Raw genomic sequence first — 288,358 nt, 5'->3', positions numbered from 1 at the left:
CCGCAGTCCCTTATAGACCGAATGTGCCTCCCCAAAATTTTCATGTTAAAGTCTGAATCCCACTGTGATGGCCTTGGGGAGCTGCAGCCCATATGAGGGGGACCCGTGTCCTTATAAGAGGCACGAGAGGGATGGCCACACGCCGGAGGACACAAGGAGAAGGCTGCTCTCTGGCACCCAGAGAGAATGGAAAGAGACAGTGGCATTTTACTGTCGCAAATTTTATAAGACATGTTGCCGTGGGGAAATATCAGTGGGTGTCTTCCAAGATTCTGGATGGGTCTGTGCAAGCGGGATTCCTTGATCATTACCGTTTCAGGTAATTCTGTCTGTCGGTGTGGGCTTCAGTCCCCTTCTTCCCAGTAAACATCAAACCCTCTGTGACTACCTGCCCAGCCCACATAGCAATGCTTCCTGAGCTGGATTCCAACATGAAGAGGGAAGACTGGTGAATGTTCTTTCTCAAAACATTGGCAAAAATCCAGGCCCTGCCTTCTGTCCTGCTGCAGGTTAATTGATGAGGGGAAGGTGTCTACACTCGAAGACACTCAGAGATGCTCTGTCCACCAGAAACTACAAATAACATATTCCACTTTCCCAAAGTTATATTTTGTTCATTCTTAAATAACCTCTTGAAGAACTAACAGTTGGAGATGCTCTCAGCCAAGCCAGGTCCTTGCCACCGAATTCCCTCCAAAGAGCATCGAGCAGAGATCGTGCGGACACATTCTTCTACCAGTCGCACGACCTCCAAGTCTCTGAGAGCACATGCCTAATTTTTCATCAGTAAGTAGTCTAACTCCAAAATTGGGTTTAAAATGTTCTCGTTGTACGGGGATCCTGCCTTGTTTACATATCCAGTCTCCATTTCCAAATGAGGGCCCAGCATCTCAAAATGAAGAAACTGCATCCGGGCTAATCCGTTGAAATAACAAAGATGAGGAAGTAGCGACCTCGACCCGCATGAGTTTACACGGAAATGACAGCATGTCCATGAAGTCATACTCACCACACACTTCCTCCAAGAGCGCGGAGAGGATCTGCCCGAAGAGAGGTACCAGTCTCTCCCCCAGGGATCAGAAGGGTCTCCAATTCGATAAATGAGACGCTTTCACCCTCCAGCCTTTAAGGTCTAGTATCGTCCAGTCTCCATTACTTATGCATGAGTGATAAAGCCATAAAATACACAGATCTGCTCTGTTCAGTAATGCACGATGGCTGTCATGTGATTCAGAAAACAGTTGCGTAACATTCCTAAGCAAATAAATAGTAGGGATTCTGGTTAAATGTAGTAGATTAAACACATGCTCACCTATGTCTGCTTCTTCCAGAAGTCCTACTAAAATGACAGAGTATTAAGCTCTCAGAGACAGTGAATGAAGAAGACACAGCGTTAAGAAATAGTAGGAGGAAAGCAGACAGATGGTAGAAATGGACTTAGTAGAAGAACAGAGAAGCTGAATCCTGGGCAGATTTTTCACGAAGAACCTGGGAAAGATCCGAATCAGAAGACCAAGGTGCTACATACAGGTGGAGGGGACCTCCGGATGGGGCTCAAGACCGGGGTGACTGGCAGCATGAGCACAGAGCAATCAGGTGTCCAGGATCCCTTCTGTCTCCAAGCCAGGTGGCTCCGCCTGTCCCCCCAGAGAGACTCAGCACCACATGGTAGGCCCCATGCATAGTGGTGGGAAGGACTTACCATAAAACTGAGGAATTAAGTTGAATCTTATGAACTCAACTGTGCAATCTTTCTCTTCTCCTCTGCCCAACTCCTCAAAATTGAAAGTTGATCATATGGCCTTCAGGCAGAAGATCGGACAAGATTGGTCTCAGAGGAAAAATTTAAAGACTTATAATTTTTTGCATCCTAGGCTCTAGAAAGAAAATGAATGGGTCCACATCCAATCACCTAACTACTCCACTGTGAACACACAGCTTTCAATTAGCTTTTTAGGGGTCCATTTTAACAGCAACAGATAGTTAAGTATTGCCAGATATTTCAATAAAACTTAACTAGGGGAAAGCAAGGAGTAAAAAAAAAATTTTTTTTAAGATTTTATTTATTTATTTGACAGAGAGAGAGACAGCCAGCGAGAGAGGGAACACAAGCAGGGGGAGTGGGAGAGGAAGAAGCAGGCTCATAGCGGAGGAGCCTGATGTGGGGCTCGATCCCAGAACGCCAGGATCACGCCCTGAGCCGAAGGCAGACGCTTAACCGCTGTGCCACCCAGGCGCCCCAGCAGTAAAAAATTTTTTGAAGAAAAAACAATTTCGTAAAGTAAAAGAAAACATGCAAAAAGTAAAATTAACATCCACAAGAGACTAAAAACACAGTGAATCTTGATATTCAACAAGAATCTTGATATTGAATGCAAAAAAATTAGAGATTTAAAATATCATGATTAATATGAAATAGTTTGTATGATATAATCAAAGCAATGTTTTATGAATTGACATATAGACTGAACCATATGGAATTGCCACTTTGGTGATTAAAGGAGGACTGAATATTTACAATGTCCTATGATTCATGTGAATAGGAGGGAAAATTAAGAATATCAGAGGGTCAATCATGGAGGTCCAGTACTCAGCTAATAGTAGTACCAGAAAGAGTAAAGACACACACACACACACACACACACACACACACACACACGAGGAAACGTTATTAAAGAAATACCAAGACCTCAGAGAATTATACTGAGATTTTCTATATTCAAAGGGATCAGCCAGCATCCAATGTATTGACTAAGAAATTAAGAATTAACCTGCACCAAGACATATCAATATGAGATTTAAAAACACCAAGATTACAAAGAAGATTCTGAAAGTTTCCAGAAAGATAAAAGCAAAGATGGGCCACGACAAAGAAACAGGAATCAGGATAGCATCAGACATGTCAACAGCTACTTAGAGTGTAGAAGACAATGGCTCGATATCCTAAAAAATCACTTTTCCCTTAACGCTCTGTTGGAGGAGATTAAAGATGTGTGAGACTGTAAGTTCTCAAACAATGTGCCTCCCTTATACACCCCTGCTCAGGTTGAGAATGGTGTCCATTAGACAACAGGGTAAGTGAAGAAAGAGAAAACTCTGAAATCCCTAAGACAGCCCATCAAGGAGAGAGGGGCTGAAGATGATGAATGGGGACGAATCAGACACACAGGGTATGGGCGTCAGAGTGGACGAGACATCAGCTGCGGGCAGGACGTCCTGGGAACAGTGTGTGCAGAGCAGTGGGAGGGTGGCTGTAACAGGGAGATGTTGATGAGGAGACGAGAAATCAATGCATTTGGCCATGAGAAGATAGTTCCCAGTAAGGGGGAGTTTTGCCATGTAATTGGAACATTTAAAGAAATGATTTAGGGGTATCTAGAAAATTAAGCAAACAGTAAACAAAGTCAAAATCAAGGAACAATCGAAAATTCTGAAACAAGTAAAAATCATTTCACAAGGAAGTAGAGGCATTTTTTTTAGCTAAGCAGTGAACAGTAGCTACAGAGTCCTAACGTTACAGACGTTGACCAGTTATTTAGTGCACGACGGTGATACAGTGCATAGAATCCATAGAGGAGAGGAAGGGAGGGCTGTGAAAAATAACACCAAAGCCGTATCTTTTTTGAAAATATGGAGGTAGCTAACAAGAAAAAACACTTGGAAAATTCCCAGCTATTGCCTCTTGCTGAATGTGCCCGGGATGGTGAGATGTAGCTCGAAGATCACCACCGTTTGTCACGAGTCTTGTAATAAGATCTGATCTTTAAAAAACATGTGCTTCAGGGGCGCCTGGGTGGCACAGCGGTTAAGCGTCTGCCTTCGGCTCAGGGCGTGATCCCGGCATTATGGGATTGAGCCCCACACCAGGCTCCTCCGCTATGAGCCTGCTTCTTCCTCTCCCACTCCCCCTGCTTGTGTTCCCTCTCTCGCTGGCTGTCTCTATCTCTGTCAAATAAATAAATAAAATCTTTAAAAAAAAAAAAAAAGTGCTTCAACTTGATGCACACCTACTGTAAATTTCACCATTTGAACTCAGAACTCGTAGACACAGTGAAGTCCAGTTGCTTCATAACATTTTAGGCATCAAAAATACTTTCCTTACAGCATATGAACTTTTCAATACGAAGATCAACAAATCCATGTGTGCTGTTTAACCTCGTTTTGAAAAAATGCAATATGAATCCTGAGTATAGAGAATGATCTCCAAAGGATTTCTATATGGAAGAATATAGTCTGAGACTTTGTTCCTCTTAGCAAGTCCTTAGAGAGCTGGCTCCATATTTTTATAGTCCACTTGAAATCTGATATAGAAAAACATCCAGGAAAATACGGGGATATGTTAATCCAGCTATCTGATGATAGAAAAATCATACTTGTAGGCTTCAGTCAATCAATAATTAAACCTACGTGACTATCTTTGAGAAGGCCGAAGCGGTGTTTCTCTTCTTACTCAACAATCTTGTGAATCCTTGGAAGAATGAGTATGTATGAAGGCAGTTTAAGGGGTTAATATCATTATTGTTAGACAAGAGGTCTGAGGTTCGATTTAATAGCAGTTTTTCAGCATCAAGGAGAAGTCAGTTGAAGTAGTTTTGTCTTGAAGCCATTTCATGTTCCAATACGAGGGTTTTGGTCTGTGTTTTTCGTTATCATACAAGTTTATGACCATCATCAACAATATATAAAATCTTACACCAGGCTTTAACATTTTTTGCACATAGGTCCTTTTCTCTAAAAAATAATCTCCCCCGCATTGCTGCCACCTCCTAAAACACAGGTGGGATGAGCAACAGCCCAATGACAGAAACACAAGGCCACGTGTCCAGTGGGCCACGGACCACAGATCCTAGTAGACAAGCTGAAGGCTGGTAAATGGGGAACCTGTGAGTCAGGAGAAAATGCTCTTAATCTCCCCAGTTTCCCCTTCAGTGTATTTAACATGACTTTCTGATGTTCTGTGCTCTCTCCTATACACACACTCAAGGTCCTCAGGTCCTGCCAGAACCTTCTGCATGGACAGTCCCAACCATTTCACTCTGACAATTCCCCCAAAGTGCATGCATGGCTAACCTAGGGCCATAAAGCAAGAGGCCTTGATGCCCAAGAATGAAATATTGACTTCAGAAGACAGGAGGAACATGGATGTGGAGAAGAAAAGACTCAGAGGACAGTGTTGGCAGTTCATCACTGAAATCCTAGCTATGTGTGTTCCCAGCAGCGAGCAGCCTGAAGTCTGTCAACAAAGAAACTCAAACAGTGGTAGGTAATTCAGAGGATAGCACACAGTCTGACATGATGCATTAGCCAGAGCAGAAAAATTAGGTGTGTACGCTCAACCTTTGACATTCTGAATAAACTTGTGGAAGAAATACATCCTTTTTTAGTAATCTGTTTGACACATCATCGTAATCTATTTATCACACCACCCAGCTCATGGCGCCGTCACAAGGCAGCCCTTCAAATATTTGAGAACAGCTGTAATGTTTCAACACTTCCTCCATGAGTTTTCTGTTTAACCAGATAAACATCACAAGGTCTTTTAACCATGAGTCATGTAAAATATGGCTGAGTATCTCCATTGTCCTGAAAATGTTCCTGTAGGCATTCACTGCTTGGCCATGATCCCAGGTAAAGTTGTGTTCTTTTCAAGGGAAATGAGAAGTTTTGGAGAAAACTTACCCAAGAAATGAATGCCTGCTTTGACATGTAAAGAAGTTAGAAGCTGCCGCTCCCATTTTTACAACAAGGAAAAAGCTAGACAAACTGAGCACCAATGACTTTTCTTGGACCCATCAGAGAAACATGGCTGCAGGGCAAACTTCCATCTTGCAATCTGGAGACTGGAGAATCCAGAGGGCCACAGCCTCTGCTTACCTGGACCAGAAGCTTCTGGAGCCATGAACAGGAGGTGCCCCTTCAATTACAATTTTCATGAATTGCTGAGAGATGGGTGTGGAATAGTAAGAGGTCACAGGCCTGGGAGTGAGGGCCCACACTTTCCTGGCCACGCCTCTAAGTAATCCAGAAGGTTCTCATGGTAAAGAACCGAGAAAGATAGTCTTGTGGCTCTTGCAAGGAGAAAGGAAGAGTAATCCAGGTGAACTCAGAACCTTCTCTCTACCAATGAAGAGGCTCACCCTTCAGGAGAGATGACTTAACTAGCCTTACCTCAGCTCAGGGAAGGTCTTTCTTCCGGCCTGTCTAACATTTATGTCTCACCCAAGGGGGTAACACAACTACATAGTCAGGAGGTGAGGGAATTGAGGAAACAGATGGGGAGCTTTACAGCCAAGAAAGGGAGAAAGGGGTCAGGGGAAGAAAAGCTATTCCATGGGGAGAAACACTCATGCAGTTCACAGCCCAGAGAGAAAGCACAAGGGATTTTCAGGGCAGTAAAACTATTTTGGACAAGCCTATAATGGTGAATACATGTCATTATGCTTTTGTCAAAACCCGTAGAACCTTATAGCACAAAGAATAAACTTTAATATATGCAAATTTAAAATAAATTAGGAGCCCAAGATGGTATGCAGGATTACACATGCATGAAAACAGCTCACTGAATGAGGAGGGAAGAGGGGCTGACCTAAGTAATTTTGAAGTGTGTGTTGTCTGTAAGACTAGAGTCAGAAGAAACTGTACATAGGTCCTGTAGTCCAGCTGATAAAGCGGGGCACGTACGTTTTCCCAGTAGGAAAACCACCAAGCAGGTAAACTTGAGTTGAGCAATTAAGTAAATGGATGGTAAATGGAATGAGCCAGGTTCTCTTTTTGGGAGCGAGAGGTCACAGATAAGCAAGGGAGAAGTCTCAAATTGATGCACATGACAATTTGAATTGCAGACAGAAATATAAACTCATATTTGACTTGATAGACACATGTTTACACGTAAAAATATAGATATACGCATATACATGGGATAGGACACACTCTGTCCACTGAGAGAGCCAAGAAACAGTGACTCCCACCAATGGCAGTGTCTACACCTAGCCCTGGATCTCAACTTCTGACACCATTCTCCAGTAAGAGGAACGAGGCTCTTCAAAGAAATGGCCAATCCCTTGACCGGTTGAGGAAATACACAAGAGGAGCCTGGGATATGTTTGAAGTGCCGAAGAGTAGAGAAATTAAACAACACTAGTAGCAGCAACAACCCCAAAAGGATGGGGTCTGTCGAAAGGACATGGGAGACACCTAAGAGACGTCCAATGGCCACAGCTGGAACAGTGTGAGCAACAGAATGAATTTCCGTTTGGTCGTAATCCAAAATATAAAAATAAACATCCATGAGTCCCTGCTGACAGGAGTCATCAAACAAATTAACAAGTAAATGAGGAAGAATAAGTAAATCTCCCATGCATAGGTATTTCCAATCATTTACGTAGCTCCTCGGCCCTCGGAGTCGGAGCCTAACTCCCACGTTTTAGGTGCGGGCTGAGCTTGGTGAGTTCCCTTGCAAAGAGATCAGTACACAAAAGTGGACAAAGAGAGAGACTCTTTAGCAGAGAATCCTGAAAGACCCTGCATCAGCCAGGTGACCAAGGTTAACATCGTCGGTGAGAAGTTCTCAAGCATTAATAGTATAGGGGCGCCTGGGTGGCACAGCGGTTAAGCGTCTGCCTTCGGCTCAGGGCGTGATCCCGGCATTCTGGGATCGAGCCCCACATCAGGCTCCTCCGCTGGGAGCCTGCTTCTTCCTCTCCCACTCCCCCTGCTTGTGTTCCCTCTCTCGCTGGCTGTCTCTATCTCTGTCGAATAAATAAATAAAATCTTTAAAAAAAAAATTAATAGTATAGAACTTGGTATGTGATGTGACAGAAAACGCACTTTGCCCCTGTGATCAGATTCCCAAAAACTCATAACCCCAGTATCATCACGAGAGAAGAACATCAGACAAATCCCATTGGAGGCAGATTCTGCAAGATATCTAACTCGTCCTCCTGGGAACTGCCAATGTCATCAAAAAGAGTTGAAGTCAGGGAAACCATCATAGCACAAAGGACCATAAAGGCATGACAACTAAAAGTGAGGTAATATTCTGAATGGGTCGGTGGAACAAGGAAAAGAATTAGGCAGGAACTACGGAAATCTGAATACAGTGCGGGCTGCCTTCAATGACCTGTCAATGTCATTTTGTTAATTGTGACGAATATTCCACAGTAAGGTAAGATGCTACCAGTAGGGGAAACTGGGTGTGGGGTGTATGAGGTCCCTTCCAACCCCACGATGTTTCTTTTAATCTGAAACTACTCCAAAATTAAAAGTTTATTAAAAAAAAAACTAACACTTGTTATTTTCTTAAATCTGTACAAGTTTACTTGGCTTTGCTTGTTAGTCATTTGACATTGAATATATGAAAATATTTTGCAATAGGCAGTCATATAACATTAAAAATCACTGATTCATAATTTTTCAGTGAGAGTAATGTATTAACGTTTATTTGAGCCACATCTCTGAATTTTGTCAGATTAGACAAGAACTCATATCCAAATATATATTTCTTTTTTTTAAGATTTTATTTATTTATTTGAGAGAGAGAGAGACAGCATGAGCGGGGGGGGGTGGGGGAGAGGGAGAAGGAGACTCCCTGCTGAGCTGGGAGCCCAACAACGTGGGGCTCAATCCCGGGACCCCAGGAACGTGACCTGAGCCAAAGGCAGATGCTTAACCGACTGAGCCACCCAGGTGCCCCCAAATATATATTTCTAAAATTAAATCCTAACAACTCAGATGAAACTTAGGTTGAACCTCTAATACATCTTATTCCAGTCTTTGCAGTATGGTTTTATGTGATTCATCTGTAAAATAATAAGGAGCCAAAGGGACTCCTCCTGTTCTCTGTTGTGAACTTTCGTTAATTGAAAGCAAGATCTTGGATGTCTCAGGATTTTGTGCCTCTAGTCTCCATTCCATAAGTAAGGGTAACAGGAGAGTTGATATTTAACAGCTTTATTCGAATAAATCTATAAAAGAAATTTGCGAGGAAGCATTAAAATAATAAGTGAATGTGTGGTTTGACTGTGAGAATGTTGCTTTTAAAACAATCATTTGAGTTTAGTACCCAAGAGAAAGGTCAGTGCACCAGTAGCCAAAAAAAAAAAGTACAGAGATAATAGCTAGGAGTTTAGTTTTCTAAATGTCTTAGCACCTGTCTTTGAGTTTTAACCTGGTGTGGACATTACTATTGCAACGGAATGTGTCCTCCTTCCCCTGAGCATGTTATTTGATGCTAAAGGTAAGAACAAAGGGTTAATAATATACTTAACATTCCAAATCCTCACTGCAAATTTTATGGTAAATATAAACTGCCCTATTTTCTTCCATCCAACAAAGCAAAATAAAAAAAGAAATAACCTGAATAATTTTACCATTGTGCTTTTCCTCTTAATTTATATTTTGACATTATTTCTCTCTTTTTCTTTTTTTTTTATCTGTGATAATAGATTTCAGTTAGGAACCCTTTCTGAGCCAAATAGTATGAGATTAAGTCAATGTTGAGAATGGGGACAAAGCATTTGCATTTAGCTGGCGAATTCATCATATCTTGAGAAACTACAACTACCGTTATTACCTGCCTGGATACGTCATTCATTTCTCAAATTGGAATTATACATTCAAGCAAGACTACAGTCTTCTGCTTACATGTGTGTATCCTCTAGCTTGTTTGTCGGAGTGGGGTCCCTAGATCCGCGTCACGTGGGGCTTTCTGGGAATGCATAGCCTTACTCCCTGCCTGAGATCGACTGAATCAGAATTTTCATTTGACGAGATTTCCGGGTGTTGCCCATGCACCTGAAATCCTGTACGACTACTAACATGAGGAAAACCTTTTCACCAGAATGTGCTGTGCGTAATTCAAGTTCGAGTTTATTTTTTCATTTGTTGCCAATGTGTTTGTTGTTCATTTGCTGTGTGTCCTCCTTCCAAACTGTGAATGCAACGTGCTTACCAGCTAGAAGCAATAGAGTCCTTCAAGAGGAGAATTCATTCTTGCCTTTCCTCTTCTCATAAAATAGCTTCAGATGCAGTAACGCCCCCTCCATGCCATCTTCGTCCTAGGATCTAGTTCTCCCAGCCTTTCAAAGCTCAGCATCTACTAACTGAGCTAACGGGATGAGCTTTGGTCCCGTATCTGCATCGGACACACTGAAGGTCGATTCTTCTGGCTTTTACCAGTCAGAAGGGACAAAGTTATTCGTACACTATGGTAACAAGTAACTCCTAGTCTAAAAGGCTTAAAACAGCAAGACTTATCTCTCATTCACCTGTGAGGATGTGGGTGTGGGTATGGGTATCATTCATTTTTTTTCTTTAATGGATCGTGCTTTTGGTGCCTTATGTAGACATTTATAACCAAACTGAAGGTCAAGGAGAATTTGTCCAAATGCATTATCTTACGCTTTGGGAAGTTACAATTCCAAAATAGTTCTCCCTGAGCTAAACTCAGGTCAGCAGGGCTGTGTTCCTTGCTGGAGATGTTAAGAAGGATGCCTTTCCCAATTTCTAGAAGCTGCCTGCTTGCCAGGGCTCATGGCCCCTCCCTCTGCCTTCAAAGACAGCAGCGGGGCATCTTCAAATTTGTCTCTGCCCTTCCCTTTGGTCTCCCTTTTCTGCTTTAAAGGACCCTGGTAGTTACATTGGGCTCCCCTGGATAATCTACGAGAATCTCCTTATTTTTTTTTTAAGATTTAATTTATTTATTTGACAGAGAGACAGCCAGCAAGAGAGGGAACACAAGCAGGGGGAGTGGGAGAGGAAGAAGCAGGCTCCTAGTGGAGGAGCCTATGTGGGGCTCGATCCCAGAACGCCGGGATCACACCCTGAGCCGAAGGCAGACGCTTAACGACTGAGCCACCCAGGAGCCCCGAGAATCTCCTTATTTTAAGGTCAACTGATGAGCAATCTTATTTTCATCTGTACCTTAATTCGCCCGTGCCAGGTAACATAGCACATTAGCCAGTTCTAGGGATTTAGATGTGGGTATCAATGGGGAGCAGGGGAGCACTCTTCTGCCTCCCACAACCCCATCGTGAAACAGAGTGGATCGTCCTAACAAGTGAGAGTCAAGCCTTATCAATATATCACAAAACACAAAGAGTTCTCAATCTCAAAGACCAATTTTTCTAACACGGTTTCCAATATATATGAAAAGTATGCTTGTTTCCTACTGTTTTGGGAGATGGACATCAACTGGCATGTAGGTTTTTAGACCAGCACTTCTCCAACTGAGCTAGTCATTAAAATACCTAAGGTACTTGTTAAAATTATAGCTTCTGACACGCCACATTCCAGACCCTCGGGTGAGAATGTGGGGATCACTGTTTCACAAACAAACCCCATGTTTATGAGTCAACTTGAAAGAACAGAGGACTCAGTGAAAGACATGGAAACTTATCAAAATACATTTCTGACAGTCAGGGAACGAAGGCTTGCACACGCAGGTCTGGTTCTGCGTCCGTGGGTGGCAAGCGACACCCCGGTTAGTCAGACGCTGCTGTGTTTTTCAGGACTACAAATACTTGTCTATCTTTTAACAAATGATTTTACCAAATAGAACAACTGGCTTTAATAGCATGTACGTGTAGCCCCAGGGCAGGACAATGTTTACGACCAAAGACAGTTTTAAGGTAAAGGTGACAACGCATCGAGTGCCCATCTTCTGAATGAGGGACACATGTTAACACCCCTAGTCCCCTGAGAACGAAGTAAGATAAGAGCTAGGATCATCCCCATTTTACGAATGAAAATACATAGGCATGTAGAGGTCAGGTTGCTTTCTCAAAGTCACACGCCGTCTAAGGCGTAGGGACAGAATTCCACCCCAGGAAACTTATTCCAGAACCCATGACTGCAAACCCATTCATGTATCTGTTGCCTCTGAGCAAAGGTCACAGAAGGTTTCAGTGTTTCAAACTAAACCAGTCTCTGATCCAAAACTTCAGTTACAGGTCTATTGTTTTAGGATGACCCAAATAGAGTGAAGATGATGGAACTCAAGAAATGGCTGCCAAACATTCCATTTAAAAATGCAGTCGTCATAAGACCGAATTGGGGAACTTCCAAGTAAAGCCAAATCATCAAGTATCAAATGCAATTTTGTGGGGAGGCATTATAGAAATACCGGGTGTTAAGCTTATGCAAAGCAAACATAAGCTTGCAAGTAGTACAATACTGGTTATTAAAAACACGGCAATTTTGAAATTATTCCACATTGCTCATATGCAAAGTGCCTATCTAAATGAGATTTTATTTTAGACATCTATAAAAATACTGGAATATGAAATGGAGAGCAATTGGCCAGAGAACAGTTTACAGTCTGCTCTTAATGTCCCAGATATGCGGACAGTATTAAGAGACTGTTACAATTACCAGAACATCACCAGGCTCTCTTTCTCACGTAGACTCACACTCTGAACACAAGTGCCAGGAAGCTGAGGAGCCCACACCGTAGAGCACGTGACGAGCACGGAATGGCCCTCCCAGAACCAGAAAGGACGGGATTGAGATTAGGAAGCAATGGAAGATGTTGCAGTGAGAAAAAGTGTCTTATGTAAACTTCGGTCAAAATGAGCCTCTGGGAGCTGGGCATCAGCTCCATGCATGGTCCCTCAGCGTTCACTCATCTGTGACGTATCCCGAGATCATGTGATCTTGACTTGACCTTTGTCCAAATGACCATAGACATTATAAAGTTCAGATATCAGTCATCTTTTAGTCTCTCTTCCTTCCCTCTGTCCCTCCCTCCTCTGTAGTTTTCTCTCCCCACCCCCACCTTTTTTTAGTCTCCTCGCATTTTAGTTAGGGAAGTTTCTCTTGACCTATCTTCAAGTTGAGTGATTCTCTCCCTGGCCGCATCTACTCCACTGAGGAGCCCGTCAAACGGTTCCCCTCCCGGCTGACCTCACCTGTGGCTGCTTGTATGTTGGCACTTTTTCCTGACATGTTAATCAGAGTTACTTTAAATAATTCCAAAGTCTGTGTCAAATCAAAAATGACGACATCAACTGATGCTTCTATTGTCTTTCCAGACTGTACATTTTCTCACCTTTGAGCATGCCTGGTGATTTTTTTTTTTTACTTGAAAGCCAGACACGACCTCTGCATAGTAGGAACTGGAGGTAAAGCGACCCTTAGTGGGGATCTAGGCTGTCGTAATGCTTGTTGTAGCTGAATATGCCAGAGGCTTTGAATTTTCTAGTATGGTCTCCCACAACATCTTTGGGGCTTCCCACAGCATCTCAGTGTGCCTGCGTCCCCGGTCTGCGACCTTACGGGAATCTACATCTGTAACGGACCTCTGACCTCTCTCTGTTACGTCATAGCCCCAAGAAGCCACCGTTATTGAGGGAAGGTGGAAGGTAGAGAACTACACCATGAACATGCGTATTATTTCAGTAAAGAGTTAACAAATGACTTTTTATGTCATTCTAAAAAACAAAAACAAAACATTAGCCAACGATGTTAACAAGAGTTCCAAGACAATTACTTTGAAGGTAAATGAATGGAACTCAAGGGTATGGAGGATTTGAGGCCACCAGATAAAAAGGTCCGAAAGATGTTCTTTAAAGTTCACCTTTTCTGAAATACGAAGCAAAATAATTTGTATTTTGACATTGATCTCCAATAAGGGAGCTTACGCATGTAAATATGCATGTGTATTTTAGAAACCCTTATTAAGATTTTAATTTGCTGTCAAGGGCAACTTGTCATATGAAGAGGAAACTACTTTATGATTCATTTGCGAAGTGTGACTGTACAGCTGAGATTAATTTAATCTGAGCTTTCATGCATTAGTATTCAAAAGGAATCTAAAGCAGGGAAAAGTCCTTGGTTTTGTTTTACTTTCATAATGAAGGAAATGTTTTTATGTGCTCTCTGTGGGGGTGATGACAATGAGCTGGCGGATTAAATGGGTTTGCAATTAAACACAACATGGATTAGGAATGAAAGCGATTTCTAAGATGTCTTGCTGTTCCTCAGGCACGTGCTTGAACGACACACGGTCGCGACAGGCGGAGGCTGTCACATTTACCCTGGAAAAGAAATGTTTACCTGAAGCAGCAATTGACATTTCTAGCTTCTTGCCTGAATGTCAAGCACCATTTCAAACAACTTCACCTCCACCCGCTTTCTTGACCTTGGGCCCCCAGCCAATATTACAGTAGTGAGCCCTGATCAGTGGCTTACCTTTCCTTGCTAGAAATTCCTGCTCAGGTCCCTACACACCATCACCACATTCGTAATGAGCCAGGCGTGTTCAGAGCTGAAATGAGCCACAGGGACTGTGCGAACGGTGAAGGGCTGCGGGTGTGGACGGGCCCCTTCGTTCTGGGGTCAGGGAGTGAGTTCTAAGCCATCCCATTGAACTCACGAGGCCCTCGGACCAGCCAGGCGCTATTCAGTCTCCAGCCTCCATGCTGACCTCTGACCCCTGAGTGTACGAGGCCCCTGTGGCTGTTGTTGGCGCAGCCCTAGGGACAGCGGCCAACAGGCACTGCCAGCTCTTCCCCCCTGCTGTCCTTCCTCCTTTCTCCTTCTCCTGCACCCTGCCCATCACCCCCGACCAGGGCAAGCAGCTGCCCTCAGCCTCTCCCTCTCCTCCACTGTAGTGATGGAAAGTTCCACGGTGACTCTTGCCTTAATAGCTGTGCCGATGGCTCCAGAAAGTCTTCGTTCTGATGTTCCCACCCATCCCCTTTCCTGGTCCTCCCGCCAAGTCTTCAGAGTCAAACTACGCACGCGCGTGTGAACACACGCGCACACACACACACACGCAGAGTGTTTACCATTCACTGTAATTATTATTACTGACAGTCTCTCACGTGCCAGACAGTCCATGAGGTCCAAGGATGTTTTATTCTAGACAGCTCCGGCGGCAGTCAGGTGATCTGGAAGGCTCTCGCACTGTGCTGTCCATTTGCATTGAGACTACATTTTCGCATCATCGTTGTATGCCATACGTTCTGACTGCTCTCACACTGCAAGCCTCTTAAACTTAACGATTGTGTCTTACTGTATACAATAGGCCCAAAATAAATACTATAAATGTTCTGAGCCCCTACGATAATCCAGAAAAGGAAAACTGAGAAGGCCCACAGGACAATACGTAGTAAACGCTGCGTTTCCTGCAGTGACCGGGTTATACAGTTGCTCGCAGGAGCAAATGGGTGGACTTCACAGGAGCAGCACAGGCAGGGTAAACCCGTCATGGGATCCTAGTCACACGGCTAGAGAACGTTCTGGTGTCCCGGAAACTTGCGCAGCCAACATAAAGGGTCACCAACCTCAGTTCAGAGTCCTAAGTGATAATATACATAGAGTGATACATATGTGAGCATTTATCTAGAATATACAAATAATTCTTACAATACAAAAAGATTTTTTTTAAGATTTTATTTATTTATTTGACAGAAAAAGCACGAGTGGGGGGGGAGGGGCAGAGGGAGAGGGAGAAACCGACTCCCTGCTGAGCAGGGAGCCCAATATGGGGCTCAATCCCAGGACCCTGAGATCATGACCTGAGCCGAAGGCAGATGCTTCACCAACTGAGCCCAGGTGCCCCTTACAACACAATGAAACAAAGACAAGGGGGCCACCTAAGAAATGGGCAAAGGACTTGAATAGTACTTCAAAATAGATTGGCCAATAAGTATATGAAAAGATGCTCAGTGTCCTTGGTAATCAGGAATATGCAAATTAAAGCTATAATTAGATATCACTTTATAACCCATACAACGTGTGCAATGAAATACAAACACTATCGAATGTCGCCGACGATGTATAGCCCCTGGAGAGCTCGTACACGGCTGCCGGGAATTTAAAATTTCGGCCCGGCAATTCCACACATAGGTGTCTACCCAGAAGAAGTAAAGCTTACTTCTGGGAGAAAACTTGTCTATGGCAAGACTTGTAATAACCCGAACTGAACACAGCCCAGTGATCCGACTATGGGCAAATGGATGAAGAGACGGCAGTGGACACGGGCCACCGGGCACTAGTCAGTGAAGAAGCGGCAGGTGACACGGCGTCACACCACCATGGATGACCGTCAAACACACGCGGAGAAAAGTGGGCCAGAAATAAGAGGGGGCACTGTGTGAGCTGCTCTGTTCCCGGTCCGCGGCTCCCCTGGCCTGAGCTGTGGTGACAGAGACAGGCTAATGGGGACCCAGGTGGAGATAGAGAAACCCCGAGAAAGCTGTGGGAGGGGGGAGGCTCAGGGAGCTGTGCCCCCCAACGTGTGTCTCCCATCCATTGCATGCATGTCGTAGACCTGATAAAGCTGCCAAACGTTTAGCAAAATACCGCGTTCTGTTCCATTCCCCTCTGAGGGAGAGTGTCAGGCTTGCTCGGCTTTTCTGAGACGTTTTCTGGACACTGAGCTCACCCGGCTCTACACGCCGAGTTTCAGTTGTGTGGCCGTGCGGGATGAAGAAAGGTATTCACCGAACCTGTCCCGGGCCGTGCTCCTAAGGCTGGCGTGGGATTCATAAATGCGGTGAAACTCAAGCTTCCTACCTTACAGCTACTTCTGAGAAGGTAGGAACTCTTGAAACTGGCTAACGGGGGTTTAAAAGGTCACAGGAAATAAAATGTTCTGTCTAGATGCCGCTAAAACCTTCGAGAACGTGGTAGTTTCAGAGCAGACTGACCATTTGCTAGTAGGTCTAACGTCTGCCCAGTGATCGGTTAACTACCAACACTATGGAAATACTATTTAAGGAGGCCAGAGAACGTATACACAAGGCACCCTAGCTTTCTATGAAAATGTGTATCGAACAAGTGCTTTTAATGATCAGGAAAATCACAGTGGAGACTGGGATTGCGTGTGCTTTAAGGATGCACAGAAAACTGGAAAAGAGAGACACCTGTTATTTTTCCTCCAAGCACGCTCAGAGAACCCGAGACATGATTTGGCAAATATATGTATACAGTAAGAAAAAAAAGGTTGTTATTGGAATAAATGAGACTTGGTTCTATCAGGAATGGAATGTTTAAATACTCAAGTGATCTAGCTATCTCTGTAGAAAAGACAACTGCTGCTGTAACAAAAATTTTTGAAGAGGGCAATCTTTTGTTTCTGCAGAGACACAGACGAATAAATGATTGTTTGCAGGAATTTTGTTCAGTTATGCATTCCAGTTTTCTAACCCTAAAACTGCCTCGGTCTACGTGAAAGGAGAGCCACCTGTCAGGCTTCTATAAGCAAACACCGAAAACATATTACTTTGAAGGCTGCTCAGCATACGGGCTTTGAGGTTTTTAAAGGTTTGGTGCCTTGAAAATGATTTTCCACCTTGCAAAGTCGCTCTCCAGATGAGACCTGGAGACTCCGTCTGTTCCTGCAAGAAAGGGCTCATAGGGGTCATCTTGCCGGGCGGGCTGGGCTCCCGCACCCGGCCTCCTGCGGGCTTCTGTCCCTGCTGGGGACCCAGCTCCTCCCCAGTGAAGCTGCAAGTGGCGCCTGTCTCTCTCCTTTCCTTCTGTGTCTGCACTCGTTGTTCTAGGAGGTGGTAGAAGCCTTTCCGGGGCCTCGTATTTACCCTCCTCCCATCAGGGCTCCTTCTCCAATTACTTCCTCTCCACCGTGCCCTCACCTTTGCACCTTTGCACCTTTGCACGGGACTCTCAGCTGGCTGAGCCTGGCTCCCCACACGGGGATGTCACAGTGCCTGGAAAACATCATGAAAAATGCTCTGTTCTGGGAGAAGTGCCTTCCGTGCCTAAGAGAACTGATTTTCACCCTTAACCATGCTGTGATCCGAGTCTATGAGCTTGGACAATTTCAATGATACTTGATGTCCTCATTGTCTCATTTATAAAATGAGGGATTGAATGCCATGATTTTAGAGGTCCTTAATAGTGTGCGGTTCTCAGATGAGATGACCAAGGCTGTCACAGCGTATAGGTGGAAATATGTGACGCCAATGCGTGGTTTGCCTATCTAGAGCAATCTGTACATCCAATCTCATGAATCAATTATATTAGCCAATGCGACAATGTAACAAAAAATAAAACCTGCAGGTCGCAAATGGAATTGGCTCAGGCTGAAAAGGAAAGTTATAGACACGCAAAACTGAAAGGTGAAAGGGACTTTAAGCATCAGAGCAGCTTCATGGGGGGCCCTGAACTTGCTCAGCCGCTCCTCTTTGGTGTGTGAATTCTCTTTGGCCCCGCTCCAAGCCGGCTGCTCCAATCATTACATAAAATCCTAGGCACCATTCTGACAGGGACTAAGGGGAATACTTGCCCAGATCCCTAAAACAATCCATTTGCCCCCGGGCTGGAGGCAGGGCAGGGCGGAGCCCAAACCGGCAGGAGCAAAACTCTGTTTAAATCTTTTATCAAAAAGAGAGAACTAGAGGGGCGCCTGGGTGGCACAGCGGTTAAGCGTCTGCCTTCAGCTCAGGGCGTGATCCCAGCGTTGTGGGATCAAGCCCCACATCAGGCTCCTCTGCTATGGGCCTGCTTCTTCCTCTCCCACTCCCCCTGCTTGTGTTCCCTCTCTCTCGCTGGCTGTCTCTATCTCTGTCAAATAAATAAATAAAATCTTTAAAAAAAAAAAAAAAAGAGAGAGAACTAGAGAGCAAGCGGACCCAAACAAGATGGTCTCGGTAGGTAAGCCTCAGAAAGCTATTTCTTTAAAAGTGGAGGAATAGTAAGGGGGGCACTGACCACATGCAAAGCTGCACCTCGGTTTCTAACACCTGTCTTCAGATTCACACACCAAGCTGCAACTGAAGGCTTTGTCCCCTCAACTCCGCACGTGGACAAAAAGAGCGCACAGCGCCCCCTGCAGGCACTGGCCTGCAGAACACTCGGTCTCAGCGGCAAACCCTTCCCTGGGCGACTCCGATTCGGGTACCTGTGGTTGACTTGGATTTTCTTCAGCGTATGCTTAGTCCATTCGCACGTCAAGACGAAGTTCTACGGGTTCCGCCTTCCACCTGGAAACGTGCGAACAAGTCTCAGGCAAGATTCAGACAAGTCAAAATTATTCATCGATCATTCTCTAAGATACGTCCATCTTGAGAGTGGGATCTTATCTTAGACTCTCTAGAACCTACTTCAGTGATACGACCTCAGTAATAAGGCTTTGATGATGATGATGATGATGATGACGACAGCAAATTCTTCCATTTCTGATGGCTTTTTTCTTTCTTGCTTCTCCGAAGTTCTTCTCTCCAAATGCCTGTCTACACGTTGAGATCATCTAAATTACGTCCCAAGTTCTCAAGAGGAATGTAACAACTTAACACTTTATTGCCCAAGAGAACTAAGAAGGCCAAGTTCAAGTGACCGTTCTTCACTGTTCAAGGATCTTTTATGAGTTCCTTTTCCCAACTCACAATTTATATGATGGTAAGCTATAAACCCTAAGCAAAACAGAAATTTAAAACATTCAGAACAGGGGCGCCCGGGTGGCACAGCGGTTAAGCGTCTGCCTTCGGCTCAGGGCGTGATCCCGCCGTTATGGGATCGAGCCCCACATCAGGCTCCTCCGCTATGAGCCTGCTTCTTCCTCTCCCACTCCCCCTGCTTGTGTTCCCTCTCTGGCTGGCTGTCTCTATCTCTGTCAAATAAATAAATAAAATCTTTAAAAAAAAATAAAACATTCAGAACATACATTTCAAAAATGCAGAAACAAGATCCGAGGACAGGAAAGTGATTTTTTTAAAAAACAACAATTTCTTTTTTAGCTGTGTTAATGAAAGCCAATAAGAAATAACCTAAATAAAGTTGTGTTTTAAATGTTCCGATCAGCACTCTATGAGCGTCCTAGAACTGCTGTGACAAATGACCACAAACATGGCTTACAATGACAAAAACATGCTCTCTATCAGTTTGGGAGGCCAGGAGGTCCAAAATCAAGGTGTCAGCAGGGTTGGGTCCCCGTGGAGGCTCTGAGGGAGGGTCTGGTCCATGCCTCCCCCCTAGTTTCTAGTGATTCAACACTGCGTGGCTTTCCTTGGCTTGTGCCTGCAGCAGTGCAGTCTCTGCCTGTGTCTGCACATGGCCCTGTCCCCTGTGTCTGTGTGGCTCTTCCTCCTACAGGACACATGTCATTGGATTTAGGAACCTTTGTACTCCACAGTGATATCATCTTCAGATCCTTCTCTTAATCACATCTGCGAAGACCTTATTCCAAGCTCACATTCTGAGGTTCCCTGCGGACTTTACCTTTTGGGGGCCACCATCTAAGAAAATTTTAAACAGATTTTTCTAAGTAAAATAGCCTTGGCTTTCCTAAATAGAGAAAAAGTACTTCAAGGAAAATCACAAATAAATTGTACTTATACAATCAGAATGAAGAAAGTGGAGAAATAAAGATACCTAATTGTAACAAATTCTGTTTCGTGTTTTTCATATATAATAACTGCTCCTTACGTTATTTTTTACTTACCCTAATGTGCGTGATGAAATTCTACAGAGGAGAGTCATTCATTCTCAAGACTAATAGACTCTTCTTACTTCTGTAGCCATACACATGCAAACGCACGCATGTGTAAGTACAAAACGCCAGTTGACTACGAGAATCTAAGTTTGGGGTTTAAAAATAATCCCTGCCTGGAATGACACCACTGAATCCAGTAAGAAGAGTCCTCTCCAGCATCAAAATCTGAAGTAAGACTTCTGAATCCTATGGATTTGGGTTATTTGAGAACCTAGCTCAGGTGAATAGTGACGTTCTGTGTTGGACTTTGCCCTGGATTTGAGGGTCATAGATCCATTGGGAGGGACGTGTCATTCTATGTTCTTGGGCTGGATTTCAGCAGATACCTCGTTGTAGAAGCTCATGGTGAGGAGTGTCTGGTTTACGGCAGGATTTAGGCGCATTACCTCCACGAGATTATTCTATTCCTCAAGCAACAGGGTATTTATAGAAGCTTCTGGAGGTGTCTAGGGTGTATAAGCAATATACTTTCTCTATAAAAAGTATGTGGCTGCTTCTCCTGTTGGTGGGTTTGGAAACGGTTCGCCATAATTTCTCTGTCATTTAATTATGCATACTGTGTGCTCACGAAACCACGGCTGGAGTTCGGTTTATTCGGTGGTTGAGAATCAGGGTTTAAAGTTACTCAGCCACCTTTTCCCATTCATGAGCTGACGGGGTTGAGGTGGATAAGAAGCTCAAGCACCTTTTCTACCCATGATTCTGTAGAATACACCAGGTACCAGAGAGAGGTGGGGCTTCTCACTCATGTGCTTTCTGAACTCCCCGCTTTCTACACTCACTGATGACTGGTCAGACCCTTTTTGTATTTGGACCAGGAGGAGGACGAGGGGTTCTGAACTCAGACCTTACCTAACGAGTCAGTAACGTGGAGCTCAGAATAAATAAGAAAGAAGATAAAATGAGTGATGTAGGCAGAAGGAGTGCTTACAAGAACACTAAAAGATTTCTAGCTCAGCAAATGCATTTAGGTCACATTTTAGGGAGAAAAAAAAAACAACTAAAGTCAACCCAAATGAATTGTCATTATACAATATAATAAAATGATAAAACTAGACAAAAAAGATACTCAAATGTATGGTTGACTGAAACATTGAAGAAAAATGAGCAAATACACATCTAAGTATTCAAATTTCAAATTCTGGAACTATGAACTTGTCACCAGAAGTATACGCTGAGAGGGGGGTGCCTGGTACGTGAACCGCCCCCTCGCCAGTGCCTATCAGTGTCTTGAGCTGCGAAATCGATCATCTCAGAGGTATTACTGTGTGTTATTTCTGTGTTAGTGCTCAATTAATAAAATGTTTACACCATTTAAAATACATGGAATATATTCACATGTTATCGATATGGTTCACACACACATACACACACAGACATGCACACATGAAGCTACAAGACTGTATGTGGTTTGGGATGACGTTTATTTCTATTTACAGATAATGAAATCAAGGTTCACACAAGAACGGACGACTTGAGCTAAGAAGTTTCAAACCTTAATTCCAGCGGCTGACCCTAAATTTTGAGGATCTGTCATAGGACCAGTAAGAATGCTGTTGCCACACAATTAAGCCACGTTTTCTGACAGCTCCTGCCGTAATAAATATTCAAATCCCCATCTGCCTGACTTGTTTGTCTGTCTCTCAGTTGGTTCCCAAAGCAGAGCAAGAACGGGAAGACGTGTGTTGAGTGCTACCATACAGAGCGAGCATGAAGCTGGCTATCTCAGCACAGGGATTCCCAGAAAAGAGCAAATACCTTAGGTTTTATGTGAATGTCGATCTCCAAGTTACTCAGATACCCCTTAGACTTGTTATATTATTGATGGATACAGATTTTTAAAAAATAATTGTGTGTTAGACTTATACTATTCAGGGAGATCTCTTTACAGCTTCTAAATAATTGTATCACTTTATTTAAATTTTATAACAACCCATGATACTGGTAAGGCTGCTCTATTTTATCCTTGAGTAAATGGATGACAACATAGAGGATTTGAGGCATTTTAAACAATGAGGTCATGAAGAACCAGGATGAGACCCTGTACTTTTCAAACACCCACCACATTAAAGTTACCCCTCTGTTTTCTGTACCCACCCTGGTTCCTTCTGAGTTAAAATCATCAGCTTATTTCCCTTCAACAACAGCATTCCTTGACAGTTAGTTTGCCTAGCATGGGGGAGAGGACCTCAAAACTAAGGTCCGCTTCCCTTCTGGGAATCTCCTTATTCTCCTGTGGAATCCATTTGTTAGAATATTTACCTATTTAATGAGTATTAATTGAGAAGCCAGTATGTGATAGGTGAAAAGGAGTTTTCATGGATTATACAAACACAGAAACAGACAGCTACGGTGTAGATGTCCGAGCGGCAGAGCCCCTGGGACGAGGGGAGTGCAGAGCGGGGCGTCAGCTCAGACCTGGGACAGGAAAGTCTGCAGGATCCAATGTGCAATTAACGCAGGAGGAGGGGTAAGAGTTCACCAGGCAAAGTCAGCACGTATGTTCCACGCAGAGAAAACAGAGAAAGTAAACCCAAAGGCAGGGTACCTCCTGGTGCAAGAAGGAGTGGTTTAGAGACTCACATTCTGCCTGCAATCGTGTTAAAACAGTGCTCTAGGCAAGAGTTCTTACTTTGTTTTCTAGAATCTTCTCTGTGGCAGCGTGACAAGGCCTATAGACCCTCAAAAATTATTTTAAGTGTGAATCATACAATACAGAAGACCACAGAGGACACGATATAGGAATACCGTTGTCAAATTACAAACTACAAAACAAAACGTTTTGTAAAATTGTAGGGCGGTGTTACAGACTGAGGGTCAGTGCCCACGCACACCCCACCCCCCTCCCCGCCCCCGCACTGACCAAATTCCTACACTGAAGCCTTCACCCCCAGTGAGTATCTGGAGTAAAGAAGTAATTAGGGTTAAATGTGGTCATGAGGGTGGAGGTGGAGCCCTGACCCTGTAGTATTAGTGTCCTTACAACAGGAGACACCGGAGCGCTCGCTCACTTTCTCCTCCTCTCTCTCCCCCCCATCCCTCTCTCTATTCCCCTGCTCGCTCTCTCTCTCTCTCTCTCTGCATGTGTACTTACCAAGGAAAGGCCACTGGAACACAGAAGCAAGAACGCCACCGTCTGTGAGCCAAGAAGAGAGGCCTCACCAAACAGCAAATGAGCTCGCGCCCTGATGGGGGCTGCCAGCCCCCCGCCCCGAGAAAGTACCTGTGTGCTGTCTAAGCCCTCGAGTCTGTGCTCTGTTGTCACGGCCGCTGGAGCACAGCAGCCATGCGGTACTATCCGTGTGTCCCTAGTAAGACATTCAATGACACAGTCCAGGAAAGGACCTTCTAGCACCATCCTCTGAAGTAGCAGGGGCTTGGACAACGCGCTCATTTTCAGATGTCACTAGTTACTGTGATGAAGCCTGAGACGATCCACGTTGCTCCTGGTGACAGAGACAGAGGTGCTGTGGACGCCACCCTGGGCTTTTTCTAAATCATACGTACAGGAAATGGTAAATTTCTTAGAAGTTTGTGGAAATAAAATTCTAGCTGTTTTTCCATGACTAGTTCCTGGAAACCGAGGGGAAGCATCTCTGCTGGAGACTCGTCCTACCTGGCCGTTTGGAAGCCAGGTCACAGCCACGTCCCTGTCCCATGTTGGGAGGGACAAGAAAGGCCAGGGCAGTGAGCTGGGATGCCGAGGTGACCAGATACGCAGGCGTTTCTGCGCCAGTCGCAGGGATGAAAGGACCCTGGGGAACGCGGTCTTGACCTGAGTAGCCGCGTGCCCGGCTAGAGCTGACCTGCCCGTGGCGCGGGGCTCACCCAAGATCAACCGTCCAGGTGCCCCTCCATCCATCGCGGGGAGAAGGGATGGGAATCTCAGAGCTTTCCTTGCAGATTTCCCTCGCTTCTTACCCACACTGCCCACCCTCGCCACGGGCTCCGCCCACCACGGGGAAACTCAGCTTTTCCTAAGGCCATGTGTGGACCCACTTTGCTATAACCAGAAGATTGCAGTATTCTCTACACACAGGGCTGGGCCTCTACTACTCTTAAGGTTTAATAACCCAGAGAATTGCTGAAATGAATTAGAGGATTCAAGATCATGGTGCTGTAACGTGACCATCTATGTCCCCCATGCAGAAAGGCAGCAGACAGCATCTTCCTTCTAGGCTTCTCACCACCTTTGCTGCTCCACGAAACCCCAGTAAGATCACGGGGCGGGGAGGGACAGGGTTATGGGGACATGGAAGGTCGGTTTTGTACCTGCTGCATTTGATGCCCCTGTGGGACTGTCAGAGGGCCATTTCGGCTGACAGGAGAACATACTCGGAATTTCTAAAGAGAGATCTGGGCCAGAGGTGTGAATACTAGAACCATCAGCCTGGAGTTCATCCCAGAAGGTCCACGAGACCTATGCAAGGAGTGTGTGGGATGAGAAGGGGAGAAATTTTAGGACTGAGCTCTGAGGAACACCAACACGAGAAAGAGAGGATCTTGGGAGAAATTGCTTGGATTTGGGCAGAGAAATAGTAGGTCAAACACAATAAGGGCTGAACATTGCCAATATATTTCAGGAGTGCATCAGTTTGAGAACCAGAAAGCAGACAAGAGATAGAATTTTATGTTTGGACGCTTCCAAGAAATATATTTCGAAGCCCTAAAATGGGGTCTGCAGCCGGGAACTCATGGAGACGTTTTGGGTTGTCACAAGGATCGTGGTGTTACTGTCACTTGGTGGACAATGCCAGAGACTCTGGATACCTGCCAGAGAGTGTTTGCCATCGCAGCCGGCCACAGCCCACCCAGATCGCTGACGTGCCGCTGGACATCATCAAAGTGCAAAATCTACTTCTCTGAGCCGATCCGAGTCAAATAAAGCACATACACATTTTCACAGGGCTTCAACACACACTGAATTTTACAGAAACTCAATGTGCAAGTCGAAAGAAGACTGTCCTTTGCTTCAGACATGTACCCCAAATTCTCCACATTTCAGAAAAATCACATCACGGGACGGTTACTACTTGTGGGGTTTGAGGTGAGGATTCAAGGTAACTCGCCTGCATTGAATTGCATCTGTAACTACCCACTCACAGTCATCTTGTGTGTACTATGTAAGCATCTGAGTACCTACTTACGTCTTCAGTACAGTTGTGCAGGATATTTAAATATTCAAATCATATCATTTTATCTTAAATTGCCTTCCTTTTACTTTCCTCTACATGATATTATAGGGCAGTCTGTTAATTTTTTTAAAGCCATCTTTCTGGTTATATCATTATCTGTGGATTTTTATATCATGCTCATAAAGGAGGGTGTCGGTGACAGTGCTGGAAACCGAGGGTTCTAAGGCCCTGTCCCCACCTCCCTACCCATCTACGGGGCTAGGCTCCTGGGGCAGTGTTTATACTAAATGTAATTGATGAGCCCGAGGTGTGATGAGACCAAAGCAGGGCCGACTGTATACATTCTTCCTGGACTTTGGACTCTGATTTCAGACACTATAATCACCATCCCTTAGTGGCCCGGATTGGTGACCATGACTATTCAGAAGAATGGTTTGGGTTTCTTGACTCATACCCACCAAAATCGGAGCAAGTTGGTTTGCTAGGAGAGAACACAACAAAGCAGAGAAGAGACGGAGAGCTTCTTGTCACCTTGGGTCAGGACAGGTGTTCAGGCACTGTCCCCTGTGAGAACCAGCCCCTGCGCCCCCCAGCCTGTCCCTTCCTTTAGATCCTCAAATCTTTAAAATTGCCCTACAATATTTTGCTCCTACTAGAGCAATGGGGTTTTGTTAACTGCAACCAAAAAGACTTGCCTGAGTGTTTTAATGTCCATTTCATACTGAGTATTTATAGTTATGAAATGAATTAATGTAAGAATAAATGAATGCATAAATTAAAGCAATGACTTCAGATGAATTTTGAAAATTAACAACATAAGGCTATTATTTCTTCCAAGTAATTATCTAAACCTGTTTATTACATATCCTTTCCTAATTACATCCTCCTCCACTCAAAAGAAGCAGTTTGTCTTTCATGCACTATTACGATTACCTTGTTCAAAATAATTGTTTTAAATGGAAAGACTCAGGGGCGCCTGGGTGGCTCAGCTGGTTAAGCGGCTGCCTTTGGCTCAGGTCATGATCTCAGGGTCCTGAGATGAAGCCCCGAGCAGGCTCCCTGCTCACTCCCTGCTCGGCAGGGAGCCAGCTCCTCCCTGTCTCTGTGCCCCTCCCCCTACTCATATACACTCTCTCTCTCAAATAAATGAATAAAGGTTTTAAAATAAATAAATAAATGGAAAGACTCGATCTGTGTAATGTGTTGTGTTGGGGGAGGGGTCCTTTCCTGTGTAACTCTCCAGGCAGGAAGTATCCAAAATGCAGTACTTAATAAAAATTGTATTTTCTAATGTTTAAAATAACTAATTCTTATTTAAAGATCGGCCTGTAGGTGTAAAATGAAAGATTATAAGTTTTAAAAGCTATAAGAAGTGCTGAGGGCTTCTCCATTATTGGATTGTTGCATTGTGTATTAAAATTGAAAAATGTCCTTTATAAAAATGTTTTATTATTAATAATTTAATGCATTATTAAATTCAAGCCTTGAAATATTCTAAGGGAATAAACTATACTACATACCCATTCTACCATAATTTCATGTTTCAGCTTCTGTGCACATTTTATGTCATATATTTCTTAATTTTTAGGTATTTAAATATATGAACACAAGTATGATTGTCCCTAAACTAGAGTTTTATGGGGAAAACCCTGCACATTATATTGTATTCTTCTTTCGTGTTGTTTTGCACGGCCAGATTTCTGCACCAATCTTATCTTACCTGAATTCAACCACATGTTTTAAATCATTCATGTTCCTAGTGCTGGAAGAATCTAGGCTTTTGTAGTTCACACTGCCATTAAAAAAAAAAAGAAGCAGCAAACAAATTGTTCCCTAATCGTATGGGTGGTGTTCTTTCCAGTGTTTAGTAGGGGATGGTGTTAAAAACACACAGTTCAGGGGCGCCTGGGTGGCTCAGTCGGTTAAGCGGCTGCTTTTGGCTCAGGTCATGATCTCAGGGTCGTAGGATCAAGCCCCATATGGGAGTCCCCGCTCCTTGGGGAGCCTGCTTCTCCCTCTCCCTCTGTAATCTCTCTCACTCTCATTCTCTCTCAAATAAATAAATAAATATAATCTTAAAAAAAAAAGACACAGTTCAGATCCTGAGGCAATGCCGCCGGTCAGGTAAGGGAGTGAGGGATGTCCGCCACAGCGCAGTCCTTGCAGGGCCAGATGACGTCAGATAACAGACTTCATTATCCCCACTGAATTGGTCATTATTTGGGAATTCTGTGGGGAAAGTCCATGTCGAGTTGTCCTGTGCCATTGTCGGGACAGAAACATCCTCAGGCGCACACACACGCACACACAGGGGCACACACATTCACGCGCACACACGCACACACATGCACACATGTGCACGCACGCACGCACACACACACACAGCCACGTGTGGATAACTCCTAGTCACGACTCTGTCACCCCTCTTCCCTTTTCCTTCCCTGTCCCTCTCCTTTCCAGGGCAGGGCTCCAGCCCTCCGTGGCTCCGCCCCGTTTGGAGCACCGGGAGTTTTCTATCCCCCGTCGCCCCCCGCTGGTCACTCTCAAAATAAACATTCCACTGGTAGGATCAAAAGAACAAGTGATCTCTTGCCTTGGGTGAACTCAGTGACTGAGAACTCAAAGTCCTCTCCTGTGTGGCTGCCATCCATCTTTTCCATTCTGCTATTCCGCGTCTGCCCTAAAGGAATACAAGTTACATTTTGCTGCCATCCGGGCTGCGTGGGTCGCCCCCATAAATCCTGCTTGACTGGCCGAACACCACTTACTCTTCCTCCTCTTCATGCATGAAGCGGTTTTTCCCTCCCACGCTCTCTGCAAAGCGTCAGCTTCCGGGGTGTCTTCTTGTCTTATCATTCATACCTTCCGTTTTGTAAAAATAAATAAAATCGTTTTTATATTCTGCCTTCCCATGAGTGAGTGTAAGAACCCGGCTCATCCCACGTGGCAGTCCTGATAGGGCCCAGCACCGTGGCTTTGCGACTAGATGACAATCGATGCAGCTCTTGTTGGATTCCTTGGGACCAATGTGATAAACTGAGATACACAGACATTAAGTTCTGCTAAGATTTCAGCAGATTTGATTTCGGGTGAGCGAAATCATGAAAGAGAATCTAATAGAGGAAATGTAGGACTTCCACTAGGTTTTGAAGAAAAGCAATAATGTAATGAGGCCAGGAGGGAAGAGCAAACTCAAGATAAAAGAATAATTGGAATCAAACAGACTCCAAATGTCCACAAATGTCCACAGAAGTCTGCAAGAGAGTGAGGAAAAGAGGTCAGGCCGGAGAGGGTTAGCTTTTCCAGAACAGTATATTGAAAATGAACACTCTCTAGGACTTTTTTTTCCAGTAAGCAATAAGAAACGAATAGAAGCACCCACGGGCCTCTGGGGCTGCCTGCACGAATGAAATGACAACACGAATCAGTAAGGGTCATGCTGTGATGCCTTCCATGAACTAGCTCATGACTCTGGAGACGACCCATCCCCACCACGCACGGGTTCTGTGACCTTGGCTGCTCAGCGCAGCCCCTCTGTGCCTCAAGTGTGTCATCTCCAAAGAGGTAATGATCCTGTCACAGAGGGGTTTGCTCATAAATGCCGGGTGTTTTTAAGGGTGTATGGGGGGAGAGGGAGGCTGCCGAGGGAAGACTGTAGGTTTTTGGAGAAGGGGCACCAGGGAAGGGAGGCTGGAGTAATGGTGGTAGCAGCTATGGAGAGTTAATCACCCCTAATCCGATGGTTCCAGAAGTCTCCACAGCTCAGGGTGTCCAAACCCAGGACCAACTGTGTTCATCTTCCCATGGCTCCGTAGTCTCTTTCTCTAAATGAAGGGAGGTTATCTCCAACATCTTGCAACACGAACAAGTTTTAGTTACATTTGTTTTCTCTACAAAAACTGATATTAGGACTTTGGCAAACGGTCTACGTTAGAGTTATCGAGTTGTGCCGCTTAGGCCCAGCTGTGACCCCCAGCTCGGGTTCTGGTTCCTTCTGAGGAGTGGACAAGGAACATCAGGACACACAGACTGGGGGACTGGAATATCTCAGGGCTCCTGCTATCAGAAAACACAAGGGCCTCCAATGGGCTTGGAGTGTGGGCCACACCTCCTTCCCTGAGGGGCAGGAGAAATGTAATGAAGACCAGTGACCAGAAGGGGGAGGCAGCTCACTCCAAAGTTTCATTGATCGATTCCATTGTCCACGACCTTTTCTCATCTATTTCTTTTTCCCCCCCAGCTTCATGGAGATATAATTGACACATAGAATTGTAATGTACTGAAGGTGTACAACGTGATGAGTTGATCATTTGAAATGATCACCACAATCAAGCCAGCACACCCATCACCTCACATAATTACCCTTTTTTATGCGACTGCTTCAAAGCTGCTCTCTTAGCAAATTTCAGGCATGTGGTACTGGATTATTCATTAGAGCCGCCATGCTGGACATGAGACCCCTAGAACTTCTTCATCGTATAACTGGAAGCTTGTTCCCTTTGACCCACACCTTCCCATTCCCTCCACCCCCAGCTCCTGGTGACCCCCCATCTCCTTTCCCTTTCAAAGAGCTGGCCTTTTTTAGATTCCACGTGTAAGGATAGTATTTGCCTTTCTCTGACTATAGTATTTGCCTTTCTCTGACTAACACCACTCAGCATGACGGAGGGCAAGGCTCAGCCATGTCGTTGCAAAAGGGACAATGTCCATGTAGCCTTTTTATCCTACTTGACACTCCTGTCGATTTTTAAGGTGATACAGAGGTAAACACAAACTTAAGAGAATCAATTGACATTTGACCTCAAAGGAATAGAGACATCATTCCCAGCGGCTAGTGGGTCCACTAGGAGCCCTTGAAGGAGCCGTGCATTTCATGCTTTTGAAAGACACAGATATTTTCCAGCACACACTCCGCGACACACAGCAAGTGCACAGCTCACTTTAAAAAGCTTCTATTTTGCCCTAAGAAAATCATTTAATATAGTATTCACGGTTGTTTGGCTAAGCTTCTGACAGTACCATGACTTGCTTGCCCACATTTCTAAATCGCTCCAACTAAAAGGAAAAAAAAAGTCTTTGGATAGAAATAACCCCAAACATGTGATTGAAAATTTGATATTTTGCATAGTCAGAAAGCCTTTTCCTGCTTAGAAAATGTTTTCTCTGTAACACAGATGTGCTTTTCAAAGCCTTGGAATTTCCTCTTTTGAAAATATGTTGAGCCAACTGAATTTTTAAAGAAAATAATTATATCCTGATTTTAGCTCTGCTGAAAGAGCATGCAAGAATCGCAATCATGCTCTTTGTAAATGTTTTAAAGTTTTCCTGGAGTTTATCACGTGAGGATGAAATGAAGGCACTGGGGCCCCACAGCAAACGTAGGCTTTGATTTTTGAGATTTGATTTTTGAGAAAGTGCATAGACGTAAAAGAAAAATGTGCCGACATGTACACTATCATTAATCCTCAGAATCTGAAAACCTCAATTTGTAATATTCAGAATCCTCACTGGCCAGTATTTGTAATGTTCACCACTATGATTCCTAGTAAAGTACAGATTGAGAGCAGGTAAACGTGTGACAGTGGTAGGAATGTTCCTTTCTGTGTTTCTGGTTCAAGAAGGTTACAAATAAACCCACTTACACATTTCCTTTCCAACATGACTGTACCATTTGCATTTCTACCAGCAATTCTTTATTTTCACCAACACCTACATGGTCAGGGTTTTGTTCTGTTCATTCTAACAGATACGTAGTGATGTCTCACTGTGGTTTAACTTGACTGTCCCTCACAGTTAAAGGTGTTGAACATCTTTTCACGTGTGTATATCCTATTTGGTGAAGTGTCTGTTCAAATCTTCGGTCTAGTTTTTTAATGCTTCCGTTCACCATTTGCAGAGTTGGCTATGTTCTGAATGCTAATTATTTATTAAACATAGTTTTGCTAATATTTTCTTTTAGTATATGGCTTGTCTTTTCATTTTCTTAGCTGCCTTTCAAAACTCAGAAATTCTTAATTTCAATTAATTTTATTTTTTCGTTAAAGGTTAGTGCTTTTAGTGTTACGTCTACAAAATCTTTGCTGAACTCAAGGTCAAAAAGGCACTCTGTTTACTTCTAGAAATTTAATACATTTTAACATTTAGATCTGTAATTCATTTTGAGTTAATACCTTTTTACATTGCAAGGGATGGCCTGAGGTCCAGTATTTCTGCGTGGGGATGTCCCTAGCACCATTTGTGGCAAAGACTGTTTTTCCTCAATTGGATTACCTTTGCAGCTTTAGTGGGTCTGTTTCTGGACTCTCTTCTCAGTTCCATTAATTCACATGTCTATCCTTTTGCTAATACCCTACTGACGTGTCTATCATCGCTTTATAGTAAGCCTTGAGTCAGGTGGTGTGAGCCCCCAACTTTTTTCTCTTCTTTTCAAAATGGTTTCGGATATTCTGTGCCCCTTAAATGCCACTGAAATTTTAGAAATAGTTTTGTCAATTCTTATGAAAAATCTTGAGTGATTTTGACCTCAGTTATATTAAATATATACATTTATTTGGGGCAAACTGACATTACTGACATGAAATATTGGTGTTCCGAGAGAACAGTCCAGAAAGAATTCTTGAGACATCTCTGGTGCAAAAAAGTAGTTTTATTAAAGCATGGGACAGGACCCGTGGGCAGAAAGAGCTGCACTGGGGTCGTGAGGGGTGACTCTTTATATACCTTCAAGTTGGGAGGGGGTTAGGGATAGTGTAAGTCTCTAAGGAATTTGGAAGCAAGGTTTCCAGGAACTTGAGGGGCTAAGTGTCATTAGAAGGTCATTTATTACTGTCTAGTAAAACCCTAGTCATGAGACCCTTCAGCAGTATATCGGTGGGTCTTATGCTTGGAGGGTGATTGCGGACATATATCTTGGGGGATAGAGATAAAGGAGGTTTCCAAAGGAATTTTTACATGTTAAAGTAGACGTCACAGGATCCCAGGGGGTCAGGTTAAGATTACTTTGGCCCTTAGCAAAGCAAGAACATCAAGCAGCTGAGTTGGGAGAGGAAGGTCACTTTGCCTGTTTCAAGGACTTGTCAATGGGTTGTAGCCAGAAAGGTAACTGAGTTTCTTTTTCTTTGCCTTTGTTTCCCCCATCAATTACCACCTGACTGAGTCTTGCAGTTTGTGAACAGAGCGTACCTCTGTGCTTGCTAGGGTTCCCTTTAATCTGGGCTCCTTTCCTAAGTGTTTTGTGTGGTTCTGACATACAGATCCTACACGTACTCTGTGAGATTGAAACATAATTATTTCAAGATTTCCATGCTACTGAAAATGGTCTATTTTTTTATTTCAATTTCCAATATTCATTGCTAGCATATTGACATGCAATTGATTTTTAAATAAACTGATTTGCTAATCTCACAGTATCTGTTCTAGAAACCTTTTTATCAATTCTTTTGGATTTTCTACTTAGACAATCATACTGTCTTTGAATAGACAGTTTTATTTTTTATTTGCAAGCTGTATGTCTTTTCTTTTTCTTCCCTTATTGCGCAATGTAGAATGACTGATGTAAGTGGTAATAGGGGACATCTCTGTCCTGCTCCTGATTTTAGGAAGAAAGGATTCAGTCTTCACCAATACCTATAATGTGAACTACAGGAGTTTTGTAGCTCTATTTTACCAGATTGAGGAAATTTTCTTTTATTGAACGAATTAATATTGAATTATATCCATTTTTTCTTCATCTAGTAAAATAAGCATATGCTTTTTCTTCTTTAACCTACCAATATGGTTCATTACATTAATTGAGTTCTGAATATTGAACCAGTGTAGAGAGCAAAATGGATCCTCACAGGCGCCTGTGTCAAGCACTGATTTGAGCAGTTGTTGGTACTGCAGCCAGGAGATATCACGGGGACCCACGTCAGCTGACACCCCAGAACTGATAAGGACCAGAACCAGGGGACGTCTGCAGGGACCCAAAACCGATTAAATCCTTTTAAAAAGGGAAGGATTTTGGCGGCAAACTGTCAGACTCTTCAGACCTGGCCCCTCTCCGTCAGACCACTTAAAACAGGCAGCTGCTTGCTGCCCAAGGCTCTGCCCGATTGATCTCCGAACAGAAGTGAGATCCTTCATCGCGTGAACATAAGCAGAAGCGCCGAGAGCTGACCCGGACTGGACCCAGGCCCAACCTCAACTGCGGGCCCACAGACTGACTTCGAGTTTGGTTCGGTAACTTCTGCACCCTTCTGTTATCTTGTCTGCTGTGTGGCTTGTCTCGTGTCCTGCTCTGTGTGCTGTGTAAGAAGCCAAGTTTAATCACATGGTGAAATGTCACTGAGTTTGGAATCCCGAACCGGCTCTATAACTGTGATTTAACTTTGCTTTATGATTGAATAAAGCTGACGCTGTGGAAAGACACAACTCATGTGAGCGCCTTCGTGGCGTGCTCCTGACCACCAGCCTTCCACTTTCAGAATAAACCCCATGTTTGCTCTTTTTACATATTTCGGGCCCACTTTGCTAAGATTTTTTAGGATACTTGTGTTTATGCTCATGAAGGATATTGGTCTGTGGTTTTATTTTTTCGCCACGTCTTTGGTTTGGATTTTTGAGTAACACTGGTTTCATAAAATGAATTGGGAAGTGTCCCCTAAACTTCTTTATTAAAGAAGAAACCGTAAAATTTTTATTATTCCTTCCTTGAATGTCTAGTGGAATTCGCTAGCGAGACTTCCTGGGTCTGGTGTTTTGTTTGAAGAACCTTAACTAGAAATTTAATTACTTTAATAGGTACAGAACTAAGGTTTCAGCACGAGTCTCCCGCCTATCTGCCACGTAGGCATGAGGATTATTTTGAGCTAAAGGCGATCAAAACCCAAAGGAATCAGAAAAAGCTCTTCACCATTCTCTCAACTGCCTAAATTTACATGGGAAAGGGGGCCTGGTAACCAGGAAGAGAGCTATTACCAGAGATAACCGGTTTACCTAAGAAACTTAGGCAGATAAAAGGGAAACCTTTATTGTCCAAACACCTCCTCTGCCTTCTTGTGAACAGCCCTCCTCCCCTTTGTCTCCCCAGGCCCCCACCCCTCCCCACCGCTCAGGAAGTTACATAAGCTTCAATCGCCCAGCTGCCTCGTGAGTCTTCTATCTTTATGGGGCTCACGTACATAATTAAACTTGGTTTTCTCCTGTTAACCTGTCTTATGTCATTGTAACTGTTTGACCAGCCACAGAAGCTAGAAGGGTAGAAGTAAAATTGTTCCTGTACAACAGTACTTTTCCAGCAACTTATTTTTTTTTAAGTAGGCTCCACACCCAGCATGGAGCCCAATGTGGGGCCTGAACCCATGACCCCAAGATTGAGGCCCAAGCTGAGATCAAGAGTCAGATTCTCGGGGCGCCTGGGTGGCACAGCAGTTAAACGTCTGCCTTCGGCTCAGGGCGTGACCCCGGCGTTATGGGATCGAGCCCCACATCAGGCTCTTCCGCTACGACCCTGCTTCTTCCTCTCCCACTCCCCCTGCTTGTGTTCCCTCTCTCACTGGCTGTCTCTATCTGTGTCAAATAAATAAATAAAATCTTTAAAAAAAAAAAAAAAGAGTCAGATTCTCAACTGACTGAGCCACCCAGCACCCCTAATTACCTAGTTCTTAAGTGAGCTGGATCTTACCGTTCTTTGTGAATTTTCTGAGACCTTATCAGTTGAATTCAGATGCTGCTCCCCACACCCACCCCCAAATGATAACACGGATCAAGGCTGTAACACCTGTGCATGAGGGGCTAACTCATTAGGCCTGGTTCCTAAAGCAGCTGGTGGGGGGGGGGGGGGCACGAGGGCCTCAGGGAAGGCTGTAGGAAGAAAAAACAGGAAGGAAGGTTTTGCATTTACTTTCGGTTTCCAGGGGCTGCTGCTTCAGCTCGATAAACAATCTTTTCCCTCCAAAACTTTCCATCCCCTCATGGACATCATTGAATTCATGGTGGAGCCCCCTTGACTCCGCAGTCAAAACCACATCTCCTTTCAGTTGGCGTCCTGCGCGGGCCCTTGGGAATGACAGCATCCCACTCTTCTTTCATTCGAGAGACAGTGAGTGACAACCAAGGTGCCATGTGAAGGGCTGGTTTCAGTCCCGTCTCGCTGCTCAGCCTCTCCACATTCCTGAACAGATAGGAGAGGGGCGTGCCCTGCCTCCCCCTTCTCACCCACCACCGCCCATAGGACAAGGGCCTTGTTACAGGATCCTGAGGGGTCTGCCAAAGTCCTCCTGCCTGGCCTGCGGGGTTCTCATTTTCTCTTCCAGAAGCCATGTCTGGTTAGCATCCCATCTTCATCCCCCAAACTGTCCAGAACTGCACAGGGTCTCCGATTTTACCCGACTTGCAAACCAGCAAGCCAGCTTGTTTCACGAATGCGGCCAGAATGCACGCGGCTGCGCAGCCAGAGGCAAAGGACAGAGGAGTCACGACAAAAGCAGCAGCCGGGCCTCATGTGCGTTTGCACTGACTCCCCGTGACCTTCTCGCCCCACAGGCGATGACTGCAAACACGGGGCATCATGCTGCAGGGGGATCTGAGCTTGCTGCACTCGCAGCTTTTACGGGCAGCAGAAGCAAGGCTGCTCCTTCTCCAGGAGGGCGCCACCTCATCCCTCGAGGTTAACACCTGCCAATACAACGCGGAAAGTGATTCTGCATGGTCAGAGCCTTGCACTCTTCCCAGGTCCTCAGCGCCATGCTGGACGGCCACCCGACACAATTCTTTCTCTGAATCTTCAAGTTACATAGATTTTCGAGGTGGCTGGCCAGAATGAGGAACACTAACTGTCCATACAGCAACCCACGTCTGGTGGGACTAGCCATGAATGACTGCTGGGAACATGCCCATCTCCCTTCCCTGCTGCCAGCGGGCACAGCGGGAGAGGGACAAGCCTCCAAATTCCTTAGGACTCTTCCAGACCCTGTAAGTCACAGATTCTAGGTATTTACTTAGTCCTCTAGAGCTGAAGGAACGGCTTTACTCTTCCCAGGAATCAGATAGTGGGTCATGGAGTAACGGTCCCAGACTCTTGTCCTCTTCGTCCTCTAAGTGGATAGAGCTTCCTCCATGCACACATTCCATCTCCAGCCTCATTTTAAAACTCCTGGGCATTTACTTTTCACCAACCACCATCTGCATACTAATGGCTCGCAAATCTGCATCAAAGACCTGGCACTGCCAGCCCTCCAGGCACTTACTACTCGTCTGCTGGGTAGTCCCATCCGGAGGCCCCGTAAGAAATTCAGGTCTTATATGTGTCACTAGAAGGATGTCCCTCTCCTCTCCTGCTGCTCTGCCCTAACCATCCCCCTCCTGGCTCCTGTTCCATGTATGGGGCCATTTTCCACCAAGCGGAGACTTCCTTTCCCCAGTGGATGTCTGAAGATTTTTTCCTCCACAAAAATGTTTCGAATAAGTCAAATCCCTTGAATCAGTGTCATCTCTTGCTTGAAAGATCTGCAATGCTGCAATTTTAGTCACTTCCTCTCGTCCCAGGTCCCCTCGAATCCACTCTCCCACTACCATCTATCAAAACCATAATCTCGCTCACGCCACGCTCCTTCTCAACACTCTTCAGAGACCCATTTCGACTGGAAGCATATACACCCTCTGGCACGTAAGAATGGGTCTCTACCATAAGCCTCTACTTTCACCTCTTCTCATCTCTCCCTGGAAAATCACGACCGACAGAAACCAAGCTGCTGTTTCTGTGACTCTACTGCACCGCTCACACTGGGTCTTTTCCTGGAACTGTTTGCACCACTTTCATTATGAAAGCACCCTTAATCATATCTTTTTTCTTTACATTTCTACTCAGCCTCTAATCCAGAAATCCTCTTAGATTTTCAAGGCAGAGACAACTTTCCCTCACTTATTCATACCATATTATAATAGGCAATTCAGACATTTACTATATACACGTGCATATACATACACAAGTATTTGAAATTAAATTTTTATGTACACGTTTGCCTTCCTAACAAGACTGAGCTCCTGGAACACAGGGTGGTAATTTTATATTTCTGCGTCTTACTTCCAGCCCAGTGTCTGGCCCCCAAGTAAGTACCCAATAATGTTTGTTGAACTCTTCCAGATGAAAGAGCACTGCAGTGAGTGGATCCTTGAGGTAAGCTGTGACTATCACTTGTATTTCATTAGCCAGTATCCTCGCCATTGAATTAGACATTGGTATTAGCCAAGAGTAAGTAGAGATAATCTTCTCCTTTAATTGTTTATAAAAACCTTTTGGCTCACAGATCACCTTAAACGTATGATGAATGTAGAGAATGCTTTAATAAATACATCTGCCTCTGAACATACACACCGAATTTTGTATGAAATTCCAGGAAGGTCATGTAACTCTTGCCCTCACCCTTTCCAATGTGTATGCAGGCTCTCCGCCGTGAGTTGTTCGGTAGGACTGGTATCGATACAAGGATCAGTGTGCAATAATGGAAGACAGCATGCATATGCATGAATGAGGAGTCCTGAAAGAAGGCTTAAAATAGATACAGAGGGTCCTCTTTCAACTTTTGGTGGACAGTTGGTGGGGACATGGTGAAAGAAGAACTATCGGGTTCCTACCTTGAGTGTCTCCGTCCATGTTCATCAGAATCACTGCTGCTCCCGAATATTACCATGAGATGCTTCCAGGGCCTCCACAGTGTCCACCAACGGCCAGAGTGGTGCTGACTGGGGTAGACAATTAAACGGGACAAAAGCCCTAATCCTTTGAGGAAAAAACAGTGTTCTAATGAGGAGAGTTTGAGTTGTTACAAGACACTCTGTGGTGAAAGGACATAATCCAAATATGTGGATTTATGAGGGCAGGTCAGTCCCTCCTCTCCTTTTGGAGCCATTCCTTCCTGCTTTTCTATTCCACTGATTCTATCCCCATCGAGTATTCCCACTCTTAGTGAATCTTTCTCCCCAACAAGTAGACATACTTAGATATCCCATTAACAACCTGCAACAACAACGGTAAAAATAACAACAGAAAAAAACCCGGACTCCAAACAAAACATCTTGACTATAACCTTCCTCTAGCTTTTACCCAGTATCTTTTCATTCCCAACCAAACTTCTGTAAGAAATAACATGAGTCTAAATGTCCACATATTACCTTTTCACTTTCCATTCACCCCTAAATAGACCGCAATTTATCTTGCATTCATAGGAGTTACACTGAGACCAATCATGGCACAGTCGCCAACTAGCCTTCAGTTGACCATTTACACAATTTTTCAGCTGGGTGTCTATAATGCCATTCTATAAAAATTGAGATAACTTTGGCTTTAAATATCTGAAAACTCAAGACGAAGTAATTTATAAAGAAAATATTTTACCTCACATAACTTCACCACATCCCTTAAATAAGGGGTCCCGATCTATGGAGTCTCCACAGCTGATTACTCATCAGCTCATAAATCATCAAGGGCTCAGCTGCTTTCCATGTTCAGACTTGATGCTCATCAAGGTTTGTGTGTATGTCTGTGCGTGTATGTGTGTGTGTGCACGTGTGTGGCAAGAGCAAAATCACACATGCCAACGTCCACCCAAAGCAGGGAAACTGATTCTCCCCACACATCTTTGACAGCCTGCACACCTTTCCCAGAAATCTTCAAGCACCCCCTCCTAACACAGGTCACATGGCCGCCCAGATCAATGACAAAACCACGGGAGGAAGGACCTACGGATTCCTAGGGATTTCTAAATAGGAAGATCCTACTTGGCCGTTGGTCCTACGACCAACCCATATGTGACTCCGTCTCACTAGGAAACGGAGCACTGCGGTGGGCCTACCCTAATCGGAATTTTCCCGGTTCACGTAGAACCGGGATGACCGAGTTCTGCCAGCAAGGGGGACAGGGCATGATGCCTGTCAGGCAGACAATCACTAAGGCCTGCGGGACACTTCATACTGGATTTTCTGCTTATCCTTCCAATGTTGTGTTAACAGAGTAGCTCAGGCCCCTGTCCGGTCCTTTTCTTCCTCCCAGCTGTGGGTCTGTCTCCCAACTGCAAGCTCTTCGCTTTGAGAAATCTACTTTTCTACCACAGATGACGCACCTGTGCTCGAACCGACATCCGCCTGGGGCAGAGGCCACGGCGCCTCTCCGCGAAGCGCCCCGCGGCCAACACGCACACCCGTACTCACACGCACGCAAGGACACAGATACAGACAGCTGTGCTCCTTCCAAATCTTTACTTGGTTTTTTGCTTCTTTGAGCATCTGTTGTCAGCGCGGAGGAATGCTCTTCATGCCGTCACACAGACACAAACACAGACACAGCACCACGTCCACAGCTCCAGTCCCGGGGCGCCCCTCCGGACGCTCACTTGTACGTCTTCATGTGCCACAGCCCATCGTTCAAGTAGTGGATGTTCTCGATGCCGATTCCCTTGTTGACCTTCTCGATGTCTTCGGCGGACATCCTCATGACGCCGACGCACAGCGCGTGCTGCTTGCCCTCGGCCATGATGGCCACGACCGTGTCCACCGCGGCGGGGTACAGCTGCGCCCCCGGGGACGTCAGGCCGGGACACATGATGTTGGCTCCGCTGAGCACAAACTTGATGGCTCCCTTGTCCACCTGCTGGTGCGGCAGGATGAAGGGGTATTTGTGAAGGAGCCTCAGGGTGGGGTAGAAGGGCCCCTCCCTCTGTCTAAAGAACAGTAACTCTCCGTTGACCGTAAGGATCTCTATGTGCTCGTGGCAGCGCACGATTTTGACCGGATCTTTCTTGGGCAAGATTTGATTGAGCCACGGCTCGATACCCGGAAACTGCTCTATCAATTGGTTCTTAATACCCTTAATAACTGAGGTTTTCAACTGGATGCAGTTGGATACATTTTCTTTTTCATCAAATTTCTTGAACATGATCCAAGGCGAAGGGGGCGCCCCCAGCGAAGAGCCCGAGTTGGAAAGATTTGTGGAAACGCCGAGGGTCCGGCGGAGGCGCTTACCGGAGGAGGGCCGGCAGGGACGGTCGCGGCGGCTGTCGTTAACCGGAAGGGAGCGCGCTTTACGGCTCCGCGTGAGATCTACTTCCGCCCCTGGGAGCGCGACGCGTTGCTGCCGGCAGTTCTGCGACCGCAGATTCGCCTCCCGCGGGGTTTGGGGGGTAAAAGGGGCGGGACTTGAGGAAGAGGAGCGGGAAGCGGGTTTCCTCTCGCGGGAAGAGAAGAATAGAAGGCGCCTGTTATTTTTACTTTTGTTATTGGTAAGCCGAATGGTCGTCCCTGCAGTTACCCACGCCGGAAGCCGGGGAACAGGTGCGGAGAACTGGCTTGGGGAACAAGTGCGGCTCTTCTGCGGAGCACAGGCGCCGCGAGGAGCCCAGTCCCTATCGTTACCCCGATTCTCCCTGTCTCACACTCTGCGTCTCCGCCTCGCTCTCTGACACGTCCGGCTCTGGGACGTGTCATTGCAGACATCTGCCTGCCGCCTGTCACCCCTGGATGCAGCCCTCTCCCTTCTGGGTTCTCTCCGCCTGAACCAGGGGGCACAGGAGGAATGCAAGATTTTTCCTGTCCTCTTCAAGACATCCAGACTCCGTTTGTTGCCCAGGATATGGTTTCCCCTGGCGAACGTCCCGAGTGCTCTTGAAAAGAATGTGCATTCTGCTTTGTTTGGGTTCAGTGCCCTGTACATGCTGACTGTCCCACTGGTGGATGTTTTCTGTCCACGTGTTCTATCAATTGCTAGCGGAGGATTGAATATGGAAGTCACCCAGTTAATTAGATTTTATCCATGTAGATTTTGTATGTCATCCTAAGAAGCATGAGGCCCCTGAAGGCAGGAACTGTGTATTTTTTAAAGACTTTATTTATTTATTTGAGAAAGAGCGAGAATGAGCGGGGTGAGGCAGAGAGAGAAGCAGGTTCCCGGCTGAGTGCCGAGCCGGGCAAGGGCTCTGTCCCAGGACCCTGCGATCATGACCAAAGACAGATGCTTAACCAACTGAGCCACCCAGGTGCCCCAAGAATTGTGTGTTTTATTTCTGTATTCTTTCACCGCTAGGTGAATCTCTCCAATGAATACATACATAACTTTGGAAAGCCTACCCTGCAGCAGAAATTGTAACAGGTGCTGGATGTACAGTGAAAAGATAACATATTTCCACATTCTTGGGAGCTTACAGCACATCAGGGTGATTATATATATATATATATATATATATATATATATATATATGTAAATTTATGAAATTACATATATGTGTATAACTAATATATAGAATGCATGTGTATTATATGAACACAACCTATGTATCTATTATAGGGAATTGGCTCACACAATTATGGAAGCCCAGAAGTCCCAACATCAACAGTCAACAACAATCTGGAGACCCGGGAGAGCCAATGTCATAATTCAGTCTGAATCCAAGTATGAAGGCAAGAGAAGACCAATGTCCTAGGTCAAAGGCAATCAGGCAAGAGGAATTCCTTTTTACTCAGGGGAGAGTCAGCCTTTTTGTTCTGTTCAGGCCTTGTTTGAGGCCTGTCCACATTAGGGAAGGTAATCTGCTTCACCAATTAAAATGTTAATCTTATCGAGAAACATCCTTACAGAAACACTCAGAACAACATTTGACCAAATATATGGGCACCCTGTGGACCAGTCAGGTTGACACATAAAATTAGCCATCACAAGGGTAGACCATCTTAAATGAGGCAGGAGAGCAGCATGTTGGTGTGTCCTGACCCAGAACCCAGGATGAATCTTGCTCCATCATTTACTCGTTTGAAATCCTGAAAGTTACTGAACTCGTATATGCCTCAGTTTACTCATTACAAGAGTGTGGTTAACAAGAATACCCATCTCCTGGGGATAGGGTGGAAAGTGCTTGAATTAGAATAATTGGTTTTTAAGTATTTCATGTAGCTATAATTATTAAATTAACATGAAACAAGTTACATGATTGTTTTAATACTCTCTTCACACAGGGCATAGTACAACTGGCCAGACTTGAGCTTTCCTATTTGTGGCTGAGTCTCTGATACGCCTCCCTGAGATTTCACTCCAATTACTTTGATCCCATGAAGAGTCACGCATTTCCAGTTAATATACGAGCAGCAAACCTTGTCTATTATGTATAGATGTATGTGCTTACCCCGATAGGATAATTCTTTTTCTTGGGTTTTACGGTTGTTCTGTTGTTCTTATTTGTGAAGTCAGTGCTGTGTGAGCAGCATAAACCAGATGTAGAAACTCAAGGGAGGAAAAGTCATTAATGGCTAACACGATCAGGTGACCTGTCTGTGGACGACTAGTAGCTTAATCAGAACTGATTTGACCTGAAACCTCTATCAGAGGAATGCCCAAAGGATTTTTTTTTAATGAAGTTATTTTACAGAAGGGACTGTAAGAAAGTTTACTCTGAATTTCCATAGTAATGAAAAATCTTTTTTGAAGTTAGTAATCATTTTTATCAGAAATCACAATCTGTACGCTGGCATCTACCATGAAAAGGATGCTAAGTACCCGTTTCTCCTTCAATTCTTAAAAAATTGAAGTTGAAGTTTAAAAATGAAAAACCTGTATTTTAAGACTTTCTAAAATCTACCTTTTCTAAAATCTATCTTTTCTAAAATCATGGAGCCTGGGGGTTACGTGTTGGTTGGTTAAGTGTCTGCCTTCAGCTCAGGTCATGATCCCAGGATCCTGGGGTCTAGTGTCGTTGGACTCTCTGCTCAGTGGGGAGTCTGCTTTTCCCTCTCCCTCTGCCCCTCCTCCCTGCCTGTGCTCTCTCCTCCTCTTTCTCTCTGTCTGTCTCCCTCTCAAATAAATAAATGAACCTTAAAAATAAAATAAATCAAATCATGGAACTTGGTTCTTAAACTTTTTAGAGGAGTCTAGGTCTTTAAGGGTGACTCACATCAATGTAGGAAAAAATACGATACACAAATGTTGCTTTGAACAAACGAGCATGTTAAAACATTGAAACATACTACCAACTTATTAAATAATTTACAATCAATTGAAAATTAATTAACTATGGATTTTTAGAAGGAGGAAAATTATGACACAATCTAAAGTCAGATTGATTTTCAGGCCGAGGCTGTACTACTCCCTAAGTTCTGTCAGCCTCCCCCAGTGTCGCTTTATTTCCATGGAATCTGAAAAATACTTCACAAGGTATATGGCGTGGTTACCAGGAATTAAAAAAATACAATATACAAAGGACTTATCTAATAGTAAGACACAGAATAAGTACATTTACTAGTGTTTCTTTATTTGCAAAACACCCTTTGTGTGGTACTAATAAGGCCTAAGATTATAGTATATATGTGAAAAATTTTACAGAAAATGTAGCTTTAGATAAAGCTGCTCAAATAGTCAAGAGATACCGGAATTGTTTTGTATTCGGAATCTCAAGGGAGTGTGTAATCGAGACACAGTGATGACGTGGCGAAGTTAAAGTGAGAAACCTGAGTGAGAAAATTGCTCAGGTTCCTCAAATCTGCAAAATTGGGAGTGCGGTTCACACACCTGAGTTGTCCTGTTTCAAACCTTTTCACCTGCGTACAGCTGTGTCTGCATTTTGAGGAGTGACCACCAGAGGGCAGCAGAGCCAAGCTGAAGTCCGCCCGCAGGTCCCCCCCCCCCTTAATTGATGCTGTATTAGGAGTATTCTCAACTAATAGCTGTATTAGGAGTATTCTCAACTAATAGGTAACTATTTTTTTAACATACAGTTATTTTTCCTAAATAAACCCATTTCTACAATTACAAGACATTTCCCAAGTTCAGGTGAAGCACATTCTAAATAGTCATCTACTTGACTTATAATTTGTGACTTTTCTCTAATTTTTTATAAATAATCAACAATAAAGCAATTATTTCTAAAATGCTGTCTATTAAAAAATACATGCTACCCCACATTATTGGCTTTCTCAAAGAAATACAAACTTCCAGTTTTAGAATAAGGAAGTCACAGAGATGACAAGTAGCGTAGGCAATATAATTAATCATATTGCTAATCATATTGTAATAGTGTTTGGTGACAAATGGGGACTATTCTATCGTGATGAGAACTGAGTAATATATCGAATTGTTGAATCATGTCGTACACCTGAAGTTAATGTGACACTATGTTAATTATACTTCAATGTATAAAATACCTCTTTCCACATTGCTTCAATTTATGAACTATTTTTAAAAATTAACAAGTTAGGCATATCGTAAAAATAATCTCACGACACCCAAAATGTTTTTAATGACGTCCTCCACCTCATCGCTCCATTCCCCAGGTAACACTGCTAAGTTTCTCAGGCTCCGGTAAGGTCTCTGCGTAGCAGGCATGCAGATGAACAGGTGGGAGGTGTGCTCCCATGGGCATGCGCAGAGGGGCTCTCGTTTCCAAAGCAAACCCCACAGGAGGGTTGAGCCCTGGTCTGGGTGGCAGAACCCTCCCTGCTTCTCTGAACTCTGACCACCGGATGTGCCCCGGGGCCAGTTCCTGCCTCTCCTGGCCTCAGTTTCCCGATTGTCTGAGGAGGGCAGGACACAGAACCGCGTGACCTCCCCCTTGGTGGTGTGGATGCAGCCTGGGCTTCCAGCCCCTGGATGGGTTTGGTGGGGTGCACTGTGGGATGCCCAGGGCCTCCCGCCTACATGCAGACTGGAGGGCACCCCCTGGGGTGGCCCAGCTTTGTGCCCACGGACAGCACATGCATTAGACCCCGCCTTGCCGCGTGTGTGCGCATTCAATGCACCAACGGCTGCAGACCCGGTGGCAGTGAGACCTCACAACCTCTACCACCCCCAAGCCGCCCCAGCCCGGCCAGGTAGGCCAGAGACCAGAGTCCGGGAATACCTCCTGCCCTGCTCTGCTGGTCCCCAGAGCCACCCCTGGGGCCAGCTCCGTGCACCGCTGGGTCAGGAAAACCCGAGTCCGTGCAGGGAGGAGCTCAGGGAGCCCCTCCCCCCTCTTCCTCTGCACCTCCTCTCCTTGTCTTCCTGACAGGGCCCAGGGACACAGAACCAGCCCCTCCCTCACTGGCGTAAGAGGGGAAGGAGGGGGTCCCCACGGGACAGGTGCGCGAGTGTTGGGGTACTTACTGTTCCTAGGCAGCCCTTCCTGGGCACTCAGTGAGTTTACCCCATTTTAGATGAGCAGGGGCACCAAGCGCTCAAGGTCACTCAGGTGACCAAGTGCGGCAGAACTGAAGCTCCCAGAGCTTGCCTGTCACAGGGCTGCGACACGGCCCCAGATGGTAGGACCCCACAGGTGTGCTGTGCATGGGAGCCTGAGGAGCTGGTCCCTGAGCCCAGCCTGGCTGTGAGTCTGTCTTGGGGGTGCGCAGAGGGAGAACACAGGCAGGGTTTCTGTGGGGGCAAGGGCTTGGTGGGGTCCCTGGGTAAGGCGGGCTCTAGCGAGGCTGGAGTGGGGTGTTAGGGGTACACACGGGGAAGGGCTCTGAGCGGGCTCCATGCCTGGCCTTTGCCCTCTTGGTGAAAGTCTGATTCTTTAGGACAAAGGGCTCTTGGTGCAGAACGGGTTGGCATTATCAGGGGTCTTCAGCTCTGGTGGGCGACGGGCAGAAGGGACAGAGGAAGGGTGAGCTGTGCTCAGGAGGTGGCTGCAGGCCTGGGAGAAGGAAATGCATAGAAACAGAAGATTAGTGGTGGCCAGGGGGCGAGGGGCGTGGGCACTGGGACCCTTCCTGGTGGTACCAGTGTTCCCCAGTCTGCATACACAGAAAGAGCCAAGTGTCTCTGGCTCCTGAGCAGAGCTTCTGGAATCCCCCAGAGCTGGAAGCAAGCCTGGGGCACCTGGCAGAGTCTGGGTGTCTGCATGAATGTATACAGGATTTCTGTTTAGAAACAGAATGCAGAAGTCTATACAACAGATGGGTGCACAGCATATTGAATTTACTTAATGCCACTGAATTTTACAATTTAAAATGAGTAAAAGGTAAATTTTCACAGTGTGCACATTTTAAAACATTAAATCTAATAAGCTGTAAAGTATATGAAGAAGAAGAAGAAGATTTAGAAACCAAGCTGTCATCACAAGGGAGGGCAGGACAGCTCTAGCGCCAGCCCTGACACCAGTGTGCTCGGGAGCAGGTGCGCGGAGACGCCGGGTGGGCTCCACACGGGAGGGGGCGCCACAGCTGATCTGGAGACACACCTGGCCGCGGATCCGGAACTAGCCTCGGACCTGGTTCCAGAGCTGGCGCAGGAGCTGGCTCTGTCGCAGGCAGTCGTGCAAAGTTTCTAGAATTCCTCTGGTTCTGTGGCTCACCCTGGGTTCTGGCAGTGGTACCAGAACTGGGGAGGGAACTGGTGATGGGTGTGCTTCAGGGCTGGATCTAGAACCAGAGGGGGCTGTCGCTCTCGAGCGGGTCCAGATGTTGACGCTGGAGGGAGCTCTGATTCTGGAGTGGGTCCTCGCTCTATCTCCTCAGCGGGTACCAGAGCTCTGTAAGATCTCGTGCTTTGTAGCCGCCCCCCTTACTGGCTGTGGGGTGGACGTTGTCCCACCTGTTCAGCTGTGAGCTCTGAGGGTCAGGAGAGTATCTGCCTGCACACCGAAGGGGGCAGTACACAGGCGCTGAATGCATGCATGCATGCATGGATGAATGAGTGAGTCAGCTCGCTCAAGACGGCTTTGTATCTCCGGTTTTTCACATCTGTAACACACCAGCAGCTACCTCCTAGGACCGTTGGGAGGATAACACTGATGGACTACGCGTGGAAGTGCCTACTGTGTGCTAGACACTATTCTGGAGGCCTGGGAATAAAGCAGCTTTTGTGGAACTGACTGAAGCAGGGCTGAAATGAGGGCGCTCGCGTCCCGGACAAGCCGTCCAAACTCAGCTGGGAGCCGCTGCCAGGATTAACAGGTTGTCCACGTGACCTTGTCCAGCAGCTCACGACGAATCTGGGTGGGGCTGGAGGGGTTGTGGACTTGGTCTGAACACCTGAGCTACATGTGATCCCCATGTGACCATTTCCTTCATGGGTCCTCAGTTTTGCCATCTTTAAAATGGGCACGTGAGGCCATCCATTCCTGGGTTCCTACATGAAGTTTGTCTTGGTCCTATGAGACAAGAGAAGAGCTTCCTGTGATCTGTCTTCCCTCTGCTAACCCCAGGGTAGTGGTATTTGAGTCCACCGAGGGAGCTGGGTAACGTCTTCTGAGAGCCTGGCCAGGGTCCAAATAGAGGGTTAAAATGGGAAGACCAAATTGACTGGAGTCATTTTAATTGTATCAGGAAGATGCCAATTTAAGTTAATTATGTGATTAAATTTTTTAGGGAATGCGTTGTTTAGGTTACACCAAAGTACCAAATAACTCCCAGCACTTCAGGGGATTGATACCATACGGTTTGCCCGCAAAATGGTGCTGGGTGGGGAAGCAGGACTCCACCCGGTCCTTCAGCAATCCAGACTTCTTCCGTCCTGTGCCTTCACGGTGCTCTAGGACCCCACTGCCACCTGCATCCCATCAGCACGAGGGAAAGAGCATAGAGAAATGCATTTGGGAGGATTCCCTGGACCTTCATCATTTCTCACACGTCCCCTTCTCTCAAGGGTGGGATGTTTGAGGTTTTGACCCTTACACTGTGGGTTGGCCAGGATTTGGGACATAGCAATGACCTAGTCCCGGTCATCTTGGGACAAAGGCACACCTGAAACTTGAAAATTAGCTTTCTTTTTATCTTGTAACAACTTTATCGAGCTACAATCCAGATGCCATACGTTCAATCCATTCAAAGTCTACACAAGTCAGTGGGTTCTGGTACAATCAGAGTTGTGTCACCACCACCATAATATTCAAACATTTTTATTACCCACAGTGAAGCCCTGTACTCATTAGCAGTGTTCCCCCATTTTCCCCAATTCCCTCCACCCCCGGCCCTAGACAACCACTACTCTTTTGGTCTCTGTAGGTTTGCCTGTTCTAGACCATTCCTATGTCTGGAGTCCTACAATATGTGGTCCTTTGTGACTGACACACCATGCAGCTTAATGTTTTCAAGGTTCGTCCATGTTTGTAGTATTGATCAGTAAATAACTCCTTTTTATGGCAGAACCCTTTTCTGTTGCGTGAATATGCCATATTTTGTCTATCTGTTCATTAGTGGGTGGATTTTTGGGGTGGTTCCACCTTTTGGTTATCAGGAGTGATGGTGCTATGACCATGAACGTACACAGATTTTCATGTTTTCGGTTCTCTTGAGTCCATATCTTGGAGTGCAGTTGCTAGACTCGTGGTAACTCTATGTTTTCCTTTTTGGAGAACTACCTGTTTTCCAAAGGACTGCTATTTCATATTTTAATCAGCAATTTCTCTATATCCTCACCAAAACTTCATTATCTGTCTTTTTAATAATAGACATCCTTTTGCACATGAAGAGGTATCTCGTTGTGGTTTTGATTTGCATTTCCCCAATGAATAATTATTTTTAGCAGTTTTCATGTGTATGTCTTCTTTGTATGGCCAGTTGTATATCCTTTTTTTAAAGGATTTATTTATTTGAGAGAGAGTGGGGGAGGGGAAGAGGGAGAGGGAAAGAGAAAATTTTAAGCAGACTCCCAGCTGAGTGTGGAGCCCAGTGCAGGGCTCGACCTCATGACCCTGAGATCAGACCTGAGCTGAAATCAGGGTCGGACATTTTGACTGCACCACCCAGGGGCCCCTGTATATCTTCTTTGGGGAATTTATCATATTTGGATCCTTCCCCCACTTTTTAAGTGGAATGTTTCTATTATTATATTATGGAGGTGTAAGAGTTGTTTAATCTACATAAATCCCTTATTAGAAATATTATTTGCAAATATTTTATCCCATTTGGTGGGTTGTCTTTCTCTTTACTGATACTATGTTTTGATCCAAAAACGTTAAATTTTATGAAGCCAGTTTATATTTTCTTTTATACTTGTGCTTTTGGTGTCCCCCCTTGAGGACGGATGTTCTATGCTCAGCAGACTCCACGTCCAGACACATTGCTGACCGTGGCCTCACCCAACAGCCTCAGACCAAGCGGACTCCATCTGACCCCGCTTTGGCGGAGATGAGGGCGCCCTCCTTCCTTTCCACTGACCAGAGGCCCATGTAGAAGCTGAGTGTACTGGATGCGTGGGTGGGGAGCTAGTGCAGTGGTCACTCCTGGTGAAGCCTTAGATGTGGTTTGAGCACTTTTTCCCTCTCTAAAGCCCCCAGCCTGACGCTCTACCCTTCCAGCAGCTTCCCTGAGCCCCTCTGTTTACCTTGCAAAAGCCTCCTGTGTTCACACAACCTCAAGTGGGTCCTGCTGTTGCAACTGGGAGCTTCCCCTGGATGGAGCACGTCCAAGGTTGTCCCTGTGCCTGGCTGAGTGGCCCTAGATGTGCTGTTTTCACTGAAAGGAAGGGGCTCTGTGCCTGGAGGGAACAGGAGGGGCTGGGTTACAGCCCTGCAGGGAATAGTTTACGGATACTGTAAGGAGTAGTCTTCTAAATAGATCTTTGAAAACTTGTACAAGAATTTCTTTTGGATAAATTCCTAGGATCAGCACTGCTAGGCAAAGGTATGCACTGATGGGACTCTGACGGGCCCGTAAGCTGTTGTCCTTCAAGTAAAAACCTGCCGGGGATGTGACCCTGTTCTCCCCACAGTGTTTACGTTTGTGCATCTCAGCTGGGAGGCGAGCACCTCTGATCTTTACACCGTGTGTGCGGTTTCTCCTTTGAACCACATGCATTTGGACTTTGTTCCTTCTAAAACATTGAGTTTTGAGAGTGTTTGAGACCACAGGATGTTAACCCTTTCCCTGGCATTGGCTTCTGAGGAATGCTTTAATGCTTACTGGTTTCTGTCTGCCTTTCCACTGGTGACATTTCCCGAGCATGTGGTTGGCCATAGAAGAGCCAACTCTTCCCTCATGGCTCCTGGCTCTTGTAGGACACTGACGACTGATAGGATATGGCTTCCGAGACGATTGACAGGTGATTTACCAAAGTTCTGTGACTTCTGTCTTGCTTGCTCTCTCCTGTGTTCCTTCCCTCCCTCTGTCCCCCCGTGTGTGTGTCTCTGGTTCCCATTGCTAAGAACCAAAAGAGGGCTCAGATCAGATCAGCTGACTTAAAAGAACTGAAATCTCGGTCCAAACTGAATGGGGCAGGGGTCAGACCTGGACCCTGGTCCAACAGAGCCTCAGCTGAAACCCCAGCCCAGCCTCCTGGGAGACCGTGTGTGAGGCACGCTTCAACTGAGCCAAGCCCGGATCCGAATCGCAGACACCGTGAGATAACCTTTGTTCTGGTGAGCACTAACGTAGGCTAATGTGTCTCACAGCACAGACAACCAGGATATCCTTCCAGGGTCATCTCTGGACCTGCCCTCCTCCCTCCTCCCTCCTCCCTGTTGCCTCCCCAGCTCTCTCCAGCCACTCTGGCTCCTTCTCAGCATCTCTGGCCAAATTCTCCTCTGCCTCCGCGTCTCTGCACCTGGGAGCTTCCCCTAGCACACTGTTCCCAGACTTGTGTGGGCCTGGCTCCTCTTGTCTTTCTGGTCAAGCATAAATACCACCCTGGAGGCCTTTGAGACCTACCGAGGGGCTCCTGGCTGGCCCTCCAGCGCCCTGCTTCATTTCCCTATAGCATTTGTTCTCTCTGTCTTTGTACATCTCCCACCGTGGGTGGTGAGCTCCCGGTGGGCAGGGGCCATGTGGGTCCTTTCAGCACTCACCCTAGGTGACTACAGGGGCACAGTAGCCAGATGAGTCAATGAGAGGGTCTTGGAGCGCCCTCCCGCTTCTGAGAAGCGCATCATGAAAGGTCCGTGCAGGGTCAGAATGATCCCTGAGCGTCCCATTCCTGCTCCAGTTGCTCCTTTGACCGGTGAACACGGCCTCTCCCTGGTGGTCGGCGCCAGCACTGCAGCCCCAGGCAGGAAACTAGAAATTTAAACACACCTTTGGGGTCATCAAGGCAGTGAGGTTCGTTTCCAGGCCCCAGGGGACAAAGGGGCAGGACGTGGGGTCTCCAAGGAGGATGAGAAGGACATCGGATCTTCCATGTCCCCCGATTGTCCGGCCACTGTTCTGGGGTTTCCATTTCACTCACGAAGTCTACTCACCCCAGCCCCGGCAATGACTCCGCCCACTTGCCCCTGAGGCTCCAGCAAGGCGGGTCGGTCCTTGGACCCCCGAGCAGCAGTCCAGTGCTCTGCCAAGTTCTGCACCACCCAGGTCCTCAGTCCTTAGGCCGCCCTCTACTCCCAGGGACCCCAGGGAGTAGAAAGCATTTACTGGACTTAGCCAGGTGTGTCATCGATGGGGAACCGAGGCCGACACATTTCTGGGAGCCTATGGGACCCCCGGGACCCCTGCCCCAAGCACATCAAGTTGCTGAGGAGGAAGGCCTTCCCTCTTTATTATGGAGCCCCCTCGACAAGGGGGTGGGTGCTAGTGGCTTAACCCCGGTTCCAGGCGCCTAGAGCCGCGCACGCAGGGCCCCAGACTTGTCCTCTCCCGTCCGCCCTGGGGATAGTCCAGCCCTGCCGACCCTGGGAACCTCGGAACACCAGCCCACCAGCCGGGCACTACAACCCACCCGAGGGGGCGCGCACAGGACCCTTGGCCTTGAGACCTCGGAGTCGAGCGCTTGCGCACAACCACTCCCCAACGTCCGACTTTCAGGCCTCCCGGGATGTGGGCGTGTCCCCTGGCCCGAGGGGCGCCGCCAGCCAATCAGGGCCGCCTCCCGCTGGCACCGCCCACCGCGCGCGCGGCGGCTGCTCAGAGCCGCGGGCACAGCTGTGCGCCCCGGTAGTAGTGCTGCGGCCGCGGCGGTGCTGGGAGCATGGAGCGGATCCCGGCTCTGGGCCTGGGCACCTGGCAGGTGAGGCGGCCCTCGCTCCCGGGGCGGGCGGGGTCTTTCCCCGCCGCGGAGAGGACCCGCGGGGCCACCTGCCACTCTCCCTCCCCACCCCCCGGCGCCGCCGCCCCTGCCCAGGGGCCCCCTTCCGAGCATTCGCCAGTAAATGTCTGCGAAAGCCGGGAGCAGACAGTGCCCAGGCGGGGTCGGGACGGGAGGACCCGCGGGCGCCCTGGGCCAGGTGACCTGCGTTCCAAAGACTAGTGCGGTTTGGGACAGAACTTACTTCCCTGTGCGAGCCCTGCTGTCCTCGGATTTCGTCACCGCTGTGCGGGACGTGAGACCCAGCGCTCACTGGGAGCCCTCCGCACCTGCTTGCACTGATCGCTTAGATTTCGTGCTTAATAAGAGAAGCGATTGGATGAGTCGGAATTAGCCTCGTCGACCCCTGCTCATCCGAGTATGATTTAAGTGATTTCTTCTAAGTACTTTCCAACTCTAAAGAGCAAGGATGTAGCTCTTTATCATGGTGGCTCTCACCCTCGAGCCTCTCAGCGCTCAGCCGGTTTAAATGCTTTGACTTCCCTGCCGGCCTTCTCTGCGCAGCCTTCTGCACATGGCTCGGTGGGTGTGGGAGTCCTGTCCTGCACACAGCGCAAGGAAAACCTGCAAAAACTGTTTCACAGGCCAAAACATTCCTTTCTGTTGGACTTCAGGTGCACAGACTTGGATCAGGCTTAATCACCCTTCTGATCAGAGTCTTGTTTTTATGTAGTAATTTTCAGTAGTGTAACGTTAGAGCTACTCCCATCAGCTGTCTGTTGCCCAGAAGCGCTGCATCGACAACCAAGCACAAAAACTCAGTGATTTGTAGTTTATTACCGCTGCATGCAGGTGGGCCGCTGGGCAGCTCTGTGCTGTGTGGATCTTGGCACAGCTCACTCCCATGTCTGGGGTTTGGCTTGTCTCATTTGGGACGTTTGGGGCTGCTCCACTTGGTTCCACCTAACTCTCAGCCTCAAGCAGGCTGATGTGGGATATTCTCATGGTGATGGCTGAGGCACAGGGGAGCAGGGAAATGCACAAGGCATCCTGAAGCCTAGGCTTGGAACTGGCATCTCCGCTGCATTCTCTTGGCCGCAGTAAAACACATGGACAGCCCAGGTTCGGGGGGCGGGGGGGGGGAGGCGGGAATATAGCTCATTCTGGGTCTGTGGAATCACATTAAATCCATAGATCAGTCTGGAGAGAACTCACAACTATGGCATTAAATCTGGCTTTCTCCAACCCTAGTGTATTTCTCTAATAAATTGTCCTAGATAGATTGCATCTCTCAGTGTCTCTTCATCTGGTTATATATACAGCTTTCCCTTCATTTGTTGGAATTAATGCTGGGTACTGGACATTCTGTGACACTACTGGAAATGAAACTTCTCTGCGGTTATGTCTTCAGCTCATTCGTTGTCGATGCATAGAAACACAGTCTTCTCAGGGCGGCTGGCTGGCTGAGTCGGTGGGGCGGGGACTCTTGATCTCAGGGTCAGAAATTCAAGCCCCATGTTGGGTGTGGAGCCTAGTTAAAAGAAAAAAAAGAACAATCTTCTTTGGTATATTCAACACATTTCCAGCCACTTTGCTAAAGTGTCGGATTGTTCTCTTCATTTGCCTATAGATTCCTTTGGGCTTTCTACATAAATCATCATACCAGCTGCAAATAACGCCACTTTCATTTCCTTTTTTCCAGTCCTTAAGTTTCACATTGCTTTTTCTGAGTGGCTTGTGGTAGATAGGGCCTCCATTACCATGGACATTCTTGTTTTGTTCCCCATCTTAAAGGGAATGTTTCTGATACATGTTTAGGATGATGTCTGCCCCTAGGTTTTTAGGGCTCTTTTTGTTCTTGATTTTTTTGTTATCGTTGCTGTTTTAAATGTGGGTATTCCTGGGGTGCCTGGGTGGCACAGCGGTTAAGCGTCTGCCTTCGGCTCAGGGCGTGATCCCGGCGTTATGGGATCGAGCCCCACATCAGGCTCCTCCGCTATGAGCCTGCTTCTTCCTCTCCCACTCCCCCTGCTTGTGTTCCCTCTCTCGCTGGCTGTCTCTATCTCTGTCAAATAAATAAATTAAAAAATCTTTAAAAAAAAAAAAAAAATAAATGTGGGTATTCCTTACCAGGTTAAAGAGTTCCCTTTTGCCGTCGTTTACTAAGACTTTAAATCAGGAATGGGTGTTGAATCTTATACAACATTGATTGACATGATTTATTTTTTAATCTATTAATGTGAATTATTATAAATTTCCTAATATCAAACCATCCTTGGTTTTCTCAGATAAACTCAATGTGGGCGTAGTATGTTCTTTTTCCATAATATATTCTTGCATCCAATTTGCTGTTATTTTACTTAGGGTTTTTGCAACTGTAATTCATGAGTGAGATGAATGTGTCTGCTTTTAATTCCAGGGATATGCTGGCTTAGTAGGATGAATTGGGAGTATTCTTTGTTTTTCCCTTCTCTGGGAGATTTTGTGTTAAATTGGGATGATCTCGTCCTTCAAAATTTTGTAGAACTGTGTGTGTGTTTAATTGCTCCATTTAAAAAATAATTGTAGGACAAGTCAGCTTTTACTTCTCAAGTAAGTTTTTCTAGGGATTTTCCCCATTCTTTTCATCTTTCCAAATTGTCAGCTTATAGTTATTGGTAATATTTTCTAAGATTTTGGGTCTCTGTTTAATCTGCATGACGGTTTTTCATTCAGGTCATTTAAAAAAAAAATTGGTCCCATCAGTCTCATCAGAAGTTTGTCCACCTTACTAAGGTTTTTCAAAGAACTAGCCTCTGGCTTTGTTGAGCTTCTCTATGTCTGGACTGGATGTTCATTCTTGTTTTCAAATTTTCTCTTTCCTTCTAATTTCTTGGCGGTTCGTTTCCTGTCTCGAGATGGATGCTTCTTTAGCTTTCAGCGCCTCTGAGTGTGCAGCTCGTCACGCGAAGACCATTACACACAGTGCATGGGGTTCCGCAAAGGTCAAGCGAGCAGGTGCCTTGTGAAGCATGAATCCCTTTGGGAAGGCTCAGCGCAATGTGTCGTGAGCCCTCCCGGGCTTCTTCCCTGTTCCAGTCCCTTTGCTTGAGCAGCCCCGTTCACAGGGGGTGTTTTCCGAACTTGCACAATCGTGATGGAATCCATACTGTGCCTGTGGGTTTGGGGAGATGCTCACGGGTGGTGGCTTATCTTCGGGTGAGTGTACACCTGTTACCTTTACCCTCGGACTTCTGGTCTCATCGGGTAGAGGGTGCGTCCACACCTTCTTGTATCTCAGTTACTGTTACGATTCCTCCTCCATTTCTTTATCCTCTGTTCGTTCAGGAAGCCTAGCGTCTGGCTCTGTTATTTGCAGGCACTAAAAATACCTGTAGAGTTTTCCCCAAATAAGTAAAGGAGTTGGAACTTAGATTGTGTCTAAATCCTTTCTGACTCTGACGTTCCCTAATTTCAGTGCTGACTGACACTTGCGCCATTCCGTGACCTCCTCACTTTGGCACCGTTTGAGTCTACACTTTAGGGAGGAGTTGGGGTCCCCTGGATGTGGGTGGATTTCTTCTGCGGTGCTCTTTCTGCAGGCGGCTCCAGGACAAGTGACGGAGGCGGTGAAATTGGCCATCGACGCCGGATACCGGCACTTCGACTGCGCTTACTTGTACCACAATGAGAGTGAGATCGGGGACGGGATCCAGTGCAAGATCAAGGAGGGCGTGGTGAGACGCGAGGACCTGTTCATCGTCAGTAAGGTAGGTCTCCACACACGGGGCGAGCAGGGCGTCGAGCACGCGGGGCCTAGTTAGCAAGACTGCTGACCCGGCCTCGGGAGGGTTTTCTAGCCTCCCAGGAGCTGACAGCTCAGTTCGTCCTGGAACCAGACCTGACTACACTTGGGCGGCTTTGTGCACGTGCTGGGAATGCGGCAGGTGAAGGCGTCCGGGACAGGGTGACAGGCAGAGGGGACAGCTTGCACAGAGGCAGGAGACGTGGGACAGCACCTTGGGGACAGGGACCTAGAAGAAGCTTGGTGTTCTCGGATCAGAAAATAGCAAGCAGCGGAGTCCTAAGAAACGAGGCGGGAGCAGGGGACAGACCAGACACAGAGGCCTGAGTGCCTTTTAAGGGCCTTACTCTTTTTCCCATAGACCAAGGAGCACAGTTGAAGGTCTCTAAGTAGGGAGCTTATCTTCTACAGCAGCGAGACTTGTGTCCTATCTAGACAATTGCAGCCCCTGAAAGGAGCATGCATGTGGGCAGGAGGCAGAAGACAGGAGACGTTGAGGGCCGTGTGGGTGGGAGAGGAGGGCGGCCCGGACTTGGACAGTGGGGGACGGTGGAGGAGGGAAGAGGGAAACCACCGTGCGGGCCGCTTAGGGGCAGACCCAGACAGCAGAGTTCAAGAACTCTTTGCTTTGGACTTTGAAGCGGAACGTTAAGACTGTGAGGCCAGGAGCCACAGGCCCTCCTTCCAGCTGTCTCTCACGAGCTCAGAGAGACTGGGTCAGTCACTGGATGGCGCAGGGTCACAGGGTCATTGCGTATAAAGCAAGACTCTGGATTTGGTCATCTGAGTAGTTGCCAGGTCCGATGCCCCTAATTGCAAGATTTCCTGCTGTTTCTGTAGTAGATTTGCTCTTCTGTTTTACCCTCCGATGACGTCTGTAATTCTTCGGTGCTTCTAACGCTGGAGCAGAGGGCGGGTAAGGGAGAGGCCTAGGTATGCACCTGGCTGGGGAGCAGAAGTCTCTCCTGCTACTCCAGGAAGGGAGGTGGGTGCCGGGATTGCTGAGGCCAGCCCCGAAATCAGGGGACATTTGCTCCTGAGTGCATCAAAGCCAGCGGGGCACGTGTGCTCATCACTCTTGACGTTTGGAAAAGTCATGGAAATATAATTTTTAAAAAAATCACTTTATATACTCACCATCTAGAGAGTCCTGTTGCTAACAATCTATTTTTAATTTTTTTGTTTTTCTTCGTTCTGGTCTATCCACTGTGTTTACCGTGTGTTGCTACATCTTTCATGCCTCTTTCTTGTACTTGTTTCTGTGTTTTCTCTTGCTGCGTCCGAGCCTTCGGATTGGCTCCCGTCACAGTTAAATACCAAACAATGTGACCGAAGTAACGAGAGGCAGAACCAGTCGTGGGTTTCCGACTTAAGAGAGGGCGGGGAGGGAACTACCCAAGTCAGTCCAGGCCGGTGGATGTTCGCTCGCCCACCTAACTTAACTAACTGCTCGAGTATGAGCCCTTCGTCCCCAGGACCTTCAACGCGGAGCTGACGGAGGTGGGACACACAATGGAGAATTTCCTCTGAGTTTTCCTCCTCCCCTTTCTGCTTACGGGCTCTGGCTTGGGTTTAGTTTGGCTTTGGTTTGCTTTTGGTCCCGGTGGATTCAGATAACCAGATGCCCCCCACCCCCATCCCAGAGTACACGGGGCCGCCAACTTCCCTTGAGTAGGACTCAGGCAGCAGAGGCCAGTTTTGGAGATCCCTCCCCGAGTGAGTCCTGGGACCATCTGACGATAGTGTCGTTGCCATCTGCTCTTGGATGTTGTGTGTCTTCCTGACACTGGGTTTGTGGGGCCAAGGGGCAGAGGTCATGTTAACCCCGGCTTCCCCCCCACCCCGGCAGCTCTGGTGCACCAGCCATAAGAAGTCCTTGGTGAAAGCAGCGTGCACCAGGAGTCTGAAGGCCTTGAAGCTGGATTACTTGGACCTTTACCTCATACACTGGCCCATGGGGTTCAAGGTACGAAAGGTGCTCGTGGCACCTTGCTTTCTGGTCACGCCCGTCGGGTGGTGCAGGGAGCGTGGGCCAGCCACAGGGCCACGTGGGCCGCAGCTCAGCAGAGGCCTGGGCTCGAGGCCCCCGCGGCCCCCGTCAGCTCCCTCCTCTGCCTCACAGCCCGGGGACGAGGACATGCCCTTGGACCGCAGCGGCATGGTGATACCCAGTGACACGGACTTCCTGGACACGTGGGAGGTGAGCCGTGGGCCGGCGGGCCTCCGGGGAGGGTGCCAGTGGGCAGGGACACAGGTGTGCGGTGTGAACGGGAGCGCGCACCTGACTCGGAAACTCAGGCACCTGAGCGGCCGTCTGCGTCTGTCCCGGGCGGCTCCTCTCCGTGACGTCTGCTCGAGGGCTCACTGAGGCAGACCTGCTGTCGGTCTCCGCGTCGACTTGTGTTTTGATTAGAAAACATCACGCAGTCATTACAGAAATACAGAAGAGGATAAAAAGAAAATTTTTAAATCCATTTTTCCATTACGGGGTGCTACCCACCACTGCTATTCCGTAGCTGCTGATGGCCCGTCTGTAACCGCTCGTCGGAGCGATGCCCGGCAGCACGGCGAGGTTTGGGGGGCGCTGGAAGCAGCTGGAGGATGGGGTGCAGGCTTGCAGCCTGCTGCTGGAGTCCAGACACGAGGGGAGGAAGAGGCCTGGAGCAAAGCAGCGAGCATGGGAGTCGGGGGAGGGGTGCCAGTGTGGAAGCGAGTCGGGGGTTCCCGCCGCCCCGGGATGATGTGGTGTGTGTAATATTGCACACCGATGTAGGGTAGAGGAGGGCAGGGGTGAGGCCTGAGAAGCAGGTGAAGTCACAGTGAATTCAGGGAGATGCATGGGAGCCGGCCTTGGAGTACCAGGCAGAACAAGGGAATCGCACAGCCGGGGAGGAGCACCAGCCAGGCCACCCCTCACCCCATTCCTCTTATTATTTTTATTTATTTATTTATTTATTTATTTATTTATTTATTTATTTATTTATTTTAATAATAATGTTTTATTATGTTATGTTAGTCACCATACAGGACATCCCTAGTTTTTGATGTAATCTTCCATGATTCATTACTTGCGTATAACGCCATTTCTCTTAAATGGGAATCAGCGAAACAGATTAGCCAAGGGGTCTGGGCTGAGAGAGCCAGGGACCAGGGGCCCCCGCCCTTTCTGTCCCACGGCACTGCCTCTCTGGAAAACTGTGCGTTAAACTCTGGGCCATCTGTGCACGCAGCGGGGTTCTGGATAATGCTGCAGGCGGGCCGTAGCTGTCGTGCACTGACTGGTCACCCACCCGGGGCCACCCCGGACTCACGCTGACGACGTGCACTGCACCGGGTCACGCTCCCGCTGAAGCTGAGGGCCAGCAGGAGAACCTCCCTGTGCTTGGGAAGCATATGATCTAGGTGGAGAGAGAGGTGAGGGGACAGCAGTGGACGTCCTTGCCCAACACCGTGTCTACAGGTCTTTGGGGTAAGAAGATAGTAACAGCTCCACGCTGAGCGTTTACCGCGTTCCAGCCCGGAGCTTAATGCTGCGTGCGTGATTTGATGGAATCTTTAAAACAATCCTGTGGCACGGACGAGCTTGTCCCCACTTGGCAAGGGAGGACACCGAAGCTTAGTGTGGTCAGATAAACGTGCCCACAGTCCCCCAGCGAGGGAGAGGTGCAAGTGGAGTAGGCCTGGGGGGCAGAATGCCTGTGGGGTGCCGGGCGAGCCATTTAGGAATCGTGGATGCGGCCTGTGCAGCGTGAAGACGAGTCAGGGGCGTGCATTACCAGTGGAGCGGAACGGCTCTGTTCTCTTTAGGCCATGGAGGACCTGGTGGTCGCGGGGCTGGTGAAAGCCATCGGGGTGTCAAACTTCAACCACAAGCAGCTGGAGAGACTTTTGAATAAACCCAACTTGCGATTCAAGCCAATGACTAACCAGGTGAGACTTTAACAGAGGGAGTTGGCTTTTCAGCTGTCACTCGCATGTGGCTGGACGGGAAACTGAAGAAGGGGTGGGGCACACAGTGGGCATTTTTCTCCTGTGACTGCAATTGGGCGACTCAGGGAGCAGTTAGGCAGGGAGCTGTCGCCGAGGCAGGAGAGCCGCCCCAGAGGTTTGTGTGGACAGGTGCTGCCCTCGGAAGCCAGGGCAGGGGCTGAACCGGGTTTTCTCTGCGCAGAAGGGGTGAAGGGTCCCGGGGTGCCCTCCCACCTTGCTAACAGTGGTGCTCACAGCAGTGCGGGCTTCCTGGGGAAGCGCTGGGACCCCCTCCTCTCTCTCCAGCCTCACAGGGTGGGCAGCTGAAAGACCCCCACGTTCACAGACGCTCCCAGGACTTCCATGCAGGGAGCTGGCTCATGAGGAAAGGGCATTTTTCTAGCACTTTATTTTACCTAGACGTTCGCTCAAGTGTCATATCCATTTACAGAGAGCACACGTGACAGTAGCGCCTGCTAGATTCTCCTGAACGGAGCCCAGCCGCGCCCTGCATCCAGGTCTAGAAACAGCGCGACCGGCACCTGGGAGCCCCTCCACGCTCTCTTCTAGGACCACAGGGCAGCCAGTGTGCCCATGACTAACGGCAGAGTAGCTTTGGAACTTTATGCAGATAACATGGCACCTTATGTGCTCTTTTGTGTCTGGCTTCTTTCAACCTTGTACCTGTTAGATGCTTCCACGTTCACGTATGATTGTCCCTCGTGCTGTTCCCTGCGTGGGCCTCCTTTACACCAGTAGAGCGCAGGGAGCTTACCCATTCTAGCGCTGATGGGCGCGTGGGTATTTTCCGGTTTGGGGACATTAAGAACAGAGCATCACGTTCCATTTTTTATTAAAAAAACTTCCCAGCCGAAGTTTCACGTGGATACGGGAAACAGGGTCACTTGGTGAGTCTCTGCAGGTCACCACCCAGGGCGGGAACAGAACAGCCTCTGCCTTCTGGAAGCTCTTCCAGCCGCCGTCCCCACGTGAGGCACGGCTTAGTTTCCCTGCTTGACAGCGTCGCGTGCCTAGAATCTTTTCGCGTGCGTCACAGCTCCTGTCCCATCGGAGTTGGAGGCGGCTCTTCAAACCCGGGGGAGGGTTGTTGCCGCGTCTGTGGGGAGCGGAGGGGCTGGGGGTGTGTTTCCCAGCTAGGGTTCTGAGCCCCCGGGAACGTGCCCTCGGAAGGGCTTTCAGAGACCCGCGGCTGTGTTTGCCGTGCTCCTGAGCGCGGTCCTGGAGCCCACGGGGCCTGTTGGAGCTCCCAGTTCGCCCCAAGCAAGTGTTTGTTTTCAGCCCGCCGATGATGCCCTGGAATCGTACGTGCAGACAGGAATCCTGCTCTCCGGTTTCTTCAAATGTCCATTAACGTCCCCCGGAGCATGTGTTTGCCACGTGACTCCCCAGCCTTGTCCGCGCACCTCACAAGTGTTGACGGGGCGTGTGCTATATGCCTAGCATATTCTAGATGTCTGGGAACGCAACAAAGTCAGGCCGAATCCGTGCCTTCGTGGACCCTACATCAAATGGGGGGAGACAGACTATGGCCACTAAGTGCAATGTCGAGGATGTCAGTGACCCGGGCTGGAGCGGAAAGTCAAGGACCAGAGCAGGGTCCTCGCCAAGCAGGCACTGTTTGAGCGTCCAGGGAACACAGGTGTCCCTCCTGCCCATTCTCAGGGGCCTGTTGCTTCACAGGCGCGACGCTTGAGCCTGGGGACGGGTCACGCAGCTCCTCAGTGACAGAGCCGAGACACTAATGTGTGCCCTGTTTCCCAGCATACTGTTGCTCTGAATTTTTGGTAAGCTGGGATTCTCTTTGTAGATTGAGTGCCACCCGTATCTTACCCAGAAGGATCTGATCCGTTTTTGCCAGTCCAGAGATGTGTCCGTGACCGCATACCGGCCCCTCGGTGGTTCCAGGTAGGGCTGTGTCGGTGGGAGCGAGTCGTGGCTCTGGCAGGAAAGGGACGCACCCTCTGCGTGAATTTGGGTAGTTTAATAGGGGATCTCAGGAAGGACAGTGTGGGCAGGAGGTGCAGGGACCACAGGCACCTGCAGGGGGAGCTCACAGCGCCCCGCACCCTGTGGGCTGCGGGAGGGAGCTGGTGCTGGGAGCCAGAGAAGAGTCACTTTGAGGGACGGAAGCAGCCGGGAGCAGCCTCTTCCAGAGCGCTGGACTAGCGCAGGGTCCTCTGCTAGACCGCCCTGTCGGGCTGGTTCACAGACATCCCCGTCCCCACAGAACAGAGAATCTACCCGTCCTCTTTCCCCAGACCCTGAACTCTGAGCTGTGCTCCCTCCATTAACTAAGCTATGGAGCCCTCACTCGCACGCCCCGGACCAGACACCTGGAAATCCGGCCTTTCCAATCCATCAGCGACATCCACTGATCATTCTGCCGCAGAACCTGGGATCTGTCTCCTGATCTCTGTTCTTGCCATCCCTGCCTTAGTTAAGTGGTTCTCATGAGTAATTCTGCAGCCTCTTCACTCCGGCCAGATCTGCCCCATTCACGGTAGCCAAAGGGAGCGTCTCAATTTGATCCAGTCACTTTCCTGCTTAAAAACTCTTCAGTTCTTGGCTTGGCCTAGGAGTCCCAACTGGTCTGGCCTCTGCCTATTTCTGGCCTCATTTGTTCCTGCAGAAAGTGTGCGCACCAACCACTTGAAACTAAGCGGGTCTCCCGGAATAGAGCGCATTCTTTCCAGTCTCTGTGCCTCCGCACAGACTGTTCTCTTTACCTAGAGATCTGTTATCCTTCTTTTTTTTTTTTTAAATCTGGCAAACTCTAACTTCTAATATATGGTTTAATTCTGCGTCACCTCCTCCAGGAAGCCCTCTGGACTCCCCATATTCAGGTTTTGTCCCTAGCCCTCGTCACACTGTCTTGTCATGAGTTCCTTTCCCCACTTGTCAGAGCGGCTTGAGTGCAGGGACAGCATGTGATTTGTGACTCTCTGCCAGCCCCTGCCTCAGTGCCTGGGACAGACCAGGGGCCCCGGGAGGACTAGAAATATTTGACCTGATTACCTGTGTGTGTCCCATGGGAAGCAGGCACAGGTCTTTGATCTTGGTAGCAGCGAGGCAGTTGCTGGAAGGCTGGGTCATGTTGTGCAGCTGAGCTCCGGGTCTTGGGGCCACAGTGGGTGGTGGGAGCCGCCCAGGGGAGGGGAACCAGCTGAGTGCTGGGCCCACGGCAAATGGAATCAGCCGTTCAGTTCCTTCAGGACACTCTGGGCACTGTTTCTAGAGCAGTGCTGGGAACCTAGGAGCTGCCTAAAGAATGTGCCCTGCAGGAAGGTCTCTCCCGAGGCCCCACGCTGAGGGAGGGCACCATTCTCTACCCCAGAGATTCCACACATTCCCGGTCTCCGGGTGGTCTGGTATTTGAGTTGAACTTTGCTGAAATTACCACCATTGACAACAATTACTTAGGAACAGTGCCGTAGGCACGACCCCAGGCCTTGCAGTAAGTGTCAGAGGGACACACGCTGCCTGAGACCCTCCAACGGTACCACCTTGTTCTAGAGAAAACAGCAAATGTGCATGAAAGCAGCGTGTGCGGCTGTCTCTAGGGAGTGTTAGCAGTGGTTGTCGCTAGACAGTGGGATTTGGGTGATAGAGCTCTTCTGTACCACTCAGCTTCCCTGCAGTGAGCAAGTATTGCGATCAGACAAAGCAAATCTAGGTTTTGCACTCTGGACAAGTGCTGTGTTGTTTGAAGCGAGAAGCACCCATGTGTGGCGCCCTAACCCCCTGCCCGGTCCTGCTCTCTCTAGTGAGGGGGTAGACCTGCTGGATGACCCGGTGATTCAGAGGGTGGCCCGGAAGTACAGCAAGTCTCCTGCCCAGGTAAGGAGGGGGCTGCCGGGGCTGGGGGGCCGCGCCCGCATCCCCTGGGAGCCCGGGAGTGGGCGGAGGAAGGGTTCCCGCAGGCTGGCCGGGCGGACCCCTGCCCGGAGCTCCATTGGCTCACTAGCGCCCAGGGCCGTGCTCCCACCCACTCAGGCTGCGAGCCCCCCTGCTTGGGACTCCGATGTGGAGCTCTGGGGCCCTGTCCGTCGGCCCACCAGCCGAATGGGACAGGAAAGGGCTTTACCACTGTCTTCCCTGCTCTGATGTCCAACGTGTAGGGGTTGGGCGCTTCAGCGAATCCTTTAACTCACGGAACTCCGCATGGGCCAGTGGTGGTCATTGCACACACGTTGGAAGAACGTCCAGAATACGCTGGTTTGGTTCCTGAAGGACTTTGGAAGAGGAGAGCTTGTAATAAAAGCTCTGCGGCCCCTGACCTTCGGACTTCACTGCACAGTATAATGTAATCTGTGCGGAAACGGCTGACTCCACAGGATTTCCCTCTGTCTGATATTAGACTATTTCTTCTGTAGATTTTGCTCCGATTTCAGATCCAGAGGAATGTGATAGTGATCCCCAAATCCGTCACCCCAAAGCGGATTCTTGAGAATATCCAGGAAAGTGCTTTTCTTCTTTTACTCCAAGGGTTTGGGATCATATGTTAGTGAGCCGGGGGTCCTGTGGCTTTGACGCAGCAGAGGGGCGGGATGAAGCCGTGGCCACAGCACGAGGAACCCGAGGGGGCGACCGTACCCAGCCTAGGAGCTGGCAAACCGGCTGAAACGGGGAACAGAGAGGGGATGAACAGCCAGGGCGTCGGCCCAGCCACGCACCTGCTCCCCAGCGCTGTGGACCGCTGCCCCCGGGCTGCCCTGAGCCCTCCAGAACTGAGCCCAGCTGCCCCCCTGGGCCGCAGCCGGCCCTGCGGTCGGAACTGCCGTGGACACCGAGTCCCTGGTTTCTGCTGGACTGGGGTGGAGGAGATCCTGTGGGGAGAGGCCGGGCCCCTGGCCACTGCACCTTCTCTCCCAGCTCCTCAGCGGCAACTAGGGGTCGTTCCCCTGGGACAAAAGCTCTTATTTTAGGAGGGAGTCCTACTCCGCAAGTGTGTTAAGAGCAAAAGGGTGGGCGGGGTGGCAGCTTGGAATTCTGCGTTAGAAGGAACAGACGCAGGAACCGCACTGTGTTACAGACACCGCTAGACTGAATGGTCCCGGGGCCCAAGCGTCCTCCTAGCTGGTACGGTGTGGGGCACAAAGGTTTTGGGCTTTGGTTTTTCAGTTTTTGGGTTTTTCGAGCAGTGGGAAAAGAATTCTTTGCTGCACTTCCTAACCAGTCCGGGATGTCCCTTATTCCCATGGGCTGAATGCAGTACCCACCCCGTATTTCTGGGGGCTCCCCCCAGCCCGGCAGCCCGTGTCCGGTGACGGCAGCTCACAGGCCACTGCGTGTGCGAAGGCTGATGCTCTGGGGAAGTTGCAGGCGTCACACGCGGTGTTTCACCCACGGCGTTGTGTCCCCCACAGGCCTGGCATGGCGCCTGCGGGTAATGTGCGCTCAGCGAAGTGCTCCCTGATCTGAATTTGCTGTGCACGTGTTTTGGCTGCAGGTGTTTGACTTTGAATTGTCGGAACAGGATATGAATGACATCCTCGCCCTGGACAGAAACTTCCGAATGTGCAGGTTACCCATGTAAATACGTCTCCTTTACTTCCTTTCGCAATAGAGGGTCGGTTTCCGAATAGGTGCTGATTATATACGTTTTAGGTGAATTAAGCCTTCTCATAAGTCCTTCCTGTTTGAGGCTGGGCCACTGAGCGAACCCAGACACTAACTTAATACATCCGGGAGCTTGAAAGGACTCGACTGTAGCTTTTAGAATGTTTCTTTCAAAAAGAATATACATTTCTATTTTTATTTGTTTTCCTGTTTTTCAGAGCTGAGAACCACAAGGACTATCCTTTCAACATAGATTACTGAGCATGGCTTCCCCCTTCCTCCTCCTGCTGCCCCAACAGACCCCCAGGTCTGAACCGGCCCACCTCTGCACAGGGCAGCCAGGGAGGGGAGGGACGGGGTTTGATCTGGGTGGATTTCCGCCTGGAACAGAAGCTGAGCTCCCTGAGCAATTCAGACGGTTCAGCCGGTCCCAGTGATGGAGACAAACCCCATGGGAGCAGTGACCACCCTCCATGGAGAACCCTCAGTCCTCAGGATCCTTAGAGCACAGTGTGATGGGATTTTTACAAGACAAGCTATGGGCCTGTGCTCTCGGAAAAAAGACGGTATTATGGAAATACTTAAATACAAGAGTTGAGTCCATCGCATAACGAGTCTCTACATCTGTCACTCGGCCCCCTCACCGACCCTGGGCCCCCTTGTGTCATCTGTGCTCCTCTGTCCCTGACAATCCCCCCAAAATCCTTGCCGTCACACATCCAGAGAACACCTGGCTGAAAGTGGGAGATGTCTCAGTTCAACACAGAGGGTTTTTCTCTGTTTAAGTGTACCTGTGGAAACGCCAGCTCAGAGAGGACATGTGGGCCCTCCCCCTCCTGCACTCAGGGTCCAGCCTTCCACCCACTGCGTCGGGAAGGGCGTGAGGGCGCGTGGCCACACAGTCTCATGCCGGACAGCATGTGACTCATCTCACCAGATGGCACTTCAGCACCAAGCTTAGGGCCTTTTTTTTTTTTTAAGCTGCTTATATAAATTATTATGTTAGATTAAAAAGGCTCATTTTCATGAATTAATTATCAGATGTTTCCCTCTTTCTGTTAAGGGTGAGAAAAATTCTACACGATTAGCTAATAGGGCTTTTTATTAGTATTTACAGAATTTTTCTATTTAACAAAGTAATTCTGCCGGATTCAGAATGCAAAGAAAACAGAGAAAAGCTCAATTATAGAAAGTAAAAATGGCCTAAAATAGCAGTATCTAAGAAGAGTCCTCTTTCTAGTGGATCCTTCTAATCTTTGCCCATGTCCTCGACATATGTAGATAAACAACTTACATAAAACATGTAACATGGGTGCCTGCGCGGCTCAGTTGGTGGAGCCTGGGACTCTTGGCTTCGGCTCAGGTCATGACCTCAGGGTCCTGAGATCGAGCCCCGAGTGGGGGCTCTGTGCACAGTGAGGAGTGTCCTTCCCTCTCCCTCTGCCCCTCTCCCCTGCACACATGCTCTCTCTCTCTCAAATAAATTTAAAAAAAAATATATGTAACACGTATACACATCTAATAAATGGGCATAAAGTCCTCACAGACCTGCCGCACAGCATATGTCATTTGTAACCTGCTTTTTTTTATTTTTATTTTTTAAAGATTTTATTTATTTAACACAGAGACAGCCAGCAAGAGAGGGAACACAAGCAGGGGGAGTGGGAGACGAAGAAGCAGGCTCGTAGCGGAGGAGCCTGATGTGGGGCTCGATCCCATAACGCCAGGATCACGCCCTGAGCCGAAGGCAGACGCTTAACCGCTGTGTCACCCAGGCGCCCCAGTAACTTGCTTTTTTTAAATGCATGAATGTACACACTGGATGCACAGTTCATGCAACTGCTCACTTAATATTTTGACAAATAATTTTAACTGATCATCCGAGCTTCCTGCCTAGTGTAATTGATTTCCACATCTTACACGGAGTCCTTCCCACCAGAATTCCAGCCTTGCAAAGGCCCTGCTCGCTGGAGGGGGCGGGGGGGGGGGTGTTCTCACCCCTACATGTTAAACTGGGGCGCTGACAAATGCCAGTTCACAGCCTTGAGGGACCACACAGTACCGTACGTTCCATCGCTTTATATTCTACAGAGAAAAGGACTACACATTTGTAAGTGGGTTTTTACTAGGACCGCTAGGAATAGCAACAGCATGGCAAATACCGCGAAGATGAGAAACACTTGGCCCCGCACAGCTGGGGTCGAGGACGCGTGCCCACGGTGAGCACTGCGCTTACTTCAGCTGGTCCCAGCGCGGGCGGCCCACAGGTTCTGCCGCACTGTGCATATATCCCAGAACGCTCCGGAAAGCACGAGGGCGCGGACTGTCGACGGCTAGGCCAACATCGCAGCGGAGACCCCAGCTGGGATCCCAGGTCTCGCCTGCGTCGCAGGCGTCTGAGGAGGATTTTGAAGCGGGTCCGAGCCGGGCGCCGGCGCATTCGCGGCTCTGGCGGCAGAGGGCGCCGCTGCCCCGCCTGTCGATTGGAGGCTCTACCTGGGGGTCGTCCGGGGGTGGCGGTGGGGACCCAGGGAGCCGACTTGAGGCTGGAAACGGACGGCCTGGGCCCTGGATGCTGGCGCCCCGGCGGCCTCCTCTCGTTGGACCAGCAAGCGCACACGGGCCAGTTCAGCGGAGGCTTGCAGGGGTTCGTTCCCGAGCCTGGACAGACATCTGGGGCGCTGGCCGGGAAGGCGAAGCAGGGGACCCGACGGGGGCCAGGCAGCCGGGCCCTGTTTGCTTACCCCGGCGGCCCACGGGGTCCGGCGAGGCTTGCCCCGCGCACCACCTGGTCGGGAAGCGCAGGGCCCCGCAGGTGTGGCACCTGCCGCGGCTCCTCGCAGGTGGGACGCCTGCCCCTCTGGTAATGGCCCTGTCCCGCGTGGTCCACAGGGAGATGACCACCGGTTTGGAGGGCTGCCAGGGGGGCCTCTCTCTCGTGCTGTGGACAGCCTTGGTGAAAAAGGACGCCAATGCTTTCCCGTCTCGTGCACACAAGGGCAACGTGACCTCTGAACAGTGGGGTCCGTCTTTTTTGATGAAATCTCTACTATTACTAACAGTTTTTGAACTTGCAGCCAGATACATGTCTATTTTGTATGTATTATATAAATGCGCTCTTTACTAATCCGTCATGTACATTATAAAATACACTTCAAAATAGAAAAAAATTTAAACTGAGCCAGAGATGAAAAAAGAAATAGAAAAATAAGAACTTTAATCATGGTCCAAACACTTTGTGCTCACTAATTTATTGTGATGGCTGACAAATTCTTTCCAAAGCAATAGATTGACTATGCTTTACATATGTTTTTTGTCAATCTTGATTCAATACTTTGTGATACAGAAATTTGAAATTCTGATTCTAAACTCAGTTTCATTTGAAACATGGTCTTTATGGCAAGAACATCTTTGGAAGCTCTTCATAAATCATGGCACTCATTTCTCAGTCCCTTTTACCAATTACACCATTTTTGAAATTGGACTCTCCAATATATGTGAAGTTTTTTGAAACATTACACTTTCAGTAACTTTTATAACTATAAATTTATGAAGCTCTCCTGGAAGAAAGTTGGGATTATATTTTAAAGTCCTTACAAATGTGTCTATGAATTGATAGCATTTGAGACTTTAGATATTGAAGTTTTGGAAAAAAGAGCCCCCCTCACCCATATTCTGGAGTTAGAGAGTGTATGTTGCTAAAGAAAAGTATTTTATGTTTAATCATTTGAATGTGGGGGGAAATTAAAATTTGAATTTAACAACAATTTCCAGAAAGGATTGTTCTTCCCTTGGGGTTCATTTGGACTTTCGAATTCCTCACCCCAAATTCTGAATTATCCCACTACTTGGTAACTAGCAATGCCAAGTCCTACAACTGACTTGAAACCCCCATCATTCAAGTTCAGAGAAGGGGGTATGTATCGAGCCACTGGCCTCACTGGCTGGGCCAAATCACACCTGTTTTTAATTCCACTCCCACTTGAGCAGACTGTTCTTGGGATTACACAAGGACTGGTAGCTACAACATCACCCAAATTCCTTTGACGGGGTTAGAAAAGATTCTAAAAGGAGAGGGTGTATATGGGGCTGGAACCATTTGTCTGGTTTCTTATTTTAATAAAACACTTTTTATTTTGAGATAATTGTAGATTCACAATAAGTTGTAAGAAATAATACAGAATACCCCAGGTACTCTTTACTCAGTTTTCCCCAGTGGTACCATCCTGAAAAACTATAGCACAGAGTCACAGAATCACAAAAACCGGCATTTTGACATTGATGCAATCCACTGATCTTATTCAGACTTTCCCAGGTTTATGCGGATTTGTGTCTGTGATTTTTTCACATATGTGTGTTCACCACAATCAAGACACACAACATACTCCCCTCTCTCTTCTGTTCCCACTCCCTCCTTTTTCCCCAGCTTGACTGAGAGATAATTGACAAATAAACTATATGTATTTAAAGTGGACCATCACAATGATTTGATACACATATTCATTATGGAATGATTCTCACAATCAAGGTAATTAATACACCCATCATCCCAGACGGCTAACTTTTTTTAACTTTTCTTTTTGGTGAGAGCAATTAAGATCTATTCTTTAAGGGGCGCCTGGGTGGCACAGCGGTTAAGCGTCTGCCTTCGGCTCAGGGCGTGATCCCAGCGTTGTGGGATCGAGCCCCACATCAGGCTCCTCCGCTATGAGCCTGCTTCTTCCTCTCCCACTCCCCCTGCTTGTGTTCCCTCTCTCACTGGCTGTCTCTCTGTCAAATAAATAAATAAAATCTTAAAAAAAAAAAGATCTATTCTTTAAGCAAATATCAGTTTTACAGTACAGTATCGTTAACTATAATTACCCTGCTGAACTTTAGATCCTCAGAACTTATAAAAGAAGTTGTGGCTTTGACCAACATCTCAGCATTCCCCCCACTGTGACGACACGAATGTTAGATTTTTTATTATTGTTCAGGGTTCCCAAGGCTCTGTTCGTTTTTCCCCCCTGGTTACTTTCTCTCTTGTTCCCACTGGGTGATTTATGTTTTTTACCTTCCAGTACGCTAATCATTTCTTCCATCCCTTAATGCCTAGTGAGTCTATCCTTTGAGTTTCTTATTTCGATTATTGTATTATTCCGTTCTAAAATTTCCATCTCATGTTTGTTTATCTCTTCTGTTCCTGTATTGAAACTTTCTGTCTTTCCATTTGTTCCAAGTGGGTTTGCCATTGCTTGTTGAAACATTTTCATGATGGCTGCTTTAAAATCTTTCTCAGATAATTTTCGTATCTTGGTCATCTTGGTGTAGGGTATCTGTTGCTCGTTCTTTTTCATTGAGTTTGATAATCTTGTCCTTGGCATTATGAGTAATTTTTAATTGAAATATGGCCCTTTTTGAACTGTGTTTTAATTAAGTTTTAGATCCCTTTAAAAGGTCTGATAAAATTGTATAGTGTGGTAAATTCATAGAATGAAAGAGAAAAAAAATCTTACAGACAAGTAAAAGGCTTGAAAGTCTACTAAATGGTTAGCTATTTTTGGAGATTTATATTCCCTGTGATCACGTCAGAGATCAGCATTTTAACCTCAGTGACACAGGAAAAAGCAAAACAGACTAAAAAGCCGAGGCACTGAAAGATGAGGTTGTTTGAATGCATTTTCTTTGACTTTGGGGGCTGGAGGGAGACTGGGTTTAGAGACTTTTATTTCCGGATTCGGGGATTCAAGCCACATTTCAACTTGTCAAGCTAAGCAATGTGGGATAAACTGGATACCTTCTCATCGGTGAGCTGTTCACCAACCGTGAACCAGAATCGAAAAACTCTGGAGCAACCCGACACTGTTGTCAATTCTCATCAAAAAAATGAATAATCTGGAAGCTTAACAAATGTAAAAGGTAAAGGGAGAGACTGATCAAGTAGATGTTTCCGGGCGGGTAATAAGTTTCTTTTAAACTCGCTTAAGGATGAAAATCAATGGAACTTTCTTTTTGGACAGGTACAAAGGCACCCAGTTTTATAATAAGCACGTCCCACTGTCTGACACTATAGTGAATACAACGTGGAAAATGCGCTTACATGCTCATGAACCCAGGTACAAAAATAAACCAAAATGTTGCATTTTTGCAGGTACCGTATTATTCTAAACTGAAGGAGATAAGCTCTTTGTGTTGCTATTTTAAACTCCTAAGAGGGTAGAAATGAATTCTGCCTGTTTTAATACCAAACCAATCTGGTTTCACACAGTAAGTTAACAAATATTTCAAGGCGATGATGAGGAAGGTGATAAGAATGTCACTCTTGTTCGATTTCTTTCGAGCACTCAGAAGTAATTCATCTGCACCTTTACTCAGGAGAAATTCCTTTTAGATCTAGGGATGGATACAGGGATTATGATACAAGTCACCTCATCATGGGGTTTTCATCTTAGCAAGGGAGGTAGACCCCCTCCCCGTGGGTGTGTGTGTGTGTGTGTGTGTGAAGTAATAATTTTGAGATAGGAAGTGCTAAATCACAAAATAATCAATTACTGATTAAAATAGCCAATGCTAACTACCAAGGATTACTGCCCACTACTCCACTCTCCCTACGCTTCCCTCTCTATCATTTGAGATAATTATTCATTCAACCAGCATTTATTAATCACTCTGGGAGACAGATTTTTTTTAAATCCTGCCCTAGGAGTTCGGATGAGAGAAAGGGGAAATAAACATAAATCAGTAAACTGTACGGTATGCTGATTAGGAAAATGTGCCAACAGAAAAACAAAGTGGAGTAGAGAGAATGGTGTGGCTGGGCAGGGTTGCATTCTTAGGTAAGGTGACAGAGAAGGGATCACAGAGGTGACCCCTGAGTGAGGACGTGAAGGAGGTAAAGGAATGGGCATCCAGCTATCGGGAGGAAGAACATTCTAGACAGGGAGAACAGTCAGTGCAAAGGCCCTGGGACGGGCCTGGCATATGTGAGGAACAGCCAGGAGGCCACAGGGCTTCTCTGCAGTCAGCAGGGGAGAATAGAAGGACAGGGAGGCAGACAGCGAGGGAGGCTGTTTCAGGCTCAATAGTCGGCCTCGTTACCCTCCGGCTGTCTCCACCCCTGTTTTCGCTTCTTTGGTAAATCCAGAGAAAGGAAGGCAGAAAAGGACTCTTGGGTATTATGTTTAGTCAAACATTTCTGAGAAGTGTAGTAAAAGATTGGAAAAGTCAAGAAGATAAAATGTTTGTCCAAAGTAGGACCCAATGATCTCCGTGATAATAAATAACCCAATGATTTTATAAGAATTTCAAAAATGCTCTCAATGAGTGATCTGCTCTGTCGAGTGCTGAAAGGTGCATTTTTTATTCCTCTTCAAGAGATAAAGAAACCGAAACTTACAGAAGTTGTCCCTTGTCTCCTATCGCTCAACTACCAAGCGTCAGAATCGTGCCCTGGGCCCACTTTGTCACCCTTGCAGGCCAACGCTTTTGAATTGTGCGAACATTCTAATCAGTGCTTTCAGTATAAATGTGCGTGGAGTCGTTACCATGCAGGCTCCTTACAGGGTTTACAAGGATGGATGGGTCCCGCTGTGCCGGCCAACCTCCCCCTGAGGGCTGGGCGATGACTCCACAGCGTCTGTGGTTAGAATAAGAGCGGAGAGGGCATTACCATTTCTTCCTGGAGTCGGACCCCAAGGCAGCGTATGCGGTCAGGACGATGTCCTTGGCCTTGCAGAACTCCAGGAGTTTGCTCTGGTTGCGGTAGGGGTGACATTCCACCTGCAGAGTGCAAGGCAGAAGGGTCGGGTCACAGGACCAGAGCCACCACACTGGTGGCGACCACACGGGGCTGTATCACACGGAGGCCAAAGCATTAGGTGTCGCACACACGGGGTCACGCACAGCCGTGCCCGTGGGGCTGCCAGAGGCTCCCTCCGGATTACCGCCCAGACGCGGCGCAGCGGGACTGAGAAATGGGCTCAGCGCTCAGGAGACACAAGCTTGGGGTGAGAGGTCGCCTGAAAGGCTCAGTCTCCCCGACTGGACACCACAGGGCGGCCCTGGGTCTTCCTCACGCATTGCTCCTATCTACGGAGGAGCCGCTCTGCCTTTCTCGGACCTCTCGCCTCAGCCTTCCACGGACCTCTTCGCTGAGTCATGTTCATGACGCCGTTCTTTGGCTCCAGAAACCAGAGCGCTTTCCTCTTTGCCACCACATCGTACTGTGATGTCTCTGCGTGATCCTCGGAGCCTCCAAACCCCGGCCCTGCTCTGCGTCCCTGCACCTGTTCCCTTCCCCAAGCTCAGTCTTTTCCGCGTGTAGAAGGACTCGGGACTTCTGGCCCCTTTGCCATTGAGTGGAAAGAAATGGCTAGTTGTTATTCTTCAGAAACCGTTATTAGTGTTACGACACGCACACACTCCGAGTGAGAGAGGTTTCTGCGCAGTGAAAGGTATTTGGTGCGGCTGTCACCTTAATTTCCATCTGTCTTCCTTCCAGGCCTCTGGAGAGCAGGAAATCCAGAACCTTTACCCAGAATGCTAACCATGTCTTCTCCGCTTTCTCGTCCAGATATATGTGGGCCAAGACCGTCACGCCAGCCATGGGACCGGGGGGGGGGGGGGGGGGGGCTCAGCTCGACGGTGGGTTCTTGGGCTGGTATTGGCTATACTCCCTTCCATCAGATCAATTAGGCTCGAGTTAAACCCCAGGTGGTTAGACGGTAGTGTAGCAGTTTCTGCTGTGGGGTGGGCCTGAACAGAAACAGAATGTTCTGACCGCTTTTCAAGCTGGCTACTTTCCTTTCCCCCTGCTAGAAGCATGAGGGGATTTTTCTCCAGTGTCCATTGGGAAAACCTGGTAGGGCTTCTGGAGGTGAAAGTCACTAAAGTGTGGGGGCCGCCGGACAGATGAGCCCCTGGTGTCTTTAGCTCTCAGACTGGTCCACACTGAGCCTCCAGCAGGTCTGCAAGTGGCTGTCTGATGCCCTCCTGCCCCCAGGGCCCCTCGCAGCCCGTGTGCTCCCGGGAAGCCACGATTCTCTGCATCTGGCTGTCTGCCTCTCCAATTTTTTAGGGCGGCAGCCTGCCCTGTGACCCCAGTCCTCAGAGGGCTCGTAAAACAGTGGCTGGTTCTCCACTGGTTCAGCTTTTCTATTATTGTACAGACGCAAGGCACCACTCCCCAGCTTCGCACGCGCCAGAGCCAAAACTGGAGGTGTGGCAGGAGCTCTTCTCTCTACACACCTTTCTCTCTGCTTTTCCTGCGACTCTGGTGGTCAGATCAGAATGAGCAGGGATCCAGAATGAGCTGGCTTGCTGGGGCAGGCTCAGGCAGGACGAGCAAATTAACCCCATCATTTGTTTTTATTTCCCAAATTTTCTGTAATTTTTATGTATCATTATAATAATCAGGAAAAAACATGCTTATTTTGAAGTCTTTATTGTTTCTTTAAAAAAAAAAGAAAAGAAAAGAAAAGAAAGACAGGCAAGCAGCCTGAAGCCACAGACACTGCTGTTAATCATCTCCAGCACGCACAGAAGCCTTTCCGAGCCCTGAAAGGGAGAAATTCTGGTAGAGCGAATGCTGATAGCTCGCGGTCAGTATTCTTCAGAAAATGGGTAATGAGGATGACCAACAGCACTGAAAGAGAAGGAGGGACGTGAACTCGTCAACTCTGCCTCCCAGGGTCCCAGAGGGTTCTTTGGGTACGTAGCCAGGCTGGGTGAAAACCTCCAAGTCCGCAGCCACATCCCCCCTTGTCCTCCCGAAAGCTTCAGCACTGAAGCTCCAGAGCCCCGAGCAGAGCCCACCTGAGCGCCCAGTTCCCCCCACATGTGTAGTACAAACCCCCACGGGACACAGAGCCTGATCTAGGTGGCAGTTTACTAGAGGGGTAAGTACTGGGACTTGAATACTGTGGTCACTACATCCCCAGGGGGCACCAGCCCCTAGATGGTCAGAACAGTCACAGTGAGGATTTTCCTGCTTTTTTTTTTTTTTAATGCATGCATTCAGCAAATATATAAGGAGCTCCCTTGACAACACAGGGTCCCTCTATGAAGGAACCCCCAGTTTGTTGAGGAGATAATACGTACACCTAAATAACCATACCTACAAAATGTGATTACTGTCCTCTTAAGTTATCATTTAAGAGAATACTTGTTGTTCAATAATCAGGATTACTGATGATCTTTCTTTCTAAGCTAACCCTTGTCTGTTTGACTAGCCTTCCTTCTCCTTGATCCGGAGACCCTCCCGCAGTCTAACTGAAAAATTGGAAAGTGAATAAATCAAAGTCAAAGGAGGCAGGGGCTCCCAGGGGATGGCCTCCTGATGGACTAAGGCAATTTAGGAGTCCGTCTTGACTCCAGAAACCAGAGAAATCCAAAGGATCTTATCTGTATACCAGTGGGGACACATGAGTCACCAACTTGAGGGTCAGTTAATTTCATGACCCATTCAGTTCAGTGACATTACACAGCTGAGAAAAGGCCAACAAAAAGATGCATTTGAGAACAAATGGATCTGAAAGAAATAGGGAAAAGAATACCTGCCAAGGAAAAAATGCACATTAGCCTTTGTGGGCCACACTCCTCCATAAAAATATTAACATGACACTTCACAATTGTGTTAGGATAAAAATAAACAGAATCCAGGCTGGACTCATTATTACATAGTCGTTATTAATGGAATCCTTTTTTCTCCTGATTTTGAAAAGAATTAAAGATGAAGCAATTTCATAGGCCCCCCGGAAGTACAGTGGACCACGGGCACTGGGCCGTCTGTGTCTAACGGGTCACTCCGCCCCGAGAGAAGGTACACCAGGCACAGGACTAGGGCACGAAAGTACTGAATTCCCGATGATGCGGACGTTAGCAGTTTTACTCCTGGTCTGTGCTGGGGCCCCGTTCACACTACCACTGGGTCAGAGCCTGAGCTCCGGAGTAGACCTCCAGGCTTCGGTCTAGGGGGAAGCTCCTGTTTGACTCCTACGTGGAAATCAGGCCTTCGTTCCTGCTGACCTCCACACCTCAGAAAACAACCAACGACCCGTGAAATACAACATACAAGTCACTTACAACGGTAGTTTGAAATATCGGAAATTCCTGTTGAGGCCTTCAATTGCTTTCATGTCTTCTGGAGTCAATTCAAAGTTAAAAACCTGAAAGGAAGGAAAGAACCAGATTGACCTCTCCCCCAATGCAGCTGGCTTCTACCTGGGTGCTTGAGTTCTTTCCAGCTGGGCAGCGGGGTGGGGCAAGGGCGCGCTGCGGGGGTGGGGCAACGTCCCCGCCATCAGCTGCCAGGAGCACTGGCATGAGTTCACCCCCCACCCCGTTCTTCCCCATCCCTTCTCCGCTGATCCACTTCACAAAAGAAAGGCTCACAACTCACAATCCCAGGTCTTTCTGTCTTACAAGTATACTCCAGAAGGGATATGTTGTCATGGGGATATGTATTAATATATTGAGTTGAATTGAAAAATAAAATGGGATCTCTTTTCTGATTGGTTTAACAATGAGATTAGATGTGCCTATTGGGTATTTCCATACATTGAATGAACTGAATCTATGGCTTCAAAGTTTTGGAGCAAATACTTTATAAGTCACATGCTCCACAATATCATCTTTCACAAATACTGAACTCAGGATTCAATTTTCGTTGTCATTAGGACAGGCTAGGGTTCCCACGGTTTTTCACAATTTGCAGGAGTTCACAACAAAGTAAGCTGAAGACTACCGACTGTTCTAAGGCGCCAGGAGATACATGAGAGAGAGTTTAGGGCGACGCCATTCATTTGTTAGTTTGGTCGGTCCCTAAACTTATACCTAGCTCCCTACCTGCTGGGAGCTCTGCTGGGGAAAAGGTGTTACAAGATGACCCAGAGAGCATCACGACATTTAGGGTCTCACAGCTTGGAGGGCACACTGACCTATAAACAAGCAATTTGGGCTTACTAAAGGAAAACCCACACGGCCATGCCAAGTGCTGTGGTGGTCACGCCGTGCCGATGGTTTAATGGAGCCGCTGATCCTATTAGGGTCTGATATTGACATACACACTGGAGTTCATCAGATGGAGAAGGTAAAAGAGAGGAACCAAGGTTTTAAAAGTTCTTTACTGCGTGGAAGTCCTCCTATAAAGAGAGCAGACGTAAAATGTGCTCAGGTTACGTAACTAGGAAGCGGCAAAGCCAGAGCTAGAGACCATAAAGCCTAGGACTCGGGCTCATGCTTTCTCTCCTACCTGCCCAGCTGCCTCACAGCACACAGGGAGAGATGCCTGGGAATGCATGACCAAGGGCGCTTGCTGAAAAGCAAGAGAGAGAGTCCCCAGCACAGCACCCATTCCTCACTTTGGAAAAATGCCACCGGGCCTCTACCTCAAAGTTCTCTTTGATTCTCTTCTGGTTGAAGCTCTTGACCAGGACCACCACCCCTCGCTGCAGCTGGAAGCGCAGGGCCACCTGGCCTGGGCTTCTATTGTGTTTCTTGGCAATGGCGTTCAAGACTGGCTCTTCCAAGAGAGATGGGCTATCCCTTTCCACCCTGAGAACAAAAAATACAAAACACAAAACACAGATTAGAAGGGTGTGGGACTGAACATCTACAGTGTGCTGTCGCTTTCCCCCAGATTCTCCAGACAACTGAGAGAAGTGGGTACTATATGGTATGATTAAGAGAGTTTCATGAATATTCATAGGGTTTCATTCATAATTGCACCAAACTGGAAACAACTAATGTTTCCATCAAGAGGTGAATGGAGAAACAATTTATGGTATATGTGTGTCCATATAATGCACTATTACACAGCAGCAAACAAGAATGAACCAGACTCTTGCAACAACACAGATACATTTCACAGATACTATGGCCAGCCAAAGAAGCTGGACACAAAGAGTGTGTCCTCTATGACTTCTTTTATTTATGAAGTCCTGAAACATAACACATTAATCCAGGTTGAAAAAGGAAATCAGAAAAAAAAATAGTAAGGAAGAAAATGGTATGGAAGTTCCTCAAAAAGTTAAAAATAAAACCAGCTTATAATTCAGCAATTGCACTTCTGGGTTATTTACCCAAGAATACAAAAACACTAATTCAAAGGGATACATGCACCCCTATGCTTATAGCAGCTGTATCTACAGTGGCCAAGATACAGAAGCAGCCCACGTGTCCAAAGACTGATAAATGGATAAAGAAGATGTGATATATATACAATACAATATTACTCAGCCATAAAAAAGAATGAAGTCTTGCCATTTGCGATGACATGAGTGGAGCTAGAGAGTATTATGCTAAATGAAATAAGTCAGTCAGAGAAAGACAAATACCTGATGATTTCACTCATGTAGAATTTAAGAAACAAAACAAGGAGAGGGAAAAAAGAGAGAGAAAGAGATAAATCAAGAAACAGACCCTTCACTGCAGAGAACAAACTGATGGTCTCCAGAGGGGAGGGGGAAGGAGGATTGTGGGAAACAGGTGATGGGGACGCAGGACACTAGCTGCGACGGGCACCAAGTGTTGCATGGAAGTGTTGACTCACTGTATTGTACACACGAAACTAACGTAACACTGTGTGTTAACTAAGTGGAATTAAAATAAAAACTTTAAAATAAAAGAAAGATGGTGAGGAAGAACTGTCTGGGAGGAAACACAAAAGACCTGTCTTAGGAGATGCCAAGGTTCTGGATCATGGTAGGGGTGTGGGTTACACTGTACACCTATTTGTCAAAATTATACAGCTAAGAGTTATACATGCCAAGCTGTGCAAATTTTACCATAAAGTTAATAAATAACATTATTAATAACTTAATCAATAACATTTGGAGTGGAATTTGGAGTAGCTGGGTGCATGGATGAAGCAAGATTGTAAGAATGGGGGTGAGTTCGGAAGCTCGGCGATGGTACGTGGGAACTCTCCACATGGTCGTGTGTACTTCCTCATGTTTGAATCTTTCCACATTAAAACGTTAGTAAAAATGTTTCGTCATCATGGGGTTGCTGACATAGGCTCACTTTGATATTGTCATTACCAGGCTGGGTTCTTTTGGGATCCCAGGGCACTGTAGGCAACAAGAACGATGTCCTTGGACTTGCAGAACTCCAGGAGTTTGCTCTGGTTGAGGTACGGATGACACTCCACCTGTGAATTGCCAAGACCAAAAGGTATCAAAACACATAAGCCAAAGACACGTAAATTTGGCAAGTCCTTTGAAAAACCTCTGATACTCTATGAACATACATACTATATTTTCAGATTCGTTATTTTTCTCATGTCCTTCTGAAATACCTTCAAGATGCTATCAATTTTCAGACATAATAAAACAATTTTCTTCCTCCTTCTCCTCCCCCTTCACCTCCTCCCCCCCCTCTTCTTAAGTAGGCTCCACACCCAACACAGAGCCCAATGCAGGGCTTGAACTCATGACCCTGAGATCAAGACTGAGCTGAGATCAAGAGTGGGACATTTAATCAACTGAGCCACCAGGCGCCCCTCTTCTTATTTTTTTAAATTAGTGTTTAAAATTATTACAGACCATTATGGTCAAGTTGTGGCCTCTAAATGCATCCTACTAAAAGAAACCAAGATTCCTTAGAAAACTGGCCGATTCCAGGTCTGAACAAAAAAGCTACAAACCAAGTGGGATTCATCCCTGGGATGCAAGTGTGGTTCAACATTCACAAATCGATCAGTGTCATAGATTTTATCCAGAAGAAAAAAGCCAAAAATCATATGATTCTCTCAATAGATGCAGAAAAAGCATTTGACAAAATACAGCATCCTTTCCTGATTAAAACCCTTCAGAGTGTAGGGATAGAAGGTACATTCCTCAATCTCATAAAAACCATCAATGAAAAGCCTACAGCAAATACCATTCTCAATGGGGAAAAGCTGGAAGCTTTTCCCTTAAGATCAGGAACACGACAAGGATGCCCACTCTCACCATTATTATTCAACATACTACTAGAAGTCCTTGCAACAGCAATCATACAACAAAAAGGGATAAAAGGTATCCAAATCGGCAAAGAAGAAGTCAAACTGTCTCTCTTCGCAGATGACATGATACTCTATATGGAAAACCCAAAAGAATCCACTCCCAAACTATTAGAAGTTATAGAGCAATTCAGTAATGTGGCGGGATACAAAATCAATGCTCAGAAATCAGTTGCATTTCTATACACAAATAATGAGACTGAAGAAAGAGAAATTAGGGAATCCATTCCATTTACAATAGCACCAAAAGTCATACGTTACCTTGGAATTAACTTAACCAGAGACGTAAAGGACCTATATTCTAGAAACTACAAATCACTCTTGAAAGACATTGAAGAAGACACAAAAAGATGGAAAAATATTCCATGCTCATGGATTGGAAGAATTAACATAGTTAAAATGTCCATGCTACCCAGAGCAATCTACACTTTCAATGCTATCCCAATCAAAATACCGAGGACATTTTTCAAAGAACTGGAACAAATAGCCCTTAAATTTGTATGGAACCAGAAAAAGCCCCGAATCCCCAAGGGATTGTTGAAAAGGAAAAACAAAGCTGGGGGCATCACAATGCCAGATTTCAAGCTGTACTACAAAGCTGTGATCACAAAGACAGCATGGTACTGGCACAAAAACAGACACGTAGACCAATGGAACAGAATAGAGAACCCAGAAATGGACGCTCGGCACTTTGGGCAACTAATTTTTGACAAAGCAGGAAAAAACATCCGGTGGGAAAAAGACAGCCTCTTCAATAAATGGTGCTGGGAAAATTGGACAGCTACGTGCAAAAGAATGAAACTTGACCACTCTTTCACACCATACACAAAGATAAACTCCAAATGGATGAAAGACCTCAATGTGAGACAGGAATCCATCAAAATCCTAGAGGAGAGCATAGGCAGCAACCTCTACGACATCGGCCACAGCAACCTTTTTCATGACACATTTCCAAAGGCAAGAGAAACAAAAGATAAAATGAACTTGTGGGACTTCATCAAGATAAAAAGCTTCTGCACAGCCAAGGAAACAGTCAAAAAAAACTGAAAGGCAGCCCACGGAATGGGAGAATATATTTGTAAGTGATACTACAGATAAAAGACTGGTATCCAAGACCTACAAAGAACTTCTCAAACTCAATATGCAAGAAACAAATAAATCATAAAATGGGCAGAAGATATGAACAGACACTTTTCCAATGAAGACATACAAATGGCTAACAGACACATGAAAAAATGTTCAAAATCATTAGCCATCAGGGAAATTCAAACCCAAACCACGCTGAGATACCACCTTACGCCAGTTAGAATGGCAAAAATTGACAAGGCAGGAAACCACAATTGTTGGAGAGGATGTGGAGAAAGGGGATCCCTCCTACATTGTTGGTGGGAATGCAATTTGGTACAACCACTCTGGAAAACAGTGTGGAGGTCCCTTAAAAAGTTAAAAATTGAGCTACCCTATGATCCAGCCATTGCACTACTGGGTATTTACCCCAAAGATACAGACGTAGTGAAGAGAAGGGCCATATGCACCCAATGTTCATAGCAGCTTTGTCCACAATAGCTAAATCGTGGAAGGAGCCGAGATGCCCTTCAACAGATGACTGGATTAAGAAGTTGTGGTCCATTTATACAATGGAATACTACTCAGCTATCAAAAAGAACGATTTTTCAACATTTGCTGCAACATGGACGGCACTGGAGGAGATAATGCTAAGTGAAATAAGTCAAGCAGAGAAAGACAATTATCATATGATTTCTCTCATCTATGGAACATAAGAACTAGGAAATCGGTAGGAGAAGAAAGGGATAAAGAAAGGGGGGTAATCAAAAGGGGGAATGAAGCATGAGAGACTATGGACTCTGAGAAACAAACTGAGGGCTTCAGAGGGGAGGGGGGCGGGGGAATGGGATAGACTGGTGATGGGTAGTAGGGCACGTATTGCATGGTGCACTGGGTGTTATATGCAACTAATGAATCATCGAACTTTACATCAAAAACCAGGGATGTACTGTATGGTGACTAACAAAATACAATAAAAAAATATTTTTAAAAAAGCTACAAACTGATCCTGGAACATCTTACAGTCCTGAGAGTAAAGAAGATGGGGAAGACAAAGAGGAGGACAAGGCTTCTGCTGACCAAAATGGTGACCATTTGCTCAGGATAAGCAGTGGGTGGGAAAACATCCCATCTGTTAACACTCACGAATTCAGGATGGCATGTGTATGTGCTCACGTCTTTAGACCTAACCTCCAGTTTACAGGAAGCACAAAAGACGGAGTAACATGTCAAACTGTATCACAGGGATCAGTCAGTAAAACCAATTGTGTGGAAAAATTTAAAGGAAAAAAGGCTTAGTTTCTTTCACAAATAAATTGATAGAGAGAGAAGGAGGTGGAGGAAGAGGAGGAGGAAGACAAAGGGAAGGAAGACAAAGGGAAGGAAGGACATATTTTAACACATTTTAAATTATTTTCTGCAAATAGATTCCTTGAAGTAAGATAACTAAGATGAAGAGGATAAATATTTGAATGGTTTCTTGGCTCACTTTCAAGCTCTGTTACAAAAGGGCTATATGGGGCGCCTGGGTGGCGCAGTCGTTAGGCGTCTGCCTTTGGCTCAGGGCGTGATCCCAGCGTTATGGGATCGAGCCCCACATCAGGCTCCTCCGCTGTGAGCCTGCTTCTTCCTCTCCCAATCCCCCTGCTTGTATTCCCTCTCTCGCTGGCTGTCTCTCTCTGTCAAATAAATAAATAAAATCTTTTTTAAAAAAAAAAAGGGCTATAAAACTTTACAATGTCATAGTGTTTGAAAATTGGCAGCGTATGGCGGGGTTTTTTTTTTTTAATTCAGTTAGCCAACACATAGTACATCCTTAGTTTCAGATGAGTGTTCAGTACTTCATCAGTGCATATAACACCCAGTGCTCATCACAGCACGTGCCCTCAATGCCCCTCACCCAGTTATCCCGTACACCCACCCACCTCCCCTCCAGCAAACCTCAGTTTGTTTCTTAGAGTTAAGAGTCTCTCACGGTTTGTCTCCCTCTCTGGTTTCTTCCCATCCAACCTTACCCTCCCTTCTCCCATGATCCTCTGCACCATCTCTTATGTTCCATATATGAGTGAAGCCATATGATAATTGTCTTTCTCTGATCGACTTATTTCCCTCAGCATAATACCCTCCAGTTCCATCCACGTCAATGTAAACAGTAAGTATTCCTCCTTTCTGATGGCTGAGTAATATTCCATTGTATATATGAACCACATCTTTATCCATTCATCTGTCAAAGGACATCTCAGCTCCCTCCACAGTTTGGCTATTGTGGACATTGCTGCTCTGAACATTGGGGAGCATCTGTGCCTCTGGGTCACTACATCTGTATCTGTGGGGTAAATACCCAATAATGCAATTGCTGGATTATAGGGTAGCTCTATTTTTAACTTTGTGAGGAAGCTCCATACTGTTCTCCAGAGCGGCTGCACCAGCTTGCATTCCCACCAACAGTGTAGGAGGGCTCCCCTTTCTCCGCATCCTCGCCAACATTTGTTTGTTTCCTATCTTATTAATTTTAGCCATTCTGACAGGTGTTAGGTGGTATCTCATGGTGGTTTTGTATGTATTTCCCTGACGACAAGTGGTTTGGAGCATTTTTCATGTGTCTGTTGGCCATTTGGACGTCTTCTTTGGAGAAATGTCTATTTATGTCTTCTGCCCATTTCTTGACTGGACTATTTGTCTTTTGGGTGTTGGGCATTATTTTTAAAAATGATTTCTTTTAATTATGATTTATCCTTTCCTTGCTCTCCATTTCTTTGCTTCTCTTTTCATCTTCTCTCTCGCTGCTCTGCCACTGCTCTTGTGGGCTTTCCCATGCAGTCCAGTGGCTTTTTCCACCCCTATTTGGACTGTCTGCTCTTCACCAAGATCCCCACCCCCACCTCAAACCTTTTCAACCCTCTCCTTTGGCTTCCACCGTGTTCTCTCTCCCTACTTGGCAACTCATATTCAATCTCCTAACAGTGCCTCTAATTAAATGTTGACTTTCCTGCCCTCTGCAGGTTATCCTATCCCAGAGTAAACTGGAAACTTGCTCCCAGGAACACTAATCCATTTCTGTGAATTTAAGTACCACCCATAAAGCAATGACTTGCAAAATCTGCACACCACCAGCCCCGACCGACTTCCTGAGCAACAGGCCAGCACTGCCGTCTGCCAACTCGGCATCTCCCACTTGGACGTCTCAGAGGAATCTGACAAGTGGAAATCATACCCTTCCCACTCCCCTCAACCTGTTCCTCCTTTGGCATTTCCTCTTGCGATAAAAGGAACAATCCCCTAGGCCGTGGACACAAGCCATACATTAAGGGAGCACATGTGAAGGACAGGAAGCAAGGCAGTCTCCGGTGGGCTGTGGGCTCACCTGGTTGCACACGGGCTTGTACTTGAGCCCTGGTTTGTTCAGGATCATTTCCAGCTGCTTGTGGTTGAAATTTGACACCCCAATGGACTTGGTTAAACCTGCATCTTTACACTTCTCCATGGCCTGAGGAGGAGGGAAAAGTGAGGCAAGCCTTTAGTGTACTTTGGCTCTGGCATTTGACATTGAACTTTTAAAAAACAGGAAATCTGTGTTTAACATATATAATGATTTGACCGAATCAGTTTTATCATTTACATGTATTATTTCCTGTGACACTTAATCACTGTGTACACATTTTGTTTCCTTGAGTCCATTAACGTGCACGACCAGGACAACAAATAGACATTGAAAAGTTTTTAAGTTCCCCCTCACTCCCCGATTTCTTCTCCTGTTTTGCTATTAGGCCCATAATAGTTCTTTGGTATGAATGGTATGAGAGTCAAGGGCAAAGAGGAATTCTCAGGTTTTCCACCAAGGGAAGGTCGTTCTTCTTCCTCTCTCCTTGAATTTCAGTGAAAAAAGTGTACAGAACGGCATACACAAGGGTATCCCTCTGCTAAGTCAGACAGCAGCCCTTCCCTCCCTCTGTGGGTGCCTTTACTTGTCCCGGACAGAGCTCTGCCTCCTTTTGAGCTTGCTGCTGACAATCCCCCTTAAGGAGCTCGCAGCTCAACCTGATCCGTGGAGCAAAGAAACCTGCACTTAGAACCACAGAATTTAGATTAAAAATAGACCTTAGAGGCCGTCCTGTTCAACTCCCTTGCTGTACAGATGAGAACACTGAGGTACGTCGAGACTCAGCCACCTGTCTGAGGGCAGACAATTGATGGAGCCAGACCCCACGTCTTCTGACCCCCCGGCTGGTGGCCTCGACCCCTCCCACAGCCCCTCTCAGGTCTGGTAGCCATACTTACCGCCCACGTGCTACACAGGTCCACCGTCTCTAAAATAAAGTCCCCATTGGCATCCTTGGGCATAAGCTCCTCCCCAGGCTGGAATACGGAGAGGAAAGAGAAGGAGGAAGGTTTTTTTTTTTTTTAAAGGATGACCTTTCTGGTGCCTAAGGAGCTTGGTCACATGACCCTTAAAAAGTTGTGATTACTGATCAGAATGTATGTGTGAATTTGGGCATGCGGGGTGTGTGTGTGTGTTGTGGAGAAGAAATGGGGAGAGGGAGGAGAACAAGAATCATCTGAGAGACTGTAACTAAGTACCCCTCCTCCCTCCTATCCACACACACCCCTATACTCTGCCAAGAATCAGTTTTCCTACTGTTGGAATTGATTTCACAAGGACAGGCTGGTTTGGATGATAGGAGCCCCCTTTACTAATAAGCAATGTGTTTCAGCTTCAGTTTATGATAACCTACGTCAGAGACGGTGAGGCCACCAGACACGGCCCGTGAACGTCCACTTTGATGACAGGTTGGATCGGCGAAGCCCAAAGAAGCCAGGGGTGCAGTGTGAGACATCCCAGGGTACCTCATCATGCTTGGGCTGAGAGGTCCATATGGGAGGGACTCTTCCCCTACAGGGGTGGGGATTTCCCATCGTATCTCTGTAGTCACTGATCATTAAGGGCCACAGACAGGAGCACATCACTTAGACGTGTAGGGCACCATCCTTAACTTTTTGAGGCAGAGGCAAAGAGATCATTGAATTTCAATCATTCTGCAGGCTATGGGATGAGGATTTTGAAAAGTCTTGGTGGTGAGGTGACAGAAGTGTCAAGGAGAGTCACAAGTCGTGGAGCAATTCTATGCACGACACTCAAGCCTACCTCTCAGTCAGAACCCAGACAAGCTAGCGGGAAGGAGGTAACGAGGTGCGGCAGCAGGGGTGGGCATAACAAGGAACGCAGAAGCTGACCTTCATGGCGATTGGCAAATGGATAATGAAGAGATCCACGTAGTCCAGTTGAAGTGCCTTCAGCGATCTTTCCAGGGCTGGTCGAACCAATTCCGGGCGACAGAAAGTAGTCCAAAGCTGCAATGATCAAAAGAAGAGATTCCACATGTTAGGGGACCAAAATTAAGTATCTCAGTTACAAGATTGAGAAGTGAGTAACAAGCCACTGGGGTGGTCTAAAAAATAAGAAATGCTAAATTCATCACTTGGTGTGACTGGGGTCCTTCAGGGGCACTGAGCTGTTTTTGAATGATGGTAGGAACATTAAATGAACTTGGATGGGCCAGGGAGGGCAGCCCAAATGTCCCAGGGATGAGAAACGTCATCTCTGAGAGGAGAGTCAGGAAGTGCCAGGCAAGGGGAACGGAATCTGCCTGGAAACAGGTCTGCCACTTCCTAGAAACAGAGTGTCCCTGATGGAGACACTCATAGGATCATTCTGTAGAGACCCCCACTCTCTCAACATTGGAAGCACCGTTTTCCACCTAAGAATATTGTACAAATTTCAGGAACTTCAATGCTGACTTGAAGAACGTGTTTCTGAGTCAGGCTCCCTTCTGTGAATACGAGGTCCACCACATGCGGATATGTCCTGAGAGAATCTGCTGAAGAATAAAAGGAGTGACCCCCAACTGTGGTGGCTCAGACAAGCCATAAAACAGATAAAGGACGTACGTATCACTGACACGTCTCACGTGTGAATGAAGTCTACTCTCCTACCTCTAACATGCTTCAAGCAAAGCAAGCCTTTTTCGTTCTCTACTTTCCTACAATGGGTCCCTACAATGTGAGAAGGTACATAAATTATTCAAACCAAGACCAAACATTGTTTTTTGTGTTTTACAAGATAATGTATCTAGCAGTGACTTCTCGTCACTGGCCCACAGCACCTTGGTGGTGTAGAATATGTCCTCTCTCTTCACGGTGCCGTCAGCGATCTTCTCTCGAATGGCCTTGCCAACTTCCTTCTCATTTTGATAGATGTATGCTGCATCGAAGTGACGGAAACCTACATCAATAGCCACTTTGGTGGCCTCACCAGACTTGCTCTTAGGAACCTATAAAATACGAATTAGGAGGGCTGGTAATTCACTTGACACAGGGAAGCAATGTATTTCCTCAATGGCACGTTGGCAGCCATGTTTCTGCGTGTCCCCTGCTCCCCTGGGGGATGATGGAAGCCTTGGTAACAAATCTGCACTCTGGGGGCACAGACTGGACCTCTCATCTCAGAGGAGTTAGTGAAACAGCCTTCACCAGGGACCACGGACAATCAAGTCTCATTCAATAAGGAATTCATTGTATGGAAGTCACTAAGAGGAAAGCCTCTGACACTAGAGAAAACTTCTAAGGATACAGATGTGCATAGATATAGTTAGAGAAGACAGAGACAAGATAAAAGAGACAACATGTATTTTTGGCTTAGAATTAAAAATGAGGCCATAATAGCCATTCTCCATCCAACTGATATATATGAGATGTATATATCTCACATTTTCTTTATATAGATTTTTCTTTACACACACACACACACACACACACACACACACACACACACTGGAATATTCAGCTGTGAAGAAAGAAACCCTGTCATTTGCAAGGACATGGATGGACTTGGAGGGCATTTCCACTAAATGAGATAAGGCAGAGAAAGACAAACACTGCGTGGTGTCACTCACATGTGGGATCTGAAAAAAAGAATTCTATTTCCTAGAAACAGAAAGTAGAAAAGGGGTTGCCAGGGGCCAGGAGTTGGGGAAATGGGAAGATGTTAATAAAATGGTACCAACTTTCAGCGAAAAAACAAGGTCTGAGGAGGTCATGTGTATCATGTATATTATGTCATGAGAACATTAGCTAGTGATAGTTCAGGTAATAAGAAGCTTGAAATAAGAGCGGGTTCTCTTAGGACGAAAGATTTCGGTGATAGAAGTTCTCTGGCAGATACTTCCTGCGCCAACGAAGCTACAGCAAAGCTGCTACCAAGCGGCCATGCTGTCCTCCCATCCCCGGGCACTCACTGCCCATCAGGAGCTTCTAACAAAGAGCAGAGTGGCTCTGACCGAGGCAGCAGGTGAGGGCAGGAGGAGCAGCCCCAGCTCAGATTTACACAGGTGAGAAATAAGAAGAAGAATAGCACTTACCCAGGAGGGTTGTTGAGGAATTAAAAAAAAAAATAATAATGCATGGAAAGCACTCAAAATACACAGTAAGCATTCAATATGCATTACAGTAACCCAAATAATAATAATAATAACCCTCAAAATGATCAGCTCTGAATCCCCAGAATCAACAGCTTGCCATCCCATTTAGCGCAAGTTAGAGATCACGAAATGAAGACCCAAATGAGTCCTTCCAAATCACCCGGAGTGCATGAAGCGTGGGGTGCATGTCTGCTGACCACCCTTCCACGGCTGTTCATGGCCAACCCTCCGGTCCCCTGGGTTCTACCTACATCATCAGGAGCAAGAGTGCCAAACCCGAGCACTGGCATGACGTGCCCATCATTCAGTTTCACCGAACGACTCCGGTTGAGGTCCATCACCACTCACGGTCCGGGCTAATCTGGCTCTGTCTCTCCACCCTCTTCCTGACAGACAGCCAAGAGAAGACAAAGCTCCAGTGTTTTTTATTGCTACACAAGGTAGGTGGGGCTGGGCTTAACAGATTCCAGTGACGGCAAGATGAAACTGGAATCAATCCAATGACTTTCATGTCTTTTTATCAGGACTCTGCAGGCATCTCTTGCAGGAACTCCACCCAGAAATGTCACGCAAGTCACGGGAGTTTGAATTTTCTCTGCAGCATTGCTCACTAATTGATCCTAATTATAAAAAATAATTTAAGACGGGTGGAGTACCAACTGAGCCAGATGCTGCTGGTAGGTTGAGCCGGCCAAGGACTGAGTGTTTCCTTTTCAATTTAGCATCATGGAAGTCACCGGTGACCTCAGTAAAACAGTTTTAGTGGGATGATAAGGATGAAAACCCCCGTGGGGTGAGAGAACGGGAATTGGAGGCAGTGAATGGAGACAGAGCTGTGAAGGAATTTAACCGGGAAAGTAGAGACATGAGGCAGAGGTCGAAGAGTGTTGTGTAAAAGGGAAAGAATCCCCATTATAACAGGGAAGGTGGGGGAGACAAGACTCCAGAGCACAGATGTGAAAATGCCAGGAATGATGAGAGAAACAGTATTACAGAACGAGCCAGAACCAGGAATTAAAATCTTCAAGGAGCGAGAGCAGGTGATCGCGAGGGTGGAGGCCAGGGGACCACGACCACAAGAGGTGGCCTGAGATGTGGCTGTTTCCAGGGGGCTGCCACCCCCACCTCCATGCTTGCTGGGGAGGTAGTGAGGGGCCAGTGGCCTCCCCTGAAGAGGGCTGCATCATCCGCAAGGAGGAACCATGTTTGGACCAGAAAGAAAGGGAAGGGGTGGGCATGCAGACGGAAGTCCAGGATTTAGAATTTTTTGACAATGGACGGAGCTCCAGTTCCAGAGGGAACACAAGGAGGGCTTCTGAAGTGAGCCGTGCTCATGAAGTAGGGGGCCCAAAGTGCAGGGATGAAGGTTTGGGGGACCGGGATGAGCTGGGAGTGCCAGGCCCTTCGGATGACCCACACGAGCTGGGGTGAGGAGGAGATGACCGTCACTCTGACGTTATCCTGGCAAGAGGAGGTGGGAGGTTGTACGCACGGCCGTGGGGGCCTTGCCAGCCACAGGCAGAGCTCTGGAACTTTTCCTTGACACTTGACGAAGGAGACGTGGTGGCCCAGGGAGCAGAGGGCTCACTCTAAACAGAGAAACCCCCTCTATTGAATCTAGACACCTTGAGAATTGATAAAGTGGAGAATTTTTTCCTCTATGGTATACTATCACGTTCCTGCCAGGTGAAAAAGAAACCGTCATGCACCATACAGGGGATACCTGCTTCTCTCTCGAAACTTGGGGAGATGGCTACTGGAAGGAAAAACTGACAGAAGGAAACAGGAAACCAAGGAGGAGAATTGTCTCAGTCGCCCCTGGACGGCAAGCCTCAGATGCGTGACTCAACCGTAGAGGGAGGGAAGCCCACACGGAGAAGTCAAGCTGTGTGGGAAAGCCTCAGGGGAAGGAGGGAAGGAGTGGTCCTCTCTTTGAATCAGTCCCTGGAAAAGAGGCAGAGTTGGGATTAGTGAACAACACACAGCTGGATAGCCTTCTGGAAGTCATGAGAAAGTGCTGGGCCCGAGGAAGTTAAAAGATGTGTTGAGAGAAACTGTCTTCTCTAGAGTCAACAAGAGATTTGTTTTACCACGAAATGTTTTTCTTCTTTGCTCTGGCGGTGTCCCAAGCAACCCTCATGATCTAGTGCTTATGATGGAGGAAGGTTTCGATTCAGTGCAAGCGTGTTAGCCATGGCAGCCAAGGGCCACCACAGCCCAACCGTGCACAGGAACAGGCGGGCTCACAGGAGGAGGCTGCTCGCTGTGAGCTTTTGGGGGGATAGCTAACGTGGCCCTAAGGACAAAAATGAGATGTGGATGGACTCTGACTCAGTATCCCTTGAGAGGACCACAGTGCATTTCAACTGCAGGCCCTGAGAAATCTTAAAGTTAAAAAGAGTGTACAATGGAGCACCTGGGTGGCACAGTCGTTAAGCGTCTGCCTTCGGCTCAGGGCATGATCCCAGCATTCTGGGATCGAGCCCCTCATTGGGCTCCCTGCTCCGCTGGGAGCCTGCTTCTTCCTCTCCCACTCCCCCTGCTTGTGTTCCCTCTCTCGCTGGCTGTTTCTCTCTGTCAAATTAATAACTAAAATCTTTAAAAAAAATTAAGAAGAGTGTACAAGTATATTTTCTTGAGGAAGGATTTTGCTCAACAAAACTCTTAACTTTCTCACACACACATTCACACACAAGTCATTTCAGATCTGCTCTCCTTACCCAGCCCTTGCTGTGGCTATAGGTCTTTGCCTCTGTGCAGCCATGTGCGGCTGGAGGTGGGAGAGAGGAGGGGTTCCCAGCTCTGGCCCTCAATTATGGAAGTATCTGCAGGGATGCACCATTTCCCCATGCCACTTCCAGGGTCACGTCTGCTACTTCTAGAACTGCCATTTATTCTTTTCCTGTCCCTTCTCTGGTTTCTGTGCCAAACACAAACATACTAAACTGTAAGCCCTAGAAACATAAGTGTACCAAGAGATCCTTGGCCAGTGGCCCCACTCCCTCCCTCCTGAGAAGGGGGACACCAGCCTCAGAAACACTATTAAACAACTGCAAAAACCAGAATTATTTAAAAAGGAATGGCTCTCATTTTATGAGCTTCTTTCCAATAAGCTGGTATCAAACGAGAGAACCTGTGTGGCTTCACGTGAGCACAGACAAGCTAGGTTTGTGTTTTCAGCAGTTCTGACATGCCACCAAAAGCCTCTGGTCACTGTGAGTCAGCAGTATTTTTCAAAGAAAGGTGGGGTGGTATTTTTGATAGCAGCAAAGCAGAAATTCCGATACCAAATACAAAGGCAGGTCAAAGTCTCACTCCTCTTGGATTTCCTACAGAATGCAATGCCAGGTACGAATCAGATATGCCACGCATTGCTTTTAGCCTTCTATAGGAAGGAGGGGTTTCTCAACCGTCCGGGTGGTTCTGGGAGCCAACGCTGGCATTGCTCACTCAGTCAGATGAGGGTAGGAAGGAGAGCAAAAGGGATTCCACGTGTTCATGTCAGTGGGCATTACTGGCTAGTCCCCACTGAGGACTCTGGAAGGGGAAGGTAGCTCTGTGTCCTTTATTAGGTCACCGAAGGTAGAAATGATGGGCCCATGGTTCCATCAAATGGCAATCTTCCTTTACTTGTTTGGGACACCTGACTGTCAAGCTTCTCTTCAGTTGTGTTCAGGGAAAAATTAAAAGTAAAATCTCCCGCCAACACAGAAAACTCCTCTCCATGCATGCAGAAAAGAAAGCAAATGGTTTTATTATTGAATGTGCATTAAACTGGACTGCAAGGAACATCACAGGTAATCTGCTAATGAGATTACAAAGACAGAAGGAAATCTCATCCCTTTACATAAACAAGTAGATAGATCTTCAAGAGAAACGATAGCTTGTCTTCAGGTAAGAGGGCTTAATACCACCATTTGCAATGCATCATTATATAGTTCAATTCTAAATTTGTGTAATAACTGGGGCAACATTTGCAATGCATTATTGTATAGTTCAATTCTAATTTTGCATGGTAATTGGGGCAACCATCTGTGCTAGTTAATTGACTTTTTCTGAAGGAAAAATGAAAGCTCTATGACAACAGGCAATTAGAACTTGGAGCAAGGTGCCCAGAGGGACAGATACCTGTCTTCTCTGATGTTTACATTTCAAAGAGAAGGAATCCCACCCTTTAAGAAAAATGTTAACAAAACTGACAAAACTTCAAGTAAACTAACCAAGAAAAAAGAGAACCTACATAAATAAAACTATAAATGAAAGAGAAGACATTACAACTGATACCACAGAAATACAAAGGATCTGCTATAAGCAACTGTACCTCAACACACTGGACAACCTAGAAGAAATGGGTAAATTCCTGGAAAGGTACAGCCCACTGAGGCTGAATCATGAAGAAATAGAAAATCTGATCAGATAAATAATGAGTATGAAGATCGAATCAGTAATCAGAAACCTCTTGACAAAGAAAAGCTCAAGAACAGATGGCTTCGCGGGCCAATTCCGTCAAACACATAAAGATGAATTAACACCAGTATTCCCTGTTCTGTGCTTAGATTCTGTGAGCCCTGGACTGTCTCCAAATCCTTATTAACTCCTTAAAGCTGCAGTTGACGCTGGGAAACACGGCCTCGTTTTCTTCCCTCCCTGCAAGGCCGGTGACAATTTTCAGCAGGAACAGCTGTGCCTGGCTGAGTGACAACCAAGACACAGAGAAGTCGGCAGTAAGGCAGGCAGGTGTGGCAGCCACAGAGAAGGAATGGGACGTGAGCAGGGCTGCTGGGGAAACAGCGGCCCTAAGGAGTTCCAGAGATTGCTGGAGACATGTCGAGGGGTAGCTTCAGCCAGGTACCAGCCATGAGACAGAAATCATGCTGGTTATGGACACAGAGGAAACTTCACGCACGAGACTGGTATTCAAATAGTGGGAACATCCGGGAAGCAAACCAGGGAACAAGGAAGCAACCCAGTGATGAGTAAAACCAGGCAGCCCCTGCTTGCTGCTCCCCTGGGTAAAGAAAACAAGGGGGAGGACAATTAGGAAGCCCAGAGTTGGGGGCCCCTGGCAGAAGCCGCAGCCATGGCGAGCCTGGTGGGTGGGAGCTAGAAGGGCCTGTGAGTGGGCTGCATCCCCCAGAAAAGGAGAGGAACCACCCCCACGCCCCCTTCTGCTTCTAGGCTCTCACCAGTCCCTCCTGATGCCCAAACCAGCTGGAAACCCACAGACAGGAAAGCCAGGGCACAGCCACGGTGGCCAACCCTCCCGGGCCACCATGGCCACAGTGAAAGGGTGAGGAGGGTTCTGGGGCTGGCGCTGTAACGTGACTCAACCAGCCAGGCTGCTTCTGGCCGCACCCCCTAAACTGGGTATTGATGACACACTGCCTCCTTCTGTAGTCCACACAGATGGAGCCAGAAGGTCAGATTATGTAGGTGTGAGAGGGGGAACAGAGTGGGGTAACTAGGATGTGTTAGAACTTGCTCCTGCAGGAATGCTAGCATTCACCAGATTCAGGTCACCTTTGCCGAAGTTGGGATCAGCACAGGCGGGGCTATATAACGTGTCCTACCTATCCAGACCTCAGTTCAACAAATATTTACCTTCTCTCTTATATGCAAAACCCTAATTTTTTTTCTTATTTGAGGTCATGGATATAAGAACAATTGAAGAGTTTTGAAGTTTGCTTTTGTAGGGTTATATCCTCAAGTCTTTCTCTGGCCCTAAAATGATAATAACCTTCTTTGAAATATAGACATAGGAGTCATTATTGCTGGATCTTAAGGCCTGTAGTCCCAGGGGTCCACTCCTTCCCAAAGCATGGCTTAGAAGACTAAGGATGACACCATAATTACATCACAGAAAAACACGGGTAGCTGCAGTGTCTATGGCTCGGGCATCGGCCTGCCTGGCCAGGGGTGGGAGCTAAAGACCGAGTCTATCTGCCTGAACTCAAGAGTTTGGATGGGTCTAGGATCCCACATTCTTCAGCACAGTTCTCCTAAGAATCCAAATCATGGAATTTGTGCTGGTTTCTGGAGGATAAGCCACAAAATGGAGACACTCAGACTTCAGATGATGGAGCTGCCCCTTTGATACCAAAAAGCAAGCTGATTTCAGCCCCCTTGAGCTTTCTTCTTTCCCAGGCCTTGTTTCAGTGCACGAGGAAAGACAGGAGGCCCCCAGCATCCAAGAAAGAGTAATCAAGAGACACGCTCCTCAGGAGACCAGGTCTCTTGCCCCAAACCCAAGAGCGCCTGTCCGGACCAAGAGCAGAGTCGGCATAGCAGGTGCCTGTACTTAGGACCATCATCGTTCCTGATTTTCCCACCACAGAACAGTCAGATCAATCCTGGAACGATAGGAAGAGTAATAACAATAGCTCTATTTGACATTTTTCAGCAGCTTTATTAAGGTATAATTTACGCATCATGAAATTCATCCATTCTAAATGTATTTCCAAGGGGTTTTAGGAAATCTATAGAGTTTTGCCATCATCACCGCTATCTTGGTTCTGAACCCTTCCATCACCCCCCAAGAATCCCCCTTTGCCTGTTGGAAGGCAATTCTTTCTCCCTTACCCCAGCTCCACACAATCTCTAACCTCCCCTCTGCTTGTAGAGGTTGGCCTCTCCCACAAATTTCATATAGATAGAGTCATACAATATGCAGCCTTTTATGTTGGGCTTCTTTCACTCACCAAAATTTTTTTGAGATTCATCCATATCACGGCATGTACCAATAGTTTGTTCCCTTTTACCGTGGAGATGTGTCCCGTGATAGGGGTGAACCACACTGTGTTTCTCCGTGCACCTGTTAACGGTGTTTGGATCCTTTCTACTTTGCAGCTATTATAAATAGCATTTCGCGATGCACATTGGTGCCCAAGTCTGTCTTAAACATAAGTTTTTCATTTGTCTTGGGTCGATGCCTCCAACACATACGAGTGGAATTCCTCTATGATAAGTGTATGTTTAACTTGTGACGAAACTGCCCAACTATCTTCCAGCAATATCCGGGTGCTGTCCCTTTCTAGTCCCCAAGCCGGAGAAAGTAGCCTTCTTCTCTGCTTTGTTTCCTGACTTCTTGTCTGTGCCCATGGGCGATTCCGGAGGGCTGGGTCCCAGACAGTCTGCGCCTAACTGCCTTTGCTCTTCGGTGGCATAAGCAGGGCAGAACCCCGAAATGTGACGTGCTACCTTTTCTGGAACCAGAAGCTAGTGTAGCAGTGAAGAGCATGAGCCACGCGGCCCGGGTGCAGATCCTGGCTCTGGGACCTCCTAACTGTGTGACCCGCTCTCGGCTCCCTGATGCGTAAAGTAGCAATGTTCGAGGATGCATCATGCCTGTAAGATCCTCGGGACAATTTTGAGCAAGTGGTAAATGTAGATGGTGGTGTTTTTGTTATCTGAATTTAAAACCCATTGCTTGTCCTCGACACTCTCCTGCCTCTCTGCCGATGACAGTTTCCAGAGCCATCCATGCTCTCAGGCCCGTAGCTGAGATCCTACGTTACGGACAGTCACTGTGGGCACAGACTTGGGCTCTAGCTTCCCGGTTCACAGCCCACACCCCACGTGAGGTAGATTTCTTGCCAGCGTGAGCTCTGTTCACCATCTGAGATTTGATCCTAACCACTGAGCTCAGTGCAAGGCATGTACTATGAACCAGAAACCATTTGCTGCATGGATGAATACAGAGATGTCACATTTCTCTCAGTCTTGTCGACTGGACACCTCCTGGTCATCTTCTAACCACGGAGCATGAGGGTCTCAAAGGAGCTGAATATTCAGCCAGAATCAAAATGCTTTACAATAACGGCGATGTTAGCTAACTAACATAGAATGTGTCTGGAAGGAAAATTATTTTAACTTTTTCCTTTTACCCTCGTCCATTCTCTGTCTGGGAGTCTGTGAATTGGATTAACGAAAGACAGAGTAACATGAGAAAAACAAGCAGAGTTTGTCAACAGAGGGAGCGCTGTCCCTCTGGGGGACCTCAAGAATGAGTAACCGGAAGGGTGGTTAGAACTCAAGCTGGCAGAGCATTTTAGCAGAAGAACAATACATCTCGTAAAGGGACAAGACAGAGGGAAGTGGGGAGGTAAATATACGGGAATCTCTGGGGAACCAAGGGGAGGCAAAGGCTAGTCAGTGGGGTTGCTGTGTAGACTCCCCTGGTCTCCAGGCTGATGAGGGTCTAGAAGTGTCTTCGGTGCTTGAGAACCTGCTGTCCTTCCTGGTGGGGGTGGGGCTGGCAGAGAGCTCTTCCTGCGCCCGCTTCTCAGCTGCCTTCAGCTCAAAACCATCCTCTGCCAAAGTGGCGTACTTCGGGGAGGCGTCATCTGAGCCCCTCCAGACGTGTTATACATGCCACAACCACGTTATTAAGCAGAAACTCTGATTACCGTCATCCCAAAGTGCGTCGCACTCACCCCAGCTTCAAGAACACGTTTAAGCACCAACTGGCCTCAGGTGGCCGGGCTTTCTCAGTGTTAAGGCTCATTCAGAGTTGGGGAATGAAAAAATACGAAAAATTGTATCGTGTTGTTAAAAAAAAAAAAAAAACAGGTCCAAAACGGTGTCGTGTAGACAAGTTCCCAAACTGGGGCTTCAGACAGAACCTATTAGCAGTTTCACCTCCCCCAAGAAAGGGGTCCCCCAGGGAGTTTTCTGTCTGAGCCCGTGGGTCTGCCACGATGGGTCCTCTCCACCCCACAAAGAAAGATGAGTCATCTGCATGGTTAGACTCTCCTCCTAGAAAGGGCCTCACCTGGAACCAACCCTTTTCTTTTGCGAATAACTTTCTTGCCCCTACCCTCCTTCGACAAAAACCTTCCATTATGTACAAGTCTCTACTGGCCGGATGGGGTGCTGTCCAATTTATGAATCCTGTAATAAAGCCGATTCGATGTTTGAATTTACTTGGTTGGGTTTTGTTATTTAACAGTGTAACTGAGGATATTATATGATGCAGGATGGTTGAGCACAACCATCAGGAAAGAATTCTTGAGATGTTTTTGGTGCAAAAAGGTGGTTTTATTAAACCACGGGGACAGGACCCGTGGGCAGAAAGAGCTGCACTGGGGTTGCGTGGGGTGACTGATTATGTAGGGTCTTCTGTCCTTTGGAGGCAAAGGTGACCTTAGGGCTCCAGGAAATTGAGCCTATAGGTTCCTGGAGGTCTGACTATTATTAAGATTGTGTTTTTCTTGTAAATCACTAAGTCAGTGACAAACTATAGTGGAGTTGCATGCCCTACACGACTGGGATCTTTATCAGCTGACCATTTGTTTTCCCCTGGCCTTTGTTCTTAGGCAGTCGGGAGCGCCCGCACGTAATACATATCGCACCTTACGGGGTACTTTGTGGGGTATCATTGTGCTTTGCCCTCAGCTTGCCTTTTGCTCTCTCATCACTATATACAACTCTACCCATTGGGCGAGGGCCTGGCTATCCAGAGCAGAGCTCTGATAAAGATTGAATTTGAGAAGGTGTTTATTCCGGGGAACCTGAGCAGGGGTCACTCGCTCCTAGCCTTAAATTCCTCTCCTATACATACAGGTGGGGATGGCTCACTGCAGTGCAGGGAAAGAACAAGGCCCACAGCACGAATGACCCCATTCACTCGAGATGCCCAGCGCGGGCTCTGCTGGCTTTGGACACTCAGCTGTTGGCCAGACTCTGGGTTCCCTCAGGAGGTTGAGGGGGGAGTCCCTGGGGCTCCTGCCGCGCTGTATGAAGCTGGATGCCCTGGCATCGCCTGATCGGATCGCCCACGTGTTAGGGGAAAAGGAGAAACCTTATAAAACAGAACTCATACAGGCCTAATTCCCTAACAAAACAAAATCACAGGCAAAAAAGCTAAATCCCCAGCAAGCAATCAAACACAAAAAGAAAAACAAACAACAAAAGGAGGGGCAAAAACGATAACAACACAAACTCAGAGACAGGAGAAGAAAAGAGGGAAGAATGAATGGGGATTAAGTCCCGGTAATGACACAGGAAATAGAAGTAATGCAGATTTGTCCCGGTAACTTAGACTAAAGTTTTTGAAAGACATCATATTTAGAAAGCCTGACTAAGGAAAGGAGTATATAAAATAAACGACATTTAGGATAAAACATGGAAGCTGAGCACATTACAAAAATCTCTCCGATCTTTGTCGGAAGGGCTAAGTTGTCACCAGTGCTTTTAAGGGCAATGTGACATCAACTTAAGTTTACAATGTTCTTTTCTTTTGACCAAGCAATCTCACGTCTAAAAGACCCATCTTACAGAAATATCTACACGTGGCCAAAGATAAGCAAAGATATGCTTTGCTTCATTGTTTGTAAAAACAGTCATAAAAAATGAATACAAATATATCAATAAAGTTCCGTTTAAGTAAATCATGATTCAAACCATACTGGGGGAGCCATGAAACAGATGTGATAGGCTAATGTGGGGAGGGCACGTTCAGAGTAATGTGTCTACACAGCCTCACTCTGTACTGACATGTGGGCTTCGTATGTACATGTAGGGTATATACATGCACACAGGGCGTCCTGTGTTATGTAAATGCGTGTGAAGATGTGGAAGGCCACCACCAAGTCATCAAGGGGGTACCTCTGCGAAGTAAGCAGTGGACAGCAGTATAAAGAAGGGGGGCTTTTTTAACCTTAAATATTTAGGTCTTACTTTTGTTAATTTTAAAGCCTGGAAAGGAAAACTGACTTCTATTTTCTTCCCCTGAGGCAGAGGGAAGAGAATCAGGGGACAGACAGCACAGCACATACACAATCCAGTGTGTCCATGTCTCCGCAGCCTCAGAACCCTGCCTCACCCATGAGCTCAAATTCCATACTAGCAAAGTTCCGTGCCAGAATCCATACTAGCAAAGTTCCGTGCCAGAATCCATACTAGCAAAGTTCCATGCCAGAATCCATTCTAGCAAAGTTCCGTGCCAGAATCCATACTAGCAAAGTTCCGTGCCAAAAACAGCAAACATTTGTGCATTTTGAGCAGAAATGATGCAAAGCATTGGGTGCTCAGAAAAGCACTGGCAGGGCCAGCAAGTGGGATCTCAACACGATCTCCAGGAATGACCCCAAGACTGATGTTCCACAGGGGTGTCCCCAGTCAGAGAGCAGGCCTTCAGGAGGTGGCCTTGGCAGCTGTAGAGTTCAAGAACACACCTCCACAGCCGGACCATCCAGGGATCAGGAACCCACTGCCACCAACCGCAGTGCCCCGGACACCAAAGCAGTCACACCCACCAGTGAGTTGGTCTTCACAGCACAAAACAGGTGCAAGGGGGTCCCACGGATGCAGCCTGCACATCACAACAACCTGTGGTCACCTCGGAAGCCAGAGGCTGCAGCACACAACCACCAAAAGCCAGAGGACAATACCTCCCGCCTTCCAAATCACGTATGAGGGTTTCTGATTGGCAGAATCCAATTAGCACATAGAAACTTTATTTGTAAGAGTCTACTTCTATGCCAGTAGGTTTAATAGTCTTCCTGGCCCCTGTACACCCAGGACATAGAAAATGAGTTGAGTGCCAACTAAAGAACAGGTGGTGAGTGGCGTGTTTAAAATGCATGTTCTCAAACGCCCTCCCAGAGGCTGCCACCCTCCCTCCCCCATGGAGGATTTCATTAGTTGAACTATCCAAGAGTGACCTCAGCCAGGAGGAAAAAAGATCTTTCTCTGCAAAAGGGACAGACCTAGAGGAAAGTCTCACTGTTACTACTCTTGAGGAGCCCCAATTTATACTGGGATAGAGCTCCGCCCACCACCCCTGTAGGGCGGATTACCAGTCCTTTGAGGAAATCCTGTAGCCTGAAAGACAGGAGAAAGAAAAGAAAAGAAAAGAAAAGAAAAGAAAAGAAAAGAAAAGAAAAGAAAGAAGGAAGGAAGGAAGGAAGGAAGGAAGGAAGGAAGGAAGGAAGGAAGGAAGGAAAAAGAAAGAAGGAAAGAAGGAAAGAAAGAAAGAAAGAAAGAAAGAAAGAAAGAGGGAAAGAAAGAAAGAGGAGGGGAATAACTTGGGGGGAAAAAAACATAGAAACTAGAAGACAAAGAATTTTTAAAATAAAGACTGCATAGGAGTTCCCTTGGCTGTCTGACCAAACACTGAGATGTGGAACTCCACAAAGCCACCCAAATACTGATGGGAGCAATGAGTAGAAAAATTCCAAGATGACACAAGAGCCAGGGTGTGTTTGAGTTCTAACCAGCAGAGTAGAGAATCTTTGTTGAACACCCGTGGAATTCAGTACAGACCCTAGAAGCGTAATATCTTAAATTCTGGAGGAACCACCAAAAAAAAGTTTTAAAAAGGTAAGCTAATTAGACAATAATGCAGTTCAATATAACTAATGGAGTGTTACTGCAAAAGAAAGCAGAACAAGAGAAAAAAGGAACAAAGAACAAATGAGAAAAATAGAAAACAAATAGCAAGACGGTGGACTGAGGTCCAAGCACATTGATAATTATGTTAGATATACATGGTTTAAACACTTCATTTAAAAGGCATAGATATTCAGACTGGATAAAAAGCAAAATCTTTTTATATGCTATCTATAAGAAACAGATAACACTTCTCTATGCACAGATATCACGGTTATCAATATTGGATATTCCAGAAACAATGTGTAAACTAGTAGAACTAATATGTGAGTTTAGAAGGACACAGAATACAAAGTCAGTATTCAAAAGATCAATGGTATTTTTATATACTAAAAAGTAAAACAGAAATTGGTATTAAACAGTATTATTTACTATTACATTAGGAAACAAGATATTTAGGGACAAATTTAGAAATATGTACAAAATTTGTATGCCAAAATATATAGAATATTGATGAGAGAAATTAAAAGAATGAATGAAGAGAAATACTGTGCACATGGACTGGAAGACTTAATATTGCTAAGAGGTCAATCAATTCTTCCCAAAATGTTTCTTTTTTTTTTTTTAAAGATTTTATTTATTTATTTGACAGAGATAGAGACAGCCAGCGAGAGAGGGAACACAAGCAGGGGGAGTGGGAGAGGAAGAAGCAGGCTCATAGAGGAGGAGCCTGATGTGGGGCTCGATCCCGGAACGCCGGGATCACGCCCTGAGCCGAAGGCAGACACTTTAACCGCTGTGCCACCCAGGCGCCCCCCAAAATGTTTCTTTTGATTCAACACAATCCTGCTAAAAATTACCAGCACTTTTTTCCCCTAAAAATCGACAAACTGATTCTAAAATTTATATGGACAAGAAAAGGAGTTAGAGTAGCAAACATAATTTTGAAAAAGAGCCAGGTTGGAGGACTTAAACTACCTTAAATCAAGACTTCGTATAAAGGGGCAGTAATTAAGACAGTGTGCTCTACTGAAAAGATGGACATACAGACCAAGGGAGCAGAAGAGAGTCCAGGAAGAAATGGACACGTGTATGGTCAATTGCTTTTCTACAAAGGGGCCCAGGTAACACAAGGAGAACACACAGTTTTCCCAACAAAAGGTGCTGAAACACTTGGACACCTTTTCATCCAAGGGCAGAAGCTTTCCAGCTGGTGTCCCAGCCTCCAGGGTGTACCATCTTCCAGTCTGTACCCACAGAGCAGCTGAGCTGTCCTTCCCAAACAAGGCAGTCCCCTGTTCGTCTCTCATACAAGCTTCTCTCGAGACTGCCCTCAAGAGGAACTACCTACTCCTTAGGATGCAACCTCTTTATGCTGGACCTCATGAGCCCCGTATCTTGCCCTGCCTTCCCTTGCACTCTATATTCTAACTGTACTGAACTTACAGTTCCCCATATACGCTATGCTCCGACCTCATCCTTAGAAGGTTTCCTCTGTCTGGCCTGCCAAGCTGCACCTGTCCTCCATATGCTTTAGTATTACCTCCTCCTGGAAGCTCCCCAGGACAGTCCACGCTAGGTAGGGACCCCTCTCAGGCGTCTTTAGCTAACTATGCTCACCCTTACCTTTAGTACTTGTCATACGACCCTGTAATTGCCTGTTTACCTGTCTGCATCTCTCACAGACTGTGAGATCTAGGAGGGCAGGTGCTATATCCTCCCGATGGTGGCATCCCCAGCCTCCAGCACAGAGCCTGACACACAGCAGGGCTCAACAACTGTGGGTTGGATCCCCCGTTATCACCTGCCCATCATATTCCACAAGTAAAGAGAAGAGGTGTTTCCCAAACAGTGAGCTCCTCTGACAGATGCAAGCAGCTTTGAGTGTTGCTTGGAAAATATTCATTTAGCCTTGCCCAACTTTGATTCATTGTCAGAACAAGCCTTGCCTATTAGCAAGTTCTAGTTCCACAGCCCCGGGCGGAATTCACAGAGAATCCCATGAGGAAAAAAGAGTTTGAGCAAATTGAAATATTTCGGCCCCAAGTAAACAATGATGAAGTATTGGCAAGTAATCATTTTAAATAGTTGAGGTTTTCTTATAGAGTCTCCTCATCTGTTACTCATCCCCGCTTAGGACAGGATAAGAAGAGTTTATTTCAGCCAGAAGGACTTCAGTTGGATATAAGGGAAGTGGTCCTGGCCAAAGTATGGTAGAGAAGTTCGCTGCCCTCGCTGGTGGGGGCTTGACGGGTCGTTGGACTCCCACCCACTCACCGGCGCGTCTGCAGAACGCTAACGGAGCATTCCCGCCTAGACCAAGGATGACAGGAAACAATCCCACTGCTCTAAACTGGTAAGTCCTATGTCCACTCTACCATGATCTTCAAAACCAATATTTGCTCAAACTCCAAGCAAACTAAACTTCCAAGGATCTGGCGAAAGAGGGCTTCTCAGCGCATTTTAGCCAATGCTGCCCTCTAGTGTGTGGCTTGGGCATTGCACGAGCCCGGGGCTGTGACCATAGAAACCTAGAGAGTTTAAGGAAACAGAAACTTTTCCCAACGTCCCTTCACACGTAAGGAAACAGACATGCCAGGTATGTTGCCCCAGGTCACACAGCTGGGGGCCAGCAGAGGGAACTAGCCTGCAGGACCCCAGTCTCCCACTTTTTGCCGCCCCCCAATTAAGAGGCAGCGCAGAGGGCAAGTAACAAAAGTGGGGATCAGAGAGCACATCTCCTGCTAGACTTTCGAAATCCCACCAGCCATGAAGCACCCTAGGAGTGTGCCGTCTAAAACACAAGAGAAGATTACGACATAGCTCAAACGAAAAACAATCCACATTCCTGCAAGCCAGTGTCCTGAGAGATAACTGGACTTATTTGTTGGCATGCTGGAATTCCAGAGTGGAGAAGCAGATGAAGATTGACGGGATGACGGAAGAGAAAGGCTCCAGAACAGTTGGGTCCACGCAAAGGGCTGAGTGTTTCTTCCAGCTCTAATTCTGAGGAAACCTTCAGAACAGTGGTCGGCATGAGTGAGTGCCTGGCGAGCATCTGTGGGACGAATAAACTCAGGTGCTAAGTCCAGGGTGGGGAACATTCCGTGCGCATCCTAAAGATGGCTTTAGTTTCTTCTGTCTAGCCTGGCGGCATGGGAAGCTCACTCCATTACCTTCCAGCTGTGCTAATTTTTTTTTTTAAGATTTTCTATTTATTTATTTGAGAGAGAGAGCGAGCACGGGGAGGGGAAAGGGCAGAGGGAGCGGGAGAAGCAGACTCCCCGCTGAGCAGGGAACCCGAAGGCTCGTGAGGCTCGATCCCAGGACCCCGATCATGACCTGAGCCTAAGGCAGATGCTTACTCACTGAGCCACCCAGGCGCCCCACCCCCGTCCCTGCTGTGCTAATTTACACCTCACATCAATTTCTGAGCCACGAAACATTTCACAGACCCACTCTCCCTCAGAAAGATCTTAGAAATAAAATAAATGAAATGATCACTTCTCTATTGCTCACTAGGGGAAATATGACTCACCGGGGAAAATGAGGGATAGGCCATGAACAAGTTAAAAAAATACCTGAAAACACAAAATATCTGTACAGAGGTTGGAAGTTAGAGCATTCACAAGCATAGGCTCTCTCCACTGCACAAGTGTCCGCTGTCTGCGTGCTTTCCCTCTTCTTTTCTAAATAGCTGTCGATGACATTCAGTGAATCAAGAGAGTCCACCCAACTGTGGATACCTCTCCACTGAGCAGCCCCACTTTTTACTCTCCTCCTTCTCCCCCCAGGAGAGTGGGAGCAGAAGGGGCAAGGACACCCATTAGCATGCAATGTCTGAATAAGTTCATCAACAGAACCTTGAGAGCGAAGCAGTAGGAGGGCACAGTGGATGCACCACTGTGCCCTCATGACCCCACAGAGAAGGACACCAAGGCCAGCACAGGGCATGAACATGTCTTGGAGAAGCCGCACAAAGACACGTGCTCCATGAGGCTGTGCATGTTAGTAGGGGAAGAGAGTGGGAAAATGCGGGAGACCGTCTAGCGGGGCCTTACTCCAATGGGGTCTCCAGCTTCCAAAGGCAGAAGAGAGCCACCAGGGCCATTGGAGTGCATTTCTCCCCAAGAACCACATTTTGTTTTCACCCCCATGACTTTCCACCCTCTGGACAAAGCTGATGTTTTGGTTGGAGCGACTGCCCCAGGATGGTACACACTCAGATGACATCGTCATCTTGACTCATCCCACTTCTTCACGGCTGTCGTGGTGACAATGACAAAACCCCCACCTCTGTCTTTGGCTCTGGGTGATGCTCATAGGATGGGAAGTTGGGGAGACACGGGAGCAACCAAAACCCAGGCAACCCTCTCCCCAGGACTGGAGACCCGTGTCAGGAGCCTGGCTTATAGTCACTTTGGTGCGGATGGCCTTCTTCACTGTTCCTCCCTCTCCCCTTTCTCTCCTGACTTTGCACCTCAGTATGATAATAACCACCGGTGGGACTCACTGAAAGCCCACCAGGTGAAACAGGAAATTTTGACGAGGGCTACTGGAAGCAGCCAAGTTCACGTGCGATCTATAAACATGTCCCAGTTTACAAATATCTCGATTCCCTCTGTGTTGATGAACCTCTCCTGCCTCGGACACTCCCCCATCCATCAGGCTCACTTCATCTCTGGGACACATGCTAGAGCCATTTCTTCATCTGGGGCCAGCGGGCCACAGACAGACAGAGTGTCCATAAACTTGGAATAAACGACATCCTTGCATTTACTAACCTTTAACTGCAGCTCGCCTTTGTTTCAATTATGACCATAGAAAACAAACCACAGTGATTTTCACAGGCCCTATGACTCACGAACAGAGTCAACATTTTCCTACCCTCTCTCAGTTGTTACAGATATTCCCAATGTGGTCTACCTTCATCACTCCTTTGAAATCACAGGACTTATTAAACCTGCCCCTAGATCTTGCTATTGACACATTGTTAAAGAGGCTCATGGGGGCGCCTGGGTGGCTCCGCCGGTGAAGCGTCTGCCTTCGGCTCAGGTCATTAATCCCAGGGCCCTGGGATCGAGTCCCACATCGGGCTCCTTGCTCAGCAGGGAGTCTGCTTCTCCCTCTCCCTCTGCCTGCCGCTCTGCCTACTTGTTCCCTCTACCTCTCTCTGTCAAATAAATAAACAAAATCTTTAAAGAGGCTCCCGTATTACTATGGAATAAAAAGGTTTTTTTAACTGCGTGGTAGGCAGAATAATGCTCTCCCAAGGATGTCCACGTCCTAATTCCAGAAACCTGGAATACGTTTCCTTATATAGTAAAAAGTTGGAAGAAGTGAGTAAGTTAAGGATCCTGAGCTGGGAAGAGGATCCTGGGCTCTTCGGGTGAGTCCAGTATAATCGCAAAGCTTCTTCAAAGAGGGAGGCAGGTGGTCGGAGCCGGAACGACGCACCCACTGGCTTTCCAGACGGAGGAAGGGGCACGAGCCAAGGAATGCAGGAGTCCTCCGGAAACCAAAAAAGGCAAGGAAACAGTTCTCCCCCAAGCTCCAGAGGAATGCAGCCCTGCTGACCCAGTTTGGATCTCTGACCTCCAAAACCGTAAGGTAAACGTGTGTTATTTCAAGCCACTAGGTTTGTAGTAATGCCTCACAGCCTAGTAAGAAGCCAGTGCCACTGTATTTCACTACCATTGGTTTCTTTTGCAATCCTACGCATTTACTTTATTTTCTGGCTTTTAAATCCTCACTATGGTAATGGCCCATGGCCTCACCCTTGCTCTGGAAAGTAAGGAATGGATGACATTCGGGGAAGGGATGAAAGCCTGAAACGAGGTGGTGGTCAGAAATACAGTAAGAATTTAAGTTGTATAATTTTGTGGGTTTCTTTAAAATTCAAAGTGTCATAATGTAAAAAGCACTCAAATGTTAACTTTGCTATTATTGCCTCTCTGAGACCTTCAAGTCCCGGAGTTACAATGAGTCTACCTGCAAAGAGTCTGGAATTGCTAATGGAAAAATAAAAAGTTTTTAAAAATCGAATGCTCCTGACTGTGGACCAGTAAACAAAAGGTGCACAAGATGGGTAATGACTCTTCTTTACTGGACGGCACTGGTAGAAGTTCCTCCAGAAGAACGGGCAGGCCTAGGTTCTGTCCCCGGGGCTGACATAAGCTCACTGCAGAGCGAGTTCTTGAAGGACAAAAGCAGCCCTTCACAGTGGCTTCAAGGTCGAGGGAAGAAGGGCCGGGCACAAAGCCTGGGGCAGATGCACGGGAGCAGGGGGACCTGAGGCAGGTGGTGAGGGCCTGGGTAGGAGAGGCCTAGAGGACATAAGGGACAGCTCAGCCACGAACAGCTCTGAATGATCCTGTGGGCCAGGGTCTGGTTACCAGCTTCTAGATCTAGGAGGGGACCCTAAGGGAGAATCGGCAAAGATCTAAGAGGATCAACAGCTCTCCAGGTCCCCAGTCCCCTGGTGATTGGGTCCTGCCACCCAGCTGTTGGATCCGAAGTCCTTTTGCTAAAAAGATGACAGCCACACCAGACACTATGGTAAGAGTTATATTATCTTAACATTGTAGTCCCCCAAGTCATTTTCCACCCCCTCAGTAATTGCCTTAAAATGAAGTCTTCATTTGTTCTTCCTGCTTGGCTTTGATACGTCTGAGAAGAGGGAGAATGTGAAGCTTCGTGGAAGAACAAAGCATAATTCCAAGCTGCTTCTCAGCCACACAATGTCTGTATTCACCCATTGGACGGGCACTGCAGGAGTGCCCTATGTCACACCCCATGGAGAAGGTGTAGACATGGGAGCACCTCCCCTCAGAGGGCATCGTGCTCCCAGGGAGACCAGGGAATAGGTGTGTCTTCATATCTGGTTAGGAGCCTGGGAAACACGGAGACCAGGGCCACATGCAGGTCTGGGGCGAACGTTCTGGGGAGATACACCTGTCAGGGACTGAGGAAGGCCAGGCTGGGCTGAGGTGGAAGCTGACCCGAAAAGCAATATCATGGAAACCCAAATTGGGCTGCCTGTTGCTCGAAAGGCCAATACTCAAGTTCAGTTTGGATCGGAAAGGAATATGAGCTTTATTTAGGAGGCCAGCAATCTGGGGAGAAGGTGGACTCTTGTCCAAAAGCCAAGTCCAAGGTTTCCACCTGGCTCAGATTTTTAAAGGGGCTTGATCAGTTAAGGAAGTGCGGTGGTCTGTGACCTTTCTTGCTTATATGCAGACTCCGTATCAGCTACAGAGTTATCTCGGTGCCCAGAGGTGGTGCAAGAGAAGTCCTAGTTCCTTGGGGCAGGGGAGTGGGGGTGGGGTTGTACAAAAAGGTCAGGTTCCTTGGTACCTGGGGGTTGTACAAGAGTACTCTGATTTTTGGGGCGGGGGGGTAAGGTCTACAGATGTGCAAAGAGAGGTCAGTAAAGTCTTTTACTTATAGAAAAACAATTTTGCTAAAAATTGCTGGGCTATCAGAAAGCCATGGTGACTTCAAACAGACTTGCTGTCCTCTGTGGCCGGGGAAAATTCTAGTCTTTTGTTCTCCAAGGCCAGAGGTCTGCACATCTCAAAGTAAGTTAGTTGTGTTCACAGATCAAGGGCCTTAGGGCAGCAAGCAAGGAGTGCGTTACCTTGAAGCAAGTTATCCCTTAAGACCGGCCAAGAGCTAAGCCCGTGGAGCGCTCTAGGTTGGGGATGGTCTTTGGGAGTTGTCCCACATGGAGGCAAGGGGGCTGGGCCTTGGTCTTCCTGCATCAGCAACTGCTGACTTTGAGTCACTCCCCCTGAAGGGTGGGCAACCTTGGGTGAGGTGGCCTCTTGTTTCCCAGGGCAATTTCAAAGGAGCACAATTGTGAACCATCCTGCCATACCAGGAGTTTCTAGATCTAGAGACAAAAATCATCAAGCTAAGCTGCCCCCCAGTCCACACCCTATCCCCTCCCCTGCTTTACCTTTAAAGATTTTATTTATTTGAGCACATACAAGCAGAGGAGGGGCAGTGGGAAAGGGAGAAGCAGACTCCCTCCTCATGAGGAAGCCCAACTCAAGGGCTCAATCCCACATCCCAGGAGCATGACCGGAGCCAAAGGCAGACACTTAACCGACTGAGCCACCCAGGCGCCCCGACACCCTTACCCTTTAAACCTGGTGAAGTGTGTATATATTGCTTTGAAAGTGCTCTCCAGCCCTTAGAAAATTCAAATGGGCAGGGTTGCCCACTAGCTTATCCGTCCAGCAGATGAGAAGCCAGGTAACCTGATCTAATGCTTCACCTGAGTGTAATTACCTAGAAGGACTTCTATTGCCTCATTAACTCTGTGACCATTAGCAGTTAGAAAAACAAATAAGCAGCTGGGCAAGGCAAATACACTCTAGCCATTTGCAAGTTGAAGACAGAGCCCTCATTGCCAACAGGCGGTAGGCACACAGGCAGCAGGTTGTCCACTAATCCTACCCAGTGAGCATGGTGGACAGGCCCTCTGTGCCTTCGAGCAGGGCTCCGTGAAAGGGGAGCCAGAGGATTACCCTGTTTAAATAGCTAAACCTCCCAGGGGCAGCCACCTAATGCTCCCTTTCTTTGTTCTGCAGAGGAGCAGTCTGAAAATACTGAGGCCAAGCATATTATGCCACATCCAGTCATCATGTGCCTGAATGGGGGAGGGGGTGCAGGGGGGTGCAGGTGAAGATGGGGGTGGGAAGAAAGAATTGCTTTACTATGACACATGTTGGCGAGGAGAGCTAATCACGTGGATGAATGAGCTGTTGTGTGAAAGAGCAGAAGTTAGAAGGGAAGTCGGGGTCCGTCCCCTCCACTCCCTCATTTTATGGGGGAAAAACTAAAAGAGGGGAGAGGTGACTTGCCCAAGGTCACACTGCAAGATCATGCACATGATAGCATTCATTCAAAGGTAGCTTTCCTGATTTCCATTCAGGGTTTCTACCCACCTCCCCAAAGGAAATAGAGGAAACGGAGAAAAGTAGGTGACAGAGTAAGCAAGATAAAACTAGGGGAAGGGTGTCGGAGTAAATGGGGAACTGGGATAGAAACAAGCAGAGGACGAACAATCCTCAGAACAGATGGGGATTCTAAAATACGTGTGGGTGGGAAGAACCAAGAAAGTTCAAAGAGCCAACACGTGGAACTAGCTCTAGGATTTCAAATGCTCTAGAGCGATCATGATTAAGACAGTGTGGTATTAGAACGGTAATCAACAAATAGATCAGCAGAAGAGAATAACATATATGTGGGATTTAGTACCTAGGGAAGATGCCATTTCAGTCCGTGGCAGGGGATGTGGGGATGGTGGAGCTCTAGTCCATACCTGCCAAGAGCCTATGGGCTAGACATCTGAGGGAGGAATTAAGTTAAATCCCTACCTCACAACACCAATAAAAAGATGGACAACCTCAATAAAAAGGGCAACATTTTTAAAGTATGATGAGAAAATGTAGGGAATATCTGTAGGAGGATAGAGGTTCTCCTAACCAAGGCACAAAAAAAGCAGAAGGAGAAAGACTGGTAAATTTGACCACATCAGAATTTAAAACTCCTATTTTATAGTAGCAAGTTAAAATAGGGGGACAAACCAGAAGAAATACTGCAAATATCTAGCAAAGGACTTAAAGCCATAAAAGAGAAAGAATTCTGAAAATCAATACAAAAAGACTATTAAAAAAGGGGGGGGGGGAAATGGGCAAAGGGTATGTGTCAGCAATTTGAAGAAGTGGAAACAAAAATGTCCAAATCAACAGAGGAAAAGCTGATCGACTTTGCTTGTGATTGGAGAATTGCCGATTAATGCAAAATACAATCTTGCCTCGCACGCAGCAGCCTGGCAAAAATGTTAATGCTTGATACTGAATGTGGAACTTATACTTTTATACCCAAGTGGCGGAAGTAAAACTGGGCACACTGAGGGGCCAGTTGGTAAAATCTATTGAAACTAAATTTCCAAAGTTTCACTTTCACATTTAAGCCAATGTATACATGTCACTCTTCGAGAAAAGAGGATCACTTTGACCAAAAACGTCATCCTGGGGTCCCGGGAGGGAAGAATATTTGCATTAGTTCCTGTCTCAGCCCACAGGTGGGGCCAGTAGCAGAGCTGCATAAGGAGGGGAAGCCAACCCAAGGGTTGACATCTCCCTTCTCCGTAGAGTCCAATGCCACTGATGGCTCGGGCTGTCCCAGGCAGGGAAGATGGCTTCAGGTCATCTCATTTTCCAAACATCAGTGATGAATCTATTTCAGGTTGGCAAGCCAAGCAATTAAATTCCTTAGTGGTGGAGTCACCTGGTGCTAAATGAATACTCTGCCAGGCAAGAGACACATGGCGAGGTCCCCACATGCCCACTCGTGTTCCTTGTGATCTCCTTTCCTTGAGTGGACTCCTCCTTCATCTCATCTCCCTGAGCAGAGTTGCCAGAAATGGTGCACTGGGGCCCAGATAGGGAGGAAAGTCATTTAAGTGCTGGTGGCCCTGGAAATTGAAAACCTGCCATGGTACTAACAGAGTGACTTGATATCCTGTAATGTCTGGATCCTGAAGTTTCTGGGGAAATAATGTCAGAACCCAGTGGGGAACTATAAGACTGCATGAGCAAGGCAGGGAGAGGGGGCTGGCATTGAGTAGACTCTGGTGTTCAAGGACCTTGGTCGTTTGTATCCCTTGTGAACCTGTCTCTACCTTTCTGGATTGTTCCAACTTTACAAATCTGAAGTCCAGGGTCTCTGCTGGGATGCCTGACTCTTACTCTTGTTGTCCTTGCCTTGATGGTCTGATCCCCCACGTTCCTGCCCCACTTCCTGTTTGTGTCCTAGGAGTACCCTCTTGGCTCCTGATCCACTACCAGCAATGTTATTCAGTTAGCACTAAATATGATGCTATGCACTTTGCATGAGTTCTTTAATAAACTCTGGATCTCTGACACCGGTAGTAAATGACTATAGTCCCCAAGCCCTGTCTCTTCTGGGCAGTTGTGGCTGGTGCACCATCTTACCTAAGAGGTATGCCTCAAAATCACCAGGGGAGCTTTGTCAAAATATACATACCAGGACTCAGACTTTTCTGTGGAGGTGCAACCTAGGAGATCCCCAGATGGTCAGAAGGATGACTCCTGGTTAAGAGCTACTGATCTGGGCTCTGGAGTGCATCCTGGCTTGACCAATCCTACCGTACCAGAAAGAATTCCTGCCACCAAGTCCCTGCAGCAGCCCCTAGCTCGGTGTCTGATATACATAGCTCGTTCTTCAGTCCTTCTCCCATAGGCTCCATTCCAATCTTAAAAAAGTGATTTAAGGGTTAAGCACTGGTTCAGATAATCCACATCTCTTCTCTCTTTCTTGGACTATGCTCAAAAACTCCTTTGGCAGGGACCACTGAATCCCTAACACAAATTTTGAGTATGACACACCCATCATTCAAAGGGTCTTCAAAAGAGAAATGTTAATGGCAACCAGAAATAGGATTGTTCTGCCCCCAGATTTCATGGTAATAAGGAGACAGCCTGTGAATCAGCTAATGTAAAGGACAAGGGGCAGGGAAGGTTGAGCAAAAGCAAGCACAGAATCCATCACCTGATAACACCACTCAACCCACCAGTCTCTTTAATTAATCATTAAATGGGAAAGTAATTAAAAATAATAATAGCAGGCTATTATGCTGGAAAGAATGTATAGAAGATGAAGAGGTGGTGTCCTTGACCTCATACACTGAAAGAATATGAAGGATTTTCGTTTAAAGATTTATTTATTTATTTATTAGGGAGAGAGAGCATGCATGTGTGCACACAGGGAGAGGGAGAAGCTGGCTCCCTGCTGAGCAGGAAGCCCCATGCAGGGCTCAATCCCCGGGATCATGACCTGAGCTGAAGGCAGACGCTTAACGACTGAGCCACCCAGTTGCCCCTGAAGGATTTTTAAATTTTTTATTATTTTTTAATTTTTTTAAAGATTTTATTTATTTATTTGACAGAGAGAGAGGCAGCGAGATAGGGAACACAAGCAGGGGGTGTGGGAGAGGGAGAAGCAATCTTCCTACTGAGCAGGGAGCCCGATGCGGGGCTTGATCCCAGAACACTGGGATCACGACCTGAGCCGAAGGCAGACGCTTTAGGACTGAGCCACCCAGGTGCCCTTCTGAAGGATTTTTTAAAATGAGGAGGCCACCCATTGAGCTGTTGAGGAGCAGCAGGGAAGGGAAACCACTCCCATTTTTGTCTAAGTCAAATGCAGTCAAGGATTTCAAAAACATGCCTGAATTCAAATCCCAATTTCACCACTTCCTGCCTGTGGGATCTCAAGGAAAGACACAGCTTCTTCATGTAGAAGTGGGGAGAATCATTGCACCTATGTCACAGGGCAAATGTGTTAGTAACCAGAAAACCTAGCTTCACGAGAAACTTTAATATGTGTAAAATATTTATTCCGTGCCTAGCATGGAGTTCAATAGATGATTGATAATCACTGTGACAATATAGATGTCCTCTGGATTTCTGCTTCTGGTCTCTTGAGGAATGCTAGGTGGGGGCTTCATTACTCAGAGCCTCATTCTCTCCACACACACAGAAAGGGAATAATGACTTCTGACCCCGATCCTATGTAAGTCTTGATTTTCCCAAAGTGTTAAGACCTGTGTGGCAATGTCCAGAAAAAAGATATCATTGATCTTCAGCCTTAAAAAAGAAAGTGACCCTGTCATTTGGGACAACATGGATGAATCTGGAGGACAGTATGTTAAGTGAAATAAGCCAAAAACAAATACTGCATGATCTCACTTAGACGTGCAATCTAAACTAGTTGAACTCATAATAGCAAAGGCTAGACTGGTGGCTGCCAGGGGCCATCTCAATAGAGAGATGTTAGTCAAAGAATATAAATTTCCATTGTACAAGATGAATATATTCATCTTAAAATTCACTAAGAGGGTAGGGGTGCCTGGGTAGATCAGTAGGTTAAGCATCTGACTCTTGATTTTGGCTCAGGTCATGATCTCAGGGTCGTGAGATCAAGCCCCTCATTGGGCTCCACATGTGGGGTGTGGAGCCTCCTTAAGATTCTCTCTCTCACTCTGCCCTTCCCTGCTCACACATGTGCAGGCGCTCTCTCTCGCTCTCTCTCTCAAAAAATTTGCGAAGAGGGTAGATTGTGTGTTCTCATCACCAAAAAAAAAAAAAAAAAGTATTGAGGTGTTACATTAGTTAGCTTGATCGTGGTGATTATTTCACAATGCCTAGCAAATCATCCAATCTAAATATGTCCAATTTTACTTGCCAATTATACCTCAATAAAAAAAATACTAATGTAGTATTATGGTATCAGCATTCCTGCCCATATGTGACTTCTAGCAACAGGATGTGAATCCCAGTGAGCTGACAAAGCAGAAGTCATGCACCCCTACAGGAGACAACCCCAGAGAGCGAGGAAGCACTGGGGGAACGTGTAGACAACGTGTCCAAGGAAGCAGACCTACCTCTGGAGGAGAGAGATGAACACTTGCAGTAAAAGGTAATCGAGTGCCTAAGGAAATTGAAGGAGAGCACAAGAAGACTGCCAGGGGCTTTGCCCAAAAGCATGTTTTGAATTTTAAAACCTAGTATACGAATTAAAGAACCAGATGGTCATCCATTACTGAGACCAAGAGTAAGAAATGTGCCGAAGTACAGAGGGGAAAAAAAAGAAGAAAATCAGAGGGAAAGAGAAGAGCCAGAAAGATAGCTCCAGGAGGCTTAATTTTTTTTTTAAGATTTTATTTATTTATTCAACAGAGAGAGAGAAAGGCAGCAAGAGAGGGAACACAAGCAGGGGGAGTGGGAGAGGAAGAAGCAGGCTCTCCGCAGAGGAGCCCGATGTGGGGCTCGATCCCAGAACTCCAGGATTACGCCCTGAGCTGAAGGCAGACGCTCAACGACTGAGCCACCCAGATGCCCCCAGGAGGCTTAATTTTGAGGAAGAGGATTTCCAGAAGAGGAAATACAAACCTATTATGAGGGAATAACAGGCACCACATCTACCCTCCTGCCTTAAGCAACTAGAAAACCAGGCAAACGCATAACATGTGTTTCAGACATTGGATGACAGCACAGGATGGCCAATTTCATCTGAGATTGTCCTTGATAAGGTTATAGATGAAGTCTCAACCCTTTCAACCCTAGCCTTCCCTCTCCCTACCATCCTATGCCCCCCACACTCATGCATCTTTTTAGTATTCTGTGTGTCAAGATGGGAAGCACTCCGTGCTGCGTACCACAGCACACTGGTTATTTCCAGGAAAAGCACTTGTACAGCTGTTTGAACTGTGGGCTGAACAAGTCACCTTTCCACTGAGTGCTATTTTTACTTGAAAGAACAACTGACAAACTATGGTTCTGACAAATTATGGTTGGTTATTCCAACATTGGCTTATAGTAGGCACTTTCTCATTGAAGGGAAAACAACTAACAATGTTTGTTGCCAAAGATAAAAATGGAGCTTTCAAGAGAAAATTAGATTTTGGGAAAACTTGTATCAGCCACTCTGAGCTCACTCAACAAGAAACAGATAATGTAACCAGTCCTATATTTATCAATGAAATGAAATTTGTAGTTAAAATGTTCATTTTATGAGCCAATTAGTACCCTGATAACAAAGCCAGACAAAGATATCACAAGAAAAAAACACTTTTCAGGGGCACCTGGATGGCTCAGTGGGTTAAGCATCGAACCTTTGATTTCAGCTCAGGTCATGATCTCAGGCTCATGAGTCTGAGCCCTGCGTTGGGCTCCATGCTCAGGACAGAGTCTGCTTCTCTCCTTCTCCCTTTGCCCCAACACCCTCTCATGAGTTCTTTCTCTCTAAAACAAATCTTTTAAAAAAAAGAAAAACAGGGGTGCCTGGGTGGCTCAGTCGTTAAGCGTCTGCCTTCGGCTCAGGGCGTGATCCCAGCATTCTGGGATCGAGCCCCACATCAGGCTCCTCCGCTGGAAGCCTGCTTCTTCCTCTCCCGCTTCCCCTGCTTGTGTTCCCTCTCTCACTGGCTGTCTATCTCTGTCAAATAAATAAATAAAATCTTAAAAAAAAAAAAGAAAAACACTTTTCAGAATACTACCCCTCATGAACATGGATACAAAATCCTCAACAAAATATTAGCTAATCAAATCCAGCAATATGTTAAAACAAGTATATATCATGATCAAATGGTATTATATCCCGGAGATAAAGAAACAAAAGCCCAGAATTTTAAAACACCGTGGATTCTCATTATTTGTGGTATTTACGTTTGATAAAGTTGCTGTGGACACCGATTTAACAAATGGCCACTGAACCGTTGCTCCTGAGGGAAATACGGAGTTAGGTTCCTGCCAGCTTCTGGTCACACCATTCTCCTCAACAGTTCCATATATAACCCTGTTCTGTGTGTATTTCTGTTTGAGGAAACTTCATCTTATATATATCGTTGAGTCCCTAACATTGGACTTGTGACCAACAGCACTACAGGTCGTGCCCGAACTGAAGTTTAACACAGATATTTTCTCCATAAGGCTGATCACATGCTCTTGCACTTAGGAACTCTAGACAGAACTTCAGGATTATGCGGGGGGACCATTTTAAACAGAAATCACCAACACAAGGCACAAAAAAAACGCCAAAAGACCATGAAGAGGACATGTGTTTACAGTGTGAAAGCTGAAACAAGAAGGCAGAGCGGAGCCTTGTCCAACCTCAGCCGAAAACATGCACATCAGGTGACATTTTGGGGCCATTATGCACATGTCTGCAAATGACCACAAAAGCTCCACAAGTGTGGATTCTGGGCTTAGATATAAATTGTAGCATTTTGGAAAATTCACAAATGCAGAATCTCTAAATAGTTGAGTATTGACTGCAATAGTAGAAGAAAAATGTCCGAGTCAAAGAAACATTTGAATCTATGATTTAAACGGCCCACTGAATCCTAGTTTAGATTGATGACACAAAAGACACATTTGTGAGCATATCCTAACAGAGTTCTTGGATTATAATAAGAGGGAAATTTGCAAACTTCCTGGAAAAAAACAAGTTACCCATAAAGAGGGAAATCTAGCTTGCTTCTGACTTCTCATCTTCTGCACAGTGAGCTGGACCGTTGCTACTGAGATTAGAGTCTGCTAACTGACAGCGGGTACATCAACTGGGAGCTTCCTCGAACCGCAGAATCTCAGGCCCCACTCTAGTCCTGCATTAGAATCTGCAGCTTAACAAGATCTCCAGTGATGAGTAGGCACGTTGGGGTAGAAGACACTAAGAGTATCCACAGACTTTTGAGAAAGATACTGCTTTCTCTCAGGATAAAAGAAAGCTATTTAGTGAGACACTCAAACTAAGAGAGTCTACCACCTCTGGATCCCATCTAATAAAAATACATGAGAAAACAAGCCAAGTGATACGTAAAGTAAAGAGAAAGGCTTCAAGAGGGGGAAGATGAAGAGAAGAGAAAAAAGTGGGTGTAAAGAACCTTGCAGTATATAAATATTAATGGGTAAGAATAGTTTCTCTGAGAATGTATAAATAACGACCTTGGTATCAGAAGAGACCTGTTATAAGGGACATTCTAATAACATTAAATGATTTCACAAACCTAGATGGCAGAGAAAGAGTGGTGAAAATAGTGCAAGGACTTGTTAGCTCCTTGTAAGGGGAAGGGGGAGGAGAGTAAGAGAATTTTAAACTAAAAGTCTAAAGTGAAGCTTTGAAAGGGTTATACTCTGTAACTTGATGCATGGAGGCCTTGCAAGTTTGCCCCGTACCCTATGGATGGATGGCTCTGGAATGGTAACACCCTTTTTCCCCACCAAGGTCATGGATTGGGCACCAGAGGAAAACTGGGAAAGGCCCATGCCTCTTGGTTATTCAGAGGGGGGAAGGGAGGGAGCATCAGCAATAATGCCATTTACTAGATACCTACTATGTGTCGGTCACTTGTACATGCAACCTTATTTAATCTTCACAGAAATCCTGCAAAATAGATATTTTCTCCACTATACAGACAAACCAGAAGCTTAGAGAAGGTAGCTTGCCACAGGCAAGCTAGTAAATAAGAGAACTGGAATTTGAGCTCAGATCTGTTTGCTTCCAAAGTCCCTGCTAATTGGGTGAGCAAGTGAGCTTCAGAATCAACAACAAACTGCAGCTTCCTGATAGTGTCCCTCACTGCTCTTCCCTCCTTTACAGAGGAGTTGGTTAGTTCTTACTACCTGAAGATTCCTCCCCTTAGATACTACTATAATCTACAGGAGCACGAGCTGAAAGCAAAGCACAACGAATAAATTAAAGTCAAAGTGAGCCAACAGCCTATCCACTTAGAGATGTGGATTTTCCCAGTTGACAATTTTAGGAGAAGAAAGTTTTCAGGACAAATGAAATCAAGGAATAACTAAACAGATGGAGATGTATTCCATGTTCATGGATAAGAAGATATAATATAGTCAAGGTATCAGTTATTCCCAACTTGATCTATAGATTCAATGCAACCCCAATCAAAGTACAAGCAACTTATTTTGTAAATATTATGAATTGACTCAATTTATACAGGGAGGCAAAAGACCCAGGAGAGCCAATGTGATATTTAAAAAGAACAAAGTGGGAAGACTGATACTACCTGACTTCAAGACTCACTGTAAAGCTACAGTAATCAAGGCAGTGTGGTATTGATGAAAAAGACACACAAACCAATGGAACAGAATAGATGGATGAATAGCCCAGAAATAGACCCATACAAATATAGTCAGCCAATTTTTGACAAAGAGTAGAGGCAACATTAAAATTTGTAACTTCTGCTCCGCAAAAGACTATGTCAAGAGCATGAAAAGTCCAGCCACAGACTGGGAGAAAATATTTGCAAAAAACATATCTGATAAAAGGACTGTTACCAAAATATACCCTTAAAACTCAGCTATAAGAAAACAAATCAATTAAAAAATGGGCAAGACTTGAATAGCCACCCCACAAAAGAAGAAATACAGATGGCAAATAAGCATATGAAAAGACGTTCAACATTACTTGGAAACTGTTATTTGGAAACTGCAAAGTAATAATGGGACACCACTATACATCTATTAGAGCAAGGAAAATCCAAAACACTGGCATCAGCAAATGTTGGCAACCATGCGGAGCCATAGGAACTCTCATTCACTGCTGGCGGGAATGCAAAATGGTGCAGCCACTTTGGAAGATAGTTTGGCAGTTTCTTAGAAAACGGAACATTCCTACCATATAGTTCATCAATCATGCTCCTTGATATTTACCTAAATGAACTGACCACGTACATCCATGCAAAATTCTGCCCACAGATATTGATAGTAGCTTTATTCATAATTGCCAAAACCTGGAAGCACCCCTCCTTCAGAGGGCGAATGTATAAATAATAAGCTATGGTCCATCCAGACAATGGAATGTACCTCATTACTAAAAATAAATGAGCTATGAAGCCTGAAAAGACATGGAGGAGCCTTAAATGCATATTACTAAGTAGAAGAAGTCCATCTGAAAAGGCTGGGTACCGTGTAACTCCAATTATATGACATCCTGGAAAAGGCAAAACTAGGAAGATAATAAAAAGATCAAAGGGTGCCATGGAAGAGAGAGGACGGGATGAACAGGTGGGGCACAGGGGATTTTTGGAACCATGAGACGATTATGTAGGGTGTTGTAATGGCAGATACACGTCATTACACATTTGTCCAAACCCACAGAACGTACAACACCAAGAGTGACCCTGATGTACACTGTGGGCTCTGGGTGACGATGATGGGTCAGTGTAGGTCCATCATTTGTAACAAATATCCCACTCTGGCTGGGGTGTTGCTAGTAGAAGAGACTGCACGTGTGTCGGCTGGGCATATACGGGAGATCTCTGTACTTTCTGCTCGGCTTTCCTGTGAAACTAAAACTGCTCTAAAAAAGTGTATTTTTTTAAGTTTCCAGGACTGATAAAAAGTGATTAAAAAAATATTCAATTTCTACGCATTCCAGAAACGTAGCCATGTCAAGTTGAATAAGCAATCAGGTAAAACAATGATGAATCCTATCTTTTCATGGTTTTTTTTTTTAATTTGGAGTTTGACGCTAAATGAAAAAGATTTTGAAAAAAAGTAAACTGAATTTCAGATCACTTCAGAGTCCTTTACCTCTCTCCTAAATAGAGACCAAATATTTTTTAAAAATTGGGCTTAGGGGCGCCTGGGTGGCACAGCGGTTAAGCATCTGCCTTCGGCTCAGGGCGTGATCCCGGCGTTATGGGATCGAGCCCCACATCAGGCTCTTCCGCTATGAGCCTGCTTCTTCCTCTCCCACTCCCCCTGCTTGTGTTCCCTCTCTCGCTGGCTGTCTCTATCTCTGTCGAATAAATAAATAAAATCTTTAAAAAAAAAAATTGGGCTTAGATAAAAAAAGAAACACTTCCTAACAGAGATGAGTGTTAAATTCTAAAATAAGTGAAAGGAGAATGTGCACCCTGTGCTCTAGGCACTTACAGGTGTTCGTGAACTAGATATATGGACAGTGCTGGAGTTGGGAGGTCCAGGGGATTCTGGTACCTTCTGAGCTGCCTTATGGAGTAAACAAAGAGGAGGTCTGGCCCACTAGGAACACACGCAGCCTGGTTTATATATGCTTTATATATTATGGTTCTAAGTAAACTTGTATTTGATAAAATAGTTTCTCTGCTTTGAACAAACCAAACAGGAAAGGGAGAAATTGAAAACCACTTACGATCTGATCACCTATCTTTCTGAACCTAAAATATGGATTTCTTTTTTAAGAACAAAGCAAAGGAAGTGCTATTTTACACGGCAGGTTGCCAATCAGTGGAACTTGTTTTCCTTGGAGGTGTTATTGATTGAAAATCACCTCAGTTCATATACCTTGCTCACATATTTACTGTCTACTCCATGCCAGGGCTGCAGTGTCAGTAAAATATGCATGGTTCTTAGGGCATGGAGCTTATATTTTTAAGTAGAGATGAAAGAAAATCATGCATGAAGTCCACAATTAGCAAAGAAAAGAAGGGATGTCTTCCCACAAAACATCTAAGTCTAGAGCGTGAGCTTCAAGCTACTAGAGGCTGTAACAACCTAGCTCGCTGTTCGTATTGCCCAAAGCACCCAAAACTTCAGAAGAAAAGGATTCTGGCAGTATTCGAATTGGAGCCATCCCTGGACAGGATCAAGCTGAGCTAGTTCCTCTTGAGTTGACTCTTAACTAACTCTTCCTCCTTGCAGATGGGCTTTGTCCCATTTCTTCCTGGTTTGGCTATTCAAGCCCCCCCTGCTGGTGATGGCTGGAGGGATTTTACTGTCCAGGGCATTTGCATCTCAGTCTTGAGTTTCCAGAAGACTGACAGGCTTCAAGCCTCAGATCAGAAAATCTCTAATGGGGGGCACCTGGGTGGCACAGCGGTTAAGCGTCTGCCTTCGGCTCAGGGCGTGATCCCGGCGTTATGGGATCGAGCCCCACATCAGGCTCCTCTGCTATGAGCCTGCTTCTTCCTCTCCCACTCCCCCTGCTTGTGTTCCCTCTCTCGCTGGCTGTCTCTATCTCTGTCAAATAAATAAATAAAATCTTAAAAAAAAAAAAAAAAGAAAGAAAGAAAATCTCTAATGGTTTGATTCCAGACACCAGGATTGTCCAACAGGATCATCCAGATCTGAGCTATGCTCCCAAAGTTACACCACAGCGTGCACTGCCTTCTCTCAAGTCTCTTATGATGGGGACACCCACCCCAGGTCCTCATGGGACTGAACACATTAGTATTGCTTGTGAACCTTGTGTGGGGCGGGAAGAAGTCATCCCAGGATTTCCATCCTTGCTTTAAGTTCTATCATAAATCCTTCCTGCAAAGCCTTGTCCTGCCATCAGCCTCACTGAGTTCCCCCTCCTCTCCCTATTGAAACTGATGGAAACGCCCAGCAAAGTTCAGGACTTAAATGAGTTCTCTGTTCCCCAGTGATCAGATTTGACTCTGAGTTGATTTCCAGAGGCAGAGAACACAGATCAGTCATCATGCTGTGCTTAATACAATTGAAATCCTTGTCGCCGGTCCACGTTCAGAGGGGAGGGAAACTGGGGGCTGGGTGGGTGGGGGGAAGGGAGGGTGGGTAGAGAAAACTTTAAGTCTGTCCAGTCATCCCAGAAGGGGGAAAAGGTGTAAAAGAACTTTACTGCCTTCACCTGAAACCACAGCCGCGGCAGGAGACCGACACCTGCCTTCCCCAGAGACAAAGATGCTGAGATGCACTCCTAGCTCCCTGCCGGCACCTGTCCCCTCCCTGCCAGCCCTCCTCAGCCCCAGCATATCGGCCTGCTCCCCTGCTCACGGTCGTAGCCACCTGAATCAATCCTCTCCCCGCTGCCGATACCTCTCCAGTTTGACTGTTGACCCCAGTTGTTCCTGCTTCTCAATTCCTTCACAGCAAGAGTAGCTGGCCCAACGGGATTCTGAACTAGTACCTGCCCTGACCTGTCTCCGTGGGCTTCCTTATACCTCGGGTGCTGTCTCCATCTCGTCTGGCCCACTTCCGTCCACATTTTCATCAACCTCCACAGCTCAGATAGGTCCTCACGTGGAAGGTGTTGATGCATTGGCTTGCTCTCTCACTCTTGTTAAAAATTTTTTTGAAGTTTTCTTTACATTTTATTTGTAGTAATCTCTACACCTAACGTGGCAGCTTCACAACCCTGAGATCAAGAGTCACACACTAGGGGCGCCTGGGTGGCTCAGTTGTTAAGCATCTACCTTCAGCTCAGAGCGTGATCCCAGGGTCCTGGAATCGAGCTCCGCATCAGGCTCCCTGCTCTGCTGGGAAGCCTGCTTCTTCCTCTCCCACTTCCCCTGCTTGTGTTTCCTCTCTCGCTGGCTGTCTCCCTCTGTCAAATAAATAAATTAAAAAAAAAAAAAGTCACACACTCCTCCGACTGAGCCAGCCAGGTGCCCCACTCTTGCTTCTTTTCTATAACATGAGAATATACTGGAGAGGCCCCAGGGACATGGGGAGGACGAACTTGCCCAGGCCAACAGCCAGCAGACCCCCAGACTTGTAACCAAGCCCAGTCAGGACCCACAAACCATCAGCCTCAATCACTGACCCACAGAATTGAGCTAAATGCATGGTTAGGATTTTAAATCAAATGGGGTTTTGGGTGTTACATAACACTATTTGTGCAATCAGTAACTGCTAATATTCCCCAATGTCATGTTCAATATTTGAATGAAATTTCCTTCTATTTATAGGCTCCTTGACATTTTTCTGTTTTTATTATTGACTTCTGTGCATTTCATCTCCTTCAGAGCAAGTAAGCCACACCTCTAGTCTTGCTCCCCACCACCCACCAGCAATTTTTTAAAAAGCTGGGGGCGCCTGGGTGGCTCAGTTGGTTGAACACACTCTTAATTTCCATTCAGGTTGAGGGATCAAGCCCCGAGTCCAGGAATCTGCCTCAGGATTCTCTCTCCCTCTGCATCCCTCCCACACTGTCCCTAAAATGAATAAATAAATGTTGAAAAAAACATTTTTTTAAAAAGTCTAATACAAGGTTTTGAAAGAATAGCTCAAAGGACTATTGGAAGAAATAGCTTAGAAGTAAAAACTACTTACAGAGGATCAAGTATTTGAGTTTCAAAAGAGGGTCTGACACTGCTGATAGGAACCATCAGGGGACGGAAATGCATAACCTACAGCCCTGAGTAGCCGAAAATCTTAAAACGGGGAAGAATAAAACCAGTTCCTGTGAAGCGCGATGCCGTGCTGATTTCCACGATAAAGGCTAGACGTACAACACGAGTTTGAGGAGAAGCACAGCCTTGGAAGGAGGAGGACGGCTGTTTTCTCAGCAGTGACAAGGAAGGAGGATGTGGTTCCGGAAGTGTGGTTAGGAACGGTGAGATCGAAGGCATAGAAGCAGGGGTAAGCTTCAGGACCTTGAACATGGCTTGAAAGACTGGGATCAGGTGGGGAGACAGTCCACTTAACACACAAAGCACACGTTGGTCAAGAGTGAGGAGAGACACTGAGTTTGGGGGTCTGATTTCCCTAGAGTCTGTAGTGCACACAGCAGCCAGCGAGAGGGGGAGATCCACTGCGAGCTGTCACAGGGCTGTGCTTTTGGGTAACGAAATGCCATCTTGGGAACTTATTCCCGAGCCAATAATTCAAAAGCAGAAAAAAGCTATATACATAAAGGTATTTTGTGCTAAGGCCGTCACAGGAGGGAATAAAGACTTTGGATACAAAAGGTCCACCAACTGACATAGGACAAAGTCTAGCAAAGTCAGGGAATATTCCACAACAATTTAAAAAAGACACATGAAGAGCATAGACACAACAATGTGCTTATAATGTGATATTAAATAGAAACAAAGTATGCTTTATAATTATAGTACAAGTATTCATATGGGAATATAAAAGCATAGTTAAATAATTGAAATAGCTGTATGTGAGTTTGAGACAAATATTTAAACTTTTAAAACGTTCTATAATTTAGAGGTGATAATAGCCATTTTTTGAACCTGAAACAATGAGTTATACAGAAGAGGTGACATAATGAAGGTGGAAAAATTTGGCCAAACTGGCCTGGACAGCTCTGTGTTCATGTTTTTGAGTGGTACATAACCCTACTAGCTTGTGATTTGACCTTCCCACCTCTGTGGTTTTCCTTTTAATTACTTATTGTCTTTAATGACACCCTTAAAGACCCCTAAGGTACGCTGATAGCTCAGGACACCCCAGAACTGCACCCCTGAGCTGCCATTCCTGGTGATGAGTTCAGAGCACTGGTCCCAACCTTCTTGTTGGTTGATGGGATTTAATTTAGAACCTTTCCTCAATTTAGACTGTTAGGACTCTCCTTGCCATTAAATGGACTTTAATTTTGTGTCTACAATACAGACCCATAAATGTAATGGCCAACAATAACAAATTTACCTAACAAATATATATTAAATTGCACACACCATGAACTAGACTGGAGTCCTATACTTCTCTCTCAACAAGGCTTTGATTTTTTTTAAAGATTTATTTGTTTATTTGAGAGAGAGAGAGTGTGTTCACGTGCATGTGAGCAGGGGGAGGGACAGAGAGAGAGGGAGAAAATCCCAGGCAGACTCCCCAAACAAACTCACTAAGCTTCTATCCATTCACCTAAAACGACTTTGACTACATCTTCTCTGTATTAATCGTTTTCCTCGTTAATTCATTTGTTCATTTATTAACCAATTATTTTTTGGAGACCTACTGTTTATGCCTCTGCCCGGGGGGCTAGGTTCTGGGGACATCACACAGTTCCACTGCCTGATGGAGACACAAGTCCAGAGGGAAGTATGATAAGTGGGCATGCTCCTATTTCTGCCTCCCTCATTCCACGCCCACACTCTGCTCCTCTGCACCCTGCTCTGTGGTCCCAGAGGCTGACCTGATGGTCTCCATCAACAGGCTCCTTGGCCCTTCCTTCCAGTTGGATTTGGCCAAGGAAAGACACAGACTAAAAATCAGCAAGCCATTTAGTTCTCTCAGCTTCATTTGTCCCCACTGCCTTATGAGATGTTGAGATGATCAAGTGAGATCATTTATTTCTTCAGCAATTAGTCTTGAGTGCCTGGTATGTCATGCTATGTAGGGCTGGCTTCAGGGGCATAGCTGCTGAGGGTAATGTGCTCAGAAGGGCCCCATCTTCATTTAACGCTCAACTGTCACTATCTTGAAAATCTTCAGAATTTTTTTAACAGGGAGCCCCACGATTTCATTTTGCAATTATGTAGCTGCGTCTGCTCCTATATACACTCTTCTAGGAGCTGGGGAGACAGCAATGAACAAAACAGACAGAACCCCCGCCTGCATGGAGCTTACATTCTTCATCCGTTAATTCGTTAAACAAATATTTATTGATCACATCCTATAGGAGAACAACACTTCAGGAGAAGAGAATTGCGTAAGCAAACAGCTTAGATGGGAAGATGTCTGCATTTTAAAGGAGGGCCAAAGGGTATGCTGGTATTCTTTTTTTTTTTTTTTTTTGTCTTATTGCATTGTGGAGGACCAGAGTACGATGTTGAATAGAAGTGGTGATAGTAAATGGCTAACAGACACATGAAAAAATGTTCAAAATCATTAGCCATCAGGGAAATTCAAATCAAAACCACACTGAGATACCACCTTACGCCAGTTAGAATGGCAAAAATAGACAAGGCAAGAAACAACAATTGTTGGAGAGGATGTGGAGAAAGGGGATCCCTCCTACATTGTTGGTGGGAATGCAAGTTGGTACAACAACTCTGGAAAACAGTGTGGAGGTCCCTTAAAAAGTTAAAAATTGAGCTACCCTATGACCCAGCCATTGCACTACTGGGTGTTTACCCCAAAGATACAGACGTAGTGAAGAGAAGGGCCATATGCACCCCAATGTTCATGGCAGCATTGTCCACAATAGCTAAATCGTGGAAGGAGCTGAGATGCCCTTCAACAGATGACTGGATTAAGAAGTTGTGGTCCATATATACAATGGAATATTACTCAGCCATCAGAAAGAACGAATTCTCAACATTTGCTGCAACATGGACGGCACTGGAGGAGATAATGCTAAGTGAAATAAGTCAAGCAGAGAAAGACAACTATCATATGATTTCTCTCATCTATGGAACATAAGAAATAGGATGATCGGTAGGGGAAGAAAGGGATAAAGAAAGGGGGGTAATCAGAAGGGGGAATGAAACATGAGAGACTATGGACTCTGAGAAACAAACTGAGGGCCTCAGAGGGGAGGGGGGTGGGGGAATGGGATAGACTGGTGATGGGTAGTAAGGAGGGCACGTATTGCATGGTGCACTGGGTGTTATACGCAACTAATGAATCATCGAACTTTATATCGGAAACTGGGGATGTACTGTATGGTGACTAACATAATATAATAAAAAATCATTAAAAAAAAAGAATAGTGATAGTAGTTACTCTTGTTTTGTTTCTGATTTTAAAGGGAATGCTTCTGATATTTATCAATTTAGGTTTCTGACTTTTATACCCTTTATTCAGTTAAAGAAAGTCCTTTTTATTCTTAATTTAACCAGCATTTTTTAAAGTCAAAATTTATGGCATTATTAAATGCATTTCCTGTAGTTACTGAAAAAAATCTCTGTACGTTTATAGATTTTTTTTTAAAGATTCCAAATATATTTTGAAGATCAAGTCTACAGAATTTGTTGACAGATCAGATGTGAAACAGGAGAGACATAGAGAAGTCAAGTCTGATGCCAAAAGTTTTGGCCTAAGCAAGTGAGTAAATAAAATTACTATTAATCCAAACAGGGAAGGCCACAGAGAAAGTTGGATATTTTTTGTGCGGAGGAGGAGGGGTCCAGATCAGAGGCTCAGTTTTGTATTGTGAAATGTGACATGCCTGGAAGACCGTAAACTGAGAGGCAAAGCAGGTGGATATACATCCTAGACTTAGAAGACGGGCTTGAGCCGCAGATAAGATCTTACACATCTGGGAATCATCAGCACTTGAGGAAACAGAGGACGGAAATGGAAGGAAACATTCCAAAGAATGTACATATCCAAGAGTAAATAGGTCTCAGGATTCCTTGCAACACGCTATTCCTTCTCTCGTGTAGGAGAACGCACACACACAGACAGGACATCTATCAAGCGTTATTTGTTACCCAGCACATCCTGTCGCTCTGGGCCTCAGTGACGTTCCTCACCACACCTGTGAAGATTTTTCTCTAGTAGTTATCTTGTCTGGTAGGTTGCCTTGGGAAGTCTATTGATCTGAAGAATGATATGGAAATTCTGCAATCTGGCAAGCAAACCTGAAACAGACCACACACACACCCCAGTTACACTATATATAAACTTAAAAATATGTTTTAAAAAATGCTTTAGCTTCACAGGTTCTGCCTTTGACGTTCTCCACAGCCACCAATCAGCCTAAAAAGAATGATCTCTTCAGGTAACACGGAAGGTGCTGGTGTTTATAAAGGGGGTTGTCTAGGACCATGAGCTTTTCTTTATTAAACCATGTCCACATGAGACCAAGTCCCCTCATTCCATTGGTTCTTGGATCTAAAGTTATAACATCAAAACTGAAGCCTGGATGTGGCCTTCAAAGATTGCCCAGTTAGCTAGAAGCTCATTCATTGTCCTGCCCCCAAGGGACACACCAAGCCACCCTAGACTGAACTGCCCTAACTATCTCCTAAAATTATTGCAAGAATCCAATAAGATGGGCAACGTAAGAAACAATTAAGAGCTTGGCAAGTGGAAAGCATTCTTCACACCTTTCTCTGTGAATCCAAACTCACCATTCCTATCCCACAAATAAGGAACCCACAGTCATATAGAAGTTATCAGGAATGAACCTACTTCTTTAACAGTTAGCAGGATTCCTTCAACAACATATGCACAGGTGCCCTGCCGTCCTGGCCTCAACACCACTTTGCTTCCTCTCCAAAACCTGGCAAATTTATTGGATTCCTGATGAGCTTACACTTTGACTCCTACATCCTCCCTCTGCATTTCCCACCTGTGACTGACTGACGTGTGTCCTTTTTGGACTGAATTATTAAATCCAGTAATGGCTTGACTGCTTCTGATTGCCGACACGTGCCAATTGCGCTGTGGCATTTATCAAGTTCTCATTAGCCTGGATGAGGATACTTCCGGCGTTGATTTATGCTCACAAACTCATTTTCCTTAACTAGCATCAGTTCAGCTCCAACAGTCCTGGCTAATAAGCCCCTAATGAGTTTGCCATAGAGTATCTAACGAAAAGAAATACACAGAATTAGTGAGTACTTAGCAAAGTTACAAGCTATTGAACTTTCAGGAAACAATGTCATAGGAGTCCAGAGCACTGCTGCACACAGTGCCCTCCTCCAGAAGGGGGTGGGGTGGCAGGAAGTTGTGTTACCCCTGGGGGGTCTCCTATCCCCCCTTCCCTTAGCGCTAACCATCTGCTATGTCTGTCTCTAAGATGACTTCTGATAAATCCAGAGCCCAAAAGAAGAAAGGCATTTACGTCAATGTGAAATACTTGGGAAGTTGACTCACACACCCCAGAGAAACCTCAGGCTGATTTTTTCACTTTACTGTTCAAGTAGCTTTAGAGAGTTTGAGAAAAGAGTCTTGCTTGAGAAGTCAGAAGGTATAAGTTTTCCCTAGATGTTGGGAAAATCACGTAACCCCTTCACCTTGGGTCCAGCTACACCTTCAGTAAAATAAGGATAATAAAACCTTACCTGCTCCCCAAAACAAGGTTTGGTCAGATAAATTCTGCTCAACATCTCGTCCAAGATTGAAACGTATGGGCCCCAGAGACTTTACTTGGGTGCTGTCCTAAGTCAAGTACCCATGTCCTTCCTCATTTTCCTCGTTTTCAGAATGGGAAGTCTAAAATTTCCTTCCACCATGGCTGGAGGAGTTTGACTGCAGCATGGCAGAAAGCACTGTTTTCGTGCACGACCAGCCAAACTGAAAGGGAAATGCCTCCGTGATAAAAACCAAAGCCTGACCCTCCTCCTAGGTTTGAACAGAAAAGTGGTAGCTAGGAGAAGCTGTAGCTGACAGGAAAGAGAATGGATTGAATGTGCATGTGGGTGTTGGTGCTTTCTTCCCGTGGCTCTGCCTTCTTCCATAAGGCCCCTCTGACTCAGGTCTTGTTATGCCATCAACGTTGGCCCCCAAAGATATTGTGTTCCTCCTAACATCCACTTGGTCTCATTCAACAAGCACTTGCTAAGAGCTTCTACCCCCTAAATCCTGGGCTTTGGGATAGAGGTCCTGGAGTAAGTTGGGCACAATCCCTGCTCTTAGAAAACTCACAACTAGGGAGAGGAGTAAGCTGGATAGAGATAATCAGAGTAAAATGTGTGAAGTGACATCGTGATAGCACACACCAGGTAATATGGGAACGCCAAGATGGGAAACAAGAATCCCGTAGAAAACTTTCATAGAGGAAGTAACTTTTCTACTGTGTCTCGAAGGATGAACTGGAAGGTGCTATGTTCTCCCGGAGAACCTGTGCGTGTCCCTGGCACCGCACTTACCACCCTGTGTGTGTGGTCATTAATTTACTGGTCTCCTTCACCAGACTCCCTGAAGGTAAGGACTGTCTTGTTCATGGCCCTTGCACTTTGCCCAATTCCTGGGAGGTGGGAGGCCCTCCACCAAAGGCTGATGGATGACTAAATGTGTAAAGAACAAATGCATACATTTCTCTCTTGAACAGCATGCCTATTCAAGATGATAGAATGATAGAAAAGCAACTAAAGCAAGACCCAGGGTCCAGGGGGGTTTTGATTGTTTTAGTAATTTGGAATCTTGCTTATGACCACAGATTGAGGGGTAAGAGCTAGAGGTAAAGGATGTGCAGAGGTGAAGAAGGAAGGGAAGGAGATCCTTGGGGAGGTGAAGGGATCAGTGCATGGGAGACGTGAACATTTGGACAGCCGCTGAATACCACTGACTCAGCATAAGAGCAAAGGGGGTAGGAAAAGGGAAACATGCTGATAAATGTGGAAGACGAGTCTGATAGGATGGCACACAAGGAAATAGGAAATGGAGGAAACTCACTCTTGTTTCTCTGTGAAGGAAAAGCACCAACATTTGCTGGGGCAGAAAGGTGGTGGTTGGATTAGATGTGCCGACTCAAATCTGGTTCACAGAATCAGCCCTTATCCTCTGGACAGCTTGAGAAATGTGCCTGTTTGAGGAATCAAGTTGACAGAATGCTTTCCATCAAGTCCTTCCCAAGGTGGCATCTGAAAGGGTTTAAGTGTTGAAAACATGACAGCGCTCCCAATCTCAATGTCTTGAAAAGCTGGTTTTTGCACCCACAGATCCGAAAATAAGATTGGCTGGAAAGAAGCTCTTGTTTCCCTTATAGATGAAGTCCTTTCAGATTTCCCTGTAGGTTGCCACCACACGTATCCACTATCTACCGTCAATCAGAAGAGTTCTTTGGCAATATAACGTGTGTGCACAATGCTTTTTCATAACCTCATGCCAGATCAATTCTGAGCAGAGGCCATATGGCAAAGCCCTCACTCAGACTGGGCACTCAGTAGCAAAAAGGCTTTCCTTCACTTTCTACTGATCCTTTTTCTGATCTACTTCAGCTTTCGAGAATGACCATCTTCTTCTGCCTGAGTCATTCTGTGTAGGACATAGATGAGCTTCTGACAGAGCTGATCATCAAGGGCCCCTGAGGATTAGGGGCTCAGCGTAGAGAGAAAGGGGAGCAGACCCAGGGACTGCAGAGTTCTGGAAAGGGAGCAAACAATTACTAGTCAGCTGCACTATCTGATCCTCCCTTCCTCATCTCTGCTGAGCCCCATAGGAGCCCCAAGCAGGGCATCTCATAAAGGCATCTAGAAATATTGAAGCCCTAAGAAGGAATTAAAAGTTTTAGGTCAGTCCCAAAGTGGGAAAACATTCAGCCCACGTGAGCCCAAGTAAAGTATGTTTACTTTTAGGCTAAGAAGGGTACAGGATCTCTTTCCTTGCCGTCCAATCCCACACATTTTTTTAACTTCTGCTGATAACCAGCCAGAGGGTTTTTTGCAAAATTCTGTAAGTTTTGTAAACTTCCCTTCTAGGTTCTTCAACAGTAAGCTCCCCTTCTGCATAAGGGAGCTAAAGATCCTAGTTCGTTCTTTCTTTCCTTCTCTTGTTTTGTGTCCACTATGGGCCAGGAACCTTGCCACAGTCTTCAAACCACTTCTCTCCACCCCTCTGAAGGTAAATCACAACTGATTCACTGCACACGTATTGAACCTTTGATACGCATAGTACTGTGCTATGTACTAAGAGTGTGTCCATCCTTCATCCTTATTGAAATGAATGACAGCATCTTACCCCATTCCCTTCCAACAACGCCCCCTCCGCCACCCCTGTTTTCTTCATCTGGTAATCCCTATCTCCAACCACTTTCTAGACAGTCTGTGATCAGCGGTTCCAACCCCTATAACTGCGGCTTCTTTCACTGGTAGACATTTGCTCCTGGGAATTTGTATTCTGCACCGAGCTGCCAATCTCTGTGTTTTAAATGTTATCACCAAACACTATTTTTAAACCACAGCTTAATGAATGGGAACTATATTCAGCCTTTTATAAAGCTAGTTTACATATAAACAGTTCTTACCCCTATTGGAGCTTTTGATGGTATCATCTTTTTTTTTTAAGATTTTATTTATTTATTTGACAGAGAGAGACAGCCAGCGAGAGAGGGAACACAAGCAGGGGGAGTGGGAGAGGAAGAAGCAGGCTCCCAGCAGAGGAGCCTGAGGGTGGGGCTTGATCCCAGAACGGCAGGATCACGCCCTGAGCCGAAGGCAGACGCTTAACAACTGAGCCACCCAGGCGCCCCTGATGGTATCATCTTAATAATATTAAAATAATAGTAACATATAATAATGACAAAATGACAAAATCAAACAATAATTAGACACTTCTATGTGTCTACCTTATCAGGTAGTTGTAGGATTAAAGAAATGGGTTTTGTGGGAGAGGTGGAAATTGTGTAGGCAATGTTATGTTAAATAAAAATTGAGGTGGTGGTATTATTAATCCCATTACAAGACAGGAACTGAAGACTGACCCATCTTTCCACAGTCACACAGCCAGCCGGGACCAGAGCTGGCACCTGAACTCATCTCTCTGGCTCCCCACTTACGCACCTAACCTCTCTACCATGCTACTCTCTGCTTAGGTTTCAGTGGCAATTTGACCCAACTATGACTCTTGTCCCCTTCTCTCCCCCCTCAGTTCTGCCCCCCAAAAGCACCAGCATGCATTGCCTTAAGTGTCAGCATACAACTGTTGGAGCTGCTAGAAAGTATTATATATATAAGTTTTAGATGCTTACTGGGACCATATTTTCAATCCAAGTATTTATAGTATGGGCTTACTCGGTGACCAGGCACAACTTCTTCCTTAGGAATCCTGAAAAATAACCCCCATGATGCTCATCTTAAAAAATATAATGCTGTTTGCTCCCAACGCTGCTGCCCTAGTTAAGATCTCATTACCTTTCCTGAAACTTGTGTGCCCCTAATGGGTCTCACTGCTTCCTGTGTTCCTGTTCTCCAATATTAATCCTGACAGAGTCAGCCCCCTAAAACACAGCTGTGAGCACCCCACAAATCCTTCTCCGTCATTAACTCGACATTACAGGAACTCCTCAGCTCTCACTCAAACAAAGGGCCTCCCCCCAGAAAGTTCTACCTTTCTGGTCTTATCTATCTACACATCCCAACACACCAGCCCAAACTCACTGTGCTGTTCCATGAACACCCGGGGTTTTGCTCATATTCTTCTCTGTACCGAGACTACTTCCCATACCCACAGTCTTTGCCTTTCAAAATTCTGCCCAGATGTCAAGGTCTTGCAAAAACACCCTCTACGATGAAGCTTCTGATACCTTCTTACTCAAATATGATATTTCCTCCTTTGAGCCCCCATATCACTTCATTTTGAAATTCTCTTTGATCCTTTTCTTACTAGTTTTGTAACCCTGGGAAAGTCGCTTAAGCCTGAAGCAAGACTAACACCTACCTTACATGGTTGTGGAAATCCTTACATGTGAGGATTTGATGAGGTTATATAGAATTTTGAGTAGTGCCTGGTGTATAGGAAGTACCCAGTCTATGGTAGCTTTCCTGGTGAGTTTTTGTCCCTGATCACACACACACACACACACACACACACACACACACACACACACACACACACAACTGTAAGCCCTTGAGGACAAGTGCCCAGCCCTATTAATCTTTGTATCCCTCGCAGAAAATTTCATACGGTATGTCCTCAAAAAAGATTGGTTGAACTGAAAATGCCAATGTTCCATTCCAAGACAGCAATACTTCATGTCCAGATAGGAAGACGCTTTGAGAAGAGGAATAACTCACTCACCCTGTTGATACACCTAGCCTTTGTAAACATACTTACCTGTTTCCTTTGAGAGTAGCTTGTTAGCGACAGAATAGGTATTTTTTGTCTTTCTAAACAAAGCCTCTGGCATACACCCAAATGATATAATAATTGCTCAACTTTAATAGCATTTTAAAAAATGTGGTGATATTTCTTATGGACTGAATTATGTTTTTTCTATTTTCTCCATCTGCGTGTGGGTCACAGAGGACAGTGGAGTGGCCCTACCATAGCTGTTTTGGTATCCCTAGCCCTAAAATAGAACCTGGTACAAAATTTTTGTTCCAGAAAATGCTTTCTGAATATTGTTGAACCATATTCTTGCTCCATTTCTTAGTGAGGCTACTAAGGAGGGAGAAGCAATAGATGAGTCTTGTCACACAGGGCTCAGCTAAGCCTTGGCAATTTCCCATTTCAATCTTGTTATTACTTCATTATCCTCAGGACAGTTGGCTCAGGTTCATTTCTGCACAGGCCAATTAGGGGCAAGGGCTCTTGGATGTCCTGAAGATGTCAGGACTGTGTTAAGATCTGTAGTTAAGGCTTGACAGAACACAGTTAGAAGCAATCCTGTTACTTTTGTGTTCACAAAGTTCTCCTGCTTTGTGAATCAGTGTGTCAGAAGCTGATGCTAGAAGAGGATATTAAACAATCCATCAAAAATCTTTGCTTCTTTGCTTGAGGGAAACCCAATCATAATGAGTATGTATCTTTCTCCAGTCTTCTGACTCCTGAAATTCCTGCCCCCAGGTTTTCACCTGCTGTCTGAAACTTGAAAGTATTTTTCTAAACCAAGACAATTTCTGTTCTAAGAGGAATTCCAACATCTGCTAGTGAGATTTTTTTCCCCCACCCACTGGGAAAGAATTTTGGGGCCAAATAATGATTTGCATTTCAGCAAAAATGCTTTGCTCCTGTGCAGAGGATTGAGGGGGAGTCATATTGGAGAACAGGATGCAACTAGTATGGACAAGTAACTTCATCCCATCTTGTAGCTGCTTAGTTGAGAGCTGGGAGTAAGATGGTGGAATCAAGGATCTGTTCCAGCATCTGGCCAAGCAATAGGGCCAGTAACAGAGCTAGGGAATGCTGAAGAGGGAAGATAATGAGCTGAGCTTTGGAAATGTTGACCGTGATGTGCTTCTAGAACATTCAAGTGGAGATACTGAGTGGACACTTGGATGTACAGTCTGGGGCCCTGGATGGAGAGCTGTCTGGGCTGTAAATACAGATGGAGGGTTATCCTCGGAAGGAAGAAGCCACAGCTTCCAGAATTCTCCCAGGAAGAGTACACGTGACAAGACAAACCCAAGTAAGAGAATTTTGCGAAAGGAGGCTGAGAAACTGCAGGGAAGGTAGAGAACCAGAACACATCATTCCCAAAAGCCAAGAGATCATTCTTTTTTTTTTTTTTTTTAAGATTTTATTTATTTATTTGACAGAGATAGAGACAGCCAGCGAGAGAGGGAACACAAGCAGGGGGAGTGGGAGAGGAAGAAGCAGGCTCATAGCGGAGGAGCCTGATGTGGGGCTCGATCCCAGAACGCCGGGATCACGCCCTGAGCCGAAGGCAGACGCTTAACCGCTGTGCCACCCAGGCGCCCCCCAAGAGATCATTCTTAAGGGGGAAGTGACCAGTGACAGACAGACTGAGTGAAAGAGATTTGGAGGAAGTTGGGGAAATTACTTAACGTTCTATTTTTTTTTTAATCTTGAAAATGGGGTAATAATATCCACCCTGGAAGGTTGTCCAGAGAAGTAAATGCAAACACCCCACAGAAATGTCTAGTCACAAGGCAGCTCATCCATGGCAACAGCCCAGCCCTTTGGTTCCTGGTCCAGTGCTCTTTTCCCCACACTGTGCCTTTCTCATTCCCGCATTTCATCTGCAATATAACAGCTACATAAAGGACTATGCCTTTAGCAAACATTTATGAAACATCTATTACTTTCCATGCACTATGATACAGAGATGAACAGCACACAGTTCCTTCTCTGTTTGAGAAACCAAACAAGTAAACCAACAACCATAACCCACGTTAGGATGGAAATATGGCCAGGTGTTTAAACTATAAAATGTAAAAGCATCTATGAGTTTGCCAGTGAAGGTGAACTCAGGGAAATCAGCTAGAGTAACTTTAACTGAAGAGCTGAGAGAAAACAGATGAGGAAGAAGACATGGTCCGTTTAGGGATGACTGAGGTGAAGCACTATGGTATTTACAGGGAAATTTGGGGAAGGATTTTGGGGAGTTTGCTCTGGTGCAGTGGTTCTTAACCTGGGCTACCCCTTATAACACTTGGCAAGCTTTTAAGAAACTCAGCACCTGAAGGTACATCCCAGACTGCTTAAATCAGACTCTGAGCTGGTATGATCCAGGCAAGAATATTTTGTAAATCTCTCCAAGTGATGATTTCAACAGGGCATCCAACATTGTGGTTTTCAAGGTGTGGTCTCCAGACCAGCCAACCAGCATCGGCATTACCTAGGAACTTAGAAATGCAAATCCTCTGCCCCTTCTCTCTCCGGCCACTGGCCACTGTGATTTAATGAGCCCTCCGGGGGTTCAAATGCACTTTAAAGTTAGAAAAACCCTGGCATTAGGGGAAGCCAAGACTGAAGTCAGGGATGCCGAATTGGAAGCAATCGCCTTTATTCAGGTAACAAATAAGAGAGGCTTGAACCAAGCCAAGGGCATGGAGAAGGCAGAGAGGGAAAAATCTGCCAAAGATAACGGAGATTGAGTTTGTGTGATTTGATGTGGGGTCTGGGAGCAAACAGTCAAGAAAGAATTCTTGAGATGTTTTTAGTGCAAAAAAGGTGGTTTTATTAAAGCACAGGGACAGTACGTCTGGGCAGAAAGAGCTGTGGTCCTGAGAAATGATTGATTGATACACTTTTAAGTTGTGGGGGGGAGGGGTAGAGACAAAGGAAGTTTCCAAAAGGGTTTTCATATGTTAAAGAAGATTTACAGAATCCTGGAGGCCTAGCTATTGTCAAGCTAAGGTGGTTTTTTCCTTCTAGCAAGGCATTAACATTGAGACGGTTGGGAGTTCCAGGAGGAATGTCATACTCTGCCCGTCTCAAGTATTTGTCAAGGGCCCACAAGTTGTAAGATCTGAATTTACGTACATTTCTTTTGCCTGTGTTCTCCACATGAAGTTGACAGAGTGTATTTACTCACAGAAATGAAGACAAGTAGTGACAGAAATTGCCGTCAACATAGATAATACCAAATAATTTTTCATTATGCTCTTAGTAATAACGCAACCATATACTGAGGACTTACCCTGTGCCAGGTGCTCTGCTAACAATTCATACACCTTATCTCATTGTGACCTTTACAACAACCCCATGACATAGAAACGATTATCCCCATCTAATGGATGAGGAATTGGAAAAGCACATTCTTGATTCTTATTCCCGATTCTAGAACCTATTCTTTATTCTAGCTCTGGTGTCTGAGCTGGGATTTGAACCCATTTGTCTGCCTCCAAAGCTCCAGCTCTTTCTTATCCATTACCCTGTGACTATTTTATACACCATTTACTTACAAATTTGCCTTTAAAATTATCTTTCTGTTAGGAAAATTCTGAAAGAACAGCTAGTTGAGTTGAGATGAAAAGATTTGCATGGGATCCATGACAGTCTCTAAGGAGAGCTATGCACAGCCGGACACACTGGGAAAAGGTAGGGCTTACTTACCATGACTAACCCAAGCACCTCGTTACTAACCCTAAACTCCTAAATTGAATAACCAAGACTAACCCTAAACTCCTAAATTGAATTCCTAATCCTGGTAAGGCCCAAGGGCTCCTTTTGTGTTTTTGATTCAAGGTCCTAAGGCCAAGTCAGAAAGAATGGCCTCCTTGACCTTGAGCTGTCCCTGCCCCTCCCAAGACTCAAGACTTAAAATTGGCCTTTGATGCTTTACTGCTTAAAGGACAAAAAGCTGGAGGACAGAGGAGACCGAAGCAGCTAAAGGAGAGTGTGGTTGACCTAATCCATGATAATTTATATTTTTACTGTGAAACTTCAGCCCCTATCAATGAGGCCTAGGAGTAGTCTTGACCCTAACTCACATTACCTTTCCCCTTGGGAAGAATCCTCGTTTCTCCCGAGCTGCCCGAGCTGCCCTGTGAGTTGCGGCACAAACCTGAACCGTTCTCAGGGTCAGGGAGAAGATGCCCTGAATTCACAACTTGCCTGGGGGCAGTAATAGTAATTTGCAGTCAACTATCATATTTGCCATCAGATAGGCTGATGACATGTACTGGGGCCATTCTATTTGTGCTTCTTTAAAGCAATTAAATACGTTTTAGACGCTACAATTCAACTGGCACAGAAATATATTGGTTGTTAATTCCTCTTATAAAAACAACTCGTAAGTGTTATCTCTCCATTCATAAATCCACTTGATTCAATTTTAATCTTTATTATTTATGTAATCGGATGTCTTGGTTGGGCCTTGGGGTTGGTTAGTTCTGGTGAAGGAAGTTGGACAAAATGCTTTATCTGTGGGGAGAGACTTGGTGGGCCGTGGGGTCTCTCCTCCTGAGACTTGGGGGCAATGTCTCACTTTCACAGATAGGAAAAGCGCCTACCACAATTCCATCCATTTAGCAGCAAAGCTGTGAATTATATGGACCAGGGACTTCAGAACCTTATCTGGACCAGCCAACGGGTGAACAATGGTCAGGAATGATTTGTTACCACATGTACACACCCCCGAGTAAGCCCGGAAATATTTAGGGAGGAGGTTTATAAAAGACTGACATTTAACAGTCAGCTGGAGCTGACGGCCAGTGAGAATTTCGTATTATTAATGGGAATGATTCTAAACTCCAGCAGTTAATGAGACTGAGACCTTTGGTATAATAAGGTAAACATGGCTTTATTATAAAACTCGTGTTGTATTTGTTCTTTGTTCTCTGGGTCTCACGATGACATTTGTAGTGCTCAGGTGCAAGTTCTGTGGCTGGCTAGGGCAGCCGTATTAAACCCGTCCCAGCAGGTCCATCGCAGGTCCGACCACGTGGGAACTGTCCACCCCCACGCTATCACACTTATCAGAAAGCCAAGGGCTTGCTACTGTTGTGTAATCATGTCCTCCAATTCCGATCCCCAAAGTTCTACTCAGGGGGCCTTAGGCTGCGTTCTCATGTATTCCTATTGAGAGTGTAAATTGATATAACCTCTATGGGGGCAAATCTGGCAATTTTTTTCAAAATGATAAAAGTATAGCTTCTTTGATCCAGTAATTCCACTCCTAGGAAATTATCTTACAGATACACACATATGGAAGCATGTTTTTACTAGCAAAAGATTGACCATCAACGGGGGACTGATTTAATCAATTATGGTACATCTTAAATTGGAATATGGAAGAATGAGGAAGTGCTATAGTTCTTTAACATTTGTGGAAAAGAGGAGGAAAAATTGTATCTATACAACATAAAAATTATATGTATATAAATTATATAGTTATATACAGCATTATATATACTTCACATATATGTATATATACGTACATGTATATATGTACATATGCGTGTGTGTATATAATTTATTTGTTTTCTGCATGAAATATTTCTGTAAGGAAGCTCAAGAAATGTGTAAGTTTGGTTTCCTCCAGAGGGAAACCTCAGTGACTCAGGGACCGGGTGAAAGAGGCAGTTTTCACTGTGTGCCTCTGTGTACCTCTCGTACTTTGAATCATGTGAGTGAGTTACATCCATAAGCACGTAGTTTACAGATTGCATATTATCTTTGCTCATGATGCAACAAGCAACACACCTCTAAGTTTGCCAAGCATCTTCCCAGGACTCCTCCCTGCTTCTCTTCAGGTGGGCAGCGTCAGAATAGCCTGTCGTGTAGAAAGGAACATCAGATCCTGAACAAGACCACACCATCTCTGAGTAAACCACGACCTCGTTTCCTGTTGGGAATGAATAATTCCTACTCATCCTTCAACTGTCCTACTAAGTGTGAGCTTCGATATCTAGGAATCTTTGGGTGGCACCCAAGACTGGACAAGGGGTCCTTGGGGATGTCCCCACAGCACCCTGGCCTCCCCTCTTGTGACAGTGGGTCATCTCACTGTCCCGCCACGGCCTGTTTACCCATCTTCAGCCCAGCTCACTTGGCAGGTCATTCAGACTCTGTGGACCTTAACTTCCATTCTCCTGTAATCCTATTAAGAGTACAAATTGATACAATCACTACAGAGGACAATTGGCAATATTTTTCTGGTATTATAATATCTTTTAACATCATAAAAGTATAGTCCCTCTGATCCAGCAGTTCTTAGACACCTAACCTAACACTTAATCTGAGAACTGAAGAATACATAGGAATTATCCATTCTTAACAGGAAATGAGCTTGTTCTGAGAGACGCTGCTTTGAGAGATGAGCTCTGAGAGCAAGAATCATGACTGTCCCACTCCATTTTTAATCTCCGGAAGTCAAGACCATCCCCCACACCCATAGGCATTCAATGAATATTTAAGTGGATAAATGACTGTATCCAAAATGCAGATTTTCTTCATTATATGAAATTTATTTTTAAAAGCCCAGCGTGTTCTTCTTCCAAATGGGACAATTAACCAGTCCTATAATTTTGAAATGGCAAAGCAGAGCATCACTGAAGCACTTCTTTTGTTGAAAACTGAAATGTATTTATTAGTGACATTTAACTTTTTCTCCCACCTACTCCCCCCTTACAAATATTTCTGAAGATAATCCATTTCTGGATAGATTTATCCTCATTTACATAGAATGCTCTTCAGACTACACTGAGTGGAGGAGTGTTAGAAAAGGTTAGGACAGTGGGGAAAGGTGACAACCAAAGAATCAAGTAAATGCAGAGCTTTAATCAACAATTAGTCAGAATGAAGGAAGAGACAAAGAAACCAGATGCCTATTCTAACACGCAGCAAAGAACTATCCACTGTGACTGATAGTTGCAAAGAAGACAAGGAAGGGATTTCTTGTCCTCTTTGACTTGCCCTTCCTAAACTGCAGATCCATGGACACTTACTAAGTCAGAAAAAGTCTCAAGGTGGACAGAGTGAGCACAACAATAGCAATATGGTCAGAACCAGAGCATTCCTGGCATTCCTGACTCATCTGGGAGGATACATCTTCCTCTTAGCATCATTCTAGAATGAAGTGCTTCTAAAGCACCTGTTGGGTAAGTGGTGCTGCCTATGAATCTAATAAATAACAGTAGTGACAAGTTTGCATTTAAGGGCCATCTGAGAGCTAGCTTCAACCGGGCATTTAATGAAAACTGAACTGACCTTAAACCAAAGAGCCTTTCCCCGCAGAACACTTGGCTGAAACAATTATAGCAAATGCTGCCCCTGAACTCCCATAGTATCTGCTGTCTATAATAGCAAATCTCAACCTTTCTGGTCTCAGGACACATTCACATTCTAAAGGGAATGCCAAAGAACTTTTGTTTATGTAAGATACATTTATCAATATTTATCATAATAAACATTAAAACAGGGAAATTGTAAAAATGTGCATTAATCCATTTAAAAATAACAATAGTAAACCCATCACCTATTAACATAAATAACCGTGTCTTACAAAAAATGACTGTATAATCCAAAACAAAAACTAAATTTAATGAAAAGTAACATTGTTTCATAGTGTTGCAAATCTTTTTTTTTTTTTAAGATTTTTTTTTATTTATTTATTTGACAGCAAGAGACAGCCAGTGAGAGAGGGAACACAAGCAGGGGGAGTGGGAGAGGAAGAAGCAGGCTCCCAGCGGAGGAGCCCGATGTGGGGCTTGATCCCAGAACACCGGGATCACACCCTGAGCTGAAGGCAGACGCTTAACGACTGCGCCACCCAGGCACCCCTGTTTTTCTTTTTTTTTTTTAAATCTCAAAGATTTCGGGGCGCCTGGGTGGCGCAGTCGTTAAGCGTCTGCCTTCAGCTCAGGGTGTGATCCCGGTGTTCTGGGATCAAGCCCCACATCGGGCTCCTCCGCTGGGAGCCTGCTTCTTCCTCTCCCACTCCCCCTGCTTGTGTTCCCTCTCTCACTGGCTGTCTCTCACTGTCAAATAAATAAATAAAATCTTAAAAAAAAAATATTTGAGAGATTTCTTTTATAAATACCAAATCCGAGTTCTTTTTCAGAAATGTGATTTGCAAATATTTTCTTTTAGTCTGTGTCTTGTCTTTTCATTCTCTTATTAGTGATCTTGAAGATCAGAAGGTCTCCATTTTACTAAAGCTCAACTTAGCATTTTTTCTTTAATGGATCATGATTTTTGACATTGTATCTTAGAAATCTTAGCCTAACTTTGCCAAACTCATAAGAAATTCTTTCCTACATTTTCCTCTGGAGTTTTATAGTTTTAGGTTTTACATTTAGATCTATGACTAATTTTGAGCTGATTTTTATATGTGGTGTAATGTAGGAGTCCTTTTGTTGCATATGGGTATCCAATTTTTCCCACAGCATTTGTTGAAAAGGTTGTCTGTTCTCCATTGAATTGCATTTGCTCCTTTACTGAAAATCCACAGATCATATATGTATGGGTCAATTTCTGGATTCAGTTCTCTTCCATTAACCTATATGTCTATCTTTGCTCTAAAGTCATATTCCTTTGATTACTATGGCTTTATTACTAACCCTTGAAATCAAGTACAGTGAGTCTTCTAACTTCGTTCTTCATCTTCAAATTTGGTTTGGCAATTCTAACTTCTTAACATTCCATATACATTAGAATTGGCTCATTGATCTCTTAAAAAAAAATTCCTGCTGGGATTTTAATTGAAATTCTATTGATTCTGCCAGTAAAGTATGGGAAAAATTTACATCTGTACTATCTGTAGTCTTCCAATCCATGAACATGGTATATCTGTACATTTATTTGGGCATTCTTCGAGTTCTTTTATCAACGTTTTGTAGTTATCAGCATACGCATTTCACACATAATTACTTTTTTTAAATGTTTTTTTATTATATTATTGTTAGTCGCCATACAGTACATCCCTGGTTTTTGATGTAAAGTTCGATGATTCGTTAGTTGCGTATAACACCCAGTTCACCATGCAATATGTGCCCTCCTTACTACCCATCACCAGCCTATCCCATTCCCCCACCCCCCTCCCCTCTGAGGCCCTCAGTTTGTTTCTCAGAGTCCATAGTCTCTCATGCTTCATTCCCCCTTCTGATTACCCCCCCTTTCTTTATCCCTTTCTTCCCCTACCGATCTTCCTAGTTCTTATGTTCCATAGTCACACATAATTATTTTTATGTCTAAGTAGCTTTTTAAAAATTTCTGTTGCTATTGTAAATGGTACTCTTTATTTTGATTTCTAATTATTCATTTGCTAATATAAAGAAATACAATTGACTTTGCATGTTGACCTTGAATTTTGTTATTTTACTAAACTAACTTGTTTTCATGTAGATTCTTTGGGATTTTTAGTATAGAAATCATGTCATTTGTGAATATTGTTTTATTTCTTCCTTTACAATCTGTGTGTTTTTATTTCTTTTCCTTGAATCATTGCACTTGAATTATTCTAGTACAATGTTGAATAAGAAGAGTGACAGCAGACATCCTTTGTTCACCATCTTAAAGGAAAGCATTCAGTTTTTCAGCTGAAAATCTTATGTTGATGTAGATGGCAAGTAACTGTTTTTTGTTAGATTAGACCTCTATATCCTAAGCAGAAGGTGGAAGTCTCTCAATTTGGTTTTAATTTGCATTTTTTCTGATGATTAATACTGATGACAACTTTGCCAGCCTCATATTACCACTTTTATATCTTGTTTTATAAATGTCTGTTGAAGTCTTTTGCCAATTTTTATCAGGTTTTGTCTTTACTATAGAGTTGTAGGCATTGCTTATCTATTCTGGATCTATATCCTTTGTCAAATATATATTTTGAAAAATATTTTTTTCCAGTCTGTGACTTACCTTTTCATTTCCTAACAATTTCTTTTGATAAGCAGATTTTTTTTCAACTTTAATTCAATGTACCAATTTTTCTATTATGGTTTATGCTTTTTGGTTCTTGTCTAATAAATCTTTGTCCAATATAAATTCATAAAGATAGTCTCCCATGTTTATTTATAGAAGCTTCATGTTATAAGCTTTTATGTTTAGGTTTATGGTCCATATAAAATTCTTTTTTGTGTCTGATGGGAGGTAAGAGTTGAAGTTAATTTTTCTCCATTTATCTAGTTGTCCCAGCAAAATGTGTTGAGGAGATTTGCCCTCCCATTGAACTGACTTTGTGTGTTTGTCAAAAATCAACTGGCCAGGTATGTGAGGGTTTCTAAACTCTCTCTGTTGTGTCATTGATCTATTTGTTGATTCATAACATTCGTATTTTTTTTAAGATTTTATTTATTCACTTGACAGGGAGAGAGAGAAAAAACAAGCAGAGGGGCAGAGAGAGAGGGAGAAGCAGACTCTCCACTGAGCAGGGAGCCTGATGTGGGACTTGATCCCAGGACCTGGAGACCATGACCCGAACTGAAGGCAAAGTCTCAACCAACTAAGCCACCCAGGCGCCCTCAGTATTATAGCTTCATAGTAAGTCTTGAACCTAGTAGCCTAAGTCCTTAAACTTTATTTTTCTTTTCAAGATTGTTTTAACTATTCTAGGCCCTTTGCCTTTTCAAAGAAAATCCTTGCTAGGATTTTTATTGGGATTGCTTTGAATCTATAGGTCAACTTGGGAAGGAAGTGTTATTCCTTAAGGCCTATTTCTTAGATCACTCTATAGAAAGGGCCTAAAAACAGTGATACCATAGTAGCAAGGAGCACATCTGGAGTTCTCCACTAAACACCATTTCTTTTTTGAAGAATTGTTTATTTGTTTGAGAGAGAGAGAGTGAGAGCATGTGTGCAAGCAGGAGGAGGGGGAGAGGGAGAGAATATCCAAGCAGACTCCTGCTGAGCACTGAGCCTGATGCAGGTCTTGTTCTCAGGACCCTGAGATCATGACCTGAGCCACAACCAAGAGTTGGACCCTCAGCTGTTGAGCCACCCAGGTGCCCCCACTAAATATCATTTCTAAACACCATTCCCCACTAAAAAGAACAAGGGCTTCTTGGAACAATGTTTGATCCCAGTCCTTTGATAGTGAAATTATAAGCCTCTACTGTCTTGTCTTATCAGAAAGTAAGGAAGTATTTAAAAAATAAAAAGAAACTAATAGGGACATGTCAAAGGATCCAGGAGCTAGCCTGAAGGGCCACTATTGGACACAGTTTGGATAATTTGAGAATAAAAAAATAATAGTAATGGATAATAATGCCCAGAATTTAAAAAAGAATCTGTAAGTCTGTGCTGATATTCAGAAATGAGAGAGAGACAGGGAGGGAGAGAAAGGTGGAAAGGTGGGGGTGGGGAGTTCTTCTCTGCAGATAAGTGCCAGCCAATAAAACTGGAATGAATTATAGATTTAGAAAGTCACTGTTTGCATCCTCTATGTTAAGATTTATCAAATGTTGTCAGTAAATGCTAAGACCACTGCGTGAAATGTTACCGGGAAACAAGATACTCACATGCTCTCAAAATATCAACACAGATTACTTATTGACTAGAACAGGGAAAAGGCGCCTTACAATGGAGAACACTAGCAAAACCACATTAACTAAACGGTCAAAAGTAATATAACCAGTGATGGAACAAATTGTTCTCACACACTTCTTGATGTGACGCAATAGGAAGTACATAATGTCATTGATGTGTTCTTGTCGAGAGTGCTTAACCTGAACCTAAACATGAGGAAACAGACAAATCCAGAATGTGGGGCATTTTACAAGATACGTGGCTCGGATTGTGCGCGCGCGCACACACACACACACACACACACACACACACACTGTTAACAATTGGTTAATTTAGGTAAATTGTATACCAGTGTTCATAATGCTCTTATTTCTACTCTTCCGGAGATTAGAAAATTTTCAAAAGGTTCAGGTTAAAAAAGAGTGCATAGGGTGTCATTTGGGCAACCCCTCATTTTACACAGGGGGTGGTGGTGGTATCCTCGTGGCAGAGCACTCACACGCTGGCCATCTCCTCAACAACAAGCTTGGATGTTTGAAAATAAGTCTAGGAGAGAAGGATGAGCAGTTGTGAATGCATGATGAATTATTGTTTGGGGAAATCTCATTTTCACCTCTGAGCTGGGGCAGGAAGACTCTAGAGAAAAGTGATGTTCTCATTAGCAGCCCAGGTTCAGCTCAGATTTCCACGTGTTCTACATGGTACGGCATCAGCAGCCTCCCCTGCAGACACCGGTTCCTGAGCGAGTGCCTGCTGCTTACCAGGATGACTGTTCCGACCTCCCTCTCCCACGGGGGAGCTGGAGGAGTGTGTGCAGCTCAGCGAGCCATCCGCCTGGTACACAGAGTGTGAAATGAGAAGAGGAATGTCATTATCCCCGTAACACAGAGTGGGAAAGTAAGTCTCAGGTGAGCGAAAAGGGAAGTAGGCTTTTACATGTTCGAAAGTGTGGTGGGTAAGGGGGAAAATGGCAGAATATAAAATAATATCTATGCTATGGCCACAAATCCATGTAACCTGTTTTCTTAGGCTACAAATCCAGTTGCTCATGCCCTTGTCTGAAGGACAAGGGACCCACGGTGCCACACTGCCCCCAAGACCCGAGGAGCTATTTCTGGGGGTGTGTTATGTGAATTCCTGAAGAGTGCTCTTCTTCCATCTCCAGCCCCCCACCAGGATCACACAGATGTCCTTCCCAAAGCTATAGACCCTAATGGGACCAAAGTGACGTTATTCCTCTCAGCTTTCACGGGGGTAAAGGTAAGATGTGTTCCATAAAGAATTAAAAAGCTGGTCACTTCTAATCTTCTTACAGGCTCACCTCCATTCAACCACCTGATTCCTCAAACTTATCTACAAAAATATTCCTATAATAAAGCCATTTATTGGTGCTTCCCATAGCTGCTCTTCTTACCTGAGACCCTTTGTCAAAATGCAGGTAGTGGTTCATTAGGTCTGGGGTGAGAGCTGAGATTCTGCACTTGTCTAGAGAGCTTCCAGAGATGCTGAGGCTGCTGGTCTGCAGACCTTGCTTTGAGCAGCAGGCTCCCATAGTACTTAGCACTAAGTCCTATGTACTTAGCACCTATGTTCCTCGTACTTAGTAGGTCTCCAATAAACATGCTCTGGTGGGATGATTGCATCTATGGCAAAGTTTCTACAATAGTAGAATGAAGTAGAAAAGCTTTATCAAGACATCTGCCTTTCCTCCTTCTCATGTGCGTCTTTTTTCTTGGAGTAAGGAAGCTGGAGCCTTGTTAGGCAGAAGCAGAACTGGCAAAGGGGGGGGGTTTATAAGAAAGAGCATCACTACTTGAGGGGTGCTTTCCGTTCTGCCTGATGACCTGGCGTCGTTGATCCTGCTCATAGCAACTTCCATCCCCACCCGCACAGCAATTATTGGTCAAAGTCGTAGATTTATCCATTGTTGACTCTCCCCTACTTTCCCTATCTTGAATACATAGGTACAAGCACACTCCTTTTAATTTAAATCGCTCCTTCTGCCTCTATAATGAAAACGAGTTGTTTGATTTTACCTTACCCAAAGCAAACTATTAGTGGTATTACTGCCTTCTAACCTAGCCTTAGACCCACACGAAACAAAACACACATTCTTTGTCCTTCTTTGATTATTAGAGATCAAATGTAATCTCAATGTGATGTGACTCCCTACGCTTGTCTTTTTGAATAAATACCTAATAATCTCTCATTTTTATTTCATTTCAATAATGTGATCTTCAATTATAGGCTCGTCTAAAACACTCACTCACTCTCAAGGCAAAGTTCTGTTCCCTCCTCGTGGTCAGAAATGCAGCGTCATCTGGCTTTGCTGCAGAGATGACCCTCGAAAATGTTTGTGGCAGGAGGCCTGAGCTCTCGCAATAACCGGTGTGCGACCCTATCAAAGTGATTGAACTAGACTATGAAGTTTCTTGGGCCAAATAGTCTATGATTCCGGAAAAGTTCACAGAAGCAAAAGCACTTAAAATACCTAAAGAATAGAGTGTCTGTTCAGGTATATGTGATTGACTGCCATTGTGTGTGTGTGTGTAATGTTCAGTCTCATTTATATATATGTATATAATATGTATATATGTATATATGTATATATGTGTATGTACATATGTATTTATATGTATATATGTATATAAGTTTTGCAACATATATAAATATTAATTTTTGCTCTCTCTATATATACACATACATATATACATATATATGTAAAACTTTGCTAATTCTACCTTGTTCTAGATTTCACAGATTAAACATTAAAATATATACCACACACGTCTAGGAGTCAAATGACTTGCATTCTCTGTCATGGATTTCCAGTGTAATCTTCAATAAGAGTTACACACACACACACACACACACACACACACAGAGGTACACACAAACACACCAGCACCGGCAGCACCACCAACACTACCAGAAACACCACCAACAGTACTATCAAGCACCATCACCAGCACCCACCATATTTTTGCTCCCATTGACCCAATCCTGTCTTTAGTGGTGGCATTTTCAGACTTGTGGCTTGGAAGGGTTGTTCAGTTTGGATTGGGGTTTACTTAATTTTATTTGTTATCATAATAAGAGCTTTGTTTTATTTTGTTGTTGTTGTTTTTATAGATTTTATTTATTTATTTGTCAGAGAGAGAGAGAGAGAGAGCATGCATGCAGGGGGAAGGGCAGAAGGAGAGGGAGACGCAGACTCCCCGCTGAGCAAGGAGCCCGATGCAGGGCTCGATCCTAGGACCCTGGGATCATGACCTGAGCTGAAGGCAGACGCTTAACCTACTGAGGCACCCAGGTGTCCCCAGAGCTTTGTTTTTAAACAAAATTCTGTACAGAACCCCAGTATATAAAACAAAAGTAGACACTGTGGTTAAAGCATGGAAAACAATCTGAAACTCTACTTTCACAGTTACCCTTCACTCCCTTGCCCCCCCATTAAGAAACAGTCCACGGAATCCCAACGTTTCAGCACTCTGACAGAGGCATTCCATCATTTTGTCCTCACTTACATGCACGGGAGACTTTATTTTATTTTATTTTATTTTATTTTATTTTATTTTATTTGGTGGGGTAAGGGGAAGTCTAAGAGCTTCAAAGTTAAGAAAATTCTGACCCTCAGTAATTCTTATTCATGAAACCTATTTCTGTCAGCTGGAATCACATTAAGAAAAAGAAATCTACTACTTGCTCTATATGAAGCCCTTCCAGTAGGAGTTAACATTTCTCTTTCCTGTCTTCTTCAAATGAAATTGCCCCCATTGATTTGGCTCTTTATTTTCAGATCTCTCATCACCTCACGCAGCCTCTTCACTCAAATTCCAGTTTATCGATATCACTTTAAATATATAACACATAAAAACCAGTGATGTTCTCAATAGATACGGGTCTTCAGTAGCATTCTCAAATAAAATGAGTTTTGTGGTTATCAGTATCCTGCTCCCTACAGCTTTCTTCTCTCCAAGTGGACACCAGAATTTGAAGCATTCGTAAGAGTACAACTTCGCCAGGAAAAAATATCCTACCCATTGAGGATCTATGGGGGTTACCTTTACCAATATCCATTTTTACATTCGTCATGTAATTCTGGAAACTGAGCTCTATTTTGTTTCCTCACTCATTGTGGAAGCAGGTTGAGGATGACTAGATCTTGGCTTTCAATCTTAGTAAGCACAGGACCCTGAGTCTGGCTCCACTCGTCCCACCCTTGGTACTCTTTGTAGAGGACAAGGATTAGGGTGTTCTATTAAAAGATCCTCCCTCTATGACAAAGAATTTCCTCCATATCATTTCCACTCTACTGTCCAAACAATCAATCAATATTTGTTATGTACAATACATAGTCTTTACCACAGCTACAGTAAGGAAATTAATTACTCTGCAGCTAGATGGGATTTCTTTCTTTTTTTTTTTTTTTTTTTTTACGACAGATAATTCCTACCAACATACATCTGAACCCCAGTACAGATGGGTTCTGCTGTCCTGTTGGACTCAGGAGAAGCAGCAAGATAAAACTGATTTAAGGAACAATGGTATCATCATTTTAAGGCTCACAGACCTCTATCAGTAAAATAATATTTAGGCATAACTACTAATATACGTAGAACTATATATTAACTACCTATCTGAATCATTTAATTAACATACCACACATTATCATAGCCATATGTGAGAAAAAATAATTAGATAAAATAACATACAGACAAATGGGATTTCTAAGGATGTGACAGAAACTTCACCGAGCAAAGGTCTCACTCCCACACATCTATGTAATATGTGTAGTATAATAATCTTTTGATATATTATTTTTCCCCTCATGATAGCATTATTTTTCTTTCCCCATCTCCTAATTAACTGGTTGGTCGGGCCTGCTGTCAGTTACTCAGGCAAGGGATGGGACAGGCAGATAAGTGAGAAGTCGTCTTGGCTTTGACTTCCAAAGACCCAAGCATAAAAGAGAGCAGAGGGGACTCCTGGCATAAAACAAATGTTTTGGAGAACAGCAAATAGTCACAATAAGGATCTCCCTAACAAAAATGTCACTAGGTTGAGAGTAGGTCATGGGTGGGAGGCAGAGGGGAAATGGAGGGGAAGGGGCTAAGAATAGAAAGGTTAGCGGGATGCAACACGAAATGGAGGACATCAAGGCAAAGAGCCACCAGCAACCCAGCCTCAGTGCAGGTGGGTGCCAGGCATTCCCCTCACCCCCCAGCCTGGACCACACTGCTCCCCCTCCCACCTCTCCTCTGCTGGCTGGTAGAAACAACATTCCAATCTAACTGAGACATAACCTTTTTTTTTTTTTTAAGATTTTATTTATTTATTTGACAGAGAGAGAGAGAGAACACAAGCAGGGGGAGCAGCCGAGGGAGAGGGAGAAGCAGACTCCCCCCTGAGCAGGGAGCCTGACTCAGGCTCAATCCCAGGACCCTGGGATCATGACCTGAGCCAAAGGCAGACTCTTAACTGACTAAGCCACCCAGGCACCCCAGAGACTTAAACTTAAAAAAAAAAAAAAAAAGACTTATTTCTTTATTTTAGAGAAAGAGAGGGCAGGGTAGGGAGAGGGAGAGAGAATCTCAAGCAGACTTCCCAACCTGGAGCTCAATCTCATGACCCTGAGATCATGACCTGAGCCAAAACTAAGAGTCAGGCGCTTAACCGACTGAGCCACCCAGGTGCTCCAAGACTTTATCATTTTAACCTGATCTTAAAAAGTGAAGATTCCTGGACATACCCCAGATTCTTAAACATGCATCTCAGTCCTTATCTCTATTATTTTGGAAAAATATTTGAAGAAAAGAAATTGAATAAACGTATAAATAAACTTTTTAAAGATTCTTAATAATCATTTCAGAAAACTTTTACACTACCCCCAGCAGTGTTGGGAAAATGTTCAGCCTCATTAATACGAAGAAAAGCAAATTCAAACAAACAGGATAAACATTTTCATAATATCCAAAGCTGACAAGGGTAATGAAGAGACGTGTTCCCTCATGCACAGTGACATTACTGGCTGAAGTTAATAGACTTTTTATTTCAGCTGCCAAGAAGATATGGAGGAAGTTTACATCCTGTAAGCACCTTTCTTAGGCTAGGTGCTATGCTAGGTGATAACATGTGTGATCTCATATAATTGTCACTATACCCAACGTGGTAGGTTTGATCGTTAAGCAAATTTTTAAAGAGGAAAAAAACTAAGTGAAATTAGTTTGAATAATATATTTTATCTAACCCAATATACCCATAATGTTATCTCAATACATAAGGATATAAAAAATTATTAACAAGAGCTTTACACCTTTCTATACTAAGTCTTTGAAATATAGTGTGTGTTTTACACTCAGAGCCCACCTCGATGGAGATTAATCACGTTTCGAGTGCTTGACAGACACAGGTGGCTTATAACTCCCATATGGGACAGTGCAGAGCTAGAGAGGGCAAATTCTCAGAAAGACTGTGATAAGGAACCCTCAGGATAAACCCCCACTTAGCACAGCCTTCCAAATCACTGGGGGGGGGGGGTTGGGGAAATACTACAATTGTAACCAAATATCTTAATTTCACTAAGCCATTCACTTCTCACAAGGAGCCAGTTTTGCTCTTGAGACATTTTAAAGTTCTTTTCATTTCCACATCGATTTATCTTAGGCTCCCATAGAAAGCTTTTTGTGGGCGTCTCAGTTCTAAAACTCCCTTTGAGAGGGTCCAGGCCCCTCTCCTCTGGTCTCCCGGGGCAAACGTGGCATCCCTTTACGTGTTTGTGACTTTGACTTTTCGTCCCCTCGTGTCCTGGTGCCAGAGGACGCTTCCCAACTCCCCCTCCACCTTGTGAGCTCAGAAATGCATTTTTAAATGATGTATTTTAATCCGGAATTTCTGTATGGTCAGAGTTGGAGGTCTGGGGTTATTGCGGTCTGCCACCCTTACCCGAGCCCAAAGTGCTTATTTGTCATTCTCTTTCTGTTACACCAGGAGAGAGGCAAAAAGGTAAAGGGAATTTGTTATGAAGGAGAAACTCGCCCTCCTGCTTCTGGCTTCCTGTTTCCATTCATTCATTCAGCACATGGAGCTGGTCCTTGTGATTCATGGATTCTGCAGTGCACTTTGCTCACTGTATTGTGTATGTTGTATGTACAGAAAAGAATACATGTATGATTTTCTGTGTATTATGATGCTTTGTCATCCTGAAGAAACTTTCCAGCTGGGAGACACTGCCTTCCCGGGGCCAGGCAATCCTTCGAGATAACACACCTGTGATCTGCACACTACCCAGTCCTGAGCCAGACCTCCCCAGGAAGCAATGTTCGTCTGCTTTCATCATCCCAGGGCCCAGGGCCAGGTGATCAGGGAACACCTAAGCCCAAGCCTGCCAAGTTGCTCACACTGGCCAGTTCTGACCTGTTTACCCTACCTTGTCTTCCCTTTCCTGCAGAAACCCAAACAAAGCCACAGCTAAGCACTCTCCTTGTGCCTATCTTCTGCCTCCTGACCCCCCAGTGCCTCCCCATGTGGCCCTGCATGGCAGCCGTGCCTCCTGCCTGCAGGACCTTTGAATACAATAAACTTTGCTTTCCTGAGTCCTTCCTGCATCTCCTCTTAGAGCCGCACCTGACTGACCAGCTCATAAAAGAATACAGAACATTTACTTGGGGCGTCTGGGTGGCTCAGTTAGTTAGGCATCTGCCTTTAGCTCAGGTTGTGATCTCAGGGTTCTGGGAGAGAGTCCCACATGGGGCTTCCTCCTCAGCGGGGGAGCCTGCTTCTCCCTCTGCCTGCCCCCCACTTGTTCTCTCTCTCTCTCTCAAATAAATAAATAAAATGTAAAAAAAAAAAAAAAAAAGAAACCATTTGCTTATGACAACTTACTCGTAACTCCAAAATTAGTACTCATGGCCCTTTCAGGGTCATTCAGCTACATGTGCCTGTGCAGAGGGGTGAAAGGTTTGAGTCACCCAACGCACACATTCTCTTCTCAGGCTGAGCAAGGTGATGCTGCCTTCTGCTTTCAGCTCCCTTGCTGCAAAGGAGTGCCCTTTTGGCAATCTATTTACTGCTGCATTTTAGCATGTGTGTGCTTTCTGTTGGTGATTTTGCTGTTTAAAATGGCCCCGTTAGTTCAACGGTAAGGGCACCAGCTCCAAAGCCGATGCTTGCCGAGGGCAACATTAAAATCCCCAGCGGACAGGAATATGCTGGGTTTTCTTTCTCATTAATGATGAGATAATCGTCGGAGCATTGTACCTGATTAAGCAGCAGGCACACTGATGGGCTCCGAAGCGCGGCTCATGGCTCGCGGTCGCGGTGGTGGCTGGCAGGGAGGAAGGGGCACAGGTGCATTTACTGCTCTTGGAGCAATGGCGTCCACGTGGCCACCATCCCTGCCGGCTCTGCTTCCACGCACACGTGGGGGAGCACGCTGCTCACTCTACTGCCTTTGTGCAGAAACTCAGAGCGTTCCCATTTCCTTCGTCACTAGAGAAAACGTCTATCCTATATGTGGGTCTGGCGCTATTGGTTGGTCTGCCCACCATGTGAAGAGTCCCCCGAGTTTGGGAAGACAGCGGTGGAATAGGCATACAAGGGTTTCCAAGAAGGCGTACGTCTGCCCCTTCCTTAGAGAAACAGAAAGCTTTTGATTTTTTGTTCCACGTGCCCCTGGACCCCAGGAGCTTTGCTCCATGAATCCGTCAGCTACCCAAAGTCTATGAGAGAGGACCATAAAATATCTGACATGTCACCACTGCGCCTGGTTATGGACACGAGCCAGAACTTTCCCCACCTGTTCCCACCGCCACTGGTTGCAAGATGGATACAAAGTCCAGTGGAAACAATCTGCCATAGATACACGAAGGAGAAGGTGTTACAGGACGGGTCCCAGAGAGCACTGGATGTGAGCACGGCGTATCGGGCCTGCTATCATTGCAGAAGTACTCACCGTTAGCCATTAAATCCATCCTGCTTGTTGCAAGAAACAGAAGTCAAAGCACGGGTCTCTCCTCCCCAACAGATAGAATGATTTTGCCAGGTTAAGAGTGGGCTGTTCATTTTTTGTGGGCTGCAGTGAAAGCAGGGCTTCAAGGCAACATGGTGGCGTTGAAGGCTTATATTATAAACTAATAGAGGGGAAAATGAAAATGAAGAATTAATCCAGCAGAACACAGACGAGGAAAACCCAGGGCAAATAGAAAGCACAATGTGAGACCGCAGAAAATAATCCAAATACATCCGTAATCACCATTAGCACGAGCGTGTTAGAGGCCTTGTTAAAATACAGATTATTAGATCAGATTTTACAATTTAAATATGTACCATTGACAAAAAAATGTTGACATGGAAAAGACCGGAAATCGTACCAAGCAAATGTTACCCAACAGAAAACCAGAATAGCTATTTGGATGCCAAGCAAAGCAGACTTTAAGACAATCAGCGTTATTTGGCATGAGGGGGTTGAGAGCCATCTGATGTAACAGACACTTGTACGTACCCAACACTCCAAAAAGAGAAAGAAATGGATGGACCCACAAGAAGAAACCCACAGACAGAGCGGACATTAACACACACACGCCAGGCACGGAGGAGTCAAGTAAACTGAGAGCCTTGGCTATCCTGACGCCAACCTTGTTAGAAAAACAGGGAAGGCACGCTAACCCCCACTTCATCAAACGGGAAACAGAGGAGCAGAGAATGCGCCAGTCCCAAGCAAATGCCCACGAGAGCCACCGCGGCGGAAGGAAGAATGCTCTTTCCCGACCCCGAGGTAAATCCTCTCCCCTGTACATCAAGCGTTGTCGCAATTCCCTAGCTCCTTTCCCTGCCTTTGTCTTTTGCTGCCTTACTCAGAAGTTGAGAAAGAAGTGTGTTACTACGTGGAACTGCTCTGAGCACTTCGGAGACGTGAGCGTTGTGAATGTAAGCGGCTCTACTCGCGCGGGAAGCCGCTCAGCGCGTTCCATGTACCCTCTACGTCCCTAACCGACGTTCTAGTGCTGATTCACGGAAGATACCGACGGCGCGCCAAGGCCGGAGAACAGAGCCAGCATAGCGGAGCGCCCCGGGCGCCCTGCCGCAGAGGGACAGAGGGAGACCACGGCTTAGCAGGGAGGACACCCTGGGGCTGCCGCTCACCAGCCGGCTTCCTTCAGTCCCCAGCTCTCTCCGAGCCTCCATCAGATGCAGCCAGAAGCCGTTGTGCGGTTGTAAAGCAAACAGACAGATCTTGAGGTTTTAATCTCTAAGAAAAGCACCTTCAGGACCGCATGCTCAGCCACCGCCCAGGGCTATGCGGACTCCAGGTGGGACCCTCCTCCTCCCAGGCTGAGAACTCATGGGAGTCATCCACCAACCCCAGGGCCAACCCAGATGGGCCTATGGGGACTGAGGAGCCCACCTCTGTCTGGAGAAGGGATGGTGCGCTCACGGACAGCCACCAGCCCCTGACACAGGGAGGCTCCATGGGGCTCAGGTAAAGGAGATTTTGTAGGAAGTTGAGAAGAAACGGCAGATCAGCAAAAAGAAAAGCCAGTGTTTATGGTCTCTTTTTCTAAATCCCATCTTCTAGGGCAGTGGTTCTCAACTGAGGGCAGTTTTGTCCCCGGGGGGACCTAGCTGGAGACAGTCTTGGTTGTCACAGCTGGGCAAGGGAGGGTGCGCTCTGGAATGTCATAAGGAAAGGGGTGCTGCTGCTAACACCCTACAATGCTCAGGACAGCCCCCCACAATGTCACCCAGCTGGAGATGTCAGTAGTGCCAAGGCTGAGAATCCCCGCTCTAGGGGTAGCAATGTTGGGTATCTTCGCGAGACCACCTCCCTTGAATCCCAGAGCTCAGAAAGGCAGAGAAGGGGTTAAACTCAGATTTCTAACTACCCCTCCAACCTACACAAATTCCATTACTGCCTAGTTATCTGAAATGGGGAAAAAGAAAATTTCTCCCAAAGATGAATATATGAATGAGTGAACACGGGAATGAATGAGTTTGGATCAGATCTCTAGTTTCACGTGGCCGCTCATCCCAGAAGAACCCCAGCCAGGCAGCTCCAGAAGAAGGAGTGCAGTGAGGTCCAATCCCGCACATCCACAATGAAGGCTGGGACTCTGGGGTGCCTTGCGTCCTTCCCCACAAGGATTTCCACTTGTTCCCCAAAATACCTGTGAGCATGAAGATGTTGGGATAGTTCCAGAAGTCCACTTAGCTCTTCGTCTTAGAGGAATTTCAGGACGTAAGGATGCCCATCGAGGGTGGGGAGCTGTGGTCTTGCCTAGAGGCCTGGACATAGCGTGGGTCTTGCATGGCCCCTCCAAATCGTTCAGCCTGAGGTTCCAAGAGCTCTGGGCCCACAGGAGACCCAGATTCTCACCCTGACTCTGTCCTCTGTGTCCTCATCTGTGAAACAAGGGAGTTGCCTGCCTCAAGGTCCCTATATCTTTGCCATTGTATATGGAATGAAATCGGAACCCCCTCGCCTGAGTGTTGGGTGCCCCCCGGTGGGAAGCCAGCCCCCGACCCAGCACTGGCCCCCTGCCTTCCACGTCCTCAGTCCTTCTCCTTGCTGGTTCTCTCCCTCCCGAACCTCCTTTCAGTCTGAATCTCTGCTCTCCTCTCCTGGCGCACATTATCTGTCTTGAGTCTCCAGGACAGGGATGCTCCCTTCTGTACTCTGGCATTGGCCATGCTGAAATCAGGCTGTTTTTACATATCTTTCTGTACTGTGATGCCTCTAAGAACAGGGTTCTCAACTTTGAATTCCTCAGCGCCATGCCAATACCTGGCACACAGCAGGTGCTCCAAAAATATTGGATGAATGGATGAAAAAAAATGGTTAAAATTTGAATGATTTTCCATCCAATGCTCTAGGTACACTGCGCCTGCTCCCTCGTGAGCCCTCTAATGAACACAAACTTGCAGAGCTCTGTGAGTAGCCAGGGGTAACACTGCACGTCAGGACCCACAGGAACTACAAGACAACAGATGAACTTCAAGTCACCATCTCTACTTTCAAAGCAGGTCCTGCGTCCAGATTCCCAAAGGAGGGGTAGAGTGATGAGGACGTAGGAAGACTGGAATCAGTAAGAACTAAGATCTATAATAAAACTCTTCAAAGGAGCTGCTTCTCAGTTTAACAGAGCGTTTTCTTCTTTTTATCAATGAGCACGTTGCTAGGGCAGGAGGGGAAGTGGGAGGCGGTGGGAGGGCCGGGTGGGGGGGGGCGTGTAGGAGGGGTCAAGGACACAGAGTGCCTGTCATCTCCATGACGCGGACAGCTGGTTCCGTTGTAGTTTAAATGAAATCGCATCCCGGTGTAGACACCGCGTCTGGAATGACAATCCACCCCGTGACCTGTCATTTTTATATATATACACACACACACACACACGAGAGAGTGGAGTGGTTTCCATAGAGAGGAAATATCACGGCCCACTTAGGAACAATACAAGAAAAGAAGGAGCCGTGACCCCAGCAGAGACAGAAGTTCAAGGGGATGTTTCTGGGGCAGACCTCCTGGTCCTGAAGCTGCCGCCTGCCTCGCTCGCTAGCATTTCTACTCCGGAGCAAAGGCCACTCACAGGTAAGGTTTGGGCTGGGGACTTGTCCACGAAGGATGAATTATTTGCCCTGGAGGAGGCAGAACATGCTGGGGACTGGACAGGGGTGAGAGACAAAGGCTGCAAGCACCCCCGGGCACCAGCCCCAGGGAGCAGGTGCGGAACACCACAGTGTGCGTTTTAGGGAAGGAGAAACCCTTCCTCTCTTTGTTGGTACAGAGAGACCTGCTTTGCAAAGGTGACAGATCGGAGGCAGAACGGGTTCTTACCAGTGTATTTTTTCCCCAAGAAATGGGGAGGTGGGTGTGAATAGAAACTACAAACTAGAGGCTGGTAGTCGCCACACCGCTGCCTGCAGGAGCAGGAGGCGGCTTGCCTGTATTGCTTCCTCTCTGTATACCTGCGGGGCAGGGAACCTCTCCTCAGGCTGTGGCCCCGGGGAGGCTAAGTGATTCACCCCGGGGGCAGGTGAGGGGGTGAGCGCGGCTTCGAACCCAGGTCCTCTGCCTCCAAAGCCCGGAGTCCTTTCTCCCTTGGCAAGCTGGGGATGCTAGAGGAAGGGGGTAGACATCTGTAATGACTTGGTGCCACCTGTAAAGGGGAGGGAACATAAAGATGGATTTTTATGTCTCTATTTGATGTCCAAGTTCTCTGAGAAATGTTGTTTGCAATTTTCTCCTCAAACATGGCAATCTTTTTTTAAAAAAAGATTTTATTTATTTATCCGACAGAGAGAGAGACAGCCAGCGAGAGAGGGAACACAAGCAGGGGGAGTGGGAGAGGAAGAAGCAGGCTCACAGCGGAGGAGCCTGATGTGGGGCTCGATCCCATAACGGCGGGATCACGCCCTGAGCTGAAGGCAGATGCCTAACTGCCGTGCCACCCAGGCGCCCCCAAACATGGCAATCTGGCGACCACGCACACACACGCTCACACACACACACATGCACCCCACTTCTGAGAATGGGTTAAATGAAATGACGATGAACACGGCCAGGGACATGCTCTCTATAACATGTCAACGCTCCTCCTGCCGTCCCTCCCTCTTTGGGGGGAAGAGCCCTTCACGTGGAAACCCTCCTAGCTCACTTTGAGGTGAGCTGCTTAGCCACCTGTGGGAACGTGTGTGGCACTCCTACTCACTTCCAGGAGTCTGCCCTCAGAGGACAGCTCCTTGCTCTAACACCTGTTGAAATGTGTCAAGTTCCCCTAGATTCTGCAGTTTTATAAAATGGCCTTTATTCAGCTCTTTGCTGGTGTTTACAGTCGACCAGGGTAAAATGGGGATGAATCCTGCTCTCCTCGCTGCCCGGAAAACGGGCTCCGGAAAATGGGCTGGCACGGGGTGAAGCTGGCTATTTGCCTCTGGCTCCACCTTTCCCCTCAGCGCATCCTCTCCCCGGGGGTGCTCTGACTCCCGGACGGGCCCGGGTCCCTCGCCAACTCACGTCCTGGGGCGTGACGCTGGGACAGCTCTGAGAAGCACCTTGAGAAGTCCTGCTAGAACCCAAAAGAAGGGTGGAGTTTCAGGTACCCAAATCCAAAAAGCACAGATGGAGAGCTTGCCCCCTTCCATGTAACTAGAGGGGGAGCGCTCGTTTTCAGGGCAGGTAGCAGGGACCTCTTAAACCTTTGTGTCGGCTCGCTAGGAGTGGCGGCAAAAGAATCCAAAGAATGTAGGAGGGGCGCTTGTTCCAGAATCAGACTTGACGGAGGAGCAAAGGGCTTCTTTTTTCGGCCGGGCTTCTTCCCTTCTGCCCCGCAAACCTCAAACAGAGCTCTCTCCACGACTTCCCCGCCAGTATTAACCCTTTCTCCGTGAACTGGGTTTTTCGAGTCTTTAAATCCTTTCGGTCTTACAAGCCCTTGGAAACTGCTCCAAAGCTTTGAGACACCTCCGAGCTGGAAAGCAGCTAACGCCAAGATTCGTACGATGTTTACACAAAACAAGCACGGCCAGCTCGTTGCTCAGTAAATGATGAAGCCGAGGGTTTGGGTATCGACACGCTACTAAGAGAGAGGCCGAGTCCGTTTTCCCATAGAGATAGTCAATACGCCCGTGTCAAACGTTCTCTGGGAATCTGGCCTGTGTGCAATTCTAAGGAGGACGGGGCTCCCGGGGGGTGGTTCTCACCGTGTGGTCCACGGACCCTCAGCATCCTCCAGGAGCGAGTTAGAGACGCAGACGCTCCGGCCGCATCCCAAACCTACTGATCCAGAAGCCCCCGGGACGGACGGAAGGCGCCCCGCAGCCCATGTGTGAACAATCCCCTCACGTGATTCTGAGCTACTCTAAAAGCTGACAGCCGCTGACTGAGACTGAGGTCAGGGCAGGAGGAGCCTGCCGGGGTGAGGACGGAGAAAGTGGTACAACGGCCAAAAACTAAAAGCCAGAAATACACCACGGTAAAGATATCGGTCTGCAGGACCAAACGAGTGGATCAAAATGACCCGGCATCTAGAGATGTCGATGTAGAGATACAGATAAAAATACACAGATGCCGGTATCGCTTCCAAAATGGTTGTGCACGAACTGAATCTTATCCTAATAGGACCTGGAGATGATTTATGTGTAAACGGAGAGGAAGCAGCCCTCTTTATTAAGCATCTGGCTAGAGCAAGAGCGTTTTCCACCTCAATTTCATCTTCCACGCAAGCTTTATGAGGTAGTTATCCCTGTCCCCATCCATCGGACGAGGAGATGGAAATGCACAGAGGTTAGCAATCTGGCCACGGTGCTCAGGGAAAGAAGGACGGGGTGGAGTTGAACCTGTGTCTCTGTAATCCCAGAGTGCGTGTGGATCTCTCTGCACAGCGCCACGTGCCCAGACGCAGCGAGGCCACGCACTTGGATCGTACAATGCAAGGATCGCCTATTTTTTTCATAGCCATCTGACAAAATAAACTTGACATTTTTCTGATGTAAAAACAAATAACAAACAATCAAATCAACCTGGTTTCCTAAGGGAAAGGAAAAGGAAGGCAGTAGGCACAACGTGGAGTGTCCAGGGAAACCAGGCTTCTATAGAAACGTGCCCGATGTAGGGCTCACAAGATTGTCCTTTAGAGACAGAAGGAGGCTCAAGTGGTTAAGGGTCAGTTCTATCCCCGTCCATTCACAGCCTGAAGAAGTTGGGAAGGCAGCGAAGGTTCATTCCTGCTCTGTTTCTGGGAAATGACCTGCTCCAGGTCATGTGGACCATGATTTGCAGAGCTGAGGCTAGCCCTCAGCCTTGGACCGCCAGCCCCCCTCCCCTCTGACTGTCACCGCAGGAAACAGAATGACCTTGTGCTAGTCTAGCCTTCTTAATGCCCAGAAGGCCCCCCGTGATGATTTATTTATCCAATTTGTTTTGCCTCCTAAAAAACTACCTTATGGAAGCAGTCCCCCGAGTTGGATAGCTAACCACACCTTTATTGCTTTCTTTTGTGGGAGTCAAGGATGTCTCAGGCAGAAAATAAACTCCAAGTTCAGGTAAAGCAGCCAAAGTGAACAGTGCAGCCCTTCACTCTTTGTGCCTCCTGGATCGTCGGGCTTTCTGAGAATGGGAGGAGGTAGGGGGGTTAGCATGTCGGGGTGTGCAGAACAGCCAGCAGTCCTTCCTCTGGGGGGAGTTGATGAAATCCCACACCTTGACCTCACATTTTTTTCTCATGCCTGATGAAGGGTGACAGTGAAGCCAATGAACCTCATGTCCTTAGCTCAGAACTGGACAGAGTGCAGACAGGACAGACCAAGGGGGCCTGGGGTACAGGGTGGGTTTGGTCCTAGGACACAGGAGGTGGATTCTGTCCACTTCACCATTTTCCTAAGGCACAGTGACCACCCACAATCCAAATTCTGATGGTCTTCTGACACAGCTGTGAGCTATTACTGCAAAGGAGGCTGGGCACAGGGTGGGAATGGCCCAGCACGAGCCCTTCTCCCCTGCTCGCCCAGCACTGTTGATCAGAGGCCCAACAACTATGATGGCTTCAAACCCAAACAGTCCAGGGTACAGGAGGGACACTGAGCTGGATGTTGTCATGGCCACACATGCCTCCTACACTAACTTTAGGGTTTTTTCCTTTTCTTTCTTTTTTTTTTAAAAGATTTTATTTATTTATATGACAGAGAGACAGCCAGTGAGAGAGGGAACACAGCAGGGGGAGTGGGAGAGGAAGAAGCAGGCTCCCAGCGGAGGAGCCTGATGTGGGACGATCCGGAACGCCGGGATCACGCCCTGAGCCGAAGGCAGACGCTTAACGACTGCGCTACCCAGGCGCCCCTCCTTTTCTTTCTGTTGTTGTTGTTTTTTCAATAAAAGACTAGATTCAAGTGATCACTATAGACCATAATCCTTTCATGCCTCTGAGCATCTCCTTGTAACCCTGGACAATTGCAAGACCTGCCCTGCATTTGAAGTCACTGACCCACCCCTGGTACAGCATGTCCTTGGACATGGGTGTCCCTGGATTAGCTCTCAGACAATTTCTCTCTCATTCAGTCGGATGGATAACCAAGAACGTACATATAATAGAGACAACTGATAGTTTTAGGGTTGAGGTCGCATCAGTCTTAAACACTAGAGAATACAGGTGATCCTTGTGAAATACTTGACACTTCTAGACAGAGACCAAACTGACTTTCACCTCATAAATTCTATAGTAAAACCAACCAAATCCACAACCTGTTTGCTCCCGAGGAACGCTGATAGCACAGCAGGGGCCGGGTCTTGACGATCTGCCGCAGACACACTGACTAGACCACCCACCATGGTCTTTAAGCAGCAGGGACCCACTGAGTCAGCAGCACTAAGGTAGGAGAACTAAGTCACTCGCCACTAAAATCAACCCAAGCAAGCTATGAAATGCTCACCTCGCATATTTACTATTCATTTTTCAGGGCCAGTGATGACCAGCAAAGCTGAACGAAATAGAAACCATCAATACCGGCCAATTAATGGCGCTCAAACGTTCCGACCATCAGAATCACCTGATGGGTTGATTAAAACCCAGATCGCTGGCCCCAGACTTTTTGATCTAGTCGTCCTGGGGGCAAGACCTGAGAATTCTTTGCATTTCTAACAAACTTGGGATGGTGCTGCTGGTCCTGAGACCACACTTTGAGAACCGTTGTAAAATATTACCAAAGCCCACTGAATGTTAACCCATGTCTTCCGAGCGTTAAGCCCTTCTCACGGCCCTGTTCTCGCCTCCAGGGAGAGATGCTGATGCCCACCCACTTCCTGCTCTTGCTGCTGCTGCTGCTCCCAGGGGCCCCCCGGCCAGGCCTCTCCCAGAAGCTCCACCGAGTCAGGTCCTTCTTCAGCTGTGTCAACACAGCCCTGTCAGAGGCCAGGAAGAGCCCGCTGGAGGTTACAACAACGCTGAGCAAGAGAACCTTCGCCTACCTGCCCAGCCAAGACCCCTCCTCAGGAGAGGACGAGGAGAAGGAGGAGGAGGAAGAGGACAAGAAGAAGAGGACCTTCCCAGCCTCCGGGGCCGGCAGTGGAGCGGGAAGCGCCCGGTACAAATACCTGCCCCCAGCTCAGCTCAAGGGGAGGCTGTACCAGGACAAGGCCAAGAGTGACCGGCGCACCAAGTTCACGCTGTCCCTCGACGTCCCCACGAATATCATGAACATCCTCTTCAACATCGCCAAGGCCAAGAACCTGCAGGCCAAGGCAGCGGCCAACGCGCTCCTGATGGCACAGATTGGGCGTAAGAAGTAGAAGCAGAGGCCAGCATGAGGACGGCGCACATCAAGGACAGGGACGGAGGTCGGGGTGGAGGGCGAGGGGCTGCCAATCTGGCCAGTTTGTATTTTGAGGCATGGGTCTGGTTCTCCAGGCTGCTTCACTGCTTAGACCCTCTGCTCCCTTCCTGCCTCCAGCCCAGCCCCATCCTCTGCACACACGTACACGGGTGCAGTACTGTCCCACCTGCGCAGACATGAGGCCGTTCATGTCTCTCCCTAGATTCTGCGTCTCCTTCCTCCTTCCCCGTGACGAGGCAAAGGTCCTGCCGTCCTGCTCTCCACGATCTTCCTCCATGACCCATGCCTGGGAAGGGGGTGCAAAGTCCTCCTTCCTGCCCATACACCACCCCACCCACGCCTCACCATCCTGACGTCAGATCCCTTCCCTTCCCTCTCGGCCCCATTAAAAGCGATGGCTTCTGCAACCCCGGGCTGGTTTCGGTTCCTGTTCCTTCAGCCAGTGGTCTTCACATGTCTGAGCATGGAAAAGGGGAGGTGAATGCGGGAGGTAGCGGACAAGTCCATTCCTGATCTCTCCTGGGACAGAGAGGTTCTTGGAGGGCCTAGGAGTGGTAAAGAAAGGCTTGGAGAGGCCAAGCTGGCAGGACTCCATCAGGCATCGCTCAAGCTACAGCCATGTGCATGGCCTGGTCTGGCCCGGGAGGCCTAGCCTAGGGTCTGCTATAGAATGGGCACTGAACGGTTAGGTGAGGAGGGGGCTCTCAGTTATTCCCTCGTGCTGCCCCAAACTCCACCATGGCTGGGCACAGGGCCACTAGGCCCTTGATAGGTGTTCACTGGCCCCGTAGTAACCTCCCAGCCGATGCCGGGCCTGGTGGGCGAGGCGGGTGGATGAGGCAAGGCCTCTGCTCTCTTGATCAGCATGCTAGGTGAGGCTCGAAACCCAGACTTGAAAAGTAGCAAACACCACCAGAGACTGTATGAGCGATGAACTGCTAAATGATAGCAACCAGCATAAAAAATTATATGAGGGATTCAGGGATGGGAAGATTTAATACGAGTAAAAGTCCACTAAAAAGGGACATTGGCAAGAACTCTGATGGCCTCTGGCTGCAAAACCCAAGGGCCAGATTCCCAAAGAAGCACTGTGGTTCTCCTGCCTTCTTGGTGAGAAGTCATAAATCACAGGAAAGCAACTTCTGTGTGTTACCATTACTTTAGAATAAATGACATCCCCACACACCAGCAGCAACGCTACCACCGCCCCCAAGGCAAAGTCAAACAGATGCAAGACAGATTAGAAAAAGGCTTGCCTGTCATATAAAAGACCAATGAGTTATTGACCAAATGCATAGAGCTGCTAAAAATTGAGAAGAAAAGAACCACCCCTCCCCAAATAAGCAAGAACATGAATAGATCTCTCTCTCTCTCACACACACACACACACACACACACACACTTTCAAATGATCTTTACACGTATGAGAAAATGCTAAATTTCATTCCTATGAGAACTGCACTCATAGACAATTTCTCACCTCTCAGATTGGCAAAAGTTCCTAAGTATGACAATTAACCTAGACTCCACAGACGAGGTGAATAGCCACTCTCCTCTGTTGCTGGCTGGTGGGAATATAAACTCTAGAGAGACAATTTTGGAAGTACTTATCAAATTACAAATTCATTTTTTAAAAGATTTTATTTTTAAGTAACCTCTACACCAACGTGGGGCTCGAACTCACCACCTCGAGATCGAGTCGCATGCTCCACCGACTGACCAGCCAGGCGCCCCAATCCTAATTGGTTTAAAAGGAAGGAAACCTCCAGCCCCTCTGCCTTCTCCGCCATAGGGAAGAACATGTACGTAGAAAAGGAACAACCTCGCCGGCCGCGAGAGTCTGGGTTCCAAGTTAGTGGCAAGAGTTGGAGAGTATTTTAGGAGAATATGGCAAGCCCACAGTAATCCCCGGGTGACACGGCAGGATCCTCCTACACGAGGATTTAACACTGTGATTGAGGTTTTGTGAGTCCTCGATGCACAATCCATGTCCCCTGCCCGAGACACACTGTGGATAACTCTGCAGGGCAGACACGCACGAACAGGCTGCTTCATGGCCATGAGCCCAGTCAGTTACCGAGCGCCCAGTCTTGGGGCAGAGTCTTGGGGCAGAGTCCCGGGGCAGACGGCGTTGACCTCTCCTTGTAATCAAGGATGCCTCATATCATTAAAGGCTGCAAGAGAGCCGCTTAGGTTCTCACGGGTCTGTGTTTCTGCATTTTGCGAAGGAGATTACTGATGAACACAGCAATGCTCGAAGCTCTTAGCAAAGTCTCACTGCACAGGCTGTATCTGATTCTGTTTTAGGAACACGTCAGGGAGCCCCCCAGATCCCCTGCCCTAGAAGTGAGTGCGCCACAGGCTAGAAAGTCTAGGAGGGACCCCCAAAGACGAAGGCTGATAGAACTGAGTTCAGTTGCCATAGTGTGTAATAAATACATTTTTAAAAATTTAAAAAATAGTAGGTTCGTGACAACCATTCGAGTTTATGAGGGACTGTGCTACGTTAGCACTGAGGACCCTTCTCCAAAGTGGATTTAAATTAAAATGATAATAATTATTATAATAATGCTTTGGCTGTATTCATAGAGAGACAGGGGAATGAATGACACCAAAGGGAACAGTGGTCTCTCCTTGTCAAGGCTCAGTAAGATTCATGGGTTCGACAAAAACACTAGCTTCAGTTCATCATGGCCAGGAAAGGAAATCACACCACGGAAAAGATAAAAAAAAAGATGTGATGAACACAAAGGCATTTGAGGTTCACAGGAAAGTTTTGGAAGTGGTTTTGGGGGTGATAATAATGAGTTCATGTCCGTGAAAATTCCAACACAATTTGTCAGATTATTTGTGTTGATTTGAGCTCCCCCGAAAAAAAAAAATCATTGAAACTCTCTTTTAAAAATAAAACAAGGGGCGCCTGGGTGGCGTAGTCGTTAAGCGTCTGCCTTCAGCTCAGGGCGTGATCCCAGCATTCTGGGATCGAGCCCCACATCAGGCTCCTCCGCTAGAAGCCTGCTTCTTCCTCTCCCACTCCCCCTGCTGTGTTCCCTCTCTCGCTGGCTGTCTCTGTCAAATAAATAAAATAAAATCTTAAAAAAAATTAAAAAATAAATAAATAAAAATAAAACAAGGCTCAAAACCCAAGTGACACTCCTCAAAGGAGGCAAACCCAGTGATGGATGGTGACCTCTAAATGTCCTACCTCGGAGGAAATCTGAAAACAAACACCAACCGCAAGCAAAGGGGGGCTTTGCGACACTGGCATGACTTTGGATCTGTAACCAAATAATCGGGGAAAGCTGAGTGACACCCAGAATTCAGTCAGATATTTACATAATTCCAAAAAATGGGAGATGTACGAGGTCACAAGAATGCAGAATTATACTAAAGAGTGGCATATATTGGGGCGCCTGGGTGCCTCACTTGGTTAAGCCTCTGCCTTCGGCTCAGGTCATGATCCGGGGGGCCTGGGATCGAGCCCCACATCTGGCTCCCTGCTCAGCGGGGAGCCTGCTTTTCCCTCTCCCTTTGCTCCTCCCCTCCTGCTCCTGCTCTCTCTCTCTCTCATTCAAATAAGTAAATAAAATCTTTTTTAAAAAGTTACATATAAAAGAGCCAAAGATATTCAAAATCTTGCCAAATGGTGTGGCTAGCTACCTTACTAAGAATTACAGATGAATTTCAATCTGACCTGAAAATTAAGTAATCACGTTAATCTAAGCATGGGCTACGGGACAATTTGTTCTTTTAAAAAAATTTTATTGAGGTATAATTGACATACACCATTACGTCATTATATTAGTTTCAAGGGTACAACATAATGATTCCGCCTTGTTCTTTAATTAGTGAAGTTCCCATCATAGACTATTCCTAGGGTTGAGCATGTTTCATTAGAACCTGTCACAGCCCGGTGGATATCACTAAGAAGCCTCCATAAGCCCACAAGGCAAAAGACAAAAAAAAAAAAAAAAAAAAAAAAATTCTTGGGAAGCAAACCCCAAACCTATGGGATGACACAGTGTTTTCTTAAAGGTAAGCATGTTTCATCCCAGGAGAGAATTCTCCTCCTTCCTCCCTAAGCCATTGTTCCCCACCTGAACCTCATGTCATCAAATGATCACCCCACTGCCCATTGTTGCAACCATTCACCAACACCTGGGTCAGTGCACCTCACTTCCCCATCATCTCATCAGTCTCTCTGAAACCATTCCTGCCTTCACGATTGCAACGTGCGTATGGATACCTGTCCAACATCCTGGTCTCATTTCTACTCCCTGACTCTGTCCAACTCATTCCAGACTTTGTCATTAAATCATAAGCTGTCCGATCATCCCTCCTATCTCCCCAGCTTGTTCTTTCCAGGAAGCCAACCCCAACCATCTTCCAGTCCCGCTGAGACCAATAACCCGTCGATCCTCAAAACAGACCTTCACTCTTTGTCAGTGCAAATGCTGTGATCAATCATTATCACTGTAGCTGTGTAGACACCTGTAATTCCCTTGTTCTGCTTTTGCTTTGCCTTATTGATGAAATCCTGATGAATTCACTCTACTACTCTGTCCCAGCACTCTGAAGCTGAACATAACTTTAAACACACGCACACCCATGCACCTGCACACACCCATGTACGTGCACCATCAGCGATCTCACTTTGCAGTCCTGACAAGCCCTTCAACACAGATCAGCGGTGACATCGCACTGCCTTCCACTCCCACTCCAACTACCCGAGACATTCACTCATTTTTTTCTCTCCTCAAACCTCACATATTTCCTCCCCATGTCCCACCTTAGATGGTGACCTTGCTTTTCATCTCACTAAGAAAATCGGATGCTTCTGAAGCAAAATTTCACAAAAGCCCATCATCACATTCACCTACCCCAGGCGTCACCTTCCACACACTGTCTGTTCTTTAAGTTGGACGCACCATCCATGCACCTGGGTGAGGGACAGCCCTGTGTCATGCCCAGACTTCCCATCCCCTTTGGCACCGATCCACCAACTCTCCCTCCTTCCTCCCACGTCATCAGCATTACCCCACCCGCTGCACCACTCACATGGGCACACAAACCCACTTTACTTCTCCTGTATCAAAAACAAGCCCCCAAATCCTTGCCTGCCGCCCCTTCCAGATCATAGCCCATCACTCTGCTCCTCTTACGGCAATCCACTGTGGGCAGTTCTCTCTTGGGACTGTTTCTCATTCCCCGTTAAACCCACACATCTCAGGCTTCCATCCCTACCATTCCGCTAAAACTACCTGTTACAGTCAGCGAAGACGTCCACGTTGTTAAATTCAGTGGTCAAGGGGCAGCCTTCCTCCTTCTTGACCTGTAAGCATCATTTGATGCAGTGGACCACTACCTCCCTCCTATCTTCATACAGCTTTTCCAGCCTGACTTTGAGGACACCATACTCTGTTTCCCTTCTTCCCCACGGGCCACTCCTCTAGATCCCCTCCGCTCGTGTCTTTTGCCAGGTATGCTCTTCCTGCAGGTAATCTGCATTCTCCCTATGTCACTTCCTCCACGTCTTCATCAATTACCTCTTCCTCGCTGACCACCCCCTTCTCCCCCTTACCATGGTCTAGTTTTCCCAATGGTACCTATCGCCTTCTAACGCCCAATATAATTTAATTGCTGTGTTTATTGACTTTCATCCCCCCCCCTTTGCTATCATATAAACCCCATGATGGCTGGGATTATTTTTGTTTTGTTCAACATTGTATCCCCAGTGTTCAGAAGAGTGAGTAGCACAGGATAGGCGGCCAGTAAATAACTAGGGAATAAGTCAACTTCATAATGTAGCAAAGTTCTTGCGACAAAGAATCTGTGCCTATTTAGTATTTAAAGTACAGCTTTTGTGATAGTTAAGAGTATGGGGCCTAATAGAAACATTCGGGCTCACAATTCCAATTTTAAAATATGTGAACTGAGTGAATAATTTGCATTTGTGATCTTAAATAAAAATCTTACTAGCTTATAAACAGTTTGGAACACTTGAGCGTACTTAAGCAACATGTTTATAGTTTCACTTTTTAGATTTTAAAAGAAGTACTTAAGAGTACTTGTGAAAGTCTGTCGGATGAAGCCCTTAAAAGAAAACAGAATATATTAAATTTATAAATGCAATCTAAAGTATTTAAGAGTAATTATCTAAGATTGCAAAGGAGAAAAATTCACGTGTATTCCCTTTAAAAGTGATTATTTAAATTTGCTAAACTTAGAAAACATATGATTCTCAGGCTGGCCTTAAAAGTTTAAGAAATATTTAGGTTTTGTTTTGTGTTTCAGAGAGGGAGAGGAATCTAAAGCAAGCTCCATGCCCAGCACAGAGCCCAGTGCAGGGCTGGGATCATGACCTGAGCCAAAATCAAGAGTCAGACATTTACCCGACTGAGCCACCCAAGTGCCCCAAAACAATTAAGTTTTGAATCTCAATGTTAGTAGATTATTAATTAAAAAAAAAAAAAGAGAACCTCTGAATGGTCTTTTCTGTGTGAATACACCCACACGCAGACGCACACACAAATGTCCTTCAAAATAGCAAAACAATTTTATGAACAGAGGGGTTATTTAGGCATTCACTAGCGCCCTCTGGTGTCTGAAGAGAGAAACTACACGTGCGTTTAAAACAACTTGGTAAAAGTCTAATACAAGTTCAAAGTTCTATGTAGGGTATGCACATGAAAAAATATATATATATAATTTATTAATGAGTATTTACTACAATATTTTCAATGTATTGAGAGATTTCATAGTGTATCCTAACTGCCTCTAATCCTGGGGTGGGAGTAAATGGATGTTCAAGCAGCTCTACAGGACAGGTGAACTGGCTTTGATGGGAAGACGGGGAAGGGAATGGATCCTGGAATCATCACTGAAGTAGAATTGCTAGGACTCGGGCTCTGTAGAAAGCAAGAAGGCAGTCGAAAATGACGGTGTTGTTCAGAATCTGGGAAGATGACATAAATCGACAAGACAGAACACGAAGGGAAGAGCAGACTTCTTTTGAGGAAAACGGTAAGGTTTTCTTGGAAGAAGTTACATTTAAGTGCAGGCAATACGTCTGAGAAGATAGCAGGCAGGTGCAAGTTTCGGTATAGAACTCGAGAGAGAAGGGAAACTAAGCATCTTCTCTGTCACTCACATGGAGCGAATGTGGTTGTGGACAAGGTAACCGAGAGCCAGAGAAAGGCACCAAGAGCATCTCCATCAGGGGCAGACGAGGCTCAAGAGGAGCCTGCAAAATGGTCCGTCATGGGGATGGAGCTCTGGAAGGCCACATCCCAGGGCAGTGATGTTAGTACATAAGAGCATCTACCAGCAAACCATTAAGGTGGAAGGGCCAGTGTGGGTCCGCTAGTAAGGAAGTTGCACTGCAGTTTGGTAAATCTCTCATTACAACACTCAACGTTATGCCTTCAGCCAAGGCTTTAGTGGCTATTACCCTCAGATATCTACCAGGTGTAGTGGGAGAACAACTAGGTTCCCTGGAGCCACAGGAAAAGTTTCAAGAAAAAGGAATAACCAAACACTTAGGGTAAAGAAATCTGAAGGCTGAGAAAAATCTTTGTTTTGGGAAATGAGGTACAACCAGTGATCTTCAGGATAACGGCTTCAGAGCACGGTGGGGAAAACATATTACAGACGAGGAGCGAGCACAAGACGAGGTGCAGGCATCAGGTGTATATCCTTTGAGCAGTTTGACAGAGTGGGAAGATGAGAGCATATGTTATGGGGGTTGCAGAATCTAGAAAAAGGGGTTCATTTTTTGAACGAGGAGACTTGGACTTGCAAGTAAGGAGAAGAACAACTGCAGCAAAATCAATGGCAAAGGAGAGATTATACAAAGGAGATTGAAGGAGTGAAGTCTTCCAGAAGGTCAGAGTCAAGAGGGAAGGTGCAGAAATTATAAATGGCCTTGGAATGGACAGTGCTACTCCTCTGGGATGGAAGAAGACATGTGTAGATTCAAAATAAGTTTGAGGGGAAGACTGAAGAGGAACACAAGACGTTAAAATCAGATGGATGTGATTTCAGTAAAGTAGGAAATAAGGTCCTCTCCTGGCGCTTTTCGATTTAACAATCGTGTGAGTACCTACTCTGTGCCTGGCGCTGTAGATACACAGGTGAACAAGAGACTCCCTGCCTCGAGGTAGTATTTCATGATCTCAGGTGACCTCACTCTTTGAGGAAGAAGAGGCAAATATCAACCCCAGATCCACATCAACAGAATACCTAAGGGAGGTATTTTGCCAGAAGGAAAATGACCCCACATGGAAGTCTGAATGAAGAGCGCCAGAGGATAACCAGGAAGGTAAATGGAAGCAAACACCCCGTTTCAAACAACAGCAGTGACAGTCAATGCCTTGTAAGGTTTAGAATAAATGCTGGGAAATATAAGGTCACAATACGCAAAAGGCAAGAGGATAGTAAACAAGTTCTACAGGTGTTTTCATCGTCCAGTAGTGAAAACAGGAATACACAGTAGATGCTACCGAGTCAGGTTTGAATGTTGTCGCGTCTATGGTATCCACTGCAGGCAAAACCATTTAATGAATGTTTAATAAATTAAGAGAGGAAACACTAATAACACAGAAAAATACTTGGTAAATCTAATATCACATAGGTTGTAGAGGCTTGAAGACTACTCCTTAGGAGACCTAATCCTAAAACTCACAAGTATGTGAAATGTCCATTCTATTTAGGTCATCAGATATCTTTATTTATTACCGAATAAGACAGAGGATTTTATTTTATTTTATTTTATTTATTTTATTTTTAAAGATTTTATTTATGTGACAGACAGCCAGCGAGAGAGGGAACACAGCAGGGGGAGTGGGAGAGGAAGAAGCAGGCTCACAGCAGAGGAGTCCGATGTGGGACTCGATCCCGGTACGCCGGGATCACGCCCTGAGCCGAAGGCAGACGCTTAACCGCTGTGCCACCCAGGCGTCCCAAGACAGAGGATTTTAAAATGCAAGCATAAGACACATAGGTTAGTTGAAAAAGAGAACCCCATAAATTTGGATATAGGCTCCTTCAAGCATTGAAGGTTTTCTTTCATGCTCACAGAGCCACAAAGTCCACTGTTGGTCTATGTTGGATTCGGGGAAAATGACAGAGGGCACCAAATCACTCCTTTCTGTGTAGAAAAAAAATTTATTTATTTATTTGTTTGTTTGTTTGTTTATTTTTACTTTCCTCCAAATATTTGATCACAGCAGGTCAGAGACATAGGAATGAGAATCATTCCTTTCCTTATTATTATCCTGGACGTCTTGGCACATCTCAGGTTTAACAGGCCTCAGGTTCCAAAGGGAACTCTGGTATGAAGTTGTTTTAGTGTCAACATAGATTGAGCCCTTGGCAGAGGACCTTGGATGTAGAGAGCAACGGGGATCCAGCCAAACGCTTTGAGACTTGAGGACTGAGCAAAACTCACTGATGGGTGGCCTGGAAAACCACCTCTTGACAGGCATGTCTTGAAGTGTCTAGACATCATTTCCACCGAAGTGTGCTCATTGGCCTCCATGGTGCCAACGTATGAGTGGAACACAGGCAAAATGGTACATCGTGTGAATGGAGCTCTGGAAGGCCAGGGCAGTGATATTAGTAATAAGAGCATCTACTGGGAAACCATTAAAGGTGGAGGGCCCAGTCTGCGTCCACGCAATAAGAAGGTGGTTGTACTGCAGTTTGGTAAATCTCTCAATACGACCCTCAACTTTACGCCTTCAGCCAAGGCTTTAGTGGCTATCATCCTCAGATATCTACCTGAACCAAAAGCCTTGACCACGTTGGGGCCAAGAGAGTACAGATGGCGGACTAAGGCTGCCAGGTAAACACCACAGCTGAATGAGGCCCCTGGAAACTATCTACCATCAGCTCAAGAGCAACACCTACACCCAAGTGAGCACCTTTGTACTGCCTAGTTCACCTGAATTCCAGTGATTAGTCACACTAAACACCACGGATAATAAAAATGGGGCTGATGGTTTTAATGCATTTGTAACTTTTTTTTCTCCATTTTAAGTTACAACTTGTTTGAAAGTGGGATAATGTAATACCAAAAATGAATTCCATTAATTTTTTTTTTTTAAACCTCTCCACTGGTTCTGATGCAGGGCTCTGCCGGCCACACTTCGAGAACATCTCTTCAACGATGGGGGGCTAACTTTTCACCTTCTGACCCACAGGAACACAGATGCAGATTTTTGAAAGACCCAAGAATAGTCTTGCTATTTGTTTGTATAAAAAGCAAACTAAGACCTTAAGGCCCACCTTTGGAAGAAAGAAAAAATGATACTGAAAAGATTCATTATTTAATCAATGTACAAAATATAGATATGGGGGAAACAACATTAGTAATTAACATGTGCTGTTTAACACCACAAGAAAAGGGAAAGCAAAAGCACTGACTTTAGGGTTTCATCATCTTTTTTTGAAAAAGCAAAGAATAAAGCTAGGTTTCCATTCTAAGAAAAAGAAAGAAAGGAAGAAAAGAAACATGGACATGATCCAGATGCTCAAAGGACCCCAAACCTGAAGGGTTCACAGGTAGCCGTGTTGAACCAACAGACAAGGAACTATGAGCTCACTGTTGATACTGACCCATTTGATTTAGTGCAGAGCTTAGGGTCTTGCTTGATTTGGTTTCCAGTTTCTTCTAATCAGGGGAACTCTACCTACCAAGAGTACATAATGACACTTTGACTTAACACTCATTCTCCCCGGCTACGTTTCCATCAGAAACTTTGCCCCATTTCTTCGTAATCCTTCTCCAGAGCGGCCAAGTCTTCCCGGGCCTCTGAGAACTCGTCTTCCTCCATGCCTTCCCTGATGTACCAGTGCAGAAACGCCCTCTTGGCGTACATGAGGTCGAACTTGTGGTCCAGGCGGGCCCAGGCCTCCACGATGGCCGTGGTGTTGCTCAGCATGCACACGGCCCGCTGGACCTTGGCCAGGTCCCCTCCTGGCATCACCGTGGGTGGCTGGTTGTTGATGCCCACCTTGAAGCCAGTCGGACACCAGTCCACAAACTGCACAGAGTTCCTTGACTTCATGGCTGCGATGGCTGCATTCACATCTTTGGGGACCACGTCCCCTCTGTAGAGTAGGCAGCAGGCCATGTACTTCCCCAGCCGAGGGTCGCACTTGACCAGCTGATTGGAGAAGTCAAAGCAAGCGGCGGTGATGTCGGACACAGAGAGCTCCTCGCGGTAGGCGTTGTCCGCGGAGATGATGGGGGCGAAGGTTGTCATGGGGAAATGTATTCTTGGATAAGGTACTAGGTTGGTCTGGAATTCAATGAGGTCCACATTCAAGGGCCCTTCAAACCGGAGGGAAGCAGTAATGCAAGAGACCGCCTGACCTATCAGCCTATTAATGCTGGCGTAAGAGGGGCGCTCGACACCAAGTTTATGGTGGCAGATGTCATAGATGGCCTCGTTGTCCACCATGAAGGTGCAGTCCGCATGCTCCAGGGTGGAGTGCGTGGTGAGGACGGAGTTGTAAGGCTCCACTACAGCAGTGGAGATCCTGGGGGCTGGATAGACAGAGAACTCCAGTTTCGTCTTCCGGCTGTATTCTACCGAGAGCCGCTCCATTAAGAGAGACGTCAATCCCGATCCGGTGCCTCCTCCAAAGCTTCGGAAGATCAAAAATCCCTGGAGTCCACTGCACTGCTCTGCCTGGGGAAGCAAAGGAGGGTGAGACCTGGGCCACGGGAACCCACAAGCAGTGGTAGTGGGGAGATGGGAAGCTCCCCCGAACAAAGAAAACTTTCAGAAGGACGGGTGTCCCATTGTTAACGCTCCAGTACCACACGTGAGTGCTTACCTCTGGAGTAAGGGAAGCGCTTTAGAATTTCACTAAGCAAAGCATAAATATTCACCTGTCTTTAGCTGCCCTCCACGAACGTATCTGCATGTGACCTAAAGCAAGGTCTTTCTCAGTAACAAACAAGATGGCAAAATATTGAAGCAACCTACTCCCTCCGCCCCTCCAGGAGATGGAGCGCCTACCACTTCCACATCCAATCTACTACACTGGCGTAAAAGGCATTGTATCGCTTAAGGATTATGCCAGACACCAAAATATGTACTCGACAAAGGATTTTCCAGACGCACGTCCTTAGAGAAGAGTTCACCGTCAGTAACTAGAGTAACTAATCTCCAGGTAGGATGTGTCTCCTGTTAACGTCACGAATAACGGATGCTACTGGAAAAGGACAAGCGTCGGGATGCTTTGGAAGTCTGTGCTAGCAAGATGAGCCATGATGAGTGGGCAGAAGCAAGAATAGAGGGGGGCTAGTCATTAAAAAGAGGGACATCCTGCCATCTGGGACGGCACGGATGGACCTTAAGGGCTTTATGCCAAGTGACGTAAGCCAGGCACAGAAAAACAAATACCGTATCATCCCATTCATACACGTGGAATCGAAAAATGTCAAATTCATAGAAACGGAAAGTAGCACAGTATACGGTAGGGGCTGTGGGTGGGGAAACGGGGAGATGTTGGTCAAAGGACACAAACTTCCAGGTAGAAGAGGAGTCAGTTGTGGGAGCTAATGGACAGCATGGTGACCATGGTTAACAATACTGTGCTGTGGGACGCCTGGGTGGCGCAGTCGTTGAGCGTCTGCCTTCGGCTCAGGGCGTGATCCCGGCGTTCTGGGATCGAGTCCCACATCAGGCTCCTCCGCTGGGAGCCTGCTTCTTCCTGTCCCACTCCCCCTGCTTGTGTTCCCTCTCTCGCTGGCTCTCTCTCTCTCTCTGTCAAATAAATAAATAAATAATCTTTAAAAAACAAACAAACAAAAAAAAAATACTGTGCTGTATGCTTGAAAGTTGCTAAGAGAGTGGGTGTTAAATGTTGTCACCACACACGCACACACACACACACACACACACAAGTACTACGGCAATCGCTGTGCAATATATGTGTATCAAATCATCATGCTGTATGCCTTAAATTAACACCCTGCTATGTGTCAGTTATGTCTCAATAAAGCAGTTGAAAAAAAATATTTCCGCATAAATCTAAACTAAAAAAGAGTAGGTGGGGCTGCAGTAAGTGTAAAGGTTTCCTTCACCCTTCCTGCTTTACACAGCATCATCAAAGCCAACATCTAGGTGCGGCCCAGCTTGGAGCCTCTGTGGGAGAGGCTGGTGGCGGTGACCCGGGTGGTAGGAAGCGCGGGTGCCGTTTGGAAGGCAGATCCCAGGCACTCAGGTACGGCCCCCGGCTAGGGAGAAAGGGCGACTTGCCAGCTTTCGGATCCTCTCCAGCACAAGGTCGATGATCTCGGACCCCACGGAGTAGCGACCGCGGGCATAGTTGTTTGCGGCGTCTTCCTTCCCGCTGACGAGCTGCTCTGGGTGGAAGAGAGAGCGGTGCCGGCCGGCTCGAATCCCATCTGCAGAGGGGACATGGGTCAGCGCACTCCACTCCCTTCGACTGCTAAGCCTTTGCCAGTGGCTGCACAGCCCAGCACCTGACCCTCCTTTCCCCAGTGTTGCACTAAAGAAGGGGCTTCCAACTGCTGAGCTGGCCTTCCTTCGTCTAGGAACAGTGTCATCACTTCAGACAAGTTGAAAGCACATTTTCCCAACGTAGACCCTTTGCTAGTTTCTTACAGCTGCTGTGACAATTACAACAAACTCGGTGGCTGAAAACAAGATATATGTTTTCTCTCACAGTTCAGGATGCCAGAAGTCCAAAGTCAAGGTGTTGGCAGGGCTGGTTCCTGCCGGAGGTCTCAGGGCTGGTTCCTCGGCTTGGCGCGGCACCACTCGTGCCTGCCTCCATCACGCATGCCCGCTCCCCCTGACCGGGTCCCCTCTTCCTCTCATAAGGACACAGACCCCTGGAGTTAGGGCCGACCCCAATCCATAGGACATCAAGTCAGTACGTCGGCAAAGAACTTATTTCCAAGTAAAGGCATAATCTGAGGTTCTAGGTGGACACAGAGACACTCTTCAAACCATCACACACCCTGTGACACTCTGGCATTCTAAGACCAGTATTTCTATCTACAAATAGCCAGCTGAGTGCCGGAAAAGCAGAGAAAAGTGGACCGATCTAAATTATTACTAGTCTACTTTAACAGAGGCTTTAACAAAGAAGGTGTAACAAGCTCAAATGCCCACCCAACTCGAGTGCAGTTGATATAAACTCATGAAGCAAGGAAATTGGGGTTAAGATGTTGGCAGTCCTCAATACAGCCAAGGGCAACTCCTGCCTGGTTTTCCTCCTTTTAAAAACCTGCTCGGCATGAGAAAATACCCAAACACTCATGTCTCGGGCCCACGTCCTGCTCCCCAGGCCTAGAACTACCCAGATAGCACAATTCCTACAGAATTACGCAAGGGCCAAGCAGGCTCTGGGAACGGTGCCCTGGTTACAGAGGGACACTATGCTGTACAGTATTCAAGAGAAGCAATCTGTTTCCCAGGTTCATGGTTTCCTTCGTCACTCAGCTGTCCACCAGTTCCTTAGCACCCCTAAATCTCAACAACCTCACCTCACATATAAGGATGATAACAAGACACCCCCCCCCCTCCGGAGCTCCTAGGACGATTACATGAGATCATAGGGCACAATGCATGGCCCATATGACAACGATTATCAATAATAATGACACAATTGGCTTCATGACATGTACTTATGTTAATCCCGCATCAGCCTCATCACCAGATACATATAGATAACCCTAGAAGCTCGCTGCCCGAGAGGAAACACACTCCATTTCTAAGAACGAGACAGCTCTCTCAATTCACCTTGCTCTTCTGTCCATGACCATGAATTTCTAACCATAATTTTGTACACCCCCAAATGCTGAAATTTACTAAAATCGATTTGAAGGACTGTTAACTACATACCCACACCAAAAAAGTAAACAAAAAGACAAACCAAAAAACCCACCAAAGCGAAGAGTTTTTAGAGACGTATTTATAAACAAGACATCAGTGGGCATATGACTCTGGGCAGACTATCCTGCAGCTATAAGGCTGAGTTCAGGCTAAAAGGTGAATTTCTGGAATTTTGGAAGCCTGCTTCTTCATGGTAATGTCCAATGGAGATCTTGAAGGTCATTCTGTAAATTCTTCGGTAAAAACCACTTTCTTGGAGATCAGTGATTATAGCACTGCCATTTTTATGAGTACACCCAAACTGTCCACTCTCACTTCCTGGCACTTTCCCCACTTGGCTCAGAGACATGAGCATCTGGCCCAGTGCCCTTAACCAGCACCCTCAGGGAGTTCAGTGGTTTTTAAACTTGATTAGTTGACAGTTCCTTGCTTCCTTACTTCCAATGCTATTCAGCTCCATTCCACTTGAAATCACTCACAACTGTCCTCCCACCAAAATCTTAAAGTTGTAAAATCCTTTCACCAACCACACTTCCTCACTTCCCCCAGCTTGCCCATGACCCAGCTCGACAATCTTTCCAGCTTCCTGTCCCCATCACTCTCCTACTCACACCCTGTTCCTGTTCAAGGTGGGTGCTCCTCCACACCTCTGGGAAGCTGCCAATGCTGCTCCCTTGGCCAAAGATGGCTGATGGCTCCCCGGCTACTCATCCCTTCCTCTGGGATACCGCTGCACCTCACAGACATTTCTATTGTTATTAGGTTGCATCGGAGGATACTGACATTTTTTAGGTAAAAAATAACTGACCATGGGGAATTTTATATGGCTCAACTGAACACATGTGTTAGTGTTGCTACGACCATTTACATTTTCTTCTCCACTAGCTTATGCTGCTTTTTCGTTAAAAGAGAATGGCTTTTTGTCAGTTGACAAACCGGGGGTCAAACCCAGTTCTGCCCTCTACAGCTCAATGACCTAAGGCCACTTCCATGACCTGCCCAAGCCTCAGCTTCTTCATTGTTAACGCAGGACAGCAATAAGGTTTCCTGACAGAATTGCTGAAAGGATTATAGGAGAATACCCACGTGGTTCCTTGCTAATGAACAGTAGCTGCTGAGGACTGAATGTGCGTGTGTCCCCACGATCCATACATTGAAGCCCTCCCCGCAGTGTGATAGTGTTAGGAGGTAGGGCCTTTGGGAGGTGACTGGGCCACGAGGGTGGGACCCTCAAAATGGGGTTAGTGCCCCTGCAAGAGACCAGATGTGAGGACCCGGGGAGAAGGCAGCTGTCTGCAAATCGGGGAGAAAGCGCTTATCAGACACCAACCACACTGTCCCCCCTGGTCTTGGACTTCCCACCTCCAGACAGTGAGAAATAAATTTCTGTGGTTTAAGCCCCCAGTCTACAATATTTTGTTAAAATGGACTGAACTCACGAGGAGAGTGAGAGGGAAGGGATAGAAGGGATGGACGTTCATTCATCTCTATGCTCCTCTCTGGAATGAATGAATGTTCAATGAATTCATTGAATGATGTTGAATTCTTTCTCACCACGACCTGGAGCTCCCAGCATTTTCTTCTTCCACCCCTCCTCCTTCACGTTGGCTTCACTGGTCTGCTCACACAGCCTGGCCCTGTGATCAGAGCCATGCGCTTGCCACCAGCCTCATGTCCCCGCTCAACCTGCTCTGCACGTAATGGGCACCACCCACCCCAGCTGTGCTCTCGGCCCCTTCAGGCCCCACTCGGCACACCCTTCATGCTTCCCTTGACCCACTGTGCTCTTCTCCAAATGTGTATTAAACCTCTTCTCCTTTCTCCGAGTTCTCACACAGCATGACCCCATTATTCCAATCACGGAACTCCTCGATGAACACCTTCCTCCTTGCCACAAAATCCTCAGTCTCTACCTCAGAGAAGGAAATGCACGACCCACCCTCTCAGTGCTACGGGTCCCCTCACTCCTCTGAATCCTCCCCCCTCTTTTCCTCCTCCTTTGTTCTGCCTACAAATATCTTCAGTAGAATTCTACTCCACAAACACAACTAAAACTCACCTTTCCTTCATTCTAAAACCATTCGGGCTGGCTTTGGACAAGATCAGCTACTTTCACAGTCTTTTAGTATCATCTCCATAGGATCACTTCTCACTGAACACCTCTGGTTCCCCATCTTCTACGAGGACCAACCTGCGGACGCTTCAAATTCCTCATGCCCAAATGGAACATATCTACTCCCACAAACCTAGGTCCCGCTCTGGAATTACAATCTCATTTTTCAATCCCATTATTGAAATGGTGAAGTCTGGGTGGCACCTCTGAATTCTCTCCAGAACATTCATGTAATCCATTGCTCCATTTTACATGGACATCTCTCAAATCTGTGTTCTCTTCTCCATTCTCGGTCCACACATCACAAAAACCTTGTAATTTTCTCCTATCCGCTCTCTTTCTAGATCAGTACGTGGCACATAGCAGGTGCTAAAGAAACACTGAATATGTTCATGAATAAATCTCTGTGATTAACGTTACTGGATTACAGTTCTCCATCTGTCTTTTCCCTGCTCTAAAATCTTTACTGGCCCCCTATTTCCTACCAGGTTCACACCACAGATATTATTCAAGGAAACTCCATGGTCAGCCTCCACTCCAGTTTATGTCTTCTGTGACTCGGCTATGTCAACATCCTCCCCCTTTTCAAGCTGAAACAATATTCACAGGTGTCTGAACATGTCTTTGCTCATGTTTTCCATCCTCTCTCACCTGTGAACTGTTAAAACCCGCTTACCCAGTCTTCAAGACTCAAATGAATATCACTTTGTCCATAAAGTCTTTTCCGATCTTTTCCAGGGAGGTAAGGTTCATGTCCTCACTTCCTTCAGATCCCTACATGTCACCCTCTCTGCAAGGCCTTCCTCGGCACTCCTTTAGAAAAAACACCTCCCACCACCCACAACATTCCCTATCCCCGTGGCCCTGCTTTATCCTTGTCCATGCCACTGATCACCATCAGGCACACAGTATAGTTTTTATAGGTCTGCACCCCACTAGAATGTAGGCTCCACGAAGACTGAGGGTATATACACCTCCAGTGTCAAGAACAGTGCCTTGCACGCATGAGGGTCTCTAATTTGCTGAGCAGAACAAGGAAAACTAGTGCCTTCTCCTAAAACCTGGAGCTTATGCCTCTTTGTTTGGGCCAGCTCCAGATCCACAAAACTCCCCTCTCTCTATTCCCTGTATTCTAGAGGATTGGGGAGTTTCCTATGGTCTCTTCCTGCCATGTATCTCTGCCCTGACTTGCATATTAGCTTCTGATTCCAGGTCCTAAGACTCCTATTTGCCTAGCATCTTCGGATTGGCGCAAGTTAAAATATCTGCTATTGCATTCATAATACTGAGATGTGGCCTCTCATGCTGTTTCTTTAGCTACATTCACCAAAGTCCTCTGGGGACGTATTCCACCCTGTCCAGGTTTCTGGGATACCAGAATTCAGTTAACACTCACGGTTACAAACCCCCATTTGTCTGAAAAAAAATTTTAGATATTCTCTTCGGACACTTAGAACTCAAGTCAGAAGACAATGTAGCTGCCTCTTACCCTCCATACAAATCTCACCTATTCCTGAAGCCACCAACATTTCCTTATTTTTAATCCTTTCACATCCAGCAAACATGGAAACTGCATATAGGGGTCCTGGTCTAGGCAGTTCTTACCCTCCCCTCGTACTAACGCTTTCCATCTTTTCCTTCCCATGGACGTCGATCTACTTTTACCATCAGTGACTTGATCCGACCTGGTTTCGATAAGGAAATGAACTCCAATCCAGTGTGTAAGGATTGCGTTTTCCAAAGATGGCCACAAGAATGTTTTCCATCACTCATGTGCTTCTAGAATCTCGCTCTTTCCACATCAAGAGGTGAAGTCTCTATTCCCTCCCTGGGTGGATCTCTGTAATGGTCTTAAGCCATCAGACAATGACAGTGAAACACTGGGACTTCCGAGGCTAGATTATAAAAATGCCATGGACTTCTGCCTGTGCTCATGCGATGCTTGCTCTTGGAACCGAGCCGCCATGCCATATTTCTGGACAAGACACTACAAAATCTGTCATTAATAATCATAAAATTGTACTGATTCCCCATAATTGGAGGATTCGTTTGGCTCCTTGCCTGTTTGGAATCATGTTCAGGTAATGCCAAATTTCAGATTCTTTGTTGGAAACTTCTAGCAACTGGCTTTCAAATCCAAGAAAAGATTTAATCTTCTGTGACAACAGATGTGTGTGGAGAAACTAACAAGGTTTGAGTTTGTTTCATCACACAGAAAAAGAAGGCTAAGCAAGTACTCCCTCTGGGTATGTTTTCATGCCAATCACCTTAAGTGGTCATGAAGCTAACTTCTAGATTTATAAAATGTCCCCATGATCCTATCCAGATAGATTCATATAATCTGATGATCCCATCCACTGGTACTGGATTTGTTTGCTTTGAGCGCGGACCTGGTTAAGTACAGTTGAATGCAAGCCTTACGTTACCTATAACGGCGGGTTCCAGATCCATGAAGAGTGCTCTGGGCACGTGCTTCCCAGCTCTCGTCTCACAAAAGAAGGTATTGAAAGATGAATCCATATGCTCCAAGTTTGCACTTTCCAGCTGATCCTTTCCACTGTTGAGAACAACTCCATCTGGCTGGATTCCATGTTCCAGGCAATAGAGTTCCCAGCAAGCATCCCCAATCTGAATACCAGCTTGGCCAATGTGGATGGAAAGGCACTCCCTCTGAAATAAGCCATGGGAAGTTAGAACTAATAGCCTTTGTAGATACATGAGCTTGGTCACTCAGTAATGCCGCTCACAATCGATAGAGACCAAGCTCGCAAAAGCCAACAAGAGAAAGGCTAATTAGAAGTGTCTCATGGAAACCAAAAACCAGGGCACAGGTACCATTTAAGAACAACTGAACCAAGGACTCCCATTTTACTGAAAGAGTTCTTTCAACAACGTAAGTTAAGGACTTATTGTGTAACGGGCTAAGCGTGAGTTAAGGATATCTCTACATTATATACATATAAATATAAATATATATATATATATATAAAATTAAGCTGCCTCACCCAGAAAAATCTTAGCTGGACTATTAGTTACTGGAAAGGAATAAAATCAAAAATCAATGTATAACCTTCACATATATTAAAACCCACTGCACTTAAAGATGTTACCTTTTTGTATCTTGAGATTTTATATTTACTATTCATATGTGTTCTAAAGAAGGAAGGATGTTCTAAGCATAAAATTAGTGGAAAATTTACCAAGGAAACATGTAATAGATATCACAACCCAAAAGTGTAAAAACTCAATATTGTAATAAACAAATAAGAATGATGATGTATACAAAAAATGATTTATATATAGTTCTTCATATTAGTGGCTATCAATAACGCAATTTTATGTACATTAATTAAAAAAAAAAAAAAACCACTTGAGGGGCACCTGGCTGGCTCAGTTAGTAGAGCATGCGACGCTTGACCTCAGGGTTGTAAGCTCAAGCCCCAGGCTGGGTATAGAAATTATTTAAAAATAAAACCTTTAAAAACCAACCAAACACTTGAGATGGTTAGTAGATAAACAGACAAATGACATACACTAATTATTTTTTTAAAAATCTAAAAATGCAAAGATTTAGGCACAAGGGCATTCACAGTATTATTATTTATAAGAGTGAGGATCAAGAACCAATCTACATTCCCTTTTGTTGGGCATCTGAAGAAAGAGTTATGCAACCCTTACAACCCTTAAAGTTTACCCCCCAAATTTTATGACATGGCAAAAGCTTATGATAAAAAGGATGTAGAAGGTATGTAAGTCATAAAATTGTATATAAAGTATGTTATGAAATACATTAAAAAATAAGCATAGAAAAAAGATCTTTAAAACGCATCAAATATTAACTATAGTTACATCTGGGCAGTGATTTTTTTTCCTTGTTCAAACGCCACTGTTTTCCATCACCCTCATCAGCCTCCACTCTCCCTTCCCCCGTTTAAATCACCATTCTCATCTTTCTTTTTAAAGGCCAGTGACTGTTCTGGTCCTTTAAACAGACACGAATATCTACTCATCTAAGAGAAGGAAAGAAAAAGTTAGATCCTAAAAAACCGCAAGGGCAACAAGCGCGCATTTGAATGTTGTTGGGTTTTGGCTGCCAGCGGGCGTGGGACGGGTCGGTGCAGGGGGGCTGGTGGGGTGAGCAGCCTGTTCTCCATCTCACGGGGGCCCTGCCAGCTGTTGGCTTGCTGAGCTGATAGGCAGCCCTGCCCTTGTCCAGGCTGCTCTTTCCCTGGACAAGGTCTGAGATTCAACCACGAAAAGACCACTAGTCCAGGGAGGGAGGGAGCTCTGGCGGGCCACAGCCCTGCAATCCGACTTGGACTCGTTCCTGCTCCACCACGTCAAGCCCTCGTACTTTGTCTCCTTGATTCCCAAGGCCTAACACCGCCCTCTCTGCTTTATGAGGAATTCAAGTTCACTACTTGAGTAGAACTCCCCCCTTGTTTCTTCTCTGTGCAACTATGGGTCTCTCATGACAAAGGCTATGAGCTCAATTCAGGAAGCACCTCGCTCAGCACCAACCAGGATTCCAACCTCTGTCCAGCACATAAAAAAAATCAAACAGCGTGTTCCATCATAAACAAGCTTCTAACATGCTTGTCTGCAAAGCTCAGCTTCATTCCTACCATACCTGCTGGACTGCAAATGATCTCAGTACATTAGCTACTGTAACCAGATAAAAACTCCCAAGATTTAGGTAAAAATGCTCAATGGGGGGGGGGGGTGCATTTCATGGTTTCCCCATTATTTGAGCCATTTACATGTCAATTTCTCTCACAGCACGCCCCGGCTTACCACCCAGGCCCTGGGTTGGGGGGCAGTGCAGACACATTTGCTCCAAGTACTCACAGTAAAAATAATCACCAACGTAGAAAAGCAATTGCTGCTTTTCACACAGTCTGTTACCCAAGGGGTTCAGACATAGGAGTGATACTGTCCTTTCTGAACTTGGCAGGAACACTTGGCCCAAGAAGGACGAATCACGCCCTTCTTGGTTTGAGAAGCAGCTGAGTTTATGACATAACAGTGTCCCAGGGCATAGAAGGTTATCTTCACCTTCTTCTCTTAGACATACCCTCCTTTCCAAACTCTCTGTGAAACATTAGCCACACTATAAAGTAAGATTGTAAACTGCCCGTTCAATATCAATATTATCAATCACAGCACATTAGCTGCTACAATGCTTATCTGAATTACTAGGAAGGCACGATTTTCTAATTAACTTTTTATTTTGAGATAAAGATAAGTAGTAGATTCATATGCAGTTGTAAGAAAGAATAAAGATCTCATGTACCCTGTACCCATTTTCCCCAGCGTAAATATCTTGCAAGGCAATACAGAACAATATACCCCGAGAATACCGAAATTTAGTCAAGCTACAGAATGTTTCCGTGACCGCAGGGATCCCTCATGTAGGAAGGCATAATGTTTACGAGCAAAACAACTTCAACATCCTTAAAATGTCGGAGAGAGAAGGTCCAAGGGGGTGGAAACATCAAAGATGAGAAAGCGGTCTGAAAGGCTGCTTCCATTTAAGAATTTAAAATTCTAAGATACCAAAAACTACTAGGACTAGCACATAAGACATTAAAGAGAAAGTAGATCTTAAGTGATGATTCCCAAACAGGAATTACTGTAAGTAACTGCGTTCATTGTTATCTCCCAAGAAGGAAACTCGAGAGAGGACGAGATGTCCGTGCACTTTACCCTGCTGTGCATTTATGAGCTTAGCAAGGACGACCTGGGTCTGAAGTCCCCAGAAACTCTAAAAGCATAACTAAAAGCAAAGCAATTGATCTCTACAGAAAACTCAGCACAGCAGGTCTAAAACAAATGTAGAACTAAAGGAAGGAGGGGTTCTTGTTTCAATACTTCAGTTAAAAGCAGTTTTTAACATGCACATCCACTAAGCTCTTCCTAAAAGCCGCAAAACCACAGATGAACAGACGAGAGCTCATCCAAATCTGCCTGAAACACAGTTACTGAAAGAAACAAATGCGTCCTTAAACATTTCTTCTCTTGTATTAAGAATTTATTAAGGGTGGTGTGGCGGGGAAGAGGGCCAAATACGAGGAGTATTTGCTACAACACGGCGGCAACACTGATAACCGCGTACAACGACCCTAGCCACTTACCATGCTGATCTGGAGGTGCCCCCGCTGGCCCGCGGTAATGACGAGCCCCACGCCCAGGCAGCCTTTATCACAGGGCAGGAAATGACTCCACCTGAGGGCTGGGACACCTGCTTCACTTAAAGCAGTACAGCCCCTTCTTCAAGTTTTTCTGTTCTCGTTCCCAAAGCAGCCGTGCGGGACCTGAACGGCCTGAGATGCTCTGTGCACGACTACAGGTGGCGTCATTAGAGCTTGCCCAAATCTACTTGCAACTTAAACCTGTTTTGGTTAAAAGTAACAACTGTCTTCTTAAAAAGATCCTCCTCCTGGATTAAGAACGTATGGAGCATGGATGGGGAAAGAGTAGGAGTGAAATTTGCTGCAACAGCAAATAGCTTTTTCTAGGCATAAGTACTACATGAGTATCTTCTCTTTAAATAAGACTCAATCCCTGGGGACATACAGCAAACTAAGAAAGTATCCTTTTCACCTCCCACCTCCTACTCGTGCGTCTTGACCGTGACCATCACTTCCAAATGTATGGGGATTTTCTATGTTTTGGTTATTCCTAATTTTATTATTTGTTCTATTTTAAATGGTGATATTATTATATGTAACATACACTTATACCGTTAGTTTTGATTATTTGAATTAAGATCAGAGAACATACTCTAAATGATTTCTCTCTTTATACATTTGTCAAGACAACTTTTATGTTCTGCTATATGGTCAATTTTTGAAAATGTTCTGTGAATGCTTGAAAAGAATGTGTATTGGGCAGTTTGTTGGATGGAATGTTTTATATACACGTTTCAAACTGATTTACAGTGTAGTCCAAATTTTGAATATTGATTTGTTTTAGAGATGTGTTAAATTTTTCCATTATGATTGTTGATTGGTCTATTGTTTCTCTCTCTGACAATTTTTGCTTTATATATTTTGAGGCTACATTATTAAGAACATGTAAATTTTAAATTATTAGATTTTCTATGGAATTGAAACATTCTATCACTTTAAAATGACTATGAATGATTTTGCCTTGAAGTCTTTATTATTGAATAGTAATATTACTACTTTAATATAGTTTCTTGGTCAGCGTCTGAATGATGTCTTTTCCATCGTTTTACATTCTTAAGAATTTAAAAACTTTTCAGTATTCTCATATTTTTGATGTGTCCTTTGTAAGCATAATATAACTGAATTTTTCCTATTTATCTTTTAATTGAAGAATTTAGTCCATTATATTTAATGCAATAACTAATATAACTGGATTTAGATACCTTATTTTATGCTTTTATCTTATTTCTCTTTGTCCCCATGTTCTAGGTTATCTTTTGGCAAACTTTCTTTTGTACCAATGAAATGTATTTAAGCCTACAGGGCATTACTGTTGTTGTTTCATAAAAATCAGTGTTTGTTTTACCATTTTCTTTGCTTTTCATTCCCTCTCCTACTTACTTTTTTTTGTTTTTTTACTTGTGTCTGAAGTAAATCTTTCACAATTTCCTTGAGTGCGGTATTTCAATTACTTTTTTTTCTTTGCTTTTCTCTGAAATGCCTTTATTTCACCCAACTTCCTGAAAGGTATCTCACCGGGTATGGAATTCTATGTCAGCATTTCTCCCTGAGTCCACTGGCTTCTGGCCCCTGCTCCTGCCTATGAGAAGCCATTGGTATAAAAATTGCTCCTTGTAAGGTCTCTCTGGCTGCTTTAGAATGTATCTTTGTCCTTGGTCTCTTTAGTTTTACCATAATGTGTCTTTATGTGGATTTATCTGTCCGGCTTTGGATTTGTTAGGCTTAATGATCTGTAGATTCATGTCTTTCTTAGTTTTAGAGAGTTCTCAGCCATGCTCTTTTTGAATATTGTTTTCCTCCCATTTTCGCTTTCCTCTTCTTTTTGTTAGACGTTTTTACTGTAGCTTATACATCTCTGAACATCTCATATTCACAATCTCTTTGTACCTCTGTGCCACATCCTGCTTAAGTTCTCCAGCTGTCTTCCCCTTCATCCACTGTCTTCTTTTGGCTTTACTTAACCTTTTTTAAAGTGATTCACCGAGTTGTCAATTGTAATGACTATAATTTTTCATTTTTAGAAGTTGTTTTTTTTGAAATCTTGTATCTTCCATCTTGTCTTCTATTTGTTTAGACACGATAACTGCAGATGTTTCCTAATTGGCCTGATTATTCCGCGAAACAAACGTCTTTGCAGGTCTGTTTCCTCTGTCAGTTATTTTTTCTGATTCTTACCAACAGTGACTTAAAAAAAAAAAAAAACACTCAGCTCCTTAGACAGCATTCCCATACTGTTTTACTCTAACTGCAGCAAAGCAATACTTTCCTCTTTAATTTTGCAGGAAGGGCAGGATAAGGTAGAATATCTCAACATGATTCTTATCACACCAGAATTTTTCCTTGTGTTATAAATGAAATTCAAGTTCAGCATCGCATGATTTAAAAAATTATGAAATACAAGAAAGTAAAAAAAAAGAATTCAATACCCATAGTCTGACTACTTAGGGATATTTTAATAAACTGATTTCATCTTCTTCCTCTGTCAAATCTCTTACAATTTGTTAAGGCTTTGACACACAAAAAGCAATATTTAAAATCAAAGAACGTGCTATTTAACGATCGTCTTTTTTTATTTGAGAAGTTCCTTCACTTGATGTGCTTTTTGCCGCTGTCATAGACTTAGAGGGTGAAGGCACCTTCACTCCCTTTTGCCAATGAGGGGCTCTCTCTCCCTAGGACGACTCACGATCAGATTTTAGCGGTTTCCTAGAGACGGCCCCAAGAACACACTTCCATTACCTGTGGTAACTGGGGATTTATCTCACATGAATAATTTAGCGTGCATGTGGCCAACCACCAAATCTCAGTTTAGGTCATCACTTTCAATCTCTCTTCTCCCTCCCCCCCCCACTAAGAAAGACCTAATGCTTCCAATTCGTCCTGGTCTGTGGCGAAAGTCCCAATGAACGGTGAAGTAGGAATCGGGCCTTGGGGATTCAGAAATGGAGTCTGAACTAAATTCAACGCCGTCCACTAGCGTGCAGGGCTGTCCCCTCCACCATCCGATCAAAGGGGCGGGACTTCACGTTTCCCAGCAACCGCCCGCTGTCTTCCGATTGGCTGGCCGCCGCACGGCCGCCATTTTCAAACCCCGGAAGATGGCGGCGGCAGTGGCGGCGCCCTCCTGACAGGAACTGCTCTCCGGGCAGAAGTGGTCGGGCGCGGTGCCCGTCCCAGCGGGTCTCCCGGGCACCCGGCCACCGCCCCACCCCCCACCCCACCCCCGCGCCATGGAGCCAGAGCTGGCGGCCCAGAAGCAGCCCCGGCCGCGGAGGCGAAGCCGCCGGGCCTCCGCGCTCAATGCAGGCGGCGCCGGGGAACCTTCGGCCGACACCCCCAGGCCTGAACCGGACGGCCGGTAAGCGCGGGTGGCGGCTGCGACTGGGGGACCCGGGCGTCCGGTCCGAGGCCGGAGGGGGAAGAGGGGAGAGAGAGGGGAGGGACGCGGGGAGGGGCGAGAGGCTCACCCTCCTCCTCCACCTCCAGCCTTCTTCAGGCAGGGGCGCGCTCTTTACTCACCTCCTCCTCTTTCTCTTCCTCAGGCGCGGGCTGCTCACCCTCTTCCTCCTCCACATCCTCCACCTCCTCCGGCCCTTAGTCGAGGGCGCGGACTGCTGACCCTCCTCCTCCTCCTCCTCCGGGCCCTTCCTCAGGCGGGGACGCAGGCTGGTCCCGCTCCTCCCGATCCCCCCCCCTTGCCCCAGGCTGCAGCGGTGGGGGGCGGTGCGGGCGGGCGGAAGTGGTGGGTGGGTTCTTCACCCGCTGCCGGGCCAGGGCTGCCCCGGGAGCGGGTCCTAAATGCAAACCCGGAGACTGAAACTGTCCTAGAGCCTGCGGGCTCCAGGTAGAGCAATGGTCACTGGAGCCGGACGACTTGTAACAGGCACTGAACCTTTAGCCTGAAAGCGAGCGTTCGCGTGAAATGTCTTGCGGACGCCAGAATTCTTGTTTTTGAGAACTGGCCAAGTCGGGGAACCGAGCACAGCTCCCGGTTCCAGCCTCCCGGGTGGTGGTGAGGTGAGATGGTGAGGATGACCGCTGACTTTTTCGCTTTTAACACATTTCACATTCTGTCTCGTTTGCCTGGAAAGGGTGGGCGCTGGAGGGTTTCAGAAGGTTGTGTCTGAACAGGGGCGCTGTAAAGAAGTACTGAAAACTTCGCTTTCCCATCACACTGTTGGAGGTGGTAGGGTCCAATGACTGCGTGTGGGACCTTCCATTTCTAAGGCTATGCCCTCATCTGTACCATGAAGACGATAATAGTACCCCTTTCCTAGAAGTGGTGAAATTTAGTAAGATGATGCATGTACCAGGCGTACATAGTACTTAAGCTCTCGATATAAGTTTACTGTCATTTGTTGGTTTTTATCTCTAAGAGTTCCACATCAGCTCATCATTTCAGAAGTCCCTATGGTCCATTTCACATACTGCTTTGGGCAAACTACAGCCCCTTACATCATTTATATTCCAGTTATACCCGGATGTGCTGATCCCTTTTTGAGAGCCAGAACAACACCTTACTTTCATCAGGAAGGCATTTATAAACCCATTGTTTGGGGTTTTTTTTGGTTTGTTGTTGTTGTTGTTTAAGATTCTATTCATTTGACAGAGTGTCTGCCAGTGAGAGAGGAACACAAGCAGGGGGAGTGGGAGAGGAAGAAGCAAGCTCCCAGCAGAGGAGCCCGATGGAGGGCTGGATCCCAGGACTCCGGGAGATCACGCCCTGAGCGGAAGGCAGACGCTTAACGACTGAGCCACCCAGGCGCCCCTATAAGCCCATTGTTAAGTTACTCTGCAGAAATCTAGGGTTTGTTTCATTGGAAACTGATTTTTATTATTCTGAAGTTTAGGGTACTCCTTGTCTTAATATACGTTTGTAAAATCTTTGTACTGATTTCAGCCTTTATTTAAGAGGTAATGAAAGAGCAGAGAGAAAGAAATAAACTCAGACTGAGAGATGGAAAGACTGGCTAAGGAAAATAGAATTCAGAAATATCAAACAGAGGCAGTGTTAAATTCATTCTACATTCATTCAGTAATACTGTTGAGCACCTTCCAGACATTGTTGTAGATACTGGGAATTCTGGTGAATAAAACAGATGAAGTCCCTGCTCTTACGAAGCTTAAATTCTGATTGGGGGAGAAAGACAATAATCAAATATATAAAATATCAGGTGGTCATGCTATGAAGAGAATTAAGGCATGAATAGACATAAGGAAAGGGTAGTGTTGCTGTTTTTAAAAGAGCAGAAGGAAAAACCTCTCTGATGATGATGACATTTGACATCTGAAGAAATTAAGGAACTAAGCCATGTGAATATTTGGAGAGAGGGGCAGCAAGTGCAAAGGCCTTGAAGTAGAATCTCATTTGGTATGTTTAAGGAACTGCAAGGAAGCCAAGATGACCAAGTGGAGTGAAACAAAGGGAAGAAGGGCAGAGGATGAGATCAGAGAGGTGGCTGGGGCCAGATCATGTAGTACCTGGGAGACCACTGAAAGGACTTTAAATTTGAATTAGTGAATTGGGAAGCAAGAGGAAATGATGTGATCTATATTTACAAGGACCATTCTGTTACAAGCAGGGACCAATTACGGTATTGCAGTTGAGACATCAATATCAGAGTGGGAGATGTGGAAAATATTCGTATTTGGCATATGTTTGAAAATAGAGCTGACAGAATTTGCAGATGGATTAACTGGAGTTAAGAGAAAAAGTGGAAGGAGCACTCTGACGATTTTGGCCTGAGGCACTAGAAGGATGGGTTTTACTCTTCTCAGAAAAGGAAGACTATGGGAAAAGTTTGCTTTGGGGTAGGTTATGAGACTCCTATTAAAGAGCTCATCACAATTTTTTTCTTTTTCTTTTCTCTTTTTTTTAAATTGAAGTTTAATCAACAGTGTTTTTATTAGTTTCAGGTGTACAGTATGGTGATTCAACAACTCTATACATTATTCTAGTCATTACTCTCTTTTTTGCTTTTTTCTCTTTTCTTAACTTCTTATTGAACTATAAAACTTGAATGAAGAGTGTACAAATCATAAGTGTTTAGCTAGGTTAAACTTCATAAAGCGAATCCACCTGTGTAACCAGATATAAATTTGAGAGTTGTCAGCAAATAGACATGAAATCATGAAACTGGGAAGTCATCTAGATAGTGAGTATAAATAAAGAAGAGTTTGAGGACTAACTCCTGAGGCACTCCCAACATGTAAAGGTCAGGGTAAAGAGGATACTCGGAGCAGCTGGTGAGGTAAGAAAAGAACCAAGTAAGAACAGTATCTAGGAGGGCAGAGGATTTCGAGAAAGAGGATATGGTAGACTATGTCAAATGTTCCTGATAAGGAAGGACTAGACAGTTTAAGTTAGATAAGGAATAAAAAGACCATTAAATCTGGCAATCATAGACTGTTAAAATATTGAATTTAGAATGTTTGCAGGGTTTGAGAAGAGAATGAGGTATGATTTATTCAGGAAGTATGTAAGATACTAGAAATAGGAGATGGAAAATATTATACTTAATCTAAAGAGTTTATAATTTTATAGGGAAGAAAGATATATTAATAATTATAATTGTGATAAAAGTTGCTGTAGAGATATACACAGGATGCCATAAATGCAAATAAAAGGAACACTTATGAAAAGAACAGAAAATGATTTCCTGTTGAAATCCCTGAGTCTTGGAGGACCAGTTTAGAGAAGTGTAAATGGGTGATTTCATATGGGGGACAAGCATGCTAAAAGGCCCTGAGGCAAATGAGCATGATGAGTTCTAGGCATCATACCTGGTTGGCTGTGACCGGATGCTAATTGTGTAGGGGGAAGAATTTAGGGATAGTGATGAAAGATTATGCTGAAGAGGTAACAGCCACATCTTGAAGGAGCCCTTGTATGCCATGAGAGTTTGGGCTTTGTCTTCAAGGTGATGGGGAAATACTGAAAGACAAGCCAATCACATGATCATATTTGCATTTTAAAAGGTCATTCTGCCTTCATTGAGAAAAGTAGGTAACATTTGGGGTCATAACACTCTTTTAAGTCTTATAAAAACTATTCCCAAAAAAATGCTGATATACATAAAATTTCAGATTTGTGGTCCCTTGGAGTCCAACTATGGATACCAAATTAAAAATCCCAAATACAGACGATGACTTGATGGAAAGTCAGTCTGCAGTACCCTGGATGAGTGTTTGAATCTGCGAGATTGGAAAACAATTGGCAGTGAGATTGGAGAACAAGAAATATTGAGTGTGAATTGTACTTTCAAGAAGTTTCACTGCAACAGGAAGGCAAGAAATAATGGAGGGAGGCAACACAATTTTGTGGGGCAGTCTCTTAAGGGATCAACTTGATGTGCTTGGGAGGTAGGTAGAGGGAGAAGTCGAAGAGACGGGAGAGAAGGGATGATTAAGCAAGCAGCTAAGAAGACAGAAAAGAATGGAAGTCAAATTAAGTGTAGAGAATTTAGCCTGCCTAAGAGCTATGGGTGGTATACTTTTAGGTAAGTTTTGGGGAATGGGGTAGGTTGTGAGAAGCAATGTGGGGCTCCCATTTTTTGTGTGTGAGGGTAGAAATGAGGTCCGCTGAGAAAGCGTGGTAACACAGGCAGCATGAGGATAGAAATGAAGTTCAAAGAACCTTGGAGGCAAACCGGGGAGTGAAGTAACTGATCCATATTCCGTTTTCCAGAAAGAATGTAAGACATCTACAAAAATACATAAAATATGACAGGGTAATATCAATTAATAGTGGAGCAAGAAATAACTAAGCTGACATCAAATCCAGAAATCATAAGGAGAAAGACTGGTGTATAAATATATGTAAATACAAAACTTTTTTAGATAAACTCACTGTACACTAATTTGAAAAACAACAGACAAGAAAAATGAAAGTATGATTGGGTTTTTTAAAACAGATTCACATATAATTTTACGCATTTAAAGAATACAGTGTTTTTCTGTGTATTCAGGTATGTGCAGCCATCACCACAGTTAATTTTAGAACATTTTTTTAATCTTGAAAAGAAACCCCATGCCCTTCAGTTATCATCCCCCTCCCTAAGCCCCCCTCCCCCTTTATCCCCAGCACTAATTTACTTTCTGTCTCCATGTATTTCCCTGTGCTGGACATTTTATATGAATGGAATCATGTGGGCCGTTTTTGGTCAGCCATCCTTCACCCACTTTTTAAATTGGGTTATTTGTCCTTTTTTCATTGTTGAGTTTTAAGAGTTCTTTATTCTAGATTCAAGTCCTTTATCAGATATATGATTTGCAAATATTTTCTCTTATTCTGTGGGTTGTCTTTTCAGTTTCCTGATGTCCCTTGAAGAACAAAAGTTTTTAATTTCGATGAAGTCCAATTTATCTGTGTTTGTTGCTGTTTCTTTTGGTGTCACATCTAGGAATCCTTTGCCAAATTCAGGGTTGTATAGGTTTACCCCTAAGTTTTCCAGTTTAAGCTCTTATATTTAGGGCTTGATCCATGTGAGCTAATTTTTAGATAGGATGTGAAGTACGGGTACTCTTTCTTTTTCCTGTGGCTACCCAGTTGTCCCAGCACCATTTGTTGAAAAACCTGTTCTTTCCCCATCAGATGGGCTTGGCACCTTGTCAAAAACCAGTTGACCATAGGTATCGTAGTTTATTTTTGGACTTTTAATTTTATTCCCTTGATCTGTATGTATATCCTTGTGCCAGAACCACGCCTATTGATTATCATCACTTTGTAGTAAGTTTTGAAATCGAGGCATATAAGTTCTACTTTGTTCTTTTTTGTGACTCTTTTGGCTATTCTGGGTCTCTTGCAACTCCATGTGAATTTTAGTACCAGCTTGTCAATTTTTACAAAGAAGTCAGCAGGGATTCTGATTGGGAATTACACTGAATCTGTAGATCAGTTGTGGGGGGTATTGCCATCTTAGCAAAGTTAAGTGTACCAATCGATGAACAAGCAATGTTTTTCCAACTATTTAGATCTTTAATTCTTTTCAGCAGTATTTTGTAGTTTTCAGAGTATAACTTTTGTACGATTTGCTTAATTTATTCGTAAATTTTTTTTTCTTTTGGATGCTATTGCAAATGGAATTTGTTTCTTCATTTACAATTTCATAATTTCAAGTGTATAAAAATACAATTGATTTTTGTATCTAGCACTATTGCTCAACTCATTTATTCTAATAAGTGATAGGTTTTTTTGGTGAATTCTTTAGGATTTTCTGCATACATTATGTCATCAAGGAATAAAAATGGCGATATTTCTTTTTTTCCAACCTGGATACCTTAATTCTTTATCTTCCCTACTTGCCCTCACTAGAACCTCCAGGATACTGTTGAATAGAATCCTTGAGACTAGAAATCCTTATCGAGTTCCTGACCTTAGGGCGAAAGCATCAGTCTTTCACCTTTAACTATGTTAGCTGTGGGGTTTTGTAGATGCCCGTTATCTGACTGAGAAGTTCCCTTCTATTCCTAGCTTTTTGAGTGATTTTATCTCGAGAGGATGTTGGAATTTGTCAAATGCTTCTCTCCCCCCAACCCCAATTTTACTATTTTTTAAATTTTATTGATAAAATTACATTAACTTTTAGGTGTTATAACAACTTTGTCTTCCTGGTATAAATCCTACCTGGTCATGGTGTATAACTTTTATACTGTTGGACTCAGTTTGCTCATATTTTATTGAGGATTTTTTCCGTCTACATTCACAAGAGATTGGTCTGTAGTATTCTTGTTTCTGTGTCTGGTTTTGGTATCAGGGTAATACTGCTCTCATGAGTTGGATGGTGTTCCGTACTCTTCCATTTTTTAGAAGAGTTAGTGAAGAATTGGTATTCTTTAAATGTCTGGTAGGATTCAGGGGTAAAGCCATCTGGACCTGGGTTTTTCTTTGTGGATGGTTTTTTGATTGCTAATTAAGTCTCTTCCCTTGTTAAAGATCTACTTCTTAAGTCAGTTTCAGTAGTTTGTGCCTTTTAGGAATTTGCTCGTTTCATCTAAGTTAATTTGTCGGCAATTATTCATAGTATTCTTTTATAATCCTTTTTATTTTTGTAAGATAAGTGGTAATGCCCCCTCTTTTATTTCTGTTTTTAGTAATTTGAGTCTTTTTATCTTGGTCTGTCTGCCTAGAGATTTGTCCATTTTGTTGATCTTTCCAAAGGACCAGCTTTTGGTTTCATTGATTTTTCTCTACTGTTTTTTTATTCTGTTTCATTAATTTCTACATTAACCTTTATTATTTCTGTCCTTTTGCTTGCTTTAGGTTTAGTTTGCCCATCTTTATCCATTGTCTTAAAATGGAAAAATTTTTATTTGAAATCTTTTTCATAATATAGTTATTTATAGCTATACATTTCCCCTCAAGCACTACTTTAGTTGCATCCTACAAGTTTTGATATTTTGTGTCTTTGTTATCACTAATCTCAGATTACTTTGTGATTTCCTTTGCTTTTTTCTTTGACCCATTGATTATTCAGGAGTGCATCATTTAATTTCCACATATTTGTTACTTTCCCAATTTTTTTCCTGTTGATTTCCAATTTCGTTTGACTGTGGTTGAGAACATATTTTGTATTTATATCCTTTTAAATATATTAAATTTATATCCTTTTAAATATATTACATTTTGTTCTATGCCCTAGAATATAGTCTTTCAAGGAGAATGCTTCATGTGGATTTGAAAAGAATGTATATTCTTTTGGATGTAGTGTCTATAGATGGCTGGTAGATCTAGTTGGTTTATAGGTTTGTTCAAGTTTTGTATTTCCTTGTTGATCTTCTAGTTATTCTACCATTATTGAAGATGAGGTATTGAAGCTATTGTTGTTGAATTGTCTGTTTTTCCCTTCATTTCTGTCAGTTTTTGCTTCCTGAGTTTATTTTGTTATTAGATACACATATATTTGTAACTGTTATTCTTCCCTGTTGGGTTGAGGCTTTTATAATTATAAAATGCCCCTCCTGTCTCTGGTAACTGTTTTTTGTTTTAAAGTCTATTGTGTCTGATACTAATATAGCCAGTCTAGCTTTCTTATGGTTTGCTGTTTGCATGATGTATTTTTCTGTCTTTTTACTTTCAAGCTATTTGTATCTTTGAAGCTGAAGTATGTCTCCTATAGATGGCATAGTTGACCCTTGGACAACGCGGGTTTGAGCTGCACGAGTCGGTCCACTTATACATGGATTTTTTACAGTACTGTAAATATATTTTCTTTTCCTTATGATTTTCTTAATATTTTCTTTTCTCTAGCTTGCTGTATAGTAAGAATGCAGTATATAATACATATAACATACAAAATATGTGCTAATCTACTATTTATGTTATAGTTAAGGCTCTGGTCAACAGAAGGCTATTAGTAATTAAGTTTTACAAGAATCAGAAGTTAAACATGGATTTTTGACCTCATGGATGAGAGGTCATGACGTCCCCCTAGCCCCACATTGTTTAAGGGTCAATGATATATAGTTGGATTGTTTCTTTTTTTTTAAATCCAAGTTAACAATCTGTTTTTTGATTGGGTGATTTACTCCACTCAGCATTTATTTTTTATTTTCATTTTTTTAAAGATTTTATTTATTTGACAGAGAGAGACACAGTGAGAGAGGGAACACAAGCAGGGGGAGTGGGAGAGGGAGAAGCAGGCTTCCCCCTGAGCAGGGAGCCCAATGCGGGGCTCCATCCCAGGACCCTGGGATCATGACCTGAGCTGAAGGCAGACGCTTAACGACTGAGCCACCCAGGTGCCCCTCCACTCAGCATTTAATGTTAACTATTGATATGGTTTGATTTACTTGCTATTTTACTTTTTGTTTCATATATGACCTTAGTTTCTCTATTTGTCCTTTATTGCTTTCTTTTGCATTAAGTGAATGTTTTCTAATTTATGATATTTTAATTTTTTAATGGATTTTTTTTCCTCATTTAAACTGATTTTATTGGTGCTCTTTGTCTTTTCGGGTAGATTCAAATTACCATGTAGGCTTCCTTGTTTTTAGCCTGAATACTTCCTTTAGTATGTGAGACAGGTCTACAAACAACAAATTTTCTTGGTTTTTGTTTATCTAATAATGTCTTTAGTTCACCTTCATATTTGAAGGATAGTTTTGCTGGATATAGGATTCTTTGTCAATAGTCTTTTTCTTTGAGCACTTTGAATATGGCATCCCACTGCTTTCTGGTTTCTGTTGTTTCTGATAGGTCAGCCATTATTCTTGTTGGGAGTACCTTGTAAGTAGCAAGTCATTTTTCTCTTGCTTCTTTTAAGATTTTCTCCTGTGTTTGACCATTTTTACTGTGATACGTCTGTGGATCTCTTTGAATTTATCTTCCTTGGAGTTCACTGGGCCTTCTGGATGTGTAGGTTATTGTTTTTCAGTAAATTTGAGAAATTTTCAGGCATTATTTCTTCAAATATTTTTTGTGCTCCTTTCTCTCCTCTGGTACTCCCATTACATGGATGTTGTAAAAGAAATTTGGCAGATAAAACAAAATTTTAATACTGCGTATATTTAAACTGAGCACTATACATATAGGAATTTATATCTTAAGAAAGTAATTGTCTAAGTATATGTGGGTGTATGTGCAAGAAAATATATCACAACCCATTTTTGTAATAAATAGAAAAAACTGGAAGGAAATTAAATGATACTTTTATACAGTGAAATATTAACTGTAATAGTTTTAAGTCTTTTTCCATAATTCAGATGGAGTTTATTTGGTATATTGTATAAGGTATATTTGGGTGTACATTTTCTTCGGGCACCTGTACAGGCTTTTTCTAGGGCAGCAGTTCTCGTTTTTGTGGTGTCACGACTTCTGTACACTCTTTAAAATTATTGAGGACACCAAACAGCTTCTGTTGATGTGGATTATAGTTATTAAAAATGATTAATTTGTTAAAATTTTTTTAGCAGTCAGATCCATTACATTTGCATAAACAACATATTTTTTAAACATAGAGATTTTTGAAAACAAAAAAATCAGTGGGAAGTCTGGAGTTTTTATAAGTTTCATAGATTTCTGATATCTAGCTTAACAAAAGAGAGCAGGATTCTTATATCTGCTTCTTGCAGTATATAAAGATGAAGTCTTTAGAGAATGAAGTATATGAGTATATAAAGAAAATCTGCCCTGACACAGATTTTTAGTTCAAAGTGCATGAGCCCTTTAATAGTCTTTTCAGACAATTATGGATATTCTTCTTTGATAATACACCAGAACTTGACAAGTGGTAGTTTCTTAAAGTTTGGCTGCAGTTCGGAATCTGAAATGTATCGATGAACTTTTCATTCTCTGTTAACCTTAAAATCCACTGTCTTAAATTTTTGAATAGATCTATTTTACTTATGATTTTGTGACATGTATTTGTCATGTAGAAAATATTGGTGTACTGAGTTATGCAGATCTTCCAAAAGTTGATATATACTAACATGTTATCAAAAAATCACAGTCATTTATATAATCACCAGTCTCATGTGAAAAGCTTTTGAAGTGTTGAGATGTCTTGCTCGCAGTGATGGATACAGTTTTCAAAAATTCTAATTTTCATTTGAAAGCACAAATTTTTTTTATTGGCGGCAATGCTTCATTGTAGAGTAAATGCCTGCAAAATACCCAAGTCCAAATAATGATAGTTTGTCTATTAATGGTTCCCTCAAGTAAAGATACTGTTCTCTGAAAATGAACAGCTAATTCAGTTTACAAATCCATTAATCACACAATTGCTTTTCCTCAAGACCTTATTACACTGACTGTGTGCCCTTATTCAGAAAGGATCTTCCTCTAGCAATTTTTATCTTTAAATTGTTGGATTTTATCTATTTACATTTCAATATCTAAATATTGGGGTTTTTTGAAGTTAATGTGTTTTGTCTCTGGCTTCTTTTAAGAGTAGAGAAAAGAAGATATAACCCAGTGTATAATTGGAGGGTTTGGTCTTAGTTAATACAGCTTATACATTGTAACAAAAAGAGAGGAAAAAGTTTAGGGTATGTTGGTAGATTGAACAATATAAGTGTGGAGGATATAATATTATAAGATGCAAAGTCATAAGCTGAAAGTGAGGTGGGGTTGGGGAGGGAGTATTGGAAGAGTAAGGAGAGAAAGGTGTGAAATTGTTATTTCCAAGAGTAGGAGAGGAAGTGACAAGGGCAATGTAACAGCATTGCTGGGCCAGAGTAAAGACCTACCTGAAATTTGTGGTCAGGAATTTAAAGTGAAATAGTCAGTACAGGGTGTGTGTGTGTGTGTTTGTGTGTGTGTGCGCTCACACACGTACACATGCATGCCCACCCTTTAATCAACCTGACCCACAGTTCTGGAGCTCATGTCCACCCACACCCATTGCTAGTAATTCTTTTTTTTTTTTTTTTTAAGATTTTATTTATTTATTCGACAGAGATAGAGACAGCCAGCGAGAGAGGGAACACAAGCAGGGGGAGTGGGAGAGAAAGAAGCAGGCTCATAGCGAAAGAGCCTGATGTGGGGCTCAATCCCGTAACACCGGGATCACGCCCTGAGCCGAAGGCAGACGCTTAACCGCTGTGCCACCCAGGCGCCCCCCATTGCTAGTAATTCTTAAGTAAAGGATTATGAAGCTGGTTTGCCTCTGCTAAATACTGATTTTGGGGGGAACATATCATACGTGTGGTGACTGCTATAGGTTATGGCAGGGGAGAGATAATTAGAGGGAAGAAAGTAGAAATAGCTAGAATCCAGTAGAGTGTAAGCTTCTGTGTAGGTTCTATGGCAGGCCTCTCAAATCCTTTCTCCCCTTAAGTCCCTCCCTTTTTGTTCTGGGTAGCAGGAAAGGGTCTTGTCTACTGACAGCCCTGGCCCCTGCCATATGATTCAGAGCTCAGAAGAAGGCCTGCTTTCCCGGCCTCATTTCCCTGATGCTGAGTCTGTTCTGGCCCCAGCTTTGATTCATCTAATTACTTTCTCTGGGAAGGTACATCCTTTTAGACTGAGACTCACAACCAAATAAAATATTAGTATAGTCTTTACAGTCAGGCTCCCTGAGTTCAAACTCTGCCTCTTGAGACTTAATCTTTTTAAATCTTACTTCACAGGATCTATCTCATAAGGTTGTGAAAATTATTCGACATAATTCATATAAAGCATTAGAACAGTACCTAGACATAGCAAACGCTCCATGAATATTAGGTATCATTATTTGTATTTTTTGCAGGAAACACCGGAACTATCACTTATTTACTGTCTATCAAAGAATATTAGCAGTTAGCTCTATTGTCAGCTCTTGTAGAGGTGGTGTCATAGAATTTTTAATAGCATAGTGCTAGACCAGACTGATTGGGTTTAAATCCTGATACTGCCACTGACTATTTTGAGGCCTTGACCAGTTTTATTGATCCTTGCTGCCAGCCTCTTCTTTTATACCTCATTTATAAGTACCTGCCTTATATAGTTGCTGTAAGGATTATGAGTCAATGCATAGAACTCATATAAACATCTAAATGCTTAGAATAGTGCCTGGAACTTAACAGGCATTCCATAAATTTCTTGCTGCTGTTATTAACTCTAAGAAACATTGACTAATCCATTTTAGTACCAAGAGGGCCTTAGAATTTAGCACAACTTCTTTTATAGATGAGAATGTGAAGCTCTGTGAAATTTCACGGCTAGATACCAGAAAATGTTTGTCCTGTATTACCTAACTCCTAATTTAATGTTCTGTTTGCCATGCTTCCTCCACAAAATGTCTCTAAAGGGATGGATTAGTAGCATTAACCAGCAAAACAATTACCATCACTCATGTAACCACAGTTAAGGAGCTTTTCTATGCAAATACTACAATTACTAGATGTAAATAACATTTAAATAATTCTATTTCTGCCTTTGGGGCCTTAGGAGAATCCACTGAATATTACACATTACTTGTATAGCAGAAGTATAAATCCATACGAAGGCTTCTAAGGATTTTATAACATACTTCTTTTAAAAGATTTGAAATAATGCTCTCCATTGGTACAAAGGTAATACTATGGGGTGCCTGGGTGGCTCAGTCACTTAAGCCACCAACCCTTGATTTCTGCTCAGGTTATGATCTCAGGATCCTGAGTTCAATCCACCACCACCCCCCCACTCAGGCTCTACGCTCAGCTCAGCAGAGCTTGTCTCTCTCCCCTTTCCCACTATCATGCGCATGCTCACTCTCTCTCTCTCTCTCAAATAAATAAAATTTAAAAATTAAAAAAATAATATCATGCCTATGATCTACCAGTAGTGAACTCTGTAAATTTTATTTTTCCAGTAATATTGATGAATTTGTAGAATGATATCCAGGGTTAAAGGCACAGTCTTAAGCCAGGCTAGCTGTAGTATAAACTCACATCTAAGGATTCCTGTTCCCTTTAAGGGAATGTAACTTTTTGGATAGGCTATTTTTCAAAACGTATTTTAAACCAAATTAGGACATATAAACAAATAATTGAGCCAGTTCTTGATAACTCAGGATTGTCATCATTACTGTTTATATAGTTGCTACAAATAAAATAATACCCACATTAGTTCCTGGGGCTATTTGTTCCCACATCAAATGACTACTTTTTAACAGTTTTATTGAGTTGCAATTTGCATATGATAACATTTACCCATTTTAAGTGAATTCAGTGAATATTAGTGAATTTATACAGTTGTGCAACTGTTACCACAATCCACTGATAGAACATTTCATCACCACAGATATTACAAGTTTGTGTGCAGTCAGCTCCCACTTCCACCCCAAGCCTAGGCAGCCACTTAACCTGCTTTCCATCTGTATAAATTTATATTTCTGGACGTCTCATATAAATGGAATCATACCATCTATAATCTTGCAGTTCATCCATATTATGGCTCGCATGTATATTTAATTCTGTTTTATTGCGAAATAGAATCCCATTATATGAAGTGAATATTCTACATTTTGTGTGTGTGCTGGCTTCTAGATGCTCAGCTGTGTTCTGGACTTAGAGATGTTCCAAGATGTATCTATTATTTGGGGCTCAAAGATAACAGTTGAAAATTCCCTAGTAGGGTAAGGGATAATAGTCTACATGAGTTTGGGCTCCTACAGAACCTCTACAAAGTGGGAGAAGAGACAATTTCTTAAGAGCAAAGTTGCTAAGCAGTCAAAACAGTCCACTACATCAGATGTTTGACCCAAGTAAATTAATGGTTTCAGTAATATTTGTCATTGTTTTTTGCCTAATTTGCAAAGAAACTTGAGAACCTGAGTAGTTCAGCACCCCAAATATCAACAGATGTTCACTGCAGAGAATAGTTTACATTGTTCTTTCTACATTCATGGTACCCTTGGCATTTACAGATTAAAATTTTTAAATTTTAGCTGTTTGTGAAGTAGTTCGTGATTAGTCCCGGGCATTTATTTGAGTTGCACTGCTGGTGTGTGGGACCAGCTTCCTTAGCCTAGCAGCCAGATTTCAGCATTACTGTATTCTTTTCTTGTTTTACCACATAGGAACTAATTCTCCTTACAGATCTGGAGGCATCACACACAGTTTTCAATTCTACCTTCCCATATTTTAGGTGCCCTATGCCTCAGGTCTTCTTGCTGATGTCAATGACCTAGTCTGCTATATTCCTATCTTGCTTTCTTTTTATTTATTTGTTTTTTTTAAGATTTCATTTATTTATTTGAGGGAGAGATAGCAAGAGAGCGCAGGGTGGGGGAGGGGTGCGGGGAAAGATAGAAGCAGGCTCTCTGCCGAGCAGGGAGCCCAATGCCGGGCTCCATCCCAGGACCCTGGCATCATGACCTGAGCCAAAGGCAGATGCTTAACCGACTGAGCCACCCAGGCGCCCCTTTCGCTTGCTTTTTAAAAACATTACTTTCTAACTCCTTTCGGTTGTTCTTCATTGTAAACCCCTAAATATCTAACTTATTATAAGGCATTATCTTTACATTTTCTTCCTTTTTAATTGGAATAATTATCTCATTTATGTTGTCTAGTACATTTTATGAAAATGTTCATTGAGCTACCTTTCTGCTATTTATAATTCTAATTCAGCTCTTAATTATTTGCCATGATAGAGGAGGGCAATGGCACAAACCATAATCTTTGAAAACATGATTTGGCTTAAGAATGAATTAAAAGAATTCTTCTCTTTTTGAACATCATCTGTACCATTGTAATTATGCTTTGTTTAGATTAAAACTAGTTTAGTGTAAAAATAATTTACATTGTAGGGGCGCCTGGGTGGCACATCGGTTAAGCATCTGCCTTCGGCTCAGGGCGTGATCCCGGTATTATGGGATCGAGCCCCACCTCAGGCTCCTCCGCTATGAGCCTGCTTCTTCCTCTCCCAATCCCCCTGCTTGTGTTTCCTCTCTCGCTGGCTGTCTCTATCTCTGTCAAATAAATAAATAAAAATAAAATCTTAAAAAAAAAATAATTTACATTGTTTAAAAACACCAAATGATAGGAAAGGAAGTATGGATGTTAGGCTACAGAATAATCACAATGGGGTTAATAGGAAATACAATGTAATACACCAAGCTAGTTTCTTCATGTATTAGTTTATTTTATGTCTGAAATGTTGTAATTGTTTGAATATATGAAAAAAGGGGATTGGACAAAAATTATTGAAAAGATGAAGGACTGTCATTTCTTATTTCAGCCTTAAATAGCTCTTTAAATGAACTCTGCTTTGTATCTTCTAGAAAGGCCACTTATAGTCTTAACATTTTTTGAAATCAAAAAATTTTTTCCCACAAGGATTTAAAATAGCTATTACATTTGGAGTCTGACCCCTATGAAAGATGACTGTATGTCTTTCCAAGATTTTTAAAAGTTGGCACTGTTTTACATGATTGCTGGGCACAGTTTGTTTATTGGGTTCTTTTTTTCCATGGGTATTCAAAATAAATAGGTACTTGTTATTAAATTGGGAAAAAATAGCATAACTATAAAACTGATTACAGCTTGTACTGGAAAGAATCTTGCCATCTGATTGGAAATATTTTTCCAGTTAGTTGACCTATTTGAAATTCCTAAGAACTATTTTTCTTTCCAGCTTTCAAACATCAAATTCATTGAGGTCAGTTTGGTTGATTCTAGGGACTAAAGAAATGAATAACTTTGGTTCTGTGTTCTCCTTAAAATTGGGCTTAAGGACATATTTATTGAATATTTTATTTTATTATTTTTTAAAGATTTTATTTATTTATTTGACAGAGAGAGAGAGAGAGCCAGCGAGAGAGGAAACACAAGCAGGGGGAGTGGGAGAGGAAGAAGCAGGCTCCCAGTGGATCAGGGAGCCCGATGCAGGGCTCGATCCCAGGATTCTGGGATCATGCCCTGAGCCGAAGCAGCAGCTTAACGACTGAGCCACCCAGGCGCCCCTATTGAGTATTTTAAATGCCACTATGACTCCTACTTTGTAATGAATATTTGCACTGGATTAAAAATAATCTTATGAGAAATCGTAATTGATGCTTCTCAACCCAGTCCACACTGGTGCTCTTATTAACCATGTAGTATATGATAGCACTTACCTCCAGTAGTGTTTTTAAAAAGCGTGATCCATGGATACATATGGTACGAAGGTGCTGTTTTTCCTATAATCTTTTAACATTGTTTATAATATTGTATCTTTGTATTGTTTAGAATTGTAATGCATTTCACATGTCATCTTGGTTTAAACTAAATATCTCATTCCATTGTTTTATCAAAAATCATACTGTTTTCTTCATTGTTACTTTTTCTGCAGTGGCAAGAAAAATCAGTTCCTTAAGTTATCTTGCTCCACTAAAGAGGCCCCCAGGGAAAGAAAAAATGAGCTTTAAGAGTAATACAATTCTTAACTGTGTTTTAGTCTTTCACAAACAATTATTTAGGAAATGTTTGCTTAAATATCTTAAGATCTTTCTTTTTATGATGATGATGATGGTGGTGGTGGTGGTGGTGATGATGATTAGTGGAACTGTATTTCACTATGCCAGGAACCTTCATGGAAACTGAGCTGGCATAGGGAGGAAGAGGGGGAAATCTGCCAGTTTTGTCAGTGAGCCCTCTTTCTAATGTGCTTCTCCTAACTTTGTTGCTATTGCTTCAGCCCCTCGCTGTCTATTGTAAGCAATATGGGAGCTGCCTCCTGATGGGTCTTCCCAACCAGTCCGGCTGCCTTCCGGTTCATCCTTCTTGTTACTTAGAATTCAATAGCTGATTGCTGCCACCAGACATATTCAAGATCAAGTTCATACTCTTTAAGGGTTGTTATGTAAGGCCTTTTATCTAGCCCTTCCTTATTTCTTTTGGTACCCAAACATAAGGAACTACTTGTAGTTTCCTGAATATAATTCATTTCACTCCCCCTTAACTTACACTGTTCCCTTTGCCCAAAAACCCCTCCTGGCTCTCATATGCTATGCTAATTGCTATTTCTCTTTGATTTGGCTTTAGAATTGCTTAAATAATAATTCTTCGGTGGAGTCTTTTGACATCCTCTTTCTCCTTGTAGCCATCTTCCCTTGTTTTCCTTGTCAAAATATGAACAAATTTCTGCTTTATATTTAGCTTAGAAAACTACCTTGTACTTGATTTAAACTTGTAAATTCATGTAGGTGTAATAGCCATCTGTGCTATTTCTGTAACTTAGAGTGAACAAAGACTATGAGGATCCAGGGTGCGAAGTGGGTGCATATACAAATGGAGAATGACCTTATAATCCAGAAAGCTGAACAATAACTTTTTTAACAAAAAAGTGGCCAGGACTTGATCAATAACTGCCAGGTTCCCTAATTTTTAATCCTTGCTTCCAACTTTGAACCAATCAGAGCAAGCCAAATGTGTATCCCCATGCCAGTCACATAGGATGTCCCACTCCTGCTTAGCTTACCTTCAGCTTCCCATGCCAACAACCTCCAATCAGGGCATACTTGAAACCTTCCCTTTTTTCCACTATGAAGCTTTCCCACTCTTCAGCCTGCCTTTGAGTCTGCCTGAACACAAGTGATGGTGGCTCACTCCCTTGCCGCTAGTGAGCTGAATAAATAGCCTTTGCTTTTCTCATTTATTCCTATACAAGGGGAAAACCTATTTATTTTATATTTATTTACATCTGAAGAGAATGGTAAGTATAGTTTATAAACCTTATTTCTTGTGCTAGCTGTATTTTGTGATTTTTCTACATGTTTTATAAACATAGAGGTTTATATTTTATAAAGGTGACGACAGGTTTTTGTTAAAAGGATTCTCTTGAATGGAAAGATAAACAGAAGAAAAATCTGTCACTTTATAGTAACAAACAAAATCTTAGTCAAAATCTTACTTGAGATCTTTGTCTCAGATATAATTTTCAGAATTCTTTATTTGGTTAATTAAACCATAATTAAAAAAAAATCAGAACATGGAAGAGATATAAACATGAAATGCAAATTAAATCCATTCGGGTTTTATTTATTATGTTGAGCATCCTTTTATTCTTGTTTTTAAAATATTAGGCATGCATGTTTAATTTTATTAAATAATTTTTGCATCATTTACTGCTTTTTTTTTTAAACATATGAGTATAATGTAGTATATAAATAGATTTCTTACTTTTGAACCACATATATGTTCCTAAAATAACTCTGCTTGGTTTGGTGAATTATTTTTAATATGTCCACTAGTTTTATAATGGCCCATTCACTTTTGTAAAATGACCAAAACCTATACCCTGATATTTTTTTTTTGCATACCCTCATTTATATTTCTACAATTGGATGACTAATAAGGCTACTTTAAATAATTTTGAACGTATGAAAAAGATAGCTTTTTATCTATCTAGTGCTTTATTTTACTAAACTTACTCTCAGTTTATTTATTGCTTGAATTTTTTAAACAGATATTCCCTTCGGAGAGGTAGTTCCTTCACATTTTTAACACCTGGCCCCCATTGGGACTTCACTTTGGTGAGTAGCTTCCTGGGTATTTTATGTCAAGACATTGATAGAATTAATTCCTAGAATTAATTCCTAGGTTGTCTTTCTATCTGGTATACAACTCAGTTGTCTGTACTTCTCTGAATATCTTGAGGTACAGAGGTTCTGTCGACATCTTTGGCAGCCTAATTTAATTCTTTTCTCTTCTGCTAACGAGCTAAAAACGACTTTTATTTCAATTAAATATAAAACATACTTTGAAAAGTATCACATCTATTTATTTTTAACCTTATGCAGTCCTTTCTCGTATTCCTACCAGTTTTAAAATTAAGAGACTATATTATGAAACATGAAGTTGTTTTTATGCACATACTCTAACAGTTTTTCTCTTGGTTGAAAATATAAAAATGATTGCAGATGATATATATGATGAATGAATTATTTTCTGTTATTAATCACCTAGTATCCTAGTTTCATTATTTTTAGAATGAGACTTTACAGAGGCATCTGACTGTGCAGAATGACACCAGTTGATTCTTTTTGTAATTAAAAACTCATTACCTTATAATACTCATATAAATAATGTATGTACAAATAGAACATGATTCTTATGTTTTCTTATTTGGAGAAAATAGCAAAAATCATTCTGTTTCTATTTGCCAGGCTTTACCTGTTCGTCTGCTGATGGGTTCAGCAATACATATTTAATTTGCACTCAGTTCTTTTGTATTTAATTTATATTTCTGTTGGGGACTTTTGTTTGAGATTTCTGTACTCTTATACCAGTTGCTTATGTTAATTGGTCAGTAAAGCATTCATAGCAAGAGTCTCCTGATTTTAATACAATTCTTTATTCTCCTTGAGACTTTTTTCATCTTGGTTTTTTTCCCTTAGTAGTTGATAAGCCTAAACTCAAACAGAAAAACTTTAGTAGAGAAGTGTCTCCAAACTTGATTTTGCAAACCTATCAGCAAAAGTATTTTGAACATGTACACCTGATATATTTATTTATTTAGGATTTTTATGTATGTACCACCATTATTAGCTAATAACTCAAAGCACAGTACTCAACCTAAGGTAAAGTTCATGATAGTGGGTGTAAGTCTGTATTTCAAATAGCCATGACATTTTCACAATGTGAGGTCAATTTCTGGAAACTGATTAGATCACCATTGTCTAACCTTATAATGTGGGTGATGATGAGTGCATAATTGATGTATTAAATATTAGTAAAGCTTATATTTAAGGATTAATAAATACATAAAAATAGAAGTTCTAACATTTTCCTCCTGCACTCCAGGGAAGATATCTTGCATGTCCTCTGGAATGGGGAGATCCCACTTGGGAAAAACACTTTTGTAGAGTTCTCCCGTGACAGAAGAAATAGCTCATAGTTCATGTATTAAAACGTTTGGAATGTGATTAAGGAGTACTAAAAGGGAGATTTATAAACTTTCACATACATAGTTTAAGAAAAGGAAAGAACAAAAGTAAGCATCTAACTCAAGTAATTAGAGAAAGAACAGTAGAAAGAACCAAAGAAAATAGAAGGAAAAATGAGAATGGATAAAAATAAAATTAGCGCCCAATCATGATAAAATTCTTGGCAAACTGGGAATAAAATAGAACTTCCTTAGCCTGAGACCTGCCACAAACAACATGTTTTGTAATGATAGTATGTTAGAAACATTACCGTAAGGTTTTGAAAAAAAGCCTGCTATCACCATGTCTATCCAGCAGTGTACTGGTGCTTCTAGCCAACACAGTAATTAGAAAGTGGTATTCAAATTAGAAAGGAAGGCACAGTAGGATTTCATTACTTAGGGACAATATGACTTTCTACATAGAATGAATATCCCAGAGAATATTAATAGCAGCTATTAGAACTAATAAGAGTTCAAGCAAGATTACTGGCTATAAAATTTATAAAAAGGATTCAATAAAATGTGTATATATACTCTCAATAAACAGATATAAGTTGTAAAGATGCTTTTACTGAAATAAAAACAATTTTTAAAACTATGAATAAATCTTTGAAAAGATCTGTGAGATTTTTATGGGACAAATTGGAAAGCATTAATAAAGAACATAGACCCCAAATCAAATGGAAAGATAGTCATGCAAGGAAAGACTCAATAACATAAAAATGTTAGTACTCCCCCTATTAATTTATAAATTCCTTGCAGTTCTGATAGAAATCCCATTAGAGTGTAAGAGATCTCATTCTACAACTCAGGAAGAAAAGTAGAAACCCAGAACAGCGAAAGTATTGTGCAAGTCAGGGACTTACTATATTAGCTATTAAGGCTTACTCCCCAGGTATAGTAATTACGGAACCACAGTGTGGATGAAGGTCTAGGTAAATAGGCCAATGCTCTAAGATCAAGAACACAAAAACTGACATATGTATGAGAACTTACTGCATCGTAGACATTAGAAGGAATGGTGCCTGCAACAATGGTATTAGCAGTGGGGAGAGTTAGCTGTGCCATCTCATACCATATACAAACAAATAAATTCTGGATGGATTGAATATGTAAATAGGAAAAGCAAAACTTTAAAATATTTAAAAGAAAATATAGTAGAATGTTTTAAAATCTGTTAAATGTCCTTATACAAATGCAAACACATGTACATAATTTTATATAAATGTGTAAGTACAGTCATGAACGAGTTTTTCCCCTCAGTACACTCCTTTTTGCTTGGCATTTTCCTCCTCCTTTCCTCCCTTCTCCCCAGTCAAGCCTTTTGTCCCCAACCTCCACTCTAATCCATGTCAGCAATACCATACCTATCCCTCTGTGTTTTGCTCATATATTTACACACACACACACACCCTCACAAATAAGATACACATATGCAGGATCTTTGCTTTGTTTTTTCAAAATTAGGATCATATTATTCATATTTTTCTAGATCTTCTGGATATGACCTTAGGATCAATAAAGATTTCTTGTCACTTCATTTTTAGTTTTTTTCTAATCCTGACTTATATTGTTCTTTCAGGTCTTCTATCATTTTCTTAGTGTCTTTTAGCTAACTTTGGAATAGTATGTCATAGTTTTGCTCTGCTTCTTAGAGCATTTCGTTTTGGAGTGCTTTTATTCCCTGTAGGGATGTTATTCTTCCCCTTTTCCCTTTTTTCTTAGAGTTATTTTGTGTAGGATTTGACTTGGAGAATTTTCTGTTCATTTTAATGTGAATTTAGTTTTTCTGAACTTTACAAAGAGGCTTGGTTCAGATAACTTTTCTAAAATTCACAGAGCTCGCTCTCTTCTTTTTATGGTGCCTTGCTTCTGTGATTCCCAGGCTCCATCTATTTTCCCCACTTCCATCTGGACTCTGTCTTTCCTTTTCTCTGTTGTCCCTGTCCTGCTCCATTTTGATTCCACTCTACCACCAGTTTCTCCTTGGGGTGGAGTCAGGTCCTGGAATGGAACCCTGGCTGGTCAGTTTTGAGAGTTTACAAGAGCTAAACTGTGTCACAGGTAATCTGAAAAGTTATTTTGAGGTTGTGAGTGGGTGATGTGTTACTTAAGGATTATTCTTCAATAGTGGTGAAGGACAGAAATGAGATTGTACACAGTTCCGCCCCTGTGGGCACCAGCAGGGCTCAGTGAGGATGGTGAATGATGACTAGGAGTGTGTTGTCTTCCAGCAGATAAATCCTGCTTCAGGCAACAGGTCTTAATTACTTTGGGCTATGGGAAAAGGGTATATTTTTTCTAGTGAAGACCCTCCCCCTTCCATAGGATAAATAATGTGTTCATTTAAAAAAAAAAACTCGTTGCCTTTATGTTTAAAACATATTTTACTTTTTCTAACAAGTACAGTCAGCCCTTGACTTATATAAGAGTTCTGCTCTGAAAAAACTTTACATAAGGTTTTTTAATAGGGTGGAGCGTCGAAGCATGAGATGAATCAGGCCGGGGGACTATTTAAACAGTAAATATGCTAGAGATAACTTATGAGCATCCCTCAAAAGTAGTTTTTTTCAAAAATAATTTTATGACTACAGCTTCACTTTTTTAAAGTGATTTTTCTGGTTTTATGGAGTCTTTGTTTAATGAAGTAACATGCATTCCTTCTATATAAGAATGAAATCTTTTTTTCATATAGAAAAGAAAGCGGAGAGCGAAAGATGATGATGTCGTAAGCCTTAACAGCCTTGATCTAAAGGTAAGCCTTCCTGCTCTGTCAAAGAAAAGCATTTAAAAATATGCAGATAGCATATTTGTGTGTGCTATAAGGATAATGAATGCTAATTTTTTAAAAAATTGTAAGTGCAAAACTGAATAAATGGGCTCTTACAGATTTCTTCTTTTTTCTATTGTACTTCTTTGTTAAGAATGAGGTAAAAGCCTCCCTAAGAACAATGTTAGGCTTTAGCTAGTGATCTCACACTCAAATGCCTACGATGTATGCAAGGAGGAAGGAAGGGAGGGACTGGGGTGGGTAAGAGACACGTGCCCTCCTGCAAGAGGCAGTGGCTACTGTGCTCCAGCCCTTGGCGGCTTGTAGGACTGTCAAAATCTGGATTTTTTTTTGTGAAATCTCCCAATCTTTATATGTTGGACCATGCAAACCAAACAGCTCGTCTGCAGGTCAGACGTGGCCGTGTGTTTCCAATGTGTGACATATGACAAACTAAAATCCAGTTCACACTTAAAAAATAATTGTGTATCCTTTTATATAAATTGTAGTTAAGTCCCAAAACCTAGTATCTGTGGAATCACTTAGTCCATTTTTGTCTGTTGGCAAACTTTACAGAACCATCTTGATTTTAAGGAACCTTTTTAAAGATTGTTACATAAAAGTTATATATTTTTTAAGTGAGATTTAAAAATGTTTGCATCATGTGTGATGATGACAAATTTTTATAGGTCTGCCCATCAACATTTTGCCAAATCCAGCAAACCAGATTTGGCGGGGGGGGGGGGGTTGGCATGTGTACATACACAATATGTTTATGGAAGAACTCTGTTTTAAGTGGTAGGCTTTTTACAAAACAGTTTTAGTTACATTTAAAAATTCTGTATTCAAAGAAAGAAAAAAAGGGTGAAATGGCAACCCTATTTTTAAGTATGCTTCAAATCAGAGTACGTACAGAAATAGACAGTATTTATAGTTTCTCACAATAGAATCCATGGTCAAATCTACTTAAAGATAATCCTTCTTTTGTTTATCCCAACTTCAGCAGTTCCCATCATGGGATCAGGTGATTCTCATTTTATCTATCTACTTCCCTCCTCTCCCCTGGATTATTTGAAGAAAATCCTTTACGTTGTTTCATTTTATCTGTATCATCAGATTGAGTGTTCACACTTCCCTTGATTTGTCTTACACCTTTTTTGTTTTGATTTTGTTCATTTTGTCTGTTTGAATTGAAATTCATATGAGGTCCATACATTGTGATTATGTCTCTTCAGTGTCTTTAATCTGTAGGTTCCCACTCTAGCTTTTTTTTTTTTTTTAAGAATTTTTTATTGTTAAAGATGAAAGCGTATGAAGAGCCCTTCATAGCATATTCATGATTGCATCTCCATGGTATCCTTTCTTATGTTCCTCTCTTCCCTTTATTCCTAATAAACTGATAGATCTAGCGATTGTTTTGGGCTCTGTACTTCCCTTGGAAGGTACATCGTGTCTTTTTGTGATGTTGTCAAAACTAATTATCATTGCCTAGATTTATTTACTCATTAAGGGCTGCAGAGTGGTAACATTGTACCTTTATCAGTTATCTTTATTAACTAGAATACTTCCGTAAAAAGAAAACTCGCCTTGGGACGCCTGGGTGACACAGTTGGTTAAGCATCTGCCTTTGGCTTGGGTCATGATCCCAGGGTGCTGGGATTGAGCCCCACATAGAGCTCCATGTTAGGCTCCCTGCTCAGTGGGGAGCCTGCTTCTCTCTCTTCCTTCCCCCACCCCCCACCCCCGCTCGTTCATGCTCTCTTTCAAATAAATAAAATCTTTAAAAAAAAAAAAGAGCGAAAACTCCACTCAGCATTTGGTTGCTACGAGGTACTTATACTAAAGGTAGGACAAGTGCTTGATTCCTTGTATCAATTTCAAGTGATTAGTTTTGTTCATTAAAATTCTCTAAAAGTAATTAATGATATTTTCTTCTTAAGGTGATTATGAGCGTAAAGATATTAGCACATTTGTAGTGTTTTGATCCATTTCAGTTATTACTCTTAGAATGCTCAAATTACCCTATCTTTGGCTTCAGGGTAGCTCCAATGTACTTATTTCCACCCCCCCTTTTCAGATATAATTGACATTTAACATAATGTAAATTTAAGGAATGCAGTGTATTGATTTCCTGTATCCTTTGACATCACCCTCACTTTATACCTGCAGGCTAAACGGCCTCCCTTTCTTCCAGGATAACAAGTTCTTCCAGGCCCACTTGTACATTTTGTTGTTGTTTCTGCTCCATACCTGGAAACAGTCATTTCTTAAAAACCCTGGTTTCCTTAGGAAATGGTAGAGGCTTAAACCTGGGCATTATGAACACTCCTTGGCTGCGTTTTGATTCTTGTTTCTGTGCCTTTTTAATGGACAAAGCTAGGAAATGTAAATCACTTTTTCAGATACAATAGATTTTGAGTTTGTACTGATTCGAGACTACAGTGTTTTTTACTCAGTTACATTAATCTTACTATCTAGATCTCTCAGCCACACCAAAAATCTGGGTCCTGGGGATGCTGACATAATTACTCACTTGATTTACTCACAGTTCAAAGACAACAGTCTACATTACCGCAAATCGCTACTGCATACTATAAATGAGACAATTACTGAAAACATTGCATGTTTTATTTTTCAGATTTTTTGTTTTTACATATAAGTTATAGTATGTACAACTTACTATGTTTTTAAATTATTGAACTAGTACTTTTTTTTTTCTAAGAGAGAGAGGGAGAAAGTGAGCAGGGAGAGAGAGAGAGAATCCTCAAGCAGACTCCCCACTGAGTGTGGAGCCCAATGTGGGGCTCAGTCCCAGGACACTGAGTTCACGACCTGAGCCAAAACCAAGAGTTGGATGCTTAACTAACTGCACTACCCAGGTGCCCCTGAACTAGTACTTTTCTATGTGTAATTATGGCAACAACTCACTTGTTCTTTTTTATTTTCAGTTTTTAAGAACTGCTTTTTAAACTTAATTTTTCTTATAATCACATAACAAAATTATATGGAATTTCAAAGTCAGTTCCACAGGATTCTTGTTTCTATTCCTGGATCTTCTACTTCTGTACAAATTCCTTTTTTCCCTTTTTTAAATTTTATGGTTTATTCTTTCACTTTTTAAAAATAGAAGCAATTGCATGTATATTTGTATGTCCCATTCTCTTGGCTAAGCAGTAGCATGCTGTCTTTCATTATATGCTCTATTTTATTCTCCTTATTTGTTTTGCCTGTGTATTTTTGCTTTGGTATGTCTTTCCATATTTAGGAAGATTCATGTTTTGTGTTCTCTTGGATATTTTTGCCTTCAGTTTCCTCTTTTTAACTATTGGAAATAGGTTCATTCCTATGAGCATTATTATAATCAACTAATACCTCTGCTCCCTTCTCTCCTTCTCCTGTTAATAAACTAAAGTAATATCTCTTTATTCTAAATTAATACATTTAAAGTATTAAGTGCTTATTTTACTTTTCATGTACATTCACCATTTTCCATTTCTTGAACATAGTTTTACCCTATCTACAAGAATATAGCCATTGCACATTGTGCTGTGCACCCTGGTAAACCATTTTTAGGCTTTAGTTCTACAGGTAAGTGTGTATTGAATGCTGAGCACCAGTTCTAGGTCTTTGTTTTTCTGAAACTCATTTTCTAGCAAAGGGGTTAGCAAACTGTAGCCCACAAACCATGTCTGACCTCTCGTTGACTTACATATATTGTTATTGGCTGCTTTTCAAAACACTACGGTGGCAGAGGTTGAGTAGCAGTGACAGGGACCATCTGACCTACGGAGACTGAAATATTTACTATTTGGCCTTTTTACGGAGAGTTTGCCAACCCCTGCTCTAGAGTAAATTCAGATGACTTGTTCTCATAGTTTTTGTCATTTTTTTCTATTCCATTGTTTTCTGTCCCTTCCCTGACCTTTACTTAGATTGGATTTTTTATCTTTTATATTTATCACTTTCTCTCAAAATATTTTCTCTTTGTATCTTTTTGAAATTATTTTATTATTATTTTTAGTAGGCTCCATGCCCAGCGTGGAGCCCAATGTAGGGCTTGACCTCACGACCCTGATATCAAGACCTGAGTTGAGATCAAGAGTCAGATGCTTAGGGGGCGCCTGAGTAGCGCAGTCACTAAGCGTCTGCCTTCGGCTCAGGGCGTGATCCCGGCGTTCCGGGATCGAGTCCCACATCGGGCTCCTCCGCTGGGAGCCTGCTTCTTCCTCTCCCACTCCCATGCCGTGTTCCCTCTCTCGCTGGCTGTCTCTCTGTCACATAAATAAATAAAATCTTTAAAAACAAAAAAAAAGAGTCAGATGCTTAAACCACTGAGCCACCCAGGCTTGTCTTTAAACTTGTCTTCCCTTTTATCTTCTTTTTTCTCTTAATGCAGTGGACAGATTTTTTTTTATTCTGAAATAATTTTTCTTCTATTTTTAATTGTTTTCTTAGTTCTATCACCTCATTGCAAATCTTCCTTTCTCTACCCACGTAATTTCAGAGTTTTACGTTCTTTCATAGCTTCTATAATTTTCTTATTTTATGCTATAGAGACATTATTCTACTTCACATTTTCTGTGTTCTTACAATAGTTTTTAAGGGGATTCATGAGTCTTTTCTGTTGCTCATTTTTTAAGTGCAGTGAATTTTCCTGTCTTAAAGGTGAGAGGAGTGAGCCACGGTCGCCTGTCTTCACCTTCATAGCTCCAGAGCTCCCTCTTCTGTTGTCTTCACAAAGTGGTTTTTAACCACTTTTTTTTTTTTCTTTTTACAGCCTCGGGCTTTCTGAGATCTTTCTTTTTTCCTCCCTCATTTTTATCTGAGTTTTTTCTTGTCTTTGCTTCTGTTGCCCTGTTCCACTCAATTTAGATCCTACTCTTAGAGTAGTGTTAGCTTCAAGAGTTTAAATGGCCCAGACTGCTAACCTCCTTGCATGGCAGGGTCCTTGCCCTCAGCTCAAGAATTTGATCATGGGGTCCTTCCCACGTTAGACTACTGTCCTCAGACTAGCATGCTAGTGAGGGGCTCCCTGTTCTCAGGCGCCATCAAAGGAGCCCAGTTGCCTTGCCTTTGATGCCATGTGGTCTCATAGTGGTCCTGTGTGTCACTATCTTGCAGACAAAAGGTTTTGGGGGAAACATTTTCTCTTCATTTTGTTGTCAATTGAGTTTTCTGTTTTGTTATGTTGCTCTAGCTGCCTTTTTTTTTTTTAACTTTAAAGAGTGAAGGCCTGTCAAAGATTCAACTAACATATTAATGAATGAGCCAACAGAATGGTAAAGCTAACAAAGAACTATAGGAAACACTGAAGGATTCTAATTACTGGAAGAAAGAATGGTGGAAGGGCGCCTGGGTGGCTCAGTCAGTTAGGCATCTGACTTCAGTTGGCTTGAGTCATGATCTCAGGATCCTGGGATTGAGCCCCATGTGGGGCTCCGTGCTCAGTGGGGAGTCTGCTTGTCCCTCTCCTTCTGCCCCTCCCCCTGCTCATGCTCTCTCTCAACTAAATAAATAAAATCTTTCAAAAAAAAGAATGCTGGAAAAAAAGATTGCTAAATTTGATGCAAAACAGATTAATATCCTCTTCTACATCTCTGCCTACAAAATGTATTTGCGCTGCTCTCAGTTTTCTACAGTTAACATCTGCCCCAACAGTCACAAAACCTGCTCAGTAACAAACGGTGAATCAGACAAGATGCACGGCCCTAGAGGATGAGATCATCCACTGAGAGGACATGCAGGCACCCTTTACATCTGATTTCAAGTTTTGGATATTTTCTTTTATTGCTAACTCTTCCCTTAATTTTACCACCTTTCTAATTCTGATTTATGTTCTTTGTAGCTAGTCTTGGAATATTACAGTTTTTTTGTGAGCATGTTTTCCTACCATGCTTTTATTTTTTTGTAGGGATATTTTTTTTCCCTTTTACCTTTTTTCCTTATGAAAACTTCATAAGGGATTTGACTGTGATTCTTTTCTATTGGTCATTACCGCATGAAAATGACTTTAGGAAGGAGGAGCGAGTCAGAGCTTTTTTAGCTTCATGACTCTAAACTTCCTCTTCTGTTGTCTTTAGCAGATGATAAATGTAGGTACACTTTGAGTTCTCCAGAACCTGTTGTCCACCTCAACTTTTATTGAAACTTTCTCTTTTCCTGTGTATCTGTCACCTCTATTCCACTTGACTTGAATCTGTTCCCCGAACTTGCACCACAGTGTAGGGCTTTGTCCTGGAAGGGAGCTTCGAAAGTTCCTAAGCTCATGTGTTCCAGCCATGAACCCCTTACTGCCACCCTTGAGTAGATAAAACCCTTCCCCGTTTCAGTTGCCGTGCTTACAATGACCCGCCTCGCGCTGCAGCTGCAGCAAGGAGCTGTCGATAGTTTCGGGATTCTTCTCTACCAGGTCTGGCAGATGTTTTGTTTTTCTCTGCTTTCTCTTCTGATGCTATATAAGTCTTACAGTTAGTTGTTGGTAGTTTATCCACGTTAACTTGTATTTTTGGGTTCATGGGGTTGTGTACCTTGTTACATGGTGCTATACATATTGACCTTGAGGTTTTGGTTTTGCTGTCCTTGTTCTATGCGTTTTTATGGAAGGATTTGGAAAAACTGCAAAACTATGTCCCTGCCATCACCTTAGTCCCAGAATTATGACTCCTATATTTTATCCCCAACGGTGAAAGGCAAATTTAGCTTTCCTCTGAACCCAATATAATTTTAGCAGATGTTATTGACATTGAATTTTTTTTTTAAGATTTTATTTATTTGACAGAGAGAGAGACAGCAAGAGAGGGAACACAAGCAAGGGGAGTGGGAGAGGGAGAAGCAGGCTTCCCGCTGAGCAGGGAGCCCGACGCAGGGCTCGATCCCAGGACCCTGGGACCATGACCCGAGCCGAAGGCAGGCGCTTAACGACTGAGCCACCTGGGTGCCCCTTGACATTGAATTTACTGGAATTAGTTGAATTGCTATAATTTTTAGAATGGATTATATATTATGCACTGATACTAATACTCATCAACTAGCCAAAAAAAAAAGCTTTTTATTGTCCTTCAAAATTTATTAAGTTTGGGGCAATGGTCATACATTTGCATATACTACCACTATGTTCTTCAGACTGTGGAGTTATATGCAAGAAAGAAATCCTTTTAAAAGTTTAGTTACATTAAGCAGACCTACCTACCTGCCATGATATAGTCTCCGTTTCTTCCAAACCTAAGGAATCATGTACAACTATGAAAAGAATGAATTTGAAATAATAATTTACTGAATATCATCTTTGTATACTCAAAACTTCATTAGGGTCTGGTCTAAATTCTTTTATTCCTTTTTTTTTTTTTTTTTTTTTTGCTTCCACAAACATTTTATGGAGCACCCACAATGTTCCAGGTCCTATACTTAACCTTAGAGATAAAACTATATCCAAACAGGAAACAAGAACCACTGACAAAATCATGCCTGTGTAGATTACAGAAGTATGATAGTGTTAGAAAGAGGAATAGGATCTCCTTTCTCCACATCCTCTCCAACATTTGTTGTTTCCTGCCTTGTCAATTTTTGCCATTCTAACTGGCATAAGGTGTATCTCAATGTGGTTTTGATTTTAATTTCCCTGATGGCTAATGATTTTGAACATTTTTTCATGTGTCTGTTAGCCATTTGTATGTCTTCATTGGAAAAGTGTCTGTTCATATCTTCTGCCCATTTTTTTGATTTGATTATTTGTTTCCCGTGTATTGAGTTGGAGAAGTGCTTTGCAGATCTTGGATACTAATCTTTTATCTGTAGTGTCATTTGCTAATATCTTCTCCCATTCCGTGGGCTGCCTCTCAGTTTTTTTTGACTGTTTCCTTGGCTGTGCAGAAGCTTTTTATCTTGATGAAGTCCCACAAGTTCATATTTTCTTTTGTTTCTCTTGCCTTTGGAGATGTGTCATGAAAAAAGTTGCCGTGGCCGATGTCAAAGAGGTTGCACTGTTGGTGGGAATGCAAGTTGGTACAGCCACTTTGGAAAACAGTGTGGAGTTCCCTTAAAAAGTTAAAAATTGAGCTACCCTATGATCCAGCAATACACTACTGGGTATTTACCCCAAAGATACAGACGTAGTGAAGAGAAGGGCCATATGTACCCCAATGTTCATAGCAGCATTGTTCACAATAGCTAAATTGTGGAAGGAGCCGAGATATTCCTTCAACAGATGACTGGATTAAGAAGATGTGGTCCATATATACAGTGGAATATTACTCAGCTATCAAAAAGAACGATTTCACAACATTTTCAGCAACATGGACAGGACTGGAGGAGATAATCTTAAGCGAAATAAGTAAAGCAGAGAAAGACAATTATATGGTTTCACTCATTTATGGAACATAAGAAGTAGGAAGATCGGTAGGAGAAGAAAGGGAAGAAGAAAGGGGAGGTAAATAGAAGGGGGAATGAACCATGAGGACTATGGACTCTGAGAAACAAACTGAGGGCTTCAGAGGGGAGGGGGGTGGGGGAATGGGATAGGCCGGTGATGGGTATTAAGGAGGGCACGTATTGCATGGTGCACTGGGTGTTACATGCAAGTAATGAATCATGGAACTTTACATCAAGAACTAGGGATGTGCTGTACGGTGACTAACATAATAAAATAAAAAATTATTATTAAAAAAAAAGAGGAATGGGAGGGAGAAAAAGATTTGGGGAGGTTTTGATTTGAAGTTGGCTTTTTATGAAAGTGAACACGAACTGGGAAAACCAACCCCAGATAGAGAAGGGGTGTCTACAAATGCCAAGAATTAAAATGAGTTGTGTTTGTGTAAGGAATGATAAATTCTTTGGAAAGAGTCAAATATATGAGGAAGAACTAAGAAATGAAGTAGTACACAGGTTAATTGGCCACTCAGTTTGAAGGCTGAAAATGATTGGCTGAAGCATTTATTGACCTATGAAAATCAACAGAGAGGAGATTCTGGATTCTTGAACTGATTTTCTGCAGTTATAGTCCTTCCATCTCAATAGAAAGTACTGGTTAGTGAGGACCCGGTACAGAGTCTGGAGGCCTAGAATGGGAGTGATGACTGTGGAAATGAAAAGGGCATTCCTAAGGTTTAATCTTCATCAGTTTTTTCTTCTTACTTAATGATCTTTCTTTACAGACAGATTCAGCTGTCTGTAACTGATGACTCCCTAATCTGAATCTTTAAGCCAGATCACAGTCCTGATTTTCACATCCCTTTATCTAATTGCTTCAAGAGGTATAGCCTTGTAACTGTCTCCCTGCCTGTAGCCTCTTTATGATGCCATATTGATTTTCTTTGGTCTTTTTTTTTTTAAGGGGGGGCACGCGCCCGTGCATGCAAGTGGGGGAGGAGCAGAAAGAGGGAGAGAGACTCAAGCAGACTCCATGCCCAGGGTGAAGCCCAACATGGGCTCAATCTCATGACCCTGAGATCATGACCTGCGCCAAAGTCAAGAGTCCAGACACTTAACCAACTGAGCCACCCAGTCGCTCCTCCTCGGTCTTTCCAGTACCTTGCTGAAATTCTTTCAGTAGCTATTCATTGCTTTCAAGATAAAACCCAAATGTTACTTAACATGTAATCCCCACTATGATGAGCTCCCTACTCCTATCTCTCCAAAATATCTCTTTTATCATATTCCCTGTTTCCTTTCCCTTGTACATCTTTATTCCTTTTCTTTGCCTGGAGATTGCCTGCCTATCCCCACTCAGGCATTATATCCCAGAACCCTTCCCAGAGTCTTACCCCTCTCCCTCTATCCCACCCCTACGAACCTAGCCTGGTTACCCCTCCCATAAGCCCTCTAGGTAGGGAAAATTGAATAGAAGGAGCAAATAAGGATTTCATGAGGAGGAAAGAAGTCAGCAATGAAGTTCTGATGATCACAGTAGCATTAAGCTATATTTATACCTTGAAAATAATTACTCAACTCTGGCTGTAGGTCAGAGTTAACCGTGGAGTTTTTAGGGGAGGAAATCGCTGCGAAGCCCTATCCCATACTATATGAATGTGAGGAGATGGGGGAATGAGGATGGGTGCCATTGGGACCTAGGAACGTCTGGGTTTTGTTTTTGTTGTATAAGCTGTCCTGGCGATTCTTAGGTATAGTCAGAACTTAACCACTAAGTTAGAATGTGACATTCTTAAAGTTGTCCCTCTACCTCAAAAACATACCCTGAAACGGATACACTGCCAACTTTCCCAGCCCTGTGTTTTGCATGGCCTTTCATCTAAATATAACAGTTATTATGTAATATGCTAAATATAATCAGTTTGTATGGTCTTTTGAGGCCTGTTGCTAGAAGCCATTACTTTATTTACCTCTGTACTTCAGTCACCTAGCCACATGGCCTGACACATAATAGGTGCTCAGTAAATATTTAATGAATGAACAGATAAAGTAATATAGGTCATATGAATCAAATAAGACTTTGGACTTAAGTAAACATACAACATGAGCATTGTGTTATATATTTTGATTTTGGCTATCTTACGTTAGGAATTTAATACCGATGTTAAGGATTTGTCCTGAAGGGGATCATTGGCTATTTTGTTGTGAAGTTGTGGTTGCTTATCAAATTTGTCTCTAAGTAAAATTTTAGCACTTGTATCAGGTTGCTTTACTACTATATTATGTATAAAATTATTCATTTTAAAAGGAATACAGTATTTGTTTTCCAAAGGTGTTTCTCAGCTCTGTTTGTTAGCAACCATAACCTTGCCCTTTTCTTCTGATAGTAAAGAGTCCAAAGTGACTTTTTACTTTGTTAATGTAAAATAATACTGGGATGAGTAAGACTGAGTCATATTTTCATGACCAAAGTTCTTTAACTGTTAGTCGGTGATCAAAACACAAACCAGAACACTTCAAAAGAAATGTTTATATATATAAATGGTTCGTCCTTTTTCAGAATGTTCAGATTTAGGGATTTCATTTTCTTATAAGTTAAATAGTATAGTGAAGGGTTATACTTTGAGTATTGGTGTACTATGTAAATCTTAGATTAAATATAATGAGTTATGTATATTTATAGATTTCAGCTCAGGTTGTGATCTTCCTAATAAATGATTTTAAAAACATTTGTGATTGTTTAACATTACGAATAGTCTTTTGTCAGTTCCTGGATTAATAAAATCTCACTTTTGACAAACCCACCTCTTAGACCATGACAGGTAATTGGTAATTTTTCTGAGGCACAGATTTGAATAATTTGAAGCTAGGTGGCATGCCAAAGCTAATGGCTTAACTTAGTATTTTTTTTTCAAGATTTATTTATTTGAGAGAGAGCGGGGAGGAGGGGCTGAGGGAGAGGGAGAGAGTCTTTAAGCAGACTCTGCACTGAGTATGGAGCCTGCCTCAGGGAGGAACTTGGCACAGGGACCGATCTTACAATCCTGAGATCATGACCTGAGCAGAAACCAAGAGTCGGAGACTTAACCCACTGTGCCACCGAGGCGCCCCTAGTGGCTTAATTTATGAATAAAGCTAGCTTACTGCCCCCCACCTTGCATTTTCATGTAACTTATGATCTCTGCTGGTTGCCCTGTAAGATAATAAAATAAAACATTTTTTCTCTGTGACATTGGTCCAAAAAATAAAGCCATCTGCTAGTACAGGTGATGAAAGTTAAGAGGAACAGAGGATAGATGTAAGAAGATGGTTCTTAGCCAAAAACATAAAAGTTAAACATAAAACAATTACCCGTGATAATGCTCTGAGAAGCTATTGAAGTATCCAGAGCTACTTATCCTTAGGGTTAATCATTCCTAGACTGCTGTGAATCATTCCTCGGCTGCTATGTGCATGTAAATGCTTGTGTCTGCTTTTTAATTATTAAAGTAATACAAGAATGCATTGTCTTTGTTCAAAATTAAACTTCTTAAGTTTCCTTGTATCGCCTTCATCCTCTGAAGTAACTAGTTACTATTTGATGTGTTCCAGGTTCCTTTCTGTTTATTTATGTACTTTCACACAATGTGTGTAATGGTGACCTATATATGATCATACCGTACATGTCCTACAGCTTGCTTTTTTTCTCTTTATCTCTTATCAATACCATATAAGGCTACCTCATTTTTTTTGGTTGTCATATCATATTCCATAGTATAAAGTACCGTAATCTACTTAACCAGTCCTTGAAGAATGGCCCTTTAATATATTTTCCATTTTTTCACATTAAAAATAATGCTGCAGTGTGTCTTCCCCTTCTGTACAGAGGAACCACTGTAATGTCTCTAATATAGATATCAAGAAGTGGAAATGCTGGGTTGCAAGTTTCAGTTTTGATAATATTGTTCACTTGCCTTCCAGTAGTTTGACAAATTTATACTTCTCCATCAGTTTATGATAACATATCTCTACATTCTTCTCAACCCTGTATTTTTTTAATCTTTTAAATTTTTGTCAATTGTGAAAGACAACCAGACAGAAAATTATTAAGGGAATAGTGGATTGAACACCACCATAAACCAATTGGACCTAACAGACATCTATAGAAAACTCTATCCAATAAAAGCAGAATATACATTTTTCTCAAGTGCACATTGAACATTCTCCGTAATAGACCATATAAAGCCTTAATCAATTTTAAAAGATTGAAATTATACAAAGTATTTTTGAAGTCACAATGGAATGAAACTAGAAAGAACAGAAGGAAAACTGGAAAATTCACAACTCCATAGAAATTAAATAACACGATATTGAACAACCAGTGGGTCAAAGAAGAAATCACAAAGAAAATTGGAAAATACCTTGAGACAAATGAAAATGAAAACATAACATACCAAACTAGTGAGATGCAGCAAAAAACTAAGAGGAAAATTTATAGCTATAAACTCTTACATTTTAAAAAAGAGAATGATCTTGGGGCACCTGGGTGGCTCAGTTGGTTGCACCCAACTATAGATTTCAGCTCAGGTTGTGATCTCAGGGTTGTGAGATCAAGCCCAGCATCTGACTCTGTGCTGGGCTTGGAGCTGCTTAAGACTTTCTCTCTCCCTCTCCCCCGAACTCATGCTTATGTGCTCACTCTCTCTCTCCCTCAAAAAAAAAAAAAAGAAAGAAAGAAAGAAAGAAAGAAAGAAAGAAAGAGAAAAAGGGAGAGAAAGAAAGAAATATCTCAAATCAGCAACCTAACTTCACACTTTAAGGAACTAGAAAAAGACGAACAAGCTACATTCAAAGCTAGCAGAAGGAAGGAAATAATAAAGATTAGAGTGGGTTTTAATTAAAAAGGGAATAGAACAATAGAAAAAAATCAATGAAACTAAAGTATGGTTCTTTGAAAAGATAAAACCAGCAAATCTTTAGGTAAATTGACCAAGGAAAAAAAAAAGAAGACTCAGATTACTGAAGTCAGAAATGAAAGTGGAGACATTACTACCGATTTACAGAAATAAAAAGGATTATGAGAGAGAACTATGAACAATTTTACACTAACAGATTGTATAACCTAGATGAGGAGGACAGATTTCTAGAAACCTACCAAGACTGAATCATAGAGACAATCTGAATAGACCTATAACTATTAAAGAGATTGAATGAGTAATCAAACACCTTCCAAGAAAGAAAAGCCATGGACCAGATGGCTTCATTGGTGAAATCTACCAAACATTTAAAGGAGAATTAATACCGGTCCTTCTCAAATTCTTGCAAAACATTGAAGAGGAAGGAACAATTCTTAACTCACTCTGAGGCTAGCAATACCCTGATACCAAAGCCAAAGACACTACAAGAAAACTATAGACCAATATCCCTTATAAGTATTGGTGTAGAAATCTTCAAAAAGATACCAGCAAAGTGGATTCAGCATATTAATAGGATTATACACTAAGACCAAGTGAGATTGATTCCTGGCATGCAAGGATGGTTCAACTAATGAAAACCAGTCAATGTAATAACTCCACATTAACAGAATCAAGGAGGAAACACCTCATGATCATTTCAATTGATGCAGAAAAAGCATTAGACAAAATTCAACACCCTTTTTATGATTTAAAAAAAACCCAACATGGGGCGCCTGGGTGGCACAGCGGTTGAGCGTCTGCCTTCAGCTCAGGGCGTGATCCCAGCATTCCAGGATCGAGCCCCACGTCGGGCTTCTCTGCTATGAGCCTGCTTCTTCCTCTCCCACTCCCCCTGCTTGTGTTCTCTCTCTCGCTGGCTGTCTCTATCTCTGTTTAATAAATAAATAAAATCTTTAAAAAAAAATTTTTAAAAACCCAACAAACTAAAAATAGAAAGAAGCTTCCTCGTGGATAAACAAGATGTGATATATACATACAATGGAATATTCAACTTTAAAGAATTGAATTCCGATACATGCTACGACATGGATGAACCCTGAAACCATTATGCCAAACAAAATCAGCCAGACACAAAAGGACAAATGTTGTATGAGTTTGTTTATATGAAGTACCTAGAATAGTCAAATTCATAGAGATAGAACATAGAATAGTGGGTACCAGGGGCTGAGGAGAGAGGAAATGGGGAGTTATAGTTTAATGTGTACAGAGTTTTTGTTTGGGAAGAAAGATGACAAAAGGAGATGATGGTGGTGATGGTTGCACAAAAATGTGACTGCAGTTAATGCTTCTGAGCCCTCCCTAATGTATGATACCCTTAAAAATGGTTAAAATTGGGGGCACCTGGATGGCTCAGTCAGTTAAACATCTGCCTTCGCCTCAGGTCATGATCCCGGGATCCTGGGATAGAGCCCTGCATTGGGGCTTCTTGCTCAGCAGGGAGTCTGTTTCTCCTTCTCCCTCTGACCCTCCTCCCGCTCCTGTCCTCTCCCGCCCACTCTCTGCCTCTCTCAGGTAAATAAAATCATTTTAAAGAATGGTTAAAATGGTAAATTTTATGTGTATTTCATCACAATTTTTTAAATGTGAGAAAAAAAGGAAAAATAATTTTGAGTTCTTTATGTTACATGGATATTATTAGCCTCTGATTTATTATGTATGTTGCAGGGCTTGGGTTTTTTTTTCAGTCTCTTGTTTTTGTTTTTTGATGGGATCACTTATTTAATATTTTTATAGTTTGAGAATTCTCATTAAATTTTCTATTCATCCTGTTTGGCATTTTTTGGACCCTCTAATTGTAAAGTAAATGCCTTGTGAAATTTTCTCATTTTTAGATTATTTTCATCCTCTTACTGTCTAGTTGTTGCTTCTAGAACTCAGGAAGATTTCAGAAAATCTGGAATTATTTTATATGTTTATTAACTCTTTTTTATTCTTTCCATCTCTTTAATCTTGTATGCTCTTCTCTGGGAGAATTCCTCAATGTCATTTTCTAGCTTGCTCATTCCTCATTAGTGTCTATTTTGCTAGTTAGCCTAACTATTTACATTTCTATTTTGGCAATAAATAAAATTTTGACAATTTTTTTTTATTTCTAAGATCTCTAATTTTTTGTTTTCCCATAATAGTCTTTATTTTCATTAATGTATTTTCCTCTATTACCTTCTGGGGATATTACTTCTATTTCTTTTAACATTTCCTTCTGTTTGCTCTGTTAACTAATATAAAATAAACCATAAATCAAATGAAATTATGCTAGGGCCTGTAAAGGTTGTTTAGAAGTTGCAGACTTTTGGACTTAACCAGTTGTGTGTTACTACCTGTGTGACTTCGTGTAAATTATATAACCATCTAAGCCTCTGTTTTCTGTATTTAATGATAAAATTTTAATCTCAAATTTGATTCATAGCTCTTTTTCTCCACTTCTCAGCATATTAGGTCTTCATTCATTCACTCATTCATTCTTACATTATTGAGCTCCTTCTGTGTGCTAGACACTCAGAGAACAAAACATAGTCTTTGCCCTCATGTAGCTTACATTCTAGTGGAGGCATTCTATCTGCAGATTATATCTGTCTGCAACCTTAGAAATTTGTAGAGGAGACATGTATTCTGTTTATTGCGTGCATCTCCTTCCCACCTTTTTGAGACGCAGACTCCTCCAAGGGAGAAAGGAGAAATAGGATCAAGCCTCTTTACCTTATTGGATGAGATTACAATCCTTTTCATCTTGGTTTGTAACTTCTGTCCTATCTCATCCTCTGTGGGATCAGTGAGAATGAGTAATGGCTCCATCAAATTCTGCTAATGAGGGATCCATTCCTGTGAAACTCCCCGAGGTATTGATCGTATGTTGCAAGATTAACCACATCTTTTGGATGCCCTCTAGCAAATAGCATACCACGCGCCCTTCCAGTACATGCTGTTCTTTGCCCACCTGGATGCAGCCATCCCAGCAAGACCATGCCCTCAATCTCACCTCCATTCTTTGTACTAGAGGAACCAGAAATTCATGTGGCGTCAGTGCCACATTGGCCCTCTCTCCTCTTGAAAGTCCCTAAAGGAAGGAAAGCTTGGAGAGAGGAGAGAGTAGTCTCTTTACAGGAAAACTACAAGCCCATACCAGCAGCTTTATTTCTCATTCCTTTTCTGATGAAGTGGAAATGGCTGTAGTGGGCATGAATGGTTCATTCCTTGATCAGGCTTTAATGGGTAAATCCTGCAGGGAAGCCATACTTGAAACACATTCTCCTACTCGTGCACCACCCATACTAGGTTTCTCTCACCCTGACCTGGTGCTGGTGCCATTTGCTTATGCCTCCTCGAATTAGAAATATGGGTGTCTTGGGGTACCTGGGTGGCTCAGTCAGTTAAGCATCTGACTTCGGCTCAGGTCATAATCTTGGGGTCCTGGGATCGAGCCCCGCATTGGGGTCCTGGGATCGAGCCCCGCATTGGGCTCCATGCTCAGCAGGGAGTCTACTTCTCCTTCTCCTGCTGCCCCTCCCCCCCATGTTCTCTCGCTTGCTCTCTCTCACTCAAATAAATAAAATCTTTTTAAAAAAAAAGAAAAATATGGGTGTCTTAGTCTGGGTTTCCCCCAGAATGTAGAACCTGAGGCAAGGCTCGTATATAGATATTTTATCTGAGGAAATAAGGGACTGGGAAAAGGAAGAAAAGTAAGTTCCAGGGAGACTTTTTGACCTGGCAGCTGGGCCTCTGAGGAGTCCTGTAGAGCATTCTCACAGGCAGAGGGGGAGCAGTTTCCTGTGCTGGCCCCATCTCCTGTTGGTCCAGATTCCCTGTAAGGTACATGCACCCTTGTATTTGTAGGCTGTACATTCAAGAAGCCCTAGAGCAGAAAGGGTGATTTGTAGTGCAACTAATGAAAGGGTAGGGGTAGGGAATGTGAGGAGGAGGATACAGATGCTGTTTGACCCCGTACATCTGTACTGGAGAGATGTGCTCATATACTCCTTTAAACCCTGTCTGTCACAGAGGCCTGCTACCATCTCTGCAAGTTACAACACGGAAGAACAAGCCACAGTGTCTGCTGCTACAAAGAGCCATAACTGATGAACATCTTGCTCCTCTACCACTAGAATAGATTTCCTTCACCCTTGGCCAGCACTTCAGTGGGTCTAAGTTGCTTGCTCCACCTTTGTCCTTGAGGGGTCTGAACCCCTAGTTTGTTTACCGTTTTGAGTCTTGGTGGCTACAGAGCCAGGTTGAACCTGGGAAACACCACTTCTGGGAGTGATGATGAGAGGGACCAATTCTCCTTCCACCCCTTGATTCCTAGGCCCAAGTATGATGGCTGTTGAGGACATAGCACATGTATCACATTCTGAAGGACAGTGTTCCAGCACTGCAGAATTTTAACCCTGAGCTCCTGCAATAGCTAAATCTTCAGTAAACAATGCCATCATTCTGTTAAGCTGTCTGCTTCTGGATAATGGGGAATGTGGAAGAACCGTCAGTCAAGTGACTGTCTTTCCATTGTTGTAACTCCTTTGCTGTGAAACGGGTCCTGATTGTAACTCCTTTGTTGTAAAGTGGGTCCTGAAGTCGGAGGCGGTGTAATGTAGGGTCTCATGCATGTAGAGCAGGCACCATCAAGCGCTTAGATGATGGTGCTGGCAGGGGCCCTGAAGATAGAGAAGGAAATTCAGCATCCAGTGGAGATGGCCGTCGCAGCAGGGGTGAATCACTGCCCACTGTAGAAGTAGGGTGTGACGTAATCAACTAGCCACCAAGTCTGCCTAGCGACCAGGACTCTATGGCCGGATTTTAGCATCATTTCTCAGCTGCTGGCGAGTGGGTCATTCATCAGTGGCAGTGGTTAGGGCCCCTTCCAGAAGCGCTGTGATGGTTTAGGAGAGAGACTTGTTGATATGCACAGGGTAAATCATTGTTTCTTCCTAGTGCCTCCAAAGCACTAGTACCTTTGTACTCTTGATCACAGGAGACAAAGATCCTCCCACGTTGTGCACAATCCATAGGTCCATTTATATGCCTCTTTTCCAAAATTTCTCTCAGCCTTTTTTTTGTCTTGCTCTTTCCAAGCCCCTGAGCCATTAGCCAAGCTATTCACCGCTTCTCAGGAACCCGTACTTCATGCCTTTTCTCCCTCTGTATAAATTGGACAACTGCCTGCAGCTCTGCCTGCTGGGATTGTTTCCCTGCACCACTCTCCTTCAGGATTATCCCTAAATGGCACTGCAGCACAGTAGGGGGGGTCCATGGTAGTGCTCATAACAACAGATGAAGCTAATCTACCCAGGAACTAGGGCAAGGTTTTCTCCTCTATCAGTTGGTTACCAAGAACCACCCCCATTCCCACCACCAAATGAAGAATTGAAGGGCTGATATTGGTGTACTGGGACAGTTGGGGACATCTATTTATGTAGTTTACTTATGCCCTTTGGTCTTGCTCAGGCCTAATTCCAGATAGACCGTTTCCATCATATAATAGGTTGCCACTGTACCTGCCCAAACTTGTGACTTGGTGGGCTTGACCCTGTTCATTTTGGACAGCTCTTATAGCTTTAGTCCCATGATGTCCCACTTGAGTTAAGTTTACAGTAGTCTGCTGTTGGCCGTCACAGTCCATCTCATTGTAGGAGGCCTACAGATAGTTGAATGAATATGGGGTGGAGACTATCACTCCTGCCTGCTGTAATTTTGATGACCATCTCTGCATTTTCATTTGGTATGTAATACTGCTTCTATTTATTCTGACTCCAGTGTAGGGGATAGAATTTCAGGGGCTCCCACTTGGCTCTTCCCACCATAATGACTCTGAGAACATTATGAAAGTTACCAGCTGCTTTTTCAAAGCTTTTAAAGCAATTAACAGAAGCCAGCCAACTCTACAACCTCTACAATTAGAGTTGCACCCTATGTTATGTGCCACAACCACTGTATGATCCATTGCTTCACTCCATCCGTACCAATCAATAACTATAAACCTTATCACCATTTTTCCAATGAGGGACCTAGTTCCAGAATCTCATTTTGTGTGTCTAGTCTCCAGGACCAGTCTTAGTTTCAGTGTCCTAGCCGGGTTCCTTCCAGAAATCAGCCTGAGACGTGAGCTCATTGACAGTCTTTTTGAAAAAGGTGTGGTCCCTGGGAATGGGGAAGCTAATACCAAGTGTCTGTATTTAAGCTGGTCACCACTGTGTGCAATTGAGGCTTGTTTTTGCCGGAACCTTCTGAAGAGCCATGTAAGATACATCGCAGAATTGTCTTGTGAAGGGACTGAAGAAGGAGTTTTTATCCACCAGCCCCTGTGCTCCATTAGTCAGTGGCTACCCCATGGGGTGTTTATTTCTCACACTACCAGGTACCTGAGTAAATGCCACGTTCCAGTATTCAAGCCCAGAGTAGAAAGCAAGAGCAACCTAGTATAGCTGGTTGCTGGAGCAATGACTGAAGTAAAAGTAGGCTGAGGAAACAGGAGGTTGGGCACAGGACCATTTGTCTTCAGATTTGGGCCTTAGCTGAGTTTCAGGGGCAAATGAGAAAAATCCCATTCAACGTCCTGTTACACACACAAGCCTAAGTGATCTTACATTATTATACTGGAAGTTACTTGCTATCCTATGTACTTGAGATAAAAAGTCACCACTAACAGCACCAGTACGCCCATTTTATTTGCTGTTTGTATTATTATTGCAAAAAGAACCATGGTTTTGATAATACCAAACTTCTTAGCCTGTCAGGTATTCTGTTTATAGTCCTTGCTAATAGTATAAAGATCTGAATTGATCCTTTTCCAAACCAAGTTCTTGGTAAAGCTTGGAGACAGTCAAATTTTTAATCCAAATAATTTTTTAAAATTCAAATCTACATATAACTTTATTACCAACTTCTTTAATGTTCATTTAGTCCAAATATAACTGCCTTTTTTTGTTTTGTTTTAAAGATTTATTTATTAATGGGGGGGGGGGCAGAAGGATGCAGACTCCCCCTAAGCCTTGCTGAGCACAGAGCCCACGGGGCTCCATCTCCCAACCAGGAGATCATGACCTGAGCTGAAACCAAGAGTGAGACACTTAACCCACTGAGCCACCCAGGCACCCCACCTTTTTGTTGTTTTTAACTAGTTACTAAATTTTTTTGGAACTCTGGTTTTTTTAGAAGTTCCATTTTGTTTATATTTGAATCATTGCTTCCTTTTCTAGTAAGATTTAAAATACTCTTTTAAACTAAGCTGTTTTTAGTGAGATACATAGTTGTTATTTGTAATCTTAAATTCTGGAGTTGTTTTGTTTTTTGTTTTGTTTTGTTTTTAAGATTTAGTCATTTATTAGAGAGAGAAGACAAGCAGGGAGGAGAGGCAAGAGGGAGAGGGAGAAGCAGACCTCCCAGTGAGCAGGGTCATGACCTGAGCTGAAGGCAGACACATAGTGGACTGAGCCAGCCAGGCACCCCAAATTCTAGAGTCTTAAAGTGAAACATTGTTTTCTTGTGTTTAGAAAAAAGCCCTTAAAGTATTTCTCGTGAACTGTGGCAACTTTTCATACACTTAATGATTTTTAAATATATGTCTAATTTAGTAATATAAAACATGAGAGCTACACAAGGGCTGAAGAAACAGATTGTACTGTTATCCATATTTCTGTACAGATTAAGATTGTTTCTGTAGTCATCTACAGAAGGTCCTTATAATTACAAAGTTGAAAAAAAAGCAGGTTGGTGATTGCATTTCACAATATCACCTGCAGAGGGCAGCAGAGAGCTTAGATTTTGTTTTTTTTCTTCCCTATAATAGGGCTTTCCTCGCCTAATTTCCAATTGTTTATTAGTCCAGACAAAAGTAAATAAAAACAAATAGTATCTAGACCAGAAAAAGTAATGATTATTCTTCAGCTCTTGTTTATCTAAATTCCAGAATTCTGATTTCATCTTGAAGAAAAAGTAGGCTTTCTCTATAGAAGGGAAGCAGTGTTCTCTCTCTTTACCTTCTTCGTATTTTAGAAAAGAAAGCATTGAAAGTTCCATACAAACAGAAGAACAGAGGTTGGGGGCGCCTGGGTGGCACAGCGGTTAAGCGTCTGCCTTCGGCTCAGGGCGTGATCCCGGCGTTATGGGATCGAGCCCCACATCAGGCTCCTCCGCTATGAGCCTGCTTCTTCCTCTCCCACTCCCCTTGCTTGTGTTCCCTCTCTCGCTGGCTGTCTCTATCTCTGTTAAATAAATAAATAAAAATTAAAAAAAAAAAAAAAGAAGAACAGAGGTTATAACTATAACTGGTCTTTGGAAACCCGTATTTTCACCAAAAGCTGGTATCTTTTACAGAACTGCATTATTATTCCTAGAAAACTCAGTCTTTAAGTTTTTAAATTCTAGATTTTCTACACAAAGGAAAGATACTTAACCAATCTGTGCTTTAGTTACACAATTTGTAATATTTGTAAGTCATGCTTTAATAAGCTGTGAATAACGTTAAACAACTGAAATAGGATCTCCTCTAAAACTGAAGCAGCTGGAACTACTTTATTATCTTTTTACTTACCTGCCTTGTTATAAAAAGGCTTTGAGACAAATAATCTCTCAACTTCTTTATGGTTTCCTTCTCTGTAAGGTGTTCCCATTTATTTCACACACACACGCTGGGACCAGGAGACCCAGCTCACAGAAGGCCGGCCAGCACTGACTGCACACCACGTGTGCGTCGAACGTGCTCACGGCAGTACATTTCCTGTCTTACCTGGAAGATGTGCTGTAACGGGAGTTGCCAGACCAGACTCAAGCCTGTCCAGCCACTGATTAACTCTGCAACTTTGGGCTTGTTTCTTACACTGAGTCCCAGCTTCCTCCATCTGTAAGATGGTGCTAATAACACATACTTCATAAAGCTGGCTAAGTTAGTAACACACACAAACCTCCCAGCACAGGGTAAGGACGCAAATTTTCCTCTTTTTTTTCACTGGTGGTCTTCAGTTTCCTCCTAAGAAAACAGAGGAGGATGCGTTGATGACCTCAAAGGCAGCGGTTCAGCCCTCTGATTTTATGGAGCATTGTTAGCGTCAGGATCCTCAGGCTCATCACTCAGGGTACTCGTTGAACATCCTGTGTTCATTGTTGCTTTTTTAGATGCTATTTACAGTTACCTGAATTATATTAGGACCACAACCCTGAACATTCAAAATGAAACGAAGATTTTAGGGTTGGTGAGTTGGGATAGTGCTCTATCACCATTAAACCCTATGTGGCTCCTGTAGGCTTTCAGTTTTTACATTTATAAGACCTATCTCTCTACCTCTTGGGTCCTCAGCCAAAGGAGAGAAATGAAAGAAATCCCTTCTCCTTATTATCTCGGCCTTACCTCTTTCAGAACTAAATAGAAGAACAGTGGAAAGAGATGTCAGGTAACAGACCCGTGAGATCACCCTAGCAGCTTCCGTACTCTCCCTGAGCGTAAGGCCTGTATTCCCTTATGAAGCTCAGTGGCCATCAAGTATTGGCCTCACTTCCATCATTTTGAACCAGTGAAACTAAACCAGACTCCTGGGTTCTAGCCTCGTCTCTCTCTGAGGGCTTAAGCCAGGTCAGTGTTCTTACCTGTAAATTAGGGAACTGGCTCCCATGATCTCTAAGGTACTTCCACTTCACTCCTGTGTAGTACAGGCTTCTGCACACAGTCAGCCATCCCTAAGGCCAGGCACATCCACGTATGTCTGATCAGGTGTGGTCAGGTAATAAAAGATACATGATGAGATATAACCAATCACCATTATTTTTTTTAAAGTCTCAGAGCAAAAAGATGAATTATTACCATCTTGAATACAAAATACATTGGTATTTATAGAGGAGCAGCATTGATGTTTCCAATAAGAAGTTACACTGTCTTGCAAACCTTAGTAAATTGTGTTTTATAGATTGTCATTATAAATAGTCTGTGCTCACTATTTATTCTGCTCTATTCACTCTTCGGCCTCCTTAGTTTATCTTCTGTCTTTATTCCACTGAACTAGCACACTCCAGTCCTCATTAAACTTGTACTCACTAAATCTATGCATCTTTTCTTACCCTTCTTAACCTTTTTGCTGTAATTAACACCTTTTCTTCCCTTGGCATCTTGCTATGTTTCTTTTCTCGTGACTATTCCTCTTGCCAAAGTCTTTTTCCTTTGGCATCTCTCCAAAGTTAGATCCTTGGACCCTTGTTCTTTTTGTCTAGATTTTCTCTCCCAAGCATCTCATTTACTCCTAGCTTCCACTCCGATCCCTGTGTATGTGACTCCCCAGTCTAAATCTGCCCTCTGGCCTCTTTCAAGTCCTTGTCCAGCATCTCCAAGTAGTAGCTCAGTATTTTCATTTTCATGTTCTTCCACCACCTCAGTAGATCTAAAAATGAAACTCAGAATTCTCATTCAAAGCTCATTCTTCCTTACTTATGTGTATTAGCAGTTACCCCTCCTAACTTTAAAATTATAGGCATCTTTGACTTCTCAGTGTGTTGCCTCTTGCATATATCCTTTTCCTTTCCCACGGTCCCTACCTTAGGCCAACTTCTTGATAGCTGATTATAATTTTTGCATTATGTTCCCAGTCATCTTTCAAACCATCTGATAGATCAGCTTTCAACATAACTTCCATTATCTTTCACCTGCTCGGTAAAATCCTCTGCTCATCTCTCTTTACCCACAGCCCGTGACTGCAGTCTGTGAGATCACTCCTTCATGCTCTTCTGAGAAACCCTTCCACTTTACCCTTACATGGGCCTATGAAGAACATAACATGGCCTTCCAGGCACCACTCAAATAACATCTTACAGTGTCTTCTCTAGCATCTTTCCCAGCCCCATCTCTGCTCAGAAGACTGCTGGAAGCGGCTTCTCCTCCTGAACTCTTGTGGCACTTACTAGCTAGCTATGCAACTTACTTGGGAATTTTCAAAAGGTCTTTTATGAGTTATCTCTTTGTGTAGCCTACTTTTACATAATGGTCTATTAGTGCTTTAGGAGCAAATATGAAATCTATTTTTATGTCATCCACGGTATCTAGAATAGTGCCTTTTACATAGATTTCTCAGATTTCTCTGTCCTAATAAATCCCAAGAACATTTTTTTTTTTTTGCAAATTACTGGCATCATATCTTTCATAGTAGTATATAGTTAAGATAAAATCTTGCCTTTCAAAATAGAATATGGTATGTTCTGTTGAGGAAGAAAATCTGCTTCTTAGCAAGCCTATCAAACCAACATAAATGGTGTTTTTCCAGGGAAGAAAGAATTTAGAGACGGTCACTAATGTGTAACTTGGGGCAAGTTACTTCACCTCTGTGGACCTCATTTCTCTACCTGTATGCAAGTTACGTTTTAAGTAAGGCCTTTTGACTCTTTTAGGACTCTACCACGGTGAGTTATTTCAGAATAGAACAGGATCCCGTTACTAGAAATCACCTTTTTTGTATTTATGGTGTAAAACATCTGTACACAGATAGCAAGTTTTTAAATCATCCAGGAAAGATATGTGCCTCTAAGTCTGAGCAGTGCTGACGCTGAAATCTGAGGTAGCACAGTTCTTGCCCCAAAGCCCCGTGGGAGAGCCACTTGACCAATGGGGTGACCAGAAGTGTGCCCGCGGTGCCCACTCTGTCGGTCCCAAGGGCAGAGTAAAGGCCTAGATGCTCTCAGGGAGTGAATATGCTCACACTAAAAGGTCCCTGAATAATCAGGCTTTTCTTTGGTACACACACTGAACTCTGACTTACAGTTTTCTCACTTGAAGTTGTCAAGTTTCCACCACAGAATTCCTTTCTAGGTGATAGGGTTTTGGAGAAAAAGTATCCCTGTCTGGGGCTGAGTACTAGAGTAGGTAACTTAGATAAGCAATTAATTTCCCTCCCGGAATGCTTTTTAAACCAGGAAATCCCTTACATTAACCTAAGGTTTCCTTGAGCCTTGAGTTGCTGTAGAAATGCCAAACCTCTTAGAGCTTTCTCCTGCAGGAGAAAAGGGAGAAGCCGAGGTGTGCCCGCTGTCAGTTAAGCGCGGTCACGTGTCCACAGGCCCCGCCCTGCCCCGGAGCCCCGCCCCCGGAGCCCCGAGGTCTGGGTGGATCGCCCGGCTGCTGCAGAGCAGTCGGCGGCGGCGCGAGGGAGAGGCCGGGGCAGATGGCTGTCCGGGGGCCGGGCGCTCGGAGGGGAAGCCTGCGTGCCGGTACTGCCTCGCTGTAGGGCGGGCTTGGCTCCCAAGGACTGTGAGGGTTTGCAGGGCCACTGGGGGAAGCATGGTGGCTCATGACGAGATTGGAGGTCTCCTGCCCATCAAGAGGACTATACGAGTCCTGGACGTTAATAACCAGTCCTTCAGAGAACAAGAGGTAAGACCAAAGGAAGGTTTTCTGATTCCACGGAACTTTGAAGATTTTTCACAGTTTATTAACAGGATGATTTTAAACTTAATTTTTTATCTCATTATTGAGTGTTAAAATGTAGGACTTTGAATTCTATGCAGGTTTGAAGTACGCCTGGTTCTACGGTAGAGGTTTAGGAACTACTGTATGGATAGGTTTATACGTAGCATAGCCCGAGTGTACATAGACTTTTATACAAAAAGGACAATATTTTAAATGTGTATGCTGCTAAATTGGTTAAATTGGTCACATTTCTGATGCTTAATACATTGTTCTTTTCAACTTGCACTTATATCACTTGTCTGAGGAACTGCCTTACAGGGTAAAAGGAAAATAAGAATCCCTTCCATGTGAGTTCACACTAGTGAACAAATAAAATGGCAAGTAAAATGCTATCTAAGCTAGTGCTTGTTTTTATTTTTCTTTCCACATCTAATAAGTCTGTTGCATGCGACTTTTTTTTTTGAAAGGAAAATATGTTAAAATATTTAAACCATCAAACCATTATGTAGGTACTTCTCCCCTCCTTGCTCTAATTGTCTAAAGTCATTATGGTTTTTAAAGGGCTTTATGAACATTTATCAAAATAAGTCAAGTGATTTTTGTGCCATTTTATTTAATTTTGACAGTTGATTTAATACTATATGTATATTCTATTTCTACTGCTTACTCTATGGTATATACTACATTATTACCTAGAGGACAGAAGTAGTGTTCCTGTGTTCAGTGGACTATATTCTTCTTACCTTGATTGTGGTGATAGTTTTGTGGCTATATACGTGTATCTGAACTTACCTAATTATACGTTTTCAATATGTGCAGCCTGTTGTATACCTCAGTAAAGCCGTGTATCGTACATACACACACCTGGTAGTTAAAATAGCTGCCATCTTTAGGAGTTATGCTTTCATTTGGTACAATTTAGCTTCGGTTTTTGTTTTTCTGTTTGGTTTTGGTTTTTGCTTTTATGTTTCAGTTTTCTGAAAATATGTACGCATTTCCTTTGAGTAGGACAAGTCATACATGGTCATCAGTGTAAATACTGAAACTGAACATCTTTTGGACCATCAAGAACTAGTCTTTTGTGGTTGGTATCAGGCACCAGCCATGTTTCTGGCATACCTTTATTCCAAAGATTTAAAACACCAGGAATGCTGTCAGGTTCTTAGTACTAGCAATAACAACCTTAAATAAATGACTAAATTTGACTATTTCTATTACTAAGTAGAAAGGGAAGAAATCCTATATAATCATAACTCTTTTATCTTTTTATAAATATATTTTTCTTTTCTTTTTCCTTATTTTGAAGTTCTTGCCAAAGAGGGAAGATTATGCATCCAATAACCCAAACGAATAAACCCAGATATATACTGGTTGTTTTTTTTTTTCTCTTTAACTATGATTTATTCTTTAAGTAAACTCTACGCCCAACATGGGGCTCGAACTCACAACCCTAAGATCAAGAGTTGCATGTTCTGCTGACTGAGCCTCAGAGACACCCCTATACTGGTTTTTTTTCTTTCTTTCTTTCTTTTTTTCTTTTTTTTTTTTTTTAAGTGTCTTGAGTTGGTTGACTATAGAAGAGACCTCCCCAGCCTATCCTCTTTCATGACATCATTAATAGAAAAAAACTTTTTACAAAAAAAAAAAAAAAAAAAGGCGTTCACAGCAGTTTTTCCATGTTGTTGTTTTTATGTGCAAGGTACATCCCAGTAAAAGACTTAAAATCCATCTTAACGATTTTCTGTTTACAACTGGAGTAGTAAAATAAATTGATTAAAAAGTCTGTCTAAAGGCAGATACCCTAAAATAATGCGTGTGATTGCCTGGCTAAGCTAGATAGTCTCGTTAAAACCTAACCTAAATAAACAGCATAAATTTATGTTAGAGGTATTGGAGTATTTTTCCACATCTGTGAACTTTGGCCCTGGTGAAAGGTTGGCTACAGGAGAAAGTTCTCGTGTATGGAAAACTTGTTGGTATTCCTTATTTATTCTCGTAGATGTTCGGAGTGTCTTTTGAGGAGAGTATATAGTTTCCCCATCTGCACTGGGTCTTATTAGCTTTTTCGTATTGACCATGACGCTCTTAACAGCACTCCTGAACAGAAATAACAGCCGCAGCAAAACCATTTTGTAAGCCTTATTCTGAGTGACGGTAAGACAGGTAGACTCCTGCCCCTCTCTCCCTTCCTCACCTCCAAACAGTGTGCCTGCATCCTGTGTGTGCAGAGTGGCAGATGTGGGTGTAATATCAGTTCTCGAAAAACTTTGTCTGTGGAATAAGTTTTGTGACAGTGCAGTTGTTGAGGTTCTTCATAACCAAATCAAGCTCATTCACATGGTTCATCTGGATCTCTAAAGAAAAGCTCCTTTTGGTTGTAGCTTACATAGGCGGAATCCTAACCTGTTTTTAAAAGAAATTCTTGTCCCAACCTTTAAGGTGACCCTGTAATCTAATAAGATGACTGCCTAATCCATATCACTTTGCCACAGAAGTGTCCTCTGTGTGGTATTTTTTCTCAGATGCTGTATGTGTATCCTAAAGTTAGAAGTGAACCGTGTTCAGCTTTACATTGCAGTCACACTTTTTAAGTTATTAAAATTTTTCATACTCTTGAAATATATATATATGCTGAAAGTTCGTGTTTTGTCTCCTAAACATTCATTGCATGTTCCTTTTAGTAAGGCAGTGGGTCCTTTACTTTTGGATCCCCAAAAACATGTGTGAAAAGTACAGAGGTATCCACCCCGCCCCCCGCTTCCTGATTTAATACTGCACTTACTTACTTACCAGGACATTGGAAGCGTCTGGTGCTGTAGTGACTGAGCTAGCCTGGAGCTCTTACCAAGACAGTTTAGATTAGATAAACTCCTAAGACTGCCATATCCTTTGTGAAGATGGGAGATAGATGGCTTTCTAAAGGACCTATGTAGAACATATTTAACCACCAAATACTGCTCAGGGTAAATATCCCACCACCCTAAATGGACTGCAGAAACAAAATCCATATTAATTTCAAAAAGATGTTTTAGATATATTTAACATTTAATTATCTAAATCTAAATTCTGTAGTTTTAACTTTAAATATCACGTAATTTTGAGTTACCAGGAAATCAGTAATTGAACAGTAAATGATCCTATAAAGATAAGAATTTTTTATCTAACCTGATTTAATATAATAAAATAGATACCAAAAATCTTTTCCTCCCATCCATACTAACTTTTCAAGTTCACTGGGAAGAGCGCATTTCCAAAGACGTTATAAGTTAAATGACTCATCTTGTGACTTAGTAGAAAGTCAGATTTGTTATGTTTTAAACAGGGAAGAGGAATTAACCTCTGTTTCCAAAAAGTAGAACAGAACTTTCTGACAACTGCTTTGTTTCTAGTTAGCATTGGCATATCTTACTTTGTGAGGAGGTAATTATATCTCTATTCAAACAGAAGACTCTTTGTGCTGTCTTTACTAAATAGAAAGGAATGCCTTGTGCCGGACCTTCTGCCATGCATGTGTCACTTCAGTCTTGCACAGATGTATGTTGTAAAGGCATCCGCACATGTCCTTGGCCACACAGTGTGTCATTTTACTACATATCTTGAAGGTTTCTTTTTTAGTTCATTTAACATTTGCACATTAGTGGTTTTATATTCAAAGTTTTACTTCGGGGTTAATTATTTTGGTGGGAGAGAGTTGGTCTTCAGCTCTACCTCTTAAGACCTTCAAAGACCTGAGCTGGTGACCTGCCCAGTCTCCTTACTTAGTAAGTCACATTCCCTTCTGATATGAATGTATACCTTTAGGAGCTGTACTGGGCTTTGCCTCATTGAAGAGTCAAATCATTGAAGATTCTTTCCAGAGAATTTTATCTCTTTCTGCCATTTTATTTTTAAATTATACTACGGGGACTATTTTTACTCCATTTTCTTGCCCCTTACTTTTTTATATGACATTAGTCATATCAAAGAATTTTTAGAAAAAATGTTTCATATCTGTCATTTTTAAATGGTAAATTTTATTTTTACATGTTTTCTTTATTTTTATTTTTAAGTTAATTTTTAATTATATATCCTTCTGAATTACAATCAAAATTTTGTCAAGTATGCCACAATTGTCAAAAGCACCAAATACAAATAAATACATTCCTTAGATATGTAAAAGACAGACCTGATGTTCTTTATTTTGGTAGCTGTAGGAGTCCCTAATGCTGTGCCTCCATTTCCCTAGCAGTAAGATTAGAATAGTGTGATTTGTAAAGTTTTGAGATCCTTGAATGATTAAGTGATATGTTTACTAAACTATTATTTTTGGGACAATACGTGTAGAATAACTATTTCTTCTCAACTTGTATTTATTTTTCCTTTAAGTTAACACATTAACTGTTTGAGAACCTAATTATTCATAAATCCCAGTGTTTACATAGTAAGTGGAAATATTTCTAAGAATGTTAGTAATAGCAAAAACTTAATGTGTTCCAGGCATTGTTCAAACCACTTAAACGTATTTTATTTAATCTTCATAACAACTTTATAAGAGAAGGTCTAATATTAACCCCATTTTACAGATGAGAAGACTGAGGGCCTGGATATTCCCTAGCAAGTGCTAGAACCAGGATTTGGGCCCAGTCCGATCCCAGAGCCCGTGTTCTCTCCTAACCCTGTCCTGCCTCTGCTTGACTACCTCCCATGACAGGGATGCTCTGCCTTCAGAGTTGGCCCATTTCAGCAGCAGATATGTTCACTTAAAAGCTATTCTCTAACTGAAGTACTTAAGAATGAAATGATACGATGTCTGGGATTTGCTTTAAGCAAATTCTCACACCAAAAACTACTAAAGCTGAGTGATAAGTACATGGGATCCATTATGCTATTATTTTTCACCTTTGTGTATGTTTGAAATTTTTCATAATAATCAGGTACATTCTAATAGTGACTCTATATTAAACTGAAAAGTTCTTTAGGATTCTGGAATCTAATGTCTTTGTTTTCATTTTAGTTTTTCTTCTGTGTAGTGATAATATTTGTTCTGTTCTCAAAGTGATATCCACCTGGCTGTTCTCATACCATTAAATTTTTTAAGAATTTACTGTTTCTTAATAGTGTTCTTAGTATTTTAATAATAAAGGACAACATTCATTTTCAGAGTTTCATGTTTCTCTATTTTATTATGTACAAATATTGGTTTTTGAGAGTGTTCAACTTTGTCCAAACTTGTTTGAAACCATTACACCTAAACACACATTTAGAGTAACCTGTTTTTGTTTTTATAGGAGCCAAGCAATAAAAGAGTTCGACCTCTTGCTCGGGTCACATCCTTGGCAAATTTGATCTCTCCTGTAAGAAATGGAGCAGTCCGACGCTTTGGTCAAACAATTCAGGTAAGCAAGGGATGGGGCTGGGAGGTGAGTAATGTAGTAAGGGGACTTTTCACAGAATCCTAAAATTTGTGTTTTCCTTTGAGTTGTACAAACAGTTTTGCACTATTATATTTAAACATAAAGTTTTTTTAACATGCTGGAAAGGAATATTTTTATCAGAACAGTATTTTTATGACTCCATTATATTAAGTCACATCTTATATCAAAACAGAGTCTTAGTTTTTATTCCCCAAAACGTAATTTTGGCTAATAAATATTTTTGAATGATAGATTGAATCTTGGACAAAGGATTATCTTATGTGTTGAGAAATTCTCAGAACTTTGTTTTTAATTTGTCTTTTTTTTTTTAAGAAAAAGGAATAATTACTATATCCTTTGAATCTCTCTTTTTGTTTACCTCTTTTTTCTTTCTTTCTTTTTTTTTTCTTTCTTTTTTTTTTTTTTTTAATTTTAAGTCATTTACCCTTCGTGGTGACAGCAGATCCCCGGCTTCTGCCCAGAAGTTATCGAGCAGATCAACAGCCCCAACACCTGCCAAAAGGAGAAGCAGTGTCCTGTGGTCAGAGATGTTAGACGTCAGTATGAAAGAGTCTTTAACTACCAAAGAAATCAAACGTCAGGAGGTAAGCTGGCATTCAGTAGCAAGGTCGTATTTATTGGCTTATACGAAAAAAAATTGTCCCTGTTTTTTAAACATATGTTTTGTCAGAAGAATAGCAAACTAATGCCAAGGCAAAAACCTGCTGCATTTTACTATGTCAGTGGTAATCCACAGCACATGCTGGGCAGCCGCACTCTGTGATGCGTGCTGGCCGTCAAAGTTAACTCTAATGGAGTAAAATCATAAAACGTATGGCAGCCTCTTATTTGAGATTCCATTCTGAATTACAGTTTTCAGACTGAGTCACTTAAAAGTGCTCTTCAAAACATCAGTTAAATAATTAATGATAAATATCAATTGCATGTAATTCTCCTTTCTCAAAGGAAGAAATGATCTATAATGTTTGCTGGATTTTTTTTTTTCTTTTTAGGCAATATATGAAATGTCCCGAGGTGAACAGGATTTAATTGAGGATCTCAAGCTGGCAAGAAAGGTCAGTAAATAACTTTTTATCACATGCCCTGGTTTTAGAAAATTATATTTCACAAATTATAAACTTTTCTTTTATGGCTTCCAATCTCTTCAAATATAAGTATCAGTAAGAGAATCTGTTTGGGTAGTAACATATACTTTAGTTTCTTTTATGTATAATAAATAGAATCCACGCGTAGCATTTGTATAGTTAGTCATGTTTGCGTTCAAGGAAGGTCTCTCATCATGTTTTATTTGCTTGATCCCTTTGGGTGACATACTTCTCCCCTTCTGATAGGCCTACCATGACCCCATGTTAAAGCTGTCTATTATGTCAGAGGAGGAACTCACCCATATATTTGGTGATTTGGATGCTTACATACCTCTCCATGAAGGTAAGATATGCTATTTGATTTTCGTTAGTATCTGAACAGCATTAGCACAAATTGTTATTGTTGTTGTTGTTTAGAGAGGGCAAGCCGGGTGAGGTGGGAAGGGGCAAAGGGAGAGGGAGAATCTCAAGCAGGCTCCCTGCCCAGGGCAGAGGCCACATGGGGCTTGATCCCATGACCCTGAGATCATGATCTGAGCTGAAATCAAGAGTCAGATGCTTAACCAACTCAGCCACCCAGGCACCCCAACACAAGTTCTTTTGAATCTAAACTTCTAATTTAATGCTGAATTATTTTTTTAAATAATTTCGTTATTGGTATTTCTGCCTTTTTGCATTTCAGATTTGTTGGCAAGAATAGGAGAAGCAACCAAACCTGGTGGAACAGTGGAGCAAATTGGTCACATTCTTGTGAACTGGGTGTGTAGTGAGTGGCTTACAGACAGTTTTTGCATATATGCCATACTTGTTATCTGTGGTGAATAGCAGATCTGTTTGATCTAGAACTACATTCTAAAAACAGATAAATAGTGCATTAAAACTGAACAAAATTATATAGCTGTCAAAGTTAGTGTTTACTTTAAAAAAATACTTCATGAATGATATGTTTTCTTTGTTTTAAACATATGTTCCTCTTTGGACAGAATTCCCACATTATCTATTTTTTTCTTTAGTTAACATTTGAGTGCCTGCTACATGCCAGGTGCTATTCTAGGAGGGACCACTGGGGATTCAGTGATGAAAGACATCTCTACATTTATAATCTAGTGAGACGATAGTCAAGTACATAAGCAGTCTCAAGGTTGGTGATAACCGTGGTAGAGAAACTCAGGTGCCCGAAGAATATAGAAGACTAACATCTGTCAGAGGCTGGGAGAAAGTAGAAGTCATGGGTCTTTGGTTGGCTTTAGTCAAATTGTAGGGAAATTAGAAAAGGACATTCTGATGTTGTCTCAGAGTACTCCCCTACCTCCATTATCATCTGCAGGGAAATTTTTGCAGCTTATTTAAACTTTCAGAATTAGCTATAAGTTTTGTGTTTGTTTTCACAAAAACATGTATCATACCGTGTTTTCTCTTATTATTCTTCAGTTGCCAGGCTTGAATGCCTACAGAGGCTACTGTAGTAACCAGCTGGCAGCCAAAGCTCTTCTTGATCAAAAGAAACAGGATCCACGAGTCCAAGACTTCCTCCAGCGATGTCTTGAGTCTCCCTTCAGTCGAAAACTAGATCTTTGGAGCTTCCTAGATATTCCTCGAAGTCGCCTGGTCAAATACCCTTTGCTGTTAAGAGAAATTCTTAGACATACTCCGAAAGACCACCCTGATGTTCAGCCTCTGGAGGAAGCTGTAAGTCCAGTAAATGATTCGTACATTTTTCAAGTTTGTATATTAGCTTGCCTTAGGTATGCGATGACCCTCTCAAATCTTATGCACAGTGCAGCATGTGAAACCTTCTGTTGTTTTAAGTACCCAATATGCTAGTGCACTGAGCAGTGAAGAAACATGACACATTTTATATTTATATTGTAATCAAAAGACTAGATTCTAATATCTGATCTCTTTCACTAGCTAGCTATGTGACTTTGGGCAAGTCCCCCAATTTGGCTGAGGCTGTTTTTTCATCTGCAAAATGAAGGGACTGACTGAATTATCTGATTTCTAGAGTCCCTTCAAGCTTTTAAAATCCTATCGTTTTAATATAATGTTTTATATTCCCCTGCGGGGAAGCAGAGTCAAGTTAAAATGCTGAAAATGTTTCATTGATTTCTTGATAATTTTTAGATACTGATAATACAAGGAGTTCTGTCTGATATCAACTTGAAGAAAGGTGAATCGGAGTGCCAGTATTACATTGACAAGCTGGAGTATCTAGACGAAAAGCAGAAGGATCCTAGAATTGAAGCCAGCAAAGTACTGCTCTGCCATGGGGAGCTGAAGAATAAGAACGGACATGTGAGTCTCACACTAACTAGGATACAAGGGAGCTATTCCTTTCATCTTGTACCTTGTGTGATTTTTTCTGCGTAGGTCATGAAACAGGTGTTAAAATAAATTGATCACACAGTGAAAGAAGGTTACTGGTTTTTATTTTACGTTAACAGCTTTGGTAAAGCAAACTTTGGTTTCTTTTGTGACAGAATGACTGGAATGTCTTGGTGGAGAACGGTTTATACTTTATTTTTTTAGTTTTGAAGCATAAATCAACTTGTTTGGCTAGGGGTTCCTTTCTAAATACATTATTAGTTTCATAATTAAAAAACATGTCCTTCAAAAAAAAATTTTGAAGACTTTATAGTGATGGAAGTAGCTTTTAGAACTACTAAACAAATTTCTACAATAGATTGAATGAAAGCGAACTTATTCTTTAAATACTAATTATAAAAGTACCTGCTGGGGGGCGCCTGGGTGGCACAGCGGTTAAGCGTCTGCCTTCGGCTCAGGGCGTGATCCCGGCGTTCTGGGATCGAGCCCCACATCAGGCTCTTCCACTATGAGCCTGCTTCTTCCTCTCCCACTCGCCCTGCTTGTGTTCCCTCTCTCGCTGGCTGTCTCTATCTCTGTCAAATAAATAAATAAAAGCTTAAAAAAAAAAAAAGTACCTGCTGGAACTAAATGTAAGCATGGAAATTTTTTTTTTAAGATTTATGTATTTATTTGAGACGGAGAGCACGTGAGCTGGGGGAGGGGCAGAGAGAGGGAGAGAGAATCCCAAGCAGGCTCCATGCCCTGCATGGAACCTCATGTGGGGCTCCATCTCATGACCCTGAGATCATGACCTGAGCCAAAACCAAGAGTCAGACGCTTAACCGACTGAGCCACCTAGGCACCCCATGGAATGGTATTTTTATTTCATTAGGTGCTTTTCAGAAAGAAGCCCAATTATTTGTTTGTTTTTTAAGTTTTTATTTTAATTCCAGTTTGTTAACATACAGTGTAATATTAGTTTCAGGTGTGCGATACAGTGATTGAACGATTTCATACATCACCATGCTCGTCACAAGTGCTGTCCTTTATCCCCATCACCTATTTCCCCCCAGAAGCCCAATTTATAAGTCGGGGTTCTTTTTGGAAAAAGTTGAAACCTGACATCTCTGATTTCTGTCATGAAGCCTAATGTTCTATAAAGGCTCACATTTGTGTGGGACAAAATAGAACCATTAACGTGTTTACCAACTTGCATTTTTTAATCCTTATTTTGTTGGAAAACCATGGTATACAATACTCGTGTTTCCAGACGTGTTGCTACTGGTAGGTCTTTGTGGTGCCTAGCGTTTGTTCAGCTGCTGCTTAATCTAATGTTACACACTGATAAAAATAAGTTTTATATAGTCTGAGATTAGAAGAGCTCTCCAAGTAGAACATGCGTAGCCTTGAAATCACGGTCTTTATGAGGTCATTTGTAAGGACGGATTTCAGTCACTTAAAATCACAAAGTTTCACAGTTAGGATGTATTTGTTTCTTGTTGCTCCAGAAACTTTACATATTCCTGTTTCAAGACATCTTGGTTTTGACTCGGCCTGTTACACGAAATGAGCGTCACTCCTACCAGGTTTATCGGCAGCCAATCCCTGTCCAAGAGCTGATCTTGGAAGACCTGCAGGATGGAGATGTGAGGATGGGAGGGTCCTTCCGAGGGGCTTTCAGCAACTCAGATAAAGGTAAAAATAGAAGCTTTAAAGTAGTTTACATAAACAGAAACTCAGAACTTAAATAAATTTAGTTTTACTCTTTAAGAATTCTGTCCCTACACAAAAAATTATAAATGAAGTGGATTCCATTGTCCTGTACCTGTTGTACTGGCTGGAACAGCCGTCAGGCGCTTTGCTGCTCTGACCCCAGCAGCTGCATCTGATAAGGAACGGATAGGCTTTAGTGAGTGTATCGGCCTGCTAGACGCGCCTGGGATGTAAACACTCCCAGCCATAGTAAGAGTGTATGCTGACTTCATTTCACAATAAACTTCTTAAAAAGTCTTTTTTACATTTTTTATTCTTCTAGCTAAAAATATCTTTAGGGTTCGCTTCCAAGACCCCTCTCCAGGCCAGTCCCACACTCTGCAGGCCAATGATGTGTTCCACAAGCAGCAGTGGTTCAACTGCATCCGCACCGCCATCGCTCCTTTCCAGCAGGCCGCTGGCCCGGCCGAGCCGCAGGGCTTGCCGGAGCTCCACGAGGAGTGCGAGGAGAACAACCCCTCTGCCGGGAACGTCCGAGCCCAGAGAAGGGCGTCCACGGCGTCTAGTGTGACTCATCTCCAAGTTGCTGGAGACGCTTCAGAGTGCGGCTCCCCAGTGCACACAGCAGACGACATGAAGAGTGTGAAAGTTCACCAAACACAGTCTGGCTTCCGAAAAGCAAGGGACAAAGCCCAGTTCAGTGGCAAACGGAAAGAGACTGTGGTGTAAAGGAAGTTCTGTGTATTAACTGGTGGAGAGACTGTTTATTTATAAATGTGTACAGTTTGTTTTTTCTTGTAATGTGAGCATGGGAGCATTGCAGGGCTACTTAATACCAGTCTTAACATTTTCTATGTTTTTGGTTGGTTTTGGTGGTTGTTCCTTTTTTTTTTTTTAATGGCAGCTAAAGATACATGCAGATTACTGTTAAACTGTAGCTTTTTTTTTTTTTTTAAGATATTTTCCCCTGATTATTTAGAACATGCAAGCCTGGTATTTTTAATCAAATGAAATATTTATGAAATGGATTTTCTCTTTATTCTGCATTCATCATGACTTTCTAATACCAACCAATTGTGATATTTACAGTATTTGCCAAAAACTGAAGTTTTGCAAATACTGGGATTTTACCAGTGTTTCTCTGATAAACTTTGTGTGCAGAATTTGAAATTGTAGCACTGGCACCTAAAGTCTACATGCTTGTTTATGATTTTTCAGAACTTCCATTGAAACATAAAGTCCTTGGAGAACAAACCATAAAACTTAGTGAGTTTTCCATTTTATCAACTGGAATACCTTATATTTGTTTTTCACTGCACATTCCTCATTTTTCATCCATTTAACCTGCCAATTATTTAATTTTTTTTTTAATTTGTAAAGTAGTTTTTAGTATCTGCTTTTATTTTTTTATTTTGATGCCTTTGCCTTTTCAAATTGGCATGTCTTTTAAGTATTTTTCTTCTTTGATTAAAAATGTGTGTGTGTGTGTATGTGTGTGTATATATATATCTTTTTTTTTTTTTAATCACCTTACCAAGTGAAACCAAGCCATACTGTTTTTGAGCCAATTAAGAAAATTGCAATTTTTAAAGTGTAGCATGTCAGAGTGGTGAATACACATGAAATGACTGTGTATTCTGGACTACTGAAAGAAAAATGCCATAAGGTTTTTGTTGAAAGTTTTAGTGTTGTCTGAAAAACAAGAGGGAAGGCAATTGACTGGTAATAAGTTTTAAAAACACACACACACACAACAAGAGGGCCTAAGAGAGTAGTTTTGTCTTAAAGTAAAAATGTCTGGTTGTGCCAGAACGTGAAAGGAGATAGTAAAAGCTAAACTTGAGGGTGTGTAGTAAGTCGTAGAAGGCTTGGGGGAAGTGAATTTTATTTGCCTTGGTTTATGGGTTTGAAAGGAAACAATGAAATGTGTTGAAAATTTGACCATAGTAGATCAGTTTTGGTGGATTTACTCACAAGAGGGGGAAAAAGACTGATGAATCTTTTATTGTAACGTGTTTCTGTTCAAATGAGACCACAGTATTTAAAGAGGGAGGACTAAAGCCCTGTGTCGTGGCAGATCTATATTGGTGATCAGCTCAAGTAAATGTGGACTATTACGTGAACTATATCTGGCCAGTGGAAATGAAAATTGAAAAAGACTGTAAATAGATAACCCAAATCATTTCTCTGTATAAATGAATTATACAATTAAAAAAAAAAAGCACACACATAATCACCCTTAAAGGTTTCTTGGCTGGTGGGTGTTGGGGGACATTTGCTGGATGTGCTAGTTCAGAGGAGGTAATGGCAGGCCTCACCAAAGTTTTTAAAAATCATAAATAAACCCTTAAAATTCATTGATGAGTAAGGGAAAGACTGAATTATAAGGACAAGTTTTGTGAATCTTCTTACACCATTTAGAATACAGTATAATCAGAAATAGCTATTGGATTGAAGTCCGTTGAACATGTGGCCACTTTCTGGATATAATAGTAAAGCTATTTTAATTTAAGTATCTCAGGTTTCTAAGTTTGGAAATGCAAAGTCAAAAGTGTAGGTTAAACCAACAGTCGTGATCTGGAAAGTTAGAAAGCAAGATTTCTGATCACTTCTAGAGACGTTATATAGAATGTTCCTTCCAGAATTTCCTTGATCAGCTTCTGAAGTTCAGAAATAAGTTCAAATGCTATTAATGGAATGATTCTTTATCAAAAGCTGTATCTTCCTTTGGTTCACACAAAGGTGAAACTAAGACTCAGAAAATGAATAATTGCATGGAATGAACACTTCAGAAACTACATCTATATTTGAGAGCATTTGATGATCTAGCCAGTAGTAATTCTCAAGCCAGTTCGGGCATCAGAATCACCAGGGGTGCTTTAAAAAAAAAAAAAAAAAAGTAAGTGGACCTATCCCCTAACTCTTTCCCATACAAATACCCATTTCACTGATTCAGGGTCTTGGGGAGAAGGGGTGTAGGAGGGAGGGCTGATCATTTGTATTTGTAAACACTCCTTCCTAGTAATTCTGATACAGTGAACTCCTTGGGTCAGCACTTCACAATCAGGGATCCAGCAATAGCCACTATGTGAATGATAAGCAGTAAGTACCGTCCTGTATCTACTAACTTCTCAGTTTGCCTTAAAGTACTCAGGCTCCGCTGAGGTAAGCCTGAGTTTTCTTCTTTCAGTGAGTGTGCTTATATATTTTGAGCAAAGTTAGTCTCTGCTTGGGAAGGTCTTTTTAAACTTAGGATGTGTGCACACAAGGTGGTACGGGCAAACTAAGTCACCCACCCAAACTAACTAGCAGTCGGTGGAGCCAGTGTCATCCAGTCACCCTTGAATCTGTTGAGACTGACATTTCCTGAACTGACTTGGTCAGAGAGCTGGGTCTACGTCTGTTTAATGCTTCTCTCAAGATGCAGATCTAGCCGGTGTGGGGTTGTTCAGTATACATATAACTGTAATATGACTCAGTTAATTGTCGGCAAACGTCTAGTTGAGGAAGGCTTCCATCAGTCAGTCTTGGGAACTGACGCAGACGAAGCAGGCGTCTTACAGTTTGTCTTCGTCACACTCCTCAGTGAAAACTCCTGCCCGTCCCTGGAGCTGAAACTGGTCTTCGCTGTGTTTAGAAGTCCAAGGGATTCGAAGTACATGATATCTCAACCTCCTTGGGCTTTTCTTAAGAAAAAGCATTCAGGAATACCTATGGAAGAATCTGGACCTGATTCCCCTGAGGAGTGTCCTATCAAAGAACATCTCCCTCACTTCAGAGGACTCCAGAATCTCCTAGATCCAGAGGAATTTTGATTTTTGCCTGCATATTTGAACAACAGAACCAACAGCATGTCTGAGGTGGTCTCAGACGTAAGTGGTTCCTCAAGTCCGGTGGTATGTGATCTGAGTTAGATCATGAGTACTCTTAGACCCCAATACAAGCTATAGGCCCTCACCCCCCAGAAAATGTATGAATGTATATACACATCCACACAAATTAGGGGGGTCCAGGATAATCCCCAAACCTGTCTACAGATCCCAAGTTAACATTTGCTCAAGTCTCTCCTGACGAGGACTTTGTTTAGGGAAACATGGTATGGATTCTCAATTTGGAAAATCAAGAAAATATAAAAAAGAAATTGCCTCAAGGGAATGAGAAGACTCTAAAGACTAGGAGAAAATATTTAGGGGTGCCTGGGTGGCTCAGGCGGGGAAGCGTCTGCCTTCGGCTCAGGTCATGGTCCCAGGGTCCTGGGATAGAGCCCTGCATTGGGGCTCCCTGCTCAGTGGAGAGCGCAGGGACCCTGCTTCTCCCTCTCCCTCTGCCGCTCCCCCTGCTTGTGTGCCCTCACTCTGTCAAATAAAATCTTTAAAAAATATATTTATAAAAGACACATCTGATAAAGGATGATTAGTCAGAATATACCCAAAACAAATAACAAAAATCCTTACAACTTTACAATAAGGAAACGAACAAACTAGTTAAACAGCTCCCCGAGAAGACGCACAGATGACAAGCACAGGCAGAGAGACGACGGCGCCACACGCGGTGTTAGGGGAGTGCCCGTGCAAACGACGGACTGCGCATTGTCGGAATGGCGAGATCCAGACGCTGGCGAGCAACGGGGACGCTCATTCATCGCTGCTGGGCACACAAAATGGTGCGTCTGTTTTGGAAGACTGGCAGTCTCTTAACCGAACTACGAACTACGAAACCCGCCATATGGTCCAGCAGTCATGCTCTCGATTTTAACCAAAGGAGTTGAAGACTTAAGTCCACACAGAAACTTGCACATGGATGCTTATAGAAGCTTTATTCGTAATTGCCAAACTTTGAAACAACCGAGATGCTCTTCTTGGTGATGAGTAAGTAACCTATGGTGCATTTAGACCTAAGTGAGATATTCCAGCACTGAAAAAGGAATGAGCTGTCAAGCCCCGAAAAGACATGGAGGGACCTTAAATGCATCTTACTGAGGGAAAGAAGCCGATCTGAAACAGCTCCAAACTGTAGGATTCCAGCTCTATGACATTCTGGGAAAGGTAGAACTAAGGAGATGGTAGGGATCGGTGGCTGCCAGGGGGTGGGGGTGGGGGACAGGGTAAGGGTAGAAACATGTCACTGGATATTCATCCAAACCCATAGAATGTGCAACACCAAGAGTGAGCTCTAATGTCAGCTGCGGACTGTGGGGGATGTGACAATGTAGGTTCACTGACCTTTGTCCCACTCTGGTAGGGGATGTTGATAGTAGAGGGGCTGTGGGTGTATGGAAGCAGAGAGTAATGGGAAATCCACACTTTTCACCTAATTTAGTTGTGGACCTAAAGCTGCACTTAAAAAAGTCTATTTTTGAAAAAAGAAAAATTACTCAGGCCCAGAAAAAATATATATACAATTAGGAATATATATCTAAGTCCTATCTACAGAGACCAAAATTGGAATACTACCGCCGATATTCTAAGACATCAGATGTCAGTGCTCAGCAAAAGTGACCTGTGTGTCTGGATGTCTGGGCCACAAGCCATCGCTTTCAAACCACACCTGCTTAGGAAATTCTGTGTGCAGAGGCCAGGATCTCAGGTTCTCACACCAGCCCCGGCCACCCAGAGCAGCACACCTCCAACTCCAGAAGAGTCAGGACCTAGGGCATGAGGTGACTGGGCCAGCCCTCCTCCACTCGCAGGGGAAACGGCAAGCCGGGGCAGAAGGTAGCAGAGGAACGTGGCAGAGTCAGCGGCAGCACCCCAGCCGGGCGGGGAGGGGAGCTCCGAACTTGGTTTGTCCTCCCCCAGTTGAGTCTGGGATTGGAGCTGGACTCTGTTTTTAGCTAACCTGGGGTCCAAAATGTGGGGCAGAGGCCCAGTGCCTTTGCACTCCTCCCTTCCCTCCTCTGCCTCTGCTGGGCAGTGGAGGCAGGGCCTGTCCTCCATCCCCCATGACCCCACCCAAGGCTTCATGCAGCCGTGGCGCTCACCCCAGTAGGGTTGAGGGTGCGATCACGGGGGGCCAGGCGGCACCCCTGCGGTTGGGCGGTTGGATGCACTCTCTTCCTCCAGGCCCCCCTCCCAGCAGTTAGTTCCAACTACTACCGTCAGTTGAACGTGATTTGAGACGTTGGCGCCAGGCCTCCCTCCACTCCTGGAAACTGCTCCAGGGCTGGAAAAGAGTGTTGTCTGACATCACCTCCCTTTGCCAACCGTCAGGCATCGACCCTGTCTGTCTTCTCCCTGGCAGACTCCTCCCCAGCCCCCCAGCACACCCTGCCCGTGCCCGCCTGCGTGTGTTCTCTTCAGCTTGGGCCATTTCCAGGTGTGAGCTCAGCCCTCCGCTCCCCACCCAACCGTCCAAGAAACATGTGGCGTCTGTGATGACGGGGGAGGGGCAGAGCATGCCACGGGGGACTGTGGGCAGGTGATACCCCAACTCTGAAGATCCGGGGGAGCAAAGCATAAGGTGCAGCTGGGGCCCCCCACTGCCCCCCTGTTCTCTCTCCTGTCTCAGATGCTCCCCTCGCAGTCCCTCTCTAGGGACAGGACACGAGGGAGGGGCTTCGCACAAAGTCTCTGCCCCAAGCAGATTACGAATACGTAATCCGAGACAGATGGCAACGAAGCCGACCACAGGGCAAACTGCACGAACCACATGTATAAATAAATAGCTAGCATATTACTTTTCCATACCATCAAAGGTACGGTGCATTTTATGGGGTGGCACGTGTAGGTGGAAACTCAGCACAGACTTTAAACTCTCGGGGTACGGGCAGGCCTGTAGTCACGTGTTCTCCATCAGACCCCTGCATGCGCGCTCATCCCAAGGGGTAGGGCGCTTTTCCAAAACAAAGGAAATGGCACACTGGTGTGCAGATACACACCCCTGCACACCCTATCTGAGCAACTGGGGAGGGGCCCCTGAAACCCCGAAATCATGTTTGCCTCCAGGCAAGGAGCATGAAGTAGTCTTTTCCACCCATGGAAACTATTTCTGTCATTCTCTGCTGTTCTAATTCACAGGCAGCTCCTCCAGGCTTCATCTCCCAGAACTTTCCAATGAGCTTCTTTGTTGCAATAACAGACAAGTGCAACCTGGGCATCTATCTGCCTGCCTAACAGCGCATTCAAAGGATGCAGAACTTTCCATTGGTTCTGGGAAGTTCTGAAATCATATCACGTGGGAGAACTGACATCTTCACCTGGCAATGCCGCATCCCCCCCACCCAGGTGGCTCGGGATCTGAACTTGTCACGCGGTCTCCCCACCTGCAACGTTAGTCCTCTGTCCTCTCTCCCTCCCTCTGCCTGGAGACATCCTCCTCATCCCTCAGGACCTGGCTGGCCTTCCCCATGCTAGACAGCCTTCTCTGACTCCTGCGATGCGTCCCCACCAGGCTGCTCGGGAAAGTGTCACCGCCCTGTGACACACAACACTTTCCAGCCTGAACATCGCCTTCCCTACCAGTCTGTGAGTTTGTTGGGTCTTGGTGTCCCCAGGAACTACCACTTCTCCTGACAACGAGAAGGTGCGTGAACGTGTTTGCTGAATGCACCAGAATGGCGAAGTTAGCAAGGCAAGGAGACTCCCAGACTCTCAGACCTGGGTGGGCCCCCCAGAGGGCCGCAGATGAGCCTGCCTCCTGGAATTCACCCCGCCTCGGGTCCCTTCCCGCAACGCAGCACCGCTGTCCGCACCACCAGCAGAGTAAGGTGGACGTGACCGCATGTGACTTCCAAGCCCCTTCTGCCTGCGGCGTCTCGGGTCCCTCGCTCTGGAGGAAGCCAGACCCCATGCTGCCAGGATGCTCAAGCAGGCCTGTGCCGAGGCCCCGGGGGGCAGAGCTGAGCTCCTGCCCACAGCCAGCACCAGCTTGCCCAGCTTTGGGGGGTCTCCTGGGGGCACACCCTCCAAACAGGGAACCCAGCCTCACCCACTGGCTTCCTGACTTCAGCCCCATGAAAGGTGCTGAGTCAGAACCGTTAGCTAGGTTGCTCCCAGAAAAAAACTGAGATAATTCATGTTTATGACTGTGTTGAGCCACGAGGTTTTCATATCGTCTGTTATGCAGCAACAGGTAACTAACACACATCCTAAGAGCTCCGCTGGGTTGCAGCCATCGCGGGGAGAATCATGGGGAGTCGGCCTGCAGGAGCTCCTCGGCACCCTGGGATTTGCACCAAGCCAGACGGAACAAACAAGAAGTAAATATCAGGAAGAGAAACCAAGGCCTGTCTCCCGGGGCCCAGAACGGAGGCATAGGTCACACAAACACAGCAGGCGTGGCCGTGGTCTGAGCCCTGGGGCCTGCTGCCCTCTCTCCCTGAATTCTGCATCCCAGTGGACAGAGCGAATGGGCTGACCTTGCCTGCCCTGGTCTTACTCAATCACACTTGGTCTTACAGCCGGGGACTGACTTGTTGATGCCCTACGGCGGGAGAGCAGCCCCTGCGCTGGGAGGTGGGCCTGGCGTCTCCGACCCCAGCTCAGTTGGCCTCTGGTGGCACTCGCCCCAGCACGTGGAGGAGTGAGCTCTCTCTTATCTTCTCCTCCCTCTCTGCCTCCCTTCCCCCACCTCTCTCTCCCACATGGATGCCATTCCTAGACACAGAACAATAGCACAACATTTGTCAGACTCACAAGCGGCCTGGTCAATAGCACAAACATTGAGAACTATCATTTCTTGGGTGCCCACCACCGCCCTGCTGCTCCTGCTGGCCTCCGGCCTGCAGTCTGTCCCCTTTGCTTCCTGTGCAACTCCCTCCTGAGCCGAGAGGGCCCTCACACGTGCCCAGCCCACCCATCCAAGTTCTGTCCACACCCACACCCCCTCTCCCCACAGACCGCTGCTCCCTGGGCCAAGGGGTGTGAACGGCAGTGATCTAGTGCCCAGGTCAGAAGCAGACAGGCCCCGGATGTGGGTGCAGGGTCACCTGGGGGGGAACTCCACGTTTGTCTGCACCAGGAACGTGATCTAGAAGCCGGGCGGGGTTCTGGCTGGCATCACCCCTTGGCCCAGAAGAGTCCTAACCTCCTGGGCTTGGCGAGGTGGGGAGACGCCCCAGTGGCCTCCAAAATAAGGAGTCCAGAGCAGTGGCCCTGATTCCCCAGGCCTGAGGACAATGCCTTTCCAAGCACTTGAAACATGACTTGTCCTTTTCTTTACTCCTCGTGACTGACAGCCTCTGAAGGTTTGCTCAGGTCTGTCCAAAGGCAGAGCCAAGGCTCGTCTGATCATACAGGAAACCTTAGTGCTACCAGCTCCCAGCCTGGATTCTGAGCCTTCTGGGAGCTGACAGTATGGTGGCGGGCTGGTCAGGACCCCTGGGTGGCAGGTGGAGGAGAAGCCCAGTGACTGACATGGAATCACTGGTGCAGCCAGCCCAAGGCCAGAGTCCCAGAGAAAGTCAAGAGAAAGGGTCCTGAGGCGGGTCCTAGGTCAGGCAGGGGAGCCCAGGAGGGAGCAGACAGCGCCCTGTCCAGCTCCCCCACCATGCCTTGCTACACGTCCAGGGCCCTGTAGATTCCGGCTCAGAGTGTAGGGAGCTCCCTGGAGAGGGAGGCCTTCCTCAGGTGCCTCTTCAGCCCCGGGTCACCAGTCTCCCTGTGCGCTTGCTGGAGTTAGAGGGAACTCCCTAAACGTGGTAGAAAGGCATCATCTTGGGCTGTCCTGAGTCCTGCCTGCTGTCGGCCTGGGCTTGGAAGGCCCCAAGACCATCACGGCGTGCGGTCGCCAAGCTGGGGAGACCGAGTCACACACCTGGAGCCCCTCACAGTGGCCGTGACGTGTGTGCCACAGGGCCAGTGCTCTGGCGCAGACGTCAGGGACGTGGTGGCAAACGCAGTGGCGGACGTGGTAGTGGACGTGGTCGTGGATGTGGTCGTGGCTGCAGGAGCCTGCAATCGCCGTGTGCTCGTCCCAACGGTAATTCTGGGCGCCCCAAATGCCTCAACACCATCGCTCCTGCTTATTAACTTTGTTTTCATAATGTAACCACACTTCGTCTGCTACGGCTTCCCGAAGAAACAGCCAGAGAGGTTGACTGTCGGGCTAGGCGCGGGGATGGCCTGATTTAAACTGGGTATTCTGGGGCGCCTGGGTGGCGCAGTCGTTAAGCATCTGCCTTCAGCTCAGGGCGTGATCCTGGCATTCTGGGATCGAGCCCCACATCAGGCTCCTCCGCTGTGAGCCTGCTTCTTCCTCTCCCACTCCCCCTGCTTGTGTTCCCTCTCTCGCTGGCTGTCTGTCTCTGTCAAATAAATAACTAAAATCTTTAAAAAAACCAAAAAACTGGGTATTCTGGAAATTCGCTTTAGGACGTGCAGCAGGCCCCTCAGAGAGACTGACGGCGACCCTTAGCAGCTGAGCACCCCCCCCAAGGGACCGTAACGGGGACACGTGTACTGCACGTGTCAAGTTGCCGCGGACAGAGATAACAAACGGGGACTTCGAATATTTGCGGCCCATCAAAGTCACGATGCCGGCCGAGTTGGAGCGGCAGGCACAGGTCCGTCATCGAGCCTGGTGGCCGCTGGAAGGTCACCTACGGGAGAAACGTACACTAACCAATGACCACCTGCCCCTGCGGACCTCTGCATGGATTTTATTTTTAAATGGTTTCCCTGGCGAAGTGCATGGGGGGCCGCGGAACTGGCGGGGAGCTTCCGTGAACCTCACTTAAGACACGTTCCCCAGCAGCTTCGCTAAAACAGCGTGGGGAGGGAAAGGCTTCGGGCCTGGAACCACTTCTGCCAGTTCCCCGTTCCCGCACGCTAACGACCTTCATGACCCTGTCCGGCTTCAAGGCTGGCCGTGCCCCACACCCCCACTTCACACTGCCCCCGGCCCCCACCTCCCGCACCCCTCCAGGGCAGAACTCAATGTCCAGGCTGGGTGGCGTCCGTCTCCCAGCAGTCGTCCCCACGTTTTACCTGGTGGGACCCTGAGGAACCCCAGACCCCACCGTGCACCTTCCCACCCCACCCCCAGCCTGGGCAGGACGGCCACCACCTGGGATGGTAGGAAAGAGAGGTCCTTGCCTTGCTCCAGGCTCTGGAGAGAGGGCTGCGCAGGACCCGTGTGGCCTGCCAGCCTCCGACAGCCACACCTGTGTGTGTGCCAGGAGGCCCGCAGCAGGACAAGAGGCAGACGTGGCGCCCTGGAGAGTGATCCTGGGCACAGCACACACACCCCCCCGCACCTGTCTGCATGGCTCTGGATGCCTGAAACTTCCAGAAGTGATTGGCCTGAGGCCCTGGCTCGAGCCCGAGCGTGTCTGCCACAGGCCTGTCTGCTGTGGTCCGTCCATCCTGGGAGCCTGTCCTGGCTGTCCATCCGTCCTGACGTTACTGAGTGCACCTGCGTTCTCCGGTTCTCCTGGGCTTGATGGACGCTAGCGTTCTCGTCTTCCCGCTGCTCTGCCTGCCGGGGGTCCGGGCAGAAGGAGCCACAGGTCACGAGACCAAAAGTGGCTCGGGGGCTTTTCTTGATGAGCAAAAACAAAAGTTTTGAGGCCTCCAGGGGTTTTTCAAAACCTCTGACAAAACGAATCCGAAGGTTCAGAAGCTGGGTCTTTACAAGGTCCCCTCTGGGGCGGTGGCCAGATTTTGGCCTGCGGCTTGAGTCCTGAGCCCCGCTTCTCCCTGGGCGTCTTTGCAGGGGACATCCTCTCCCTGTTTCCCCTGCTGCTTCTACTCAGTGTCCCCCACCCTCTCACCCACCCACACCCGTGCCCGTATCCCCCTGGACCCCGGTCAGGCCCATCAGTCTGCGGCCTGGGTCCCATCCTCCGTGTACGGGGGAGGCTCGGTCACCCCTGTGTTTCCAGAGGGTCACTACCCCCAGAGTCACTATCACAAGTTGGCATCATTTGCACGCTTCTCTGCTGGGTATGTTTCCATGTGCGGGCTCTGTATTTATTCTAAAAGACCCCTTTATGTCCTGATTATTAAGTAGAAAACCAGCTTCCCTTGCTACAAATAGGAGGAAACTGTAACAATCAGGGTTCTGAAAGCAAAATTAAATTAACAAGTCCTGCCTACATACTAAAGGGAGGTCTACTCTCACCTTTGTTATATTTGTCATTTTATGTCCTCAAGTCATCTCAGGGCCCAAACTTTGGCCATCAGTGAGTTCAGAGATCTTCAGGGTCCCTTTCAGAGGTACAGTTGAATTATTTATTTTTCTGTTTCTCCCCGTCTCCCCTGCCCCCCACTCTCTTTCCCAGCGGTTTGTTGTAACCCCTGTGATAATCATAACATACACACAAATACAATCCTTTGGCCTAAAAATGCATGCCTGAAAAGAATTTTTTTTCCCTTTTTTTTTTTTTTTTTTTTGCCAGTGCACAGAACAAGGGACCAGCATTGTTTGGGGAGAGATAACGGGCTCTGTTTCCAACATTTCTCCCCACTGGCCCTGAGAGATACCATGGTGGTTCCTGACAGGAAATCCCCTTCTGCCTCATGGAAAACCCAGAGAAGGAAGCGGAGCAGCCCCCGTGGTCGGTTCAGGCTCCACCCAACGCTGTAGAAGTAAAGAAAAGTCACAGGCAGGCCGGGGTCCCCCGGGCCCTGGGCTCTGAGCAGCCCCTGCAGGGAGCCCCACACCTGAGGAAAGACGTAAGCACCCTGGCTTGAAGCTGCCCCCACGTGTGTTAGCGGGTCCAAAGTGGTCTCCCCTCTAACAACTGCTTGATCAAATCTGCAGAGAAAGAGGCATCACTACCCCCTGAATTGCAAACAGAAAAACCAGGGCCAAGAGACCGTGCCCCAGATCTAGCACAAGGTCAGCGCCAAGGTCAGCGTCATTCCCCCCTGCTGCCTACCCCACGCAGGGCTGTCGTCAAGGCTCACCCGATGTATCGCCTGTCCCTTCTAGAACTCCAAAGCTGAGCTCTCCAGGGCCACCAGTGAAGGCGGCCTGAGCGCCTGGCGTGGGAAAGAGGAGAGAGCATGGGGAGGGGAAGGAAAGTCTGGTCTGTTAAAGGCCAGTCTCCTCCCCCTTGCAGCTCCCAGCCCACGCCACCCTGCCCCGACCCCGGGCACACACATCCCTCCCAGGCCTCCTCTCCTGGCGGTGGGTGGCACATACCGGCCCTCAAGGACCAGGCCCCAGTCCTCATCTTTGCCTCGGCCCCAGAGCACAACTGAGTCCCAGTTACAGAGCTGGGTGCTCCCGCCAAGCACCCCCTCACCCGTCCCTCCCCACCCCGGCCTGGCCTGCAGGGAGCGCCTGGGGAGAGCGGGGCTCTGCCCCTGCTCCCTGCCGACTTGAGCAGTCATTCCTGAAACCAGGGAGCCCTGCCTCAACGCGCACCCTGTCTGCTGGGAAAGCAGCGGCTGGAGCTGGACTCCAGAGGGGCCCCTGTGGGCGGCCCACATCCCCACCTTCTCCCGGGTCCTCCCTACTGGCCGCTCCCCAGGCCCGGGAGCCCCATGCACCCTCTGAGCTGCCTCACAGCTGGAGGGCTTTTAGGAGCGTCCAGCCAAACCCTCTTCTCCCCAGGAGCCCTCATTCCCAAATCGTGTTTTTAGCACACAAACCGAACTTGCTGACCAGCACGTCTACTGTTTTCCCAATGGGTGCTGATCAAGGATGTGGGGAGCCGATCAGAGCCCGTGCAGCCACAGAACCGGCGCCCCTCTGCACTGAAGGCGCCCACGGGAGCCCGTGCGCCCCTTCTCTACTCCTCAGTGAGCCTCCGACAGCTCTGACCCACCCATGTGCCTTCCCTGGGACTGCTGTGACAAACCACCACAAACTGGGTGGCCTGAGACACTGGGGCTCACTCCAGGCTCTGCCCCCAACGCCCCATCTCTTGCAGGGTCTGTTTCCCGGAGGAAAAGGCAGGGGTCGTTAAGTTTCTGGGTGGGGGGGGACACCGAACTGCAGTCCATCTCAATATTTCCAATAAAACAAGGATCCTTAGACCCGTCTTGGGAAGTTAGGGAACCACTGAACCTCAGAAAGGGAGGAACGTCCAGTGTCCATGCAGCCAAGTGGAGGGAGGATGGCTCATCTCCTCCACACACCCTTCCCGAACATCTTCCCAACGTCTGCCTGAACGCTTCCACCCACCACCTCCCGAGCAACCGCGGAACCTGGGGGCGCCCCGCTTGGAGGAGCGCCGTCCTGCCGAGCCCCAGGCAAGCCCCTGCAGCCCCGACTCCCAGACCTGATTCTAGCCCTGGGGCCGCTAGGAGCAGGTCTGAGTCCCTGTCCCGGGGGGATGCTCCTCGGGGTTCAGCAGGCTCTGCTCCAGGCCCAACAGCCCCTGCAGCCAGCGCGGCCAACGTGGCCGCCCACTGGGTCGTCCAGGTCATGCTTCTCTGAACGGGTCCCAGTCTGTCTCCGCGCCATCGTTTAGAAGGGAGGTGCCCAGAGCTGAGAAGGATGACCATCTGCGTGCTCATCCTTCCTACAAAATTGAATCCAGTGCTGGGAGACCAACAATGAGCAAGACAGACAGAGTCCAGCTGTCGAGGAGCTCACGTTCGGGTTGCGGGGGTGGGGGATGGGGAGCGTACCAGGCAGTGGTGCTCTTCCGAGTCAAAGCCGGTCCCACGATGAGGCATGACCGGTGGCCAGGTGGCCTCTCGGAGGGGCTGACATTTATGCTGAGACCCCAGTGACAAGAAGAACAGCTGAAGCGAAGTCCCTGAGGCAGCAGCAGACCGCCTTCTTCACAGCCTGTCCCTGATGCCCCCCATGCCCCGCGGTCTCTGCCCACCACCCCCCACCCTGCCCTGGCTCCTTTCTCAGGGCCAGCAACAGAAGGGGGGGGCACCCAAGGTAATGGCCCTGGGAAGGAGGCTCACCCTTCCAGAGAAGAATTCCAGGATTCCAAGGACATGGAGGAAAGAGGCTTACATGGCCGTTGGGCAGCCCACCCCTGTCCCCACAGGCAAGCAGTCTGGGCAGTTGAGTGTCCTTCTCAAAGGAGTGGATCTGCCTCCAAGCAGAAAGACAGGCAGAGAAGGTGCCTGAAGAGGGGTGCTCTGCAGCCGTCCCCCGCGAACCCAGAGCTCTGTGCTGAGCCCCGAGCGCCCACCACCCAGTGGTCTGCAAGGCCACCAGGTGCCAGCAGCAAGGCCCAGCTGAGATGTCCCGTCTGGCAGCCTCTGCCCCCATGGCAGTGTCAGTCCCATGGGGTGAGAGGTCCCGCAGTGGGCCCTCCTGTCTGTGTCCCTGTCCCTGATGGAGAGTGCTGTCAAGGTGGGCCCTTTCTTGATCACCAACACCTACCACTGGGCCTGGAATAATCAGGCCCAATAATCAGGAAGGAATCACGGAGCCTCTTACACACCCGTCCCCACGAGAGCGGGCTCCAGGAGTGGCCCCAGTTCTGTGTGCACACCTTCTCCCCCCGCTCCTGGGGCAGGTGCCTAAAGCACCCCAGAAGTCTCCTTCCCCACAACTGAGCGTGCTGGAGTTGGGGAAAGGCCCTCTCCTGGAGGGGGCTGGGTGGGCAGAAAGCTCTGGGGACACTTCTGCCTCTTGGCCCCCATAGTCCTGGCCGGAGGGGGTCCCCTCCATTTCTGGAGGCTGGGCAGGCCCTGGAGTTTTATAAGGGTGCACTCTGCCCGGTTCCTACCAGAGCCTGCGGCTCTCAGACTCCCTGTGGCTCCCAGGCTCACTGTGGCTCCAGGATTCTGAGAACTAATGTGTTTTCAGCATTTGGCACGGCAAGAGGCCTCACGTGTGCAATGGTAGCCGGTCCTCTGACAGCAGCAAGAACAGGGCTAGCCCCTGACGCAGCGAGGCCCAGGCATGGTCCCGCCCTGGTGTGGCTGAGCGCAGAGACTTCTCCCTGCCGCGCCTCCCCCCCCAGACTTCCCTAGGGCTCTGGCGGACACAGAGTCAGCCCCACCCCAAGCCCTGCCCTTGCTCTGCGGTTTGCCCGCAGCAGAGCCTCCCCTCGGCCCGTCTGCCTGCCCCCTCCCCTTATCAGCTCAGGCTCAGGATGTCAAATCAGCCTCCTCGTCCCCCCAGTCTGGTTCCTCCTGCATGCCCCTGAGACATAACCTTCCAAGAGCACCGAGGTGACCATATTCCTCCTCTGACTAAAAACCTTCAGCGAGTCTCCATTGGATCTTCTGGAAGAAAACCAACGCACTAATAATGCATGGATTATGCTCCTTATCCAAGCTGAGCTGTTCCAGACCCCACTGCTAGCTCTGTCTACATACCACCCACTGAGGCCTCGCAGCAACATCAACAGACGTGTAATCCCCCCCCCCCAGTTTACAAGGAAAGTGAGGCAGAGGCTACAACTGACTTGTCCAAGGTCACAGAGCTGGGAAATGCCTCCACTGGGAAACTCCTGACAGTCGGGGCCACCCGTCACGGGGCTCCCGCGTCTCCCCCGGCTCCCAGGCCGTGGGATGCCCCCAAAAGGCATGGCATGTCCCCACTGCCATACTTTCAGTCTCATGCTTCCTCTGCCAAGAACGTTGGCACCTGTTGAGAGCTTCCCCCGCCTCCAATGCCCAGCCCGATGCCACGGCCTCCAAGTGTCTACCCTTCGCTGGAATCCACCGATGAGGCAACTGCCACCCACTGTCTGTGTGTGTGGTTGTTCACACCTACATCCCACCCGGCTCAGAGGCAGAGGCCGCTGTGACGTTTCCCTCCTTGTCCTCACAGACCCATAAGGTGCGTGACTCAAGAGGACCCTGCGGAATGAAGGGACGGATGCATGTCACCCCCACTGCCACCATGCTGTCCCGACCACGACGCTCTGGATACAGAGAAACACGGCTCCTCTGGCAGACGGTGCGGCTCCTGGCACCCAGCGTCTCTGGGTGGCACCGTGGGTATTGGGGCTGGCAGGTCACCAAGCCGAGCACCGTCTGTTCCCAAACAGAGTGACTCAGACTTGACTTGTGCAACCAGCAGCCTCCCACCGTGCAGACCTGTAGAGACGAGTGCCTACTCCCCCGGATTCCTCTCCACAGGCCGTGCCCATCCGCCCAGTGGGGCAAAGGCAGAGTTGGGGGTGTGGGCACCTGGTCGACTCGTGGGTTCCAGGGACAGGCTGGAACAGTGCTTCTTACTCTTGGCTTTTCCATCTCGGCCACTCAAGCACTTGGGAGCATGAAAGAGATGGTCAAGCCTGGGCCCCTGAACCATCTGGGGGTCAGACCATCAGGGGTCCCCAGACCATGTGGGGGTCAGAACAGTGGGGGCCCCTGGACCAAATGAGGGGTCAGAACACGGGGAGATCCACGCATGACGTTTTTCAGCAGCTCTCAGGTGCATCAATTGCTTGGTTGAGGGAGGAATCGCTGGGTTTCAGCAAAGCGTAGGCCCAGGGGCGCCTGGGTGGCTCAGTCAGTCAAGCGTCTGCCTTTGGCTCAGATCATGATTTCGGGCTCCTTGCTCAGGAGGGAGCCTGCTTCTCCCTCTGCCTCTACCTGCTGCTCCCGCTGCTTGTGTCCTCTCTCTCTCTGTCAAATAAATACATAAAATTAAAAAACAAAAACAAAAAAGGGCAGGCACAGGCTGGGCCGGGAGAGGGGAGGGGCAAAGTGGTGCCCGTGCCCTGGGCCTCAGGGCCGTCTGCAGCGGGGAGAGGGGAGAGCACGCCGAGACGGTAAACAAGCGCAGGTGAGCAAGAAGGAGCTTGCAGACTGGGACGTTTGGGTGCTTTCCCAGACAGAGTAAGATCAGAGAGGAGGGCTGGAGGAGCAGGGGGGCTCCTGTGTGGGTGGTGGGGGCGGGGAGAGGCCGGCTCTGCTCCCTCTAGAGGGGAACCGAGCAGTCCCAGCGAATGCGGGGTACGGCTGCCGCACTGTGGACCCTCAAACTCAAAGTCTGTGCTAGTTTACAGAGAAGATGGGACGAGACATCGTATCTAGATTTTTCCTGAGAAGCTGGACCGTAGAGGCCCTGGACCCGGGGTGGCAGAGGGATGGTGCCCTGTGAAGAGCATGGATCTGAAACCCTAAAAACTGGTACAGTGGTCGGACATCTACATCTCTGTCTGTCCCATGACTTACATGGCCTGGACCCTCCCTGTTTCTACACCAGGAGCGAGGGAGCTTGTGATGGTTCATTCTTGGTGTCAACTTGGCTGGACCGAGGGACACCCAGATGGCTGGTGAAACGTTATTTCTGGGTGTGTGTGAGGGGGTCTTGGGTAAAGCAGGTGGCCCTCCCCAGTGTGGGGGGAGCCATCCAGTCCATCCAGGGCCCAGATAGAACAAAATGGTGGAGGAAGGGTGAATTCGCTGTCTGCTCTTGAGCTGGGACATGCGTCCCCCTGGATCTTGGGCTTTCAGACTCAAGCTGAATGACCCAGCAGATTGTGGGACTTCTGGGCTGCCATAATCACATGATCCAATTCCTATGATAAAGCTCCTCTTACCCCTCCCCATCAGTGCCGGGTCTGGAGCACCCTGGCTGATCCAGGACTGCTGGAATTTTATATCCTGTGCATAGAGGACAGGGCAGTAGAGAGGTGCCAGTCACTCTGGGTCTTTTCTCTTCCTGTTGTTAGACATTGCACAGACCTCTTCAATCCAGGGGGCACCGTGGAAGCCATCCCTTGGGGGTAGGGGTGAGGCCTCGTAGGGGAAGGAGCCCACCTGGTCACCCAGCACCCAGTGCAGATGTGGGGAGGGTTTGCACTCGATCAGCCACACCCCTGGAGCCCGCACACCCTGCACTCAAGGAGTTCATGATCCAGTGTGGGTGTGGATAAGTTTATTTTATTTTTGGGGGGTTCTGAGGAAGAAGATGAGGCCTTAGACACAAGGAATTATAATACAAGATGCATCTTGATGAGAATAGTATCAAGAGGGAGAGAGTCAGTCTTTCACTCCAACGTGTGTGTGGAGGGTCCACGACCAGCCAGGCCCTGTTCTGGAAGGCTTCCTGGAGGAGCAGGCATTTGACATGGGCCTTAAAAGAGAGGCCTGTCAGGAATGGACATAAATCAGGATTGTTAAAAATCCAGGGGCAATTCAGTGGAGAAAATGTATTATTCAGTATATGGAATTTGAAATACCTCTTTTGACTGGAAGTAGAATAATTCATCGAAAATCAATGTCCTGATTCCTCTCTTGAAGGATTTGGGGAGAATGTTGCTTCAGTTCAGATCAGTTTTGGTTTCACCAAAGCTGTTTCCCCCCCGTAGACTTAGTTCAGTTCTGCTCAGCTAAATGTCAGTTTCGAGGGTGATTCCGATTTCTGACACCGAGGCCATTACCAAATACCGCCTAGAACACACGCTAAGTATCTGTCTGACTGAGTCAGTTCGTACGTCTGCAAATTAAAGCGGGGACTACAGCAACCACCTCTGTGGAAAGTCTGTTAGAAGAGAGAGACCCGCCTGATCGATGGTCCGTAAGATCCTTGACACCGGAGGCTCGAGCAGCTCCGCCATCTTGAAACGACTCCATTCTCCTGCCCCCAAACCATAGGCCCAACAGACTATACAAACACAAGAGCAAGACAAGAACAGAAGGCAGAGAACATTCATCTCTGTCAGGCGGCGGGGTGAGGCTCAGGTGACCACGCCAGAACCACTCAACGAAGGCGAGGAAAACTCTAGAAATAGTCAAAAAGTACTTAAACCATCTCATCCAATATGAATCTCTGTAATCCTCGTAAAGTGTTTTTTATAAATAATTTTTTTTCGTAAATTGGGAAATACCAGCAAATCGGCTGTTGGCAGAACGAGTCTTGGCAAACTGATTTTCAGAGAACTGACTTTCCCTGAAGTCGTCTCGAGCCACGTTGGCTCTGGGGACGGTTCCACGCTCCTTCCAGTCCTCCCCAGGGCTCCAGAGTGGGGCAGGGAGGCTTCCCGTGCTTGGACTCCACCCCCGAAGTCCTCCAGGAGATATGGGGTCACACGGAGGCTGTTTCCATGTATCTCCGAGGTGCCAGGTGTAGCGAGAAGGTCCCTCGGATTGCCACCTTCCACAAGATGCTTCACCCTGTGGGTCCCGACCCACCCTCTCCACCAGACCCCCCCACGCCCAAGGGGTCCTTCCTCCTCGGGGCCCTGGGGCCTCCTCGGTGGCCCTGGGGCCACCAGGGCCTCGGGGTAGAAGAAGCTCTGAGTGGGGAAATGAGGCTGCTCAAGGAGGCGGCCTCTGAATCCTCGAGGTCCACACACATCTGTCTCTCACTTGGAGACCTGAAGTGAGTCACTTCTTTTCCCAGACCCTCAGAGTCCCCGTTTGTCCTCCTGGGGGAAGCTGGGGCACCGGGGGGCTCTGTCGGTGGAGCGTCTGCCTTCGGCTCAGGTCATGATCCCAGGGTCCTGGAATCGAGCCCCGCATCAGGCTCCCTGCTCAGTGGGAAGCCTGCTTCTCCCTCTGCCTGCCGCTCTCCCTGCTTGTGCTTATGCTCTCTCCCTCTCTCGCTCTCAAATAAATAAAAATAAAATCTTGGAAAAAAGATAAAGAGAAGCTCCTGCTACCCTATTCCTGCCCCCTGGCCTCGCAAGCCCTTTTCAGGAGCAGCTCAGGAGTGAGCAGCCTCAGATGCCCCATCTCCCAGCCCCCCCGCCCCGGGGCTGCCAGGGGCTTCCCTTCTCTCCTTCCTCCACCAGTTCCAATCTTTCCAGTACGGCGTGCATGACACTTAGCGGAGCACGCTGTCGACACGACCACACGGGGAGCAGAAGAGCCAGCGACCCTGGAGCTGGCTGCCAGCTGGCCAAGCACAGCGGGAAGGCTTCGGTGGAGACGGCCTCCGGCCCTTGCCTCCTGCTGCCGGCCCACAGCGGCCCTGAGATTGCCCTCACCGTTGCCTGGGGGAGCTTACTAGTCCCTTGGATAAGCCACATCTTTCCTCAAAGTCAGGGGGAGAAAAGTTTTGTTGTTGTTGTTGTTATTTTAAAGAAAGAAAATCGATTTTACACTCCACCCGCTCCAGGAGTGGTCCTCAGCCGTTTGGGGCCGTGGGACAGTGAAATACCCACTTCCATTCGGGGGCACTTTGTAAGGACTCTTCATTTTTCAGAGTAAGAACATGAAAAAAAAAAAAAAAAAAAAAAAGCTCGCAAAGCTATCAGCTGCCATCACGGTGGCTTCACGGAAGAAAGGACACGTAACATGGAAAATACAGAAAAAATTTAAACACGGCATACATTAGGCTAGTCGAAAAAGTCTTTTACTCTCTCTGTTTCCACACAGAGCCTGGAAACCTTCATCTCGGGCCAGGGTGGCATTTAGGACTCTCTAATTTAGAAACTCAGACCTCTGTGACTACGTCTGTAAGGCGACAGGGACTTTCTGGAGGGAACCACCCCATCCTGCCACTCCTTCCCTCACCACACAGGGGCTGATGGCTGCCTTTGCCCCATCTCCTCATTGTCACGTCAGTACCTTCCCCAGTTCCCATACTTCTGTCATCTAGCTCCCTGGCCCATCCCCTTCTTCCCTCAGAAACTTAGGGGACTCCCTCCCTGCCTCAGACCCCGCAGGCCGCCAGCCCTCCCAGCCCTCGACCCTGGACCTGCCCTGCCGCGTCTGACACCTGCCGGGCTTTGGACGGGGCCTGGCTGTACTTGGGACTTGGTCTGAGGACGGGGCTGGGGAGAAGGAGACCGCAGCATGTGAGGGTCACAGGAGACTGGGATGACCCACTGACGATGTCATCCGAGCCACAGCCCCCCTTGGTGACCTGGCCCTGCCCCCCTCCACTGGGGGTACACTGGACGGGCTCTGCAGCTCACCCACCACCCGCGATGCAATGAGGGGCAGGCGAGAAAGGGCGGGCGCTAGTATTTTGCAATAACCCCCCGGGGAAGCTGGCTCTACCTCTCCACCCTGAGCTGAGAACCACTGACTTGGCACAGCTAGGAGAAGATCAAGTCAGTCGTCGCCAAAAGCAAAAGAAAAACTCATTTCACGAAGACAGAAGCAGAAGCCCACCATCACACAACACCCAGGGCCGCACAGCTGGTCGCAGACGATGCTGGAAAACCATGTGTGTTTTCCTCCTGAGGCCTGGGGCTCATCCTGCGTCTCCTACGACCCCGGGATTTCATTCCGATGCCACCCTGGGCCTCGGTTTCCTCCGGGCAGGGTGACCTGGAATGAAGCCATCTTTGAGAACCGGGACAAGGAAGGGAGCCTTGCAAACTGAGACGAACAGCCTCCAACGGGCCTGATTTTGGGGGGCCACGCTGCAATGCCGCAAACCCCAATTCAAATGGGGTTGGAGGCAACAGAGGATGACCATATGCAAAGGATGGTAATTTATTGTTTGTGGTGTAGACAGTGCTCCAGTCACAGGCTCTGGTTTCCAGCCTCTGGGCCGGACCCAGGAGCTCAGGCAGAACCTTGAGCCAAAAAAAAGTGCCTCTTGTATCCTCTCCCAGCCTGACACACCCCTCCTGCACCTGTTCTCCTCCTCGGGCATCCCGGAGACGCTGGAGGAGGACTGTCTGGCCAGTGAAGGGGGTAGACGTGCAAAAGAAACCCAAATGCCACCAGCTGGAAGCCTTGATTTTCCACTTTCCAACCAAACTTTCAAACACCAGCACACACCACCCTTGGAGCTCACATTCCTTTTATTCAACCACTACATTGCTTTGGGTTTCCTCACGACAGCCCAGTGAGGCAGGGGGCTCCCCATTTCTCTACAACAGCAGCTCCGGGCACAGAGCACGCGGAACCCAGGCCCAAGTGAGGCCGGGCTTTCCCACCGGTAAGGAATTTCCCATCCACCACCCAGACTTCCCCTTTACTTCCCCTGCCACAGAAGCAGGGGCCCCGAGAAGGCGTGAGGACCAGAGTCAGGCAGGAGACGGGCCAGGGCCGGGCCTCACTTCTGGGAGAGGATGCGCAAGAACTCCTCGTAGTTCACCTGCCCGTCCTTGTCCACGTCGGCCTCCTGGATCATGGCGTCCAGCTCCTCCTGGGAAAGCTTCTCGCCCAGTGTGGCCATGGCCTGTTTGAGCTCGTCCACACTGATGTGGCCATTGCCGTCCAGGTCGAAGGCACGGAAGACCTCCCGCATGTCGTGCTCGCTGCCCCAGGACTTCATCCTCTTGACCATCTCTGCCAGGAACTCTTGGAAGCTGATGACACCGTCGCCATCCGTGTCCACCAGTGCGATGAGCTTCTTCAGCTCGTCTTCCGACAGGTCCTCGCCCAGGTCCCGCATCACGGCGCCCAGCTCCTGGGTGTTGATGGTGCCATCCCCGTTCGTGTCAAATCTGGAGAAAGCCGCCTTGAACTCGGCCACCTGTTCTTCAGACAGCTGCTCGGCCATGTCACTGACACCTGTCACGGAGCTTCCGACCTTGCTGCCAGCCGGCTCAAAGGGCTCACGTCAGGGCTGGGGACCAGCAACTGGGATGGGCAGCCAAGTCTGTGTGAGGGCAGAGCTCCGTGGCAGCCTTGCCATGGGATGGGAACCCCCTCCTTTTCTGCAACTGGAACAGAGGGAGGGGAAAGGCTCTCCACCCTTCCATGTCCTTGGGCGAAATCCTCCTCCCAGGGAGGGACAGACCAGCAGCACACCAGAAATGCAGGAATTGGAGTGGCAGGGCCCGCCCAGGAGAGGCTGGAGGGAGCCAGTGTGGGGGCCATCAGAGGCCTGCCAGCTTCTCCAGGCCCCGACTGCAGACGTGCCACTTTGGACGTCACAGAGACCATGGCTGGGAAGGGAAAGGGAGCCTCCCTCGATGGACACGGCAGGTCCTGGAGGAGAGGACGACTGTCCAGCGTCCCTGTCTGTGCCCCTCTCAGGCTGCTGTCCAGCTCTCATCCCACAGGGCGGACCAGTAGAGGCGAATATGGTAGAATTGAGTGGAATTGTGTGGACCCATGGGCATCATTAAATTCCCAGGCCAGGGCGGTCGACAGATGTGTAGATGGAAGATACAGCCCACTGCCCGCGGCTTGGAGCACGGGGCCGGGGCGCACGCACAACCTGTGCTGTTTACGATGCAAATGGTCCAAGGGTGATTTCGGGGGGTGAGGAAAAGACTTCCTGTCCCCCGAGAATACCTCTCCTCGAGCTCCGTGATTCCTCTGATCCCGTTCCATTGTTAGGGTCAAGCTTCTCTATGAGGACACAGAGGACGAGTGGGGGTTCCTGTCCAAGAGCAGAGGGGGTGCTGGGGAGCGCGTGGCCCCCAGTTTTCTGTGTTCTCTGGAAGGAAATCATCTCTGCCCAAGGCTCTGAGTAGCAGAGTTTAGACCTAGAGCTCAACCCTTGAGGACTATTCCCAAGTCCTTAGCAAGTGAGACCCAGGGCTCTGAGGGGACGTTTGCACCAGACTCCGTGGTGTCTTTCTCAAACAGATCTCCTCTTGGTCCCTGCACATTCCTGGGACTACCACCCACCTGTGCGTCCACGTACGGAATGAGCTCCTTCCCTCTGCCGTGGAGTTGTATAAATTCTAGCTCCCTCTGGTTCAGCCCCTCAGACAGACTGATAAGTCTCTCTTCCCTAGAGGGCAGCCAGGCAAACACTTCCCTTGCCAGGGCACACCTGCCCCCCAGCCCACCCCGCGCCAGGGGACCCAGGTGGAGAGAGAGACACAAAGGGGAATGTTCCAGTTGTTTAACTTCTTTTACAAAGATGTCTTGAAGAAGCGCTGCTGCTTCATCTTGGCGCTGGAATAGTACAGAGACCTCAATAATCGTTGAGCAATCAGTTTCTCAATGAAACCGACACCCAGTATCGGGTGGAGAACGTGGTCTACCTGAAACACGGTGCGGGGGAGCTCCTGCTTCGCACGTGACCCAGACGGGTGGGGCTCCTGACAACGAGATCTGCTCTTTAGGGTATTTGAAGATATAAATCTATATTTTACACTTCTTTCTTACCTTATTAGCAGGACTTGTGATTACAAATCCAAGATGCTCAACGTTTTCTTATGTTCCCTTGGTATTAGATGATGCCTCGTAAACAATTAAGAACTTTCCAGATGCTATCAGGAGACGGAAGCTCTTGGTTCTAGCTCCGTCGCGGATTTGGAAACTTAACGTGGGTCGCAATATCTTCATCTATAAAATAGGATAATAAGTCCACCCTATATGATCAGGGCACTTAAGCTCAAAGATCAAAGCATCTTTGATCAGCGGAAGGCATTATTATTCTAGGATAAACCTCATCTCTGGTAACAAGATGGTTTGTGTTTGATGTGAACCAACACTCAAGAAAAGGAGGACCTCAGTCTCACCTTTCTTGATTGGACTGATAAACTAAACTCGTCCGCCTGGAGGTTTTAGTCACATCAAACAGTCCAAGGCTCCGACATCCGTCAGCTCTTGGACCTCAGCCCCAGCAGCGCAGTTCCGCACGGAGCAGAGGCTTGTATTTAGAAAGAGCATCTAGAGAGTGTCCTCATGGGGCCAGAAGGTGAGAAGGATTGTTGCTCCCTCTCCCCGTGGACAGATGGCATCTTGGGAGGCACAGTCCTATGCCCAAGGCCCCCAGTAACTGGGGAGGGAGCCGCACTTCGGTGAGTACCCCCCCACCTGCGGCCTGCCATTTTGGGCCCTGCTTCCTCTCTAATATGGTGTGTTGTTCTCAGAGCATGAACCCATATGGAAATCACTCCCCGACCTCCCCACCCGGCCTCCTGCCTCAGCAGGTGAGCGGCCGGTCAGCGGCCTTCTCCCTCCTCAGTCCTGGCCCAGAGCCTGGCCCAGCTCTTCGGAAAGAGCAAAGGGAGCTGGGGATCCCTTGCATCCGTGGGTGCCTCCTCGCGGGGCCGCACCGTTCTGGGTGTTGGGACGAGGGTGTCCATTAGGGATGACTCTGAGGCTGGGGGATTGTCACTTGCTCGGCACCCCAGCCCTTGGCCCCGGGGCCCGAGTAAGAAGCATGTGCAAGAAAACCAGTGAGAAGAACACCCCACATCAGCCCGTGGGGTGTCCGTCTCCCCCCAGCTGAGTGTGAGGGAGACAGAGAAAGGCTGCCTGCCGAGGGGCACAGAAGGACCACACCTGAGAAGGGGGGCACCCAGGTTGGCTGAGAAAGGAGCACCTGGAGCTATCGAGAACAGAGAGGACGTGGCTGGGCAGAGCAGAGACTAGCAGCGTGGCTGGAGAAAGCAGAGGGCCTTCCTGGTGTCACCTGACTGAGGTCAGCTCTCCTGCCCAGGACTCCCTCCCTCTCCGGGGCCCCTCTCCATGTATCTCCCTGACCCTGCTGCCAGGGATGCTCGGACTTCTCCCAGTGAGAGAGTCTGCAGTCCTGGAGGCAAACAGGGTCCCCTGGGTTGAGGAGGGAAGAGGAAGGACGCAGCCTCCCCCTAGGCTGGAGGAGTCCCCGAGGCCGTCCCCACAGGCAACAGGCCCCGCTGCTCCGGGGAGGGGAGGCCTTACTCCTCACGGCTCATGCAGCAGCCCTGAGTGTGTGTGTGCGTGCATGTGTGTGTGTGTTGGGCACAGGCGTGTGAGGTGGTCGGCCTCCTGCTCAGGCCTTCAGAACCCACGGCTGGAGCCAGCCGCAGCTTCCCCAGGAGCAGAAATACACTCAGCCCTCCCTTCCCCGTTGGCTTTGTGGGCCAAGTACTGGTAAGAAACCAGTAAGACAGGTTTGGGGGCCTCCTCTGGCTCCTCAGACTTGCAGGAACCTGCTAGTCCCTCCCACTCGAGCCAGTCCATGGAGTTGGCATCTCCCCCCAGCTTGCCTGGAGCTCCTGTGGGGAGGGGGGCTCTGCTGTGTGAGCACGTGAGGCTGTCCGCACACAGAGCTTCCGGGGCCAGGTCCCAGAACCGGGCTCCATCAGGCCTTTTATGAGTCATGAGCAGTAGAAATGGTGAGCAGACCTCCTCAGGAGTCCCTGTCGTGCCCAGAACCCAAAACGCAAGTCACATTCCCCACGGAGCAATACGGCAGGTGGTGCCATCGCTGACCTTAGAACCAGGCAGCTGTGGGGAGTCGTCCAGGCCCCCTGGTCACAGGTAGTGTGGCCCGAGGCAGGTGACTTCACTGTGGAGAGAGCACCATCCCTGCCTTATAAGGGTGGAGACGGATGGAGCGGCAGGGAAGGCGCTAGCTGGGACAGGCTCAGGCACGCTTCCCTGCCGTCCTCCCCCTCCCCAGCCGCCAGCTCTCTGCAGGGGCACCTCATCGAGCTTCCAGTCCCTGTAGCATCTGCTTGCCGGTCAAAAGACAGCCTTGAGGCAGACTAGTGTGGCTGTTCCCTGTTCTCAGGAAGTCTTAGGCCGAGTGAAACACTGGGTCCCACCGATGCCAGGGACAGTGTCTGTCTTGCTGCCCACTCCCACTGCTAGTGCCCGCCGTGGAGCAGGTGCTCCTGGGGTTGAGTGAGTTTGGTAGGTGACCATCACTCCACCGGAAACGCTCACATTTGAAGGCGCAGAAGTCGGAGAGCATCTTTCCATTTTATTTTTTTTAAAGATTTATTTATTTATTTCAGAGAGAGAGAACGCATGTGCAGGAAGGAGGGGCACAGAGAGAGGGAGAGAGAGAATTTCAAGCAGATTCCCCACGGAGCATGGAGCCGGACACGGGGCTCGATCCCACAACCCTGAGATCATGACCTGAGCCAAAACCAAGAGTCAGACGCTTAACCCACTGAGCCCACAGGCGCCCCTCACCTTTCCATTTTAGATCCTTGTCCAAGCAAAGGCGTGATTCTTGGGCTACCAGTGGGTTGCCTGGAAAAGGGCAGAGGCCTTGCTGTCATGGGCTTGTGTTGAAAGGAGCGGGGTTTGGGTCTGATCGCTCTGCACTCAGCACTGCTTGCTGGCGGGAGCTGCTGTCCACCGTTTGCCCAGACTTGCCGGGTCGTTGGCAAGAGCCGTCCTTCCCGCTCTTTTTTTTTCCAACGACACACCTGGGAGCTTGGCAGGAGACATGTCACCCCCCACGCGCCATCCACACACATACGCAGCCCCAGTGATGATGGCGCTGTAGCTGTCTGGCACTTTCCACAAGAAATGCTCTGAGTGAGGTATTTTTCCGGAGAACAGAAATATATCCCTTCAAACACTAAGCATTTTAACTTTAACCATCCGTGCTGGAAATCTTTCTAAGAGGCGTCGCGTGTTGTATTTCCCCCCATTCTGGACGAAGTGAGGTGGACCGTAGTCCCAGTAGCGAGAGAGGAGAGATGGGACCGTTGGTCTTGTCATGGCGCAGCCCTCCCGTGGGGCCAAGAGCAGGTGTGTGGGCCCTGCACTGCGCGGTCCCAGTTTGCTGCAGGTTCTCCAGTGGGTGCTCCCCCCTCCTGTCTGCAGTCTGCTGTTACCTCCAAGGGTCCCAGGCTTCATGTCACAGCTAGTCTTGACACAAGGTAGAGCCAAAGTCGTCAGGGAAAAAAAGAGTTGACCAAACTTGTAAATCAGCAACTTTAATTTAAAAACAGTCATAAATCAGGGCACGCGGGTGGCTCAGTCGGTTGAGCGTCTGACGCTTGGTTTCAGCTCAGGTCATGATCTCAGGGTCGTGAGATCAAGCCCCGTGTCAGGCTCCATGCTCAGCACGGAGTCTAGTTAAGCTTCTCTCTCTCCCTCTCTCTCTGCTCCTCCCTTCCTGGCACGCATGCTCGCTCGCTCTCTCTCTTAAAAAAAAAAAATTTTTTTTTTAAAAGCAGTAATGAATCGATCCCTCTAAGGGTGGTGCCCGGTGCTTCTACTGTATCTCTAGTTTCGGGACGAGCTCCTAAAGCATCAGGGTTGCCGTTGCCTGAACACTGGCTCCGAGCAGGCATCCGTTCCCACAGACGCGCCTGCCTCAGCCCCTTCCCCCATCTCTGCTCCAGGTGCTCCTGGGTCCTTCCATCTGGCAAGAAACGAGGGAGGGAGCAGCCCCAAGACATTGCTGCAGACCAGGGGAGTGACTGGGGCGCACCCACGCGTCCCGATGCGCTGCTCAGAAGGAGTGAATTAGGTCACAGGACTCCCGAAGCCCTGGCCACGGGATCCCCCCCACCACCCACTGGGGTTCCCTTGGAGAGCTCACAACAGTTTCCTGCCATCCCTCCACGCCTCCACCTTTCCGTTTGCCCTGAGGAGAACCAGGCAAGAGGGCAATAGGATCTCTGTACAAACACGTCCTCCCCACTGTGGAAATGACCACGCAACGTGGGTCATAACGTCCTGTGTTGCTGAGTGAGCAGAACATTCCAGAGTGTCTGTGACAGCCTCCCGCCCCACAGAACCTGGTGATATTGGATGCACCTCTCTTGCTCTCCTTTGCGGGCTTAAACACGCGCTCATCCACACTCACTACGGAAACTACATAACTGCCCACAGGTCGTCTTGCCAGAGCGAGATTTTCAAAAATGACTTTTCCCTTTACCCACCACCCACCGAAGAATTAAAAATGGAACTTCTAGAGAAAAAGCAGTTGGCAAGTTTATATAAACTCCTCTCTCAGTGGGTAGGTGAAGGCTCCATCACGGCCAGGCACCAGACCAGGGACTGACTTCTGGGGTCCCCGGGGGCAGGTGAAGCACAGGGGAGTAGGGCGGGCACAGCTGCTAGAGGCTGGAGGGGGACAGTGGGAGGACAGGATATGAGGTAGGAAGAGCAGGGTCTCTAGGTCCCTGGAGAGACAGGTGGTAACAGGAGGGGGAAGAGGGGAGCCCCAAAATGGAGAGGTTGCCAGAAGCCAATTATGGCTTCTTCACCATTTTGTCAGAAGCACCGGGACACAGAGAAATAGCCCACCTGTTACAGGAGAACACAAGGCACACGCTATCACACTCACGTTAACGGCTGTGACACGTGAACACGGGCAGCCTTTAGGGAGTTTAGATCTAACTAACGAAACGCCAGCAGATGGGGGCCCCAAGTCAGAGGTGGGATAGCAGAAATACATTGAAATAATTCTGGAAACGCCGAAGTTATGAAAGACTATGTTGAAAATAATATTGACTATGTCAAAAAATATGCCATTCTGTGTGTGGTCAAAAGTGACTATCAGTAAAGAAAAGTTGGTGTCTCTTCTGTTAGCAGCTACATTTTTGGTGTCAGAACTTAGAAGAGACTAAATATCTCATTTGGAGCCTAGGTCGTGCTGAGAACACAAACATCTTTGGGATTTCGTGGCAAAAACAACCTGTTTGCACCAACAGCTGTTTTTCCCTAAAAGTAATACAAACATCCTTAAAACTCATCATTTCTCCCAGGACACGTGGCCATCTGGAGACGTCCAAGAATAAATTTCCCACTTCCCTTGCTCTAGTATCATTATGTGAATAGTTTCTGGCCAAAATGATGTAAGCAAAAGGATTGTGGGCAGCCTCAGGGAAGAGAGGAGACTGACTTTCTCCACCGGTTTCCAGAATTCTCCTGTGCAGAAGTCGGGCTTGAGACAAGGCCTGGACCCGCCCCCTGGGGTCAGGAGGTGGTACAGAAGGACGGACAGAGCTAGACAGCCCTGGGTCCCCAATGTTCCGAAGATGCCATGCCACCCAGACTGATCCCCGGGGCACTTCTTCATCTTTGTGAAATAAAATCCTACATCGTTTAAGCTAAAAAAGGGGGGGGGGGGGGTGGAGACGGACCTGGGAGGAAATGAACAACAGACCAATGATTTAATATATGAATGAAGAGCTCTTAAATTTTTTCAAAAAACCACAATAAAATAGAAACACGGGCCAAGGATACGAAGCCAGCTCACAGAAGAGCAAATCCAAATGGCCAAGAAACATACTGGAAGACTCTACAATTCGGCAGGAGACGGAGACAACAAATTAAAATGATAATGAGGTGTCATTGTATACCCAATCCGGCTGGTAAGCCCTCACTGAGCGCTGCAGTGCCCGCGAGGACACGAAGAGATGGGTGTCGGCCCAGGCTGCTTGCGAAGAGGGCAAGTGCGGCAGCCTTCGTCCGAGGACCCTGGCAGCACGTGGTGTAGGCAAACCCGTGCTGGGATTGTAGCAGCGCGATCACAGGTCTAGCCGTTAACGTGGGAGGTGCCGAGACATAGGAAAGCGGGGAACCAACAAGAAAAGGAAAAGATGAAAGAGGTGGTCAGCGCGTGTGTGTGTGCACGCGTGTGCACGTGTGTGCATGTGTGTGCACGCACATGTGTGTATGCGTGTGTGTACGTGTGTGTATAAGAGATCAGCCACCTCTTGAAAGGACTTTTATTTTGCTCCTGTTTCTGGGATGACTCGTTTATTTTCTTCACAATCCCCAGCCTCACAAAGCTTTCGTTTCTAAGAAGGGAGTTAAGAAAATCACACTTGGTGGAATCAAATTTAAAATCGTGGGTTTCCGCCGCAGGGGAGGCCTGAGCCCGCCGACTGCGTCCTTGGGCGTCTGTGGGCCCCTCTGCGGGGTCCTCTCTCCCCTTCCTCTTAGATCCACCTGAGAGACTGATTTGTCGGCTTCTCAGACTTGCCCAGGACTTGACCAGGTCTTGAATTTTTTTTCAAGTTGCAAATTTGGTGTCTTTGAGTGTCACCTGGGAAGCCTTTACCAATTCAGGGACGTCGGCTCTGTGTTAAATAATCACTTTTAGGGAAACTCGTGGCCCCTTTCAGGAGAATGTGTGGGTCCTCAGCAGGCATGGGGGGAGCTATTTGACACACCCCCCCAAGCTGTAATAGTGCAGTCGAAGGTAATGCCATGTGTCACGTTCCCTAAGACCAGGGATCCCCGCCCTTGGCCTAGCAAGATACAAACGTCTGTCTTTCCGACACCTGCTGACAGTGGCAAGGACACACTTGCTATGAGATGCGCTCCGTTGGCCTGTTTGGCTGCTGACATGATGTATCTGAGGCTTGGTTGGGACCAGGCTGTGTGTTGGGGCCACGGACTGAATTCTGGGAGAGCCCAGGCCTCAGACATAAGTCAGTCTTCCCACAAGCACAGATCAGAAGCAGCCAGGAGGACGGACGCAGGCGGGCTTATTCCACTCACACACACAGTCCCTTCCCACAGGACTGAGGCCAGTGGCGAGCCTGCCCCCATCGCCCCCACGCCTGCTGTTGACAGGCCAACCCTGGCAGAAGGACCTTTTATATTTTCAATCATTCGATGGCCCTGCCCCCAGAGGAGAGAGAACAGAGCTGGGCAGGGAGGCCCGGCGGTGGGGGCAGGGTCCGTGCACAGGACACAGGCTGCTCCGGGCCTGGAGGGACAAGGCCCGGCAAGCTGGCTGCAGCAGGGCCTCACGGGACCGACGTGGGTCTCAGCAGCCGGCCTCCTGTGGAGAAGTGGCGGCTCTCAGAGCTTCCTGGGCTGTAAAAGGAGCGAATGAGCTCTCCCCCTCGGGCCTCGAGGGCTGTCCATGGGAGTGGACGGCCGTCCCATTTGGAGGTGAGCAGTCGGCCGCCCTCCCCCTGGAGCTAATGGGCCCGGGGCCAGCCGACCACCTACAGGTGCATGACCTTGAGGCCTTAATGTCCGCGATCTCCCCATCCTGGGCCTGACCCAGGAGGGTCTTTTTGACACTGATGGTGTGAAGGAAGAAGCTAATGATCCCGACAAGGGGCCAGGGAACAGAGACATCTGTGAGGCCAGAGCGGACAGGACGCGGAACCCTGGGCCTCACAAGACTGAGGATGGGGACTCGGTCCCCTCAGCGCCTGTCCCGGGAGTTCGGCCGTGGCACATACAGAGGGCAACGGCTTAAACCAGGTCAGAGCCTGGAACTGGGAGAGCAGGACCCACCCCACCCCCGCCCGACAAGCTCGTTGCCCAAGCTGGGCAGGGCCACGGTGACACACACCTGAGGGAGGGGGTGGCTCCCCGTGACCCCTGCCCGGAAAGGCTCCCTTATCCCCGGGGGACAGTGCCTGATGGGCCAGTTTCAGCAGGGAGAGGTGGGCCTGTCGCCCCCAGCCCCTGGTATTCCCATTGCTCTTGGTAATGGGGTATCAGCAAGGCTCCATCACGCCAAGTGGCCACGACGCCATCTGACCTGGCGCCGCCCTGGCTGATCTGCCAAGGGCTCCGATGTGTGACCTCATCTCCTAGTCACTCAACAGTTTGTTCCTATTTTACAGATGAAGCGAGTGAGGCTTAGACACGGCACAGAACTCGTTCACGGCAGAGCCGGGACCTGAATGCAGGTTCCCTTACTCGGGGTGGGGGGAGAGGGCTGTCCCCGCGTCTCAGGCCTTCAGCCGCTGTTCCCCCTCTGCCACTGAAGGCAGCCACACGCGACTCAAGCAACCCCTGGTGGCCCGGCAGAGCCAGGGTTCCCCCCAGGCAGCTGCGCCCCAGGTGCAGAAGGGCAGGGAGGCAGGTGAGGCCACCAGACGAGCCGGAAGGCGGTGGCGTTGCAGTGGGCGTCCCGCCTCCCAGCCGCCGCCTGGCTTTGGCAACACTTGACTACGGGAGCCAGTTCTGCGTATTTTATATATGTATATAATTCTCTTCGAGAGAGAGAGCGAGCAGGGAAGGGGCAGCGAGAGAGGGAGAGAGAGACTCTCCAGCAGACTCCACACCCGGAGCGGAGCCCGATGCGGGGCTCCATCCCACGACTCCAAGATCATGACCTGAGCCGAAATCAAGAGCTGGCCGCTTAACCAACCCAGTTCACCCAGGTGCCCCAGTTTTGCATTTAACATTGGATAACTCAGCAAACGGGCTTGGTACGTAGATGGTCCTCTGTGCTTTTTTGTGAAATCCTTGGAAATGGTTTCTTGAGAAGCCGTCATTGGCAGGAAGCCTTCAGCATCACCTCCACTAAACTGTATTTACCTATGTCCACCATTCTCCTCCTATTTTCTGGAACGTTCTGGGACAAGCTGTCCTGATTCTTGCTTGACTTTCTCTGTCCCTCAGTAACCTCATCTGTGGCTATGCCATCTCTTTACTGGGGCTTTAAATCCCCCCTACTTTTATTCCAGAGTCTTCATCTGGAACATTAACACGTGGAACAATGATTTGTGGGGTTTTTGAGGGTTTTTTTTTTTAAGATGTTACTATTTATTTGTCAGAGAGAGAGAGCACAAGCAGGGGAGCAGCAGGCAGAGGGAGAAGCAGGCTCCCCACTGAACAAGGAGCCTGATGCGGGACTCGATCCCAGGACCCTGAGATCATGACCTGAGCTGAAGGCAGACACTTGAGTGACTGAGACACCCAGGCGTCCCCAACAATGATTTGTTTTTTAAAGATCTCTAGACTTTAACTCTTTCTTAAGAGCTTTCTTTACTTTTTTTTTTTTAGTATATCTGACTACTTTCTGGCATCTTGAAAAGACAGCAGGGCTTCCTCTCCACCCCCACCCCCTCTTACTACAGCATCGGGAACCTTCTGCTTTCTCGTGGGAGCTCTGCTCACACTCGCCCTGCCCCTCCCAGCACACGGGCTGCACCCTCCAGACTGACTCTATTCCGTGCACGATCAGAGAGCAGATGTCTGGCTTTTTGACACGTTACTCTCTGTTTCTCGCACATACATGCTGCCTTTATACTGGCCCATTTCCCTTTCTTGAGTGTCTTCCAAGCTGTCATCATTTACCGTGAAACGACCTTCTTTGAGGACTACAGTGATGTGACCAGTTCTCAGTATTTGGGCTCACGGTCATTTTGTGTGTTTGTTTTCTCCAGCTCTTCCCTGTGATGCATTTGAAATTCCTTCCTCCGGGTTTACTAGACAGACAGACAGACCTATCGATAATAGATGATAGATGATTGATAGATAATGGATAGATGATAGATAAATAGATGAGAGAGAGGCCATAGTTTGGCAGCTCCCTATTTCATTGTGGAAAGGAGTTGGGGCGGTGGAGCGAGCAGCATGGAGCCCACGTGAAGGGCCCCCCCTAGCCCTCCCCACATCCTGGGTCTGCCATCTCCTTCCCGGCCCGGTATGGAAACAGCGCCTGCCCCACGCCCTCCTTCACAGGGTCGTCCTCCCAGTCAGATCTGGGGGTCAGGTGCAGCTGAGACCCCGACCTCTCAGGGAGCCAGAGCCGCTGCTCCCTGGAGCTGCAGATTGAGACACAGAGATGGTGCAGAGGCTGGTCTCCGCTGGCACCTTAGTGAAAATAGCGGCCCCAGCTTCTACCCCTTCTTTGCCAGGAACTCAGAGCAGGGGCTCAGGGGAAGTTGGGGGTCCCCAGGGGCAGACCCTATGCTGGGCTCACCCCCCACCCGCCTGCCAGGCCTCTGCAGAGGCCTCCTTCTCCCTAACCCACTGAGCTCTCCCATGGCCCGCCCTCAAGCACCCCACAGGGGAAAACTCAGAACTGAGCACTCCCCAGTCACTCCTTCCTTTGCCCTTGGACTTCTCATGGGGTTCCCTTGGGCCACACCACGCCCGCTCCCTCCACCCCTTCCTTCTCCTGAACAAGGCTCCTTTCCTAGGACCGACCCTTCCCTTCTCCAAGTCACCAAATTTGGTCTCCTCCAGGCATGCAATGCTTGGTCCTGGGTCAGGTGCTTGGGTCACCCCCATATTCCTTCAGAGATGAGGTCAGCCGCTGTGTGTTCTCTTCCCCATACAAATGCAGAAATGCGTACACAGAAACACCACCAGGTTCGATGTCGGTGGCCCGCTGAGTCAGGACTGGACCTCGAGAGTCTCGGTTCACTCTGAGACGCTGGACCTCCGTCCGCAGTCGATGACACCTGCGTCACGAGCCCTCCTGCCCCATCCCCCCTACCACACACGAGGCACTACCCTGGGACCAAGGCTTCCACCACCTTCTGCTTCCCAGAAAACCTGCGTTCTGCCCCAGCCAGCTGACCTTGATCAAAGCCTTCGTCGTCCCCTCAGCAGATGTCTCTCGAATGCCCGTTATGTGTGGGGGCTGTGGGGACTCGGAGAGTTTCCAGTGAACAAAATACTCTCCATGCCTTCCAGGGACTTGAGGCTGAGGGCAGATTCCCTTAGTAGGTGGCAATGCCCCTCGGCCCTGTTCCTTGCAGCCCAAAGAGCCAGGTGACCCTCCTGCCAGGCCTATTTTCGCGGCTCACTAAGTGCCTAGTCCTGGGTAAAGACTTAAGTTTGTTGGGTTACGATGTCCTTGTCTGGCAAACAAGGGGTTTAGACTAGAGGGTGTCTTTCAGAAATCATTAGCGACGGAAGCCATGTTTCAAATGAAATCTTCCTCGGATGGTAAGTGATTGTTAACCTTTCCTGAGCTCAGTGACTGTTCCAGCCGTGGGTCTGAACCCCCGCATGAATTAATCCGTGGTGCCCTATGCTACTGTTGTACCCATTTTACAGAAGAGGACCCTGAGCCATGAGTGTTGCAACTTGCCCAACACATATGAAGCAGTTAAAAGCAGGGTTTTACTAGTTGGCAGTGGGGGGAGGGAAGGAGGCCAGGCACCCCGGGTCCTCCGTGTCGCCTTCTGTCACTCACCACAAATCTCTGGAAGGACCTTTGCAGACTCCAAGGGATTCAACAAGCAAGTCTAAAGCTGCTGGGTGAATGACCTCCAAAGGGGGTTCTGCCCTTTGCTGAACCCCTTTGCCTCCTTCACATGGCTTACCCGGGTACGGAGCCCGTACCCCAAATACGCCTGCTTTCTCCACACCGCTCGCATGTGCTCACGTGGACGCTTGAGCCCCACGCAAACCCAAGCTCACACACATGTGGCTTTCGGCATGGAATGAAAAGGTTTCATCACAATCATAAACTTCAAAGGCTTGGAACTTGGAACAAACGCTCTTCCTGCCTCTCAGGGAGCTGTGTAGCCCTCAGGGCAGAGTAGCTTGTTCTCTGGAAGGTAATTACCACACCCCGGTGGTTGCGGGGGCTTAAAGTAACCCGCTTAGCCCCTGATCAAATGCAGCTGGGCACCAACAGATTTGTTCAATGGAGTTCTAGCCCCTCAGCGACATCACCTCGTTTAATATTTTCTGCTGGTCAATTCTTTTTTCAAAACATCAACTATAAAAAAATTTTTAATAAAAATTTGAAAATTTAAAAACCACATCAAATATCATATTTGAAAGGCCGTGGGTCACACAAAGGAGCCCTTTCAGAACCCTGCTCTGCCCTCCTCCACCCTGCCTTCCCCAAGGCCAGTGCAGGACCCCTTCACCTGCCCGGAAGTTCAGGGGAGGCACCAGTGAGCACGGCGAGTGACCCGGGCTAAGTCACCAATCCCAGCAGGTGTCATTAAAAAAAAAAATCACCCTTTTCCCAGGAAAACAGGAAGTCTGAGAAGATATTTTCATTTGTCTGGCTGTTTTTATTGTGGGATTTTGTACTAATTTGCTTTTGTTTGGGGTGATCATTTAATCCTGATTTAATCAGTAATTAAATACAAGTCACGTTGTGTCCCTCCTGTTGCCTCCTGCATACATGGACTGTGCAAGGTGTCCAAAGTCCCCAGAGCGGCTGGCCTCTGCAGTCAAGCCGCCAAGGAGCTTGAAGATGCCGAGCGGGGGCGTCAGCGTGGGGTTGGGGGAATGCTCCCCTGGAGGCAGCCCTCCTAGACCTGCCGCCCAGTAAAAGCAGGGGGAGCTGACATGAGGACACACTGACCCAAGAAGATCCAAGGAACTTTCCAAACAGTCTATTGTTTACTTCCCCTGTCCCCCGTGACCTTCATTCTGCAGGTGAGGCCTCCAATCATAAAAAACGAGCCACTCCTTCCCTTTATGACCCAGCAGGAGGTAACACACGGTGCCCTGCAAACTCTGGGAAAGGTGTTCTCACGTCCCGCACCAGCCTCCTGAACCATGATGTCATTCGGTTCCTATCAGATTTCCATCAAACAGCTCAGAGCTCTGATCCAGAGCGAGAACTCAAACTCCTCCCTGAAGTCAAACTCCAGGGCAGCCCAGCCCGGGACAGCCCGAAGGGACCTGGGTGATTCACACAGACTGGGAAAAAGTCCTTCCAAGAGCTGGGTTGTGCACCGAGTCTGGAAGCCAGCCAAGTTCGTGGCATTTGGTTGTAGCGGCCTGAACACCTTGAGACAAGGTGTTTCTATTCAGACGGGGGGCTGGTTGGTGAGCAACTGTTAGGGCTGGTGAATGGCTTAATCCAGAGAAAGAGAGACGTTCTCACGGCCACTCTCAGCCACACGTATTCTCGTAGGGCACAGGCATGGGAGGGTTGACAAGCCTGGGGAATCCTGACGTGTATCTTCAGAGCCCCCAGTAGCAGAAGCAGATCCCCAAGGGTGCGGCATGAACTCTTTTTAACAGAAAGTACCATGACACCAATCCAGGTAGAACAGTACCTCGGGTCCTCTACTCTTCAAAGGAAGCGGCTGAAGCAAGCAGTCCCTTTGATGGATGTCCTCGTGAATGATTGGGGTGGGCCGGGGTCTTCATTAATACTGTATTCTGTAGGGTCAACACCGTCCCTGCCAAGATTCCAGCGTCCTCGGTACCTCTCACCTCCAGCCCAGGGAGTACTACACTCGGTTCAGACTCGGTTCTCAACACTCCACCGGCGTGGTCCTCCAAGAGCGTTTCAAGGATCCGGGCGCTCCCAATACCCTTTCAGGGGGTCTGGGAGGTCAAAACGATTCTCCTAACAATACCAAGACGTTATTCGCCTTTTTCACTGTGTTAACATCTTGCAG

General features: G+C 45.5%; 7 protein-coding genes and 1 long non-coding RNA gene across 12 annotated transcripts; 3 read left to right on the top strand and 5 right to left on the bottom strand.

Annotated features, from left to right (window-relative positions):
- Nucleotides 1-39,808: 39,808 nt before the first annotated feature.
- Nucleotides 39,809-40,646, bottom strand: LOC113241121 (malignant T-cell-amplified sequence 1-like). Its single transcript, XM_057304693.1, has one exon. It carries the CDS (start codon nucleotides 40,499-40,501, stop codon nucleotides 39,956-39,958), a length of 546 nt encoding a protein of 181 aa, XP_057160676.1. The 5' UTR covers nucleotides 40,502-40,646; the 3' UTR covers nucleotides 39,809-39,955.
- Nucleotides 40,647-43,534: 2,888 nt separating this feature from the next.
- LOC130542173 (uncharacterized) lies at nucleotides 43,535-52,260 on the bottom strand. Its single transcript, XR_008956541.1, has 3 exons — nucleotides 52,175-52,260; nucleotides 51,309-51,516; nucleotides 43,535-46,217 (listed from the first exon to the last, which is right to left on the bottom strand). It is a non-coding gene; the product is annotated as an uncharacterized LOC130542173 (long non-coding RNA).
- A 97-nt stretch (nucleotides 52,261-52,357) lies between these two features.
- Nucleotides 52,358-66,797, top strand: AKR1E2 (aldo-keto reductase family 1 member E2). The gene is made up of 10 exons (XM_057304700.1): nucleotides 52,358-52,462; nucleotides 56,062-56,229; nucleotides 58,114-58,230; nucleotides 58,387-58,464; nucleotides 60,072-60,194; nucleotides 62,062-62,159; nucleotides 64,019-64,091; nucleotides 64,628-64,712; nucleotides 65,705-65,786; nucleotides 66,032-66,797. The coding sequence occupies exons 1-10, from the start codon at nucleotides 52,424-52,426 to the stop codon at nucleotides 66,072-66,074; spliced, it is 906 nt and encodes a 301-aa protein (XP_057160683.1). The 5' UTR covers nucleotides 52,358-52,423; the 3' UTR covers nucleotides 66,075-66,797.
- Nucleotides 66,798-75,218: 8,421 nt separating this feature from the next.
- On the bottom strand, nucleotides 75,219-191,270 carry LOC113241124 (aldo-keto reductase family 1 member C15-like). 4 transcript variants are annotated; one of them, XM_026478691.4, is made up of 11 exons: nucleotides 191,182-191,270; nucleotides 140,402-140,471; nucleotides 128,335-128,484; nucleotides 88,020-88,187; nucleotides 87,091-87,207; nucleotides 86,137-86,214; nucleotides 85,223-85,345; nucleotides 79,832-79,941; nucleotides 78,179-78,344; nucleotides 76,875-76,957; nucleotides 75,219-75,435 (listed from the first exon to the last, which is right to left on the bottom strand). In XM_026478691.4, the coding sequence occupies exons 3-11, from the start codon at nucleotides 128,341-128,343 to the stop codon at nucleotides 75,393-75,395; spliced, it is 897 nt and encodes a 298-aa protein (XP_026334476.1). In that variant the 5' UTR covers nucleotides 128,344-128,484; nucleotides 140,402-140,471; nucleotides 191,182-191,270; the 3' UTR covers nucleotides 75,219-75,392. The 4 variants fall into 4 exon arrangements, with proteins under 4 accessions (XP_026334476.1, XP_057160615.1, XP_057160616.1 ...); XM_057304632.1 differs by lacking the exon at nucleotides 140,402-140,471 and having other exon boundaries at nucleotides 191,182-191,268; XM_057304633.1 differs by lacking the exons at nucleotides 128,335-128,484; nucleotides 140,402-140,471 and having other exon boundaries at nucleotides 191,182-191,266.
- UCN3 (urocortin 3) lies at nucleotides 162,788-167,322 on the top strand. The gene has a single exon (XM_048219396.2). It carries the CDS (start codon nucleotides 163,929-163,931, stop codon nucleotides 164,433-164,435), a length of 507 nt encoding a protein of 168 aa, XP_048075353.1. The 5' UTR covers nucleotides 162,788-163,928; the 3' UTR covers nucleotides 164,436-167,322.
- Nucleotides 173,296-191,265, bottom strand: TUBAL3 (tubulin alpha like 3). The gene is made up of 4 exons (XM_044392045.3): nucleotides 191,182-191,265; nucleotides 183,898-184,141; nucleotides 177,750-177,902; nucleotides 173,296-176,171 (listed from the first exon to the last, which is right to left on the bottom strand). Exons 2-4 carry the CDS (start codon nucleotides 183,989-183,991, stop codon nucleotides 175,231-175,233), a joined length of 1,188 nt encoding a protein of 395 aa, XP_044247980.3. The 5' UTR covers nucleotides 183,992-184,141; nucleotides 191,182-191,265; the 3' UTR covers nucleotides 173,296-175,230.
- NET1 (neuroepithelial cell transforming 1) lies at nucleotides 190,743-252,181 on the top strand. 2 transcript variants are annotated; one of them, XM_026478693.4, is made up of 12 exons: nucleotides 190,743-191,020; nucleotides 209,510-209,576; nucleotides 213,666-213,725; nucleotides 244,697-244,804; nucleotides 245,260-245,427; nucleotides 245,836-245,898; nucleotides 246,175-246,271; nucleotides 246,611-246,687; nucleotides 247,360-247,617; nucleotides 248,053-248,223; nucleotides 249,744-249,930; nucleotides 250,271-252,181. In XM_026478693.4, the coding sequence occupies exons 1-12, from the start codon at nucleotides 190,893-190,895 to the stop codon at nucleotides 250,675-250,677; spliced, it is 1,791 nt and encodes a 596-aa protein (XP_026334478.2). In that variant the 5' UTR covers nucleotides 190,743-190,892; the 3' UTR covers nucleotides 250,678-252,181. The 2 variants fall into 2 exon arrangements, with proteins under 2 accessions (XP_026334478.2, XP_026334477.1); XM_026478692.4 differs by lacking the exons at nucleotides 190,743-191,020; nucleotides 209,510-209,576; nucleotides 213,666-213,725 and adding an exon at nucleotides 239,122-239,393.
- Nucleotides 252,182-272,441: 20,260 nt separating this feature from the next.
- On the bottom strand, nucleotides 272,442-273,330 carry LOC113241090 (calmodulin-like). Its single transcript, XM_026478658.4, has one exon. It carries the CDS (start codon nucleotides 273,178-273,180, stop codon nucleotides 272,731-272,733), a length of 450 nt encoding a protein of 149 aa, XP_026334443.2. The 5' UTR covers nucleotides 273,181-273,330; the 3' UTR covers nucleotides 272,442-272,730.
- Between the last annotated feature and the right edge of the window lie 15,028 nt (nucleotides 273,331-288,358).

The sequence above is a fragment of the Ursus arctos genome, unplaced genomic scaffold (genome assembly GCF_023065955.2).
Source record: "Ursus arctos isolate Adak ecotype North America unplaced genomic scaffold, UrsArc2.0 scaffold_30, whole genome shotgun sequence".
NCBI lineage: Eukaryota > Metazoa > Chordata > Mammalia > Carnivora > Ursidae > Ursus > Ursus arctos.
This window is presented reverse-complemented; position numbering and strand designations above follow the sequence as displayed.

Coding starts and splice junctions, on each gene's coding strand:
- LOC113241121 (XM_057304693.1), bottom strand. CDS start 40,501: ATGTTCAAGAAATTTGATGAAAAAGAAAATGTATCCAACTGCATCCAG.
- AKR1E2 (XM_057304700.1), top strand. CDS start 52,424: ATGGAGCGGATCCCGGCTCTGGGCCTGGGCACCTGGCAG. Junction 58,231..58,386: donor ACTGGCCCATGGGGTTCAAG/GTACGAAAGGTG, acceptor TCTGCCTCACAG/CCCGGGGACGAGGACATGCC. Junction 60,195..62,061: donor TCAAGCCAATGACTAACCAG/GTGAGACTTTAA, acceptor TTCTCTTTGTAG/ATTGAGTGCCACCCGTATCT.
- LOC113241124 (XM_026478690.4), bottom strand. CDS start 89,671: ATGGACCTCAACCGGAGTCGTTCGGTGAAACTGAATGATGGGCACGTC. Junction 87,208..88,019: donor ACATATTCTACACCACCAAG/GTGCTGTGGGCC, acceptor TGATCATTGCAG/CTTTGGACTACTTTCTGTCG. Junction 86,215..87,090: donor ATTTGCCAATCGCCATGAAG/GTCAGCTTCTGC, acceptor TCCGTATTCCAG/CCTGGGGAGGAGCTTATGCC.
- UCN3 (XM_048219396.2), top strand. CDS start 163,929: ATGCTGATGCCCACCCACTTCCTGCTCTTGCTGCTGCTGCTGCTCCCA.
- TUBAL3 (XM_044392045.3), bottom strand. CDS start 183,991: ATGGATTCATCTTTCAATACCTTCTTTTGTGAGACGAGAGCTGGGAAG. Junction 177,903..183,897: donor TCTGGAACCCGCCGTTATAG/GTAACGTAAGGC, acceptor TCCCCTCTGCAG/ATGGGATTCGAGCCGGCCGG. Junction 176,172..177,749: donor GAGGATCCGAAAGCTGGCAA/GTCGCCCTTTCT, acceptor TTCCCCAGGCAG/AGCAGTGCAGTGGACTCCAG.
- NET1 (XM_026478693.4), top strand. CDS start 190,893: ATGGAGCCAGAGCTGGCGGCCCAGAAGCAGCCCCGGCCGCGGAGGCGA. Junction 245,428..245,835: donor AAGAAATCAAACGTCAGGAG/GTAAGCTGGCAT, acceptor TTTTCTTTTTAG/GCAATATATGAAATGTCCCG. Junction 249,931..250,270: donor TTTCAGCAACTCAGATAAAG/GTAAAAATAGAA, acceptor TTATTCTTCTAG/CTAAAAATATCTTTAGGGTT.
- LOC113241090 (XM_026478658.4), bottom strand. CDS start 273,180: ATGGCCGAGCAGCTGTCTGAAGAACAGGTGGCCGAGTTCAAGGCGGCT.